At 40.4% G+C, this 288358-nt stretch overlaps 1 protein-coding gene across 2 annotated transcripts; it reads right to left on the reverse strand.

Annotated features, from left to right (window-relative positions):
• Nucleotides 1–16243: 16243 nt before the first annotated feature.
• PPP3CA (protein phosphatase 3 catalytic subunit alpha) lies at nucleotides 16244–219102 on the reverse strand. 2 transcript variants are annotated; one of them, XM_050895410.1, is made up of 15 exons: nucleotides 218911–219102; nucleotides 131679–131879; nucleotides 74117–74241; nucleotides 64547–64658; nucleotides 63149–63294; nucleotides 60841–60980; nucleotides 50360–50437; nucleotides 48405–48499; nucleotides 38494–38619; nucleotides 35750–35824; nucleotides 30772–30798; nucleotides 26755–26839; nucleotides 22567–22664; nucleotides 19813–19842; nucleotides 16244–16593 (listed from the first exon to the last, which is right to left on the reverse strand). In XM_050895410.1, exons 1-15 carry the CDS (start codon nucleotides 218966–218968, stop codon nucleotides 16400–16402), a joined length of 1590 nt encoding a protein of 529 aa, XP_050751367.1. In that variant the 5' UTR covers nucleotides 218969–219102; the 3' UTR covers nucleotides 16244–16399. The 2 variants fall into 2 exon arrangements, with proteins under 2 accessions (XP_050751367.1, XP_050751366.1); XM_050895409.1 differs by lacking the exons at nucleotides 19813–19842; nucleotides 30772–30798 and having other exon boundaries at nucleotides 218911–219100.
• Between the last annotated feature and the right edge of the window lie 69256 nt (nucleotides 219103–288358).

Here is a 288358-nt window from a genome sequence, read left to right on the forward strand (position 1 = left end):
TTATCCTACTCTGATTTGACTGGTAATAAATTAAATTAATTTTTTTTCCCCCGAGTTGAGTCTGTTTTGCCCATGATGGTAATAGCCAAGTGATCTCCCTGTCCTTATCTCAACCCACGAGCCTTTCATTGTATTTTCTCTCCCCTGTCCAGTTTAGGAGGGGAGTGATAGAGCGGCTTTGGTGGGCACCTGGCATCCAGCCAGGGTCAGCCCACCACAAGCACGTTAAGGATGCATGTCTTCTCTGCCTCCAGGCATCCTTTCCTAATTCGTCCCCCAAGAGGCTGCCCTGCCGCTGCAGGGTTTGCCAGGCTGCCTGCCTCTCCCCGAAGAGCCATGCCGCAAAGCTTTGCTTTCATTTGAAACCATCTCCTGCCCTTCAGGCTGTCAAAAAACCAAACCAACCAAAAACCCCGCCAACCCCCCCACCCCCAACTTGAAACAAAGCGAAAAAACCCACCCCAGGAGGAGAGAACCTGCCGGCAGCTGGCCACCGCACAACTGCTTTGAAGCATGCCAGGGCGATGGGCTCAAGGAGATGACGCAGAGAGCTGAGCCAGCCAAATTAGCAAGCCAGAGCATTGAGCAGGGGAAACACCCATGGCTCCGTTTTGTGTATAGTTTGCATGATTTTTCGTTGGGCTGAGGCAGCCTGCTGAGGGACCTTCAGCCAGAAAGAAAAGTGAATAAAAACAGTCACGGGCGACTTGCCGCAGGGAGCCTAAACTGACTGAAATGGTGGCTCGGATGAGGCCAGAAAGCTTTATTAATTAATTGACTGGCAGCAGGAACCATGCAGGCAGCACCAGGCCCTGCCTACATCCACTGCCGGCTCCCTCCTGCCGGCCCCACCGGCCGTGCACGGGGAGGAGGGAAAAGGAGTGTCCCGGCCATGCACGTCTGCCACTGCTTCCGCACTCCTCGCGCTCCCATTAACAAGGCCTGCGTCCCCCGCCCAGAGACAACCCAGGTGCCTTTGTATTTGTTTTGAAAGAAGGATACGACTGTACAGTCCGTCAGCATGTGAACGCAAAGAGAGCCTGGAAGTTTAAAAATGAGCTTTTAAGAAACGGTCGTCATAAAAGCAAACATCTCTGCTGGTGCACGCACCGCACACTGCACCATGCTTCCCTGGGCATTGCGGCAGCAGCTGCCTGTCCTGCCCTGCAGCCAGTGCCAGCCCCAAAAACCTCCTTTTGCTCCCATGGGGCTGGGGCAGACGCGCCACCTTGGCGATGCAGACGTCCCCCCAAAAGCGCAGCAGCGAGACCCCCGACACCAGCAGATTTTGGCTCGTCTCAGCGGTGCGAATGGCAGAGAGCAAGCACCGCCACCAGCCAAACTCTGAGCCAGCCAGGCTTCGACAAATCGCTACCAATAACTTGCAGTCTCCCTGGAAACACACTGGTGGGTTTTGCAAAGAGTGGGACCCAGATTTACGGTGATGACGGGACTTTTCATTTATTTATTTATTTTTCTTCACCTCCCTCCCCAGTTCTGTATCCAAACAGCCCTGGATTGTAATTAGCAGCGTGCTGCTTTCCCACCACTTACAAAAGCACAGAGAAAACCAGAACACGGTGGGCAGGGAAACACAAGCGGGATTAAATACCAACATAAATCATTCTGAGGGTGTAGGACCGGGAACAATTTTATTTTTCACATTTCACTCAGCATTTAAAAAGCACAACCACCTCCGAGCTCCAAAAGACACCTCCTCGCCTCCATTGTGAAATGGAAACCAGGGTGATGTGTGGTTCCCATTTTCCAGCCTCCCTCCCACCAAATTCCTCTCTGCCCCCTTGGATGCCACCAGCTACAGCTCAGCCCCGCCCCACGTGCCTCACATGCCCAACGCTTGGCCGTGCGCCTCGGATCGACCTGGAGACCAGACCCAGTGCAGAAGCTGGTGGTCCTGCACAGGGGCACCTGCCAGGGGAGGATGTCCCCGGTGGCCTTATACCATCTGAAATACTCCTGTTGCTGGCCTCTATATATACACGTGGTTTTTCATCTGCAAAATTGGTGTGCCTGGCCCCCCCTTTCCTCTCCCTGCTTTTCCAGTGAGCAGCTGCCCGTTGCAGGGCTGCCCCACAGTCTTCCTTCTTCCCTCTCTGCCTTCGCTTCTAGGTTTGTTATGTATTAGCTGCAATGGCTTCTAGAAGTTTTGCAGCATCATATTTCTCACGCCTTGCCCTTTTTTTCTCCCCATGCCTCATACCTCAAATATGAGCTATTTGCCCTTTTTCAGGAAATCTGATATTAGGAAGGTTTCAGCTGCTCCAAGAGGCCGGGAAGCTCTGGGAAGCAGGTCGAGCAGGAGCTGTGACCTCTGCTATATTCCCTTCTCCTCCTCCTCCTCCTGCTGCGAGGCCGAGGGGGACCCTCACCTCGTACCCTCTCCCTCTGCGCTCCAGCTCTGTCTCATCCCACGTGCATCTCCCACAGCTTGCAGAGACGTGTGTGTGGCTCCCACTGAGCTGCCTCGCCAGCTTCAAAAGCTGAGGGGAGCTTTTTGTCAGTGGGGGCCAGATCCCGATATCCTGCCCCACGCTGCGGGGAGCCTCGTGCTGAAATCAGTTGGCAGGGGGAGCCCAGAAGCTGCCCGCACTGAGGAGAGGGGTCTCACCACCCAGTCCAGAATAACATTTTTCTATCTTTATGATTTACAGCATTAGGAACGAAAGGTGCCTGTTATTTTCCTAATTCTCATTGAAACCAAAGGCTCTTTGGGAGTGCTGGAGCAGACCAACAGAGCAGAGCAGGTGCGTGGTCCTCACATGGCTCTCCCCGGCATGGCATGGCCGGGACCAGAGCCGGGAAAGCCCAGGCTGCTGCAGGGAGCCAGGGGCACTGCGCCCTCATGTCCTACTGCTCCAACACCCGCCAGCTCAGCATGGAGGCTGTGCAGATGGGCAGGCGGTGCAGGAAAGCTCTCACCTCCTGCGAGCAAACACCGCCCCCGTGCTCGGGAGGGATGAGCATCATGAGGACTGTGGGGTGGCCAGTGTGTGAACATTGCGTCTCTCCTCAGTGGGACACTACCTCACACAGACTGATGGACACATGCATGGCAAGTGCTGCAGCTTCATACGCATTGCTGCATTTCACGCCGCAGCTCTCGCCAAAAGTGCAGGCAAAGGTCTGGCAAACACAGGTTTCCTTACCCTGTAATACTCCCATGCCTGACTCTTATTAGATTCGTACACTAAACCCTGGAGGGTGTCTGGGGCTGTTGCATGTAATGACAAGACTGATAATTGTATCAGGTGTAATCTCGCCTTACCTTCGTTCAGCCCTGCACAGATAAGCATTGGAACAGCTACGTTGCTTTAAGCGAGAAGAAACCCAGCTGAGTCAGGTAGCGAAGAGCTGCAAATCCCTCCCTGCACTTGTAAGATAAATACAGTCCAGCCTCTTATCAGCTGCAGCGCCGGGTCCCAGAGCCAGCCTGCACGTCCTGGGGAGCACCTGGGGCGCTGCAGAAGATAAAAATCAGCAACCTGTAATTAACACTGCCACCAGTTCAGGGGGTTCACCCACCAGTGCAAACACTTTCCCTTCTGATGAGCCCCAACAGCAGGTCTCTAGTGTCAGCAGGGACCCTGTGCGCACCTCAGCGCTTAACGCCCATGCGATTTTGGGCATCACAGGCCATATTTAGAAAGCCCCGCTGTCACCATGGCAACAGGTTTTGCTTACACGTAGCGATGCACAGGCGCGTGTGCTCCAAACCTGCGCATGGAGGAAGGCAACGACACCACGAGCTCCTCGCCGGGGGGCTGCGTCACTGCTCGCCACGCAGCAGGGTTAAGGGCTGTGAGCGTAAATAGTTCGGCCTTTCCGAATATTTTTGCTGGACGTTCAAATGAATCACCTGGCATGGAAATGGAGGAGGAGAAAGGAGTTCCCATTCTCTCTTTCTTCCCAGGAGGTGCAATTCAGTTCAGGGAAGGTGTCTGTAGAGGCCCGCTTGAAGGATGTGCCTTGCAAGCCTCTGTCGTTTTGAGCTGCACGCTGTGAAACTGCAGCTTTCCAGGAGGGAAAGGGGAGAGGGCTGCAGGAGGCGGCAGGCAGCCGTGCAGCCACAAACCACCCTGCACATTGCTAGGGATGGCGGCAGCTTTCGAAGAGGACGAGGTCCTCACCGATGGCCTGGGAGGCTGGGGCACCAGCAGGAGACTTCGAATGGGGTGGAAAAGAGCAGGGCTGAATTTAAAGCATGACTTATATCACTTAAATAAATTATTCCCTACGTCGTCCATCGCTCCTGACTGCCGCTGCCATGCTGCGTAACATGAAATAGTTTTACAGGATGGAAAGAGGTCACATGTATTTCATGCTGGGGTTTTTCCCCTTGTTTTCTTTGCATTGAGGAGGACTCGCGTTCTGCCAGGGAGCCCGCAGGAAAGGAGGGAAGGCAGGAGAGCTCCCTGGGGAAGCGGTGAGGTGTGCTGCTGGCTCTAGGAAAGGGCCATGTCCGACAGCAACACACAGCTTCCCACTAAGCTTTTCATCTGTAATTTTGAAGCCATCGCATCCCACGGTCCCTGGCAGCCATTACAGGTGTATCTGCTGTGATCCACTGACAGAGCAGCAGCCTGCCTATAACTGGGCAAGCCCACCCCACAACAGCCGTTCCAAAGGGTTTAGTACTCGAGCCAATTACAAAACCCCAAGGTTTTATTCTAACAATATACAAATGCTCACACGAGCATAACTTAATTTAATTTTCAGTGCTCAGCAGAATATGTTTTTCATTGCATCTCAGCTGTGGCACAGAGATAAGTGATGTGTTTAGTCTTTTGACAATTTTGCTAAAGCTTCGTTCCCAGCTGAACTCTTTCAAATGATCCATATTTCAGGGATTTTTATCCTTAATTAATCTTGATGATAATAAGAAAAAAAATAAAATGGCGTTTTGGAAAAAATGTATTTTCTGCTATTAAAAGCATACTTTCTCCCATTCCTCTCTCCTTTCCCTCCACTCCCCCAGCCTTGGCCTTTCACTGCCCTTGCAAACAGGCAATACCCGAGACCTCTCCAGTACATGTGATACCGCAGGAGACTGGAAATATTTCTGAGCCAGGAAACAATGACAGTTATTCCATTAGATACAAAGGTTTTCCTCCACAAGCTTCACTAAAAAAGCATTACACAGTTAATAATATTACCTAAAACTCCCTACCAGCTCTAAATGGCCCAGATATCCTTCTGTCCTGCTGCTCCAGGCTGTATCGCTCTCTTCTCCTAAGAATGCTTTGGCAAAGCGTGCTGAACTGCGTAGAATATTTTCACCATAATAAACATGCTCTCGTCATCCTGATGTAAATCCCGGCGACTGACCGGGCAGCCCTGCCAGGCTCCTGCAGGTCCGGGTTTTCTGCAAATACATGCAGCGTGCTCCGAGCAGGCGAGCCCCCGGCCCGGCTGCTGGCTTTGGCTCCTCCGTGGCACATCCCCACCTATACAGGGTCATCTCTAGCCTATTGCTTCAGCTGAAGGAAGTGGGGTATGGACAGGCAAGGCTGCCAGGCCCGGAACAGCAAGAAAAATAACAAAAATGTTACCCAGACACACGCTTTTCAGCTCAAAAGTGCTGTTTGCTGGGCTGTGCTCTGGTTCCTGAGAAATTTTGGCTTAGTGAGCTGCCCCCACAGACCCAGTGCCACGGGGTTTGCACCCACCGGTGCCAGCAGTGGGGACAGGCTGTGGGTGCTGTCGGTGCTGGTGCTTGCGTACCCAGGCTGAGAGGTTTTTGCTGCTGGTTTTAAGCCATTGCTGGGTCCCCTCTGTGCTTCAGCTTTCCCAGAGAGGGGATAGAAAGTCCCTCTGTCTTTCCAGGAAAGGGCAGTGAAGAAACCCAGAGGAAGGGCCGGATTAGACATGTGGACACAGAGAAGGGGGGAAAAAGGCAGACATGGCAGTGTCCCACTTTGGTATCTTGTCTCTTGATGCCCGTGGTGTAAAAAGGCAGGTCCAATCTAAAATGCTGAAAAAAGATCATATTCTCTCCCCAAAACACCCATGTTAGTTAACATCTCTCTCTCTCTCTCTCTCTCTCTCCCCCCCCCCCCCTTGCAGGCAGAGCCTGTGCTGACGCTACATTCACACTGCAGATGAAGCCATGAGGAGCTGGGAGTAATTTCGACACACCAGATAAAATGGTTAAGTTGGGTTAACTGTGTTTAAAAACAACAATAAAAGCACAACCCATAGGAAGAGGAAAAAGATAAAGTATTTCCATAGATAGTTTTACCTAAATCTTCATACTCTAGGACTGGCACAGGAGCAAAGATGCCAAAGACCAGCCCAGCAAGAAATCCCAGGCGGTGCAGAGTAATCATGCGCTCTGTAACTACTGCATGGATATCATTATCTTAATGGCTATCTATATCTTAATAGTCCGAATAATTTACTGTAGATCTTATAGCACATATTTTCACTCATTATAGAAGACCGCCACAGAGGTACTCATTTGCAAGGATGAACCCCCTTGAGTTTCGGACAAGCCATGTGATGGCTTAGATGGTTTAACAGAAAACATATCATTTAGGAGCCACGAGCCCAGCCACTGCGGGAACCATGGCCGGGAAGCTGGGTGAATCAGGACTGTGGTCACAGACATCATTCCCCCCTTTCCCCTTGGAGAAGCTGAAGACATGCGTCCCCAGGGAGCCCGAGCTGGGCACGCCTGCTTTTACACCCCTCAGGGAGGGCTGTGCAGCTCTTGCCCAGTGTTTGTGGCAGGGAGTTTTGCAGGCTCGTGCCCCAGTCCTTCCCAGGCACGGGAAAAAAGCCTCATCCATGGCACAAAAAGCCTGCTCTGTGGGCACAGCTGGGGCATTTTCCTCCAGCTTTAGGGGAGAAAGGGAGTGTTTAGGACTCAGGGTGGGCAGCCCTGCCAGCATCGCTTCAGACCCTGCCCTCAGGTCCCTGCCCCAGTCCCTCCTTGCCCATCTCCTCTAACTCTCGGCCCCCACAGAAGTCATTTGCTCTGACTCAGGGGCTGGACGGCATCTCCTTGCGCGGGCTATGACAGCTCAGCGCTGCTTCCCGGGCAGCTGAGCCCTCCCCAGGGCAGCAGCAGGGCTTTCTGGGGACAGGAATCCCTGCACCCTCCCCAAAGCCTGCGTGAGTCATCGAGCTGTTAGAGACAGGAGGTTATTTCTGGATTTAACTTTCTGGACTGAGGGAAACACTGCCGTGTCAGCACCCAGCTGTGCTTTTAAGAGGTGCGTTGTTTGGCAAGTCTTGCAAATCCATTTTCATACGAAAGCACATGCATGAATAGCTCCTTATAAGAAAAAGCTGCAGAGGTGAAAGGGCCAAGAGAAACTCTTTGCTGGGAGATAGCGAAGGCAAAACTGACCATTATTTTTTTCTCCACTGTAACTAAAATAGCCACACAGAGGCTGAAAAGACCAGGAGAAGCCCCCCTTCTCCCTCCATTCAGAGCTGATCCCTCTGCTCCACCAGCTCCTCAGGAAGGATCAGTGCTGTCACTTATTGATGCTAACTTACTTCTGGGGCAATATCAGCGCTTCTCACTAAGTATGTAAAAGCTATTGTTACCAATGTTATTTCCTTATCTCCTAAAAGAAAAAAAAAGAAGTTGTCTTATTCTCCTGCCAAGTCACCCTCTCCCCACAAATATCAGTGTTTTCCTAACACCACCTGTTCCCAAGGAACACTCCTAACTCTGTTAATAGGAACAAAAAGCTCAAGCCTGTGACCTGCTGGTGATGCTCCTGCACTCAGGGCCGGTCTCCGTGGAATTCATCAAGTTTTATTCTGGTTTTTGTGAGCAGTAGCTGCCTGGACACACGGGCATCTAGGTCCAGGCGCGGTGGAGGCAATGGCAGCAGCATGGGGCACTGAGGCGAGGACACCCCTGAGGTCACACAGAGGTGTGATCCTGGTGCAGCCAGGCTGCAGTGGGGACTCTGCTGGTCCATGCCTTCCCCACGCACAGAGGTGGGTGCTGCAAGCCAGGGCTGGCAGCGGCATTTGCCTGCCCGGCAGGCAGGCAGCTGGCAGCACCCTGGAGGATCTGGGAAAAGAAACCAGTGGCAAAATGGTGGCTGTGATAAAGCAAAAGAATGAGGGAGAGAGAAGGAAAAGGGACAAGAGGGGAAGAAAGCGGAGAGGAAAGGAACAGGAAGAGAAATGTGTGGAAGGGAGCTCCCTCCAGCAGCGATTCCCCCTAGTAATCCCGATCCCCTCCAGGAATCCTAGTCTCGCACTGAAAGGTGCACTGAGGGTGCACAGAGCGACGGATGCAAAAGGGAAGGGGGAACAACTTCCGATGCCACAAGCATTTCTTGCTTAGCTAAATTTCTATCTGCTGCCTCTGAGGAACCTTTTCACCACCCAGAACTCCCTCTTCCAACACCGACAGTTATGATCTTCCCTTCAGCTGGCTCCTTTCCACCTTAACTTTCATGTACAGATTCCTGACATCTGTAATTTATTTCTATTTGCCACACAGCACTGTAGCAAACAGCCCTCTCACACACATTTTGGTCAGTGGTTCCTTCAAGATTTACTTTAAATCTTTGCATATGATTATGCTCAGACCAACGGCCCTGCGGTTGCTCCTTATTTATACATACTTCTGTACCTACATATTCTCCAAGTATATTTTCAAAATATACCACCCATTCAGAGAGCTGTTAAAGAGCATTGCTATTTGACGAGTAAGCAAATGTGGTATTTTCTGTTGCGACTGTAGGAAAGAAACGATTGCATTTTTCTGGAATAAGTGCATTAAACTCTGAATTTGCTTCTGTCTCGATTCCTGTAGTTCTCGTTTCCATATCCTAAATCTCATTCTTGGCTTTCCTTCCACAGTCCTTTAGCCAATACATCTACTTTAAATCTCTCCCTTATCCTCATTGTATCATTTCCCACTTATTTATACCTTGCTCTTCCTATTCAAGTGTCTGGAAAAGTTTTCTGCTGCTTTTCAACCATGATCAGCAAAGACAACTTAGCTGGACTCGTGCTGATTTTCACTGTATTCCTAGACCTTACTGGCCATCCCCAACTTACTTGGCTGATGGGTCATTTTTTCATTCCATGTTAGCTTTTTATTTTTCTCTGTTTGAGGTGTCCATTACCTGGTTAGTTTGCAAGCCCTGCCTTACAAATTTAGTTGAGATTTAAGGTCCTCATAATTCCTGCCCTTTTATCCTCTAGAGAGCCCAGGCTTTGGCTAGTCATCCCAGCTGACTTCATGGCAACTCCCTTGTATCAGGTCCAAACCCCTTAGTTACAGGCACCCTTGCATTTAAGCTGAACTGATTCAACTCTTCAGCATGCAATACAGCGTGCAATACTGCAATCTGTACTTCTTCCTCTGCCACGGCTGTGAGCCTCAGCCCGCTCCTTATCACGGGTCTGCCCTCCAAAACTTTATTTCCCATGCCATTCCCTACTCCCCTTTTATGCATAACTGCCTTCAGGTCACAGCCTGAACTCTACCATCATCTTTAAGTGCACATCTATCCTAAGGTGAATTTTATCAGCCTAAATAGTTTCTGTCATTGCCTACCCAAAGCCAAGGTACACCGTACAGCTTCCGTATCTCGTCGTCTCAGTCTTGCAGTGTAAGTGCTCAGGTCTCCTCCAGCACTGCCACCACTGCTTCTTCTCCTATGTACCTTGAGAAAGGAGTGAAATAAATACCCCAAGCTCTCCTGGCAGCCCCACTCCTCATTCCTTTCCTTCCTCTGGCACCCTGGTCCATGGCTGCAGGGCTTCTTCAGTCTTTTGCCTAAACATCAGCTCTGCAGCCTTGTTTAAGCTCGGCCGCAGTGTCAGCCTCATTATTCCCTTCAGAGTGCACTTTCTTCTCATTTTAGAAAAATGCAGTCCAAGTGCAAAGCTTATTAAACATGTACTGAAACCAATAAACCACCAACTGACAGACAAACAAATTACCTTCTCCTCAGGCAACCTCCTCAGAAGGTTACTTCTCCCTCCCCAGGGAGGCACAAGATCTCTCATTTGTGTGATGTCCTGATAACACATGCAGATCTGCACTACAATAATGACTGTATACAAATCACATGCTTCAGGGCTTCAGCCACTTGCCTGCTGAATCCAGGAAGGGACTACTTCCCTCAGTACAAGATTGGCCAGATTTCTTTGATGACTTCTTCACCTTCCTCTGAAGCACCAAGGATCAGCAGTAGGTGGGACACAGTACAGGACAGACAGTGAAGAGGGTCCTCCCTCTTGCAATTGATACCTACCTGGATAATTTGCTGATCAAATTTATTACCAAAATTTGGCAATAAATATTACTCCAGTCTTCCACTCTCCTCAGAGTGGTAAGGCATTCACTTTCTCTCACCTTCTTGGATCTGTATCTCAGTACATCTCAGCTCTACGACTGCAACGTACCTCTGCTGCTTCTGTTTTCTGAGGTATGGCTCCCATCTCTTCAACTTACAAGGCCAGAAATGTCTTCACTTGTCTTAAATTATTGGCATCAATACACGTTGTAGAAATTTAATGGCATATACAGGAAACCAGGGCAGATAATTTCACTTCCCCCCCGCCTCTACTCAGCAGTGGTAAGACACACCTGGAGTACTGTGTCCAGGTCTGGGCTCCCCAGCACAAGACAAGACATGGACTTACTGGAGTGAGTTCAGCAAAGGACCATGAAGGTGATTGAGGGACTGGAACATCTGACCTATGAGGAGAGATGGAGAGAGCTGACTGCTCAGCGTGGAGAAAGGTGTATAAATACTTGATAAGGGGAGTAAAAAAGATGAAGCCAAGCTCTTCTCAGTGAGGCCCAGCAACAGGACAAGAGGCAGTGGGCGCAAACTGAAATACGGGAAATTTTTAAATGTTAGAAAAATCTTTTTTACTGTAAGAGCTGTTAAGCATTGGCACAGGTTGCTCAGAGAGCTTGTGGAGTCTCCATCCTTGCAGACACTCAAAACTTGACTGGATATGGCCCCGAGCAACCTGCTCCAGCTGATCCTGCATGAGCAGTTGGCTTGGAGGAGCCAATCTCAGCGGTGCCTCCCAGCCTCAGTGAGTGTTGATTCTGTAACCTAACAGGCTCCTCTGGCCTAAACCACTGTGAAATTAGTCCAAGTCACAGTATTCAACTGCTCATTTAAAGCAAAAGAGATTATTTAATACCCAGATGTCGAGAGAAATGGGCTTGCTCGACCGCACCACGGTTGTCTACATCAACTGCCTCGGGGATGTAATAGGTAAAGTATGAAACAACCACCTCGTGCTTGAGTCTTGTTGCTGTAAGAATCGCCTAACTGGGCACCCCGACCCAAACCTCCAGCAAATGACTCCGCAAGACTCGGCCCAAAAGGGAGAGGAGGCCTTGGTGAACCCCAGAGCAACCAGTGATGGCCACTCGTGGACTCCACAAAGGAGCAGATGCAGTCATGTCTGCCACCATGCCTGCAGACTTCCCACTGGTGGCAAAATCAGTCCTTTAGTACATTCTTTGCCAAGTTACTTTACCTAAAACAAGCTTTTGACAGGGATGACAGAGCCAAGGCAACCCTTCCCTTTGCAATTGTGTGCCGCGGCAGAATACTGCCCAGAGCACACAGCTATCTGTCAGCTTGATGATACATTGTGTTGCATGTAAAACAAACTGCCCTCAAGTAATTTAAAAAATAATAATTAAAAAAACCCCAAAGCCTCATAAAACATACATTTTATAATGCTTACCAGGCTTGATACCACAAAGTCAGCTCAGCAAGACAAAAAAAAAAAAAAAACAAACAAAAAAAACTAAAAAAAAATCCCCTACCTCTAGCTCCATCAACTCATCCTTTTTGTGACCCCATGGAGGTGGCTGCAAGTCCTCTGGTTTTTCACAAACATATGAACATATACATATGAACACATGTGAACTTGGATATATTTTTTCCTAAATCATTGAAGAACCAGAAAGTTCATCCTTTTGCATGCCAAAAATGGCCATTTTTAGCAGAATCAAACATCCTCCCAAAAGCAACTAAGAAAGCGATCTGCAAACTATTTTCCAAATGGTTGCTTTGGTGCTTGTCGTTTTTTAACATTTGAAATAGCTGATTCTCGCATCCCTCTCTTTGTGAAAGAAGTGGGAAGATTCACGGATCTGACTAATCTGAGCAACAGTACCTTGAAAAAAGAAGGGAAACTGATTTCTAAGAACTAAAATTGTGAATTCAGCTTGAATCTAGAAAGTGTCCCTAAATTTTCATTTTTTAACATTCTGAACTCCACTGGTTCACTAAAAACCAAAGCTAAAGTGAGACAGGACAGAGATGAGGTCTGTGTTAACAAGCAGCATCTTTCGGTGCCTGTTTTTAGCCCTGCTTTCTGACTTCAGTTTTGCTGGCCAGGTTCTCAGGAGAAAGCCAAATTATATCCAAACTCCTCTAGAGGCTCCAGACAATCCTCCTCTGGCAATAAAAAAGGGTGTCAAGGTGTGCTGGTTTTGGCTGGGATAGAGTTTCTTCATAGTAGCTGGTATGGGGCTATGGTTTGGATTTGTGCTGAAAGCAGTGCTGATAACACAGGGATGTTTTCGTTACTGCTGAGCAGTGCTTACACAGAGGCAAGGCCTTCCCTGCTCCTCACACCACCCCACCAGCGAGTAGGCTGGGGGTGCACAACAAGTTGGGAGGGGACAGCTGACCCCAACTGACCAAAGGGATATTCCATACCATATGACATCATGCTCAGCATATAAAGCTGCGGAAAGAAGGAGGAAAACCCATGAGTTTTCTCACTTTTACCCTTCTAATTCTCTCCCCATCCCAGCAGGGGGAGAGTGAATGAGCGGCTGTGTGGTGCTTAGTTGCTGGCTGGGGTTAAACCACGACACCAGGAAAATGCTGAAAGAATTTATATCTGTGCCTGACAGTTGGCAATTCTGGCACAAGCTTAAGCAGGGTTAAGCCTACTGCAATTTTGGGGGAAACCCTGGACAAAATTTGAATGTTGCCTTCTTCAGAAAATGTATGCTAAGAGCTAATACACTTCATGTTTAATAGCTGTTGAAAAGGAAAATTATGATAGTGCAGAAAATATAATACATGTATCCAATATACTATCTCACACAGTGGGAATGAAGTGGTTAAATAAATACAGTAAATCCTGATGTAGGCACCAATGATATTTTTGGCATTAAAGTAGCATATTTGGTAAGAAGGAAGAAACCGGTACTGGGAGAGATACTCCAGCGCATGGCACGTCACTGAGTGAGGCCACGAAATCCAAAACTCAGCCTTCAGTGGCACCAGGGTTTTTCTTCAAATTCACCTATAGCTCCTTCTGCAGCAGGAGAAAGGAAGGACAGCTGGAAGAGATGGGATGCCCTGGAAAGAGATACCCTTTGGAAAATTTTTTTTGTCCTTTGAGGTACATTTGAGTATAGCCTAGACTATCCCTCAGAGCCAGTCCAGAACCTGCCCCATGGTAGGACGGTGGGGCTCGCTCCAGAAAAGAGCCAGGCCATCTTAGCAGTGTCCCGTGTGTCCAGGTATTTTGCATGCTCAGGACATTTTTCTTTCTTTTAAGATATAAAAAGTTCAAAAATCTCCTTACTGACCAGACAGACTTTGTACATTTCCTAATGCATTACTCAGGCTGGACTACCTCGCTTACCCATAAGCTCTTTGGCAATTACAGCAGGCATTTGCAAAGCCACCACTGATTTGTAGCACGGATCTTTTGGGTTAAGTCTACCAATTGAGAGGTCTATGCCATACTGTCACTGCTGAGAGGAAAAACCCCTTTCTTGATGTTAAATTGGTTTGGGCAACTGCCAGGGCCCAACTTAAATGAAACCAGACAGCACAAGTTGCGCTGCCCAACAGTATTGCTCTATGTTGCACCAAGTGCCTGCTGAGCGCTAGCTCAGATGTCTCTACAGAAAAAAATTACCTGAGGTAACCTACAGTTGTTCAGCTAGCACGTACGCAGGACTGAACTGGTAAGTAAAGCGGTCACTCAAACTTTCGCCATTACTTTTTGCAGAGACCATGCTCATTAACCAGATGAACAGCTTCACTGATCAGATGAATAGTTAGACTCTGCGTGTCTCTCCCCTGTGCTGTATTTCTATACAATCTGAAATAAAAATTTCAATCTAAAATTAACCCAGCTTCCTAGTCCTGTATATTATGAATTCTCTTTATTTTTGCCACCTGTCATATTTTGCCAAAATTAACAAGAACTGAAGTGGGAAAAACACATAAGAAAGCAGGCACTGAGCCAACATTTAACAATGTTACCTGAAAGGAGGACTAAAGCAATACCCACAACATTGCACAATTTGGCATCGTCCATCAGTTCTTCGCAGGATGACAGGCTGTGGAAGGATGCTGAGCACAGTTAGGGAGAAAATGAGAACAAAGAGCTTTGACAGTTCACCTCTGACTAAAAGAGAGAGCATTTGAAATCTGAAATTGTTGAATTTTTTTGTTTTTCCTTAAAGAAACATTGTAAATGATACTAATTGACCTTTTTCAAACACTCCAGATGAGGCGGGAAAAGCACACAGAGGGCACAGGTTTTCTTCTGCACTCTTCTTGTGGGATACATCCTACTCATTCTAGTGAAAACCCAGCTTTCTAACCAGAACTTGGGGGAAGACTGCAGATGTTCAGTAGCCTGAAACAGTTGGGTAATAAATGAATTTTTCTTCTTAGTAAAGAACTGACCTTGAATCGTGAAACGAGTCATTCTTCTCTTACACCGATGGTCTTCTCCTGTCCAAAGCAAAAGAGAGCAACAAGTGCACATGCACGTGTGCCTGCGTGCGCTTCTGTGACTGAGCCAGCAAGAAAGGGAAGAGTGCTTAAGTTCATGCACATTTTTATTGAGTAGTAATATAAAATGCTTCTTTCATTGTTACAAGTGCATGCTTTGATTGCCAACATTTCGAAGTCAAATTACAAAGGCAAGGCTGTAGGCTGTAGTGAATTACTTGGGCACTTATACAATTGTTAAAAAATATCAATGGACTGTTTTGTTTTGTTTCTTTTTCAGAATGAACCAGTTGAAACCCGTAACTGATATACAAAGGGAAAAAAGTGAAAAAATTACACATTTTGTGGCACATGACAGAACAGAACAAAATGCCTAAACCATTATGACATTAACAGTTATCATGCATTTAGAATTTCACATGTAACTACAAACTTATTTAAATTTCACAAGGTTTGCTAAACATGCTACCCATCTATATGTGCACTGACAAGCTTATGTTAAAAACTTTAAGAATACTCTCCCCTTAGATTTTTCAAAGCTTTTTTTTTTGATTACAAAATTTCAAAGGCATTAAGCATTTTTTTTTTTTAGAGAATATAAAGTACGCCAGTATACATACATTTCCAGTATAAGTCAGACCACTAAGCGCATTACAGTCCCATACAGGCCTATACAGCCATTTTTTTCTTAAAAAACATGCATAGGCAGATTTTTACAGAATATAGATGCTTTTCACTGCACTTAATATGGTGTCTTGTTCACTATACTTAAAAATGCACCACTCATAAATATTTAAATTCAGCAAGCCACAACCAAGACTTGATTTACCAAAAAAACCCAGAAAACCCCCCAAACCAAACCCCCCTAAATATAAACAGCAAAAAAAGATAAATGTTATCATTATTCCAGTTTTTTTTAAACAAAGAAAAGGATAATTGCTGCCAAATTAGTAAGATAAGTGTTATATTTAAAGAAGGGCATTGAAGCACACTAAAGAAACCTGAGGTAAGCATAATCTGTACAAAATTAAACCCTCTCTCTCTCTCTCTCTCTCTCACTCTTTCTTTTTTTTTTTTTTGGCATTTTAAACAAATTTCCAACATTCTTTTTTTTTTTCTTTTTTCTCTATATTTTTAAAGACTGCCTAATTTATTTCATCGCCATTGTCTGACAAGAGTAGCAAAACATTATCAATAAATAGTCCTTATTTAGTTTGTACATTTTGTTAAAAATGTTTTGATGTTGTCCATGTTTAGTGCTGCAACTGTAAACGTACAATAGTTAGTAAGAAATTAAACAAAGTTTTCATGTCCAGTAACATAATAAAAGGCCTTTCAGTAACATATCTAGACATTCCCAATGCAGTAGGAAAACATGTTCATTCCCCTAACTTTGCAATATATACCAGCATGAGCTTTCATTTTTCTACAAGCATTTTAAAGGCATATCCAAAGGAGGTGTCTCTCCCCCACCCCCCCTCCCACCAAATTAAAGTTGACGATCTCTTCGTAGATGATTTTTGTAAACTGAATCCAACATCTGGCCCCCAGAGCAAGTAAGCTATCACCAGAGGCAAGAACATCCCACTGCTGATGTGCAGCAACCCCATCGCGCCCTGCAGCTCAACCCCCCTCCCAGACAGTGGTCACTGAATATTGCTGCTATTACTGCCGTTGCTGTCCGTGCCATTAGTCTCTGTGGAGATTGCCTTGTTGATGGAGTTAAGGTTGGCATCGGATGGCACGTCTCTGCGTGGAGGCATTCGCTCATTAATTCGATCTAAGCCTTTGGCCTCTTCGAAGCTAGTGATCTTATGCTGGGGTGAAAATCCTTTGATAGCTAAATAAAGGATTATTAAAAAGTAAAATTAGCAAGGTAAAACTCTTGGCAGCTTTTCCCCCAACTTATCAATGAGTGCGAAAGTCCTTCTTTGCGAAGGCGGCAATGAGAAGATCTGACAAGACGACTGACTCCTTACCGTACTCAGAAAGAGCTGGGGGTTAACCACCACCATCTCTTGCAACACAACTGGTTTTTTCAACAAGATCAACTTCCGATATTTTGTTGTCCACTGGGGTTCAGCTTAAAATGCTGAGAAGCTGACATGAAACTACAGTTTGCAATTAGGAATCATGCTTAGGGCACAGCCGTGAGCTGGTGAGTTAGCATTTGTCGTCATCACTTACAGCCTTAAAGACATTGTGCCTCGCTGTAACATCCTTAATCAGGCAAAACTCCCATTTGACTTTCAAAGACCCGGGGGAAAAGCACTGGCCAGTTACAGATGGCGATGACATGGTGAGGCCAGTTTGCGGGATATACATTAAAGCTATGGGAGATCTGGGGCGACCCTGCAACGGGTTGCCTCATGTTCTCAACACAGGCGAGCTGCTTGTTGATTGCTTGGGGAAGTTACCCTCCCCGACACGTCCCTGGACTTGTAGAAAGCAGCTTGAGTCAAACAGCGGTAACACTGTGCAACATGGACCAGGGATATCGTCATTTTGGCACATTTGTACAATTTAACTTCGGAAACGCGCTGACAAAGGACCAAAGTTCCAACTGAACCTGAGGACTTTTGATCTGCCCTTCAGCAGCGACATTGATGAGGCCACACCAACCTCAGAAGGCAGCCACAGGCTGGGGAATGTATTTGTAGAGTGTGATTTTCATTTTATTTCATTTTTTTCTCTCTTTAATTGAAGAGTTGAAGATCTTTAGATTCAAAGCAAAAGAGAAAAAAGCACTGTAGGCAAACAGCAGGTCACAGCTCCGTAGATAATTTGTCATAGCCTTCTGTGTGTTTTTCTCTTATCTGCACCAAATCAATGCACTGCACTTCCAGAACTGGCACTTTTTCTATGCCTCTATCTTAACATGCCATAGAGCAGAAATGGTGTGTTAGTACCAGGAAACTGCAAACTCCCTGGGGAGAAAATGGTAGGGGAGTTTCAAAGATCAAATTCAATATTCCTTCCCTCCCTTTATCTTCTCTTTACCCTGAAGTACTCCTGCTCTCCTTCCAATATGCAGTCCTGATTCTGGACAAGCTGTTAACTTCTGTTAAAAAAAAAAGTGAACAAACCCAAAACCCCAGAACATCCCTGGTACCAATCTACCACTCCTTGCATTTTGGGGGAGCAAGAAAAGCGTTTTCATGCTGATATTTTTGCCAACCATTCCTGTGAAAATGGATAGATCCTGTTTGCCTCAGGATTTAGTTCCTTAGCCAGTTTCACAAACGTTATATTGGAACTTTGTGAAGTGCATGGGTTTCAACATGTATTATACTTCAACTCAGAAAAGCAACATAATGGTGATTAGTCAAGTGAGCAGGGATGGAGCAGTGAAAACAGAACAGGCCCTACAATGAGTTTTTTCAAGGTTTTTTTTTTTACTTTATCTTCTACCACAAAAATGAAGATGTCTAACAAGCACCCAGGCCAATCCCTTAAAGCAATAGTTTAATGGATGGCCGTGTTGAAGCTGAAACACTTGCTGTGTCCTGGAGCTGGCCAGCAGCACAGCCCGGTCGGTGTTATCGGGCCCTGAATCAAACTGCAGACGGACAGTTGGTAAAGGGTGAAACATTTTCTCCATCATTAGCTTCGTCTACATAGACTAGTTGTTATGACTATGGTTACAGTGTCTAACTAGCAAGGATGGCAAATCAAGAGTTAACTTGAAGGGTGCATATTGCTTGAATGGGGGCACGTTCAGTCAATTGTATTTCAAGCAGACACGTTATCGTCTGTAATACTGAGGAAGGTGCTCTGCTGTAGTTGCTGGTCAGACAACGAGTATTAGCAGTTTACATTGAGAATATACTAAAACACAACACATAGTCACAGAAAATCACAGAAAACAGCCAAACTGTCAACGAGAATGCACACTGCAGATTAGAGATTGCCGATAGGAATAGATAATTCCAACATAAATAGCAGCTTACTCACTGCTATTTAGAAAGCAGTTGTATTTTCTCTTACTTGTTTGTTCTGTAATTTTATTCACTGCTTTACAAAAATAAAAAACAAATTCAACTGGCCAAAAGGGCACATCTTACCAATGGACAGCGATCATCAGATTTTTTTTTTTAATTAACTAAAAAAAAAATACCCACAGAAAATTTGAGGGGCAAGAACAAAATACAACTGAAGAATTTTGTTTTAAAGGGGAATTCTGAAAATTCTTCTCCCAAAACTTTATAATGCTGAATGAGTATTGCGCATCTACATTGCAATACGTGATTGCTTAGGTTTTAACCATAGCATTAAAAATTGCTTAAGGGTTAAATTAGAGGTCTGTCAATAAAGCACCATAATTTTCAATACTAAACATTCAGAAATCTTCTGAGGCAGCCAGTCACTTTATATTTGTAGCTAAAATGGTGCTGGTGTTAATGGTTGCTCTAATGTAAATATCCAGTGTGTAAACTGCCACTACCAGAGGAAGCAGACATCTTGCAGACAAATGTCTCATGTTGTTTTACTTGTAAAGAGAAACAGAAACATGCTGAACTGTAACAAAAGACCAATAAAAATTTTTTACTAGTGATCTAAAAGAAAGGAAACAAACTGAAGCAAAAAAGAAAACGGGGAAAAAAAAAAACCAACAAAAAGAGAGAATATTTATAAAAAGTTGTGTGTTTTCCTCCACCAGAGATTGCTGAGGATGGTTTGAGGTGGAGACAAGACCCAGCCTCCAGCGCACAGCTTTTGAGCTATGTGTCACAGAGCATTTACGAGCTGCTGCCGAGTTGTGTCCTGTGAAAGCCAAGTCCCCTGATCTCCTCCTGTGGCATTACTCAGTGCTTAGTTCAACATACAGCAATTCCACCGTGATTGTAACTTTCAGAAAAAAGAAAAACCCCACAACAGCAGCAACGGAAAAAAAAGCAAAAAACATTTTCCCCTTTAAAGCAATTACATTTTGGTTAATACCGAGCCACAATTGTTAGCCCAACACCCACACAATCTGTACAAGCTACAGCAAAATGAATACACCCAGCAGAGCCCTTATCTGTTGTGGCACCAACAGAAAGGGGACTGGCCAATTTACCTTCATCAGCCTCAATAGCCTCAACAGTAGCTGAAGAGAAGAAAGGGGTAGCAAAACGAATGAGAAAAATGAGCAGAGGATTTTAACTCTAAGAACAAGTCAGTGAATAGCAAAGGAGCTACAACACTAATGTTACTGTAAGTGCTGGATTTTGGCAAAACAGACACACAGAGAAATGCTTACACAAAAACAATAATTTGCAGATTGAATTAAGCTATAGTTTGTTTTGAAGCAGAAGTTTCACAAACTAAAAGTTTTTAAAGACACATTTGAGTAGTTTTCTTTTGACTCAAAAGAACTACAAAATGAAAATGTTTTCCATATTGCACATCTGACCTGAAAAGGTCATTGTATAATTCTCCCAGCTTTGAAGAAGAGCGGTTTGATTTGCCTTGTCAAAAGAGAACGAAAAATGGCATAAAGCCATCACACAAAATTCGTACCACTTACGATGTCAGCTTGAAAAGTATTAGCTGCCAGTACAAGGCAAAAAAGCCACATATACAACTTCTCAGAAATATTTTTTTTCTCTCTCCTGACTAAAAGAAACCTCCCCACAGCAAGGGACAGAGTTTGCTCAGACAACTTTGCCTTTGCTTGCAATCTTGCCCAGTCTGCTCCATCTGTAAGCACCCTTTTTGTCAACCCTGTCTCTGAAAACAGCATTCTTCCAGTATTTTATTTAAATCAATGGACATAGATACAGGACTGACAGCTGTTGGACCTCCAAAATTGCAAAGTCTGGTCAGAGAGAGAAAAGTTTGTAATCAGGAGGTTGCTGCAGTGTTATGAATACCATGTTACCACTGTTTTGAAACCATTCATTGTTCTTAAAGACATAATTGCATTTGAATTTACCCACCAGCTTTGGCATGAATTTGTTTCTACAGTCAGAGATTTAGAAGCTGATGCAAATCAGCAAATGCAATCCAATATAGCAATGGTACAGCTCAAATATTTAAAAAGAAATTTTGATTTTCAAGAACTTCTCTGGTTTAGAGAATAGCTCAAGAAGCCAAGTTTTTAGGAATTCCTCTCTTCTTTTTTGTCTTATTTTCCCCTACGTAAAAGCTTTTTTCGTCCTCCCTAAAACCCAAACAATTTTTTATTGTAGTTAGGATGTTAAATATGGATTGAGATCAATACTAAAATATGTATACTATTATCTTGCTGCATGGGGAAATGAGAGGAGCTAACCCGCATGCACCAAGGTAAGCCTATGCCTCTCAAGCTACAGAGCAAGAGAGATGGCAAAAATCAAGGAATGAAACCAATGCAAACTTAAAAGAAAAGGAAACACGATAACTAGGATGAGAAATTAAAATGAATAACCAGATCCAAACCAGCACTGACACATTAGAAAAAAATGATGACTAAAATGTATACTTCCACAACAGAACGTACTACTCATATTTTCTGTTAATACATATGGTAATATGAATGTGTGCTTAACAGAAACTATGTAAACTTCAGATTATTTGGTGAATGGGGTACTACATGTTAACTAATGCAGAAGCTTGTGTATAGTAATGTTTTACTAAGCCAGAATACTGCAGTATGAGGAGATTTTCCTTTTAGCCATTGTAACAAGAACTTTAGACAATTTTCTCAAATTAATTTCAATTCCTAATATTTTGCCAGGGCAACAATAGCAGTTTCCTTGGACCAAATTTTCTGACAAGCAACTGTATGGAGAAAAGCCTAGGTAAAGACCACAACCCCATTAAGAAAGGCATCCTGTGGAATCATATTGCAGCATTTTCAAAGCAGAACGTTACTATGCCTGTAACACACAAGTCATCAAAAAGAAAAAAGGGAAGGAAAAAAAAGGGGAAAAGAAGGTTTACCACCGTATACCTGAATCTTCTAGGTAAAAGAGACAGTAAAGGGAAAAATACAGAGAAAGAATGCTCCAGGAAGGAAACAGGAAAACAAGAGGCTGAGACTGTGTTAAGGTTATAAAACATTTCTATTTCTTACATCTACTGCCAACAGAACCTCAATAAGCGAGAGACATTCTTGTGTGCCTGCAATATACTCTACAGCAATACACACAGAAAAAAAGGAGAGCTTACAGTAGTAAATTAAATACTTTGCAGCTCCTTATTCCAAAAGGAATATTTCATCAAAGGCAGCCCTACTATAGACTTATAGAATTCCTGTAACAAGAAGCACTTGGTATAAAACTGAACTGACAGTCTGTATTGTGTTTGTGTACTAGGCAAATGTGGTGTTTGTAAGAGCCTCCCTTCACTTGCGCTTAAATCAGAGTGAAATTGTTCTCATGCTGTCACCTAGAATTGCTAGGAGAGAAAATCTCATTCTAGAGCTATTTTCCATTGGTGATTCTCTATGAGGAAGAACAAATCAGATAAAATAAGAGTTTAAGTGTCATTATCTAAGCTGAACCTTCAGTACTCTGTGTATCAAAGGCTGCTCTTAAAAAAAACCCCAAAAGATGCTGTAAACTGTGGAAAGAGTGCACTTCACATGCAATGCTGATCTACCATTCTGAACAGTTGATTTTCAGGGACTTTTTCCCCCCCTCTTTTTTTGAAAATCAGTGGTACGTAAGAAGTCTTGAGAAGTGGCCTTACATGAACTGCTCACAAATGCTCCAGTACAACAAACCGCCTGTTTTATTCTGTCCTTTATTTTTTTCTGAGAAGACTGCGGTTACTTTTCTTGGGTTCTGCAGTTGAAAACCAACTGGTTTTTTTACATATAATGACACACAGAGGCAAACATGCTTACCGCTTTGCAGTGTTTGTTTTCCTCCAGAGAGCACACCACTGGGCAGCATTCCTGTTGGAGTCAAACCTTTCAGCGTCAGCACACTTTCACTCTCTTCTCTGCAGAAGGAAAAAAAACCCAAAAGTAAATAATTGCCTTTTTTTTTTTTTAAACATGGACAACATTTTAGACACCTTAAGCTACACCTGCCCCGCAATGATTTGGTTATCTCCAATCTCCTTACCAGGACAGACTGAATCCGGTGATAACACCAGCACCAGCGCAGTTCCCCTCACTGCTATGTAAGTGGTTCACCTTCGCACCACACCATACACAGACTCCCACTATAGTTAACACTATAACTCGCATCTATGAAACAACGTTATGACATAGGTTTGAATATATATACATAAAACCACAAACTTGATAGGAGGAGGACCAACGGAGCAGTTATTGCCAACAATACATTTAAGTGTCTTACACAGTGTGGTCCAAAATCAACTTAAATTGTTGTTTTGCCTTTGTCTACACTAGCAGTCAGGTGCATTATTTATTAATGATCATCAGCTGCTTAAAAAAAGCAGCTAAAAGCTCATTAAAATTAATAAGAACTTCCACCCTTACTAGCACTGTTCTTAATAGTTTTGTACGCTAAAAATGATACTGGATTCAAGAAAAATGTTTTAGGAAACCTAAATATGTTTTGCTGGTCTTCAAATATGTATAGTTTTTAATATATGGCAAGAGGAATACAACAGCTCTATCCAGACAAGCCGTTAAATACAGCTTTCTACGAGCACTGTAATGCTGTCTGTGATGACATACTTTCTCAGCAGCAAAATTGACCCCAATTCTTTAAGAGAAACCTATTTTGAAGTGCTTTACTTTGAAATATATAATGAAATTAAGCTGGAGGAAGCAAACACAAAGACAGAATTTAGTTCCACATTCACTTGAGGATAATGTGGTTTTGTCTATCAAAACTGTCTCTCAGCAATTCTCCTACTTACCATTTTCTTTAGACCTACGTGCCCTGAATTACTCACGTATTTCAAACAACTCTTGTTTATGTACTACATATACTCTTCAAGTTCTATTTATAGTTTGAAAATGATTCTCCTTGTACATACTTTTCTTTGCGTAATAGTCAAAATCAAATTGTGACCATTTTCCTTGCAAGTTTCCTAAGCAATTAGAACTAATGCAGCAGCCAAATATTTCCAGAATTAACACAGTATTTTCATCATCAAGAGTTACACACCAAAGTTTTTGCTTTCTGTTGATTATTTGCCTCTGCAAGCAAATGCATAATCTGCATTTTCAATTCAGTCCATTTCATCTCTTTTTTTTAAATTAAACCGCAATGGCACTTTTAGCTTCACCTTCATAGGATAAGTTTATTCACTGTATTTTTATTATCTTTAAACTGCATGTCCCCAAGAGACCTCTGTATCACAAATTTTGAGATTTTTTAGCCTTCAGTGTTCTTTATTTTCTATTTGATGTCCTTTAATTCAGTTTTAAAAAAAGGAAAATAAACTGATTAAATATTTTATTTACCTCCCTCCTGTCTAAATATATCCAAAGAAAAGTCAGACTTGAGAAACAAAGTCACAGAGAGGCAATGACAGGGAATCATGAGGTCTTCCACTGAGCTTAAGTCAATCTTTCTATGATGGCCGTTCTCGGCAAAGCTCATTTATAACTTTTGAAACTCAATACAACACTATTTTGATATCTAATTTTGAGACTAAAGCGGCTGAATTGATCTCAGTTTTACATTCAGGTTACATCCTCGAGGAAGGTGGCCACTCCGGCTCAGAGAAGCTCAGAGAAGAGACGTTCGACTGAGTCCTTTGAAGGTGGTCACATCAGGTGCTGCTTGTTCGGAAACGCTTTTCAAGAATTATTGAAATAAATTTCATAAACCAGCAATGATTCAAACAGGAACTTCAAAGGTTTCTGAAACAGGCTGGTTTAGATGACAGTGTCACCGCAGTCTTTGCAGGGCTATACAGAGTTATCAGACACTTGTCTGTTAAATGTGGATTGTGCTGGCAAGACAGAAAAAATAACCCAGGCTATTCTATAGGAACAGTATTTGCAAGATTAACCTCATGTAATCTTTGCTGTCTAGAAGCCTGGCACCTAGCTGAGGAGAACCAACCTTTCCCAGCAAAACAGAAGAGGAGGTACTCCCATGGGGGCAATGGTGGCTGGGATGAAACGTCACTCAACCCCCTGGAAGATGGGTCAGCAAAACTGCCCATTGGAGGTACCTGTTTATTTGCTGACTACGCCTCTGACCACGGTAAGGATGCGCTGTATTTGCTGGTTAAAGCTAAGGGAGAACAAATATACTCTTCATCTTCAGTCCTTCCTGCAAAGTTTCAAGGTCCATCAGTAACCAAGAACTGTAAAAGGTTCAGCAGCTTCAGTGAGTGAACCATCGGCTTCTCCTCTACCAGATACAGTCCATTCTGGTCTTCTGGAGATGTTGGGATGCATGTGGTAGAGGTAAAAAATTGTCTCATGAACAACTCTGAGATGAATTTGACCGCTTTTCAGGGAAAAATCAAGACTGATTTCCATCAGTGCCTTAAAATGTTGATTTTCGTGAAATAATTTAAGAGGGCTCAAAGTTTCAAACGGTGCTAAAACCCTAAGCTATGAGGCTTATGCATATCACTTTAGACAGGGCACATGCAAGAATTATCCTGTATGCTTCTTCCATCCCTGAAACCACTGAAAAGCTTCTGCCCCATAGTTCCCTTTGAAAAAGTCTTTGACATGCAGGTGATGTCAATCACCTGCAAGTTATCAAAACCCAAATATATCAGCTGAGCATACAATTTCAGGCCCTTCTGCATATTAAAGTCTATGTTTCTGTTGAATTAATCCTATATTTCAAAAGGTGCTCCACAACAAAATACAGCGGATCCAGAAGCTGCAGTTCAAGGTTATGGGAGAAAGCCAGATTTCCCAAACTTTGTTTGCTCAACTGTCATCAGAGAAAAATAATCGTGCTGTTTTATGAAGGTGGTGGCAATGTCAGCTCCAGGCTCTCTGCCAGACTTGGTACAGAGGAGCAGGTGGAAGCATTTGATTGCTCCCCCGTCTTGTTTAGGGAGAAGGCATGATGCCAACTTTTCTTTTTTTTTATGGGTACCACTTTGAAGTAGCTTGTGCATCACTAGTAATTCACATATAACACTTTGGGAACCCCAGGTACAAAGTCCTCCATCTTAGTATGCTATTTAAAGCTAAGCTGCTGCAATCTGCAACGCGCGGGCGAACTGCTGTGTCCATGCGAAGCCCCACTGACAACCTGCCCACTGCTTGCAGGCTGCAGAAGAGTCTCAAATCAAGCAAGGTTGAGAGTTTCATCTGAAATTAAGAGTGTATTCTTCAAGTAACTATTTTTACTTCCTTTTTTATATCAATCATACCAATACATTTTTAAAAAATCCCTTGATTTTGCACTAACCATAATAGCCATAAACTGACTACAGCAGAGCAACATACAATTTCCTGAGAAAAAAAAAAAAATCACTCTGCTGAAAGGGAGAACTGTATTTTCTATATTTAGACTTCAGCACAGCACAGTACAGCATGTTTTCTCTTCTGCTTAGAGACATTAAATGGAGAGTTCTAAACATTGAGTAGCAATTAGTTACTCATGTTCATGTGTTTGGGGGAGTGCAGCCCAAGGTAATGAGTCTGCACAATGATTTCCTGGATTTTTAGTTAAATGACCCTAATGCTTTCACCTTTAATCATCTTTACTCATGGCTGTAGCAACAACTGTGGGGGACAAAGTGGGACAGTTGGCTTCCTTTTTAATGAGACATGATGTGGAACATACCCTTTCTCCACATTTAACTCTTGCCTCACAGTGGCTAAGAGTTAATTAGTACACCTCATGAGCAAAAGTCTTTAAAAAAAGGGTAATTGCAATTTTCTTTGCTGATGTCTTTTGTTTGTCTGTTTTACGTTCAGCAAAAGCCCTGAGGAAGAAGATTATTCAGAGCCATAATAAATAGCAGTATTGTATAAATACAACAATCCTTAAAAGGTTGCAGTAAACCTCAGTTGAGTGGTATACTAAAATATCAAATTTGCTGTTTGATTAACAGTGGAGTGCTCTAAGTAATCATTCAAAGATGTCCTTTAACATTAAAAAAAATCTGAAACAGCACAAAACCTTACCTTAACACTGAGAAAACTCTAGCCATTTTTCCTATTGCTCTTATCTTGTTCCTTATAACCTCCTTTCGAGCAGCAGCTGTTGCTCCTATGGAAAACACATTAAAAACAATTATAGGGATTTGTAAACAGTACATCACTATTCTGAACTCTAAACACAAGAAACATCACATTAATGCAACGGTTTGCTGAACTAAGCCACATTTGTAGTCAAAACTGAAAATACTTTTTTTTGTTATTTACAGCCCAAGACTGATCGCTTTTGAACAATCTAGTTATTAGTACCTTTAGAGATGTGATCCTTTTCCTGCTAAACATTAAAGTTGCATGTTTTTTCATCAATGTAAGCTAGCGTTCCATTTCAAAAACATTTTCAGAGACCATACACTTTTGAAAAGAAGTTTCTTAGAAAATAGTCAAAATGCCAAAAAGGTATTCAACATGAACAGTGCCTAAACCATAAAAAAAAGTTAAAAGAAAAGTTAAACAACAATGGAGTCAAAATCTATTTCATAATCTTATCATTTTAAGTGAAAAACAATCATGTTTCACTTAATTTTCTAAAAAAGGGATTGGGTTAAGCCTAAGGCCAAGAGGGTACACTTAGGGTTTTCCCATGCCTAGTTAAAAAGTATTTAAATGGTTATAAAACTTAAAGGCAGAGTCCTGAAAACCAGCACGAAATGGTAGGGATTGTGTTGGCTGGCAGCGGTTAAGAGAGTTCCATAGAGCAACTTCCTTCTCATCACTGCTATGGGCTGCTCAAAATTACAATTACTCTGAAATTTGTGAACTCACACAATAATCTGCCTTAAAAAAAACGTATGCTGGAACAGAGACTACAGTTCAGCTAAGTTTGCATGTGTACTTGTTACTTGGATATCATAAAAACCTAGAATATTATCTGTGCATCCAAGAGAGAACAATCTGAATGGGAAAAGCAAAAAGTACTAAGTTATCAGAACAAGGAATTTCTTTTAATAAGGACCCTCCACATGCCCGAGAAAATGTCATGTTATACTAAGTAAACCAGTTTCATTTAATTATCACTGTCATAACCACATACATCATGAAGATTTCTCCCAAAGGTTTCTGAATGACAGGTAACCTTGGCTCGTATGGATGCTGCCTGACAACTCCTGCCTCGGAGGTTCAAGAGTGCAACCTGAAAACCACTACATATCACGATAATGCTTCCTTCTTCGCTGCTCCAGAATTCAAGGACAAAAATGAAAATTTCTGTTTTCAATTCCTAGCAAATTGAGCCATTTTATAAAGTGGAGTCCATCATGGAAGCTAAAATAGCAGAAAGGGCCAAAAATGAGGGAGGCGGTTATGGCAGCAGAGGGGACAGCCCCAGGGAGCCAAGGCAGCGGCAGAGACAGCCGCCTGCGGGCGCCAGGCAGGGGAGCAAGGCGCTGCCGAACGTGGGTGATGGATGCAAGAGGTGAAAAGCTGTAGAAGACACAGCCATGGGGCCCTCTCGTGCAGACCTTCCTTTGCTGTATTATGAGTGCAAAGCGACTTCAGCCGAAAGGGCTCATAACGAAACGCAGGCTCCGCTGAACTCAACGGCCAAAGTCCCATCTGCTTCACCAGCGCCAGCGTTTCACATGCTGCTCCTCCTCTTCACGGTCGCAGCCGCTCTGGGCAGCGCTGGAGAGGTCCAACGCTGCCACACAGGAGATTTGCTGGGTGGCTTCTGGGAGGTGACTGTGCAATAATTCTCACAGTTCCAGTTTTCTCCATGCATCTCTGCTGATGGCAGCCCTGTGGCTCTTCTATCAGGCACTGTCACCTTTTCTACTGCAGATTTCTCAATTACAATTAAACTCATAACAGTTTGAGACTACCGCTGGAAGCGCAAGCGTTGTTTCGTGATATTTACTAGATGACTAGGTGGCCTGGCTGATACCCTGGCATTTTAGAAGAGGTGAAGAGGAGGTACATTTTTTTTTCTGTGCTTGAATTTCAAAACAAATAGCCATCCTTTGCAAAAATTTCAAAATTGAAAATAAACTCAACTCACAAATCCTAGAGCTGTTCAAAAGAAAGCTAAGTAAGCGTAGGAACAAATATCACAGATAAAGACATAAAACCTCAGGATGAATCTCACTGCAACTTTTAACACTGTGGTCAAGATCAAGTTTAACTCTAAACAGTGCAAGGGGTGAGTTTGATAACGTGGGAGCTCAATAGCCATGCACAGGGAATCCTGCAGAGCTGCTTGTGGGGTCGTGTGTCCCTGACCAGCCTGTGTACAAACAGGTCCACATGAGCCACCTCGTATGTGCCCACAGCTATCACAATCTGCATGCTCAACTGTTGATAACTGTATGCTTACATACTGGGATATGTTCGTACATCTGCTGAGGAGCGTAAACTAGATGTCTTACAATCATGCATGCTACTTTTGCATGCATCCATCTTTTGGGGCAGCTATTAAACGCATTATTTCCAGGCATTTCTAACTGTCCTCCTAGACTGTCTTGAAATTATGAGCCTGTATCTTAAAGTTCAAACTGAAAGAAACTATGCTGAGAATGATGGCTTTCAAATCTCCCACATATAAAGATAAAAATGAAAAGATATTAAAAATATAAAGATAAAAATATAAAGATATAAAGTCTTAGGCATAAATGTCTAATTCTAGACAATAAAGAGTGGGAGAAACAGCTGTAATTCAGCTGTAACTGAATTAATATATTTGTAACAGCTTAATGAAAAATTTAAATTAAACAGCAATGAGTCAGCTGGGTTCTTCAGGACATAGAGGGGGTACATTCCTGCCTCAGTTACTATGATCTCCCTGAATTGTACTCTCAAGATACACAAGACATGGTTTTCATCCTTTTTTACCCTGAAAGCACTTAAACACAATTTGTCTTTTTTTTTTTTCGCCCCCCAAGTGTCACTATCCCTACTTGTTTATTACAAACCCACAGTGTTCTAGTTGATCTTGTAAGTATATTCGACCTTTTTCAGTCACTGTTGAACCTCCAGAAGAGTTGAGAACTGAAAGCTGGAAATATAATTTATGACCGAAGTTAAATACAATGCCCTACACTTACATATAAAATAAGAATGGAAAAAAAAGACTTAGTTATAAAACACAACAGGCTCAAAGGGAGTATTTTGTTTCTCATCAATACACATAAAAGGTTACTAAAAAATACACTTAAAAGATTTCCTAATTTGTAACAGATCTGTGAAAATAACTTAAAATATTTTGTTTACTAAAATATTAGTAATTATTTTATTTATCCTATTTTTTTAAAAACATTATTTGCTAAACAATGCACCTGATATTCACAATGTTTTATTGCCCTGTTAGTTTTGACTGAATACTACTAGCCTGATATAGTATTTGGATTCCCTAACTATTTATACATAAATCTTAAACTCACATTTCAAGTGTGAATACTCCAGTTTATTATTCTGAAATTCACTATTACTGCAAATCCTTCTGAATTACTTCAGCTACACTTAAGCATACACTTCTGTGGAAGTAAATGGGTCACAACCTGAGAACTGGCTATGGGTAAAAGGGTAATTTTAGCCTTTGCAAACAACACCCGATATCCTCTTCAGTTTTTACTTTTCTTTCAATATCTAAACAAACCCTATTTGCATGAAGGAACTTAAAAAAAAATCATCCAAGTTTAAAATTGGAGTGGAAAAATTATTTCAGAGGTAGAATAAAAGCTTTGAATCTTACTTCAGTAATTTAACAAGTTCTATTGGATTTTGGATTTGTAGCATCCAAACACAGATCTTGCAAGCTGGACGTGTAGAACTTATATGAAATGTAATTTAGGCCTTCAGATTAAAAAGCAGAACAATGAAAAAAAGAATATAAACTCTGAAAATATTCTGAGATGTAGGATTGAACAGATAGAAAACAATACTGAGTAAAAAAGCCAAACCCAAATCTCTCACTGGTATCCTAATATATTATATATTATCTAATTAAGCACTAGGAAAATTAATGAAACTTAAGCCTTCCAACTTATTGAATACCTTTCTTCTGTGCATAAATGGGATCTTCTTATGAATTCCAAAGGGGGGAAAGAAAAAGATCAGTGATGTTTGTAGAGTAAAAATAAAAAATAATACAGAACATTTGACAACATCAATGGAAACGCAATGTTTAAGTAAAGTCTGAAAAACAGAAAAGAAACAAATTAGGCAGGGAACATCCAAAAGGAAAGAAACAGATTGAGAATGATGGGGGGAAAAAGAAAAAAACCTTTTCAGCTTAAAGCCTTGTTAGTAGGTTTTGCAGGAAACCAACATGCAGGCAGAAGATGAGCAGCGAAGCTTAGCCTCGGTGTTACCACCCCTTGAACACATACTTTCTCCTACATTATTGCAGCTGCTTCGATAAGGCTTAATAACTTCTCAAAAACAGCCCCCCCAGTTTATATGGAGTGTGCCTGCCTGATGACACCTCTTATCTTAGAGGAATCAAACCAATTCTTCCGGTTTATTTATGTCTGATATCTGAAAGAATAGCTTACTCTCATAGACATGTCTGCTGCTTCTACCAAAATCTGCGCTATCTACCGCACACATGCATTTGTTCAAATGGTCCAGCAGGTTACAGTTATCAAATCCAAACACCACCATGGTACAAGGTATTGCATTTTAAAATAAACTATTTTTGAGAGCAAGACAAGTGCAGCACTCAGTACCCAGGCACAACTGCACCATGACACGTGTTTTGGGGGCACTGATTATCTAGTGCACACTGCTAGCTTGGTCCAGAGGCAGAGCACACCAATGTGCCATACTATGGCTCACATGAAAAATGCTTTGGGCATGGAAACAATCATACCTGGCCAAATAAATGAATGAATAAATAAATAAAAAGATCACATTAAAATGCCCCTCTGCCACCAACTCACAGAGACTAGGTATACATTGCAGCCTAACCTTGCTGATTTAGAGGAAGAGCAAACATAAACCAGTGGGAAAAACCCTCCATTCCTCTCCTAGTTAAAAATTAACTCATTGAAAAGCTAAGACTCCCTCATCTGCCCAGGCAGTACCATGAACACCCTTACCAAGGCATTGGTAAGTAACTGAGATCTCATGACAAGGCCTTTGCTTTTGCCCAATCAGTCTCTGTGTTAGCTGGTGCAGAGCTTGCCCCAGGTGCAGTTTGTTGCACTGAAGCCTGTGGCAAATTTCGTATGCCACTGTTCACAGCAGAACCAGGTTTTGATCGGCAGGAGATGTTTGACTTGGTAATTCTCTTTAGGCTCAGACTACAGCACTGTACTGGGGAAGCTGTATTCCAACTGAGGAATAAATGCTGCAGCTAGCACTGTGATAGCGGCTTTTCCATGAGAAGGCTGTGAGGTACAACGTTGAAGGCAATAAAAAAATTAATGCAGGTAATTTAGGAGTGTCTCTATGCCAAATCACGATAGCGATGCATACAAAGCAAGCAGTGCATTTGTGTCAATTGTCTGTTACATTATTGCACCCTTTTAATTAGCAGCTTAGTTTTTTCAGTCAAATGCATGAGGCCAGAACTGTTGCTAATTAAAATAAAACAGGACTCTCACTATATGCTGGCTGGGTGGAATTATTTGCAGCTCCTACTGCTAAGCGATACGTTTGATGCACAAACCATACAGCACATGAGCTAACGTTCACCCAATACATTTTTTGCTGGATCAGATTATATTGCAACCACCATAGCAAACAGGAAAGAGAGAAAGTACATCAAGAGGAAACTATCAGAGATGAGAAAACTTGACCTATCATATCCTCTCATTTTTAAAGCAAGTGAAACCAAAAGGCCAATACAGGCCAGCAAGGACATATGGGATAAAGGGCACTACGATTGCTATTTAGGCTTTCTCCCACTAAGCATACATAGAAACTGCCTACAACAAATTGATCAGATCCCCATGACGTGTTTCTTTAGGCAAAAAAAAAAAGGGGGGGGGGGGGAGGGAAAAAAAAGGGAATACATGCTGTTGAGCATCCTGCTCATGGCTAGATGCAACATGCATGACTCGGAACCAAAAATAATAATAATAATAATAATAAGGCTCACAAGAACACCATGCAGTGAGGTCAGGCAATACTGATGGGGCTTTGTTTTGAAGGGGGAAGTGAGAAGGGAAGACAGAGGGCAAGAAAGTGTAAGAGAAGATAACAAATGAATGAAATGAATGATCAGTGCAAACCATAGTGGTGGATCATTCTCATTACATGTGGGAACCCAGGTCAGGGCATGTTCAAACTGCAAGGAGAGAAAGGAAATCAGCAGCGAGCCCTGAAAACTACTGATGATATAAAAATAGCAATTATTTTAAAGAATCATTCCATCAAACAAAATGCATCTGTTGTTGCAGATATCAGGCAATTCCTTCTATGGGAAATACTGCTAAAGAAAAATGTCAGTGGGCGAATAGGACTGTACTGCTGCAGTCCTCCAAGGAAGCTGGACAGAAATTATCGAAGAAGGATAGTGGAAATGGTGAACCACTACAAGACTATACAGCCCTTACAGAAACAGTTTTAAGCTGATAATCATTCTAGTTTGTTTCATTAATAACACAAATGAAATACATCTTGTGTTTTCTCCCCCAAAAGGCAAGGCTCTAAGGAAAAAAAAAAAAAGAAAAGAGAGGGAACTCAACTATCTCTGCGAGAAAGAGGATTTTCCTTTGTTGTACAGATAATAAATCAGAACCCACCAGGAAATCATTAAAGATATCAGCCTCTATTTAAATTTAAATCAACCCTCAAATTTACTTTTATGCCTGAATCCTTCAGTCTCTTCCATGTGTACGAGCCCACTGCTTCCAGTGGGCTGGAGGTACAAGCGTGCACCCACAGCAAGCTGCAGCACCAGCACCACAGATCCCATTTTACAGCTCTAAGGGGATTATCCGGGAAAGCAGATGTGAACATATGCCAGCTCTGGTTTTAGCTACACATGCTAAAGAAGGTGACATTTCTAATATCTTCCTTAACATAATGTTTTACACAGAGAAATCATTCATACATTAAAAACTGAAAGCAGATTTAGACAACAGTATTAGCATTACAGTACCAGGAACGGTTTAATTATTCCTCATTTGGAAACTTTAATGCTGTTAGATATCATTATGCAGTACACACACATGCAAGCTCAGAGGATTTCAGCCTGTCTCCCTGCTTAGACCCCTGCAATGCTGCAAACTCCACGTCTGGAGGAGTGCTGTGATAAAACTCCTGGGGAGATGGGGGGGTTCACCCTCCTCCCAGAAAAACCGCAGTAGATGCAGAGACCTCCTGCAGCCGGAGAGGGCTGCTGTCCCCAGAGACCCTTAACGCCTCGTCATTTCTGACTCTGCTTTTGAAAACGTGCTCCTGAACTGTAACTTAGGCATGGGAATGCTGACACACTAAAATTTTTAGGAAAGGACTTACAGGCATTGGCCTATCTATGCTCAATGGAAGTTTATAGTACAACTTTAAAAGAAAGTACTAGGCCAAAGCTGAATTAATTTAAAAATCCTTCCCATAAAGCCTTTGCTTTGGCATTCCATTCAGTGGGATTTCAGCCTGTGCTTAAGTGCTTTCTTGAGCCAAGGATTTTAAGCACATGGTTTTGTTGCTACTGCATTTAATTTGACACAGTTTTTACTCATTGTATGCCTCTGTACTGTTTCACACACTGCTTTAATTACACAGTAGCTACTTATTTAAATTTCATGAGAAAAAAATTGGGCATAATATTCAAACAGGTGTTTTCTTCTCTCCACTGATTACTGGTTTCAATAAATTCAGTCTTTGTCCCAAGTCCTGCAAGATAATTGTTCACGTGCACACTCTGTGGCGGATGCAGAACAGGGAATTCCATCTGGCTTTTCAGAGTAAAATCAAAGCACTATCATCCATAGCCTTCTTCTCCAGCACAAAGGAAACATTTGTCAAAACCTGTGATCTAGCTTCCTCTTCCAAAGATTAAAAATAAAGACCTTGAGAGAGAAGTTTAATTATTAATTACAACTTCATTAAATATTTGTCTTACTTGAAAGTTCTTCCTTCTCCCGGTTCATTCATTCTACCTACAAACATCTTGAGAATATTTGGTACTGTTAGATTTTTCCAGGCCCTTTTTAAATTTTTTAATATTTCTGTTATTTTCCTAGATGATTTTTTTTTTTTTAAACACTGAAAGCATTCATAGTAAGAATGTTAGGGATGCATGGGATTTTTTTCAGTTTTGCTCAATTGAGAAGGGACATTCTGGAGAGCTGCAATTTACTCTTGCACAGCCTAACAGAAAATAATGTCTAATAAAATGAATTGACTTCTAAGAATCCCCAAATTGCAAGATATAAAGTATTATTTACAGTCAAACCAACAGGTACAAGGCAACTTATCATCATATAAACTCCAACCCAAATGACAACTGAAGTAACCATTCCACTCTTCTTAGCAGAAATGTCAGGTCAGAACATTCTCTATCTGTGCTTGCACATTTATTTTTATTGATTCTACTGCTTTTTAAAGCCTTTTAGATACACAAGTGCATTAAAAGAGGCGACTAATGAAATATTTCAAGTACAAGTCTTCCAAAGTTGTGGTACCGATGTTCTGGAAGGAGCTCTGCAGGAAGCTTATTTCATTGTAGGAAGATCATTTCACTGATGTAATTAAACTTTCTATGGGAATCCCTGGGATCTTATGCATGAAATCAACATCTGACCCCTTCATGACAACACAACCCAGATTTCACGGAAGGAAACACTTTTTTTTTTTTTTTTAACCAAAAGAGTGAGACCAAGGAAAGGGTTAGAACAGAGCAGAAGATCCATTAATTCTTTCCAAAGCATGCAGTAAGCAAATCCGCTGGAGTCTAGCACAACAGTTGCTTTCAGCGGCACAGAACTTAAATGGGACTCAGAAAATTATCCAAGGGTTAGTAAATAAGCTTTTAAAGTAGTTTCAAGGCAAACAATCTCAACCAAGGGCAGGAGGCTCTTACCATCAAACCCATCTTCCTCTGTCCCCAATTCATCATCTGAGCAGATGTTCAGCACGTTTACCAGCATCTCTGTCACTAAAATGGAAAACAAATGCAAAATGTTGATACTAAGCTTCCCTAGTCTGTCAGAGAGCAAACCCTAGCTGTAGTAGTGTTAATGAAAATTCAGTACAGAAACAGCACCCACTTTTTAAACAACAAGACCTTGTTTTATGCATGTAGTAATATAAGCTTGAAGTGTCTTGTGTAGTTAATAAAAAGTACAGGTTTCCATCAAAATTGTTCCAAAGATAACGAACACCACAACAAATAGACCTTAAAAAAAAATAATGTGTCTACAATCTCTCTTTTTGCAATTGTCCATGAACTTAGTAACTTTTGTTTTCTCCCCCCAATACATTTTTGCCTTTCATTCAACTTGGACAACAGAACTGACCACTCTCCTCTTGCTGCTACATTGCAGTAGGATTTGATTTCCCTGCTCAGCAAATGGAATGACATTCCAATTGAAAAAGTTACAGCAAGAGGAATCACAGAATATTTATTTATTCAGGTTTTGGACACTGTACTTTCAGTTCAACAAAACATTAACCCTTGTAAGATGCCCACAAAGGGGCAGTGTCCCTTGAAATCCAGGACAAAAATACTAGATGATCATTGTAAGTCCCTTCCAGCTGGACTATTCTATATTAAATAAGAAACCAGTAATGATAATATCATTATTGGTGAATTCAGAATATATTCAGCTTGCTTACTTTGCAACTTGGGTATGGAAGGGTCAGCCTCAGGCTACCCCTAACCTGGTCCCAGCTCTTTCTGGAAAGGCAACAGTGAGACACTAACCAGAGAGCACACAGAGTAAGAACAGCCAAAAAAAACCCCAGCAAAAATCACAACCAAGGAAACGTAATTTAGAGATCAAAAAAGCCAAAGTTACGAGGTAAAATGTGAAATCATTAGCAGATTGAGAAAATCTCCACTACATCTACATGTAGTAAGCATCATTAAAAGGGTTACCAGGCATGTCTAGTCCTGCACTAGCTACACAGGTTGAAACTTTAAATTTTTTAATCAAGTGGTTATTAAAATCCTCTTCTGTGACAACTATGACGGCTTGGAACATTAGAAGGGTGGGACAAAGCTATATTTTTCCTACATTAGTGAAGGATTTAATATTTTCCTTTGACAGGATTAGTGGAAAGACTTTCCACATTAACAATGACCAGTGAAACTAACAGCTTCCTACCTTGGTTGGCCTTTGAGGGAAAAAATCTATAAAAAAAGGAAAAAAATAAAAAGCTGTGTAGAACATCAACTCTTACATCCATGAGTTTTGTTTTGCAGAGGAAGGGAAAACACTGATTTCACTTCTTGGGGCTCTAAAATTTCCAAGCAATTGGTAAGAGTGACCACTGGTAAGACATGAAAGAGGAAAAAAAAGCCAAGAAAAAAGAAGGAGCGTCCACGGTCTCAGAACCTCAACAAATCTGACTGTGCATCCCGCAGTCCCACCTGAAGAGGTCACCAATGGGAAGCCTCTGAAAAGATGATGTTACAGAACATCTTACAGGACTGCAACATGTATGGAGAACAGGCTCATCCTAAAAACGGCCTGGCTGAGTTTACAGCCAAAGAAAATGAAAGCATTTTATCTGCTTCACAAGAGCCTGCAACACGCGTCAGTGTGGATTATGTAATGTCTCCATTAGTGGAAACAGATGTCTATTCATTGTTAATCCCTATTTCATAGTCTATCTGCTTTGTTCACAGAGACCTCAGGCATCTCACCAGCGGCTTTCCTTGTACAAAAGAGTAGCTGAAAACAAAGCTGGTCATGACTGCAGGTAAGAGCCACAGCTGGCTGTATTTCCAGTTGCCTATTAAGAGAGAACTGTTATTCCAAGCAGCTTTTAAGAGTTTATTATAGTTTTCTAGCAGCAATTGCTGTTGCAGCAATATACTATAATGGATGGATCAAAGCAAGCTTCATCTCAGGCCCCGAATAAAATGACTTGGGGTTTAAGCAGTTTGCATTATGTATTCATTTAATATGTTAGACCAAAGTGTTCTCATGCCTTTTGTGTGCTTGCCATTCATAGCATGAAGTTGTCTTCAGGCAACATCAAGAGCATCATGTTTCAATAAAGCATCATTTATGTTCTTTAGAGTCTTCTCGCCAGCGATGAGGCACTGTACGCCCTGGGCAGAGAAGGGGCTGAGGAGCAGGTTTTCCTTCTTCCTGCCATCTCTCTGCTCTCTCCAGGAACAGTTAACCAGACTGGGTCTTAGCCTCACCAGCTCTGTGTTCGCTGGTGAAAAAGCAACCCATCATCATCTTATCAGAAAGGTCAGCTGGGTAAGGATGTAACCATGATGTAGTGAAGTCTGTTGTGATGTCCCTTGAGCAGTAAGCAATGTGCAAGGGAATGCCCAAGAGCTTATAAAGGAACAACCAATAAGAATTTTCTTCAGTGAACGCACCGCTGGCCTGCAATGCCATAAAATCTATTTCTACAGCAGAAACATAATGGCATCATAGCCTGGAAAGAGTGGAAATTATAAAAACACAAGAGAAGTGTGATTAACCATTGGTAATTGCTTGCCCCTCTGAGACCTGTTTCTTCAAATTTGTCCTTGAAAGCAAGTCATCTGTCTTCAAATTATTCTTGCCATTTCAAATAAACGAGACCACAGTGACTAAGAAACCGTTTTTCAGTTTCTACGAACAGAGCCAATTTACATACCTTTCTCACCCACAAATGGCAAGGACCAGGTAAACACATCCATGAAGTTTGGAAGCCAGTACGGATGAGGGGAGCAGTTGAACTGTCTGATATTCATAACGTTGTTCTCGTATTTCAATACTGCAGCTAGAAGGGAGAAAAGAAAGAAACAAAAGAGATGTCAGCCACACGCGTGTGACTGGCTACCAGACCAGTAACGCTCACAGCGTGCACAGCCTGCAGAGCTGCTCACCAGCTTTCAACCACTTGACCCAGCGGCAGCACTTTACTGCTAGTTATAATAGGATACAGTCTCAAAGAAGTTGCAAGCCATTTCCAGTCTGAAAGTGGTGTCGTCAGATTTCCCTGGCACTAAGATGGGTTGGTAAGTGAATTAATGACTCTGAGTAGTCATGAACGTAGGCTCTGGGATCTGCCACCAGCAGGCAATGAGGCAGAGTATCCACAACCACCCATTTCACACAGTTATCTGAGCTCCTCACAACCATACTTTGGGATAACAGAGAAAAGCGTTTATCACTCAGAGTTCAAATGCTGCTCTTCCAATGAAGATTTTCAACGTATTTCATTCATAGTATTGTACAACAGATGATACTTTCTTCTCACATCATTCAAACTCTAGGCACAAGAGACTGTGCTTCCCTATGGTATGAATGAATACTAACACAATTTGCCTTGCACCACTTAAAATTGTATCATTCTTGTCAAGACATACATACACAAAGACTACATTTGCTAATGGGCAGAAATATAGATATTTATGCCATAGCCACTTTTTAAAGCACTACACCAAGTTCAGTATTAACTTGTGTTAATGGACTTCAGGGTCATATCTGAAACAGGATCTGATTAACCTTAACCTGTTTTTGCAATATTAATAGAACAAAGTAAATCAAAGTATTACAAAGCATAACAGTAAGAAAAAACTATTTATTTTTAGAAGAGACCATAGCTGTACCCAGTCCCAGCGCAGTCAAAAGTCAGTTGAAAGAGGGAAAGGCTGAATGTGGCTTGGGTATAACTGAGGGGGCAGAGAGCGCAGGTGGGAGAGAAAGGGACAATATCAGTTTGTTTAGGGAGGAGCAAAGAAATCATGTTGAAAATGCGGCAGATTAAATAAAATGAACTCTACAATAAGCCTAGATAACTGCCCTTATCAAAACTCATTTTCCAAAGCATGAAGTTTGCCCAACACTATGCTAACACTATGATGCAGACCAAATCTAGACTTTCATGCACTTTTAAAATTTTTTTATAGCAATAAGTGGTTATTAGGTTGCTGTAGATTACTCAAACCTCAGGCCATTCATTGAGACCGCTTGGAAGAACACAGAATGGGGGTGGGTTCAGCAGCTGTTTGTATCACAGGTCTATTCGTTGGCTTTAAAAGAATGTATTGAGAGAGCGCTTTCAATAACATGGTCTTTCAATAAAAATCATCCCGTGCTGGATTTCTATTGTTCACTTTACGGGCCAACTGCCTCAGCTTGGGAAACAGTAAAACTAAATCTCATCCCTTCCTTCTCCTTTTTTTCTTTTTTTTTTTTTCTTTTCTGTCTTCTTGCAAAGACACATGTAATGTGAAAACTTAATAATGCAGTTACTCAACCTGGTAACAGTATCTCTAACCTAATTAGGGTATATTTTAATTTACAGAATCTGTTTCCTGAAATTCAGTAATTTCTAAATTGCACAGGCACAGAATACATGTGCTTTTGGATGTGAACAGAGCCATTTATGAAATAGAAGAGCAAGTATTTCTTTGCTCGTGGAGAAAAAGGTAATTTTGAGATGACCACCTAAAACCAAGGGGACTCATAACTATCCTGAACACAAAGACATAGAAGTTTTTAAACAATACAGTTACAGGAGACTGCAGGTAGGATCTTTAATCAACATGGGACCAAAACAGTCAACACAAGCTGAAGCTTCCATCTGCTATAAAAGGTGCTGGCACTTTACATTTTTGTCACCAGAAAAATAAGGGTGGGGTTTCACTTTTTAAGACAGCTCAGTGAACTTTACATGAAGTTTGTTGGTCATCTCACTACTAGCATTTACATATAGCTCCGAACACAATCACCGCTCAGATGCTTACTCTCATGTAGACAGCGCTGACTTCACTATGTCCTGCTGGTCCTCACCTGATCTTGTAGCAGTTCTAGCTCTGTAGCAGTAGATGAGCTGTCATCAAATACTTTTTACGCTAGAGACAATATACTGCACATACTGGAAGGCATGTATGTAACTTTACATAAATCATCTTCAATTTGCCTTTTTAAGCTAGGAATTAAGCCATCCTGATGAGATCTAGTAACCTGTGACCTTCAGAATGGTCCTCCTCAGCTTTAGTCAAAGAAAAATGAATCAAGGAAGCAACACACACGATAATGCCTTCATAAATGATGAAACAGCATGAATCAAAAGTATGTCAGAAATATACCACACCAAAGACACTTAGAGAAGGAGGTATATCACACTTTGTTTTCCCCTTTTCTCCAGCCTTCCCACCCGTGGCTCCCCAGGGAGAAACATAGTTCCAGGGGCTGGTTATCACTTAACAGCCAGCAATGATGTTGCATGACTGCAATATGGCACAGGACTGTAGGAAATGCAGTGTGTCGCAACGTTGGCTGAAGGGAGTGAACAATTTCTTCTGATTATTCATCTCCTTCCATTGACTAAAGTGTGTACCAATCAGACAAGAAACTTTTTTTGATGCACTAGACTGTTGCTTCCCACAAAAATTTAATAGGTTGCTAAATGTTTTCCATTTTGTGGCCGATGACAGAGTCCAGAGTGACCTGGGAGTTTCTGAAGCCTACTCACTGATAGACACAGAAAACAGCTCACTAACGTTTATGCAAACTTTTGCCAGGCAGACACCCTCCATTTAAATAAACCACATTTGACTCTTGCCCATCCTAGTCTGACAGTTAGCAGCCATTCTGCTGCGCAGTAAAATAAAAATGGCTTAATACTGCTATTAGCAAAAATGAGAAAACTAGTGTCAATACTCTTAATATTTCCATCACTTTTTGGCTGAAATTACATATGGCAAATAGAAATTCATTCTCTTTCTATTACAGTGACACAATTGCATAATAGAAATAAATAGTTTGTGGCTTTATAGCAAAAATGAGTCAAAACCACACAAAAAGGACCACTTAATGGTTGTGAAGATTCATTTAGAAGGACTAAAACTTCAATTAATCATCTTAGTGAGCTGAGGTAGTTCCCCTTCCCACTATTTCTTCAATTTATCCATTAAGTCTATTTCTAAATTCTGTGAAAGTTGAATAAATCATTTTTACAAGGAACTTTTAAAACTGGCCTCTAAAAAAGCCTGAACCATAAGCAGATCAGTTGGAAAACAGCAAATTAAATATAAATAGCTTTAGTTGTTTTTTTTTTTTAAAGGATGATAATTTATTTTGAGATTACTGTAAAAAAAAAAAAACCCTTCACACCACCTTATTAATTTATATACCTGAATGTCTTACAAAAGCAAGTTCCAATAACAGTATTTTAAAAACTATTCTCCTCTGTAAATAACCTGTACAGCTCCCCAACAAATGACTTCAAAAGCCACTTGAAGAAAAATAACACTGCACAGTAGACCAGGGTAATAACTGAGACAGAAGTCTTCTAAAATAACCCTACTCTTAAAAGAATAAAATAAAGTAGGGTAGTTACCAGTATCACAAATACTTTTCTGAATTTTTAATTTAAAATCTTTCATTTACAAGCACAATGTACACAGAATATTTTTGTTAGTTAACTAACGAAGATGACATTTAACATTAAACAAACTGGCTCTTGTTATGATTGTGCAGTTCTGACTACTGCTTAGTAGTCAGAAGAAGAAAACTTCACCTGAATCAAGTAGAAAATGCTTCTCACATAACAGCAGGAGTTTCCCTGAGCTCTTCTGGCCCCTTGCTTTCTTTCAGTCATAGCTCTTTTTTTCCTCTCTGTTGGCTCAGAAAAGGTTGGGGGGTTTCACCTCTGCTTCATTTCTTAGTCCACATTAACCTGATGCCTAAGTAGCTATAGGAGACCCCAGCTGCCCTGAAAGAGCAGGAATCTTTTGAAGGTTATATGACTACAGGCCACACAGTCGCTGTGGAGGAGACAGAAGAAAGTGGGATGAGTTCCTTTGGTTATGAAACCCGTAAGTGAGGAAAACCTGACTCTCTCCAACATTTGCTTATTATTCCAGGCTGCAACCTCTATACTTTTCTTTCCAAACATATGCTCAGACAGATGCTAGCAGACCAAGCCACCAGCCACAGTTTATCGTGTATAATCACCAACCAGAGCAAGAATCTTATTTTATTATTCTTAACAGTCACACACATTTTAACCTAATTTTGGTACTCGCTGTTGTAAATGAGTTTTAGAAGCTAATGTTTTGTAAAGTGAAGATTTGCAGATATCCCAAATGACATTATACTTTCCAATGCTAGTAAACTGAGATATCGGATGCTGAAATCACATCAGAGTGAAATGAAACACTAACGCAGCAGGCAAAGGGCATTTGTACTGTTTAGCTTTAAGCATTTAACATAGGTACCTAAGGCTGGAAATATGGGTGGTGAAAAATGTGCAGGTAAGAAACCTCTTCCTTCAGCTAGAAATGGAGACAGCTCTTCTAACCTTCTCAGGGTCAAATATAAGCACCTAGTGCCATCTGAGATACCCCCCTGGGGTATCTCCTTTGGTTAAAGATAAGCCCAGATCGCCCGTCTCCTGTGTCATACCTGTCAGATCAGAGTGGATGTCTAAGACGCCTCTGGCATCTCAAATGGTGCTTTAAAAGCCTATATGTTGGGAGGTGGATTAAGGCCTTAAGCAATGTGAACAACATTAAACTGCATGACTGATAGTTCAGAATTACCCAAAGACATTACATATCCTGCTTCAAGATCTGCTGAATCATTTTTCAGTATAAATTAATTGATACCATTTCCATCAGAGGAAAAAAATAATGAGCATGGTAGAAATACTAGCCCAGAATGAACTACATGTTTTTAGATAAACAACCTCAAAATAATTTTAGCACAGAAGCTAACTAATTTTCTTGTAATTTTTTTCAGAAAACCCATCCTGTATTTAGAAAATAAATGCAGTGAAAGGTGTCTCAAATTTTTCATACCTAAGAAAGAATTTCAATTTCTGACTTAATGCCAAATCAACTTCAGCATTAACTGCGCAACTGGGAACAGTGCCTTCTCCTCCAGCAGAGTTGCTAAGTAACCACAGTGTTTTCTGCCCAAGACAGGTCAGGGAAAAGGGTTAGTAAAATGCTTAAGGAGTTCAAACAGTATCAAAGGAAAAAATGATTTACTATACAAGGTAATGATGTAAATAATCCAGTACAGAAGTGGGGCTAATTGCAGTTGGGAAAACCTTCCCTTACAGAATTCTGAAGATTTTTATTTTACATGTGCAATTGCGTCTTCCAAAGAAACAGCGCAATAGCATTCAAGATTTTATCAACAGACTGCAAAAATCACTTCTGGCAAACTTCTCTGCGTCGACAATGAGATGGCCTAGATATCCTGACAGCTCCTCTTTAAAAGCTTTTGTTTCCATGACAAGGCCTCATCACAACAGCAGAGATAAAGCATTAAAGAAAACTGATAGGGCAAACAGAAGGTTACGCTGCTTTTCTTTCTCCCAAAGTGCTATTATTTCTCAAAGATCATCCTTGTCTTCCAGGTATATTACTCTGCCTTTTTCCAATATGAAAATAATTTTCCTGTTAGATCCATTCGGATCAGGTACATTTCTTAACCTGTATCTATGGTATGCCACATGCTGATACTTTATACACGCTTCATTGATATACTATTTATCTGATACGTTAACAAGCATACCGATGTACAGCTGGTTTTGATTTTTCTAGTATCCCAAACTCCCCTGCATACTTTCTTTGTTTCTTTCCTTCATGATCTGTTTTTCCTTTCAGCAACACCACGTGTACGTTGCAGCATGTTGGAAGAGACATCATGTTATTTTTTTCAATAGCTTCAGATTCTCTGGTGGTTATCTCACCACTACAAAACCTAATCTTTTAAAAGTGTTCAAAAGATAATAGTCTGTCTTTAGACAGCTAGTTAAAATTGTTCACTCAGCCAAAAAGCATGCACTTACTGAAGTGACAGCCAGACACTAAAATATGATTTACAAATAAATTGCCTGCTTCTGTAGAACTTCTGTAAAGTCTTTCACTTGATTTTTTTGTTGTTGTTGGGGCACGAACAGCGTTACAGCAAGTCCTAATTAAGGCACTAAGAAATATTAAATGCGGGAATGAAAGTTTAGACACGGTACAAGGCCAGCAGATCATACAATGCAGTAATTTTTGGCACCCTCTTATTCTGTTGCTATAGAGAATTTCTCCTGGTGATGGGCACCCTTGAATCCAGGGGTAAACCTGTACTTACACAACTTTCTCAGAGTTTCTTGATCAGTACAGCCTTCCTCCGAGGCCCTGAAGTCACAGGTAACTATCACAATCCAATTAACATTTATCTTCTTGTATGAGGAGTTTTGATCCTCTCCAGAAGGAGTAGTCTTAGAAAATCATCAATGCACTGGCATTTCTTGTAACAAGTTTTAATAACAATCTTAGTATCTTTTTTTTTATGCCTCTTAATAATATAAATGAGAGCAGAAATGTTTGAGAAAGCTATGAAGACACTGAACAGAAGCTCAGAAGTTGCCAAAAAACATATGTATAAATTCCTCCCCTTTGCCAATGCTCTCCATTATAATGACTATGGAAGGCATTAATAACAAGAATGAAGAAGGATAGTCTTGAAAAGAGAAGGCACACTAGGCTCCCCATATCTCAGCAGTTTCTGAGTCTCTGAATCACCCCCTGAAAGCGTGTATCTCTGTCTCCATTAACTACACAGGGAACCCCTGACAGGAGCCTCCTAATTGAAAAACCTAACTTTGGCACCCGAAGTTGTGCATGTGTGTGGGCTGGGGTTGCGACAGGACCAGCAGCCACATGACGGATGAATTACACACGCAGCCTTCATGAGGCAATGGCCAGTAACCAAAAGGATACAGAAAACTCCCTTCGGTGCCAGAATCCAGCAGAGCAAAGCCAAAAGAGGTTCGCATGGTGGGTCTGTACTGTGAGACAGCCCGTGCAGAGGGTCCACAGCAGCATTATTAACAGCAGATATGCTGAACATGGTCTTGTTTGGGTAGCTTATCTTCATCTGCTCCTGCCAAACCTGCTTTTGCTCTGGGAATGTTGCCTCCCTACTGCTCTTTGAGGACTCATCTGATCCCCGTGGCTGCTCTCCAGCGGGGACTGAATAAGCCCTTGGATAAAGCTGGCAACCAAGCCCACTCCTTCTGCAGTGCTTTGAAGAAGTACAAGAAAGCATATCTGCTTTAATGGGTATGAGAACTATCAACCTGGGGTAGAAAATGAGCATTCCTAGCCCCTCGCAGCTTTTTAAAAAAATGTATTTATTTTAACACTGCATTTAAAAATGACCCATTCATATCAGTGGGAGATGGAGCCTCTCAGGGATTTATTTAGGGTGACTTTATTAGCTAAGTGACAACCAGAAGCATACTAAGAATGCATACTAGAAAGGAAGGCACTTACTAGTAGGAGAGTAACTCCTTTTCCAAGGACTGACAGTAACCAAACCCCAAATGATCTGTAAAAATCAATCAGGTTCTGCACCAGTGCACGATGAGTCTGCTAGAGCAACTGTCCTGTAACACCTCTGCATGGAAAAGCCTTCCTTCGCCTCCTGAAAGCAGTCAGTCAGAAGCTCTGTGTTCTTAGTTAATTCATCTGCTGCAAATCAAGGAAGCCAACAAGTAGCCATGTTTTGGACTGATTGAGGATGATGGTGTTTTTCTTTCTTGAAGAGGGAAGCAAGCACCCAAACGCTATCCAGATGAAGATGCATGAGCAATGCAGCATGAAAAACTATGCATGATGTACCTTAAATGCCAAGAGCCAGCGCAATCAGTCACATGAAATAATGCGTCAAAACTTCTAATGAGAGAAAAGGAGGCAGTTAAACCCAACAGAAATTCATTACAAACCTGCTAAAGGTCAGCCTCTAAATTTATAACAAGTCATACATTAAAGAGTGGCACACCGCTGCCGATCTCGCACCACTGCTGATTTGCCTGAGCTCACTCAGAGCAGATGTTGCCAGCAACACACCCAAACTTCAGCTGTGACCGCAGATAACCAGTGCCTCTCAGCAGCTGGCCTACAGCCTTTCACCAGAAAAGGCTTTCCACCAGTTTTAAGACCTGCCTGCCACAGTGGAGCATCCTGGAACAAGGGAAATGACCCTCTCTTCCGAAACACAGATAACAGAGAGGCACTTCTCTTCACCACCCAAACTCTGTGGTTTCAAATTCAAGATTTTTAATATTATAAATCATTGTTTTACATTTAACATTTGCCTTCATGACAAAAATCTCACATTGTTCACCCATTGCCTTCATGTGCACACAACGGCCTACACGCATTAAGAAACAAAAGGTGAACACTTTCTGTCACCTTATTTGTACAGACCCGTCATCGGTCTACGTTTTACCCAAAGCAGCCAACCCAGAGATTAAATACACTTTTCCACCAACAGCAACGATGCTGCCAAGAAAATTAACACATTCCTTGTTTCATCCTGTGCTTTTTGGGTTGCTAGTGGAGTCCCTATATTATTACTTCTACAAAAGTAGCTACTGACAGCTCTGCTTGCATGTTTTTTGCAGAATGCTTTTATTAGTTTTTTCCACAAGTTAACACACTTATGGAGAACACCGAAGTGTACAAACCCCATTATCTAACAGTGAAGTGTTTCCTTCCCTTGCATACAGTTCATGGAATAACAGCTTTTAGATTATAAGTTTTATAATATAAAATGATGCCTGAAGAGCTTTCTTTTGCAAGTTTAAAAAAAAATTTTAAAATTGCTTACTTCCTTTGCAGGTAAGCATCCAGATTAAAGATGTCTCTTCTCAAGAAAGATTGATCTTTTTGCAATGGAACTACTTTCAAGAATATCATTGAGAAAAAAATTATTTTGTTTTGCTCACAGAGAAACACAAATAAATTTAGCTTTACTGGGAATAGGAGAAAGTAAACATTACTGCTCATTTCAAGATATAGGAGGACAGGTTTATTAGAATGTTTTATTTTCAGAAACATGATTTTTTTTTTTCCAGATCCTTAGAGGAGATTTCAGGGAATGCAATAAACTAATAAACTCAGAGAAGCTGCAAACACTTGTATTCAGTAGAGTCTTTATAGAGTGACCAGTGACTGCTTAATTGTGCAGTAACCTTTTTTTTTTTTGGCTAATGATATTTCATTTCCTACCTAATAGTTTACAAGTGATTAAAAAAACAAAACATAAAGGAACTCAGACAGTATCTATCTCATGCTTTATCCACTGATGATCTGTCAAAGTTTGTTAGCTGGCTAGAGGGTTTGCATATACAAACTCCATTAATTTTATTGGAAAGGAGCAAAGGTACAAATAATTAATTATAAGGGACACTGGGCTCTGAACAGCTCACACACAGCATTTCTTAATATACTTCTCTTAGTTAATAGAGCTGTTTTCAGTTTTGCTTCCTGTGTAACATTTACATAACTTGCACTCAAAATACAGAAATATCCTAAGGCATATCAGAATCTACAGTTATGTTCAGAAGCATACATCTGCCTGTAATAAATTTAATTAGATTTGTATTACGTACTAAATGGAATGGATATGAACTAATAAATAGAGGAAGAAAATGGGCATGAACTGATAAATAGAGGAAGGAGTGAAAAAGAAAACCAATGTAATATATTTGAGTGAAGAGAAGTACAGTCTACTGTATACTAACAGGAATTAAATTCTTACCTTTGTTATTGTATACATCTAGATAGTTTGGTGCTGAAAAAATTGTGATTAGTGAAGGGAAGCCTGTTGTTTGGCTTTTCCTGTACATACGGTACCTAAAAGGAAAGAAAAGATACTAATTATTGCCCAGTGTTGTATGTATATTTGTCACTGACCAAATATAGTGCAAAAAACCCTGGTACCTTACTGCATTGGCTGTTAACAAATGCCAAGACAGAAAAACATGCATACGTGCTTTTTAAAGCCATGGAAGAAAGTATTTCCTGCAGGCTTATTCATTATATCCATTTGGGATGGCCAAGGATCCACACCATGCTTGAAAGCTGTGCCTCCGTCTGAAATTTAGTGAGCCAGAGGTGGTTTTTGTTACGAATTCGCTCCGTGCCCATCCCTGGAGCCAGGTGGCCTCTATGCGCGTGCACCCCAGGACGTTCCCAGACTTTCCCTCCGTGGGACTGCAGGTGAAGGCAAGCACCAGCACGTGCCTTGGAGATGCACGGTACTGCCTTCAGAAGAGAAGTGCACGTCCTCCATGACTCTCCAGCTGCCTGCCCTCTCTGGGCATGCAAGTGATGGCCAGGCCAGGGGAGATGGAAAGTATGAGAAGGGGAGGGGAAACAGGAGGTCCAATATTTTCAGTGCTGTGTCTAATCTCACACAGTCTATTAGCCAGTGGATTAATGCTTGCATGTTTTCATTACCTAGCCTTGCTGCCTTATGAAAAATAAAAGGCTTATTGGACCAACATATAATCAATCATGCATTAAACCTGCAAGTAATTGGAAGCAAACCAACCAAACAGTACTTTTGTCTTACTAAGACACAAGTAACACCAAATACTGTTCTTCAGTCTTCAGCTACAAGAAACTGAAGAATTTGGCAAACATCCACAATAGTTGCACTGAAACCATTGTATAGTTTCAATGCAATCCCTTCTACAAAGTTTTATTTTTCACCCTTTATTGGAAAGCAATACAATAAAAATGAAATTTCATTACCCTTGGGTATTTCATGCCAGTTATTTTTGGCACAGTAATAGCTTGCTTTTAATTGCATTGACGTTTTTAAGTATGTGTTAATTCAAACATTCAGAATAGTTTTTTTATATGCATAGTGAATATCAACCTCATTCCTACAATCTTGCTACTTTATTTGTTATTACTATTCAGGTTGGGTAAAGTTTCTACCTCCAAATAAACACATTAATAATTTATGCAAGATATGCAAAATTATTTATTCATATACCAATCCTTCATTAAAATCTCACAAGTATGGTACATTTCAATTAATAGATAATTTTTTATAATTTTTTTAAAGCAGCATAAAAAATTCTGTCTTTACACTAGCAACAGTTTCATGAGGGAACCATCAACACCACCCAGTGCTTGATCTGGATTGTTTTTGCACAGTGTCTTAATAAACTCCTTAAATTCATTAATGATACTCCTGCCTAAAATAATTTTTGGCTACTGAGTTCCACACGTTTATTTTCTTGATAAAGCATAAAACCAGTAGGTCCAGAATTTTCAGGTAGGTGTGAAAGAGATGAGAGTTCTGGCCTTTGTAAGCCAAATCACTTCCCAGGTGTTGTGGCAATCAGTGTGTCAGAAGTCTCAGGCACATTTGCAAAACTTCTTTTTCTGAGCTGAATTTGTTTTCCTTCCCAAGTCTGGCATCCAAATAACTTTTGGCCATTTTATGCCACTTAAAATCACTAAAGCAAACTAAGTGGGATATATGAGGATTCATTAAGTCCTGTAACTCAGTAATAATCATGTAAAAGATGTTCTAATGCCAGTGTATGTTTTTATAGCATTAATAAAAAGTGAGAGCTGTTGCAACTTAATTTTAAGTTTTCCAGTTCATTCTCACTCAGTTGTTCTTTCTTTCCTTGTTCTGTTTGACAACGGTAAGCCATTATTCATTATTAGTATCCCCTCTCCACACGTACTTACCCAGCATCCTGGGCTTCATGAGCTCGGAGTATAGATAACAAGTTATTGTGCTGTAGGAATTCACATACAGCAGGGTAACTGTTGGAAGAAAATAATAGCACCTGTTATAGCATTATCAGAAGCACCACATTTAGCTCTAGCTTTCAAAAAATGTTTCATCCAACATGCATCATTCATGAAATCAGCCCCTGCTCTGCAGGCAGATTTCAGTAGAGACAACACTAGCAGCAGCACCTTTTTTAATCCCACCCCATAACTGCGTGGAGAGGAACGCTGGAAAGTTGCAATTCATTACATAACAACAATCACCCTATTGCTTGTCAGAAAGAAATTTCTCTTATTATACTTTAAGATTCAATGTACTCTGAAAAAGAAAAATGTGATACAATGGTTGCTTGCAACAGAAAACCTCCTCGCCCACTAACTACGGTATGCACAGGCTGCTTACGGACACCAGATAATAAGGTGGTGTGTGGAAAGAGAGGGAGAAAGACAGAAAGAAGAAAGGCAAATCAATCTCTAAACTGGAGATGTTTGATCTTCTGAACTTTATCTCCTTGATAAACAAGAATTCTCTTTCCCCTTGGTAACTTAAAATGTAAATTCTGTGACTTCTGAAACCCCAAATATGTGCCCATTGAATACATCTTTCCAAGACATGTTCTACTGTATGAGCAAAACCAAAATCATTAGGTGAAAATGGTGATAGAGGAATCTCTATCATATTTTTCACTGCACATGGACAGTGTTGCTTTCAAGGAGAATGGAAGAGCCCTTTCTTACAACCTCAGTACCGTGAAAACCATTCTTGCTGTTCAAGACACTGAACACATACGGAAGTCACATACAAGAAAAACAAAACATATCATAACCTGAACGCAGTTTTGACAGCAGAAGTGTGAAATATTAAGTTTTCAGAGAAAAGCTATTTAAAATTATACCTAAATAAATGTTACAGAACTTAAAATGACTCCATTTTGTTGCTTTTGAAAATAAGTTTTGGTTTTTTTCTGTAATGGCTGTTTTCTTCTTGCTTTTAAACCACTGATGACTCTCCACGCCTGTACTGAAGGATAACAAGCACGATGGCCATCTATCACTTCAAGACAGGAAGCAAAACCTCTCTTCTCCTGTCGTTAGTAATTTAATGCAGAACCCAAGAAAGCCAAAGCTTTCTGGCTTCCCCTGTCCAAAGCCAACCGTAGCAAGAGCAAAACAGAACAAAGAACATGCATGGAAGGGGGTAAAGGAGAAGTGGCACTGGAATAAAAAAAGACTTCACAGATTTGGCAAAACCTTACCAGGCCCCTTAAAAACATCTAAGCGGTGGGAAAGAGTTTATATTCAGATGACATCTAGAGCTCTTCCCTCTTCTCCCTCTTCGGGCCAGTCCTATACAATTTGTTTTGCTTAATCCAGATTTATTTCTCACCCTTGAAACCAAGCAATCGTTCAGCTGACTGCTTTATATTTCATGACCTCTCAGCAGGGTGGGAAGCGGGCACCCCTGTGAGGTAGCAGGTGGCCTCATCCACACCCCTGCAGCATGGTGACCCTATGTCTGAAAGGCACTTATGAATTTAACGTTGCTCACTGGCAAGGATGCAGCATGGTATTGGCTCCGTTCTCACTAGCAGCTTAAAGGAGTTGCATTTAAAACATTAAACCTGGGGACAAACCAAGTTACCACCTCCTGTCACTACCTGAATTTACTTCCAGTAGCGGAGGTTGCCTGCACATCAGCAGCAAGACAAGCTGGCCAGGCACAGGAGTTTGAGCTGTTACTCTCCTGTGTCCCTGTCTGACTGGAGCCTGACCAGCTCCAAGCGCTCTAGTTCCAAAGGCAACGTGGTGGAGAAGCAGGCTGGTACAGGTGGGGAGTTGGACTGCCTTCTGAGTGCATCCTGCCCCAGAGCAATGTCTGACCTGAGACCAGGACCAGGACCTAGATTCTTCCTGGATTTGAGGCCCAGGATGTGACATATAGATGTTATAATTCCCTCTTCTTACTGCTGGGCAATTTGGAGAGCAACAAACAAAACTGTTACTCAAAAAAAATCAAAACTGGTGGCAAAAGGTGTAAACCTCACATAGCAGCTCTGAAATGTCACCTGATGGCTGGAGAAAAAGTAAAATAGACCCTGCATTAACATCCGTTCATCATGTTTATTTTCCACTATTGATTCAACTCTCCTATAGTTCAAATAATAGAACAGCTGGAAAGGTTTAAAGAAGGAAATACAAGGTGTTGGGGAAGCCACTAAGGCATCTCCATGATCACTTCTGTTCTGGTTCTGCAGCACAATGGGCTCGCAGTGTACCTGTAACACAAACTTGCAGAGTCTCTGAATCTCTCTCCTGGTTTCAGCTGGGATAGAGTTAATTTTCTTCTTAGTAGCTGGTACAGTGCTGGGTTTTGGATTTAGTGTGAGAATAATGTTGATAACACACTGATGTTTCAGTTGTTGCTAAGTAGCACTTATCCTAAGTTAAGGATTTTCCAGTTTCCCGTGCTTTGCCAGCAAGCAGGTGTGCAAGAAGCTGGGAGGGAGCATAGCCAGGACAGCTGATCCCAACTAACCAAAGGGATATTCCATACCATGGAACGTCATGCCCAGTATATAAACTGGTTGGAGTTGGCCAGGAGGGGCGGATTGCTGCTTGGGCATCGGTCAGCGGTGGTGAGCAATTGCATTGTGCATCACTTGTCTTTTTCTTGGGTTTTATTTCTCTCTTTTTTTTTGTTATATTCCTTTTCATTACAACTATTTTTTTTAATTATTATTGTTAGTATTATATTTTATTTTACTTTAGTTATTAAACTGCTCTTATCTCAACCCACGAGTTTTACTTTTTTTTTCTTGATCCTCTTCCCCATCCCACTGAGAGCAGTGAGGGGTGAGTGGCTGCGTGGTGCTTAGTTGCTGGCTGGGGTTAAACCATGAAAATCTCCAAGTGTAACTCACATACAGGTATTACGTTACAGGACTGTATGTATTATCAGAGACCATGGCAAGAGCAGACTGTTTTGCAGTACCTTAGGGGCAAGATGCAGTCATACATTAACACTGTTATGCAAAATACTTAAGTAAAAGCTGTTGCTAAACATACTGAGCAAGTTAAAAAAAAAAAATCTCAACTAAACATTATACAAAAGACCTGCTGTTCCCGCCATGATTTCATGGACCACCTCCAGAGCCCACTTGCAATCACTTAACAGCCCCATCAGTTTCTAACTTCATGCATGAAAGAGATGAAAATTCATGAAAGAAAATAATACAAAATCTAATGCATCATCTTCCTTCAGTTTATCCAAGAGAAATGCTACTGCTTGCCTCCAAGCTTCCTGGATATTTTGAAGCTGAAATGTCATTTGCAGCTAGAGGCTACAAACCCAGTAGAATGGTATATTGCTGTTTTTGGACTTGACCCATCTAGCATATAATCTCAGTCACAGGTTGGGTATTTGGAATTGTCTAAAAAGATTGCCATTATAAAATAATTTCAATTCCCAAATTACGGGGGGTATCATTTTGGCAACTGCAGTGATCTCAAATGCTGACAGGCTGCCATTCAAACCACTGGCAAATGAGAACTAATTTGCATACATTTCTTTTCATAATTAATTGTGACTAAATGTAGACTTATGGTACATTTTGTTTAGAAATTTTTACATTAACTTCTGAAAACTGGGGTCTATAATGAAAAATCTGATAGACAGTTGATTATGTTCATTATCAGTGCAGCTGCTCAAAATGTCTAGCCTGTTACTTTTTTTTTTTCCCATAGTATTCTTTTCATCCTGTGTTAAGTACTGCTTTTAAAGAAGCTATAATGAAGTGGTAAAAAATGCTCCTAAATAGACAAGATAGGTTCTTCTTTCCATTTCAAAGTACAAAAGGTTTTTCTTTTATTCCTTAATTATCTTATTCTTCATAAATGCGTGGAAAATAGACTTCTACTAGCAGAATTTGGCTGATTCTACAGGGCCCACGCCTAGAAAGGCAGAGATGCCACATAGTGCTCCATGCAAATACACACAAAAAAATAAAAATCTGGCTGCCATCTTTTCTTCTAAGTGAATAGCATGGTATCTGTTATGAGCAAACACTCATATTACCCAGACCACTACAACCCATGAGCAGTCTATCTGGATATTTTATTTTGAAAAAGGCAAAGCAACTCTCAGGCATTTTTCTTCAGCTACTTGTTGAAGTGGGGGCTGGGGAGAAGCAAAGTTTTCACCATATGCAGCTATTACATATGCTATACCAATTGTGACAATAAATACAGGGCTTTAATTTACAGCACTTTCTTAACATCGGTTTGCTCCTGCCCAAATGCAGTTTCATATTAAACAACAGTCCTCAACACAAAAATACATGCCCTCCAGGTAAACAGCAGGAAGTCCTGCAACATGCCAGTGAAACAGAGATTATGGCAAAAGTTATCAGAAACAAGCTGTTACAGAAAAGATTTCTGCTTGGAAATTTTTTTCCTAATCTTTGTAATGAAAATTGTCTTGTAATCAAATTCCCTACAAGTTTTTCTGATTGCTACCCTTCCAGAAACACTCTCCTCCTTGCCCTGCTTTGCAGAGCCCAGACTGTAATTCAGATGAGCCAGAAATAAAGCAGTTGGCCAAGAGGGAAAACAAACAAACAGAAACCCCCCACGCAACAGGCTTTTCCAGAATGACCCAGCCTTCTGCCTGCACTTCATGTGTCATGCTGAATCACGGAAGAGCTGTGACTCACGGAGAAAACAAAATACCCCACCACTAAGCTAGAGAGATGTTATTCTCTATGGAGTATGTGACTGTTACATTCCCTACTTTGGCATCCTTTTTTCATTAAAATGTCTCATGCATAGTTTACTAGTTCTGAGGTCTCTTTTGCATGATCACTGATTACTTCTATGCAGTTTTGGAAGAGAAGCAGTACTTTGCTAACATGAACCAAAATGGCAGATGTTTTCAAATTGCTCTTCCACCAATAACTGGAAAAACTGGATGGATTTAATCTCTTTTTTTTCATATCCTTCATCATACCATTAAAGCAGAGGCGTAAACATTTCTTTAAAAAAAGGGCGTTCAAATTTAGCCCAGCAGCTTCTCTAAGATTACATGCACATATAAAAACAGGTTTTCAGCAAAGCCCACTGGCCTCACACATCAGTCTCCAAAGGCAAATGTGTTTGCTGCTCTACTGTCCTAGGCAGCTCCCAGCACATCTCTTCCCACCTGCTTTTTCTTGCCCTTAGCTGTGCTGTCTGCAGAGCTGCACTGAGAAGTGGAGCAGGGAACTGCATGGGATTAGAACAAATAAACACATATCTTTTTGCAGAGTCATTCTTTTAAAATTGGATGTGTTCCCAGGTCTGATGGAGCACACGAGCAATTCTACCAATACAGCTGGGCAGATAATGCGAGGGCAGCAAAAAGCTTCTGGCCTGGGAGAAGGAAGAGTGGAAAAGTGGGCAAAAGAATCTGTTTAAAATGCTGCTACTAAAAAAAAAACCCCAAACCGACAAAACCCCACATTCATACAACTGTGCCTCACACCCTGAGGTGAAACACATTACAGTCTTCAAAAGCTTTTAGCAGACATTTCTCTAGTCCTTGCATACTCACAAACTTAACATGCATGTAAATTAAACCACTGAAATGATGTGCTGGCAGGGCCAAAATTATTATTCTGCCCCAGAGCATCTGTAAGGCCAAACCATTTCACTGCTGTCCAAGGCTGGCAAATGAAGTTCTCAGAGGAGTCTGCAATGCTAGTCACTCTTGCCACTGCTAACCGTTTCTGCCTTTGTTTTTTTGTTGCTTTTGAAAAATCTAACAATGTAGTCAACAGCCAAACAGCTTTATAAAGCTCAACATTCCTTAAGAACTGATATTAAACTCACTAAGAAAACCCAAGAGGCTGGAGCACCATGCCTGCAGGAAACTTCTGAGTATCTGCTCTACTTCTGAGGCCATCCATTGACTTTGGCCAGGCTCACATCACTCTCATGCTCATGTTAACAGTCAGTAATTAACCAAGTCTTATACACATAAATGATCCCAGAAAGTGAGTGCTAAGCTTGCACATGTGCTTGCCCCTGATAGGAAGCCCTTGATATACTTTACATATGATAAGACACTGCTAATTAACTCAGTGGTGCAAGCAAACTCCCGACGTTCTTTACCAGAGCTTTGACACAAAGGAAATGAAACAAGCTGGGCGTGAATCCAATTGCAACTTTTCATGGTTAGGACCATGCATGCTTATAGTAACTTTGTCCAAATGCAATGAAAGAACATTTTAATTCTTCATCCATCCAGTAAATCTTATGGGAATGATGACATTCCCCATCCTAGTGTGGCTTAGAAAGGAGAGAATTTTCCCCATGCCTCAACAATTGCCCAAACCCATTTAGTGGCTGTCTCTCTATATGTTAATATTATTTTCAGAGAAAAAAAAAGTCCAGCTGACTTCTTCAAGCTTTCTGATCACTGAAAGAAGCCATTCCCAAGATGATAAGTAGCAGTATATCTTGCCAAGTCAGATACGTTTCTTATAGAAATGCCTGAGAGTTACTGTACCAGTAGTCCATGAAGTAAGTGCAATGGGTCATTGGCAAGGTCAGTACAACCAGCTAAGTGCAAATAAATGTTCACTAAATAAATTCAAGGCAAAGCTAGATGATCTGATAAACAAAGAGGAAAACCTCTTTATCAGCTGGATCAGGTGAAAAATCGGGGGGTGGGGGCGGGGAAGGGGGGAATATCACTCAGGGACAAATTAATTCCCTCTTGTTCATAACATTCCCTGAATATGACATTATTTTGGGTAAGGATGAAAGAAAGGCTTCACTTAGTTAAGTGAATAATTAAAAAACAATTTACACAACTAGCACTCCATTAATTATTTCTACTTTTTCATGAAATTGCAAACATGACCATGACTGCGAAGGACATAGAACCTTAAATTTCAGAAAGGGGAAATGAAATCTTATCACAATTGCTCTTTGTTCACTTTAAGATACAGAGAACTTTAATAAATTTCCAAGAATTACTTAAATTTCACAGTTACTTTTCACTGTGGCATTGTGCTATTGCTATTTCCAAGGATCTATAAATTTTGACAATCCATACTGCGAAATGTTGCTGGATGCAAAAGGGGTGCATTAAGTGTTGACTCTTAGCACCCTTGAAAATTAAGCTGACTATTCTTTACGTCTCTAAATGACAGTTTAGGCCTGTGGTTTCAAGATCTGACATTTTACTGTGCTAGCCATAACAGTTTCAAGAACTCTTACACAAAAGGAAGTTTCTTGAAGAAAAACTTGATCTGTTTGAAATTCAATAGGCTGTACGTGAGCAATCACCTAAGAAATGCAGTGAGAAGCTTGTCAGACTACTGTAAGCTACAGTCTTTATACTTTCTCGTGTATTTACCTCATACAAATGGCTCAACATTTCACAAATGAGTTTTGGCTGAATGGAGAAGATTTCGTGTACTACTGAGCTGGAAAGTCCTGTTAACATGTTGCATGTACAGTTAGAAAGCCACATTACTGTCATTTTCCTCATAGCATTTTGTTATATATTTTTGTAATACATATATTATATATAATATATATATATTTGTCCTATATATATATAGGAAATAACTTTAAATCAGAGAAAAGTCACTTGAAACTTGCCATTACAATGAACATGTCTGATAAAATGAAAGTTATTTATTACAGTTATTTTCTGCAATTGATTAAGAGATCTTAAACATCTAGAAATCATTTCCCTTGCTCACGTATGCGCCTGAAATCTTCCTGACCGTCCTTTAAAATGCCCACTGCTTTTAACTTTCCTTTCTGAAAATGACTGAAGAAACTAAGAAGTTTTATTCACTAAAGAATAAACAAAGTCCATCCTATCAACAGACATTCTTGAAGGAGGATTACATAATTCAGTCCTTCCTTTACAAGCTGAGCTGGCTGTTCAGGGAAATTCACTCCTTTTCTCAGGAAGTAACTAGAAAAGGCAAGCAAAATCAGACTTTGCACACCGATGGATACTTTTTTTTTTTGCCAGGGATTATCATTAGGTAAGCAATTAGTGACCTTCCAGAGCAACTAGGCACTTCTTTTAAGACTAATACTTGCCTTTATGTAATCTCAGATAACGTGACTCCAAGCTAGTCGTTTGCTCGTGTCATTAAGCAGTTACATGTCCCTCACACATGACCTGATAATTAGGAAATTAGGACAAATTTCCTCTTTTCCTGAAATATGCACTTTTCTGAATATGAGTCAGGACACAGACTAGATCTGATACATTTTCAGGAGGAAACTGATATATATTTTAGGGACATTTTCTGGTAATTGTAAGAAACAGAGCTCTGGAAAAAAAAAACCTAAAATCGAAAAGTTGTTAGTTGTTCCAGTATATAATAAGCCCTGTATCTAAGCACAAGGCATGTTTGCAAGGCTTTTCACTTTTGTAAGAGGGGTTCACGACGGGAAACAGCTATTACTCACTGTTTGCGGTGCCTGGGAGTCCCAGGCACGCTCCAGAGCTTGCTGCTGCTGAGAGGAAGAGGAATGATTTTAGCCCTCAGAGTCATAAGCCCATTTCTGCATGGATCAATTGTTTGCAACAGTTTGACACCTTCTTTCATAATGAGACCAAACACATTTATCAAGCACCTTCCAAACGTTATCGATCCGAAGGCGGCAGTATGACTTGCCCACAAAAGGTGCGTGCCAGCAGCCCAGGCTGCAGTGCAAACCGCTTTGTTCTCAGCCCATCCCCACGCTGCAGCAATTACGGCTCAAAGAAAGGACTAGGAAAACTAATTTCTAAAAGTCAAGCCATCTGTTACCTTCCTGCTAACGTTACCAACAAGGAGGTTGATTCTAGCAGCTCTGTCTCCTGGTTACTGGTGGAAGCCATTGATTTACTTTTGACACGTTACTAAAGAGCTATGGGTCAGCTACGTTCAAGGTGAGATTTTCTAAGATAACTAAAAGAGCTGGATTCCTCACTTCTGCTGAGCTTGTTGGGAAAACTTAGACTTGCGTGTCGCTAGCACGGGCTGAAGCAGAACTGCTCCCTCAAAAGGTTCAACAACCTCTTAACATTTCAATAGCATCTTCACAGTTCTCCTGAACAAAAATTAAGTTTTCAATTAAGATTTCACTGGATACATTGTTCATTTTGCCATTTAACCTCCTCTCCTGCCAGTTTTGTTACTCTGGTGTCCTTGGAAGTTGTTCTTAACTACTGTAATAAAAACAAAATCAAAACCAAACAAACAAAAAGCGAAAACCCCTCAGAATCCCCACACTGTCAGAGGAGGGTACAATGTAATCACCACTGCTGTTCATGAGGTAACACAGGCCTGTCCTATGATGAAGGGAGAATGGAAGTAGTGCTTGAGAGGTTCTTCATCACCAGCTCAAGCACACCTAACAGGGTGTCTTCTGCCTGGTGTCCACAGGACTTGGTCTACAAACCAAGCTGCCTACCACTGGAAACGGAGAAAGGCAGCAGTCAGAACCCAGGCAGAACTGGGAAAATGGAACCGTTCATTGCTTGCTTTGGTCTCCCTGTGCATTGCCAAAGAGGGGACAGTGGGACATCCCCCAGCACCCAAGGAAATCCACTCCTTTAATGTAAAGGACAGAGAATGTTCTGGCTCTTTACACAGACCCACAAAACCCCCCATGCTTAAAGGACAATTAACACTAAGCAGAAAAGAAACAGAGAAGAAAGTTTCCTTTAAATAGTCACAAACTAACCCACAGATTTGCTTTAGATGTCCTTCTATCCCCATCACTATTACCTTTTTCAGGACTATTCTCACAGTTACATTTTACTAACAAACATCAATAGAAAGAAATCATTTCAAAGATGAACTGATGTCTTTGCATTTAAGTCCACACATTTCTGCAAGAATGTTACAGGCACTTGTCTGCATTTCAGCTCTTAGCAAGTCCCATTCAACCAATGCCGTTCAAATCCTCAATTTTTGGGAAGAACTACTCCCAAACATAAACAAAAGTTTGATAAAACTGAGAGAAAAAAAAAGTACCTGTGTGTGGGGAAATCACAATTTTTACTTACCCTGAAGAGCAACAGATAGTCAGTTTTCCAATGCTGGCATCTTTCATTCAAAATTAAGTGCTAATTTTCAAACCAGAAATGTAGGTACCTACCCCTTTTTAGAAGTGACACATTCATTCCCTAACTTACAAGAACAGAAATAAGCAAAATACACAGGCTTTGGTGAATAAAATTAAGTCATTTTAGGGTTTCCCAGTTGTGGGTGAAAGCAAGATACAAATAAACCAAACATGAATTTATGTGAAAACAAGGCAAGCCTGCAGACAAAAAGGCCCAATTATCTAAGTAGCGCCACGAACTTCAAGCAAACATTTATACTGCAAAACCAGAAGTTCACGTACAGAAACCCATCCAAAGTAGTAATACTCACCTGTAGAAGTACGAGCACCCCCTGACTGTGTTGTGAGTAAAGTGTTCCTGAGTCTTCTCGTTTCCAAAGTCCTCCAACGGGTCTGACCACAGGATGTCACACATAGGTCCATATGCAGGTGGTTCCTTGAATCGATCTAACTAAGAAAAATAGGAGACAAAGAAATACTAACTTCTTTCAACTATGTATCACAGAAACGCTGAAGCAAAGTTACTATTTTTCATTCCATGGGTTGGCAAACAAAGACCCAAAGCAACCTATTTTTCAGCTTTGGGTTGCTGTCAGCTTTAAAGCAATGGATTTTGAATGACAGTAAAACACCCCTTGCTAACACTGACAAAGAGGAGAAGGAACAGACATAACCGAAAATTAAGAGATACAATGGATTCCCATTCTCTGTGAATTTGTGTGCAATTTTTTTTCCTTTTTCTACTGTTTTTTTGCAAGCATTTCAGTGGACAAGAGAGAAGACGGTATTTTTGTATTTCAGGATTTTTCAAACATCATGGCACTCGATTTATGTGAGTGAGGCACCTCAAGAAAAAAATACAAGTTATTTCAAAGCAAGTTCCCATTTTGATTTAAATCTAAGCAGCTAAAAATTCCTCTTTCTGCCTGACTATTCGTATTAAAAATTCAAATTATATAGAATCATACTGCAAATAAGACAAAGTATAGCAAAATAGGGAAATATTAAAAATCAGTATTCCTCTGCAAGAACTCTTTAATATAACAACACCCCTTGTTAAGATGGGTGTATGAATCAGGCTTGCAGTCCAAAACATTCTCTACTCTGACCAGAAAGATCAAGTAATGATTTAGTAGCATACCTAACATACCTTTTTTATCCCCCCCCCAAAAAAATTTCAAGGAGAAAGAATTGGTTTTATATGTTTTCAACACTCAGTTAAAAAGTTTTAATAAGAGACCTCTACAATTTTACCTTTGCATCCTCATCATGAAATATTGATAGCATACCTACACTTCTAACTTATTTTGGCCCTCTACCAATTAATGCTTTTGTAAGTGTAATTCATTTAAATTAAATAACAATTCATAAATATGCAAAAACAATTCCTGCTGATTGCTAAAGATGAATAAAGCTGCTGGGGGGGGTGGGGAAGTGAAGATGTTAATGCACTAATCTAGAATCTGAGAGCTAAACAGCTTTACTCTGCCATTACATTGTTGCAAAGCCAGCTAATTTTTAGGCAGAGAATATTTTTGCTTAATGAGATAGCGAACCTTTACCTCTGAAACAAAACTTTTAATTCAGTAATTTTTAAAAGTGCAGTTAATATCTTAATCTAATTGTTTTTAAACCAAAACATGTAATTACTGGCTTAAGCAGGTTTTTTTTACACCATATTAAGTTCTTAGTAGGCTACAAATTAACCTCAGAATAGAATTTATCTTTTAGTAACTTTAAAGCTCAGAAGTATATATCCATGTTTGCAAGTCTCAAACTGCAAGCAAGAAATAAGAAAATCTTTTCTGCTGGAAACACTAAGAATGAATGGCTTAAATACCTCCTTTTAGAAATATCAACTGAGATCTCTTTTACAAAACACCTGAAAAAAATTAATCCTTAATAACATGCAACAACACCGGATTACATGAAGAAACTGTTTGACATTGTTCTCTGAACTTTCATGAGATTTACAAGAAACTTCTCAGAATACAAGAGTTCCACACAAGCGTCAACTTACTAAGCCTTGCTTAGACAATTTGCTACGCACTCAAGTGCAGTACTATTAAAAACGTGGCAGGACCTATTGAGAATGCAGCTCTTGACTCTTCTTAAAATAATAGTGTTGTTTTGACTATATTCATTGCAAACATACCGTACTTTTTTATTATATATTTTAAGTATTCTGAGGTTTTTCTAGAGCTATTTTTATCTCTTCTCCAAGAAAGCGCAGAATGCCGAACAAGGTGCAAGGAATCATCAGATGGTGTGCTTACATTGTGCTAGTAGATAATACTTGAAAGAAATTAATGCTGTGTATTCATTCGCTCCTAAATACTTATATACCTAACACATTTATTTTTTTTAGAACACAAACACGATAAATCCTTTGTTTTACTGGATGCTAGTGATTTCCTCACCTCAATAAAACACAACTAATTGCAGCAATTCCTTTTATGTTCTATTTAAAAAGACCTTTAAAAGGTGATAATGTCAACATGAATGTCAAAATGACATACAAGCATCTTACACAAATGAACAACAGTGAGAAAGCATTCAAGTTTTAGTTGCTGGCGATTAACTGTTCACTTATTAGGCCTGAGCACTATTCAGACTTACTTTTCTGATGTCATCTAAGGTGTTGATCTCTGGAGACAAGCCACCATGAACACACAGGAATTGTTGGTTCATCAGAGCAGCCAAGGGAAGGCAGTCAAAGGCATCCATGCAGGCATCATATACACGTTCTGAATATTTGATTTTACCTTTTAAAGATTAAGACGGTATCAGAAAGTGCCATCAATATTTAAGAGGAAAAAAGAAATTAGGATGCTGCTTAATATCTCAATCTTGCTCTTATTGTTATTCACTGCTGGAAAAATTCTTCAGATTCTGAGGTGAAACTAATAAAAGTTCTGCCAATTTTATTACATTTTTCTAAAAAACTGTAAATAAACAATTTAATACACCATTATAGTCTGCCATAAAATCTATACAGCAAGCCTTAAAGAGTCTGATGAATGGTTATCATCTATTACATTATCACTCAATATACTCTCTATGAAGTAGTCAGAACTTTAGCCCAGTCCCTTATAATTAATTATCTACAGAAATGCCATTATGAAATGAACGAGGTGGTACAATGAAGCTCAAATGTTAATTTACCAATATGCATATTAAACTCAGTAAACCATGAAGCCTTTGAGCCAATTAACATTTCCTTTATCCCCGATGCTAAAAAGGGAACCCAGACTTATGGCAATAGCTCCAGCTTACAGTGTCACAGAAAAAAAAAGCTTCATTGTGCAGGTGAAGGTCTACATCTAATGAGCTTTTATGTGTCACTGTATCCTTTCTTGCAACACAGAAAGGAATTCCTATAAAAAGAGCGTACCAAAAAGTTTAAGCCTACTTACAGGGTAAATGTGAAAATGCCATATTTAAAGGGAAAAAAAACCCCAAACATAAAAATTCCTTGCATTTTCCTCCTGCTGCAGATAAGACCTGCTGAGATGCCACCTCCTCCACTAGCGATCAGGGATCTGTCGCAGAGGTGCCAGAGCTGGCGTGCTGGCAGGTTTTGACTGCCAGGCTGCTGCGTGGGGCAGCAGAGGCAGCCGCTGCAAAAAGCAGCAGCAGCACAGGTTTACCGGGAGCATCCAGGCCCAGATGGCCGCGCAGTAGCCCCGGGCTGCTTCCCAGGCCAGGTTGGCAAGCTGAAGTGTCTCGATACCTGCAGCACCAAGTGACGACACCCCTGGGTTTGTACGGGTGGTCGGTCACTACCTGCTGCGCGGAGTCTAACCCCTTCCTTTCTCCACTGCTGAGACGCCCTTGCCAGCCCCTGCAGGACGACTGCCCTCTCAGGGAACAGTGATTGCAATTTAAAATTAATGATAGTTAACATGAAAAGTACATTTAAAATTACTGATGGTAAACCAGTATCAAATACTGATAAAATAACAAATCAAGTTGTTGAAAAGAAAGTTAAGAGGAGAATGGTTAAGGTAGACTTACATTCTTGCTTAAACGTGAAATACTCTGTTAAATGTCTACATTCATGATTCCCACGAAGTAAAAACAGTGTTTTGGGGTAAAGGATTTTCAAGGCCCACAAGTACAGCACACACTGTGAATCAGAAACAAGAAAGAAAAATATAATTCATAATTAATGATGTAATTCAACCACTTATGTTCCCCTCCACCAAAAAAAGTAGCAGAAGAAAAAGTATTCTGTGTGAAACATTTATTTTCAACGGATTAACTTTACTTTTCATATATTACATGCAAACATTTCTCTGCACTTCAACCTGGACCGGCTGAAACTAGTATCAGTATATTCTGATAAAGTTTTACACTTTTGCTAAGTGGTATCTCCCTGTTCAGCCGTGCATTGCCTTCAGTGGCCTCAGCTATCAAGATGTAATTGCCATGCATCTCTAAAATGAAATGCGCACTCTCCACCTGGCAGGTTAGGCAGAAGCCTGCCGCGGAAACAATTTCACCGGAAGATCCACATTTCCTGGCTTAAGGAAAAGTTGCCCTAGAACAATTTAAGCCACACTTCAGGAAATACCTCAGCTTCCAGTATTACACAGTTTCTACCTGAACGCTTGTTCATTTTTTCATTTAACATTGTTCTGTACAAACAACTGAGAAAAAAAAATCCACAAAGCTCTTGCATTAAATGAAGTTACTACAAAGCTTCTATAAAGCCTTTTATCTTTCCAGAAGATTTCTATTTGAGATGACATTTCTTCTAGACATGTTTTTAAAGATAAAAAAAGACGACTTGGGGAGGCTAATCTCTGCTCAGACCTCTCGAAACCATCCGATTAAAATAGTTGTTTTGAAAACAAAACTGACACAGCAATGATGCCAAAGCATTACGAGACTCTTGACAAATGAGTAGACTTGGAAACTTCATGGAAGATTTATCCTTTGTGCAGGATGATCTTGCTCAGGTACCTGGCTGACAAACTCACAGCTCCGAGGAAGGTGATGGAAATAAGACCCATTCATCCCATAAGATGAGCCCACCATCTGCAAGAATGCTGTACAGACCACAATAACCTCTCAGAAAACATGAGCTAGAAAACTATCTGACCAATTTCTCCTCCAACCCTTCCTTTCTTAAATATCCATGAACTGCAGAACTGTTGCATGAGAAACAAAAGGTGTCAAAAAACCCCCACTTTCATTTACAACTACCTCCTAACACTCCCCTTTGTTCTGTTGACAAAAATTATGTACTTTATTTACCTTAATAATCAATAGATTGGAAATTCAGAATATACTCCTAACCACGGTTTCTGCTTAGAGCAAAATCAGCATTTTTGTCAATGTAATGTCTCTAAATTTGTACAGTATGAATTCCCTTCTACAATTCAGAATGTCTTGATAAACAGAATAATTACGTTAATCATGTCTCAAGATTTTGATTTCTGCTCCCTCATTTGCTATACAGTCCTCATCTTAAAAAAAAAAAGGAAAAAGGAAGCAACATTTTTATGTTTGTGCTAAACCTCACACACTATTCATAGATAATTACACAGCAGCAGGGATTTTATACTACTGCTCTTTGTCTTGAATTTATTACATGTAAACATCTGGATGCTCTGCCTGCACTCCGTAATTTCTGTTCTTCTACTCATAGGGTCTAGAGCCAGGTAGAAAGAGCAGAAAGTACAGGCAGCATCCTCCAGGACTTGCAAAATTAATTCTCCCCCTTGGAAACACATGGAAGGCCTCCCAGCTCACACCACCTCTTCCACCTCCCAGGCGCTATTGCCACTGCAGGAAGCGAGAAGAGACGTCAGAACGCCAGGTAAATCACACTGACGTAATCCAGCGTGAAATTATGGTGTTAGGTCACAGGAATTATCTGCTGTAACCCAAAACAACCATAAAGGGTGTGCCCGGGGAAAGCCTGTTGGAGTTTGCACAGAGAGAGGAAACTTGGGTTTGAGGATTTCACTTCAATGGGGAAGGAAGCCTGCACTTCTCCACATCACCAGCGCAATTCTCCGTCTCTTTGATGATGACTTCTTCATTCCTCCAAGAATTCCCAGAACCTTCCACTTCTTTGAACTTACTGGCTAATGCAAAAATTTGATGTAAATGTTGTGAGGCAAGAAGTTTAAAGTGACACCTCCATCCATGCAAAAAAAGTTCCAGCTTTTAAAATTGTATCTAAGTTACCTTAGAGCTTCTAATCCTGCCAAAGCACCTTATAATTTAGAAAAGCACAATGATTAGTGCTTAGATGAAGTGCTCTATTAAAAAAAAAAAAAAAAAAGAAAAAAGAAAAAAAGAGGAGTGGTTTACATTTCCCTTATAACTAAGTTTTTCATTTTCATAAAGCCTTGGCAAGATTGAAATGAGCATGAGGTACTTAAAATATCACCCAGATTTGGGAAGCAGGGAAAATAAGGAAAGCTGGAAGTTTTATCTTTTTGGCATTTGGTACTTGCTTACGGGCAGATCTCTTTATATTTGCTTATCACAGATTTATTTTTTATTTTTTCTATGCTTCCTTTGAAGCACTCATGAGAACCAGACTGAGAAGATAACAGAGAATCAATGCAGTCCAGAAAGTTCTGTGTTTCCCTGCCACTAATCAAGTACTGTAAGCCCACCATTCACATTTTCTATTGTTTTCAGTGGTACCATATGGAAGGCTTATTTTGTTTAGATAACTCCTTTAATTTTCTCCCTTTTCTGTTCAGTAGTCCAGTGATGTAATATCGTAATAGTAAACAAGAACTAATTAGCAATGGTTTTTTTTCCCATGCAAACTAAACAGCAAATATGAAGGTGAAAATTTTTCATGGCTTTTCAACTTACAGTCATTTACATACAAAAAACCTGTTCAAACAACATATCATGAGCAAACATTCTGTTTTTATTTTTTTCTAACTCTGCTTAGAAAATTGCTTAGAATTGCATATCGTAATTCTTACTGAAGTCAAAAGATTTATGATAATTTGCCCTTGTTGAAAATCTGAGCTTCCAATCTTCAATTGTTTGGTAATACTGCTTCCCAATAGCAAAATTTTAAAGTCTCTTTTTTTTTCCTCCAACTTTTTCCATCAAGAATATAGCACACATCAGCTCTGCTGTAACTCTATGTAAAATGTACAGCAGTGACCTTGCGACCTGGACATCTCCAAGGTATTTTTGGCCTGTCTCATTTCATACTATCAAAAAAAAAAGTTACATCTCTTAAATGCCAGCCCTCAAACTGCACCCCTGCTTACTTGCTTAGTGTCTTTCAGCTGTTGAAATAGCAGATATGTTACATTTATAACAAAGAAATACTCTGCCCACCTCCCAGCTCCTATAGTCAAGCTGTTTTCCTGCTGAGGCTCTGGCAGCCTCAGCATCAGGAAAGAAAAGGTCTGTGCAATTAAGTGCTGTGTAAGCCAAAGGCACATATTTTCAAAACGGACTTGGGATTTAACTCCACTGTTGCATGCTGAATTAGAGCCTTTGCACCATTTGACGTCTCAGCACCTCCTGAAAAGGAAAACCAAAAGCCCCAGACCTCTTGCACGCATCTCAAGTTATGTGCTCAAAACAAGGAACCTTGAAAAATCGTTACCGGTTGCCACTAGATTGCAACCACAGCAACACCTGTAACACAGCACACTCACTTCTGGGTGCTCTTGCACTGATCATGCTGGGAAGAAAGAGATGCAGCTCACTGTTAGCTGTGTGGCTTTGTACGGGTAACAAAAGATTAACTCTCCCTCCAAATGACTGGTGGCATTGGGCACTCCCCCAGCAGATGAAATTAAGTGTGAATAAACGCAAGGTAATTCATACTCGAAAGGAGAATTTGAGCCACGCGTTGCTAAGGTCTCTACTGATGTTCTGTGAACCGCGGGACAGTATATTGGCTTAGCTCCTTCACCCTGTAACTAACACACATCTCACCTAAATATAACAATTGCATTACTTTAACTGCATTGAAATAATTATATCATCACAGTACCTAGTACAGGTACAGCTTTCTAAAATGGAATAACTATCCCAATGGAAACCATGTACCTTTTTACACACATAACTGCATTCACACTACTGGTATGACTATTTATTAGGGCTTTATTTCAGAGACAAATAAAGATACATTGCATCTGTAACCAAAATACTCACAAGAGATGCAAGTTATTGCCATTTCTGAACTACCACTCCTTGAGCACAGGGAAAGAAAACTCTGAACACTACTGAAAATAAAGAAAAAATTGTATTGTCTTCACTACAACCAGGATTTCATTCTTTTTTTCCCAACTTTCAGGGCATAAAAGATGATCTTTTCTCTTAAGGCTCTGCTGCAGAACAGGGACAACAAGGTAGTGCTACTTGCATCAACCAGATCTTCAGCGACAACTTACAGTCTTTGCCACAACTTTTTTGCCAACGTGCTTTTATTTTACCTGTTCTTTGTGTTTCTAAAACCAGTGCTCATGTACATACAGGTTGCATATTTAAAAATTAAAAAGGCTACTGCTGTGGAAATAGACTTCTTGTGGAGTAACAGTGAATCTGTTCCTCATGGTCAGGGTCTCAGCTGTTTCTAAAATGTTGTTCAAGAATCTCATTCTGATCATTCAACTTCTGTTTGTTTGTTTTTTTTTTTTTTTTTTAAATCTGTTGAATATTCTCAAGCTGCTTTGGGATCTTGTTTTGACACCTGCATGGTACTTTAGCACCTCTAGACTTCAATTATTGCAAGACTCTCTTCTAGCTAGTCTCCCAGATGATTTTATGAAAAGTGAGCACCTGCAAAACGTTGTTACTTGCCTTACACTCCTTTCTAGTGTTTAGACCACATTACTCCCATTTCAGCCTTTGGAAGGCCCTCAAAATGTCCAAAAATGAAGGACCTCTTTTTCAACCAAAAAGTGACTAGAAAATTATTTTTCTTAAATGTTCCTCTAATTCTTATAGCTAGTACTTTCTAAACAGGTATCCAAGTGCTGGCTCCTAGCTCTCCTCGTTCAACCTTGTTTCTTGGCCCCAGCTGTTTTCTGTGGAGATGGGTCCCACAGAGAGATGGAAGCATCACGGGGGAAATGGTGCGAGACCCCTCCAGGGCACCGTCCCATGTCCTCTCCCTGCAGCCAAAAGGGGTTCTTGCCATGTTGGGGACTCGCTGTGGGAAGAGCTGGCACAGGACCAGGCAGGCCGCGAGGACGACCCTGACACAAACAGATGTTCCAGTCTGGGAATCTAATATATACAAAAATAATACGAATTTGCTGAATTACTGAATATTCACAGCTCTTGAGGAGCACTGCCCAGCAAAAATGAGATCTTACAAGATGCAAATTCTTGCTACAGAGAAACATATTTGCTACTGTTAACACAGAAGAAAAAGGCAAAGAAATTTAGGATAATTAAGGTATTAGGATTTTCTTTGCTCTGAGAGAAGAGAAAAAAACAATTGACTTCACTGGTAAACTATTCCTGACCAGCCAAAACTATTTTAAATCAGGCTGTTTATTGGGAAACATTAACACACCAGAGCAATGGCGGAAACTGAAAGGTGTTTATTCTTCCTATAAAGTCCTAGAAAATGCATGGAGACTTGAGAGATTACAAACACATGGCTTCACCAGCATTCACTTCACCCACACTTTACTAACACAAATTTATTTATATGTAATTCTTTTCTTGGGAGAGACCAGTTAATAATTTCAAACAGTTCACTGAGCTCAGAAGCATCTCAAGCACCAGATGCTTTTTTAATTGATGCAAGGTCCGATGGTCAAATTCCAGACTCACTCCAAACACCTCACTTTGTTCTTGCTAGAAATACCACAAAAACAGTTTCTCCTTCTGGAATTTTGGTCTTTGCATTTGGGAAATGAAGATGTACGAATGTTTTGAACCTTAAAACACAACTCTGATTTTGTTCATTTTGAACGTTGGTTTAATTCTCCATATCTTAACTATCTGCTCTGTCAGAAATGATCAGTATGTACCTTATGATATTCAATTGACATTTAAGCCTGTATGTTTTTATGTGGGATTGAGCAGGAAAATAATCCCAACAGTTCATTTACATAATATTGTTAATGCATTATAGTCGGTATTTACTCTGATTGTAATTTTTCCAAGACTATGATGAAAAGCAGTCTATATGTATACTCCCCCTTACACCACATGGCATTTATGTCTGCCTTTCAAAAGACAGTTTTCAGACTGAGATTAGTCATTCTTCCTTACAGCCTATTCCTGCAGAACCACTTATGCTCTAACTATTCTTTGGATTTAAAAATAGCCCTCTGTTTTGATCATTTGGGTTTCTTTTCTCCATGACCATAAAACTTGTTTGAAAGCGAGAACTGAGTGGTTTCTACTCCGGAGTCAAACCCCTGGAACGGTGCACAAGCATAACAGGGAAATGTTATCAGTTATGGACCTGAGGAAACAAGTGCGCCGTATCAGATCTTGCAACTTGCAGAAATTTGTTATTCTGAGTGAAGAAATGCTCAGGGTCTGCCAAAAGATCAAATGGAAAAGAGAGTGCAACTACGGGATAAAGATTTAGTCTGTGCCGAGAAACCTCGTCTCATCCTATCTACAATTTTGACATTTTTTGTTTTACCTGCTGTAATTCCTTTATTAGTCTCTCATCCTGTGACACCTTGCTTAGAATTAATTTTAAAGACACAAAACACTCCCCCCCCCCACCCCCACCCCCCCCTTCAAACAGTGGAGCTAACTCTGGTAAAAACGAAGCATACACGTGAAGGATTGAGCCCCTAGATCAAAAGCTCCGTGGGGCAAGGACTGTCATTTCTGCTGAGTGCTTTATACAAATACTTTTCTCTTTTTCCCTCTGTGTTATCAAATGCCTTCCACCTACCTTATGCAATTTCTTCCTCTGTTCTTAATGATAATAGCTTACATTATATAGTACCTTTCATCCAGAAGAATCCCAAATGCTTTGCAGCCCACAGACAAGGATTATCTCGCCCACTACCAGAACTCAGCTAGGTCTAGGCTCAATGGTGTCACTTTTACGCTAGATATCACACAGCAATTGAAGGGATTTTTTTTAAAGCTTATATTACTCATGATTAGTACCTTGGACCAGCTACTTAATTCTTTTGGAAAGACCCCAGAACTGCAACAGTCTCGTGTCTACATAGCAGAAAGGAGAGCCAACAGATCGATGGAATAAAGATCACGGTGTGATTGACGTGGTAGAAATATGCACTGAGATCAGGCTAGGACTGTTTACCACCACGACCTCTCCAGCACAAAGTACCGGCAAGAGCTGGTGCCTGCTAGACGTGCTCAGGGCCCCTTCTGCACCAAAAGCATCCCACCCCAACACGCCAAGTTGCATTCTTCACCATTTTCCTTTCCTTGTCACTACTTATTGTGCTGAGTTCATGCATGAATGCATAGCTCTACATCCAAATACACTTATGAAACAGAAATCTGCCTTTCCTTTCAAAGGCATTCTTTAATCTAGGTGACAGGTGGGGAGGATCAGTTATGTGACCAAAAAAGTAGTAATTTGAGAACCTTACATACAAAAAGGAATAATATAAGCAACAGCTCAGATATTTCCTTGGCCCTGGCAGAAGCCAGTACTGCTTCCAGTGAAAAAGTAGTGTTCCAGAATGGAAAAACTAAATTCAGACTATAATTTGCTAAATATGTATGTGCAGGTTGCTAAATGAGTAATTTTAAGGGGCTTATTCCCCACCCATAAGCTATTTTGCTTTGTCTTATATGGCTTGCTATTGTCTTTAATCAGTAATAGCCCTGGTGTAGATTTTGGCAAACTGTCAGACAAGCACTTGAAAGCTGAAGCAAATCCACTTGTTCTATTTCTTATATTAGAAACACATATAGAAACAAAGATGAAACTCTCCTCTTCCAGATATAACTTGGCTCGGTCAAAGTCAACAGGAGATACGAACTAGGTTATCACAACTGAAAAACGGTAGTTCAAGACTTTGCTGCACAACAGCTTAAGCCTGTGAAGCCACCCCCTCCACACCCCGCCCCCCAACCTTCCCCAAGCGATCCAGCATGGTAATCCACACAGCGATGATTTAGCTCACAGCTCACTGTGGATCAGAGAAGGGAGGAAGCAGGCACTCGTGGCTCAAAAAAATCATGATCAAAGTGCTGACCAGTATGAGACTAAATCTTAACTATATTGATTTTTGGCAGGTGGGCGAAAGAACCTTGCAATTCTTAAGTTTTTAGAGCATTTGCACTTGGAACAGCATATTTCTATTTGTAAAATGTGCCGCCTCCCAAAGATTCTGTTAACATTTTAAATTAAGTTTTAAAGTGAACTAATAAAGCAAAAGTAGTTTTACAGAATTTTATTTTAAAGAAAGTTCTCTTGATACTATAAATATAAAACCGGCAAGATGATCCATTTTACAAACACATTATAAATAACTCAGCTGTTTGGGATTATATATTTTTATATCAATATGGCAACAGTGTACTAAGATATGGTATGTAGAATGAAACAGCAGTATACATGTTCTCGCATGCTGCCATCTTATCTAGTCACAGACACAGAGCCATGTATCATAGGACCTATATTGCTTCTAACAGATAATGGGTATTCTCCCTTGACTCAGAGGGGGTTAAAACCTGAATGTTTCAGAGAAAGGAGTGAAGCTGTAGCTCAAAAGCTGCTGCAAGGGTTTCTGACTGACTGTTCAGTGACTAGATCAACTATGACCTGGATGAACAAATCCAGATTAGGTTTTATTTGATAATTGTGCACCTCATCTGTCAGTTTGCATAACCAAGCAGCAACACAGAACAGAAGAAAAAATCCAGTTTGTTTTATGAGCACTGGAAAAAAGGATTTGTGTTTGGTATTTAACTCATTTCTAGTCAAAGGTAGGCAGGTTGGACAGGACACTGTTTCCCTTGCAAGCCAGCTTAAGATGCTGTCATTTGACCTCCACATTCTATAACCTGATACCGGAGTCTGCACCAGGTCTCAGCACCTTCAACAGAGCACATGTGCACCACTTCTCTGTGGATTCAAGTGCTGCATCAAAAGCCAGAGATCACACACTCCTGCATGCCATATCTAAACAGAACTCATTCTCTCCAGCACAGCATGTTATCTGCTGGCTTTTTGTCCCATTTACCCCCTACCTAGTCCTTCCATTTTCATAAAACTTCACATCCAGGAGACTCAGATCAAACAAACCTAAAAGTCAAACTAAACTATGAGTTGTTTATCTAGTTTTTCTGTTATGTCTCTTTTGTGATAGCTCATGTCTTTTCATCCTATTTAGCTCGCGAAAGCTGCGGAGCAGTCTGCCTTCTGTGCTGTATTTGGATGGCCACTAGTTAGCACCAAGGTCTGTTCTCCATCAGCCTTCCAGCACAGATATAGTGGGATTTGGCTGGATACCAAGCAACCTTTATGAAAACACCAACAGTGACATTAACATGGACTCCTGCTCACAAGTGGTATCTGAGAAGAGCTTCAGTATTCCTGAACTGGTTAAATTACAATGCTAAATATACACAATAGGGTGCAAGCAGTTTCACAGCCAAAAACAGAAATAAGAAACTTACTTCAATGCTGAAGTACCCTCTGTCCACGTAGTCCCCCAGGAAGAGATACCGCGTGTTCGCAGGAGAACCTCCCACTTCAAACAGTTTCATCAAGTCAAAGAACTGACCATGGATGTCTCCACAAACTAGAAGAGAAAAAGAGCAATATTCAGATACACCATGCAAAGATCACCTTAGGCACGTGCATTCTGAAGTCAGTGTCTTATAAGAAATGTGTTATGACAATTTTGTGCATCATCCTCTAGTTAAACAACCAGCGAGAGCTGGCAGCTGCTCAGCAGAAGCTGTTTTTCTATGATGTGCATCCACATATGTGCATGCAAAAAGCTACCAACCAATTAAAGGAGAGCCATCAGGCCAATTTGACCTATAATTATTTTCATAGGTATCTGTCCATTCCTCCTGCTGGCCAGCAGAGCACACAATACTGGCAATAGTAGTAAGACAAACCAAAGCTGTCCTGAAAAAGAGAACATGTTCAAACAAGGTTATTCTTTCTTTTGACATCACTCCTCTATTTCTCCTAGTCTTAAACCCAGACGAACACCAACAGGCTTTCCGTAAAATGCAAAGCATGCCTGTCCTGTGTATGTCACTGGTTAAACTGACAAATTTCTGAGTTCTGGTTTCTGTATAGAAAAATGGCTTGCTTGCTTGCTTTCCCAAAGCATGTCTTACACGAGAGGACACTGATTTTTCATGCTTTAACCTCTACCACTTTATTTAACCTCGTATAATTATGATTTGTTTCACTTCATTGCAATGAAGTCAATCTAACAAGCAGCTTCTCTAGAAAGAGCAGCTCCCCATAAACATGACAGACAGAGCACAAGTGATGTGCAGCCAGGGCTAAGCAGGGATGCCTTTTTTGTGCCTTAGAGTTAAGAGATTGGCTCAGCTATCTTGTGAAATCGCAAACTCCATGGTGGGTGATTTTAAGCATCTGCAGGAAGGCAGGCAATGCTTTTGGAGGCCCCCATGGAAGCTTAACTAACAGTACTGTGCCAAAACCTGCTTCCTTTTGCCTTGCTTTGTTTCCTCTACCTAAGGGAGGGGGAGAACCCCCAGTTTAGGGCCAAGCCCAGACCTGTTCTGGCAACCATCCTTAACAAAGAAAATGTTAACAGCCTTGACTGTTACTGAGGTCAGTTTAGACTGGTTCTCCCTTCAATGACTCAAAAAAAATCTGATTTGCAAACTGGAAGGGTGACTATGAAGAAACTGAATAAACCAAGGGTCCAAGATAGACCTTATCTTTCAACAGCAGCACAGCTTCTTATTTACTGCTAACATTAAATTCAGAAGACTTCAGATGCTCTCTCTGATGTACTGGTTCAAGCTTTTGTATTCAAGCAGTGCTCTCATTTGAGCTTTTATCCAGAAGTTGACACAGAAGTCTTGTTCTATCACAGATAAACAAACCTCACATTTATCGCATGCCATGGAGAAGCTGAAGTCACGTCTCCACATAGATACAAAACCACTATATAGAACAGCTGTAACACCAAATCCAACAAACTCGCAGTGCAGTGTTCATACATTATTGTCTTTCATCTCCGTTCAGTGTCACATTATATTTTTTACTTGCATCACTTTTCTCTGAATGTATACACTAGCAGTAGGATCAATATAATATTGTCATTCCATCCAAAAACTAAAAACAAAAAACAAAAAAAATCCCCACCCAAACCAAAACCAACCAAACAACCCCTCCTCAGGTACAGAAAAAAAACACTGATGTCCCAGTCACTCCTTTCATGAATATGTATATGAAATTGGTGACACAATTCATGAGTGCTGGCTAGCTGAGCATTCTTCTGTGATAGTAACAGGGTATTTTCCCCACAAAATAGCATGTAGTACTCCTATCACCACTGTGTTACATTGTATAATCTCTTTTTCCTAGTCGATTCCCCCTCCAAGAGTTTTAGATGACAACCTTCATGTTGAAAGCCATCAACAGTTATAATTTCTATCTAAGAATAGTATCTACCATTAATTATGTAAAATAAATACTATTTAAATCCTCAAGTAGTATTACACCACCCCTCTTTCTCTTAAAAAAAAAAAAAAAGTACCCCAAAGGAAATTTTTTGATAGCATTTTTATTTGAACACGTTAATCTACCAAACCAATATACACTGCTTGACTGCACTCCTCTGCATGGACACTGTGGGAAGATTAAGAACACGTGTCGCATATTGATGGCCAAGCAATCTGCTCTCCTAACTTCCAGCAGAAAAGCTTTTAGTTATATAACTGTACAGCTCTACCAATTATCGCCCACCCCCATTTGCTCCAACTGCAAAATCCTGAAGCTGAACAAGACTGAAAGATTTTTAAATGGATTTAACTTTTGCTCTTTCACTAAAGCACAAAGAAAGAAGTTTTTTGCCCCCCCCCCCCTTTTTTTTTTTTTTTTGTTATGTGGATGTGTGTGAACAGGTAAATACATTGAGGCCATTACAGAGAAACCAAGGTTAGAGAGCTTTCTCCCAGTAGCTGTATGCTCACGAATTTGTCACAAGCCAGAAAAGCAGAGCGCAAAACAGTGAAGAGGACAGAAATAAGAAGTGCAGAGCCCTGCAATCCCACGACTTGCAAAATTCTGAACTGGACTTGAGTATCAATACTCGATGGATATTCCAGGCACTCTGCACACAGCAGCCTACTCTTTTTATACTTGACAACAGATGCAGAAACATAGCCGGGGGGTGTGTGGAAAAGATGGAAAGCTAAAAAGCCCTCAGACCCTCCTTGCCAAGCAATTAAAGTGGTTCCAAAAGAGAAGCTTAAAATCAGCAGGTAAAAGCAGTGGGAGGAAGAGAAGACACTCAAAATTAAGAGTTAACATTGAGATTTAATTTATTATGGTCAGATCCCAGAATTCCTACTGAAAGACCACAATGTTACATACAGTTAATCCAACCAGTATTTTGCCTGGAATAGCATGGAATAGCTTAAGGATCTTATACTTTCCAGGTTTGTGTGTACAGACCCCAAACGTCCTTACAACGTAAAGCCTGTGTACTCACATTCTGATGGATGGCCTTATTTACAAATAAATTAAAGGGAAATTTTGTGTGTATACAGTACTATACTCCATTTGTAGTTTGAAAGCAACTGCTTCTAAAGCTATAGTTCTGCCACCTTTCTTTTCCAACTCTTAAAATCTCAAAACTGGAAGATTTCCCAGGCAGCCAGATCAATGCTTTATCTTTCATTATGTGGGGGCAGAAGAGATCCAGCATTATATTTCCATTCATAAAGGCAGAAACATCCATCAGCCGATAACTCTGCCATACCCTTCACGTCTTGTCTTGCAGCTTCCCATCACTAACAAAGAGCCTTGCAGCACTGTCCCACCAAGAGCCCACAGGAGAGGTTCCACGTCCACTCCATGCTGCCTCTACAAAGCTCTTTTTTAAGTTCACTACCTTTCCCCTTCATGTTTGTCCTGGTTTCGGCTGAGACAGAGTTAACTCTCTTTTTAGTAGCTGGTACAGTGCTGGGTTTTCGATTTAGTGTGAGAATGATGTTGATAACACACTGATGTTTTAGTTGTTGCTAAGTAGCACTTATCTTAAGCCAAGGACTTTTCAGTCTCCCGTGCTCTGCCAGCAAGCAGGTGTGCAAGAAGCTGGGAGGGAGCATAGCCGGGGCAGCTGACCTGAACTAGCCAAAGGGCTATTCCATACCATGGAACGTCATGCCCAGTATATAAACAGGGGGGAGTTGGCTGGGAGGCGCGGATCGCGGCTCGGGAACTAACTGGGCATTGGTCAGCGGGTGGTGAGCAATTGCATTGTGCATCACTGGTTTTTTTCCTCCCCCCCCCCCTTTTTTTTTGTTATATTCCTTTTCATTACTATTATTATTATATTTCATTATTACTATTGTTAGTATTATATTTTACTTTAGTTATTAAACTGTTCTTATCTCTACCCACGAGTTTTACTTTTTTTCCTTTCCTTTCCTCCTCCTCACCCCACTGGGAGGGGGATGGGGAAACGGCTGTGTGGTGCTGAGTTGCTGACTGGGATTAAACCACGACAATGTTACAGAAAAAAATTTTGAAAGCACACTCATTATTGTATATTCATGTTTACCCTTATACAAGCATTACCATTGGATCTGTTGTTCCTTTTAATTTTGCCAAAAATGTCCTTTTTTATACTTGTGCAGGCCCTCTTTTGGTACTGGAGCACTTGCTATCAAACAACGCATTCAATGAGATATGAACATTTTTCCATCAAATAACAACAAAATAAAACCCAGCACAGTGAAGCAGGAAATTCAATTCTTAATGAAGATATCCAGGATCAATGTACTTACGGATTTAAAGTATGAACACAGGGAACATAAAACACAGTTTGTATGTGTGTGGGATTAACATTAAAAGCAGCTGTGTTTGTACAAAACAAATTTGTGAAAAGGAGAAATACTGGGTGGTATGTCTTCTATTAGAAATTCACATATTTTACTGTATCACTGGTTTCCCAAAAGTGCCATCAAGTCATGGCCTTTTTACACTCATCAATTTATGATAACTAAATAACCTGACAGCATTTTTTTTTTTCCCCTAAGAAGACTGCTTAATTTATCCAGTGCTTTTCAACTTTCTTTATATCCTTAAATTGCCAGCTGGGCAACAACAAAACAGTGTTTCCACTGACTTACCATTTCCAGGGATCAGTTCAGGCACCAAACTTGTTGCCCATGAATTTGTCTATCTGAGCCTGTCAATAGTGTCTACCTACCTAACCTCTCAGGGCAGCAAGCTCCAGAACTGCACAACATGCTATGTAAAGAAATTTTTTAAGCTGTTTTAAACCGATCTCCTACTGAATTCATTGGTGCAGTCAGAAGGCTTAAGAAACACTGGTTGTTTGTGGACTCCTTAGAAATTTATCTCTGTTGAGCAAGTTTTCAGGGAAGACATGGGCCCCTCCAAAAGATTCAGGTTCACAGGACTGCCCATGCAGTTACTGAGAAATCATGTTTTTGAGCAGCTTTTCCTACTTGTTAGGATGGGTACTTTGATCCACTACACCATCTTACACTATAGCACTAGAACTTTCCCAATGTAACTGTCTATAAAATACCATTTTATTATAAAAATAGAAATTGGACATGGGGAAGAGAAGGGAGAAATTTTTTTCATTGGTTTGTTTTTAGAAATTGTCATCCAGCACAAATTAAATTATGTTTCTGATGGCTTCACTGTGAGGATCTCCCGCTGATTTATGTCAAAGGAACAAGCAATATTGAAACAGGAACCATTAAGTTCAAGTTGTACTAGCAGTGAAGGAAACCCAAAGCTTAGCAGTGGTATTGACAGCTTATTTATAGAAGACAAAGCAGTAGAGCAGTGATTTAGATTGCAATGATTATTGGCACAAATAAAAAGTCTGAAAATGCTCTTCAGATACCTTCTTTCAGATAACTAAATGCTCTTCACTACATACAAACCCAGTCCAGAGATTATTCTGTGTGGTTTCCCACTCCAGATGGGTATTAAGAACAAAATTTATATTCATAGTACATTAAACGCTGTCAATTAAAAAATTTTCTATCTGCAACAGTTTGGATATGCTGCACTTATTTTCTCATTTATCATGTATATACTTAATTGGTGTAACATTATAGTCTGATAGTAAAATACCATTAATGTTTCAAGTGAATTTACATTCCATGTATCACAAGATTATATTCCCATCTTCAAATGTCATCAGGGATTAGGAGCAGATATGCAACACTCCATCATCAGCTTCAGAAGCAACATCTGCAAACTCATACATGTATGACAATTAACAATAACGAAGCAAAGACACCTTTTAAAGAAGTAACTAACACTGTCTAGGGAATATTATCCATCACTTGACAACTTGTTCTTTGCATTCACTGAGCCAGGGATGTCTTTGCACTGAGCTCCAAGAGATTGTGCTTCAGCAAAGCAGCATGCAATACTGCAAAATCTAAGGGAGAAAAACACTCTATTAAGTTACACTGCATAATGCAGACTGCAAATTGCAAAGGGGTTTGCTTTGTACAGTGCTTAGGAAGTGTTTAGCTGCTTACCATTCCGCTAGTTAGCACATGCTTCCAAGAGCTTACCGTTTTGCAAGGACACCCGGTACTTACAAAGCTTACTGACAAAGGGATGAGCACACCGTGTAAACCTGCACGTGTCTGAGCTGACTCATGGATGCTCATTTGTCCAGGTCTACAGGACAAGATGGTAAAGAGGCTGCATACCCCAATGAGAAGTATGTCCCAACCATTTCTCCAGGGAAGTAGTTTGGAGCAATAAAGTTACCAAAGGCTGAATGAAGAAGCCAAGTGAGGAAGGAGTACTTACAAGCAACAGTGGACACACAAAGGTAAAGCAAAAACAACTAGACGAACTTCTGTAGATGAGGAGTCAAAGACCGGGCTTCCTTAGCCAACTGATAAATATGAGGGAAAACACCTGCAAGAGCTATATGCATGAAATTCTCAAGTGCTTCAAGAAAAACTACTGCATTGCTCCTGAAGGGCTCAACTATTAACCAGAAGGCTCTCGTTTTCCCCAAGATTTAAGAACAAAGTCACACATAACTCACATGTCTTTGATTACACAATCTTTGAGCTTGAATGAGCTTTGTTTCCAAGTGTACGTGTTTCTGACGAACATTATATATTGCCATAGCAGTATGAAATGTTTGAAATGCCACAGTTTTGTTCCATGCATTTTTTCTTTCTTTTTTTTTTTTTTTTTTTAATCGGTAAAGATTGAGCAATTTTACTCCTTACTTTTTGGAGAACAAGGAGGAAGGAGAAGTACAAAATAAAAGAAGAAACTCCCGAAGTTTCTATTTGTAGCTGCTCACTAAAGCACTACTCAAGACACAAACTCAGCAGTTAAGTTACCTACATTGTTTAATAGTCATGCAGTTCTGTTTCTGTTTATAAGTGAGATGTTTAAAGAACTTGCAGACTGCATTGCTTACTCAAATGGAAGTCAGAATCATTTAGACAGCTCACTAGGTAACTTATCATCCTAAGAAAACATCTACCAGACTCAACATAATGGGCTTTCATATGAATGTTTGTTATACTAAGTGTATTGAACAACATAGCTCTGTATTTCCAAAAGAAGCATGATCTCATTCATATTCATATCTGGTTACCTAACATGATTATAATAGGCTTTCCTCTATCTTTTCCCTTCAATCGCTGCATGCAAATTGATGAGTTTATACTACCAGAGTGAATTGGCATTAACAACAAACTGCAATTATGTATTTTCATAAAGAGGCCTGCTTCACCAAAGATAAAGCCAGAAATCATTGGCCATACAGGTATAGCAAAGGAAACTGCAAATAGGCCATCAACGCCACATTTGGCAATGTTGTTTGGTTGCCGACTTTCCTTCTTTGTACTGAGGAAAAAAAAAAAAAAGCAGCATCTTGGGAAAAGCTGTTTTCTGTGCAACACACGAGGACACTATACTGCGTTCTGCTCTGCCAACACTTGAAACGCTAGTGTCTGTAAAGATCAACCCACACTCATTCCTTGTAACAGGAGTTAGTTTTCTCCCACCATCCCCTGAAGGTTAGAACAAATTAATGACGCTTGATTTGAAGAGGTAGAGTGAAAAAGAGTGGGGAATGGAAAACATCACCTCAGAAAAGACCTTCAGGACAAGTCTTTAATATTCTCTGGGGAAGGAGGAAGCAAAAAAACCCTAAACCATGTGGCAGCAAGCCCTTCAAGATGTTAAGGCTACAAAAATATCTTCAGCACAAAGTTTTTAAAAATAGCTCCACAAAATTTCTTTTCGTATCACAAAATTATTTGCAGTGTCTCAAAACAAAATAAAAACCATGTACATAAGCCTGGCCAGCAGAGGAGCACCTTCATATATATATATGAGATATCAGAAGCAACAGAGTCTCAGGAAACAGCCTCTACCAAGTACTGTAAAACCTACACTGGCAGAGAAAAATTCCTTCCCTCCACGCTCCTTCCCTAGCCGAATTTTTCAGGAGAGTAAGTGGGTATTCACAGCAGTGAGGTACCAAATGAAAACTTTCAATTCCAGGTCAAAGCAACACAGCAGAGTTGTAGTAGAAAGGGGATGGTGATCTAGTGAATATTTTACAGAACTTTTCCAAGATCAACAGGGAAAGGTGCTCTCATCACATATACCAGAAGATGCTGATTCAGGTCATGGGGAGAGAAACAAAACAAGATGGGAGTAAAACAGCATTCACTCCCATACACATCAAAGAAACAACCAGCTCTTCCCCTGCCACCCTCCAAGGTCAGCACTGCCCCTGAGCATCCTCCGTAGCAAATGGAAAAGCAAACGCACCATCATTATCTCCTGTTAATGCACCCTCAGTATCAGGGAGCAATGCTTATTCCACAAATAACCCCATCAGAAGGATTACTTGTGAGGAAAGTGCTTTGTTGGTGTATGGGTCAGGATTTCCAGCTCATATCCTTAGATCAAGGTTATTTATAGCAATAGGGAAATTCTCTTATCCTCAGTTTTACAGATGTAAAAAACAAAGGCCTGGGGAAGTTTAATAATTCATAAGGTCATGAGCTCGGTCAGTGGGAGGGCAGGGATAACCAGAGAGGGAACAATACATCTTCATATTGCTCCATCCAATTCAACACACCAGGAGAGCCCTTTCAATGAGGAAGGAAGGTACTGCACAAGAAGCAGGCACAGCCTGGCTTTACACATGATGTTCCAAATGAAATTTAGGGAAGGTGAAACAAGGTAAAATGGGAAAAGAGCTTTTGAAGAGGAGAAGCTCAAATACGCTAGGCTCCATAGAAAAAAGAAGTGTAAAATTCAATGCTGTGTTTTATTCTGGGAATAGCTTTTATTTGCATAGATTGGACCGTAATATTGTTCATCTATAACATACAGGTTTGTTATTAGAATTACTCAGTGTCACATCTTTCTCACTAATCTGCTTGAAAAGACCTCCATTGTTTTTTTGCTATACAATATTTTTCCAGAGTCAGCAATTTGCCATTAGAAGTACTTTGTAGCTGGTCCTTCACAATTTAATGCAATAATTTTTTTTGTTGATGATTTAATTCAACTCTTAGGATCAAGTTTCTTTACAGTTCTCTCAGCAGCGCAAATCCCAACCCCAGTAAAGTTAAAACAAAGGCACTGGTATTACATGGATATAGCGATAGTTATATAAAGCCCAAAGAAGCCCTCGGTATTTACAAGGGCTTGATGGATAGTATCCTTGTTTGCACTTCTTACTGTAGAATTTTAGAGCAGTATTACCCTAGCAGATCGCAATCCAATTACCTTCCAAGCACCCAACAACTTACAAGATTTTACGGGTAGCAGCATTAGCATGTCAAGCTTCAGTATATGAATGCCTAGCATCTAAAAACCTAACCACAAAAACCAGACGTTCATGTTAGCTTGTAATATATATTTTCCATTTTCACCTGAGGATAACGTTTGCTGTCACAGTTTCCTCATTCTGTGCCATCACAGACCTGCTTTATGCTCCATCCCACCTCCACTCAGTGTTTTATTAAGAATCAGAAGCATTACTCTATGACAAAAAGCATCCTTCTTCCTTCAGCACAATTTGTCTTATCAGTGGAAAACAAACATTTGCTCGACACAAACAAATGCATTTGTTCATTACCTTTGGATCTATAGCACTCTGCCTGTATTTCCCAGAAACAGATGTTAAGGGAAAATAAAAATACTATTTCTCAAATTCCTGGGCTCTTAATAAGCAACCGGCAGTATTGACATGGATACTTGCATGCACCCTGAGTGGAAGGAGCCAGCACAATTAGCTTCAAAGAAATTCTGTAAAGTTCAGCATTTGGGCTTAATGGTCTATATTCAGAGCTGTGAGCAAAAAGAACCACAGTGAAGACCTACTGAGCTTTAACCTCAGCTTTTGCACTCATGTCTTTAATGGGCTTGAGCTATTATTTTAATCTAATCTTTCTGTACTACAGGTGTTCAGATGCTAGTATATGGGTATAGGGTTAACGAAAGCAAATAACATGCAAGTTTCCCAATTCTAGCTCAAGCTACTTAAGATGACTTTTTAAAATTACAGAATCTAAATTCCATAACCAAATTCTTACACAAATCTAATTCTCGTTGAAAAATGATTAACCTTTGAGGAAAGTGCTTTTAAGAGAAAGCTCTCCATAGTAATTTATGTCCTGGTAAAAGCTCACATGACAATTAGTTAGGGGAGCCAGTGCAAGGAGGAGTTGACCACATTAACTTCCTCTTGCTGAAAACATATACCTAAACACGATCTTGAGTAGGTGGTTAAATTCAAATGCTGACCCTAAATCAACATGAATCATAGAATGGTTTGGGTTGGAAGGGACCTTAAAGATCATCTAGTTCCAGAAAAAACCTGCTGTCACTTAATGACAATTATGAAAATCAACACAAAGAAGTCACATTGATGAACAGAATAGCCTTAATTATGTTTCGTTGTATAACCTTGCTATTAGGCATATAAGGAGTGCATGCAATTTAGACAGGGCTCTGGGTAGCATTAGGGGTGGCACCCAGGCAGATTTGGGCTAGCTCCTGCACCATGCTCCTCAGGCAAACTAACCAGTCTCTCCCACTATATTAAGAATTGTTTTCCCAATGGCTGGCTGAGGAGGGAAAAACGCCAAAAACAAAGTCAGAGGAGGGGAGGGACAGGGAAGAAATATTCTTTTGGCAGACAGCCAACAACCACATCACATGCAGCAAGTTGTTCCTGGAGGTAACGGGGTACTGCTGTTCAGAAACAGAGGTAAGAAGAAAAGGTCACCATCAAAAAATAGCTTGCGAAGAGAATATCAGGTGAAAAAAATGGAAAAAAATCTATTATACTGAATTGGCATTTATGGCACTCTTCTGGTCTGTAGTCTGTCAGTAATCTCAAATATGACATCCTTTCAGGTTTCTAATATAGAGTTATCAGATACATTTTTAATAATTACAGACCAAACATTCCAAGGGGAGGTAAATAAATGTTTAATATCTTACCAATCAGCCAAACAGGATTTCATTGGCATTTGATTAGGTTAAATTTGATATGTGAATTACGTGTATGTGAATTCAGTATCTCTGTCCAAGGATCTCCACCACCTTACTTTTTGCACTTGCAAGATAAAAGCCTCCACTGCTTGAATCAGCCTCAGTCGAACAGATCATACAAATGCAAATCATGCAATCAGAATATACACAGCCTGAAAAGACCCCCAGCTACTGTTCCAGATGAGAAAAATAATCTCACAGATTTGGGATTTTAATAAAAAGTTATATGTACAGATATCAAATAAACTCCTGAGTCAGCTTTTTATATTGCAAGGACAAGATTTTCAGGAAGTTCAGCGGATCTAGCTACAGAGTTCATTAATTCTGATGGGAGCTATGTGATTACTTCTTCCACAGCACTTCCCAGATTATCTGGTTTCAAAGAATATGGAACACCATAATCCTGGACATATACATAATCTAAATATGAAACAGTGTTTATGTGAGCTTATGAAATTTTGTTTTAAAATATAACATACATCCATTTAAAATGCAGCATGTATAATAAAGGAAGTATCTGAAAATACAATGCATTTCCTCTTAAAGCAACAACATTAATAAGGATGTGCTTTTAACAGAAAATACAAGAGGTGAGACCAGCAACTGATTCCCTCAAACACCAGATTTTTTCTGAGAGCAATACCAACCCTAAACATAAAAGGAGCAAATCCCATCAGCAGGACGTAACGGTGCCACACACCAGAAGAAACAATTACCATCCTTTAATGCAAAACCATGCAAAGTTTCTGACAAAAAACTTACATAAAATCCCTCAAACATAGTTTTTTCCAAAATACAATACTGCAGCTGTTGGTGTGCATTACTGATTGCAGAGTAGCTATACCTGTATGACTGTACCAAAAGACTGCCGTACCAGTACGAAATAAAGCTTTCTATCTGACATGACTTTAAAGATAAGTGTCTGGTTTTGCACGCTACTGCTCTGCTGACTGCTGCAATACTCAAACCAGAATGTGTTTGGGCCAACTTACTGCCATACAATGTCCATTTTCTTCCTGCTTACTTAGTCCTTGACTTCAAGGATCGGAAGATACCCAGCTTCACTGGGTAACTACTGGCACTGACTTCAATCAGTTGCTTAGGCCAAATTTGGTTCTGCTCCACTCAGTTAACACAACCTTGTCTTCTGTTGTTACAGACCTTCTGTTACAGGGATTTCCAAACTGCTATGAAGTAGATAAACAAGTTACTTCCTAAATTTGCATTTTGTGAAGTCATACTGACCAAGAAACAGCTATTTGATAAGTAAATCGGTATTTCATCTGGGTTGCAAGTAAAGTTTCTTGGCTATTCTCAAAAGACTGGGAAATACCTCTTGAACTCTCTTTCTCTAGATTTACCTGTCTGTATTAATGCCATAGCTCATACTCTTCTCTTAGCATTGGGACAGTATAAACAGTCTAAACTTCAAGTCCTCCTAGTTCAGGGAGAAAGTCCAATCTCTTACACCTGTTAGTTTTAATAATGAGGTGACAGAAAAATAAAAAAATATGACAGACTAGAAAAAAAAAACTTCTTTCTTTTTTTCTGAATAACAGAAGTCACTTCTGAAAGAATGTCCCTTGTGCTTGCTCTTCTTGGGAGGTCGGTGTGTGAACTACTACTAGATACAACCAAACTACTACTAGATACAAGCATAATACTCCAGCTCCGTAAGACATTATGCATTTAAGGAGCAGAGTACTGCTAAATGACCATTACTTCCAGCGCAAAAAGGCAAATCTGTATTTTGGCAGGAGATGCTTATTGTTCAGAACCTTATTGGGGCTAATATCAGCTGCAGTTCCACAACACACTGGGATAACCAGAGCTGTGATCATTATTTTAGACCACAATGCACATACTCCTTTGAATATTATATGTAACACTATCCTGTCAGAGCATACAGCAAAATAACGCTTTAACAGGCACTAAAAGACGACCATTTCCCTCTTTCTATTCCATGCAAGTTGGGTACTGGTGATATTTTTTTAACACAACACTATGTTCATGCAGCAACTGAAGAAGTTAAGCCCTTCTTTTAGAAGGGCTTTCCTCTTTAACTCTCTTGCTCTGCAGAATGACTCATTTTTCAGAAAGAACATTGTCTACTTTTGGCTAAGATCAAATACATTATCAGTTTAATTCATTCCAGAAAATGTTCTTTCCAACTACAACTACTACAATACTAACCCGAAATCCAGCCATAGTTTACTTTACTTTTGTCCTGCACCAAAAAAAAAAAAATCCTTTCCATGATATTAAAACAATTGCATTTATTTTTCTCATCTCTCCATTTCTTTAGCATGCACTTCCTGCAGCTTTGAATTCAGCTCACAGCTGTAGAAAACAAGGACCATGAAAATGTTTATGCTGAAAAACTATTTGGCAAAAGGCAACACTTGGAAATGCTCACAGCTATAGAGTATTTCTTTTACTTGAAACTCTCTATCTAGAGTGTTATTAAGCTGTGGGGTGTTTGTGACTCCTCATTAACATCAAATTTCAGAGAGAAATACCACTTTCTACCAGCTCTTACAGGCTGTGAGGTTCCATCCCATGCGGGCTGGTGACAAGCTGACCTCCACAGCACATGCTTCTGCTCAACGAAGCTGTGCAATCTCTGGTAAAAGTCAAGCAAAAACCCAAGGAAGTGCTCAAAACCACAGGCCCTTATCAAGGCAACTACAGGAGTCACTCTGACTGTAATCCTTCACTAGAACAATGCAATCATCGACTGAAACAGTGAATCATCATGGGAAGCTGAACACTCATTAAAACAAACCAAAAACTACTGCTAAAAAAAACCCCCAAAACCAAATGCCAAATGAAAAGAGTCAACTTTCTCACACATTCAGGGAAAATGCACTAAACCCAGCATTTTTACAAATTTTCTTACAATAAAATCGATGTCATTGGTAAGGAAAACAGCCAACACACAAGACTCCATTGTCTTTTTTGAGCAACTATGTTTTTGTCTGCATCTACCTTGGGTTTATTAGCCTTTATGGGTCTATTGATACTTCCAGATGCTTAAATCGTACATTTTTGCTAACAAAAAAAAAGTATTAAGAGAAGCTTTCAAGAGAGTCAAAATTGGTAGTTATCGTCTGAGAGAGCTGACACTACCACCATTCACATGGTGTCAGCCAGAAAGTTTGGACCCCAGCACCTGGCAAGAAATCATAACTCCAACCTGAGTTCAATAGACCTTCACTACAAAAAGTGGGTCCACTCAGCTTTCCTTTATTTACTATTGCATTTATTCCTTTATTAATGTCTAATTCCCTTTATTTTCTATAATGTGTAGGTAGCTTAACTAACTGGCTCCTTTACAGGAGAAGAATAGCTGACCTGCTGTCTTCTACACTGAAGACACATTTTCATGACGGAATTTATATTATTTCTTTTATGCATATTTCTGGCTATTCTATTCCTTGCTTGCTTGCAAGCAAGAGGTCTTATTCCCAAGAACACGCTGCCTTGGTTTTATGAAAAAATCTTTTGCCCTCATTATAGATTCCTTTATGTAGCACAGACTTCTGCTGCTGCTTCTCCCTTGTATTGGCTAGTACAAGTGATCGGTCAAATTTGGCTCTCAGCAGTCCAGCAATTCAAGGAAAACAGTTCTCTCATGGATTTGTTACTGTCAAGTGAAAAATGTGTGCTAAGAAAAAAATGCACTATTTGCACTTCAGTGACTTTTCAGGCTGCTTGCTACTCCCTCTGGATTGCAATAGCACAGTTATTTGAAGTGATTGCAAGGCAGAAACCTTTCAGGCACATAAAAATAATAAAATTCTTATGTATTCATATGTTTGTTAAAGCTTGCCTGTGCTTAACTGAAACTGTAGAAATTGCTTGGCAGTCTCTTTTTTAGCCTCCTGTATATGGCCAAGTAATAAAAAAATACCTCTTAGATCATAAATCTGTATTTATTACACCCAAAAGTTTTCATGTACTCTAAAAGTTTTATAACCTATATTTTCATTGAAAATTGTATATGATTTTCTTGTGTGTGTATATATATTTGAAATTGAAATATTTATGTCACTGAACTTCATAGAGAAAATTCATTAAAGACCTTCAACTGACACGGTCTATCTACTGTAAATAGCCTGCTAGAAAGCTGAAAAACATGTGACCAAAAGAAAAAAAAAGCCAAATCAACAAAAGCTTCTTATAAAAAAGGAGGATACATCATCATGACTAAAAATATGAGTCAGTGCAGATAGGATCTTATCTTCAGAAAACATACAAGTAAGGTAATCAGGTTTCAGAAGATCATCACCCACAAAAGAAAATGATTGTTGGTCTGTCTTTTTGGTGTCCAAGAGAAGCAGGGATATCTATGCATCACAGGAAGTAGAGCTGATGAATCTGCTATGAAAAAACGCAAGTCGCAACGAATGGGCCTTCAACCCATTTTTCTCCTTTTTGATGCAGTCTCAGACAACACACAATTCTAGAATACAATCCAAAAAATATTAATTCTCTTAACGCAAAAGAATGCATGTAGAGCTAGGAAATATTTGAGTTTTTCCACCAAAGAAAGTAAAAAGCTATTTAACAAAAAGCCAGTTAGGTATGAAAATACTGATATAGAGGGTAAGTATACATTCTCTGGAATAGCATCTTATCGAGACTACAAAAGACGAAATTAATCTCTACAACTGTTGCTAAGAAGAACAGACAGTGTCACCTTTCATAAATGTTAGTACTTTGTTTAAGAATTATTAAAGTCTAAAAGACTATTTTAAGAACTAAATACATGAAAAAAGTCTTCTTGGTTCATTTCAAACACCTGTTCAGTTCTAATAAAAGTCTTATTTAAAAGACTCACTGAAAGTGGACCACATAAAAAAGATCTAAAACACTGGAGCTGTTCTGAGAATTTCTCTTAGAGGACCGAGGATTAGAAACTTGCCATGGACAACATTACTGTAATCTATTCCATCAAGGACTGACAAACCAAGTACGCAGCTTCAGGGGATCCCAGGATCTGGGCAGGGTCTAGAAGATCCTCCTCCAATGTAGGGAGCGTCTGAGCTGTCCCTCCCAAGCTGAGCAAGGAGCAGCTTCCAGTCCTGAGCTTCAGCAGGGAAGGACTCAGGACTTTCTTTGAGCCCCTCTCGTTGATCCACCCTTACAAATAAACAGCAGCAATAAGGCAATCGAACGAACAAAGCCACAATAGACTTCTGCAGTCTAGCAAGGCTTCTGCACCAGGCACACGTCTTGCAAAAGTCAAGAGAGCAGTTTTCACTTTTTTCCCTGTAAAAATTGTTACAATAAAGTTCTACCACAGGTATGCATATCTCTGCTAAAACCAAACTGTTTAAATTGTACATTCTTAGTGAGCCATCAGTAGCATGGGTAAGCGATAAGGATCAGGTGTGATTTGCATTGGATCAACGATTCTTAATATTCACTGTACTCCTTGTCTCCAGATTGTTCCTTGGCTGGCTTGGTGTATATAACTGAATACAAACAGCTATCTTATATAAAACTATCTCAACTAAAGAACATAATTTTTGCCATTCAAAGAAATTGGTGGGCAGTTTATACCCAAGAAACTTATTAGCATTCAGCAGTCCCTTCACAATAAAATCTTTATCCACTTACAAACTGACTCACATAGATCTCACTTACAGACTATTGTCTCTCTTCAGAAAAAACACCTCCAGAAATATTTGCAAAAGAGAAAAAAATACCCAAAGAAACACTTACTGCTTGTTTTCTGGGTGGGTTTGGTACTCAAAGTTAGTAAATATGATTATCTCACTTGCCTTTCTTTCATTATGGTGTCCTTTCAGGCACAGAAGATGATGTGAAACGTCAAGAGAGTCTCACACCCCTGAAGAGGCAGTACAAGATATAGTCATTAAGAACTGGACTAACAGTCTTCTTTCTGTAGATCATTCACATTAATGATTTGTGGGACTATTTCATACCTGACTAGCCAAAATACTTTTTCAGATTGAGGTTCTGTCTCTATCAGAGGTTTTTATTTGCCACCTACAAGAACAGTATTTCTGGGAAGTTCCTTTTTAAGTAAAAGGGTAAAGAACCATCATTTAAGATAACTTTTTAGTGGACTGCAGGACTGCTGTGCCTCTCAAGGCAGCCGTTGTACATGGATGCTCTAATGATCTAGGCTCATTAACTAGAAAGACATAAATCATTATTACAGCAGGAAACAGACTGCAACATTTAAAACTCAATTAGTGACAATGCAAGCAAGTGGTAGGCTGCAAAATTTGGCTTTTCTGTTGAATCAAAAATTTAGTAGAAGAATCAGCACCAGCCTTTTTTGCTACTTTAGTTTGCTGGGAAATCAGGAAATATTTCTCTGTTGTAAATTGCAACAGTAAAAGAGTTTATTGGGTAACTTAAAAGGCCATTTCTATTCCCTGTAGCCTCACTTTAGTTTTCCATCATTCTTATGTAGAGTATTCTAATATTCATTATTGGCTGATGCAGTTTTCGAGTTGCTAACCAGCATGAAGTCATTTTGTTATCATTTGTAAAAAACAGAAAGCTATTTCATACAAGAGTGCATCTTGGTTTTTAAAATGCATTTTAAGTCAGTAAACCTCTAGAAACCGAAAATTCACATTTTGGAATTGCTGAAGGATACATTCCTCAAACCAGAGAAATGGTGTAAGTGGTGGGAGAAGAGAGGGAAGTGCAAGGTGCAAGAGGAGCACCTTATGAGCTGGAGGAGGTCCCTTTACCTGTCCCCCAAAGTTCTGTCACAAACAGAGCGATCATTCTGCACACAGAATGGTAATTTTCTGCATTCAGGAGAAAAAAAAAAAAAAAAAGACTATATTTTTCTTCCAAGGCCATGTGTATCCTGAGCGAAATACATATAAAATAACGCAAGCAAAAAGGTTTCCTTCTGCTACTTAGGTAATCATTACAGGAGGAAAAGGGCTGCCTAAATACAAATGAAGGGAAAATATATGGATTTTATCACACAGTTTAGTTGTCTGTTGTTGACCTGACTGTTCAGGAATGGAGACAGTGAGGGGTTCAGTGTGGCAGATGCAGACTTTGTGAGAAATTACAGAAAGAGCAACACTAAGGAAAAAATTATGATCATGTAAAAGTATTGATACACTTCTGAAATAAAGTACAGGCCCACTGTTAAAATTGCTCTACATACGTGCTTTACAACTGTCTTAATTCCTACTTTTATTTTGCTCTTTCCCTTGCGCTTCGTTTCACCCTATTTTTCAATACATCAGGACAAAGATGGCAGAGCTATGGCAGGAAGGAAGGAAGGGAGCACGGCTTTCAAGGCCCTTGCTTGTCCTGAAACTTGGACTGCATCAAAACCTGGGACATCCAGAATAAATTCTCAGTCTCAAGGCAGGAACAGGCCCATCCTTAAGTGACAGGTCAAGAATAAATGAAGTACAGATGTGAAAAAAATTAATTCCTGAAGAGAATTCTGAGACAACAGCCGTCATCTAATAATCCACTACTGTACTTTATTTTTTAAATGATGTAAGCCAGAAAAAATCTGCCATTCTGAAAGGAATGAATAAACAAAGCCAGTGTATATTCAAAGTTAGAATCGAGTTTCACGCTTAGTTCAATGCATTTTTTACAGAAAATACATCCTCTGTAATCATCAGCGTAATGCTACCCATAAGCATGGAGTCATATACAGATTTTGCATCCTAGATAAAAAAAAAATTCCCTCATCGCTTTCTTCATATTATTAGAGAGAAGTTTATTTCAACAGAAAACAAAACAAAAGAGAAGCATGTCATTGTTGCCATTGAAAACCATCAGGAAAACAACATGGAAAATAGCAGCTTCACAACACAAAAAAACCGCATATGAGGCTGCAAAACATCATTAAAGTTTAATCATCTCTCCAAGCCTTTAAACTCTGCTGGGGTCCTCCAATTTTCATACTTTACCTATCAAGAAGAGCTGCATCAGCCTGGACTCGATTTGGTATGAATCAGGCATCCTGTGTAAAAGTCAGCATGAAGGCCTCATCATCATGAAGGCCTCATCCCCACTTTCACTGGGCTTACACTGCAGCCTGCTTCTGCAAAGTTAGCATCACAGGTGACACATTAACGATGGCACTGCACCAACTGGTGTGGAGCCAGGTCATCCTGCCTTGTGCTGCTGGGCTGAGCAAGGACCAGAACAGACAGCCAGTAGGTTCAGGTACTGCTGAAGAACAGCTGATGGCTTACAGTAGGTGGTATTCCTTCCCAGGAACTATCTGCATCTCCTTTATTTTTTGTTTAAAAAAAATAAAAATACTTCTTTAGAAAGATTTTGTGCCATTAGTTTCTCAATGCATAGTACTCAACACAGAACAGCTGTCAAATGTTAGGTGGATGTCCTACAATAAAGTAAGGCAATAACTGCTGGCAGCACTTCAAATTCATTTTTAAGGACTGTAAAGGACAGTGTCAATAGAGTGCAGGGGTAGGCACCATGCTATGCTGAGTAGCCACAGTTACATTAGTCACTAAATTAAGCAGTTTTACAGCGTACAATACAATACGCTCAACCCTCACCTCAAACTCATGCCAGTTCTTTCTCTCCTTCTCAATTCGGCTTTATTTGATTTTTTTTCCATTCAAACCTAATTCTGTTTCTCTGCACCTTCAAGGGAAACAGTTCCTGCTGTATTAGGTACAGAGAGTGTGTGCCTGATGTTAATACTACAGGCATGGGAACACATCTGATAGCCAGACACGTTATTTGAAAAGGATTTATAGCATTCCCAGTTGAAAAGAAACAACGTAAACCAGAAATCACAAAATCTAAACAAAACATGTTTTCAAGCTGCCTGGGCATGAACAAGAATTAAGGAACACATCCAGAGTACAACCTATTTTTACAACTAATTTTCAACAAGTGCCATTAGATCTTTATCCTTCACCTCACCTGTTCATCTCAAGGGTTTACTTTTGGCAGGGTGACAGCAAAAGAGAACAAAATGAAGAGAAAAGAATCCACCAAAACCAAGCCTATAGTCACTTAAGTCAACTTTTGTTTAGAAAGCAGAAGTCCACAGCTCAAAATAAAATCTACTGCATAGCATAATAAACTAACTTTAGAACAGCAATATTATTTTACGTGGAATAGTAACATTACACTGGGGATGACTAAAACTCTCAGAAGGACCCGAGACGTTTTAAGAAACAACATCTATAGATTTGAAATAAAGGAAATGAAAGACCCATAAGGTAAGACTTTATTTTCATGAAGCAAAACCTTAACATCATCATCAGCATAATCCACATGGGATTAAGTATGTGGATTAAGTACTAACCGAGATGAGCTGTTACAGATCAAAGACAGACCAGGAGACTGTACAACTAAATGGAGAGTTCATAGGAAGTAACCTCCTCCTCCTCAAATCTCCTTTGTCTGGCCATTGTGTCTCAGATGCTCTAGTCCATGGATGGACATCCAAGCCATATTAGAGATTAACAGCAGTTGACCTGCAGGAATAGGGAAGCTCCCTGAAAAGCAAGGTAAATTAGCCCACGTGAAACTCCAGGCTCTGCAATCAAACTAATGCAGGTGTTCATGCTAATCTGTTTAGCAAATGACTTCTGATTTCTCTACAGCAGATCACTGCAACTGCGGGTAGGAAGAACAAGGTTTCCAGGTGCGAGCTTTCACTCAGCAGGTGAGGAGGGCCATGCTGAGGAAGGCATCTAGCTGGAGTGTTTGGTGAGGGGGGATGTTTTGGTTTCATTCCTACCCATACTTTGGCTTTTAAAGAACAAACACAAGTTTAAGCACATTGTCCGGAGCAGACTGCCAGCAAACTGACAAGCACCAAACAAACATAAGCGATGCCTGGAGAAGAATCATCCCCCCGATCTCATGAAATACTACCCCAGTAACACCAGCTTTATGGAAATCTGGACAGTGTTACTGAATGGTATGTTGCCCTTTGCAGCTCACGTTGCTCTCGCACAAAAATCTCTTATCACACATTCTGTAAGATGGAGAAGGATCCCATTAGCATCTCTATTAAAAGGGTTTTGAAACCAAATCCTGGAGTTAACAAGCATGAAACATCAACCACAAAACACATCTAAAAAGCTTTTGGTTTCCCAGGAGGGTTTTGGCTTTTTTTTTCCTTGCTATTTTCCTTAACAGTCAATGAAATAATAACAACAAATGGTTCTGATAATTAAATGCCTCCACATGTTTCTGGAGGCGTTCATTTCTTTGCACTTACATACAAGTAAAATAACTGTATGGTATGCTGCAGCAGAGTTTATTCTTCAAGAGTATTCCTTATGTACTTCCTCAGGAAAGAAAACTTTCAGACAGAGTCTAGAAATATGCAATGACTTTGGAAATCTTATAAAACTAATGAAAATGCTTCAGAAATCAGTGTCCATCTTCTTACTATTCTTAATTAAAAGTAACTACTGTTAATTAAAAGTAAGCAATCTTATAATGGAATTTGTCCTCTATTTTCCATCTTACTGAACTCACTTACCAAATTAGCTACCGGAAGTGTAATTTACTCTGTACATACTACTTCATGAATTGCAGAAAGCTGACTACCTTTCCAGCTATAACTCTGCATCTTTCTGGTTCATGACAGACACGTGGTGCTAAAATAAAAATAAAAAACCCACAGCACACTTTTGCAGAAACGAATCTATATCTCCTCCAAATCATCTCCCTGCAATTCAGTCCTCCAACATGTAATAGCAAGGTTTATATCCTCAGCGGGATGTTATGTTAAAAGCACTGCATTTCCCATATGGGAAGAGTACGTGTAAGAACAAGTGCACTAGCAGATCCAAACCATGCAACTATTGGTTTGAATAAGGTACCAAAGTGTTAAAAGATCTTAATGGGCAAAAGCAAAAATCATTTCACATGGATGTTGAATGATCCACAGGAAAGACATCATTTTTTCTTTTTTTTTTTTAAATCCCAAATTGATAGCATCCTCTTCTGGCACAAGTTGTTGTTATTAGTCACAGAAGCTTTTATTTATTTACTTATTTACTCAAGTTTCTCCGGCCAAGAAATCACAGGCATGTAACCTCACCGGCAGGGAGAACAGATGGACATTCCCAACAGAGCCTCCTGTCCCCAAAGCCTGGCCTCCTCTTCCCAGCATACTTGATATTCTCAAGTGATGGGACAGAGGTTTGGCTGCCAGCACTACTACCCATGTGCTCAATTTGCAGAGTGCCCACTCCAGTTATCTGGCCCACTCAGCCATGTCACAGGTGCCAAATATGGGGTGACTTACAATGTTCAGGCTGCTCTCCTTTTCTGCTGACAATGCACTACTATTCCTTCACTGGATATGTATTGCCAAAAGATACAAGAGTAAATAAAAATAATGCAATTGACCTTGTCTTTTAATATTAGCTTTTCCCCTTCCATTTGAAGTGAAAGTATAGAACTTCATGAATTTTTTTTTTACCTCACTAAAATAAAAAAATCTATGCTTGTCTACATGAACCCAAACAACAGTACTAAATTGTAGGCACGGTAAAAGAGTTAAAAGAACACTTTAAGGCTGCATAGTCAAGTATTCAGTACCAGAATTCAGCCTTCTTTCCATATGTGTTATCATTATCTTCAATTAGAGACCACAGTATCACCTCCTTTCTCCCCAGGAATCTTGCCACATGCAGTGCAAAGGATGGACTGTAGAGATTTTCAAAGAGCAATGTTCTGGTTTTCTCCTGCTTCAACATATGGCTCCATGCTGAAGCCTTGCACGCTTTCTCTCTCACACCAGGATTCAAACACAGAGCTGCTTACTTTCCCCGGGGGTTCTTCCAAGGCATGCAGCACCAGGCACAGGGGGGCTTCAAGTGGGACATCATAACAATCTTTTCACAGGAGCTGGATTCCTCTTAAATACCTATCAACTGTGCATATCAATTTGAGATACACAAGGCTAACACAAACTCTCAAGGAAAAAAAAAAAAACAACCAAACAACAAAACATTCAGCATGTGATGAATTCAAGCACAGTCCCCAGCAACTTCATGTGCCGAACTACATAATCAGCAATTCAGCAAAATCATAACCCAGAGTTTCAACTCAGGAGCTCATATAATGAGACAAACCTAATGAAGAGCCAGCTGTAAAATGTCTGGGTTGCACTGACAAGCAGCCTATGCTGCTGCCTCTGCCGGGGGAGAAGCCTGGATAGGCAGCAAGATTTCAGGAACAGCAGAGGAACTATAAATCCACACGTAGTTTGTGTGCTTGTGTCCTTTTTCGGGGCTATCTGACTTTAAATTGCAGTTCTTACAATTACAAGCTCAGGCACAGATGTGTACCTTGTCTACGCTGTAATTTTAACAGCATTAGTGGGGGCTCCCTAGTTCGTACTACACAAGTGAAACTGGAATGAGATAAAACGAAGCCTAAAGATGAACCTATGGCTAAAGTTATCCCAGATGCCATAAGTTAATGTCCCTGTCACTTCTACCAATGCTGTACTGCAGAGATTAAGAGTAGCGAGAGATGTCTGGTCTGATCTTTACAGCCTCCACACTGCAAAATCTGACAAAATTCCTTTTGGACTTCTGCCATAATACCTCCAATGGCTTAAACTACAATGTACAATACAATAAAATTTCAAACCTCTAAGTATGCCAGCAGTTTTGAAAAGGTAATACTATTTAATGAAATAGATAGCTCTTTGACTCTTCTGTTTTTCTTCTTAATTCTGCTCCGCGTCCAGTGAACCCCTGTAAATCAGGCAGAAGCACCAACTCCCACCAGCACCTACAACTGGAAGTGTTTACAAGAACGGACTTGTGCTTCTAAATTTTCAAGATACTGAAGCAAATTTTCTTTGCTTTCAAGATTTGTTGTCTTTCTTCAATAGGTCCTTTCCTTACCCTAAAGTTATTTTAGAGCTACTTTAAAGATGGGCTTTTGAATTCATTTTTCATAATCTGCATACACTTCCATTTTTATACTGCAATATGGAATCTTAAAAGAAACCACCAAGTGGAATTCTGGCTCATGCGTTAATAAAAAACCATGTGGCTACTTCTGCCCCAAGATTGCTTTCTGAAGCCCTCAGAAGAAAAAACCTAAAGACTTTCCAGTGACACCATACTATGGGAAGAATTCATTCGTGCACTGAGAAGAGTTCCGTCGATGATCTATGCTTCTCGTCAGAATTCAGATGCTTTTTCCTACAGCAGCACCAGTTCAAGCCACAAGCACATATACAGATTAAATATTTTAAAATACCCCCCACCTTTAATCAGTCAAGACATCATGTTAAACACACACATAAACACTCAATTATGATTTTTAGAAGCACTGCAATATAGGATTGAAGGGGATCAAAGCTCACAGTCCTCACATCCTGATAATTCTGCTTACGAATCCTTAAAAAAACCACCACCAACAAAAAAACCAGTTCAATTTTAAGCAAATTCATTCTTTGTCCTTACTAATTCTAGTGGAATCCTTCCAGAACATTTTTGCTCTGAAGATGAGGAACTTCTTCTAACTCCCAGCTGACTTGTCTTTATTAATAGGTGACCATCCATTCTTGTACCAACGCTGACTTTTAAAGAAAATAGGTCATCTTCCCTCCAGCTTTTTCCCTGAAAACTTTGTGTTTTCAGTCTGCCCCATACCACCACTTCTGCACCCTTCATCCTTGGAGCATTTTCTCTATACCTGCTTCTGTTTAATTTCATCTTGAATACAAACAATCAGAAATACATGCGTTATTCCAGACAGTTTCACCAGGGCTTTGAACCACACACCGATTAAAATCAGCTCAACACTTCTCTGTGTTTATTAGAAATGAGTTTTCAAACAGGATGGAATTTGTCTTTTTCACACTTACAGCCATTCTGCAATTAACTATCAAAGCCAGGACTTTCTCCTCCACAGACAAGCTAATGAGCAACCTGCTCACAACAGAAACTCTTGGCTTCACTTTCACCTCATTTCTACTACTGCGACCTTTAATACATTCCAGTTCTTACCTCATTTCCAGTCTTTCTCTATTTGACAGTGCCTCCCATGGAGTGTCCTCAGCAAAATTTATTAGCACATGCCCACTCTCTTATACCAAGATAATTAATCGAAATATTATATACAATTTGTCTCCTGATCAACCTCCAAGCCTTCTGGAAAGAGGCACGTCCTTCAGCAATGCTCAGGCCACCTCATCTTAGCATTACAGGGTTGACAGAGTTTTGGTGAGAATTGCAAGCCTGGTGACCTCAGTGATAACCAGATTACCTAGATGCCCAGCCTACACCCAAGCTCTCATGCAACCAGTCAGCCCTAGAACAAACCGACTGCAATATTACAAAGAGAATATCTTTATCCTAAGTTATGGTATCCTGTGATATTCTCCTGGAATTAATTGTTATCCACAGTGTTAAGTTCCAGCTTGGAAGGATGTGACCTAGCAGCCTTTTCTATTGCTGGTACCCTTCCTCAGAGTTATCTCCCATCTCCGACATCTGCACACGCAGACTGGCAGCTGCACTTGCATCTGGAGAGAATGGAGAGGACAACTTTGCAAAATGTAATCTATCAGCCACTATGCCTGCTCACTTTTCTTGCCTGGCTCCCCTCTTCTTTCTGATCAACCTCCTTGCATCTCCCCCGCTACATGTTGAAAGGGCAATGATTTCATACTTAGCAAGAATGCTGTAGCCAGCTTTGTAATGGACCAACCTGATGGCCAAGGTCCTACTTATACACCTTTCCTCCCTAACTCTGCAATCTGTGACCAACATTGCCCTCAGCATCCTGTCCTTGGTTGAGATGCCAACTGTATCCAAATGACGAAAGAAAAATCAGATCGCGCAAATGTGTTCACTGAAAGCAGACAATACAATCAAGTAGTCAGTGCAAAATTGCTGGGTTATCCTCCCCTCAATACATGCCTTAACAAGGACTTATCATCAGGATAAAGCCTGTAAAAGGTAGCATTGCATCAATTCTGAAACTCTAGGTAAGAAACCTGTAATTCACACATCTATTTACAAGCCACAAAGGTGGTTAACCTCCAGTACCTAATGTCACCATGAAAAAATACCTATGCACAGCAAGCTTTAATCATACTGTAGGGAACAGAAGATGGAATTGCAGATGCATAAATTGCTTTTACAGGGCATTATGAGACAGGTTTGCCTTCTCTCTGGTTCCTTTTAGGTACCAAGGAGCTCTCAGTCACACGACACAACACAATACAGCTGACTGTGCCCATGGCTAAGTGGCCTGGCATATCTTGGCTTCGTTGAGCTTTCTTCCATACATGCTGTTTGGTCCCACAGGTCAGGACTGCGGGAGTCAATATCGCACTGCCTGCAGAACTGCCAATATGTTTACTAGTCAAACGTCATGCCTTAAGTTACAGCCTTAGATCCACAAATGTGAACAGTACCAGAAAGAACAACTACACATCATGACACAAATTAAAACCACAAATAAACAATTTCTAAAATGATAGAGGATTCAATCACTCTCACAGAGGCTGTCATAAGCCAGCAATGTGCTCTTGCTGCAACAACAGCTAATGGTTCCCTAGTCAAGGGAGGTGATCCTTACCCTTCAGGTGGTTAGCACACACCTGGAGTGCTGTGTCCAGTTCTGGGCTCCCCAGTACAACATAGACATGGACATACTGGAGACAGTCCAACAAAGGGCCACAAATGTCATTAAGGGGCCAAGCATTTCTCATATGAGGAAAGGCTGAGGGAGCTGGGACTCTTCAGCCTGGAGAAGAGAAGGCTCTTTTCAGTGGTGCCCAGTGACAGGACAAAAGGCAATGGACACAAACTGAGACACAGGATGTTCCCTCTGAACATCAGAGAACATATTTTCCCTGCGAGGGTGACCGAGCACTGGCACAGGTTGCCCAGGGAGGTTGTGGAGTCTTCAACCTTGGAGATATTCAAAAGCTGTCTGGACATGGTCCTGGGCAACTGGCTCTAGGTGGACCTGCTTGAGCAGGGGGGTTGGACCAGATAACCTTCAGAGATCCCTTCCAACCTCAGCTGTTCTGTGATAACATGTCCTTGGTGAGTGTCATTTAAGAGAAAGCATTTTTCACAGGATGCTCTAAACATCTCAGAAATCCCTAAAATTCTGCCTCTCAAGCCCTTAGAAAAGCTCTCCTCCTATTTGCTCTAGAAACATCGTACAGCTGTAAAATCTCAGGTGCATGACAACTGGCAGTCACAAGCCTTCTAATTACTGACCATCAGTTCCCTTTGTCTCTGAAAACAGCATGCTACTGTCATCACAGCTTTGGCTCAATAAAAAGCTTTGCTAGCTATGATACTACAGACTAAGTACTATACATTCAAGAAAAAAGAAAAATAAAAACCAAAGCAAGCCTCAGGAAAACTTTAGCAGCATGTATTAATGCTGGTGAACCACAGCAGCTACACTGAAGCACAATAAAGAAGTTCCTCTTTTTTTTTTTTATATGCCTGCCATGAGTTATACGTATACATGCTCCCAGAAAATACTAACAGCTTTCTTTACCTCAGTTTTACTGATAGAAACCACATGCAAAATCATTGATTGTACCTTGAAGACTGGCAAGGTCTCAAAGGTGCGCTGACAGCACCCTCTTAACAGTAGGGCAAAGCTCCTACGCAGACTCAATATGCCTGTATCCAGTTGGTTGCTAATGGTTCATCAGCTAATGGTTCATTAGGATGGCCAAAGTTCAGCTGGCAAAAGTCCAGATGGACAGCAAAAGCCACATACTTCTTCCAAACACCCTGCAAGGTGGTCTCCTGTTGGCATGCTGCTGCAACCTCTCAGGGCAGGCTCTTTTAATATCTGCAGAGAAAAGTCCCTGGTCGTCCCAAATGTTTGCTCCAGATCATCCCAAGTTTGACGCATACTCTGATCCTGCCAATCAGCACTTATCACAGGGGAGAGGCTTTACCCAGGACGATGACTACAACTCTCAAAAACTGGTTGTCCCTTTTAACCCTATTTTCTTTTCGGTGCAACTTCAGATAAGAGGCATTGCTGCAGACATTACTGCCAAAGCTGCAGGTCAAGTTCCCTAGCGGCACATCAGCTGTCTGGCATGACACGGCCACCGCACAGAAACAGGGCAAACATCTGCACAACAGCCAAGTACTGCCCACGATTAGCCTGGCAAGGGAGAGTACTGTTTGCCAGCAACAATCCGTTACCTATTTGACAAAAGCACCAGCTACACAACGTGAGTCAGACACCTCCATAGGCGATTCGAGAGAGGAATTATGGGTTGGTTTGTTTTTCTTGACATCGACACCCAGGCAAGGAATTGCAGAGACTGTCTCTTCACCTCCACTCTGCAGCGAGAGCCACCCCACAGCGCAGACGATCTCTCAGCAGCAGTAAGCAGCATGGGCCATCCACCCACACCGCCGAGCTCATGCCTTAAAAGAAGTTTTACCCTGCCAGAAACAAGCTCGCACTGACATACAGAACTTACAAGAGGCACCTGCTCCATACCATTTAGTACAAAGACATTGCAATACTCTTGTCAAAAAAATCAAACACTTTCCGTAGCTAACACCATGCTATTTTAAACCCCATTGTTTGGTTGGACGTGCTGGGGAATGTGCAATTAGGCATACTGGCCCTTTGCCACAGGTAAAGTCGTGGACAAGGGATTCTTCTGCTGGCATTTCAGTTACTGTTTTCAGTAAATATCATGCCTGTCTCAAAAAACCCTCACCTATAGCTGTACCAGGTAAAGGGGCATCCTGGCCTAGCGACAAGCTACTGATATTCTGGGGCATCCCTGCAATCTCAACTAGACGTCTAGGATCTAAATCATACTCCGCAAAGCATGTGTTAGCAATGGGCAATCAACGATTTGTATGCTCCTTGGATAGTTTTCCAAGAACAGCGTGTTTTATTGTTTCAGTTTCAAAAGACTAGTCATAAATATTTGGTGTACGTATCCTAATGCAATATAACAGCGTGCACTAGCAATTAGGATGAGAGAACGATGTAAACCAGTACTCTAAGAAGAGCAAGCCTATTTTTCCATCACATTCAGAAATCCCTCAAGTCAATTTTAAATACATGCATTTTGCTGAGAGAGATCATTGTTCGGTTCCCCACTCCTCCCTTTAAAAAAAAAAAAAAATTATAAGAACACTCTTAGTTTATATTGAGAATCCCATTTTAGATAATGAAAACCTGAATTTAAAAAAACCCACATCCTTATCCCTTTTTCTTCATATATACTTAATTTTATATTACATTACATTTTATATAGAAATAAAACTAAACTGGCTTTATTCTTTTGTTTCTCTCAGCCTAGTTTGCAGATGCAAGTAAAAATCACCATCTTCAGTAATGGCCTCTTTAAAAAAAAAAAGTTTGAAGATGCACACTAAAACTGGGAGGCTCAGTTATCCACTGTCAGTCATTCCAGTAGCTTCCTACTACAGTATGTGTCTGGGGATAAAGAGCTGGAACTAATTTCTCCTTTAATTCCATTTTTAAGATTTCTATAATCTCCATATATAGTTCTTTGACCTGGGCTCCCTTCACATTTTTCTTCCTTCACTTCCTCAGCTGTACCAGCCTACCTTGCAAAAGTTGCCTCACATATAATTAGAACCAAAATGGTCATAAGGTCCATACTATCATCTTCACATCGTCTTCATAATACTACCCATATTGCACCTCTAGATCTAAAATGTGATTGAGACAGTGGAAACATTTGTAAATCAAAAAAGTTGCAAAAATCATGGCAAAGGTGCTTAAAAAAGATTTTAAAGAAAATATGAAATTAAATTGTCACATATATGCTAGATCTCTGTCTTTTCACTGGCTCCATACTACTGTATGTTTATCCTTCTCTTTCATGTAATGATCTAAAAGCAGAGTTTCCTCTTCTGTGACACGGTCAGCACCACACATTACTACAGTCTTGCAGCCGAACCTGAAAAAAATTGCTTAACTATTACCGCTCTAGACATGTATTTAGCATGATACAAACCCAATACCTCCAGCTGAACCGAACAGCCCCTCACTGTTCTGTCTGAACAAGCATCAACATGCCAACTCAGGTACAGATTTGGCTGACACACAAGGGCCACTGTTTCAGGGAGACAGGGTCAAGGGTCTTCCTGAGACTGGAGTCTTAAGTGACACATGGACTTTATTTTGTTATATAAGTGCAACATCACCAACAACTGTTATTTAACGCAAATGAAAGACACAGAAAACATGAAGGCTTGAACCCCCTTTTCTAGTCCTTCGTGACTTTCAAAGCACAATTTCTGTTGCTTCTCAAGAAATGTTGACAAACCGTGTATCAGGTACATGTGCTACCTCTTTCCGTCTTCCATTCTCCTCCTCTCTTCCTCTTTTTATGCTCTGAGAAAAGATGTCAAGTCATATGAAATGACAAACACTCTTACTCTCCTTTGGAACGAGCAAAGCCAGACCATACAACACTACTTCCCCGATGCCCACACAATCATAAGTTCAAAGCAAAGGCCAAAGTCACTTTAAAAACATATTCAAGAGCAAGAGCAACACAAAGTAAAAAAGAAGACTTTATAATCCTTTCTTTAGAAGGATTAAACATTGGATTAAAAAATGGGTATCTTCACTCTGGGCTGGTAATGAAAACTGCAATATATAAACAGTGTCATTTCCTTTTATCCAATGCACCTGCACCAAAATTTGACGGGTAATGTAGTACAAAAAGAATTTTGCCCCAAATGCTGTTTAGCTCAAATTCTTACGTTGATTACTTAGCATCAGTTATTACACATAAGCAAAAAAAACAACAACAAAAACCTACAACAACAGAGGGGACAGGAACTAGTGGGACAGACTGATTTGTGAAGCAGAATGTCTTTTATAGATGACTGGAAAGAGCTTGGCATAATGGTACTGCAATCTGATTAGCATGGCTCACTACTTTTATTAAATAATAATTTACAATAATGAACCCTCAGATGATCAAGATTAAAATAATTCAATATTACAGTAAATTCAGGTGGTACTAAATACATGTCCAAATTTGATTCTTAGAAGAGATTCTAGCATATGTTAACTCATCATCAGGACTCTCCTTCTCCAAATTAACTACTCTATGTCAGCTGTGTGTATACATCACATGAAGGACACTAACCCCCATCGCTTCATCTCCATTTCTGCTATCTCGCTGACACAGTGACACATCCAAACACCTAGCAACAACCTTCCTCTGCAGTGGATATACAGACAAAATGAAGCCCACTCATCAGCCCAAGCCCTCCTCTCCTTCACACACAGCCAGAGAGGCCGGGCAACATGGAGCCCCACTCCAGCGCAGTGAAAGGTTTTTTCAAAAGGAGAAACCGGTCGTCTCAGTGCATGCACAAAAAGCCCCCAAGGAAGAGGCTTGTGTTTCGGCATCGCATTTAGCCCCACAACCACCTGCCTTTTGCCAGAGTCATCTACAGTCAGATAAACAGGACACCATCAGCAAAGCTTTGACGAGAGTCCCATGTAACACTGACGGATAGCAGAGGGCCCCAAGTTCAACCGTGGAAGAAAATATATTGGTATCTGCTCTCTCTCGGATGTTTCAGCATATGAGCAAGGGAAAAGTCTTATTCTAAACAAGACAATAGAAACTTGGATTTCTTTTTGACAGTCTCACACATACATGAGCAAAAGGAAGCATAAAAGCAAAATACGAAAAAACGCCCCAAGTAGAAGGCAACACGTGCTTATAAATTAATTATATTCTTTCAACCATCGGCTGCTTGAAAAGGACAAGTGCATAGATCAAAGCACTCTGTTACACACCAGAATTTTTGTTGCTGCAAACAGAATTAATTCAAAAGGAAAACCACCTTACTCATCTTAAATTTTAGGATGGAACAACAGCCATTAATCATGTGAAGAACTGATGTAATGCACCCCTTCAAGAATACTCTCCAGCCAGGGATGCTGCAAGACACATTCCTTCTCGCTTGCATTCCTAGTTGAGTTTCCATCTGCTGCCAGACTTTCATCAAACCTAGCTACTTGCTACAGAGATATTGAATTAACACTTGCCTGCCTTTGTAGCCTATTGTCTGAGATGCAAACCCATCCCTCCTCTCAGACAGGACATCGTAAGCCTCCCAAGGGTAAGCAAGATGCAGATGTGCTGAAGGAGATGAAAGAAGCAGCTCATGCAAGCAAGCCCAAATTTCTTACGTAGAGGCCTTTCAAGCTGTGCTTGCATGTCTGCTATGGAGACAGGAAATTTCCTTGAAGGCCAAAGATGCTTCCACGTTGAGAAGGGAAACACCACCATTTTGATACAAGGTACAGTTACATTATCTGCAGGAAATTCTGCAGTTTAAAGAGCACAACAGAAAGGAGAGGAAAGAAATCCCTCAAATAAATGAATGTGTGACTGCAAACTCCCCTTCAGAGAAGGGGAGAAAGCAGAGAACGTGAGGTTTACAGGTCTTGCTGTAAGGCCAGGAACAGAAGTATTTCTTCTACATCTATTTGCATGCCAGTGCTCAGCAAACCATGTATTTATGGGTTTATCACAGGAAAGGGGCCATGGCTTTTAAAAGCGGTCATCTTTCCTCACTGTACTGTTTAGCAACTCAATAGCTAAAAGCAGGGAATTAACCTCAAGCACAATTACGTATTTAAAATCCATTCTCGCCTGCTGTTATTCAAGTATTTCTTTGTGTTCCCCAAGAAATAATCCAGTAAATTATGTTCTGCCCTGCTTTGACCCGTGACTATTTTTCATCTGTGAATTTCGGGTTGTTCCTGTTCTGCTTTTAAGGCAAGCTCAGGCAGCAGATTGTCCTGCATGGTCTGGCACCATTAGATCGCACTCCACAATTCTGCATTTCACTCTCCTGGAGAGAACCATCTGCTCTACAGGTTTTAGATGCTGACCACCTGGGTGGAAGCAACTTCATTAAAAATTTAAAAAAAAACCAAAAAAACCCCCCAAAAACCAAAAAGGTACTTTTGTACACTACTTCCACTTACTTAGGAGGTACATGTATAACAAAAATATTCTCTGTGTTTTTAAAAACACATTACTTATACACTTTCTAGTTACTACAGTATCTAGTAATCAAGGAGTTCTTGGTTTTATTATGTTGTTTCTATTTAGTGTATTTTTCCGCAGTTCCTTAAACTTCTGCAGAAATTTGATGGATCCTTTCACATCAGCACTACTGACTTCTCGTTGGAGCAGATACCTAGAAAATATATTCTAAGGCTCTAAATTCATTTAAAATTCATAAGAAATAGTCAATAGTGAAGTTTGAACAGGTAAACAGAATAGTTATAGCAAAGAGGAGGAATTAAAAAGGGAACTAACATTTTATTTTCAGTTAAAAAACATAAACAGCATATAAAAATTATGCTCTGAGCTGGGAAGTGCCTCATTAATCCAGTCAGCATGTATGAGTGGGGAGCTTTTCAAAACCTTTTAACATCTGCCTGATTCTGTCCCTTGGAAATCCTTTTCCATTTCAGTAGGATGAAGCAAAGACCTAGGCAGAGTACTTTGTAAAAGCCTTTGGCTACAGACAGCCCACTACATACATCATTATACACAAATCCTTGGGGAGGGGGGAAGGAGGGGGGGGAAAAAAGGGTACAAGGACATTAACTCAGTCTTCAGATCCTACTATTTGCTTGGGTGTTGTTTCCTGGGAGTTCATAATCCATTCCAATTTACCTTTTTAACCCCTGAAATCTTGTGTTTTCTGGAATGCTACCATTATTACTTGTATCGCTTGTTTGACGCTGTGCTCCTCTGAATAGGAAATAAACAAACTACCTGTTTCATCCGTGTCCTGTTACTGTTACACCTTTACAGAGTACTCCATGTGAGCCAGCTACTGCCAAAACCTGACAAACATCAAATTAATATATCTTTCCAAAGAATAAAGCATCAAACCTCCGCATGCTCCAAGAGAATACAAAAGGCCATACCACACAATTTTCAAGGTTTTTTAAAATATGGGTATTTTTAAGTCTTCAGCACAAAGATTAGAGCTACGTATCTAGCCACTCTATAGAGCAAACATGTCCTGCTGTTCCCAGAAGTGTGTGTTTCTTTCAAATCCATTTCCATCGCAGCATCTGAACCAGGTCATTCTTTAGCTCTTCCTCATCTCTGCTGGTAAGAAACACCAGCCCAAATGAACAGAACTAATAAAATATACATAGAGAGAGAGAGATGCATATGTACTATAACAAACAATCAAAAATAGTGGTTAAATACCACTGAGGGTTCATCTGTTCTGAAGTGACTATACCAAACATTGTAAAATCGCATTTGCAATCTCTGACTGTGCTTGACCCCAATGTTAAGGAAGGGTAACAGCAACACGCCAAAGAACAATACCACTAGGCATGTTTAGGCTAAAGAATAAACACATTGATCTGTGTTCTTCCCAGGTCAACTGCACAAATAAAATGATGTCTTGCTCTTTAGAAGTAGCTTTCCTTAGAGAACTTCCAATTAGTTTATTAACCAATAAATTAAGTTTCCCAGCAATTACTACGTACCCACCCTTTTGCCCTTCCCCAGAAACTGTTGTGTGAAGATGCAGTGTCACTGGCACAATCACAACAGTGATCAGCCATCGTACACCCTACAACCTCTGGAGCTCACGGCTTAATCCAGCTACCACAGGCTTAACTCAGCGTAGCAGAAATAACTGTTTTCTTCTCCTTCTGAAGACAATCCAGTGACAAAAATACCATTACAAGCAAGATGTTCAGTACTACAGAACTACAGCCACCCCGAATTGTGTTAGGGCCCAATACAAATGGTCACTTCCATAGTCATTATTGTTGCAAAGCAAAAAAAAAAAGTGGTTGCTTATGAGCTGCTTAGGCTAAGAACAGCAAACAGCTGCCAAGAGCAATTGATCTGCCCAAGCAGTATATAATGAGCTAACAAATAAAATAGGGAATGGAAAAGGCACATTAAATTCCAGAAAAAGTTGCTACTAATGTAGGAACCAAAACAGTGTTAACGCCTAGTTCTCTGTGATATTTATTGCTACATACTGTAGCTACCTCATGGAATAAAAGATTAACCAGAACTCAGTATAACTTTCTCTGACTTCTAGAAAAGCAGGAAAGGTGTACAGTACCTTGGGACAATAAGTAACCTGAAGAATACCTACTTCAACCTTATTTGCACGTATGCTATTAAAAAATTAGGAGACACCTAAAAGGTGCTTGCTGGACAAAATATTTGGAACACAATGTTAATAAGCAAATAAAAGCATAGCTGAAAGCTCTGCAAACATGAGCAGTGACATGGAGGAGACAAGATTTGTGCTCCACTCTGTCAGAGTGCACACGGGTACAGAGCGCTTAAGCTGTATCTGAGACCAGAGCCCACTATACTAAAAATCCCTTCAGCAAACACTCTGCCTAGTTATGAAATATTAAATACAGCGAGAATCATCACTGAGGATTAACAGCAGTCATCTGTTAAGCAGAGGGCCAAGCTTTTTGTTTCCTTTGAGGATCAGAGCAAACGGCACTCACTGCCATTCTTATTTCAAAAGCCATCCTCAGTAGAAGTTGATTCTTCCTAAGTTGGGAGCAGAGAACATACGTGCCCAATTCCAGAGCAAAAGAAGGTCTTTTAATATCCAATTCCAGAGGAAAAAAGGCAATTTAATATCCCTTTAAATGAGATATTATACTAGGTACTTCAGTAGTGTCACATCCATTACTGCAGTCTACCCTGGATGTAGCGTCTAAAATCACTACATAGCAGTATTCCAGCACTCGCTGCAGTATTCCTACTAGTGTTACCAAATGCAGACAAACTGTATTTCATACTATTGGATATGAGAAGCAAAAAAAGACCTAAAAGCTTCAAGTCCAACCAGGGGCTAATGTAGTTTATCTGTTTAAATTCCAAAGCTGCACAACTCATAAGAAAAGTCTGAGATGAGAACTTGTAATAAATTTAAGCTCCTTTGTGAACAGAAGTATTTTTAATGAACTTTTTTTAAAAAAAAAAAAGAACAAACACCACAATCACCCCCAACTCAGACACATCTAAAGCAGACCCCATTTTCCTTGAGGGAAGAGACAGACATTCTTCCTTACATTAAGATTTTGCCGTTTTTTGTTGGTTTGTTTTTTTTTTTAAAGCAATGCTGCATCTTTCTCCAGAATTTATTAAAATCTTTTAACAAACACCCTTGAGATTAACTAATGCATCTTCACATTTCCTCACACCCCAGAAGTTAATTTAAACGGCTTGTTTTCAAACTGAAACTTTGTGTTTCCTTCACACAAATGGATATTCAACAGGTGCTAAGGCAACTCTGTGAGATTCACTGTAAATGAGCCTATTGACGTGATCTGGATTAAAGACAGAACTAAAATAGGTCGTCTTCTTTCTTTTTAAAATGCAAATCCTTTCAACTCTGTTTATGATGGGCCTTTGCAAAAAATTAAAAAAAAAAATAGAATTTGTATTGCTGCAGATATAACTAGCTGCCTTGCAAAAGAAGGGACAAGCCATAAGTGGTGGCAGGAACTTTTCTCCAGCAGTCGAAGGGGTGTCATATGCCTTGAAGCTTCACAAGGTGCCTGCCTACATCCAGAGAAAGGGCATCTCAGCCATCTGGCCTCCATCCTGCCTCCAAGACATTCCCCAGACTTCAAAGGGAAACTAAAGGGTAAATCTGACTTTCCAGGGCTGGGCAGGGCTACTGTCTTGCTCCTCACTTTAGACTTTGAGCTTACTCAAAAGTCCTAACCTACTTTCATCAAGTAGGTGAAAGTTCTCACCCTTCTGCACGGGGACCTTGATGCTTTAAATCTCACATATGAACCACGACAGCCGATAAAGAACTGGCACACTGGTGTCAAAAATCTGCAGCTTGGTTTCAACAATCTAAAAAATTTCAAAGTTCTGCATTATCCATATATCAGCCCTTCGACACCGCATTTAAAGGACAGCCAAGATAAAGCAAAAACTTGCACTGATTCCACGTGTTTCTGAGGAAAGGAAGTGACCAAGAGAGGAAGGGAGCTCCAGATAGAGCAAAGAGAAACAATGGGAAGAGCCAAGGACAGATGTGTTGAGAAAGCAGTGAGAGGAGCAAACAGAAGGTCATGGACAGCTTTGAAAGCCGATGTGGGAGAGGGATGCAGAGGAAGATGACTGGACAAGAACTTGCACAGGGCTTTTGACAAGGCAAAGGTGCTGCTGTGCTTTCAATATGAGACAGCACAAAACAAATTGCTCCAAAAACATATTGCATGATGCTTTAAGAAACAGAAATTTCTGAGTGATTTAGATTTTCTTGTTTGAGAGTGACTGTTTTCTAATCTAAGAAGAGAACATCTGAGAGAATGTGGTAAGTTTTCCCCAGAACGAGAAGTTTGACTTCCCTCTCCCCACCATACTTTCAGCAAGAGGTTCTAGTGAAACAAAACAGGATTTAAAAAAAAAAATTAAGCGGACTTAAGTAGTTCTGAGCCCCAGTATTCAAGCAGTCTTCACCCAAACATGAAACAGAAACAGATGTAATGTTGGGTGCCTGTCCCAGGAAGGCTGGGAACACCACATCAACCACTTAAGATTCTGCAAAAGGAAAATATAGAGGGAGGAGGAGACAACATCAAAAAATCACCACTTCAGGTCTCCACAGCCTAGACGAGCAATACAGCTAAAAGCTTCCCACCAGAACTAAATACAAAGTTACATACATATTGGCATTCCTTATACGAGGTTAGCTGGCTTCTTTAAGGATGGCGTAAAGAGGATACAACCAAGAGCAAACAGAAGATCGTTTATCACTAGAGACAAAAAATCTTTATAAACAGACTTTATGACTGAAAAGGAGAAAAAGTAGCAAATGGATGCTAAGGCATCAGAAATTACTTTTTAACTGATATTCCTTGGAGTACAACAAAATGAAACTTGCAAGGACAGAATTCAAAACCCTGGGAAGACCGCAGCAAAACAGAGTACGGGCATCCCTCATCAAGAGATACATCTAGTATCTAATCAGCTAGTATTTAGTATGCAAGTAACAAACACAATTGCAAACCAAGCCATAATTTTGAGCACTGCCACAAGCAATGTTGCTACTTTTGAAGAAGAATGTTAGCTTATTTACTGTAAACACCTCAACTTTAAAATCTGTGTCAAATGTATACGCTGTCTGATGCTTCACCAGGATAGAGTGCAATATGTGTGCACATATACACACAAGTACATGAAACCAAACTCAAAATAAGTGTAAGCTTTGTATCTTGTGTGTTCATATACACATACTGATTTCAGATTTTCTTTAAGCATAGAAGTGAACAGTTGACCTCCCTTACGCTGGTTCCACAGAAAATTATTTCAATGAAAAAAAATACAACCTTTTCATCTTTTGAGCAAATTTCACAAGTATAATTTAGGCATATTCACCAGATAGAAATCATAGCAAAGAAGCGTCATGCTGTACTGAATTTCTTGATGACAAAAGCATCACAGCACATTTGACACAGGATGACTCAAATATTGAGTCTAGGATTATTCTGCAATACTCAGAAAAACATCAGCAGATTTTCCATATAGTAGCAATGTAAGGACTATAGCAAATTACTTTTCAAGAAAGGTTGCATTTTTCCTATAATTTAAATATCATACCATAAAAAAACGAAAAAAGCATTACATGCTTTGCGTATGCATACTAAACATGCCCAGATTATGCATTTGACTTGACTTTACCAGGTACTGGTATTTATTCTTTCCTGAGCATTCAGGAAAATACTTTATTTCAAAGAAATGACAAGAGTACCTTCAGCTTCCCTAGTAAGCAAATGTAATTTCAGCCTAAGAGTTCACGGCAGTCTCAGCTAATCATGCTCCTGGTCATTGCAGTCCCCCTTGCTCCCTTGCTCCGGCTCCTGGTCTCAGACATCCTCGAGCAAAATGAACTGCTTCAGCATACTAAACCAGCAAAAAGCCAAGCACAATATTTACTTAGGTAATTTTTGCCAGGTTAGATTTCAGTGGGCTTAGCATGCTGGAACAGCTGAACACGGGTCCAGGGGAGCTCCCGACCCCAGGGGGACAGGACAGCCAGTGGGCAGGTCAGGCTGCTGCCACAGAACAGCCCCCAGCCAGCCAAGCTGACCACAAACGCCGCTCGAGAGGTCAACAGCCACACTGGAGGACAGGGTCACTTACACTGGCTCAGCATTTCAGGAGGTGAAAGGAAAATGGAGGACCTAGATGCCCAGCTCTGAGGAAACATCTTCTGCAAGCCTTGTTTCGCTCTCTTCAACTGACAGTACATATAATGGTATTATTATAATAATTCAGTGATTGCATCAGGCCAAAAAGGATATTTGTAGTTATGTGGCTGGCAAACTAACAGCAGTGACAGTACAAGAACATGCTCTAAATTCCTTACGTAATGAGCCAAATTTACTATTACAGCCAATTTTACAAAACTGTCTCAGCATTTTAACTTTAAACCCAAAAAAGCAACAGCACATATTAAAAAAAAAAATATATATATGAAAAGCAATCTCTTCCTATATCTCAAAAAAGGAAGCAATTAAGACTTGTACTTTTTCCAGTATCATCAAGGACACTAGAAAATTGCAGAGAAAATAAGAAGATTGCCAGGAATTACACTATTTTTGTAGATGAAAGGATGGGGAAGAAGTAGGAGGAGAATGAGCTGTCTTCCATATTGTGTAGTTAATTTTCCAATTGAATTGTCATCGCAATGCTTTTACTTCAAAGTTTACCACACAATTGCAGAGACATGCACCGCTATCAGATCTTCCAAATGCAGCTCAGATTTTCAGTCCAGAACTACATTATCATCTTTATACTAAACTTCACAAAATAAGCCATTCTGAAAACTCACAGAAAGGTGAGGTTGCTCCAAACCCCAATGTAACAAGCATGGATCGATCAGTTAGTTTCTCCAACTCTCTGCTTTTTCTATCCAAAAATTGGGTTACATTAAAATTTCTTGCTTTTCTGTATCTTAAATCAAGATACTTAGTTGTCCTGGTTTCGGCTAGGACAGAGTTAATTTTCTTCCTAGTAGCTGGTATAGTGCTGTGTTTCGGATTTAGTAGGAAAATAATGTTGATAACACACTCTGATGTTTTTATTTGTTGCTAAGTAGTGTTTATACTAAGTCAAGGATTTTTCAGCTTCTCATGGCCAGCCAGCAAGAAGGCTGGAGGGGCACAAGAAGCTGGGGGGGGACACAGCCAGGACAGCTGACCCAAACTGGCCAAAGGGATATTCCATACCATATGACATCATGCCCAGCATATAAACTGGGGGAGTTGGCTGGGAGGGGTGGATCGCGGCTCAGGAACTAACTGGGCATTGGTTGGTGAGTGGTGAGCAATTGCATTGTGCATCACTTGCTTTGCATAGTCTAATTCTTTTAGCATTACTATTGTCATATTATTATTATTATTATTTTTCCTTCCTTTCTGTCCTATTAAACTGTCTTTATATCTCAACCCACAAGGTGGGGTTTTTTTTTCCGATTCTCTCCCCCATCTCACTGGGGGGGAGGGGGGGAGTGAGCGAGCAGCTGCATGGTGCTTAGTTGCTGGCTGGGGTTAAACCATGACATTAGTATATCAGCCATAACCTTTGAAATATTGTACCTGTCAGGCTGCAGATCATATGTGATTTTTTGGAGGATGGAGTTCTCTCTCCTACAAGAAGTATCAAACACTACTGAACTTGGACTCAAAGATGCATTGCACAAATGGCTTCAAAAGCGTATTTATGCAATGGAGAAGAAAGCAAGGAGGGATAACCATGAAAGACCATCAGGCATTGTCACTGCCAAAAGCCTCCTCCACTAGACACACTCACACAGCTTCACTGCACCTGCAGAATAAGAAACTACTGAAAAATATACAACTGTGAGATATTTTAAAAATATACCTGCTCCCTTCTGTTTGATCCAAGAATCTTCCCCAGACCACATCCCCCTCACAGTTTGATTGGCATGTTGAAGTAATGTACATAGCAGGTACCATGGAGACCCAGATTAAGGAGTCACTGAAATGAAGACTTTCCACACATGGAAAGCAGTGATACTAATATACTAATTGTATGTTTCTTCACAACTATGTCTAAACTGTCTTAAACAGCCACAATACTTAAGGAAAGGACAGGAGACAGCATTTTTTCCTGCAATGTAGCATAAGTTCTTCTGCATGATTAAGCTAAAGGGACAACCATCATTTGTCATAATGTCTATCAAAAGATTTAAAAGTCATTGGAAGTGTATGATGATAACAGAGAATTAGGAATTTATCATCTCTCAAATAATCTGTCTCGCACCACCTTACCCATCATTTTATCCTCAAGAAGAGAATAAAAGGCTCTTATCCTGGACAACATTTATTAAGTAGATGCTGGTTTCCCCTACACAGTTTATTAATTAAGAATGCAAATATAATCTTAGTTTTAAATTTCGTCATAGCCTAAAAGACTAGGCCTTTCCTTTTTCATGTAATTTTCACTATGTGGTTTTTCTTCTCATTTCTTACTGATACTTTCAAAACCAAACAAGTGTTTCATTTGTGACATGAAACACATTGTGTTCAGCAAAAATAGTAATAAAAAAAAAATCTTATCCTTCCACCTAACTGCATCATAATGAAGGGTTTTTTTCTCTTCTATTCGTTTTACAAGTCCTATTGCCACAGCAGTGCAGGAAAGGATGCATTCTTGGAACATCTGATGGATCAAAATAAGTAGGTGTTGGGCAGAAAGTGTCATATATTACTGCTTCCTTAGGTAGTCTCAGAAGATAAAGGGTTTTTTTTAAAAATATATAAAAACATAAAACTTGACTCTTTAGTCAAACTGTCAAAGTACATCATATAGTTTAGCTAAAGAAATCTCTAGTACCCAAAATCTTGTGAGGAGGCTTCCCTCCCCATTGCTCAACCTCTAGTAGAAATTTCTCATTGGAGCGTAACTGAGCACTTCAAAGAATCAACTTTTGAATTCCTATTGGTTAGGATTTCTAAATTATTCTCCTGCACTTTCTCCTTTCTAATATTTACCTTTACACCAGGCTTTCTGTGTCTGTTTCTAAATGACATAGATATCACGTGAGTAATCTCTTCTGGTTGAAAATGCAATTTATTTTAATTGGAACTGAAAACTTGTTTGAGGGGTGGCAGGAGGAAACTGTTCCTATTTCCTGCTATAGTTCTCTCAGCAACTAATTACACCCATAAAGAGAAACAATGGGGAGGCTGTGTGTTACTCAGTTTAATGTGGTTAATTACATGATTCCCTGTATGCATGCAAATATACCAGAGCCTCACAACTGATGCAGCACCCACACAGCACATTTATCAGCTGTAACAATTGTGCATTGAGATCACATACAGTATACTCTCTAGCTATAAATACTTATTTACTGGAAAAGGTTTCTAGTTCACAAGAAAGAAAAAAAAAAAAAAAACGGAAAATGCAGCAGAACAGGCACTGAATCAAAAAATTCTAACCATTAGCATCTGTATTTGCCACAAAATTCTTGTCAGTATGAATTAATTTCTTGCAACTAGAAACATAGCCTTCTTACTGAAATATGTTTCCCCATGCCTTCCCTGTAGATAGATACTTTGAGAAGGACCTTTTTTATACCCCAAAATACTAACAGGAGTTGAACCAAACACTTCACTTCCAAAAGTCTGAAGAGATTTGGGCCACCTCAGAGTGGAATAAAGGTACCAGTCAGATTTCTTGCAAGTCAGATTCTGTGCCCAGGTACTCCTGAGGACACAAAAATCATATTTTAAATATTATCTATCACTGAGGCCAAGGTTTCAGTTGGGACAATGACACTCCAGGTGGTTGGATCCTCTTCATTATTACTCTTTCTTCAAAGTCTTGCATAAGCAATACTCTGTGAGTGCAAAGGCAGACACAGAGGGTACGTGGTCAAGGAGTGTACAGATGAGACAGCTGCAGGCACTCAAAACAGCCTCTGAACGCCATGCTCTCCTCCATACACTTCAGTAAGCTTAATGGGGAATAATCATCAGTCAGGCACTGCAGAGTAATAGCTCTTAATGATAGCTTAAATGTCAACACTGCCTGTCCCAGGAAGCACATGTGAAAGGACTTGGTCTTGAGAAAAGACAGACAACTCAGTGCTCAGAGAACAACTCTTCCAAGGTCAGATTTTTCAAGAATAAAGTCACCAAGGAAAAAGACCAAAAAAAAAAAAAAAAAAAAAAAAAAAAAAAAGGAAAAGGAACTGCATATGGTCGTCCTTCGATGAAGAGTCAAAGAAATGTTTCAGAGGCTTAGCATGAAACAGTCTAAGCTCAGGTGAGTCACTAGGATTCTTGGAGCAAAACAGACAATGTGGATAATTGATAAAATAGGGGCAGACATTAAGAGGGATAGCATCGATGCTTGAAGAATATGATGGCTTTTGTGAGGACTCCTCACCTCCCTCCCTCACTACACAGTTGGAACAGTAGGAGGTCTGTTCAGAAACACAATGTTAAGAGGGAAGGAGTAATGTGTGCAAGTTGGAAGGAAAAAGACAGATTAAGACGATGGATTAGTTGAGAAAAGAAGCGGCAGAATTTAGCCCTGATCTATCTTTGAAGCTGGCTGTGCTTTGAACAAGGGGCAAGACCATGTGACTTCCAGAGGTACCAGCCAACCTAAATCATTCTGTGCTTTTAAGAAAAGGGCTTAATGTAGGAAGAACTTAACAAAAATAACATTATCTTCATTACTGAATGAAACTCTATGCTGAAAAAAAAGCTTTAGTTTGGAGAATAAGTCACCGATGCCTAGGGAAAGCGTGTGATGAAATAAGAGCAAAAGAACCTGCATAAGAGAAGATAGATGGCTTTTGGCAGACTAATGCTTTGCTTTTGTTTAAACTAGCTAAAGTGAGTAATTTAGCTTCAGTAGCACAGTGAATAACTGCTATTGCTACAAAGTTTTAACCTTTACCCATTCAATTAACGTTAGACCTTAAAAGCTCTTCTCAAAGAAAAAAGCTTTACATAAAAACTAGGAAAGACTATATTCATATTCCTGATATTCTTACAGATTAAAAAAAAAATACAGCCCTTGAGGTTTTAGAACACACACAGAACAAGGTTTGATCAACTACTGTAAAAACTCAGAATTTTTCCTTGTGCAATTGAAACACATTTCCTTCTGACATAAAAATCTGCACCAAGCAAAGGTGGCAGACCTTCATCATTTCATTGCCACCTCAATCCAACACAAATCTAGTTTATTTTTCACTGCCTCTCCAAGTAAGATAACCTGAAATTTTTCCCAAATGCTTATTTAGAAAAAGAAAATCAGACTTCAAAATAAAAGTCTGACTTGCATTAATTGCTTATGCTTATCTTCTCTCCCACACTTGTGGTAGTCTTCCAGCCTGTACCTATAGCAACAACTGGAGACCTTTGTGTTCTGGCCTTACCATAACGGTTATTCTTTCTCTCTTGCACATTAAAGAATATATGGCCCTGATGGCAGGTACATCAGGAAGCAGCCAGACATACAAAACACATACCACCAGACGGCATCTTCAACCAGTTACATTTTAAACAGCTGATGCCTTCAGAAGGAGATCATTCATTTGATACAGTCTTCATATTCTGAAGCCTCAAGCCTCTATACTACAAAAAGCAGAAGCACTTTTGAACACCTAGATTGGTGCCAGTGATCTGAAAGTCATTTTGCGTTGCTAAAATCATCAGTTTACTGAGGATACATTTGTTCCCTCAACAAGGATTCAGGGAGCCATAGAAGTATTCTGCACCATGCTTGGTGTCATCTCCCCACACATCTCCTTAATGCTTCTTCTCTAATTTCACAATAAAATCTAGATGCGATGCCATTGGATTTCCACAGAGGGACTACTGATTTGCACAGGATTAATTACATTTGATGCTGGCCCTCTATATTAAGAGGTAGTTTTGGCCATAAATAACCTCTATGTGTGTTTGGAAAATTTTTCCACTACAATGAGCAAGTCTATTTCCAGTAGCAGATACCTTAATAAAAACAAAAAAACCCCAACCAAACCAAAAACCCCAAACCGCAAGTAATTCTAAGAGAATCAGTAGACTACAAACCTATTTTTAATCTGCTGCAATCAATCATTAAAACAACAAGTATAGCATACAAACCACCCTCAAATCCTTAATAATGATTGCTTTATTGTACTTAGCAACCTAGTCTCACTTCAACACTGGCTTACCATTCTAATCTCATTTCAAGTAAAATTTTGGTGAAATGGCTATCACCTGCCATAGTCTCTAATAATCAACTGCAGTTTAGAGACACATATTTTCATATTTGTTTAGAATCTAAAGATTATTTTCTCCTCAAAGGAGTTTTACCCTTTCAACTGGAGTTTTTGAGATTGTTTGGGGAAAAAATATAACCTAGTTTTAAGTATGTAGGCTGATCTCACAAACAGCTCTTAGGTCTACTTCTCTTTACTTTTAATTGTGTATCTGCACTGAGGCTAGCTTTTTCCCCTCTTAAAGCCTGATAAGAGCCAAAGGAAATGAAGTGGAACAAAGAAGCAACATTAGCTTTCATAATTTCTTGCTCTAGACAACTCTGACTATTGCCTGCAACAGAAAGCAAGCCAAGCAGAAAGAAAATGGAAGTGTACTTGCACTGCCACTTCGTCAAAGGCCAAAGTCACAGGATTGATTTCTATGGCCACCAGCAATGCCCCCAACCCATGTTCCCACCCTGCAGCTGTCGGGCTGTATGTACAGAGGGCACCGAACACAGAAGAGAAGATGCATGAAAGATGAGCTGAAATGTGTTGTGGGTTGTTTTCTTTGTTTGTTTAAGGTTATAGATTAAAAATGATACTTTAAAGTGTTCTTTATTAATACAGGTTATTAAAAAATAAATCTGAGACAGTTCACTCAATTTTATCTCGATTATTCAAAAAAAAAAAATTTTTCGTCTGGCTGGATAAACTCCTGCAGTGAACTCTCACAAGCAGTTCATTTTGATTTCTGAATTCAACCTATTTTGATTGAAGCAATACTTTTGTGGTATTTTCCACTTGAAAGACAGAATTTCTTGCAGAGGTAGATTTGGAGCAAGAAGGGGGAGTAAGAGTGACCGTCAAATATTCAATATGGCGACTTTCAGAAGTAACATCTGAAGGCAATGATGCTGATATACCTAATGAGCCAGAAGGATTCTCTGCAGCACCTTCCCTTGTGCTGAGCACCAAAAGGCTGGTTTTGATTCTTAGCCTCAGGCTTTTAAATTGGAGCTTAATCCATTGCCATTGTGTCCTTGGGTTGCATGCTTTAAAGATGATGACACAGCAGGATCCAAAAAACCTCACAAAAAGGAACAACACTGACTTAAACCAAGTAATCCACAAGGTTCAACACAACTGCTGAGCTCAAGGGATTATTTACGCAATAAAGAAAGGGAATGACAAAACGGCATAGGACTTAGTTCCTCTTGAAAATTTAATTCTTGCTGAATCTTCGTCAGAGGATAAGGAGCAAGATCCTCCTCACTTATCAAGAACATTTTCTCAGGAAGTAATTAGCATCTGGAGTGGTATCAATACATGGATTTCAACTAGATTTAGATGCCCAAACCTAAGAGAAGAGAGAAGCAGAAGCCAACACAGTCATTCTGGAGACAGTACCAAGGAACAATCTGAAACTCACGACTTAATGATTTGATGCCCTAAAAAAGGCACATAATGACCCCTGGGTCAGAAGAAAATGTTACAGCTTGACTACCAGTACAAATCATGTACACTATTGCCACAATTCCCTGTGACACTTCCCAAGATTTTCCGAAATCAACTGCAGATTGAAAACATGCTCCTGTTCAGCACAATTAATCTTCACAATTGGTGCATTTATTTAGAGAGCATGGATTTTATAGAGTTTAAAGACAATCTAAAAATACGAGATTTTTTAAAAACTAGTTAAAATGTTTTGAACTATAGCAGGTTTTTTTCATTTAAAAAGGCAATATCTTCACAGAAGATATTATATACACTTGGAAATTATTCTATAAATGTTTTATATAGATAAACTGCAGAAAACCAAATAGAGAAAGTATCTGTCTCAGCTCCAGTAGTATTTTTTAGAATAATTAAAATGTTAATGAAAAAGCATCTAAAGGCAGGAAGAAATATAAGAACCATCCATGCCAGAATAACATCCTTCTATAAGCATCATTTCCAACTTCTGTGCTGTCTGAGTTATGCTCTTCCTAAGTGATGACAAGTAATATTTATAATATCTCTTAAGAACGAACCTGCTAGTTATCTCCTTTGTACTTGCCAGTGCTTCACAGTCAGGTTTTGTTGAAAGGTTAGACACACAAACGTAAAGCACAGAAGAAGGCAAGAGATGGCTGGTGTTAGCTCCAAAAGCACAACTGGACTCTAAACAACAGGGACACACATCTGTACAGTGATTCCCAAATCAGATGAATGCAGTGGTACCTCCAAGTGGCAATGATCAGCTGACACAAAACGCTGTTTGTCTCTGTCTTGCTATTAGTCCGCCCCCTCGCACTCCTCCAGTTCCTTTTCTTCTCTCCCATAGCTGTTCCCAGCTTGATTTCTACACTACAGCTGCTCTACAGCTGTTGCAGGTAGGGTGTGATTAGGACAGAATCAATCCCCCTTCCAGCCTCATGCACATATAAATCATGATCCTTTATTATTTCACTCACACACATAAAGCGGGGAATGCTGGTTCGTGCGTGACTGGTAGATTTTTGTTTTGTTGGGGGGGGGAAGGCAAACATATGCTGGAATTTCCCTCTGCCCCCTTCTAGGTCTCACTCATTTCAGTAGCTCCTCCATCCAAAACGGGGGAGGAAGGAACGTGGGTGGCTGCAATTTCAGCAGTGATCTCACTGCATTCCCACACCCCTTGCGAATACAAACTACGACCTAAGATTGAGTTAAATTAACCTGAGGCCAGAATCAAAAGGAGGAATAACTAGGCAAAGCTAAGAGAACATGAAAGGCAAGAACAAAGGATCTCTTTCTTTCTGATGAGGATTACACAGTGCAAACCTCATGGTTATTTTCAAACAAGAATCCAAGTGTCAAAGACCCAGAACTACCCAGTTCTAACTCAAGTTGTGCCACTGACTACATAATTGCAAAGCAAATAAAAAACCTGATTTACAAGTTTCAGAAAAATCTTTGAGAAGCTACAATAAACACCACTGCTATGATGTATTACGTCTTCTTGGAACAGCCCTAGAAGAAATGCTAACATGCTATACTGTGCTGTCAGTATTTACATGATGAAGCAGCACCCACACGCTAAATAAAAGATGGTAAGAACAGAGTCCTAAAGACTTAGGTATTTGCAAGCAGTTGTTTTTGTATTTTTGCTGGTGGTTATTTTTTAATCAATGCAATTTCTGTGCTGACTTGAAGCCCAATGCATATTTGATCCTCCATTTCACAGCATCAAATTAAACTCCATATCTGAAGGGCATCTCAGATTCCACGATTTCACTTTGGCTTATTTGACTATGATTTTTGCATCAAAGCAAGTTAACTATAGATGGATTATTTATAAGAACAAGCGAGGTAGTTGTAAAGAATACGGACTGTAGTATCCACTGTCTTGGCAATAATGATAAATTTAAGCAGCTGCTACTAGAAAACATCAGCTCTGCCAAAATGTCAGATGCTAATGTCTGAAGTAGCTCAATTAAGCTACAAGACGCAATCACTTTGTTCTACCAGGGGTGCAGGCAGGCATATTTCAGTCGATATCTGGAACCGACAGAAGCACTTACGGAAGGAACAGATCAAAAAAAATTTGAATACATACAGCCTTACATCTTCACCTTCTTTCGGAAGTCCTAGTTTTTAAGCCACAAGTGATCTGATGTATTATGAGTTCTCCATAAAGCATGCAAAATAGCTGCAGTAGTGTCAGTTTTAATCAGCAATCCAATTAAAGGATCCAATCAAGTTCACTTTAGCTGTTCAGCAGGATGTTTATATCATAAATTATTTTTAACAGGAGTTTAATGTGCAGGTTCTCTGTATTTTAATAACATATTCAACGGTGATATGTAAAGGGAAATAATTGTTGCAACAGCAAACTGCGCTCATGCATACATTGAGAAAAGAATATATATAACACATTTTAAAAAATGATGGCAAGTATTTCTTCATAAAGTCTAGTTCACTTAAGTCAGAGAACACATCTGCCTTATACAGGCATGTAAAAAGAATTGGACTATCATTTGTTTCCAAGAAGGATGCAAGAGTAGATGATTCTGTTGATACTTTCCCTTTCCTCCTCTTCCACAGTTTCAACATGTTCTGTTGAAATGTCATATTATTTATGCAAATCAGATCATGAATTGATATTAAGAAAGAAACAAGTCAAAGTTTATTTCAAACTAACATTTACCTCACTGAAGCTAAAGTTAATTTTCCTATGACGAAGGAGAATTAAGTGCAGGTAATTCATTCTGCGAGTGAGAATAATTTGCTGAAATGTGTCTGGTTCTCAGGTGTTACTGGTCCACACAGGGAATGTACACCAGTATAATGCAGAAACTCAAACTGATGTAGTTATACCAGGAACATTTGGGACTCTCATGCATTCTTAGGCTAGAATGAACAAAATACCAGCATGTTTTCAGAATGACTAGCTATACAGTTAAAGCAGCTAAAGAAGTTACCCACAGCTGAAAGATACCACTACTTGGCTGAGATACAAAAAAAGTGTCATACTGTAACCAGCACCCTGTTCGGAGGGCAGACCCCATCACTTACCCTTAGTATCACAAACAATATTAGAGATGCTTTTTAAAGATAACTTTAATGAATGCATTATGGCAAAGAAGGGAAAAGAATAATTCTTCTGTTTAACACTTACCCTCGGAAGCTGCAGGCATCTAGACTTCAAACCAGCATTAAAGCTTTTAGACTTGGGAGTCTGAAAACACCAGCCACTCAGGATGAAGTTTTACAATTTGATCATGTAAATGCTTTTTTCACAACACGTAAGTAAATATTTTAGTTATAACAGTGTCCTGAAAATTCAATAGTTTCCTCAACAGTAATCATAGTACATCAGGTTTAGAGTATAAATTAAATTACTTAAGTGTGAAATAGAGAAGTTTTAACTAAAATTGGTTTTACTGAAACGTTAATTTCAGACAAACTTTGATGTTGTGCTAATACGGATAGATCTTATAGTACTTGTAGGCCCCTAATAAGCAATCTTGTTTATTTTCCATGTTGGAATTCTATCTTAAACTGCTTCAAAGGCAAAAAGCAGAAAGAACTGTTTTAGTTTGACTCTACAATTGCATCAGATTGTTTATGTGTGCGCTACAGTTCAATGCAATTTTAAACATTATTGCCTTTTTACTATAATGCGGGCATAAATACTTTTATTAGCTTGCCTTAGCATTGATCACTTTAGCTGGAAATTCTTGATGTTTACAAAGTTTTAACTTGCACAGCACTAGCAACCTACTAGTATTATTTTATGCTACCAAATGAGAGAAATTGGGCAAAGGAAAAATGTATGTGGAACGTGAGGAAACATTCAGGCCCAGGAGACCCTACCATCCCATGCAATAATGTACCCAGCAAATATCTGGAAGCCTCAAAGATCATAAAGGCATATGCTGGCAGGAAAGGGCTCTCCCTCTATAGTTTTTACAGACATATAACGCACCAAAGGTTTCTGAAGGTCACCAGAGTTGCCACAGTTGTTCCCACACAGGCTATCCCTAGATGCCTATAACTTCTCCCCTCCCATCAATTTAGAGTTCAAATTGCAAAAAACTCTCAGCATGCTCACTACAATACAAACATTACAAGCAATTCAAGTATTTAAGTTATATTTTCGGCTGCGACATTCAACCAAGCCAATAGAATTTTTTACCCAAAGACACTACAATGAAACTGCAAGTGGGTGTATTCCCCCTTAGCATGCACAAGGTTAGTACTTATATACCTATTGGAAATACATACGCACCCTACCTTACATTATGCGATGCAAAGGGAATAGCAAGGAAGGCTCTGCAAGCAACAGTGGTTTCCTTGCATCTACCACATCCGTAAACATGGGAGCTGCAAAAAACAGGACTAATAGAGGAAAACAATATGGCCAAGGAAAAGACCTGCAGGGACTGAAACACTTTCTACAGTGCAACAATAAGCTTTTATTCTGTCTTCATCTGGTACTCTCCTATCTTCACATACCAAGCTGCATGCACCTGGCATTTCAGAAAGCTTTGAACACAGGATAGCACAGAGTCAGGGCTTTCTCAATGAAACATGTAAAGGTTTAGAACAAGAGTATATGCTTGTTTTACCTATTTTCCATTTTTTCTAAATGAGGGACTGACAGATGCTGCCCCCTGTGCCTGCACATGGCCGGGCTATTGTCACCAGTCAAATAAACTGTTGTCACTGCCACTGCTGGTGGTGGCACCCACACAAACAGAATTGAGAACATCTGTACACAAGCAGCTGCCTCGGTAACTTTCATATGTTACATATAAGTACCATATGCAAAAAAGCACAGGTTTATAAAGATGCATATGACTTAGGTTTTTGTGTTCTTAGCTTACTAGAGGAAACTCTTGTTAATAACGATGGGCAGAGACTAACCAAAAGGAGTGCACACTGAGTACACAAAAGGAGAGATGTCAAATGTTACAAGAAGAAACAGAGCACATGTTAATTACTTTTAAAATAGATATCAACAGGGAAAAAAGACTTACCTTAAAAACACAAACACACAACTCTTACAAGCTTATTCACTTGTGCAGTCATATGTGCAAGAGATATCATGCTATTTTCACTCAGTATCTGTAAATCTAACAATATCCTCAAGAAAAATAATCGAAAAGATACAAGCAAAGACACACAATGATAGATATTAGACTAACATACCACTTCAGAGTTCTAGGTCTACCTTGTAGTTAAGTATGTCACTTAAGGAGGTATAAATTGAAATCACAGAAAAGTTATCTAGCACAACCTGCTCTGCTCAAAACAGGGCCAACTTCAAAATTAGATCTAGCTTCAAAGCTGGAATTGGCTGTCATCAGCTACTTAGCTGTTGAAATAAAATTCTGCAATATGACCTTTGGGTTCTTGTATTTTAATCCCAGCCCCTTCAGATTAATAACGCTATTTAACCTCTTGTAGCTGGTAATTTTTGCAGATGTTGGAAAACAACAATTTATCATGTTCCAAAAGTGCAGATTTAGTTGCTTTGAAAAGGACCAGTGAACTGAGGCCCATTAATGTCAACAAATCATACACCTAGTAATGAAAGTGAACACCACAAATGTTGGCAGAAAAAGAACTTCACATTTAGGATGCGACAGAATTAAGGTTTCAAGTACAACCTCTCTTGCACATGCATTATGCTACAAATTCCTTAATTATATAGTCACTTTCTGCTCTTTTCCATGCAGTGGTCAGAATGAACCATACTCATGCAGTGAGCAAATTTCAAGTTGTGTTCTCTTCACTTGTGTGAAATGTGCTTTAGTTACAAAACTTCTACAAACCTTACTCTGAAGACAGCATGATCAGCTTGCTCACGTACTTTCAACACCACTCAGTATAGCAGTATCTCATCACTTCAAAAGATATGTGTGAATTAATGTCTTCAAAACGCAGGTGAGCTAAAGGGTCCATTTTATAGACTGGGAGCCAAGCAAGGCAACATTGCCATCAAAGGCTTTACCTAAATTTGTTTTTCTGACATAACACATTCAAAAACCCAAAGAATTTATCATTTTATAGATAATTCTACAATACACATAGGTATACATGTATACTCACACACAGAGAAAGTTACCTATGCACTGAAGTCAAAGGGACACATGCTTGGCATGCAGTTAAGAGTGCTAAGAGTGATCTACTGCTTAAGAACAGCAGATTTTAGATCTGGAAGTGAGGGCCCATAAAAACAAGCAGGTAATTAGTCAGTCATCATGCAAAGGGTAGTGTACATCACTTGCCCAGAATCGCTCTATATAGTAGTGGATCTATATAATAGCGCCACATAAAGCTACCCAGGCAATTCGAAATCTGGCATTCCCAACTGTTCTTTGGAGTGTGACTTCAGTAAATATTGCCATCAGGGAGGTTCAGAGATATACTTCCTTAGCCTTCTAGAAAAAAAACAATTAAAAATGAGCCAATTTCTCCATCTGTCATGAACATAAAATAGGACTGGAAATTCTAAGGCTACCATAGAGACATCTTTCCTCTGAACACTGAACAGCTGTAGTCTAGTGGTAGATCAACCTCATTAAACCCACAAGCTTAAGACAAAGACCACATGCCTCCAAGAGAAGAGTGTATAGATTAAGAAGTCGGGAACAATCCATCTGTGGAAGGTGGCTCCCTGTCCCCTTGCCGTCTGCCCATTCCCTGGTGGGTGAAGGCTGGCATGGACATTCTCCATGGTGCTGGAGGCAACTGGAAAGCATCCTGGTAGCCCAGGGTGCCTGGCTTGCTTCTTCCCCACACTGGAAACCCAGATGATCCCACAACTGTTGTGCCAGCCCCTCACTGCTGCCAGTCATATGACAGGTCTGTACTGGTAACTGCTTCTACCACAGCTGTCACTCTGCAGCCAGGCCCACTCCAGCATGCGCCCCTTCACCTCCCAGACCCGATGCCTTGCCCAGCTAGTCTCAATACCCTGCCAACCTCTTGCTCATCTTCCTACTTCGCCTGCCCAGCCATCCTCTGTCAACCTCTGACTCAGCCTCTTGGCCACTTCCTTCTCTCCCAAGCTTTTCACCTCTATCACATATTCTTGTCTTCAAGTCAAATGGCCAGTCTCAACCACCTCCTTGTCATCTGTTGAGTGGCTCAATACCACTTTTCCTCCCTACTTTTAGCCTTCCCCTCAATACACGCACTTTTTTTGACCCAATTCTCTCCATCCTTCCCAACTCACATTCACAAGTCAAGACAAAGTTGCCTCAACACTTCCCAGATGCAAGAGTCCCGACAGCTGAGGACTTGGGAGTCTCTTCTTAGTTCAGGCTCTGTTCAGATTCATACCCAGCGAATAGCAGCCTTGTGTAACAACTGCAGGAATAGTTCACCTTGGTTGTAAGCCAGAACTGTAGCAAACTATGCATGCATGTACAAACGATGAGAATTTGAGCTAAGGTCGCAAATGAATTCATCAGCAATACTTCAAAAGGCTTATAACCTTGCTAAATTTGAAAACAAAATGTATTAACTCAAAATGACAATCACATTGGTGCTTACAGCTAACCACACACACAGACTAAGTTTTATACATAAATGCAAAATAATGGATTGTGCGTTCTACATTAAGGGTCTTTGCATGCCTCCCCCCATTATACAAATCCTCTTCTCCCTCAAATCCAGGTCTTCCATGTACCCACTTTATTTCACATGACTTTGCTTATAAACAGAAATCTGATATTTTCTCTGATGACAATTATCTCACCCCTTAAAAGAAACAAAAGAGAAATTTCAAACTGAGGAATGGCTGCACAAGGCTTTAAGGAAAATCTTTTCATGTTCTTCAACATTTATCAAGCATATCACTGTACTAATCCACAGTGCTCTTACTTCAACAGTTATGCTCTCCTCTCTCTCTCCTTTCTGATGATCACTGTCTCATTAACCAGCTACAGGGATATGTTTCTAAAAGGTGAATGCATCCACAAAGGATCCCATATTAATGATTTATGACTGTCACTCTTCAACAAGACTGCTTGCCATGTGTCATGGTTTAACCCCAGTCAGCAACTAAGCACCACGCAGCCGCTTCCCCCTCCCCCTCCCAGTGGGGTGAGGAGGAGGAAAGCAAAGGAAAAAAAGTAAAATATAATACTAACAATAGTAATAATGAAATATAATAATAATAGTAATAATAGTAATGAAAAGGAATATAACAAAAAAAGGAAGGGGGGGGGAGGAAAAAACCCCAGTGATGCACAATGCAATTGCTCACCACCTGCTGACCGATGCCCAGTTAGTTCCCGAGCAGCGATCCGCGCCTCCTGGCCAACTCTCCCCTGTTTATATACTGGGCATGACATTCCATGGTATGGAATACCCCTTTGGCTAGTTCAGGTCAGCTGCCCCGGCTATGCTCCCTCCCAGCTTCTTGCACACCTGCTTGCTGGCAGAGCATGGGAAACTGAAAAGTCCTTGGCTTAGGATAAGCGCTACTTAGCAACAACTAAAACATCAGCGTGTTATCAACATCATTCTCACACTAAGTCCAAAACACAGCACCGTACCAGCTACTAAGAAGAGAGTTAACTCTGTCCCAGCCAAAACCAGGATACCATGTCTAAAATCTAAAATTTATTTTCTTCTCCACTCTATCAGAGGTTTTGTTTGTTGTTCCATATGTTTGAAAAAAGGTTTCCTCTACTCCATAGTTATTTCTTGATTGCCTGTATACCTTGCACTTCCACCACATCATCGGTCAATTGATATTCTCTTTATCGAGTCACCTGCTGTCATACTACTCATACAAAGAAAATTGTCAGGCCCACAACAACACGCCTCACAAGCTTTCCCAACTTCCCTCACAATTTATTTTTTTCCTTCTTTTGATGATCACTTTCATAACTGCAGCTTTCATGTTTGTTCATACAGAACATTAGCACTTCTCAGCTAACCCGCTAACAAGCATTAGGAGCCCAGCTTTCCTACACTAGCTTAAAAGAGAGTAGCTACCAGCCACCCTGAAGAATGCTGCACTATCACAATCACTGCGTGAGAATAATTTCAAAAGCAGGAACAAAGCAAGATGTAGGCTCAACTGAAAAAAGAATCAAAGACTTAAATTATACCAGTGTTATACAATGCGGTAACCTTCAGGAGATTAATCTCCAAAATATAATTCAGAACAATTCCGATACCTTCAAAAGCATTTAAGAAATAATTTTTTAAAGAGAAAAATTAAGAAGAGAGAGAAAACATTAAACACAGACTTATGGAAATCAGTCGGGACACAACACACCAGACCCATCCTCCTACAGTCTACATCTCTAAATGGATTAAAAAAAAAAAAAATCATACTCAAAAAAAAGAGAAAATCCACAGAAAGGCAGAATTTCTGCATGTCTGCCACTCAGTTATGGACAATGGTATTGCACCTCTACGACTTCTTCCATTTATCCTGAAGTGCCAAAGGAAATGTCTGTAGAACTTTATTCTCAGTCTACTCGGGGGATCCTTTTATTCGTCCTATTTCCTTTATTCATCCATGAACTGCAACATGATTGACATCTTTTCCATCAGAATTGTATGGCAGCATGACAAGCTAATTATTACATAAAAGATGATACACATTACCTCTCCAGGTCAAGCTACAATCCCCTACTTGGATGTCATTTTTAAAATTACAAGCTTTAATAACTGGTGCATCATTCTAGTCCAGACACTATGCTCTTCAGTTTCAGAGGTTTCCTGAAAATAAAGGTTTTGCTAGTTCTGTGTAGTTTTTGGTGAATGCTACTGGTACTGATAATAAAGACTGGTAACCCTTCTTCTGCAGCAGATGAACCTATATCTTTTACTTTTGTCAGTGCCCTCCAGAAACAAAAGTGACAAAAGAACCTGCCTTCTTAAACCAAGTTTTATAGTTTGGTGTCATAGTTTAAGTGGCTAACTTTCTATGCCACAGATTGATTTCTTGCCAAAAATGCATTCATATCCGATAACGACAACAAAACAGGGGAGGAGGCACATTAGAGCAAGCAAATGCATTCATACATTCAGAATGCAGTCGGAGGCAGGAGACAATTAGAGAAGGAAATTCAAAGTATAAGGCATTTCCTGAGGATTAATGAGTGGGTGGCAGTGTTTGATGGTCAAGGGCAGGATGGGTTCTGCAATCAGCACAATTCATTAATCCCCCAGGCAACACAAACTGGGATTCTGCTAATTTTTTTTTTCCTTTTTTCTGCACTCGTTATTTTCCTTAGCATTTAATTAAAATTTCCATTTACTGTGACACCACTGTTCCTTCAGAGCCCAATGCTGTCTGTATGTCTGAACAGTGCTACTATGGTAAATGACATCTATAAAATTATGAAATTAATACCTGGTGCAAAAGGCCAGGTAACTTATCAAGTTTAAGAAAGTTCTTCTAATCTTCTCCTAAAGACTAAAAATGTTCTCTACCTTAGAAACAGAAAGGGCTCAGCAGATATGATCCTTTCCTCTAATTTACAAGCTGCTTGATGGCCTCCATTATCCTAGTGGTAGCAGACACAGAGAGAATCAAGTATTGGAGAGAACAAATGATTTTTAAGCTGCATTTCAGCTCCTTAGGAAGCTGCATACACTAATGCATTACTTAACATGTCCCAAACCAGCAACCATCCCTCCATCGTCATAACTCCATACTAACCTGTGACTGGTGCATCTATGTCCAGCAAATTTTTTTCCTGGCGGAGAATTGAAGCTCCCTCTGTTATTATTCTCAAAGCAACGCTCTCTTCCAGTCTCCCTTCTTTCATAAGGTGTGCCTTTAAGATATCCACACGAGGTTTTCCATCATTATCAAACACTTCCTTAGCTGTGAGCCGGTGACTTGGAGGAAATGGGACAGCTGAGTGGAAAAAACCAAAAATAGCTGGTCACTTCTTACAGCAAAGCCTCTATTACTGATAAAGACACATTTCAAAAGACACCTCTGCTGTGAAACAGTGTTAACGTGAATTTTCTACTACCTCTCATAATTCGTGGTTCAAATTGTACATAGATTATCAAAGATACCATTAAAGCACATGTATTCTGCAGGCTATGTTATTCGCGCATGCAAGAACAACTAATTCATGCTTATAAAAAAATTGAGAGGAAGATTTAGGCTATATTTACAGGTAGATACATTCAAACAAACCCCCAAAAAGGCTTGGGAATATCAGGGAAAGGAGGGAATGGAGCTTAAACTGCTCTAGTAGCACTAGAGAACATTGATATAATGCTCCCTTCCATTAAAAGCATAAAATGCACAAACAAGTGCAATATTTAATTTCCGTGCGTGGACATGCATAGATATACTCCAATTAAAATGCTAAAATCCAAGACAGGCCTCTCTCTAACAACTTAGGGTAGGGGGATGGAAGATGTCTTCCCTGTATAAGTAATAGTTAGCTACGCAAGATACATTTAAAGCCCATCAAAATGCGCCTGAGTGCCAAACAGACCGCTCCAGCAAAGGCAGGGCAGAGGATGTATCAGACCGAAGTTGGAAATAAATGAATAAATAGGCGGGTTGCCATAGCAACATGGCAGTGACTACCGAGCTGCGTACTGCCGTCACGTAAGGTCTGAGGCGTACAGCAAACTTCAGATGCTCCTGCTGCCGCTCTCCTGGAGCCAGCTGGAGCGAGAAAGCTTGGAGGTGATTGCTGTCAGCTGCCAGGACAAGGCTGGAGCATTATCCCAGCTTAACCCCCTTTCCCTCGCAGTTCAATTGGAGTGGCATTAGGCACCGCCTGCCTCACCAGCCACAGGGTAATTATACTGATCCCTGCCACAGCTGCAGGAGGGTCAGGTTATTCGGGAGCTGCGAGCAGGGAGAGGAGGTGGCTGCAGGGCTGGTCTCAGCTGGCCGCATCTGCAATGCAACCCCGTCCCTGCCAAAAGGCCCTGCCTCCTGCCGAGTGTCTCACTGGCAGCTCTGCCACGCCATGAGACACGAAACCCTAACGCAGCGGATCAATATATCTATTAGCTTCAATTTTCTTCTCATTTCACCATCAGTGTACTTCAGAAACAGCCCACAAATCACACACATCATTTAAAGCCTAAGCCAAGAACTCTTGACTTACACTACCAGTAGTAACAGAGCAGATAATAAACAATTTCACTTTGTGCAGTTATTTTCCACGGATATTTTAAACACAAACATCTTCAGAAAATGCTTTTTTTTTTTTTTGGCTCATTTTTTCTTCCTTTTTGCTGCCCAAGTTCCAGCAGTCTATTCACTGAAATAGTCTGGAGGGGACTAATGAACCTGGGTCTTCGCAATACACTGAAGCCCGACTGCTCTCAGACTTAAATGTGGGACAAAAGGGGGAGAAGGTAAAAGTTTATGATGTGTCAGATCCCTGACACCACCGGGATTCTCCTGAAGCAACGACACATACAACCAATGACACATACAACCAACAATGAAGTCAAAATACAGCCTTCAGCTCTGGAAAGCCCTGACACAGATTCGTGACGATCTTCTCACCCAATCAACAAGAACTCCTAGACTGCTTTAAATTAGTTTATGTTTGAATGGTACTTCTATGATAACAGGTAGGCTGTTAAAGACCAAAACCTCACCCCGCTTTTCACAGCTACTGCAGTTAAGCCTATCCCATGACACTCACAAAAAGGAGGTTATATGCTTTGTCAATCTTTCACATATATCTGCAGCAGACCCTCAAAAGCAAGACAGCTATATCATAGAATCATAGACTGGTTTGGGTTGGAAGGGACCTTAAAGATGATCTAGGTCCAACCCCCCTGCCATGGGCAGGGACACCTTCCACTAGACCTCAAAGGCTCAAAACCCCATCCAACCTGGCCTGCAACACTTCCAGGGATGGGGCATCCACAACCTCTCTGCGCAACCTGTTCCAGTGCCTCACCACCCTCACAGTGAAGAACAACTTCCTGACATCTAATCTAAATCTGCCCTCTTGCAGTTTAAAGCCATTACCCCTTGGCCTATCACTGCATGCCCTTGTAAAAAGTTCCTCTCCAGCTTTCTTGTAGGCGCCCTTTGGGTACTGAAGGCTGCTAGATGGTCTCCCCGGAGCCTTCTCTTCTCCAGGCTGAACAACCCCAACTCTCTCAGCCTGTCTTCATGGGAGAGGTGCTCCAGCCCTCTGATCATCTTCGTGGCCCTCCTCTGGACTCGATCCAACAGGTCCATGTCCTTCTTATGTTGGGGGCCCCAAGAGCTGAACGCAGTACTCCAGGTGGGGTCTCACGAAAGGCGAGTAGAGGGGGAGAATCACCTCCCTCGACCTGCTGGCCACGCTTCTTTTGATGCAGCCCAGGATATGGTTGGCCTTCTGGGCTGCAAATGCACACTGCCGGGTCATGTTGAGCTTCCTGTCAACCAACACCCCCAAGTCCTCCTCCTCAGGGCTGCTCTCAATCCATTCTCTGCCCAGCCTGTATTTGTGATTGGGATTGCCCCGACCCATGTGCAGGACCTTGCACTTGGCCTTGTTGGACTTCACAAGGTTCGCACGGGCTCACCTCTCAAGCCTGTCAAGGTCCCTCTGGATAGCACCCCTTCCCTCCAGTGTGTTGACCACACCACACAGCTTGGTGTCGTTGGCAAACTTGCTGAATCCCACTGTCCATGTCACCGACAAAGATGTTAAACAGTGCCGGTCCCAATACTGACCCCTGAGGAACGCCACTCGTCACTGGTCTCCACTTGGACATCGAGCCGTTGACCACAACTCTTTGAGTGCAACCATCCAGCCAATTCCTTATCCACCGAGTGGTCCATCTGTCAAATCCATGTCTCTCCAATTTAGAGACAAGGATGTCGGTGCGGACAGTGTCAAATGCTTTGCACAAGTCCAGGTAGATGACGTCCGTTGCTCTTCCCTTATCCACCAACGCTGTAACCCCGTCGTAGAAGGCCACCAAATTTGTCAGGCATGATTTGCCCTTAGTGAAGCCATGTTGGCTGTCACCAATCACCTCCTCATTTTCCATGTGCCTCAGCAGAGTTTCCAGGACGATCTGCTCCATGATCTTGCCAGGCACAGAGGGGAGACTGACTGGCCTGTAGTTCCCCGGGTCTTCCTTTTTTCCCCTTGTTAAAAATGGGGGTTATGTTTCCCCTTTTCCAGTCAGTGGGAACCTCCCCAGACTGCCACGACTTCTCAGATATGAAGGAGAGTGGCTTAGCCACTTCATCCGCCAGCTCCCTCAGGACCCCCGGATGCATCTCATCAGGTCTCATGGACTTGTGCACCTTCAGGTTCCTTAGATGGTCTCGAACGTGATCTTCTCCTACAGTGGGCGGTTCTTCATTCTACCAGTCCCTGCCTTTGCCTTCTGTGACTTGGGTGGTGCGGCTGGAGCACTTGCCAGTGAAGACTGAGGCAAAAAAGTTGTTGAGTACCTCAGCCTTCTCCATATCCCAGGTAACCAGGTCTCCCGTTTCCTTCTGGAGAGGGCCCACATTTTCCCTAGTCTTCCTTTTATCACCAAGGTACCTATAGAGGCTTTTCTTGTAGTCCTTGACATCCCTGGTCAGATGTAATTCTACCAGGGCTTCAGCTTTCCTAACCCGATCCCTGGCTACTCGGACAATTTCTCTGTATTCCTCCCAGGCTACCTGTCCTTGCTTCCACCCTCTGTAGGATTCCTTTTTGTGTTTGGGTTTGTCCAGGAGCTCCTTGTTCATCCATGCAGGCCTCCTGGTGTTTTTGCCTGACTTCCTCTTTGTTGGGATGCATTGCTCCTGAGCTTGGAGGAGGTGATCCTTGAATATTAACCAGCTTTCTTGGGCCCCTCTTCCCTCCAGGGCTTTACTCCATGGTACTCTACCAAGCAGATCCTTGAAGAGGCCAAAGTCTGCTCTCCTGAAGGCCAGGGTAGCGAGCTTGCTGTGCACCCTCCTCGCTGCCCTAAGGATCTTGAGCTCCACCATTTCATGGTCACTGCAGCCAAGGCTGCCCTTGAGCTTCACATTCCCCACCAGCCCTTCCTTGTTGGTGAGAAGAAGGTCCAGCATAGCACCTCTCCTTGTTGGCTCCTCTGTCACTTGGAGAAGGCAGTTATCATCAACACATTCCAGGAACCTCCTGGATTGCTTATGCCCCGCTGTGTTGTCCCTCCAACAGATATCGGGGTGATTGAAGTCCCCCATGAGGACCAGGGCTTGTGAATGTGAGGTTGCTCCTATCTGTCTATAGAAGGCCTCATCTGCTCGGTCTTCCTGGTCAGGTGGCCTGTAGCAGACCCCCACTATAATGTCACCTGTCCCTGCCCTCCCTTTCATCCTGACCCATAAGCTCTCAGTCGGCTCCTCATCCATCCCCAGGTGGATACATGAGCTATAAAAAATTCATTATGCAACACAGAAAAAGAATACTCATTACAAGAAAAAGGAAAGTGAGTGAGAACTCAGCAGTTCTCCAAGCCTCCATCCTCCTTCTGCAAAAAACCAAAAACAACAACCGAGAAGGCTAGCTAGTCCTAATGATGCTGCATTTCCTGCGTGGAGAAGGGAGGAGAGGGAAAAGTTGTTACTTATCTCCAATCAGTTTGGCTGAAAGAAGCACATACCATTAGCTTGCATTGCTTTGCAAGACAACTGCCTCTGTTCTTCCCCAAAGGTATCACGGTGTAAACACCTATGCAGCATACTACTACTTTGAGGTAACTACCATATATGCATGTATGCTGAAAGGAGATTTTTTACATTTGTAAAGATAGACCAAAACAGACAAGCAATCAAGCAAACAAAAGCTATGAAATGTTACCTACTGATTAAGAGAAAAAAAATGGCATACACTGCAGCACTGTAAGAGCTCTGCAGGCAGATTTCTAACAAACATGTACCAGTGGCTAATTAAAGAAAAAAGATACTGTTCCAATAGCAGATGATTAATGATTAATTAGCAAAAACATGAGCAACTGAATAGACCACAAATTGCATCTTCCATTATGAGAATATTAATTTTGTATGTACACATACAGAGAGCTTCCACAGAAGAACAACGTAAGAAATGGTCATGTTCATATGGAAGTCAATTAAACATTGTTCTTTACTGATATCACCCACAAGTGCCTGGATCAACCAAAATCCTTTGATAAATATAACAAACATTTAATTTCCATTGCTTTATATATAGTAACGTTACCATCTGAATACACAGATATCCATCAGCTTCTCCATACCTGCTTTCTTTTTCTGCTTTTTTTAAACCTATGCTATTAGCGCTGGCAACAGATAACTCTTTCTCTCCCAGTGGTTTTGCCTTTATCAGAAATAAAACCAAGAGTCTCATCAGACAGCAACTGTGCACACAGCACGCACAACGGGGAAGAGCATGGAGCTGGGAGGGGAGCCCACCTGGGACAGGCAGGAGGAGGAAGGAGTGGAGGGCTGAACTGCCAGCACCGAGCTCCTCACCACAGCACAGGCTCAGGGGACGTTTTTGTAAAAAGAGGTGGGAATCTGTATTAAGCAAAGGCCATAAAAAAGGGAGAGGCAACAAAATTGCGTGTACATGCCACAAGTATTTTTAGGAAGTTTAGTGACAAATCCCACTACAAGACCAGCACACAAGAAAGTCATGCATGCTTATCCCTACTCTGTAAAACTTAAAACCTGGACTGGTCTCCACCTCCATTTACATTTATTTCTTTGTATTGGCATTAAAAAAACAAACCAACCAATTATTCACCATGTGAAATACTACCCTGGTGGTTTGATAATAAAACATGGACCACAACAAAAAGCAAAGAAACAAAGTTTTTAATCCTTTACCTCAGCCTGTCAGTAGCATCCTCCTGAGATCTGAAAACACAAGAAAATACTCTTTAACCACTTACTGTTTTTTTTTTTCTTGTGCTTTCAGGTCTCTTGAGCATGTTCCAGCAAATGGAGAAAAAGATCAACCTGCTATTTTACTGTTCTTGCAGGCTCCTGCAATACCCATCTTACCATTAACACAGCCACTGCAAAGGTCAGACACATCGTTACTGTTTCTCTCAAATATTAAGCAGCCTCTCTAGAATAAATAAATAAACCATAAAGAGCTGTGCTTAATTAGAGTGGACCATGTGTGCACACATAAATAAAATACAAGCATGCGGCAAAGCAAGCATTATTTTGTTTATATATTATTCATTTTAAAATGAAGCTGTACACTAAATTAATATTGTCAGAGGAGGCTGCCCATAAGAAAACCTATCTTTCATCAATATTCAAGTTCCTTACAAATTACTTCCCTCTGCAATGCTTGTCCTGTAATTTCATATAACTTACGCTGTATGTCTGTATGTAACTGTTTATAGGACACCATACTTTTAGGAAAAATAAATGCTTTCCTCTTCATTTGTAGGGAAAACGCACCAATAACTATCATCATCTCAATAACCCAATGAATTGCATTTGTCTGATGGCACTTTGCAATTCTGCATTTTGAGAAACATTTGCACTAGAGCAGTGGCTAGAGCACAAGTTATTAAACAGGTTGACACTTACTCTACATGTGCAAAAAAAAGTCAGGTCACTCTGCAGCTTTATTTTTTTTACACCTACTTAGTCATAACCTTCAGACTTGGTATACATAAAATTTTCCCGTCATCTCAGAAACTCCAACAAAACTGTATTTTTGAAAGCCAGGAACATTTTTAATAGCTAACACTTTTTGCAGGCTGACTTTGAAAATCTACCCCCATTTTACAACGTGGTTCAACACATGGCATATTCTTGGGCATTCCTGCTGAACAATAACAACATCTGTACTAGAGTATTTACTACGTAATCAGAGTTCTGCATTTCTGTACCACGCCGTGTTTGGCCAAAGCTACGGTCCAGTATATAAAGAAGTAGCCAAAGATGAACTTTTTGATCTAATGGCAATAGTTCAACACCACATAATTCTGAGCATGTTCCTGTACAGTTGCCTACAAATTTCTGGCTTACAGGGTTACTATGAACCAAAAGGGAAGGAACGATGAATTTTTTTTTTTTTTTCCCAAAAACACTACTTACTTCAGGTGACAGACAGGAACAAGAGGATGAGTCACTGCTATGCACAGCTGCTAAGGGGAACAGAGCGAAACCTCCCAGGCAGCACAGGGCTCACCAAAGTGGCAGGAAAGGGAAAGGGCGCTGCCAAAAATGCTCAGCCACGCAGGATATCGAGTTCTCATGTGACCAACATCCCCCTCCGCAGATTTCCTCAGGTGGCACATGGACGATGCTTTCATCTACGTGCACAAGTTATCTGACGACAGATTCACCATTCAAACACATTGGATCACTGGGTCTTTTTTTAACCTACACAATTTTTTCTTAGCAGGTATTTTTTAGGAGTACCATACAGAAGGGTGAGTTATTTAGAAGACAAAATTTCTTTTCAATATAAAAATTTGTACTACAGCATTCATAACGTGCAAGTTCTTATTAGTTTTTTGTCCACTTGAATTTTAGACAGGAAAATATATCTCTACCTGGTTAAAAAAAAAATCCAACTATTTATATGATAGCATAAGACTCAAACCTAAATTTTCTCAGTGGAACTAAAAGTGGAACTCATGTTCTGACGTTTTCTAACAAATACTATCAGGTTTCATTTTACATTAGCTACTGTCATTAGAGTAGGCACACGTGATGTAAAGCCTGCCTGGAAGCTACTCCTGACTCTGAAACATCACTGGAATTAGCAACCCCTTTCTAAAAGATCATGCTTTCACCTGCCATTTTAAGAAGTGATGTATTTGAGGACTGTTTTTTACTAAGTCTGCTCACTGGATGGTGAAAGTGTCGGAAATTAAAATCTGGAAAATAAATCTACAATATAAAATAATAAGAACCTATGAGGATTCCTACAGAAATTTAGCATTAATTTTTCCCCATGGCCAAGAAGTTCTTGTAGTGTAATCAGAAGTGCTCACAGCTGTATTTGTTTAAAGACATAATTAAATCAATGTCACTCAAGAACAAGGTATGTTGCTTCACAGAAAGCCGAGGGTTCCACTGGCAAGCTAGTCAATACTGCGTAAAGAAACAGTCCATCAAAAAGAAGGTGCTGTTGCATGAAGTCACCTTAGAGTAACAGCACCTGTAAATGAAACTGGGAACAGACAAGAGGGTCTTTCCTCAAAGTCGACATATACCAAATTTAGAGAAAAAATAGGAGTTCCTTTGACAGATATCTCAGCTGGCAGCATGGAAAACAGGTCATCTGAGAAGAGGCAGTAACACCTGTGACCCAGAAATAACCATTATCAATAGACTTGGCAGTCCATTGTGGTAAAAATGGTCAGTATTTACACAAGATCACTGACTCCTCTTCATGTAACATGGCGGGGGGGAACATCCTTCTCAAAGAACAGTTGGGGGCAATAAAACCCACCACAACAGAGCTGCTTAATTGCTGTTGAAGCAGTTAACCAATTCTAGTCCTTGGTGTCATCACCAGAAGGTACTACAGGTTGGCAAGGAAACTGCTTCACAGAAGACTGAGATGAGTCTTGCTTGCACAATTTCTTGATGTATGAAGGCTCGAAATAAAAAAAGAAAATAACAAAAGACACTTCATCAAATATCCCAGCTCTGATGACTATTTTTAATATCTTCTGACATTTCAATCACAACTGGAGAACACAACAGCAAAGACAGAATTGCCTCGGAGAAGCTCACCTAACTCTGGACAGAATGTACGCTAGGAAGGTGTTTGTAAAAGGAAGGGCTATGTCAACTGTGTAGTGTCCCCAACATATTCCCAAGTTTTTTCCAGATGTTAAGGCACCTGATGTGGCCTTCTAAGCAGTACGCTTCACCCCTTCGCTCCTCATGTGAAATGCCCCACCTTAAGCCAACCCATTTGAGCACATTGCAAGCAGTCCTCATGTAGCATAACTCTGTGATACCTAAGGGAAGAAAATTCTTTACACAAAACACTTTTGCAGGATTTGAGCCTCAAACTTGCAGAGGAAAATTAAGTCTCACCCCCTGTAGCACCTTGTCGCTTCACAGGAGAAGGCTGCATCCAACCGACTGCAAAGCCGGGACTGCACATCGTGCCAGGAGCTATCTCGTTACCTCTCAATGATGCGGATACATTTTTGACAGGATGATCTTGTCTCAACTACCTCTGCCATTTCAATGAGCATACAGGAATCATCTTGCAAACAGATGAGTGGCACAGCAGACAGGAAGGGCACTGAAAATCACCATTAACTTGGAACCACAGAACGGGGCTGAAATCCTGCCATTTCTGTCAAATTACCCAGCTGAGGTGTGGTGGGTTGACCCTGGCTGGATGCCAGTGCCCACCAAAGCTGCTCTATCACTGCCCCTCCTAAGCTGGACAGGGGAGAGAAAATACAATGAAAGGCTTGTGGGTCGAGATAAGGACAGGGAGATCACTCACCAATTACCGTCACAGGCAAAACAGACTCGACTTGGGGAAATTAGTTTAATTTATTACCAATCAAAATCGGATTAGGATAACGAGAAAATAAAACCAAATCTTAAAACACCTTCTCCCTACCCCTCCCTTCTTCCCGCGCTTAACTTTACTCCCAAATTCTCTACCTCTACACCTCCAGCAGTGCAGGGGGATGGGGAATGGGGGTTGTGGTCACTTCATCACACGTTGGCTCTGCTGCTCCTTCCTCCTCAGGGGGAGGACTCCTCACACTCTTCCCCTGCTCCAGTGTGGGGTCCCTCCCACGGGAGACAGTCCTTCACAAACTTCTCCAATGTGAGTCCTTCCCACAGGCTGCAGTTCTTCAAACTGCTCCAGCATGGGTCCCATCCACAGGGTGCAGTCCTTCAGGAACAGACTGCTCCAGCGTGGGTCCCCCGCGGGGTCACAAGTCCTGCCAGCAAACCTGCTCCAGCGTGGGCTCCTCTCTCCACGGGTCCACAGGTCCTGCCAGGAGTCTGCTCCAGCAGGGCACCCACGGGGACACAGCCTCCTTCGGGCATCCACCTGCTCCGGTGTGGGGTTCCTCCATGGGCTGCAGGTGGATATCTGCTCCACCATTCACCTCCATGGGCTGCAGGGGGACAGCCTGCCTCACCATGGTCTTCACCACGGGCTGCAGGGGAATCTCTGCTCTGGTGCCTGGAGCACCTCCTCCCCCTCCTTCTTCACTGACCTTGGTGTCTGCAGAGTTGTTTCTCTCACATATTCTCACTCCTCTCTCCAGCTGCAGTGACACAGGTTTTTTTCCCCCTTCCTAAATATGCTATCCCAGAGGCGCTACCACCGTTGCCGACTGGCTCGGCCTTGGCCAGTAGCGGGTCTGCCTTAGAGCCGGCTGGCATTGGCTCTGTCGGACATGGGGGAAGCTTCTAGCAGCTTCTCACAGAAGCCACCCCAGTAGCCCCGCCACTACCACAACCTTGCCATGCAAATCCAATACATGAGGCAAGAGAGTATTTCAGTGTCCTAAAATCTGAACTCCTAATGGTGTCTTTCCAACAAAGTTACCTGTTCTCAGAGGATTGAAGGTCACAGTATTACCCCTTCCCACCACTTCAGGAATTGCTATGGTCTTTTCATGACATTACTAGCCTTCTCCAGAATATACAGCACCTAACAATAAGAAAAGTATATAGCAACACTTTTCTTCGACTCTTTAAAAGAACATAACCAATCTCCTCATAAACTCAGGTCAAATTATACTTGAAAAGAACAACCATAAGTAGCTATGCCACCTTAAGTCACCACACATACCAAAAAATCCATTTAAAAAACCAAAACAACACCCACCAATATAGGATTTGATATTCTTTATATTCACCACAGGAAACCTTAAAAACCCTAAAGAAGAATTTACATAAAGGAGTTCTTCAAAAGGGTTAGAGCAGTGACACATTATTCTTACTCTGGGATCAAATGAAGAGTAATTAATAAAACACACAAAGGCCTGGATAAACACACAAGATTCCCTTGCTGGTTTGATTTTCATCTGGTGAACTGATTGACATGTACCCATTCCAACTGCTCTGAACGCTTTTATAATAAATTAAAGCATTGATATCAGTAACACACATAAATTTGGGTTACTGTAACCAGCCAAATCTAACTCTAATCTTCAATCATTACCAAATAATCAGCAATAAAAATGTTTCTCAGTTTCTCAAAAAAATCTGAAAAATAATGACATCAAAACTTTTACAGAAGAACATTTACAGGCAACAGACATCAGTGAGCACACCCTGAGAACCTAGGAACAGGTACAGGTTGGAAAGGGGAAGGGAAGGAGGTACACTTTAAAAGAGCTACATGAAAGAAAAGCCTCATAATTTAAAGAAACGGGTCTGTTTGAAATATCAAATTGTAGGGTATGTGGTTATTTACTAACAGCATTCCCAGAGTATCTTTTGGCCAACTACTGGAATAAGCAAACAAATCCTACCAGTCTTATAGAGCACAAAGCAACGTGTGTCCCTATAAAATATTACAAAAATATATCCTGTCCCTGTGTTCAAGATCATACGCAAATATCTGACATTTATTATCCCCTTCTGTCCACAGTTTATGGATAAAAAACCAACTACAAAATAAAAGAGAGAGGAAAAATTCAGTTTAACAGGAAACATTCCTAGTTAGGACCAACACATACAGTTAAAACTGGAAAATGTGATTGTAGCTTCCTGGCCTCATCAACAAAGTTTGTTTTTCTACTTTGTGTGTTACACCCACGTTTTTCCATAGGCCTCCAACTGCATACTGTTGAGCTTTGTTTTTATTAGCTTTTGGAATAGAGAACAATAATTATACAGAGTTTAAATTCCTTTATAGGAACAATTCGTTTGGAGAAAACAAAGTGAGGGGAAAAAAACCCTGTAACAATGGAAAATACCAAAGGTTTTCCAAGACTTAGATAAGGAATCAGGCACACTCCTCCATCCCCCAAAATACTTGAGTGATGGATAATTTCTTTTCTACAGTAAGACTTCACTATTGTTCCTAATTGGAAGCAATTAGGAAGTGATCACATGTGAAATTATTTCAATCTATTGGGAAAAAAAAAATTGATTCTAGGACCTGAATAACCTTCAGGTGTCAATCCAGATTTATGGCACCATTTTCTTCTGACTTTCTAGTTCAACCTACTTCAGTCAGTTGACACTACCAAATTTCAGTCTCTTGTCTGGCAACGTAACTAAAATAGACACTGCAGACAATTCCTCACCTAGAAACTGAAGTCTTAGTTAAGACCCTCTCACACCTTTTGAGCATAAAGGCATACTGTTACCAAGTTTGGTCAGAAATCAGCTTAGCTTTGAGGTCTACCTCAAAGTCTCCAGTGACATGCAAAAGGGCAGAAAAGCAAACATCCTTTCCTTTCCAAAGCTGCCCCATCAGGACAAGATTTAAATAACACAAAGACTTAGCTTCCAAAAATTGAGCACTGTGCACAGCCTGCATTAGTCACACAAATTTGTTAAAACCAGTCCTAGACGGAGAGATGAGGAAGTGCAGGTAAAGCAACCTTTATTTGCAGATATTCTATTTTCTAACACTGCTTAAATGTTACATTACAGAGGTTGCTCTGCTTAAATGTCAGCCTGCAGAAGTTGCTTCCTGGAACAAGAAACACCAGCTCACCTCTTGCTGCTACAAGAAAGTCAAGAAGCTATTCACCTGGCAGAGGAAATGGAAATTCCTGCTAGTGTTACAAAATAATCCTTTAAAAAAAAAAAATCTTACATTTCAAATTTAGGACGTTTTGGCATCTAGCAATCAATACCTTGCCCAAAGAGCCTGAAGCCTACAGGGCAAAGACAAGGGGATAGAGACGCTAACAGAGCTCAGTACTTTACTGCCTGTATCTTCCAGGCTCTAAGCTGCTAATGCTGACCAAAGGACTTGCAAATAGCATCTTTGAATTGTGTAAGTTTTAGTTTATTTAAATTTTTTTTAAAAAGTAAATCTTGGGGGAAACAAACAAACAAAAAACCCCAAACACCTTACCTCAGCCAATAAACATCAGGATGTGAAGAACGTTTAAAACATTAATGTCTGAACTATTCCATGTGAACTAAATCAAAAAATCATGTTGATCTGTAAATGTTAACCTGGTTTATTATTTTCCTGGTCATGAGACATGCAGTAAGTAGTAGATCTACGCCAGCACTTCATAAATCAGTCAGACAAGGCCAAAGCTGTATAAATTAAAGAGTAAAGCCTTACAAATATATATATGTGTATGGACTAAGTGCAGCAGGAGTCAAATTAACCTAAAAAAGTAGTTGGAAACAGCAGTTGATGGGTTTTTGGGGGGGGTTGGGTTTGGTTTGGGCTTTTTTTTTTTTTTTCTCCTGAACGGCTTTGCTTGTTTTAGTAGCATTTTTGCCTTTGACAGAAGTTTTAAATCAGCATACTTCTGCACAAGTGAATCTATACTGACTCATACTGGTTTATGCTGTATGAGGAACTGGCCAAGCTCTACACATACTAGTGTGAAAAACATTTCAGAATCACACTAAAACTGAGTTCTGCTTGTTCAGGCATAATCAATAGACAGGAAACATAGGATAGGCATAAAAAAATGCACCTGATCATGTAAGAAAACTAATTTGTGCCAGGTTACACCTATTACTGATCCAATAACAACCCTTTCTTGTGCAGGGGTCAGGTCATATACCTGGAAAAACAGCAACATAAGAAGGTACTAGTCATTTTTTATATTTTTTTTCCCTCTGCAGTTTAACTGCTAGATACCAACAGTCTTCACAGCATGGTTTGGCTTTTTCTAGATTAGGATTTAGGGATATACACATCATGTTACGCAGAATCATATTAAGAAAACCCAAAACCACCACAGTCTTTACTAAATACCCAACGACAGTTTAAATGATTGGCTTCTCCTGGAACCGAACTTTAATCAACTCCGCATATGCTCAGCACAATTTGTTTCGTCTTGCCTGACAGAGATACTGCTTGCCAGTTCAAACTAATACCCCAGTTCAAACTAGGACATTTAATAGGGAAATTCAGCCCTTCATTTTCAGAAAGGCTGTGAGCAGAAGGCAAAGGGTACGTAAGCCCTCCATGGGCCCAGTAAGCGACAGTGCCTTTCGCTCCCGATGAAAATAATTGAAACTCTTCCAGTACGTTGTATGAACCGATTCCCACCAATGACTTGTTCTTCTTCCAACACACTCAAAGAACTAATTTTCTTGTGATATTATTACAGTTCACATAGATCAATACTAAAGATTATGGACCACATTCACCACCGCGCTATGCTGCTGTAATGCTATTAAACAAATGTTCTTTCTAATCCAGCATTAATGGATCACACTGTGAGCTTTGAAATGGGGTTCAGCCTGCTCTCAATGTCTAAATAAAACTTACCAAACCAAACCCAGTGACACTGGCATTAATCTGAAGTAGCGTGGCTATGAATCAGCCCTGGTATGTTTGTTCGGTTTTCATGGCTTGCCTCTACCAGCACTTACACCACAGAGCGTTCGCATGGAAATTCTGCCTTGGACTCATTTCCAAAGCATATTTATTTCCATCAACTAACTTGGACTGCTGTAGAAAGTTGTTTTTATTTTAAAAATAACACATGCAGGATTGTAAAAAAAAAAATAATAAAAAATATAAAAGGCAGATTTTTGTTGATTGGACCATTATGTGCTTTAATAGGCTTTTTTTTTTTTTAAGTGTTGTTCTGGGTTTTATCTGGGTATACGTGGCAGCAATAGAGTTTCAAAGCCCTCAGTATAAGCTTCTAGTCCTGTATTTAAAAGGATATTTAATCCAAATCCTTCTTTTATTTATTAAAGATGCTTTTATATTTTTTGTAAGCCGTATCTTCCCTCAAATCTCAATTGCTGCGTAATAAACATGTTGGATAAAAATAAATCTGTCTAAATTTACCATTTTGCTGATACTCTCTGAAACATCCTGTTCTTAAGCAGAACATTGGAGTTTAAAAAAGCAGCTTTATGAGGCTATGAGAGAATCAGAGACCTGTGCTTTATTCCCAGGTCTGTTGTGTGCAAGCAATTTAATCTTCACTTGCCGATGACTACACCCACAGAGACCTCAGCACTGCGGCGCTCAGTTCTGTCATCCACCAGCGTGTGTTGGGCATGGCGACTCTGTGAAGGATGCCTGCGTGGAGACCAGCACGGCACAACAGGGCTTCCAGCACCCTTTCCAAAAAAAGCCAGCGAACAAGCACAGTTACCAGGAGAGAAACCAAGAAGAGAGGACACTCATCTGCTAACGGCGAGGTGGAGGGAGGCCCTTTTGGTCACACCTCAGGTCTCAAATCCCTTAGTGCAGAACAGGTCACTATTATTTCAAACCAAGATTGAAAGAGATTTCAATCAGCCAGAGCTCACCTCACTCAGTGAAGTGCTGTGTCTGAGACCTTAGCTCAATACCATCTCCTCTTCTCTTGGTACAGACCTGTACAAGCTGAGGTTTGGAGGTCCTCTCCCCCACCCTGACCAAGCCCAAAATACTTTTCCAAAGATGGCTCAAAAGCCCTGCAGGAAATGTGATGCTGCAGCCTAGGCAGATGCAGGCACCAGGGAGTGGGGAAACTAAACTCATGTCTTCTGCTCCAGAAGCCACTTCCACATTTGACATTCGGTGGTCACTGGGCATAAAAATGGCCTCATCTCTCCTAGGGTCAGGAATTTTGATAGCAGCATTCCTCTCCTGCACGAGCAACTTTTCTCTGGTCCTAAGTAGTCTGAAAAGTTTTTTATGCTAAGCCGTTAAGTTTTCAAAGAGAAGCTGAGAAAATTGTCTTTTCCTCCAGGAAGAAGTAACAGAGTGCTGGTGCACCTTCCTAGAGGGTGAGAAATTTTACTCTTCCTTGAACTGAAAAGTTTTAGTTAGTCTGGGATGCAGGTATGGCTACAAGATTAAGGGGGGAGACGAATGGAGGGACAACTGTGTAAGTTGTTCCTGCAGCATGGCAGGATTGCAGTGTGCATACATTTATAGAAGTTATTATTAATAATGAAAGTTAGGACAAATAAAATTAAGATGTTTTCCACATAAGGAACAGTAAAAACCAAAAGTGGCAAACAGGACTCAAGTGGTCTAGCAAAGATCTCAAGTCAGGTTTTCTGTAAGATTTCTGCTTATACATGAAAGTAAGCACCATTAGCCAGAAGAGAAGCCACAGATGCTATTTCTCATGGAAATATAAAAACAGATCCATTCACCAACGGATTGCAAATGATAAAACTAGCCTACACATTTTCACTGATTCTTAATCTCTCAAGACCATTTGCTCACTGTATTACCAAGAGATGAGCTTATCTGTAAGGTCCATCAGAATTTTTTGATTAAATGACCTTAGCAAGAAACAGGAATTTATCTATCCGAAATATCATTATACTGACATTACTGATCTAACTAATACAGCTGGCCTACTACATTATTACCATAGTGAAGCAAAGCAGCATAAGGCAAAGCAGGACCTAGAGAAGCAAGCCATAATCACAGCCTAGCACCAAGAAGCCATCCAGCATATACAACCCATGAATGTGCCGCTTGGTTTTTCTCTCAGAGAGAGTGCTGCGCTATTCTGTTTTGTTAGATGCATTACTTCATTTCTGTGTATCATCTTGACGCAAGGAAAACCACTCTGACTTAAGTGGAACATGGGGTTGTTAGTGCTTTTATTCAAATATCAAGGGGTTAGTTCCTGCTACTTGTAAATGAAAGAAGCATCTTTCCAAGACTGCAGTTACTTCTCACACTGAACAATGCGTTTGCATTAAGCATATAATAAAGACCTGCAGATAAAAGGCATACTTCACAACTCAAACGAGGGGGCACAAGGTGGCACGAGGCCAGAGAATTCAGTGGTTCTTGCTTCACGCAGCTCTCCCCACCAGTGCATGAGAGGCAGCAGGAAGGTCAGAGAAGCTCAGGGGGCAAAAACTTCACAGCCTGAACAAGCAGTGAGAAAACAAGCAGGGGGGGGGAAAAAAGTAGGGAAAAGAGTTTGGGAGCTCAACACCTCCTGAAACAGATCTGTAACCACACACAGAAGACTTTCTCCTGTTTGATTCAACTCTTTCATTTGAATGTACTCATGCAGTTTTAATAAAGCTTTAGGAAACAATAATCAACAAAATTACCCCTCACACACTTTTTATTTCTCCTACACAAAACAATCTCCAAGACCTCTGGTGTACAGCTGGCCTCTAAAATCAAATGCAGTAAAAACACCAACATAAAACCTGGTATTCCCAAGGCATCCAAAACTTAGAAATATTTAGGTTTTGGAATTGTCCCTTCTTTCACTCTGTTTTAAAGGCAAAATTCTGATGTACCACATATTCAAAACCCCTGTCACGACCTCACTGTGTAAGCTCGACCCGTGATTTGACAATACACATGCAGCAAAATCTCTGAGGCGATGCTGCGTGCTGACTAACGCCCTGATGCAACGCCGACTAGGCTGGGTGAAAACATCACAGAGGGAGCAAAATATTTGCTACATCTCTCAGCTGAGCCTCCAGCGGGGATCCTGCAGATGCCTGCTATTTACTCGCAAGATGAGCACTTCAAACCATCTCTGTCAAGGCTTGCTATGGCTCTCTCCTTGGTAAGAGGATGTATGTCTTTGCAAAGTGGTTTGCTGCTCAGGGAAAGGGCAAAGCTCGCCTAGTTTTGACCATATGCGAGAATCACATTAAAAAAGGGTCCATAATATCATTAACTGGAAGATGGAGTCGAAATATATGCCTTCACGTACCTTTTCAGGTCAGTAAGATTTGCATAGATAGTACCTCATCACTACTTCTCTGGATATGCTGTGACCAAGGCAACAGTTACTCTGGGGAACAGTGTAACAAAAGGAAGCACCTTTAAAATGTACAGAGGTATCCCAAACCGAGCAATTTGCCCTACACATTTTCAAAAACAAGAGGTTTTGTGGTTTGGGTTTTTTTTAAATACCTTCAGCTTTGCATAATTAAAAATAATCACAAAAATTACAATGATTATGCTTCTTGAAGTGATTTTTAACTTCTGTTACCCTGCACCATCTGCAGCAAATGCAGAAGTACCTGTAAGGTGGACAGAGATTGCACATGGAAATGAACTATTTATAATACCTATCTGTGCACAATTATTCTAAACAAAACACTCTGATATGTTTTGTATTTAATAGACAATCTAGTAAGGAAATAATACACAACATAGTGGTATCAAGGCATACTGCTGACGCCCTTGTTACACATGCTTACATGTTTAATAATAAAGGAGTGAAATACGATTACAGAAATTGTAATGAACTTATATACCCGCATGCCTGTGTTTGCATGCATGTTCATGCACACAAGTAAAACCTATACAGATTATGGATTTTATCTATTAAAGCTATACAGAACTAGAAAGAAGTACCAAAGGCTGTACTGACTTCTATTTCCTTTTAACACAAAAAAAATCCACATCACGGACAGCTGAGAAATTAAAAATACTTCTCTAGGTTTGCTGACAGGTAACATTACACTGTGCAGATGTGAACAATCGGTCACTTCTGAGAGCGCCACCCTAAGAAATTAAACCAATTTTGTAAAAGTTTGGGGGAAGTATACGTCCTAAAGTCTCACTACCTCAAATGAGAGATTCCAGCTGAATTCCCAGGGTAATGGATACTAATCCACATGCTCCCAAAAGCCTCCAGGATCGTGTCTAGCAAACACACCGAATAGCTGCAAGGCTTCTAAACTATACTAACTCTAGATCAATACAAATTCAAGCACAAACCCCCAAAAGGACATTACCACCAGAAATATCTATTCCATTTGAACAAGTTTTTGAGGGAATGGGTAACAAGAAATGCATCTTGGGGCTATGAGTACCCCAGGCAATTTGGATCCTTCAGATCCTTCTAAAATAATGTGTATTATACCCGAAGTGCATACCGAAAGAAACTCCTCAGTACAGGCTACCTTCATTTTGACCCAAATCACTACAGTAACCTTGTCTCTGTTCAAAGAGTATCTTCAGCAAAGCCATTATCTCCAGAAGCAATATTGCTCTGAGAGGAGAACACAAAAGAGTCTCTCAAGTTCTATGGGCAGCCAGTGGGTAGCTCCAGGTTTGAAGTATTGAAGTACTCTCTTTTATCACCTGAAAACTTGAGGGAGAAGGTGAGCCTTTCAAAAGCCCTCCCCGTTTCACAAAAAGTGCCTGTACAAACAAATTAAACCCAGACAGACATTGCAGATAAGTGCTCAACTGAGGGACAGATGCTTGTCTCCTCCTTACCCTAAGGAGTAGTTTTTGATCAGGTATAAAATGCTTGCCCTATTATGAAGGTCTCCAAAACACAATCAAAAAGGTATAGAATACCTTTGTTTCCAATTTAATAATCTATTTTTTTAAATAAGCTTTCCAGCACAGAACATATTAGAAAGATGATAGCAGTTCCCAGCCCTCCCATTCTGCTAACTGTTCCTCTGGAATACCACTGGAGACCTGAAACAATATTTAAACTTGCTTCCACACTTTTTTATAGTCTTTTCATATTTGTAACGCAACAGACACTAAGCAGAGTGGAACGGCTGCTTTTCCTGACTTAACTACAGCTTTCCAGAATGGCCTACAGTATTTCCTTGTAAATGCAGCAGAGAGTTGCATTATTAATACATTGTATGCACATCACCAAAAAGATAAAACATTCCAGTATAAAAAGAAGATAGCTTAAAGAGAAATAAATTTATACATAGAGTCAATATAGATCAATAACCACCTTTGCATTAGGAATAACTTTGTTTTTTCCCCCAGAGCATGTTATGACTGGATACACAAAAGCATTTTTCTACACTCGTTAAAACCAGCTCCTTATAGACTATGTTGTAGATGTCAGAACAAAAAAAAAAAAAAAAAAAAAAAAAAAAGCTCTATTTCAGACCAGAATGCTCCCAGTCCACTAATGTGGTTCCAGTTCTGACATGGAGGAAAGCCTATCTTTTACCATTCACTTCACACTTTTCCAGTAGCATGTGTCTAAAAAGACTGCAGAATCTGCCTCTCTTACTCTGCTTTTCCATCCTCTCTCTCAATACACTAAAACATACTAAAAATATGATTAACCATCTCAATTGTACTTTACCATAAAAGAAAGCTGTATTTTTCACCATGCTTATACTGTATTGCATAAGACTTAGTTAACAGAACTAATTCCTGTCATCCAACATGTGCAAAATCTCAATGGGAGTTGCAAAGGCCTAAGTGATTTACATCTAATTTGGTTTTGAAAACATGTCACTGTGTATCTTCTGATCACTGAAGTCTAATTTACGTCTTTTTATTACAATGCAATAAACTAATGTGGCTGGGGCGGGGGGGAGGGGAGTTGTTACTCTCCAAATTCCAGCTAGCACTCCAAGTATAACTAGTTCTGTGCATTCTGCCTACCACCCATTGGTGGCCACCTAATCTGTTGGAGTCTATGAAAAAAAGTTGGTGGTGGGGTTTTGGTTGGTTTTTTTCCTATTTGGAGAAGTATATCCAAGAATTAATCCATCTTTGAATACATAAGTATTGCAATTCAGTTCAATGTATATTCAAGCCCCAGAGAGTTTGGGTATTTGCTCTTCATTTCAGCACAGCTGATTTCCTTCTATCACAGCCTGCAGAACCAGTAAGGAGGTTTCCGTCAAAGCAAACAAGGCACAGCACAGTGTACTTCAGCTCAAAGTAGTTCATTTAACCATGCATGCCTCACATCACATGCACAGAGTCTTTGTTTGTATTACCTCCCTGCTAGGAAAGGTTACTACGCTAAAAAGAAGATATTTTGGTACTACAAATTGTGGCAAAAGCTTGTCCAACAGTCTTCCTCCAACATAACTACGCATGTTCATTTTCCAACGTGCTTGCCCTGCCACTCTCATGAAATACACTGATTATGCCAAGTCATTTCCTGACTTGGTACATCAGGTGAAGAGAAGCTACCGTTGGAATAATTTGAGCCCTACCTGAGCCACACAATCGTTACTTGGCTCGCTTTGCCACAGACCTGCCAAGAGCTGTGGAAACTCCTTGGCACAGAAGCTCATCGGTGTACTCCATCTCAAGTTCCTGACCAGAACTGGTAGGCTTCAGCTTCTTGAACCATTTTCCAAATAATTTTATTGAATGCTTGAATTAACAAGGGTTTATGCTGTGCAGCCACAGACTTCCCTCTGTCTCTTTTTAAGGTATGAAGTGAAACCCCACGATTATCTACTATATTACTTCTTCGTTAATGCCCCCAGAAGTAATGCACAGCAGCAGCAATATCACACAGATTGTGGAAAGAATATCTTTCACCTCACAACTGGCAAGTTATTTTAGATTTCTTTTAAACTACAAAATAGTAGATTTAATTACAGTCATTATTTGCTTAAAAGTTTTTTCCTTCCCCTATCTATCTCCTTCAAACTTTGTTAATCTCTGACTGCTCTGCTCATAAACCATATCTGATCTTTCTGTTTTAAGAGACATTTTGCTTTCCTGAATAGCTTTAAAGAACAGTCTTTAACAAAATCATCACCATTTTGTTAGACAAGAAGGAGACAACTTTATTTTCTAACAAAAACGATGGTGAAAGACAGGAAGGAAATTTGCTCTGTTGAAGATAGGGTAGTATTTCTAGCGTTGTCTTCTGAGGAAAAATGCAGAACACCCTACACTGAATTAGACAGTCAGTAAAAAAGCACTAACAACAACAACAACAGAAGAGGAGACCATTTTTCCCTTTATTTAAAAAGAAAAATTGGGGACATGCAAGTGAGACAGAAAGAGTTGCCTTCTTTACTCTTTTCACTATCAAGGTTATTGTAATGACTGGGATGACAACTGGTAAGGAACTCACCCTACAGAACCAGCACCCTGATCAGCCTTCCAGCAAACTACTGTCTGTGAAATAAGCAGCAAAAACAATTCCAGTGTGTTCCCCTCACCCTTTCCGAGTTACTTTCACAAATGAACAAAAAAAAAGACTTGTTAGAAAAATTGAGAACTCATTGGATATTGAATCAATTATTTGCCACCTTGTGGCCAGCAATAACTTGCTTGGATTACCAATTCAGCATTCCCACTGTAGGACAGAGAATAATGCAACAACTACGTTTTAGATGCACATTTAATTGGCTGCTCCATCAGTTCTGGACTGAGTCCATAAATGGCTTACTTTCCAGCATAATTCACATTACAAATAAGATCCATTGACCTTTAAGAGGGAGCATAAAAAAAAAAAAAAAAAAAAAAAAAGAGAGCAAACCAAAGTCTGGTTTAACTACAACTTTCTGAAGCACAAGTTGAGGCACTTTCAATTATCTTTTATCAAATACTCAGTGAAACAGAGGAGATTAAATTAAGTGCACTTCAACTGAATCATTTTCTGCAGAATCAAGCAGTCTCAAATTGCTCGGCAACTTGATAAAGAGTAGAAAATCCTGCCCTTCTGTCATGCAAGTGAAAGGCAAGTAAAATGTATTATATATTACATTCGTATGATACAAAGGCTTTTCTAAGATTAATGTTATCTTAGCATTAAGAACATAAAGATACTAATGTTTACTAAGTAGGATTTAGCACACAAGAAACAAAATCCTTTGTGCTTAATTTCTTGAACTTGTATTAACAAAGTCCAAGACCGCCTCTGGGAATTTCCCAAAGCAGCAAAGAATCCATCCCTTATCCAGATGCTGGCAAGTCAGCAAGCTCAAACTCCATTTCTCATTGTCAATCATGTTGTTGTCACAGAATAACTTTCACATTTTTCTTTGTTTAATGATTAGACTAACAAGAATCTCAAAGATTGCTGGACTAATTGCACCGTCATCCAAAAAGCAGTAACGTGGGTCTAAAAGATTTGTCCCAAACTATCCCCTACTCCCCTAGATGGCAAATAATGTTATAGTTTCCACCATTCCTCATGCCAGTTCAGTACAGCATGTTGGAATTAAACCTTATAAGCTACATAATCATATTAATTTTTAGTAATATTTATTTTTGACTCTTGCATTGCTGCCATTTTCTACCTGAGGCACCATCACACAACATGCTTTGGCAAAACCTGCGTCATCATCAGGCTCTTTCAGACCCCTGCTTTGATGTTACCTTTTATAGACTTAACCTTATAGAAAGCCTGTCAACCTGAAAACCAAGAGATTCAGCTGCATAAGGGCAGTTACCACACTTTTAAGGCCTTTGAGTTCAAACTCAAACCTGTTTTATGGTTGTGCCCTGTGGGATGCATTAAAGAATCACAGTACATGGATATCCAGTCTTTTTTCATTATCTGAAGATCTTAAAACCCGTGTCACTGCCATCATTTAAAGATATTTAAATATTAAAATGAATACTTAATGGCAAATTCGAAAGGATAAATTCTACATTTAAAGCTTTACGGTCAAACTTAATAGCTTCTCATTTAACTCCTTGGGGAAAAAAAAGCCTACTTACTAAATTCTCAGTCTTACAAAAATGCTATTTCTAAATTACTCAAGTCCTACATTTACACTTCATATGTTGGTAGTATCACTGTCAGAATCTACCCCGCCTATAGTCAGGGGCAGATACACAGGGAAATCTGTTAAATCGAATCATAAACTCTTAACCAGTAATCATCACTTGAATCTGCAACCGCGGCTGACAGGACAAACAAAACAGTACTGAATTTATGGTTTTAGTATTTCCCTCTTCTGCAGGCAGCCAAAATGATCTGACACATTTACGCACGTCAACTTTAGCAGCAGATGTCAAGCAAGTTAAGTTGTTTGTCTATTTTTCCCCCCCTCATGCTTAAAACCTTCCAAATGGAATCCCAGAACGTTTCCTGGCTAGAAGCTATGTATGAAGCTATGTTTTCAAGGGGAAAAAAAATAAAAAATTGTTTGGGCTAATCCAGCAGACAAGAAGAAAATGTTGATCCTCACAGCAAATGCAAGGCAGAGGATGACGAATGGGTTTTCTGAGGTTCACAGAGTCCCAGAGAATGGAAAGAAAACACCGCATATCCATCTTTTCCATACGAGGGACTGCGCTTTATTTTATAATGCCACAACATAGATAAAACATATTACGCCTTCCTGTACAAATGAAGGGCCTTGGCAGAGATCCTGCAAAATAGAACTGATCTAGTTTCTACAGCAGTCCCTCTTTCCTCAAGCTTCATCCTGAAATTTTGGGATGTACAATGGACTGTGTCCAAATTCACTCTTCTCTGTGGGATTCCCCAGTAACAAGATGAACATACTGAAATCACAACTCCAGCAATGCTCACATAAAGCAACTTCAAAATAAGTTAGATTTAATTGATTTGTGTTACAGATAGACATTTCAGCACAAGAGCAAAAGGCCTGCTTCCCAGTGCACCAGGTCTATAAACTAGTAATAACGCAATACTTCTCATAGCATGCAGAAGAGCTAGATTGTGTAAAACACCAACAGTTCACTCAGATGAACTAACTTCATACATTTTCCAGCAAAACACAATACAGAAGCATGCTGAAGATGTATTTACTGCAAAAATCTTGCTACAGGGAAAAAAACAACTATCAAAAAGCAAAATATATACTTATATATACATATGTTAACGGAGAGAGCTTAAAATCCTCTCCGCTGGAATTCAAAATGAACCAGGACATGCAATCACACTGCATTTTGTTTTCTTTTTCCAGCACTCAGAAATGAAGTCTGCCATCCACACCATTCAACTCTACCTGGCTACTTGAGAAATGACATTTCAAACACAATACTTGAAACACATTCTCTCCCTCATCTTCCAGTGTTCAGAAGCACATATTGGAAAAACCCTAATGGCAAACCACAAGCATAGAATAAACGCATGTATGACGCAAAGACAGAACAGGGGCACGCATGTTTCTCTGAATAATAGGCTGGTATAGTTAATTCAAAATACAAAAAGACAAAATAAAACCACATCCAGAAACAACAAATAACCTCTCCTGCAGCAGTAACAGGCAACACGCTATTTCCAAACAGTTATTTTGGTGTAAATACTGAGCAGCTCTTTCAAGATAAGTTTATACATAATGCATAGACAAGCCCTTCTTTCAAACAAGAGGCTGTATTGCCTGCCTTTGCCTCCATACTACTGATGTTTTTTCCTTCCCTTACTTCCTTTTCGTGAAGCCTTAGGCCCAAGGAAACGCTTACTCTGTTCCAGAATTGAAAATAACCCCTGAACATCTGGTAGCTTGCATCAGCTCACCTCTCCAAGGTTTGCCACAGAAGACAGGCAACATTCACCCTCAGAAACTCCGCCAAGAAAATTCCTAACAATTTTTTTCCCCTAATATAAGGATTTCCAATTAGAATACTTCTCTTCCTCTTAGGAACAAGTATTTGTAACATTGCATGTCAGTCTGCAGGGCTTTACAGCTGTCATGGTATGGGGATACTTGGGGTTTGGGTTTTGGGGGTTTTTTTGTTTGGGTTTTTTTTTGTTTGTTTGGGGTTTGGGGGTTTTTTTGTGCTAACATGTCAAAACAGATATCTAACATCTCACTATGTTTATATAAACAAGCATCATCATCATCATAATACAACCAAGCTATTTGTTAGATTAGGATTAACTCCTACTTTTTAAAAATAGAGGAATGGAAACACCTGGAGTTGAGGAACTTTGAGCCAGCTACGTTTTTTGTACTTGCTCTCAATGGATTTCTTCCTCTCTAATTTTTAATTCATTTTTGGAATTCTTGCATACTTTCATCAGAGCTTACCACAGCATTCAGAACAGCTTGTGGTAGACAGGCCTATAGCTTAACTATGCTGCATGGTAGTTCAGAACTGCTCTGAACATTTAAGATGTAGGCACACCACTCTACAACGATGTCTTATGACTTGTTCTTTGTCTTTCCCCTAGTGATACCTGCCATTCAATTTGCTATGCACTACTTAGCCCTACTGAGCATCAAGCTCCTGCCTTCCCAGAGTTACCCATGGGAAGATGATCCTGGAGCAACAACTACATGACAAGAGCCAGGTCAGAGCCTTGCATGGTAGAACTGTAATTTTCTCATGTTTGCCATTCCCATGTGCGCACTAACATTTCTCTACATCGAACTTCATTTACAATTTTGTGCTTAGTTAGGCAGGATTGTAAGGTAGTTGCACAATTCTTTAGAGCTGGCCCTTAACTACTCTGAATAAATTAGTACTTCATTACCTCACTGTTCACCTGCTCTTCCAGATCATTTATACAGCCAACACAACAGGGAGCAGAAATCTCATCTTATTTTTCCAGTATGTATTACAAGGTTTCCAGCTTTCCACAGTTGATACTGCCTATTCCAAAATGTATTTATACTTGGAAGTTACGGTTTAATTTGACATTTAGGGCTACAGAACACAGTGCTTTTCTGCAGGGGAAAAAAAGCCCACTGTCTTACTCATATTCTTCATTTTTGGCAGTCTCTCTCAGAAACACTTTGTCTCATCACAGAGATCATTATCCTGAGATGATGCAGCCTGCGTGCAGGAATAAGCTATGTGCCATTATGTCTCTCACGGTAACAGACCTGATTCCAGTTTCACACTGTTACATCACACTTCGTCCTTATTTTATTGCTTTTGACTCCATTAAGAATGAAAGTATGATCAGGGATTTGGCTCAAAGGGAATGCAAAATAAGGAACTCCAACTTCAGGATAAGTACTGAGCCATCCTACTTAGAAAACGAGAGTAAGATTGTTTCAATGTCATGTCAGCACAAGAAAAAGCTTTTTCCACGCTTACAATACACATTTTGGTTTTTGCCAACGGATCTTCCATCCCATTTCATGAAATTTCAAGTCTATTAGCTACTGCAGTCTCACTGCAAGATAAACTAATAATCCAGTGGGCCTCCTGCCCCGAAGACCTCTAAAGCACGGGGATTTATTTTGAAAAGAGTTAATCATACACAGATTGGCAGACCTGGTGAGCCTTCACACATTTGAGCAAGGTAGTAGGCAAGAGGAGAGAGAAAAAGCAGTGAAACAGTTGAGCGCTTACACTTGAAAAGAAATCTAACTTAGCAGCTTATGCCTAACAAGGAGATGGTGCAGGGCTTGCAATTAAGTTACTGACAATTAATAAAGGAGGAATTTATCACAAACTTGAAGTACATGGCTGAAGCTTAGATTAATATCTAAGACCTAACAGATGGAAGATGAAATCAACAGCCACAGAAGTCAGCATATCTTGGTTTCATGCAACACACAGTTACAGTAAAAGATAATACTGGATTTATCTCTGTGCCCGTCAGTTTCAGCAGCTGATACTTTTTTAACATAGTAAAGAACAGGTACAAACAAAAATCTGCGTCTAATTATCAAAATATTATGTGAAATGAAAATCTGCATAGCAGTAAGAGGTCTTCCTGAAGCACAAAAGCAAAAGGTGCGTATTACATGCTGTAGCAACTAAGCCAGAAGAAAAGGAGGTCTCAGATCAACTGAGAAAAGGCAAGTTTTGGTCACATAAGTAAATACCTCGCTAAGTGTCTGCATAAGTCTGGATGCTAGGATTATAAACTTATGGGGGGTGGGAAATCAAGGGAGCGATTATTCCCCTATACAGTGAAGTATCCTAACTGTTCCTGCTGTTACACATGTCTCTTCACACTACACATTATCAAACATTTCAGAAGAAAATATGAGAGGCCAACATTGGAGGGCTGGGATCCACCTCACCACTGCTTATCACGTCTAGTCGCTAAAAACTCGCTTAAACACAGAAACACGAATTTCTGTTCATAATACCATCTCTGTATTGTAGCAATGTAGCATCATTCATTAGCATAGGTTTCCTGAAATACTTAAGCAGGAAGATAATGGTAATGCAGGAATAGAAGGTAGAGGCAACCAAATACGAGCAACCAGTGTGGGTTACAAGTTAATTTTATTTTTTTTTATATATATATATTTCCTGAAAAATCTTTTCCTTCTGTGATTTTCTTAGTGGTTTTTCAGTTTTGACTGTCTTTTCTGATTTTAACAGAAATTACTGCTTGTAGCAGAATGCACGAGACACAGTGAAAGACCTCGATTAGAAATTCAAAGACTGGATTTGAAGAAGACTTCTTTTTTCTCTTCTAACTCTGAACTGTAGATTGGTTTTGGTCTGGCTTCCTCACATAGGTAACCTTTTTTTTCCTTTTGTCCCCTCCCTAATTACAGACAGAAAGGAGTGTACTTCTGTGTGCCCTTTTTCATTTGCCTAATTGCTCTTTCTGTTCAGACTCCTACTCATGACCATTTCAGAGGCCTGCATAAAACATTTGGCTGCCAAAATGTTTATTTTAATGATTTTTCAACCCATTAAAATATGTTCATCATGGTGTCATTAATAATCTCTTCACATATCACACTTTTACAGTCTTTCACTGGTAGCACATCCTCCTAGGTAGTGTATTTTCAGCACTTCGGTATTGGGAGGAGGGGAGAAGAAATTATCTGAGAACTGCAAGCACATGGCACAAAGCACAAAAGCAGCACTGGGTATCCAGACCTTGGCTTGTTGGAGATGCAGTGCCTGCGCGGTTCTCTCACTGTTTGCTCTGAAAGTACACAGCTTCTGACAGTCGCCCAGCGATGCCAGTTCGCTTGCACGGGGACTGTGACAGCCCTAACAACACGAATCTGTCACTTCAGTCCAGCAGCGAGGGGAAGATCGGCTAAGGGAGACTGCAATGGAGGATGCAAGGAGGTCAAACAGGAGGAAAGACAAAACCAGAAGAGGCGGCAGCCTGTGCTCCAGAGTCTCCTGTCACTCCAAATAAAGTGGTTGCAGAAAAGCAAGTGCAACAACACGATCTGATAAATGTGACCAAACAACTTCATCTAAAGCAAAAACCTGTACTATAGTCATTTTTAATCTTAGTCTCTTTACCATTTTCATTAATCCTGCATTATCTTTAGATTCTCACAGAAGGGAAAAGTGCTGAAGCTGAGGAGTGTGTCCAGTTGGATTTTGAGCATCTCCAAGGATGGAGACTCTACAACCTCCCTGGGCAACCTATGCCAGTGTTTGACAACACTCACAGTAAAATAATTTCTTCTTATGTTTAAACAAAGTCCTCTGTATTTCAGTTTGTGCCCACTACCTCTTGTCCTGTCAGTGGGCACCACTGAGAAGAGCCTGGCTCTGTTGTCTTTATTCCCCGCCATGAGATATTTATACACACTGGCAAGGTCCCACCCTGAGCCTTCTCTTCTACAGGCTGAACAGCCCCAGCTCTCTCAGCCTTTTCTCATGTGAGAGATGCTCCAGTCCCTTAGTCACCTTCATGGTCCTTTGCTGGGTTCACTCCAGTATGTCCATGTCTCTCTCGTACTGGGGAGCCCAGAACTGGACACAGTACTTCAGATGTGGCCTCACCAGTGCTGTGTAGCATTGATCCCATAACTGGGTACTTCCTGTTTGTGCCAAGATATCCCAAAACACGCTGAGATGCTGGTGGAGAACCATCAGTGTCTCATACCATGTACAAAGACATCAACTGATATTTAATAATGAACACAGTTCTGGATTGTCCTACAGCACAGAGTGATCTGATGCGCTACTAACTTGTAGACATTTAATATCACTCTAATAGAATAATGTCATCACAAACTAAGATGATGAACTAAGCTTTCAACTTCAAAGTTAGTAGAATTGGTCAAAAAGTGACAAAACCCATGAAAAAACTGATTTACAAACATGGATTTAAGTTTGAGTTAGCTATACTCTGGCCAACCAGAGCATCTGTTTGCACTCTGATTCAATTGACTATCTCAACTCTTATTCTGACACATAGAAATACTGGTATTCTGACATTGAGAACTGCTCACCAAAGGAAATCAGGCAATGAGGAACATTTATATTTTCTTAATAAAAAGAAGAGTAGCCACACGAAGAAAGTCAACTCTGCAAGACAGTTCCTTCTTACTCAATGCATGGAACTCAACGGCACAGAAACAGGAGCTAAAATTCAGAGGCAAAGGGAAAGCGTATCACAAAGGACATGAGAAACTGGGAGGCCAGGGCAGATTAAAAAGAAGCTCTTGGGGAAGACTTCAGTTGTGATCACACAACTGACAGTGGTACCATGATGTGTATGTAAACAGCAGATGAACAGGTATTCACACTTTAGGAATGCTTGGTCTGTAAGCCCTAGTGTTTTGTACTGACTTTACATCATCTGCTTTGTGACAAGCCTGTGTCCCACTATCCTTACTAACAATGCAGAACCAGCAGCTGAAACCTACAGGAGTAGGTGCTGGATTCCCTTCTGACTCATGCACCATTAAAAGAGCTCTTTAAATTTAATTGTAGAACCTCTACATAGCAGGAATAATGTATGTACTAAAAATACATGTTATATGTATTTTCATTTTCATGCTCTAGGCTATGACCGAAAAGCTGGCAATTACAAGCTGGGGAAAAAAAAGAAAAGGAAAAAAAAAAAACAACACCAAAATCTTATTTTTACCTGCATACTGAGCAAGTTTGTTCTGGAAAGTCTCTTAAAAGAAAGCATAACTCATTCATGATCAATCATGCTTTAAAAAGCATCTGTTGACGTACTTTTGCAAATAAAGTTCTCGGATGTTAGGAAAAAAAAAACCTCACCTCTAAGCACCAAAAATTCTCTTTTGTCACAAAAAACATTACTTAAAATCACTAAGGGCTAAACAAAGATACGGAATCAGTCTCCCAGTTGTCATTTTCACTCAGTACGTAGTTAAAACATTAAATAACACACACAGACTAACTTAACAATAAACCTAGAACTGCTTAGTCTTCACTATATATTAGACTACAGGAAACAATCTTAGAAGAAGCAGGAAAAGCAATACCAACACCCAAAAGAAAAAGTACTAATCTGTTAGTAACTGGAACAAAATGTATTGAAAGAGATTATCTACCCCATCACAAAAGCTGCAGCATAGGCTTGATCCTATCAGAAGCTAACCAGGCAATTCTTTTATGGTACATTTTATTGGGATTTAACCAACACAGGGCTACCTACCACCTAAATAAACCTTACCAAGAAGGGGCACTTGGTTTGTGTGACTCTCAGTTGTGACTGTGCCATTATTCTTCCAATAACTCTCAACAAAAGGAAACATCAGCAAATTTTGATTAAACCTTACCATGCTCTCATTCCAAGGGGACCAAAAACCCTAGATTAGTATCAACAGCCAAAGTAGATAAGGCACACTCAGCACGTTGATCAGTTGGTTATCAATACTTACAATATCTTTTTATGTCTAGCATATGATGGAGAGGGAGAAATCAGTTTGTAGTTTCCCTAGAAACATGATAAACTGCCTTCACTCTGGTAAAAAGAAACAGGTTTTGATTTAAATATACCTACTGAAGAATGCAGTGAGGGGAGTATTATTCTTAAAATGTCTGTATTTCTAAAATAAGAAACCCATAAGCATGTTCTTGGAAATTAAAATTAGGTAATGACAGGTGTGATACTGCTACCTCCAGAATAAGAAGGCCAGTCAGCATTTCTCATTCTCTGTTTTAACATATCTTTGCAATCAGTTACAGCAAGAACAAAAAGATGTATTCCCTACTGCCCTAATTTCCTAACATTTTTATTTCAGGGACTTATCAAGAGAATAAGACGTGGTCTTCCAAAACCTCTCTCTTCAACACTGTATTCACAAAATTGGAAGACACAAATGCACACACACATGACGGAAGAGCTTTACCACTTGAATACTTAGCATTTACATACTTGGTCCCTCTGATATCCTTGTTCTTCAATGGCTACCATCACTGGCCTTCCTATTCATATTTAATATTGCTATCCATATGCCGTGACCATCTCTTTAAATGGAATAGACAGCTGCAAGAAGCCATGAGAAACTCCATTCCTTTGAGCATTCACATTACTGTCACTGGGAAAAGAAGCAAAAACAAATTCCAAGTACATTGCTCGTTCACAATCAATAAAATGAATCCCTGCACGTGCCCTTCATTTGGTCACGATTAGAAATCAGTGCAAGACTGAGGAATGACGTGCCCACCTCCCCCTTTGAATGCAGCAGCCAGGGAAGGGGAGAACGCGCTGTCTGGGGGACTGCCATGCGATGGCAGCGCTCACTCGGGCAGCAACTTCACATCGACGTCAAAAATCTCCTGCAAGTGCCAGCCACGAGGATTATACAGCTTTTTATCTGCTTTACAGCAAACAAAGCAGTTGCCAAGATAAAGCCATTGTGCGCAACCCAGTGGGGTTACAAATGCACAATGGCAAACTTAAAAGGTAACAGGAATAGCAATAAACTACTACCCACCTCTCTCCTGCCACTGTAAGACTATACTGGAGTCAGAGACACTCATGCGGGTTTGAAGGTGAGGGATAAGGAGAAAAAGGAAGTGGATAATCTCCGGTTCTTTACATGATTCTGCTATGCAGACAGACCTGTCTGCTACCTCCTGCACGCTGACATCAGGGCTTGACTTTGCCAGGGCCTCTCTTCCCCTCCTATGTCCTCCTGTAATGCTCCCACATACAAGGGACTATGACAACCCACTTCTATCAGAAACTCTTGCCAAACATTATCATTCAAAATTAGCTTTAGATCATGGTAACAAATCACAAAAGCACAAACATATTTCATCTACATAGTGTTAATTCCAGCCATATTTTTTGTCATTTTTCTTTTTCCTTGTCAGATTTTTTGGGACTGGGATGAAAGGCAGGCTAAGAGAAAATGAGGTTTTAGCACAAACTCCAACTACGCCTGAATCTGCAACCAAGAAGTCTTCCTATCTCTTAAATCTCTTTTTATCCCCCATTAAGGACAGGGATTTACAAAGCAGAAATTAAATGTCAGGTTTTAGAAGTTACAGTTGTACATTGGTTTCAACATGCTTTCGTCACTGTAAATCCGTTTAACTTGTTGCTGTCCCCATGATTTTCTTGCAAAAGCAGGTTTCCAGTTTTGGTTTATGTCTAACAGTTGCAAGAGTTGTCTGTTTTCTCTGTTGGAAGACAAAATATAGGACATTATGCAGCTAATCTGTAGATTAGCATAAGAAGCATAACCGTCTTTTCACAGCACTCAGGAGAAAGCAGCTGAAATCCAGATGAATGTATCGGATATGTTCATTTCCAAGTAAAATACAAAATGGAGGAAGTCATGTTTTGGTCTGAGTTCTTTTACTTAGAAAAGAGGACTAGGGGGATGCAGTCAGGGTTTATTCTCAAAATGATGGGCCTCCCTTATTTTACTGGAGACCTCTTTACATTCAGTATACTAAAACCAGGATGAAAAAAGAACTCCTCTAGCTCTGCCTGACCCAGTTATAAAAATCAGTCAGGTCATACTTAGACTTCCAGAGATGACCTAATATACTGAACATCAAAGCTAGACCAACCTATTTATGCTTTGTTAGATGAACCTAAAAGTTAGTTCAGTCCAGAGGACTGGCTCTCATATGCTCTAAACGTTTCTGGCTTTGCCATGAACCTGCTCCATGACTGCAAGCAAATTTCACCACTTTCCCATGCTCTTTGCTTGCCTACTCTGCATTTTGTCTGAGAACCCAGGCAAACCAGAACCCAGATCACAAAACCACCTCGGTGACCATCCCAGACGGAACTACATTAAACACCTTTTCAAGTCCCCTTGAATTTTCCATGAACGTAACAAACGCTGAGACACTGTCCTAAAGTGGAACATGCTCTCGGAGCAAAGACTCCAACTGCAAGACCACCCAGGGAAAGCTCATCCCTAACATATTATTACCTGCAGATGTGCATGACTAACCTGGTATCTTTAGACTCCCTTTACCCTTACCTTTACCTAGCATTTTGACAGCATGATTGAGCTCATTCTAGAGTATGAATCTTAAATAGGTTGGATTTGTGCCCCACATGCATGTTGCTCTCCACTGCCGAGAAAAGGAGATGAAGGCAATTAGCTGAGGTGGAGACACAGGGCAAGATGAATCCAGCCCCAAGTCTCTATACGTTCCTCATAAAATGGCCTCTCCTTTTCAGCTAAGGCCTCTAGCTGCTACCATCACACAGTTTCAGCAATATAGTCAGTTAAAAGATTTGAGTCAGCAGAGCAAATCAAAACAAAACAAAAACCCCACCGGTCACAGTCCATCCTCTGGTTATATACAACGTGATAGGAGTACATGTAAACCTCTAAATATAAAAGCAGGGCTGTCCACCTATTTAGTTTGAATGCTTACATGACAGTAATCAGAAACGAGAAGCTGCTTCTCCAGTCTACGGCTCTTTCTGTGAATTTCTTTTGAAGAAGATGGCAACCACACTACCCACATGCATAATGCCTACAGCAGGAGAAACTGTCAACTTCTACCAGCCTCCCACCAACACAACTGACACCATCTGAGCTCTGAGGTTTAATCTGATTCAAGTCAGCCAATGTCCTGAACCACGCTCAGCAAAACATATTTTACTTTTTCCCTTTCAGGAATCCCTTCTTCCCCACCACTACAAGCACGTTAGAACATTGCTCAGAGTGACTAGCTCTTTTGGAAACAGATTTTGTTTAAGTGACATGACAGACTGATCTGTGAAGAAGGCAAAATTAATGCCTTCATTTTTCAACCTGTATACTCAAGATGTAGCTTTCCACAAGTCTATTACTAGACAGCAAAAATAAGTATAAAACCCTGACAGTATGACAAATATCAGTTAGAGGTAATGGGTACGCTCTAAATGCAAACTTAATTAGAATGGAATTGAAAAGTTAAGAAGCCATAAGAACCCATTAATAAAATATTGCCAAAGAGTACAGATAACAGATAAAAAACCCTACTCGTTTTCTCCCACCCCTCCTTCCCTCAAGTCTTTCCCTGAAGTCGGTTGTGTCTATGGACATATTTTGCTCAGTTGTGCATTTGTTAAACTGTTTGAGTGCTGTAAGGCTCTGCTCCTGGGATAAAAAACTGAGCTAATTTCTTCTTCTGGTATAAAAAGCTTCTACACCCAAATAAATTCTTAAAGGACAGAAGCAATTTTCTGCCCCACCTTGCAGGTTTTCACATATGCATCTCCCAGTTGCAGGACTTTAAATGACCCATAAGTAAAAGGACAGTGAGGCCATCTTTAGAAGCAATACAGTCAAGCCCACACCGTTAAGCTTCAAATCACTGCCTTAAAAAGACCTGCTGATGTAACCCCACATTGGAATTCCAGCAAGTGTAATATTAAAGTTGAGGATTGTACCATCTACAGACTAATGCCTTGAAAACACAAAGCAAAACCAGCCTTGCATATGAAATACCTTTAAATCAGGAGATGAGTGACTGGCCAAGCAGCAAGTTTTCTCAATATTTTAATTTTACTTTTAAATTTATGCTTATATTTTTTTCTTTTGAAGGTAATAACATATATTCAGTAACCAAGGAGAGCTTTTATAGATGCTATCAAGACAACAGTCTACAATTCCAGCCTTCCTCAGAACTGACAGGAGAAATTCTGTGTATTTCTACCAGGTAAAATTAGAGTCACCATGCTCCCCCCAGCTCCCAAAAGGGACTCTTGCATTTAACGAGCCCTTCTTCCCCTTTTTGTGTTCAACTACTACAACCCAGTCAGAGTTCAGAAGCACCACTGCAAGTAATAAAAAGCATCATTTATTAGCATCTGAAATAAGCAAAATACTTCATCTGTAGATCACTATCCATTCCATTTGAACATCACACAGTTAAAGATCAATTATTTATTTGGTTTAGTACAATGCAAAGTTTTGGAGTAGCTGCACATTTGCTTGGTCTCAAAAAATCGATCGTGAAAGTGTTCTTTTGTGTGAATGCTTTATTTAATCTTTTGCTCACTGTTAAACTTAATTGCCAAAAGAAAAACGAACACAACTCCCTGCTATCAGGGAATACTGTACTAAGGACTTTTGATATATTTTCTTTATGCTTCTATTCTTACAAATTATGTATGTGAGAAGCAGATGATGAGCGGCAATTTGGCAACACTTCACCATCTGCTATTTGCAGATCTAGTCAAATTCAGAGAGCTAAAGACAGAGACTGATACTGTTGAAGCAAAGAGCCATGTTCTTTCCTGTTGTGACCGTAAATAACTAACTTTGGTAGCTTGTTCCCACTCACTCCAATACAATCATAAATCTGCAACATCATAAGGGTAACACAACTTGCATTCGTAATATACCTGTATGTCTTCTATTTTAATTGACAAAAAGATACTAAAATCACATCAGCTTTATTAGAATGCCACAATCACAACAGGCTACTCAAAGCCCTATTCAGGAAAAAAGTATAACGTATCTACCACTGTAAGAAACAGAAATTATAACTGAAAGCCTCTTTTAGAAGGGGTTATAGAAAATCCTAGCTAGAGAAAAAATTTTTAGTCAGCTTGCAACGACTTTCACCTTCTATGACATACATATTCAAGCAAGCAATATTTAACTAAGGGTGAATGAAGAATGAGATGATCCTGAGAGTTCCCTTTCCTTACTACCTTGATCGCAGGCTACCTCCTTGTCGTCCAGTCTGCATCTCCTACGTCGCTTCTGCAAGAACCAGCCCATGTTAGAATACCACCCTCCCTCCCCTGGGCTCCCAGACCCTCTCCTCTGCAGCCTTACTTCAAGTTGCCTCCCCCATTTACTGCACCTCTTCCATCAAGGCTGGGAAGGAGCAACAAAAAGATGCAAAACTGGACTAGGTGCAATGAGTCCTCCCAAGATGCTGATTCAGGAGTATGAAGCAAAGGTTTCTGCTCAACTCTGAAGAGCAGTAACGTGAGTTTGCTCTTTCACAACGGGTTGGAAAGCACCGCTCTGCTTCCTCTGCTACCTGAGACGGCAGCTGTGCCACGCCAAGTCCAAAAGCTGCACCAGGCTGCTGCACAGCAGCTCACTGCGGCTGGCTGCCAATTAGGGCAACACTGGTGGAGCTGAGCTCCCTGAGATGCTGGTTGCCAGCTGCCCCTGCCTGCTGCTCAGGGCTCCTTGACCAGCCAGAGAGCGATCAATAAACACATCATGACCACAAGGCTGTGGGACACACAGGTACAGAAGCTATTCGAGGATGGGGAGCCAGCTTGGAGGATGTTGTGGGAGAGAGCAGGAGAGGGCTATGAGCTGAAAAATGGCAAACTCCGTCATCCCCCCATCAAACAGAAGCTGGTCATGGGTTGAGAGATAATTACTGAAGAGTAATTATATTAGAAAAACATTACTTCTGTAGATTGCCAACAATTTTTTTTTTTTTTTAAATTAAATGCTATTAAACATCAGTCGTCTTGCTTTTTCCTGCTCATTTTCCCAGCAGTAAAGATTTTCAAAACTGGCTGTGAGAGCATCATAGCAGCAAACAAGCTCTGGTTCACCAACACTTCATTGAAGCTTGCCTCCTATGAGAGTGATACATAGGAAACAGGGCAAATAGGAATTTATGGAGCCTGATTTCGGTTAAATGATATTTTGTTTAGACTAAGAAAACTTGAACCAATGGAAATTTTATGTCAAAATATTTATTTTCTTTCTAAATGCCAACATTAAGTTCTCCTCAACTTTTGAAATATCATCTCTCCATAAGAGATAAACCACTGCATAAAATCAAAATGAATCCAGAAATACTTCAGTGTTTCTAAAATTGCACTTTTTGCCACAAGCACCAACTGAAAATTCTGCCCAGTTCGTATTAGGTGTTGAGCTTAGAGTTTCCGGGGCAAAGAGGAAAAGGAAGGAAGCTGTTTTGACACATCTCATTGCAGGTTTAGACCAAAACCAAGATTTTCACTGGTCCCGTGGTGGGGAGGAACCAGACCACCAGAATGACTCACTCATGACATAAACCTGCAAGAAGCTGCAAGAATCTCTCAGATTTCTTTAAAAATGATTCCCTAGATGAAGGGTATTACCTGTTGAAAGTAGACAAGCACATGAGCAAATTGTGGACTTACAGTTCCTAACTGCAAAACTGAACTGAATTTACGCATGCAATACAATCTTTGGTCCTGTAGATTACATTTGGCTGCTACACCAGAGAAGTTTGAGTGAAGTATTTGGTGTGGGCACAATATTCTGCAAAGAACAGAACTGTCAAACAAACTTTCTACTAGACTGACTAGAAATGACTTATTAACCCTCAGAGAAAAGTATCTAGATTAATTAAAAGGAGATTCGTCACCATATATGAAGTAGAATTCCTGCCACTGTAAATTCTGTGTTGAATTCACAAGGTCAGTGTGTGATAACTTAGATGAACAAAAAACATTAGGTCATTTTCTAGTTCGTATACCTAAAGTGTTTCTTCAGAAATGGAGTAGGAGGATACTACTGCATTTTACCTTTTCACCGCAGAGAATTACTCACCTCTCCGAGCTGCATGCCACAGCTCCCAACACACACAGTCCAGCATGAGAGTCTTACGAGGTTTGAGATTGCCATTTCAAATCAAGTAGTTTGAAGTAGGTTTTTATGGTCCCATCCCTACGCAGGCATCTACGACAATCCATGAGCAATCCAGTGCCTTCATCCTAAGTTTCAGGATCAGGGGTTCAGCATATTCCCATGCTAGGAATCCCTATCTAATTCCTACCTGTATAACTTCAGGTGTTAATTTTGCAAACATTTGCCTTGCTGTTAAATTTCACTCCCTCACCTCTAAGAGTTCATGCCATGTTCAAAAGATTTTTGTAAACAATGCTTATCGCTACCATTACTGCAGAGATCGCATGGAGTTTTTGAGACAAATGGGGTGCGAAAAAAAAAATATCTTGATGTAAAAGTAAATGCATCACATCCACAGTGACAGCAATTACAGAGTCTAGAGGTAACATTTCTGTAGTCTTTGCTAGGCTAAGCACTCAGCAGGTAAGAATTACTTTGAATTTCATGATTTTTTGTTCTCTCATGACAACAGCAAGTATTAGAAATAGAAAGTTTTGCTTGCTTTCCAAATATGCCCCCCTGTCTCCAAGAAAGGAGGGGGAAACAAAAGCTTGACAAAAAAAAAAAAAATTGAGGTGTGTATTCCCACAGTACCAAAGGCAAGTACTCAAGGTCTCCAGTACTACATTCTGAACACCAAAATTGCAACACAGCAGTTTTTGATGTGCAAAGAACCAGCTCATGATTCCCCTCAAGCTGCTTACTGCACTTAGAAATTTGGTGTATCACATCCAAGACCATTTTTAGGCTGTATTTCCACTGCAGTCTATTTATTTCAGGCTGTCTCTGTACATGATTTCCTGAAGTGAATATCAATGGTATATTACAGAAATGCTGAGGTTAAAAAAGGAAATGCTGATTGCATCACCCAGAGCATTCTCCTGACAGGGCAGGATTTTGTTCCTATTAGTAAATTTAGGATGTTTTGCACAGTCCAACTTGAAAAATATCAAGCAATAATATTTTAAACTATTCTTGTCACTGATATCTATTTACCAGCAGAGGTTTGAGGGTCTTCTGCTTTCTTCCTGAAAGATTCCACTAAAGTTTCTCATTTCATTAGTCCAAGTTTTATATTTCTATTTCTCAAACTTTGTAATTTCAGAACGTGCCCTGGTTCCAGACCCTCACCATCAGGTTACTCCTTGCTTAAATTAGCTACATACATTCAGTCTTTCTGTTTCTAAATACATTTAAGAGAGAGGAAAGAAAGGCAGTAAACAGCACAAATTATTTAATATGTACAACCCTGGAACATATGAGGCAAGTTTGAGATGCAGTAATTGGGAAGGCTGTGGTGAGCGGTCACTGGGAACACCATATACAGCTCTAGCCACCTGCAATTAAGAAATAAATTCATACCTTAACAGGTGCAGAGCAGGGCTGTGAAGATGATCACAGCAACCCTGGGTCTGTTTTATGAGAAGCTAAAAGAGTTTGCCGCCTCCTGCTAGGTAAAATGAAAGCGCGGGGAAGGGAGGGAGATCATTACCTGCTGTAGAGACATCAGAGCAGTAAAGGGGAAAGATGTGCTGGAGAGAAACTGGTGGACACTGCTGACCAGAGAACAAGTGGGTATAATTTGGGTCACAAATAAGAAGCTTGCCAGACATGATCGCTGAAAAGGTCTCAAACACTCTTTGAATCTAAGTAGAGAGAGAAACAATCTCAACAGTGTTAAAGTAGAGTTTGAACCATTTCTGGTGAGTGCTGCAAGAGCACTGGAGGTGACAGATGAGTGGATTCAGTGCTCCAGGAGAGGTCCTTCCCAGTCCTCTAATTCGTCCTTTTTCAATTTTAAAATAATCCCTCCAGATTCCCAATCAGTTGCCATTACTGCTTTGCTAATTTTGTCAGTGGTGCCATGCATATGGTGCTCTGCTTTTGCAAACAAGCCATAGAGTTCACATAAGCAGCTCCTCAGAGGACTAGCAACTGCTAGATCATTATCAACCAAGTATTTACATATGCAGAAACACAGGGAAGAGCCCTAACAGTGATAAGGCAGCACTACTATGGCAGGGAGAGGACATCAGCTCCTGACTTGGAGGTAGGAATTTGCAGTTATGGTTTGGGTTTTGGCAATAGTGCCCAGCACAGGCAACTCTTATGCAGCAGTCACTATCAGCATTACTCAGTGGCCACCATATAAAAGGTATCTTTATATTTTATATAATTTTATTTTATATGTATTTCATATTGTATTGGGTTTGCATGGCAAGGTTTTGGTAGCAGGTGGGCTACAGGGGTGGCTTCTGTGAGAAGCTGCTAGAAGCTTCCCCCATGTCCAACAGAGCCAATGCCAGCCGGCTCCAAGATGGACCCGGTGCTGGCCAAGGCCGAGCCCATCAGCGACAGTGGTAGCGCCTCTGGGATAGCATATTTAAGAAGGGGAAAAACTGCTGAAATACCTGCAGCGGAGAGAGGAGTGCGATGTGAGAGAAACAACTCTGCAGACACCAAGGTCAGTGAAGAAGGAGGGGGAGGAGGTGCTCCAGGCACCAGAGCAGAGATTCCCCTGCAGCCCATGGTGAAGACCATGGTGAGGCAGGCTGTCCCCCTGCAGCCCATGGAGGTGAATGGTGGAGCAGATATCCACCTGCAGCCTGTGGAAGACCCCATGCCGGAGCAGGTGGATGCCCGAAGGAGGCTGTGACCCCGTAGGAAGCCCGTGATGGAGCAGACTCCTGGCAGGACCTGTGGACCCGTGGAGAGAGGAGCCCATGCTGGAGCAGGTTTGCTGGCAGGACTTGTGACCCCGCAGGGGACCCATGCTGGAGCAGTTCGTGAAGAACTGTAGCCCATGGGAAGGGCTCACTTTGGAGAAGTTTGTGAAGGACTGTCTCCCGTGGGAGGGACCCCACGCTGGAGCACGGGAAGAGTGTGAGGAGTCCTCCCCCTGAGGAGGAAGGAGCAGCAGAGCCAACGTGCGATGAACTGACCACAACCCCCATTCCCCATCCCCCTGCACCGCTGGAGGGGAGGAGGTAGAGGAAATCGGGAGTAAAGTTAAGCCCGGGAAGAAGGGAGGGGTGTGGGGAAGGTGTTTTTAAGATCTGGGTTTTATTTCTCATTATCCTACTCTGATTTGACTGGTAATAAATTATTTTTTTTTTCCCCCCAAGTCAAGTCTGTTTTGCCCATGACAGTAATTGGTGAGTGATCTCCCTGTCCTTACCTCGAGCCACGAGCCTTTCATTATATTTTCTCTCCCCTGTCCAGTTGAGGAGGGGGAGCGACAGAGCAGCTTTGGTGGGCACCTGGCATCCAGTCAAGGTCAACCCACCACACACATATATGATTTTAATAATTTTAGAGTGTACATCCACACACAATAGACTTTATGTATTTTTATATATATAGCATTCCTATCCAAAAGTTACTTCAGATAAATATTAGGAATATATTATTGCACAGTAACCTCTCTACTAAATGTAAGGCTGAAGACTGTTCACATACAGTTTCACTGAAAAAATATAGAGATTTTCTAATATTAGGCATAAAAGTATGAATAAAAGTATGGATAATTTTACAATGTGGTTTAGATAGCATTATGCCCTGTGTACCTTTCCACATCACTTACCTTACAGTGCTTCCTGTAAAGGAATCCATTTTGTTGAGCGAGGCTCTTGCTTTTTGAGCCAGCAGGTCTCTTCTGGCTCAAAAAGCCAGAATAATTTTCCTAATCATTGTCATTTTTTTTTCTATTGATAATATATTATCCTCAGAGATACTCTTGCAACTGTTTCCATTATGAAACCCTGCTATGTAGTAGGCACTTTCACTTCACAAAACTCATTTGGCTTAAGAGGAGGACAATTATTACTACTTTTATTTTATCACGCAGGTTATTTCTGAGATTTAATATTCAGATGCAGGGAGGGTTTATCACCTTAAGACCAGCATTTTTGTACAGATATTTATCTATAAAACTAGACTGCTTCCAACTTGTATTTAAGTCTACATTTTGAAACTTCTCTCTCCTTCTACCGATGCACATTTTTGTCACATTTACACATCACCTTGGTTGATCCCCATATGTGGGATATTCTTCAGGCCTATATGAAACATAATGCATATAGACATGTCTCAAATGTCATTAAGACATCAAATACTTGATGCAGAAGACTTTCTGAATTATTATTATTTAGTTAACTTCTTCAATTAATTTGCCCAACAATTCAATTAACTAATACATAGGTCAACACATTTCTGAAAAGCAGTTCAGCAAGAAAAGTTACCATACCATTTTACTCAACCTAATTTCTCCAAAATAAACTAATGGTAAAGGAACTAAGTACTAGTCAGAGGCTTACACATTTGCTTAGAAATGCACGATTAACTGTCAGTCTTGCTAATTCCCAGCTCAATTACTGAAAGAAATGTGATAATTTGAAACATATTGGAAAAAAAAAAAAACCTAGCTATGAAAACAAAGAACATTTTAACAGATGTAAAGCTTAAAAATCTTAATAAATGAAAAACAAATCCAATGTTCTACTATTTGACTGGAAAGGATAAAAAGCTTTGAATTGGACAGAAAAACATACAGCCATGTTTCTGAGAGAGTGGTTGGTTTAGGGTTGGGGGGATTGTTGGTTTTGTGCTTTGTTTTGTTGCAATCTTCCTTTTTTATCACTAAGTATACTTCGAAGCACGCTGAACACCTTTGGTTTAGGAAACAGCAGTATTAGGTATTTAAAGACTATGAATGCCAATGGTTTTGTCCCATGTATAAGCATTCTAAGTTCCCAAACACATCCTATTTGAAAATGCAGGCATCTTAAGACTAATTTCTTTTGCTGGACTTCTCTAATGTTTTTTTTCTTAGCTATTGTAGTATCATCATCATAAATATCAGAATTAATTCTAAGTGTAACTAAGTTTTAAATGGTGGCATATATTTGAATCTCCATCACAGACTTCTGATTTGAGAGCTCACTTTCTGAACTGAAATTTTGATGGACCTTTCAATAAGACTAAGATCAGTCCCTTAATAAGACGGCAATACAGAAAACAGAAATTGCTCAAAACTGAGAGTTTTTGTGTTTACAATTCACATATTCCTTTAGTGCCTTTTTTTTCCTTCGCTTTGCAGTAGGAAGACTGCACACAGACTTTTAATAAAAGATTTTCCATGTTTCAGGTTGAGGGTTAAAAGGTTAGTGGTTTACCAATTTAAGAAAGGGAAACAAACCATACTTCTGCAGAACAAACTGAACAAGTTTCCTATACATTCTCATATTTTGAACAGTCCTGTGAACTAAAAGAAATGACAGACCAAAATGACGGCCTGCATGCAGCAGCAAACAGTACGCAGATGTAGTTTTGGAGCCTATACACTGATCAAGTCTCTTCTGTGGGAAAAGCCTTTGCAAAACATACAATAATAATTAAACCCCACAAAATGCTGAAATCATCCAGGTTTGTTTTTAAATGGGTAGGGAGAAGAAGCCTCCCTTGTGAAATACTTTGCAAAGGCAGCACTGTGCTGCATCTGACAAGGATTACAAAGGTCAAGCTATACAGCAGTCTGAAACTAACAGATGGCACCAGACTACTTTTTTCAAACCCAACAGGAACAAGCAAATCTAAGCTAAGAAAGCAAATACTTAAATAGTGCTAACAATTATCTGAGTAAAGAACTAACACAGACCAAAACACCTACACACACTCATGTCCTGGTACATGCACAGCATGTTACTGCAAATCTGACATTAAGAAACCAAGGGGGAAAAAAATTTGGTTAACTTTAGTTATGGAACATATTAGAACAAATGCCAAAAGAAAGCTAAGCACCAGAATTCAGACAGTGAGACCAAGTAAAGTCTAAATATTTGATCCTGTAAAAGACTATTCTGAAAAAATACATTATCAAGAGATCACTTGTATCTTTTTCCTTCCAGCAGAAAGAGCTATCCTTTGTGTGAGCTGGGGAATTTTTAAATTTTAATATACCATCATGCACATTTCATAAAAAAGAAACAGAAGAACCGCCTTTACTGCAGAAAAGCACTCGTTTTGTTTGCACATGTACAGACATTAATACTGGACTCCAGAAAGCACAGAAAGTAACAGCCCTGTTACGGAGAAACCAGTACTAGATCTTGACTGTCACACAGGAACAGTAGTTTTAATGCAGCCCTGAATGCAGATGGCTCAGCATATCTTCCTTTGCAAGCAACAGGTCCAAGTATTTTGGCATGAAAGAGGGGGCTGCCAATTTGTTCTATATGGCACGTTTTTCAGACTTTACTAATGCAAAGTGCCACAGAACATCCATACACCAAAGATTCAACATTGACTATCATTAGAAACAAATGTTTACATCAGGAGGAACCAGTGATAGTATAGAGGAGATCCCATCATCCCCAAAAGGCTCGGCAGTGGGTTTTTTGGGAGTTACCCATTTGGATTTCTAAGTAGTACAGAGCTTTAATGTTCTTCCTTCTCTTCCACCCTAACATAACTGCAGGCAAGAGAAGAGCACTAAATGAAAATTGTCAAACTCTGCTTATTGGAGTACATGAAGGTTCATAGCAGCTCTCCGCAAGTCAAACAGTGCCAGTCTCCTTGCACACTTCCAGTAGATCAGGCAGCCTCGCATTCAGGCAGCGCTTTGAACCCGTTTGACTGGAGAATTCTCTCTCTGGTACCTCTCCTCCCTATGAACACAAGAAGAGTTCATGGACATGCATGCCCCAACCCCCTTAGTCCCAAGGTAGGACAATAAAATTGTAGAGCGACACTCCACTTATCAATGGACTCAGCTAATTCCGAGTAGACAGCACAAAAGCCAAACTCAGCTTATATCTGCAGATTTTCAAAGACAAGAGTAGGAAAGACATTCCTTTAGGTCTTCATCACCATCCAGAAATTCAAAAGGTGAGAGAGTTTAAAAAGGCCTACAAGGAATTTTTACCTTCACTCTGCATAGCTTACAAAACAAAATTGAGGATTTTTATAAAGAAGCAGTTTTTGCAGACCAGGTGCCAGTGCCAACTTTTTTATTGGATGCAGAAAAGCCTGATCTACATTGAAGGCAGGTGCCTTCAGACTCCAGTTTCCGAAGTTTTTAAAGAACTTAAATATATCAAGCCAAAAAAAAAAAAAAAAAGAAAAAAATCACTCCCTTTTTCGACAGTATTTGTTTTATCTGTTTTAATATTATCAACCCCCCCCCCCCCCCCCCCAAAAAAAAAATCAAACACATTCTGAAACAGCACCACTAGTTTACATTCTTATTGGCAACTTTACCACTGGCCTCTGGAGAAAGGCAAGTATCTACTTTATCCCTCCTTTCCTCAAAGTATTTCTAGGAAGCACAATGCATGAACTTTCAACTCCTACTTGTGATGTTAAAATGCATTTTAATCTTTTACAGTTTGAAGCAATAACACATTAATTTCATATTTTAAAGTATGCAAAATAAGAGAAGTTAGCCAATGATATCATCAGTACTCAGAATGCTTTCTTCCATGCTTTCCAAAATGTTTTGGAGCCAGATACTATTAAAAAGTGTAAACCATAAAAGGCGGAGGCTCAACATCTGTAGCCTTGTAGTGACTTTTATTTACTATATCTGGCTTGAAATTAAAGAAGTGCTGAACAATAATAAAACCCATTCTTTTTAGTTTCAGACCACAACCATGCTGTTAAGTGTCTTTTTCTTTTAAACACACATTAATCTTTTATTTCATGTAATCTCCAATTACAGTTTTGAATACAAAAGGTTTGTTTGTAAAAACGGTCTGATTGTCTGTATTACCTTCCTAAAAAATGCGATAGCTGCTGTTACAGTCTTAAAATGCTAAGCCTGCCTGTGCAGAGCCCAGTCACTTTTCCACCTCTCCAGGTGGCTTTCAGAGGTTAAAAATTACAATTCTGCCTAATTCCAACCCTGGACTCAGCACTTGCAAGTTGAACTCCAACTTTCTAGATTTTGCTGTTCTCCAACATCGTATCTGGGAAGACACAGCAGAAGACAGCGAAGGACAGATGGAGTTAAAGATGAAATTATACAGTCTCATAACACTTTCACATTTAAAAAAAAGAGGTGATTTTTGAAGATAAGTGTGCTTGCAAAGGACTGATTTATAGTTTAGATCAGTAAGAAATACTCAGCAGTGATTTGATTCAACAGCCCAGTTATGCTCAATTACTGCCATACTTGGCCACTGAACCAAGTCTCAAAATTATCGTGTTCTTAGTACATCTGGACTAGAAACGGGTCAGAGAGCTAGACTGAGCTCTTACCACACTTACAGCAACAGGACTGCACTGTCAGTTTAATACTACCGTGTACAAATGACGCATACTAAACTAAATGCATTTTGTACACTCCAAAAATCATCTCTCCTGAGACCTAGCTACAAAGCTTAATCTCATATGTGTGTATTTAAATAAGATACCCCCCTCAAGCTGGAAGTAGATGTATCTTGTCAACAGATACTGCGTGTAGCTTAGTGCTTCGCGGCCACGGGGCTTGGACCCCCCAGCCCGTCCTCCTTCCCACACACACAGAGCGCCTTGCTCTCCCGTGCTGTTATGGCAGACATCACTGGGTGGCACTGTTAGACAATGTTCGTGTCCTTGTCAAGGTAAGCAATATCCCCTCTCTCCCCCCCCCCCCCCCCCCCCCCGCCTCTGCCAATTTTTAACTGCCGATAGTTCAGCTGTGCAGAGTTTTCAAGGATGCCGCTGCAAGCAGTGTTGCTCTCCGACATCCCCTTTCCCACTACAACGCACTCTGAAACAGCGCTCGCTCCTCGGGGAAGTGGAACCTGGTGTTTTGCAAAAATTCCAGAAAGTAGGGGTTTTTTTCCTTGAATACCGTAGGTGTACAGTGTTATATTTACAAATCCTCAAACACAAAATAGTTGCACTAAAATTCCAACATCATTCCCTATAGCTGTTTTTACTGTCAATGAAGTCACTGTCCTAACGATCCCAAAATCGGATCTCAGAAGGGCTACATGCGCTAGTACTGTTACAGAGGTGCTCCCAACCTTGCCCTGTCTGCACTCAAAAGTCCGATTTTGCCCAACTAGAGAGAAAATGCTTAACATGTATTGCTCTGCTCTTTAAGACACTGTCAACTGCTAGTTACTGAATTTGACAAGATACTAAAACCAAAACAAAATTCATTATAGAATAATAAACTTCTTAAACAGAGGTAGCTTAGTTGCAATTAGAATATGATTCTTTATTCTTTCTTTTAATTCTTCATTAGAATAATATTCTTTACAGATTAGTATATGCTCAGCAACATGCTCAAAACTGCAGTAAGATACTTACTGAAAGGTGTGAAGGCTACTCCTGATGGCCCAAAATGTGTGGGCGAATAATCACCAGAAATTTCATGTAGGTTCTTCATCTTCCAGCACAAATTGCAAGGTTGATGTAATATTACAGGATGCAATATTACAGGATGTGGACAATTAGAAGTCAGTGCCTTGACAATGACTACAGGACTTCAAATATAGCTATCATTTGACTAAAAGCAGGCTTGACTCAGACACCAAAAAAAAATTCCAACTCTACAAATATTTCTGAGGGTCAGAAGTTAGCTACTGTATTTCAATATCGCAGATGGTACAGTGACACTTAGGAATAATATTTAAAAGCTTACTTAGTACTATTAACTATTTGCATCCACATTATACAATTTTGTAATCATAATCAACAGCTCTGCAGAAAAAATATCCCCTTTCAAAGAAACAGGATGGGAAGAAGGAGGTTGAAAAATGATGCTAAGATATAATAATCTTACAACTTATGACTTTTCAATGCTGTGCTGTGCACAAGGAATTTGGAGTAGTCAAATACTGAATTCAGAGCCACACAGACCTCATGACACAATGCCACTGTGAAGAGGGATATTAGAGATGCAAATGATGGGGGTGCAACAGCCTGGGTCACCCAAAGATTCCCCCACACCTCCCACAAATATACATATATTAGATATTACACATGGAATTCAGCTTCCATGGAAGAAAATGGCAGCTTCTGGGTGACTGAATGAGACAGGACTGGTTAGGACTTCATTCTTCGCCTCTTAAACCTCACAGGCTCAATTACTTTCTATTCCTGCATTTTGCTCTTGGGGTTGAGACAAGTCAGAGCCGCTGGGAAGAAAAACCTAGATGGAACCACTGACTCACCATCTTTAACTGATCTTGAACCAGGAGTATATGGCCTGTCACACCTACTACAATGCCACTGGCTCCCGGCACCAGGAGGACTCGAGGCCATGGGGTGCGAACCCACTGGGAACCCACTGCAAACAAATTCATCCTCAAGAATTATTCTGTAGCTGGCGACCTTCTGATGCCTAAAAGCAAATTCTACTGCAGCTTTGTCTACACTGTGTTGGATATTCGAGCATCTCGGCATTCAGGAGACCAAATGCACTTACCGGAGTCATGGCAACCCAGGGTACCAGAGGACTGCCAGCATTAAGTTAACCCATGGCGTGAACATTTCTCAGTTCGTTCCCATGTTGTCAGGGCCTGGCAGCTAAACAGGAAAGTCAACCAAAATAAAGGAAGCACTACTACCAAACAAGCATCACATCTGAGCTGCTGCCTGTGATGTACTTCTCATCTACAAAATACGATCCTGAAGTCTTGATACAACATGCAGATGCTTGTTTTAAAATAAAAGAAAAATATGAACTTTCACACCAAAACCGATACGGCAATGAAAAAGCAACCTCAATTCTCAGGTAAGCTGACCATTACTATCTGTTTTATTGTTTTTCCCATCATCATTCAATCCCCAACATCATGGTAAAAAAAAGCGAACAAAACCCCACACACACCATTACTTTAATAACTGGGAAATTTAAATCCTCCTATGTACTATCTCCAAACTTGGGATCTACCCTTTGAACAGTCAGAAATCAATATGCCATATCAGGACTGAATTCAGAGGAGTCCAGACCAGCAGCTTGCACCTGGACACCAACATGAGCTGCTTTACATGACACAATACCTTCATTAACTCAAGCAACTACAGTGAAGAGCTGCCTTTAATGGGTGTTGAAAATATCTAGCTCTTTTCCTTTTCTAATTGACAAATGCGTCTCTTTTACCTTATGTTAATATTGTTTTCAAGTTGGTCAAACCCACAAAATTTTGACTCCACGAAATTGCCATCAAGGACAAAAGGACCCCTAGCAGAATTTTTTAACAAAGCAAAGATTTCAGATCTATTAGCATATACACATTGGGGTCTATTTTAAAAATAAATAGAGAGATGCACAGGGAGAGATCTTAGTTTTAGCAGAAAGCAATATTACCTGGTTCCCACACATTCACAAGCCCCAGTTAGGGAATGCTGGCCTTCGCACCGGTAAAAGCTGTGCTTTGGGCATTTGCATTTGTCTCTTCTGTCTTTGCTTCTTTACCTCTTCTCGCAGAAATAGGATAAAAGCCTAAGCAAAAAAATTCTAAGAAGCTGCACTGTACGTGGCCATTACTCTCTTTATTTTAAGGTTCATAAAAACATCAGTTATTCACAGAGAAAATGACTGGGCTGCACGGTATGACTAATGGCCCCAGCTGAAGAAAGGACTCCAACGTGCACTCAGCCCCAAGCACACACTCAGAGCCCAGTGATATGAAGAGGAACTAATTGTTTTCCTTCCTCAGGATGGCTGCCAGAGAGAGTGCAAGGCATGCAATACACTTCCAATTTCACTTGACTTAAACGACCGGCATACAAGTAGCAATAACGAAACTCCTACTGATGTGCTTACTTGGTCCTTCTCTGTCCCTCCCACTGCAATTCTGAAAACAAGTAAATTAGGATCCCAGAGTGATAGGTCTCTGCTAACATTTGATGAGAATTAATACGTTCTTTGAAGCAATTAGCAAGGTAAGAGAGGAGAGTTAATCATGACTGGTAGTACAAGAGTCTGAACACACACTTCACCTTAAGCAACTAAATCTTATTTTGAAGAGTTTAAAAAGCATTGAAGCAAAGTGAGTTTTTTACTCTGACATTTTAAAAAAATACATATTTTAAAGGATATGCAAGTCACTGTGTTAAGTGGTATAATCTAGAAAGTAAGCTTTCCTTCCTTCTACAACCTCTCAGCCACCAGACACCTTCCTTTCACACAGGCATTTTGCAAACCGTGCCCCTTTTATCTCTCCTCCCTTGGGCATGGGCTTTTATTAAAAGCACGAAACTGTTGCCAGTGTGCTGGTTTAAATACTGCCACTAATTACATGGAGGAGACAGAAGATTTCTCGTAGGGCAGACGGCGGGGCAGGGTCCCCGCAGGGCGGCCGCACGTCCCCGTCCCTCGCGGGCACCAGGGCCGGCCACTGCTCTTCAACCAGGCTTGAGTAAGTACGTCAGCTGTCACCTGCGACAGGGTTCAAGCTTCTCACAGAAGAGCACATTATCAGCGGTATCTCAGGATCAGTTTTCGACAGCTGAGGCTGAAATCTTTTTGCCTTTAGAAAGCCCCAGTATATTTTTCAGCCAAGAAATCGGCTTTCTTCCCCCCTCGGTTTTGTAAGGGAAAGACAGGAGCAAGAGGAGCCCTCCAGCTGCTGCGTTGACCACCTCTTCCCCTAACACACCTTTAGCTGTCTACTTTGGAGACTTGCACAAGAACAAAGATGCAAGAATCTGTCATTTTAAAGTAAACAAAAACTAACATACCCGGTATTTTCAATTTTGCAAACACATCCTGAATACAAACCTTTTTTTTTTTTTCCCCCTAGCTAAGCATACCAATTCATGCCTCAAAATGGAACCAAACTGGGGAGGGAAGCAGGGAGTCATACTTGCCATTTTAAGTAACTTCCTAAATACCTCCATTTGATATGTATCTGTACTCTTCTGGTCCTCCCAGCAACAATAAATATCATAACATCAATCATATCAATGAACAGTTTGTTTTTAAAAAGCACCTCTCCCCAACTACTTTCTTCTCACACAAACATTTCTGAAATGCACAGGTCACTGTAGGTATATTATTTTAAAAAGGACTTGTTTCCTCTGCATTTTAGCTACAGCTTTATCCCTAACCTGATTCACCAGGACTAAAATCTCTAGAGCAAGCACTACCTTAAACTTGAGCTTGCTGGACCACTGGGGGACAATTAAGGGGATGGTGGGTTGGAGTTCAAATGTCCTGGCACTCAGGCAAGTGAAGTGGGGATACAGTTGCTCAAGTTTCAACGGCTCATCAGCTGCTGCTCCAGCCCTGCCGCAAATCAAAAATCGTTCTGGGGAGCTTGAGTGCTGTTTTTGCTATGTGGTCACTGTCTCTCTGCTTAGCTCTGTCACCTGGGCTCAGGGCTGCAGCAAAGGCAAACCTCAAATGCAGAAAGCTGGATCCCATGCCATCTGGGGTTTTAGAATTATTCTTTAAAAAAAAAAAAAAAAAAAAACAACCACACAGAAAAAAACCCACCAAAAAAAAAAGTCCATGTCCACTCCACATCCTTATCTGCAAGATGGGACAAGAAGGTTTATCCTCCCTCCTCAGATACTTGGACTTTCCCAGATGATGAGGTCCATACGTACCTCTTGTCAAAAAATATTTTATTGCATACCATGAATAGGAGAAAATGTTGATTTCCCTTTTTCCCCACAGAAAGCCTTTTTCTTCCTCATATAAAAAATATAGGTGGCAAATAAGCTACGTATGTGCCTCATGTACATTCACGTCTCCTGATGATACTATCTCGTCATTGGATATGTAAAAGGAGGGATGCCAAGTATCCAAGAGGACAGAGAGACAATAAAACATGTATCCCCCTTAGCCCTACCTGCCACTGAAGGCACATTCATTGTCAGAACGAAGCTTCTCAAGTTCCATCCAATTCGTGTTCCACCACTTGGGAGACAAGGAAATTAAAATCTCTTCTCTCTCCCCTGTTGGCTTCAAAAAGCTTTTAAGTTCCACTTGAAAAAAAATACAAAGGAGTCTTCAGGACAGCAAAGAGTGGGTGGACAGTTTAAAAATTCAAGACCAAGCCTGCAACAAGAGTTTGGAGACACTATTTCTTCAGGCAGTAAGAAGCAGGTAAGATACTACATCTTTGCACGTATTCTCTATAAAAGGCATTTTGCAAGCTTTCTTATCCCATCTGTAGTAAAGAGTTTTTCCTTCCTTGCCATGCCAGCAGGAGACTGCTGTGCAGACGAGATGATGTCACCTCCAGGAATCCCCCCCAAGCCCTGCCAGCTGAGTCCTCCCAGTAACAGAGATCCTGGCTATAAATAGTTATCTGGGGAAAACAAGGATAGTTAAGGAATTCTGAGGAAAACAAGAAACGAGGAAGACTTTAAAAAATATTTTAAAAGATACTGTTTCTTCATCTTTGGACACCAACAGTTAAGATTCTTATGAAAAGGAGCGAACCACTGGGAGAACACCTTTGCCAGGCAGTAACTCCACAAAGCCCATTACCCAAATTTGCCGCTGTTCCTAAAATTATCCAAGAAGTGGAAAAGAACATGAACATATACAAGGTTATATTAATATAAATGTGCTTCTGTCATACGAATCTGCTGTTCAGAACAATCTCTGGCAAATACAGATATTGCATGCTGAGTAACATCACTCCATGCTTCGCAACCTTGCAACACAAAGCTGTAGACTGCGAAAACCTCGTTTTGGGGAGCGCTGTACTGTTTTCCCAGCATTGCATATATTTCAAACGCTAGCTCTGTGTGCCATAAAGAGTATTTTGAAAGTTCTATAGAATTGTAAACATGGGGAAATTTCTCTCAAAATATGAAAAGTTTTAGTAATTCAGAAAGCCTAGAATACATGCTGCAGAGACTTATTTAGCCTACAAAGAACTACAGGTTTAAAAGCCCTCCTATGCAACTGCTTTGGTGACTACAAAATGCCATTAAGTACGTGATGTTTAAAGCGGGACTGACAGTAAACGCCACTCGCAAAAGGAGCTCAGCGAACCTCTACCAGGAGGTGCCTCAGATTTGTCTGACTCTAGGATGCGCCAAGATGCGCCAGCTGAAAACACAAAGCACCTCTCAAGTAAGTATTAAGTTTAAATCAGTATATTAAAGCGTGTGGCATATTTAAGCAGTATATTTACATCCTGCAAAAGTAGCAGGTACTGCTAGTACATAAAATCCTATTAGATGATAAACAACAAATGCCTTTCAACTAACATGGAAAGCGTTCAGAGTGTTTGGGGGGGTGGGGGATTTTCAGAAGTGCTGGTGTGCAGAAACCGATGCCGAGCTCTGCCTAGGCTGGTAAGAGAACACTAGTTTCATTTTAGTGCAACAAGCCTATGTCAGATACGTATAAAATATTTACGAAGCCTGAATTTACAACACTGAAAATTATTACTTCAGGTTTTCAGAGAAGTCGAGTCCTGTCTCCAACACCATTTGATATTACACATGCTGAATTCCTTGATGAAATACCTGCTGCGCCTTGCACAGTGAGAGCAGAAAGTGCCGCAGAGAAATAAGAGAACAGACTATCATAAACCAATTGTCTTAGCACAGAGAAGGCAAAACAACAAGCCAAATTAATTAATGAGTTTAAGAGCACAGTGTCAGGGTAGTAAAAGTATCCTCTTTAGTGCTGTACTGAATAAAGGAAACAGCTGTCTAAATATTTGAGTTTTTCTGAAAAAAACATTACTATACTATGGCAAACAGCAAAGCTAATACTTTCACACACTGAAGAAAAAAGAACTGACCAGAAGCCAAGGGAACCCTAACAGTGATGTTAGCCAGTTAACAAAGCTATTTTCACTTGAGAAAAACTGCATGAGAAACTTCTGTAGGTATTCTGTGAAGGAAGGAAATGAAATTAAAACAGACTAGGCTAATGCAAGCTGCTAAATGAAGGAGTCAGTTCAAGTGAAACCAGCCTCGCTGAGGCTGCTGACAAAGTGCACTGAAAGAGCTCATTAGAAGACGACTGTCACTTTATCATTTAATCTGCATCTCAATGACTGCCACAAAACAGATCTAGGGACTACCTGGGAAAATCTTTACACTATTAATTTTACTCTGAGCAATAAGATGGACTTCCAACATAATCCTTGAATCAGCTGAAAAGGCAACTGCATCAAGTGTTGTATCAGATCTGCAGCCAAGATACAGAGACTCCAATAAAGAGAAAACGTAGGGATTAAGACTAGTCTTCATCTCATGCCAGAAGTCACAAAGTCTGAATACCACCAGGTGCAGTCGCCCAAAGAACAAGGTTTTCCAAATGAAATGCTCCCTTCTCCTCAAGAAGCACCTCAGTGAGGAATTAACAGCAGCAGCCTGGAAATTACACTGTGCTAAATTATAATAGTCATCTCCTGTAAATCATCTGGAACATGTGTCCCTTCTGTACGTGACATTTTAACTTGACTTCCCTGAGACTGATATAAGTGGTCAATGGCCTCAACATTGAAAGCCAATGTTTTGGTTTTGTACACTTTCACTTGACCAAAATAAAACATAGCAAGGCACGAATTTCATGTCTGTAGCACTTTGAAAATAAGGCCCTTATAGAGTGACAAACTTAGATGAATACTGGAGTTTCAAATTTTAGCCTCTGCAAATTACACAGTTAAAAAGCCAATTTGTGGTCTGAATGAGTATAAATATCATCGTTTCACTTATGCACTTTCCTCCACCCTCAAGAATAAAATCATTTCACAGAAGGCTCAGATTTATCTTCTCCCCTTAACTTACCAAAAGAAGCATTCTTCTCATTTGCAATAGCACCTAAGTTAAAAGTGACTTCACTGAGCTCAAAAGGCAATCTCCAGTAAAACCCCGAACTAGAGCTCCACAGCTTCTATAAAAACTGTTAATTTCCTTTTCCCTGAAATTGTTTCATCCCCCCTTTTGTGTGCAAGTGTTAAGACGTTAATTTCAAAAATAGCAAGCATATTTAAGAAGCAAAAAAGTCATTAGGATCTGTAATCAGGATTTTTTTTTTCCACATGATGTTCAAGCATAACTAATTCTTTAATCTATCGCTCTGTTGTTTAAGGCCAGTGGGGGGTGGGAAAAAAAGAAAGAAAGAAAGAAAAAAAAACCCCACCTCTTATTCATCAGTGCAAGCAGCTCCTACTACAAGTCACAGCAAAAAGCAAGTAAACAATTTATCCGAGTCCAGTGCTCTGTGCAGCTGGATAGATCCAGACAGGAAAAGAAAAACGTTTTGACTCCAGCTACCACCTAATAATTCTCCAAACACAGTAGTTAACATAGTCAGGCTGGCTCAAAATCAGTAGTCCTGCCAAATACAGAGCAGAGGAAAGACTGCTTCTCCCTGTACCACAGCTACAGGGCTGGGGAACATGCCTGAGACTCAGGTAGGTCAGTGCTGCAGAGACTCCCAAGCCACTTCTCAACACGTTAGCTCAGGTACAAGAACCAATTTAGCCCTTGTAGCACAGAGTCTCTTGTAGGCAAATTTACCCGGCTGAGAAGCTAACCCTGCGTTGACTCAGATGTGTACACTACAGCCCGCTGTTATTTTACCTGCTTCTGAGCCTGCTAAACTAAAGGCTTCTTATGAATCCAAGACATGTTTTAGAGTCACAAGCTAATCCTCATACATTCATTTTCCTAACTTTGAAATGCACCTTTAGACAAAACTGAAAAACATCCAAGAAATAACCACTTGGTACTATTCAGAGAACATGAAAGCTATCCAATTAAAGTATTCACACACACACATACAGAGGGAATCCAGAAGTACATGCTGTACTTTTCAGAAATAAAAAGGGAAGCAATAAAACTACCACTCGCTACAGAACGTCAATTCATTGCATAGTTGCATGCAGCTTTATCAAAGCTAAAAAGATGACACAAATCCCAACAACCTGAAATCTCAAGACTAAACAATCTGGATACTGAAGAATCTGGATAATTAAAAAGAAATAAAGAAGCATATTTTTCCCTGGGTAACTTCAACACAAGACTGACCTCAGTGAGTATAGAGCTAAGTATGCATCACATTAGCTTATCAAGCACAGTTCAGAGGATACTGGAGAGAAAAGTGAACATAAACTCTGTATACAAGAGTATAAGTAAATGTTAACAACATCTTAAAAGCAATATTACTAGTGTTAATACTAGGTAGATGAAAGATGCTGTCCTGAAAGAAGCTAGTGTACAGAGAAAAGAAACTGAATGAGGCAGATGTAAGGTTTCAGGCTCAATCAATTGCAAACAGTCTTGAATTACACAAAGAGGTGATCATTTTAACAGTGAATGACAGAAAACCAGAACTCAAAAAATAGCCCCTGGCAATCATCTAAGCCTGTTCTTCAACTTGCGAGGTGTAACTCACTGTTGAAACACTGCAGAAAAAAAGCGAGGCATGAAGACCCTTCCCCACTCCAAGAACCGCATACTATAATGCGACAAGAATTTTTAATAGGAAAAATTGGATATGGACTAGAAAAGCTGAGAAGCCCTGACTAATACCAGTCCCTGCCTCCAGGACAGACTCTGGCATCTTTAGGCCATCTCTACCACACGGAGCATAATTTCTCTGCAGAAGCATCCCAGGCAGCTACATGAACAGAACCAGATATCCCTGGCTACGTCAGCGCAGCTCTAAGGCTGAGCTGACAGGCTCTCAACGGGGTTAACTTGCTACTCTGTTGCCTTCAGAGTTCAGCTACTATCTCCTTTCCTATGCTGCACACCATGGCTAGGGGACTGAGGGGGTTACCTTCTTAGGCCTGCTTTTATTTGTGCATCTTTGCAATGGTGTCAATGTTTCATCTATCTCTTGTAAGTCTCTGGAGAATTTCTTTCTGCCCTTAAAACATGTTCAGTACTGGAAGATTTCCATCCTGCGTAATCTAAAGCTCTACCACTGCAAATTAAAATAATTTATTTTAGCCTCAGTAGAAATAAAGAATAGTTGATCTCTATCTTCCTTACACCATCTTTTCACGTCATTGAAGATCTAGGCATTCCCCAATCTTTGTTTTCTAGGCTAAAGAAACTCAAAGCCTTCAGATCTTCCCCAAAGGCTGAGTTTTTCAAACCTTGTGTCCTAGCCTTGTTGGTGCCATTGAGACCCTGCCCCCTTTATCTACCACATCCTTCTTTAATAAGAAGTCTAAAACAGAGGCTAAAAGCACAGTGCTAAGCACAGAAGAATAATTACCTCCTCTGCTATTTATCTGACATGTTTCATCACCTATACAGCCTTAATGAAATCTCAGTGTTATGCATACCACCTGTGACAAATTCAGTTTGCGATCCACTGCGATTCCTGGGTCCTTCCTGACCAGCATGCTGCCTAGCCCATTTATATTTGTGCATTTGATTTCTCCTAACTGTAACACTTTACGGTTGTCTTTATTAAATTTCACCTCATCGATTTCAGACCATTTTTCCAATTCATCATCTGAAATTCTAAATCTGTCCTCCTAACTGTTTATAATCCCTTCCCGCTTTGTCTTCCAAAAATGCTCAAATTATCCTCTTCGACAGTAACAAATGGATGATGAATACTGAGAATATTGACTAGTAAACAATTTAAGCCAGCCTCCTCCAGGAATAAACTTAATAGTCTGACAGCAAACAACCAAGCCTAGCTCAACATTTCAGCCTAATTTCTCAGTGGACTGCAGCATTGCCTGTCATCATCCAGGCAATGGAAAGAAATCATTTCTTCAGCATCTGCTTTAACCAAGCTAATCTCATCTCGTCACTGTGAACACTTCTTTCCTCACAGAGTTTGTTGATAGACTTTTAAATGCTAACATTTAGTTTGATGGTCAGAGTTTGAACAGGGCCTATTTTTATATGCATATACCTATTTACTGTCCTAAACAACATTCTCGTTGCCAAAAGTATGTAATTAAGCAGGAACCAAAAAGATATCTGGAAAAGAAGTTACTATCTAGGAATGGAACTAACTATATGAGCTGCAGACTCCTTGCCAAGTTTTCAGGTGTAAGGCAACTCTTCCGAAACCATGTGCTCCCCTAAATAGGAAAAAAAAAAAAACCCAAACCAAACAAAAACACACTCACCCTTCCCAAACACATAAGAGACACAGGTAATAAAACTATACTAAATGATCTATGTACTTCAAATAAAGCAGGAACACATCTATGTAGATTAGAAGACTATTCACTTCACTGTGGAGCTATGTTTGCAAAGTTATTAAAAAAAAAACCCAAACAAAACCTTACTGTTTAAGTCCCAAAATAGCAACTACTCTTCAGCCTGAACACCAAGCAAGCTTTGTGAACAGAAATTAAAATAATTTTAATTAAAGACCTACATCTTCAATTGAGATTACTGAACCTTAGAGAAAAATCTATATAAACAAACTGCAGTTTAACCTATCAAAATTCTGTAGCATCAGCAGTCTACTGTAACATTATACAGATCTCTTCAGTAGGACAAGTGCCAGCCTTTTCAGGAGCTACGCATATCTTCCTGTTGCTCTGTTCTGCACACGAATGCTCATCTCCTCTTTCCAATGTCCATTATTGGTAACATTTCTTAACTCTACAATCCCCTAGATTTGCTTCTGGGTTTAAAACAAGAAGATGATGAATAATATCCCTTTCCTTAGCTCAACACCTTACCTGGAAACCTCCTCACACCCTTCATTTCCTGCATGGGACACACTTGAGCACCTATTCTTCAATGAGGAGAGCTCACAAGGAAGCCCAGCTGCAGGTGCCTTCTGCAGCCCACCCGCAGTCCAGCACCCCCAGCCAGGGCAAGACTGCACGGCACCCAGACACCCTGCCAAACACCACTCACAAGCTTCCTCATGTTGGAAAATACAACAGAAGAGAGCCCGGGAAAAGGAAAAAGATGCTAGACATCATCTCTCATCCTGAGATGTAGTCACGGTGTAACTGGGACATGCATGTGGGCCCAGGAAGCTGCCTTGATCCCACCGCTTTGGAGGAGTCCCAGCACAATTCATCTCCTCCTCCTACCTCACCACTAGACCTTCTCTGTAGTTTTGGAGACTGCTCAACGAAAATGTTCTCAACAGAAAACGTCAACTTACAAGTCACATCGGTGCTTTCGACAGCTCTTACACAGTGTAGCTATTCTGTAGTTTAAAGGAAAGCTTTGCATCTTTTTTCCTGTTTCATGCAAGAGTGACCAAGGGAGAACAGTAATACATCTTTTACATTCTAAAAGGAGGGACACGTTTATAAACTAAATCCTACTCCTTAGGGTAGCAATTAAAACCTTGTTGTTTATTCATACAAAGAGAGAAATGTACATTTCCCACACTCAGTTCATACATGTTTTTTCTATAAATTAAATATCAAAAAGTACAAGGACCACCTACTACTTATTTAATAACTAAGGTCATCCGTACTTCATTTCCTGTAATTGAAGTAAAATAAAGCAATATTTGGTAATTCACAATATATTGTATCATAATGAAAGTAAGCTTCTTCATGAACGCACTCAGGATTTCTTCAAAATGCAGAACTAATAAGCACAGTCATACAAGTTGGCAAATTTGCTTCAAAAGGATGTTTTAGGTCATGTGAATCTTGCCACTGACAAATTAAGTTAAACACAAAATAATGATAAAACAGGAAACACATGAATACAGTCTTCCTTTTCAATGGTTTCTATTTCTTATCACTATGCTTCTGTTTAAGAAGGTTTGCAAGTCCACTTGCAAAAAAGAAAAATATCTAACAATAGCATACTTCCAGTTGAAATAATTTTTCTACTCTCAGTTTTTAAGAACTTCATTTTAATTCTTAAGAAGTAGCCATCTCAGCAATCACAAAAATTGCAAGAGCACTGCTTCTTCTTCTTGTCAATCACTAGTCAGAGTTGCATGAATTATTCAGGTTTTACTACGCATAGTAAAGGTGAGATCTGATATTTATGCAGACTGAACAACAAAAGAGCCATCCCAAAAGAAATGCAAACCCCACCTTTTGGATCAAGCCAAGTTTTTCATTCATTACATGTTTCGTGCCAAGGTTCCCTCAGGCTCTCACTATTGGAGCCTGGTCTTTACACCCCAGTTGTGAAATGCACATAGTAAAAATTTATCAGGCAGAAGGGTTTCACAAATCTGAAACGAATAATAGCCAAAACTGCTCTGAGAGCAGGTTAGCATCTGCATTAATCTGAGAGGCCGAAAGACAAAACTTTCAGCAGTTCAAGCAACTGGAAATAGCCTCAAGAGCAGTAAGAGCCTTCTGCTGTGCTGCCAACAGAGCCATACACCACTGTCACCATCCTGCTCCCTCCCCTGGGGGGTACAGCCTTCAGCTTGACGCCTCCTGGCATAAATACTGAAGGCAAAACGCACCTACCTTACTGGCACCGCTGATGACCAGTACGCTACGTTACACTGCATGTGAGCACCAACTCTCCCTCCCTTACTTTTGCTTCCATACCATAATTAAAGCCGCATAGCCGCAGCTCGAGAAGACATAGGGCCGCGTACCAAGCGACACGGTCTAGTTTCAACTCTGTGACCTGGGCAAATATCTCCACATTTAAAAGAAAAATGAGCGAGGAAATCTACTGAGGCACCATCCACATCCAGGTGTGGGAAAAGCCTCTGCTTTCTGACTTCAAGAGAGCGAAATGAGTATCTGGCCAGGCACAAGAGCACACCCCGGCCTCCAGGGAAGGGTGGGAGATGCCTGGGAGCAGTTCGGCAGTGCTCGACAGCTGATGCGCCATCCCTGGAGGAGCTTCCCACCCCACTGCGGGATTGGCAGGGATCACCAGGATGCAGAGGAAGGTGGCCGCCATCGCGCGCCTGCCATGCATCCTCCGGCCTTTCAGGAGTTTTGCACTTTTCATGCTAGTCTGGAAGATTCCAATATATCGTATACTTACCTGATGCTACATTAGCCTGGGATAAACATATTTGTTTCTGTGTTGCTGTTAGCACACCCCAATGGATCTTTAAACCATTAGATACAGAAATAAGTAAAGGAGTAAGGCATTTTATCCATCAGATTCACATCTTCTAAGCTTTAGTGATCAACTCTCTAATATACAGTGTTAAAAAAACCCCACCTAACACGTTACCACAGGAAACCTAGCAGATTTTAAAATATTATACGAAATATATTCATACTGCACCTGTAGACATACAAGTACTATAGTTATTTTTTTCTGGACTTCAAAGGAAAGACAGTCAGTGACTAAAAATGGAGACTATGAGAAGTTTTCCCAGCATTGTAATTCCAGTAGAAAACAAGTGTTGGTCAGCTGTTTTGTGAATAGCTAAATATTTCATTTTTGGTTGTTCGACTTATGAGTTCTATAGTTTTCCTTGCTATATTTCCAACATATGAATTACATATAGACTCTATATTAAAAAAATGACAATTCTAATGAGGCACATATCATTAGGCCTAATGTAATTTTTGTTCAGCCTGCATTATTTGGGTCCCAAAGAAGAGAGGTGGATGCAAAAAAGCTCAATCTGGAAGCCCGGGTCTATATTCTTCCACTCCTTAACCTCTAAGTCAGGATGTTCAGCATAACAGAAGATTCCTGTGAACAATGGGACCAAATCCTTCACCCCTCAATGAGCAGGAAAGCCTTCCCCAGGGAAGGTGGAGTGGCTCAGCTTTCTCCGCTACAGAGAACAGCACTGGAATTTCCAACTGGGTGAAATTCAGCTGACCATGGACAGTGGCAGGGTTGCCATTGGTTTCTAAATATCAGTAAAAGAAGCATGTCTGGTTAATTCAGTTTTGCAGCTCTTTGAGCGATGCTAGAGGCACTGCAGCTGCTTGTCTCAAGACATAAGATTAAAAAAAACACCATAAAACCTCACATGCTCCCACCCACAAATATGGATTTGGATCTATTTCCAGAGGCCTCGTTCTCACTGCTGCATTCTTAAACAGTAAGGATTATTTTTAAAAGTCACAAGAGCCTATGCTCTGCACACAGCTAGAGAAAAGTTCTGCTAGAACAACACTGGTAAGATTTGCAAGGGAACTTCCCTACCCAGGGACAAATGTTCCTGTGCAAGTGCAGCTGTGCATCACCTCAGGACTTTCCAGCATAGGGGAGAGATTTCTGTACGAACACAAAAAAATACAGGATATTGGATTTGAAAGGCAAATTTAGATTATAGCAACTCTACTTACTCCTTTACTAATTTTAGAAAATGCTTATGACTTCTTTCTTACACTTCATCTTTGGAGAATATCATAGTTCATATACTGTGTCTGGTCATTTTAAAAGCTGAAATGTTCAACCCAAAGAAACGTTTTAAAGAAGTTACTGCAGTTTTTCAAATACACAAAAGCCACTAAAAAGGGACAAGCACATCCATACTATACTTTATGACCTCCAGATGTGATCTCAGATGTTCTACAAACGGTCTTATGATTCTTCATTTTAGAATAGATACTTAACAGTGACTTCAGTTAGTTATTTAGTTATTGTGACTTTTGCCTTGCATCACAGATAAAACTGCTGTAAGTTTTAGCAATCAGCTAGTGAGCTTTTTCATGTTGGAAAGGCAAAAGGAGGATCAGAAGACTCTCAGCTTCCCTTTTCTTTCCTCCTTCTACAGAAGGAAAAACATTTTACACTGGCACAGAGGCTCTGAAGAATCCTACACCATACAGAGGATCACAGGTCACAGGCCCTTCCCACCCTTAGGTGAGAAGTCCCCTGACCCGCATTATGTTACAGGGATCATGGCAACAGCACCCGAAATGCTGAAGCTGCTCTGTCTGGATGGTGGGTGACTACAGAAGAAAGCAGGCCACCAGTAGCATCTCCTCCTCTCACATGGAGGGCAACAGCAACCAAGACATCCTTGGCAAGCAGAGGTGACTGGTATTGAGTAATTCAGAAACCCTGGGCAGTCACCTTCCATCCCCTCCAGAAGGATAGGTGGCAGCAGAATTTGTTTAAAATACACTTTTTACAAATTATAAAATCAAAAGGATTTCACAGGTCAAGCAAAGCAAGAGAAAACAGCTTTCAGACATGTTCCTAGTGTTTTATACCACAAAGGTAAAGCAAGAGGATGATAAAGTTTAGAAAGAACTGTAACTTTTATATTAATCAACAAGACATCATGAGCTGAACAAGACCTGGCAACACTATCAAAAATACATCATTAAGTTACTGAACAAGCGCTCCATACTTGGCTTTAGGCAAGACCCTGAGAAAACAGGTCATCTTCTACCCTTTGCAAGAAAATGTCAAGGGTTGCGTCTCCCTCACAGCCAAGACACCATGCCTCTTCGTTATCCTTTCAGCTGACCATGGAGCAGCAAATGAGATGTCAGCAGGAAAAAGCCTTTTGATCCATCCCCGCTTCTACAAAACGACAAAGTAACAAACTCCAGCCTCTTGCAGATGTTTGCAAAAGCACTACACTTAAATTGTTCTTCTAATCATTCTGAGGGGATGCTGAAACTTTTACAATTTCTGGTAACAACTTCCATAAGACACCGGATTATACAATTCTGGAAAAAAAAAAACCCTAACCTTTTAAGAACAAAAAACTAAGGAAGAGAAATCTTGGTATTTCAGTTTGAGTTTAAGACTAAATATATTTAATTAGCTTGTCTCAAGACCACCTATACATGATTTTGTGATTTATTTGAGAACTTACCATCACAGACAAGTAAACTCTGGCTGGCCTCTAGAACTAATTTAAATACTTTATTTTCATAGAACTTAGTCACGATCATTTACCACCAGCCATTTAGAGAAACTGTTTAGGTTAATAGAGATAAGGCAAACAGTATTTACCAGTCCTTAAGTGAATTTCCTCAGCCCTCTATAAACTGTTATGCTTATCTGATACATTAAGACAGGACTGACTGCCGATACAGGGAGCAGCACAGCCGACTCGCGTGCTATGCATTATAAGGAACTGGCTCTTAAGCCATACTGCAAACCAGCGTTAGCGAACAACAACAACAACAAAAAAGGCTGCATTTGCCACTTTAATAAGCTGGCTCAATTACAAGCCTGTGAACTGAGAAGACTCAATTGTAAGCTTGTCACCCTTACCTGAAGTGGCTTTCTCACAAGAAGCATGGGTGAGCTGCTGGGGCTATGCTAAGCCATCCTACCTAGCAACTGCTCTGCATGCTCAGCAGCCAGACCACTGCTTCTTGCACAGATATCCATCCACCTGAGAGCCTTCATTGGCTATTACATTAATTGAATTAAAGGCAAAACAGTCTCCATACAGCTAAAGCAAATGCTTTAACTTTATTAGACAAGACTGAAGAGAGTGGTCCATTTCCACTCATGGCCAGTCCATGGTTTAGGAATACAGCTCCGGTATGAAATACTGAAAAACTTCTATATGACTAGGAGTGATTTAGACAAATAGCCCTTTCAGCTTAGTTTCAGCTAATTGTGAGTTTAGATGGAAAGTCAGTTTATGTAGAAAAATAACTGTAATATAAAAGCGATGTATATATAGGGAATTCCATCCTAGAACTTCACAACTCGCCTTTTTTACTTTTGTATACAAATGTCCCCAGAAGGGTGATAGCCCCGACAGCCCACCTGAGCTAGAACACTGTTATAAGAACATAATTTGTTCCTCTTTTGTAGTGACCAAAACGAAAGCAGTCTCCCATATAATATTTGATCTGACTTTCTGTACATGCTAGGTATTTTTCCAAAAGCCTTCTGGCACCAAATCTCAAAGAATGCCAACCTGTCAACACACTTTGTTTTCATTGTCTTTCGGATCATGTCACAAATCAACACAGTTCCGTTAAAAAGAAAAAAGGGGGGGGGTGGCGGGGGGGGTTGGGGGGGGGGAAGAGGCAAGGGACAAAAGTGGAAGGAAAGATAAAATGGGACAGGGTTTCTTCCTTGGACAACACCACCCTCCTGCAAGCCAGCATCTCTAACCCACAGAATGAGCGGTTCCGCCAACAGACAGGACGAATCTTCATGGACCTTCTTTTCATTAAATGCACAAGTCACAAGCCATTATGAATAGCAATGTCAATTTTTGCTTGAATTGCAAAACCGCTTTTTTAATTGTTGCTACCTGCTCAAGGTAAAAACATCAGAAATTTTTTCTTAGTTGCCCTCCCTAATGCTGTATATTTATTATGCTTTCAGTTTGTAACAACACTTTCTCCCTCTGAGAACCTGAGAGCAATATAATCTCTATACACAGCTCTTCTATGAATTTCACATAGATTTTCTTGGAGGAGAAAAAATCACCACAGGAGATTCAGATGTTATAGAATAATCACTTTGCCTTAGGAAAGTATGTATTAGAGAAAATAAGACCTTTTCTTTCTAAAACTTTAAGATGCTTTTCAGAGGGTATTTGTCTTAGTCACTGCTATATAAAAATAAATTACTGCAAACCATACTGGGACCCAAACAGTTTTCAAGGGGTTGTGATAATCTGTATTTGGCTGAGTGCCCAAGAACATCCTCAAGGTCTGAGGATATACCAGAGCAATGCACACACTGTTTTAAGATACAACAAAGCCTTTGGAAAATTAAGTGACTGCACTCCTGAGTCGTTGTCCGAATGAGACATGTTGGCCTTTCATATTTACTTCCCAGTGCCAGAGAGACTCTGGATTTTGATGAAGTTAGATCAGAGAGAGGAATCAAAAACAAAAGGTGCTGTGAAAGCAACGGACTCTTAATATACACTGTAAACCTTTAAATACTGTGCTGCGAGCAGCTCGACTACTTCCATCCATAACAATTCAAGTAAAGTTATTAAAAGGTAGCAAATATTCCAGTTAAAAAAATGAGACGGAAAGGAGAAGCTGTGACCGCTCTGGAGAAGATAGAGAAGAGATTTGCTACTGAAAACACAAGGACAACTGACTGTATTTAAAGTCCAGGCTTCACAGTAACGATTCATATTCTCATTTAAAGATTAATCCTTGCTTTTGTTCTGGAATCCCAGCTGTGGAGAGAAGGACCATGTACTTGCGGGGGGGGGGGGGGGGGGGGGGGGGGGGGGGGGGGGGGGGGGGGGGGGGGGGGGGCGGGCGTGGGGCGGGGAATATACATGCTCTAACTTAAGCAAAGCAGTACAAGGAGAACACAGCTGTGTATGCCAGACAAAACACTTTCATCACACAGGTAGCACCAGGTGGCACTATTTTGAGAGCAATATTGATATAACAGATTGGGGCACTGGATTCCAAATCAGGAGACTAAAATGCCATTCCTGACTCTGCTGCTGGCTTCCTGCAAGATCATGGGAAAGTCACTGAGCAGCTGTGGACTCAGAGAGGCAAGTTAAGTTCTCCTCTGTCTCTCAAAGAATGGAAAACAACACAACTTGCATGTTAAAAAGATTACCAGCACAGCAAAATACCATTTTTATTGTCATTTACTTTGGTGCGCAATGTCATGCAACAAACTCCAGTAACTCACAGTGCATTTTCAGAGAGAAAATTTGCTGTGGATCTCAGCACATGTGTTAACTCCCATCAGGGCCACCTGATCCATTTCTCCTTTCAGTAACTCACATTGAGAACAGGAGGAGGATGCCAACACACAACAGTAACCAGGAAAAAAAAAAAAAAAAAAAAACCCAACCAAACACATAACATTCCCCCTTCTTGGCCTGGATTCAAGTGAAAACCATCAGGAAAGAAAATAAGTTGATAGAGAAGAAAATATTGCTGCAGATTATCCCTCCCTGCAGCGCTTTTGCTAATGTCATGATGTTGCCCCCCAATAAAACCCTCCAACACCTGAGAACCTGAATAATAATCCACAGACAGATGTGAAGATGTTCATAACAGTAATTTAAATTTAAAATACAGTTTTTTTAAACACAAGTCAAAATAACCAAAGGCTATGCAGGCAAGGTGAACCTTAGGTATGCATCCCATGAGTCAATAACCATTAACTACATGGGGATCAAACAAATGAGACACCAATAATGAAACAGTCTGAATAAAGTTATGCCCAAGATATGTTTGTAACACCCAGGTGGGTTTTTGGGGTCTTTTTTTGGTTTTGTATTTTGTTTTACGGTTTTAAAAAAACTCTAACAATTTCTGGTAGACTTACTGTAAGAAAAATAAAAGTCCATATTGGATTATATTCTGCACAAGAGGAAATTAAAAGCAATTCATGACAAATCTTCCTGGCTGTTTTACAAGGCATAGGAGTGAACAAAACCGAAAGGGAAGCAAAAGGAATACCACTGACCTCACTGCACTTTCCTCCTGGGAGGACTAGTGGGCTTGCTTCCACTATTCTTTAAGAAAACCTTGAGGTAGTTCATGTACATCAACATACAAGAGACGACCTTTGGGGGAGGGGACTGGACTCCTAAAAAAAAAAAAAAAGCCTGCAAAATGGAAAATTCTCAGACAGAGATGAAAAAAAAGTGTTAAAACCTGTTAGGGAAGACAGACTGCACAGCCTGGCAGTGCAGGCCAGGTGAGTCAGCGAGGCACGAACAGAGGAGCCCTCAGCTCTGAAGGAAGACAAAAGCTACCTGGCCACATATGCGGGCACGATTCGTTTCTATCAATATTTGTTTTCTCTTCACTTGTTCTTATATTGTCCTGCTTGCCAGAGAATCTGAACAGAATTAAACAACAACAATCAGCATCTGCAACGTGAGGTCTGAACTCTTCGCCTTTCCACAGAGAGAGGGGCAAGCAAAGAAAGCTTCACTTTGGCAGGAGTTACATCAAACCACCCAGATTTTAAACAGACAATAGATTGCATTAGAAAAGGAAAGGTCAAAGATAAACACGTCTTACACAGGTACACAGAGCATAAGATCTAGAACCATCCTTCATTCCAGTGGAAAAAGAGGGACTTTATTCCACAATTTCAGCCTAGCACTAAAGCAAAATCCATATCCCCTTGCTGTGGGAATTGCCCTTGTGCCAGAGGAGCAAAACCACTTACAAAAGCCTCATTTTGGAGCTCTAGGCTCCAGCATAAAAGATTCTACGAGATCCCCAGCACGGAGCAATCCAAGGGGGAAGTTTCTTTGCCTATCGCTGGGTGGCCACGTTCTTTCACGCTGCCTCCTCCTGGGCAGGCAACAGATGCCTGGCAATCCAGTTATAGGAGAACATCGTCTATTAGTGCCACCAAATCCTCTCTGGTTTCATGCCCTGGACTCAATCCAAGATACGCCCAGTTTAAAATATGAGATTCAATTAAATGAGTCTGTAGTCAGGGTTTAGAAGGTTTTCTGTGAACTTTGCCCTTCAGACAGGAAATATTACAGCTGTAATAGTTTTGGGCTACCTTATTATTTCCCATTGGATTGACTATCAGGGTTTGAAACAAGAAGTAGAAGTTGCTTCTACAAAGCACTGGCTTTTTGCACCAAGGGTGGCACCAACTGTTCACAGCTCTTGCATACAATAGAAAAGAAACGTATTGGACTGCCAAGTCTTGCCCTGAAACTCCTCTGCATCCCATACCTACTGAAAGTAATACGGGTGGGCGGTTATTCGTAGGTTGGTCCCAGCCATTTGAGGTGGCCTTCCAAACACAGAGGCCTTTCCAGCAAATCTTTTCCAGGATGTATCCCCTTGCTGCTCAATTCCATTCGCTGGATCCATGAAAAGGTTTGAGTCTTTTGACAGACAACCCCCTGATACAGAATTTGGCAGCTTCAGTAGATGCTTGAAAGTTTGGTTTTGGCCTGTGAAAAGCTTCAAACTTTACGCGATTGCTCCTTCCTCCTGCTTACTTCACTAGGATATTTTATAAGTGTCTACATGGCAAACCTCAGACAGGAGATAAAGAAGTTTGTATTTTAGTCACTTTTGCCAAACACCTTAGGTTAAAAAACAAAAAACAAGAATAGGAGACAAACCAGGACATAAACTTGAAAGGCAAAAACATATAAGGCAGCTGCAGAGTGTGTGTATATATAAGAAGTTTCACAGTAATCACAGTATTGTAAATATTTCAAGTACCCTGATTACAGAAGTTGAGGACATGCATTCCAGTCATCACAATTTTCTTGCTATAGAAGGGTATGACATTAGACAGGCCATATTAACACAGGTTTTATAGTAGCTAGATCACCAAAGCAAGAAAACATCCTCTTTTTCATGAAGAGTCCAAATTTGCATATAAAGAAGAAAAAAAGTCATGTACAGATGCATACATTTTTCTAAGGTGCTTGTTGATTTTTTTTTTTTTAAAGACTTGAAAGGCATTCATATGGGTTAACTGAGGAACAAATTCATTCAGGCATTCATATGGCTTAACTGAGGAACAAATTCATTCATTTTCAGTAAGATTTAGCAACCTGGGACCTAAGACTTTTCTGAGGTGAAAAAAGGCAAAAAGTTTTCTAAAGCATCAAAGTCTAGCCAGTACATAGCACAAAATACTAACCCTACTGCCTCTGCAAAACCTACCTGGCCACACAACTACCCACAGTTATTTCCCCATCTAAATGGGAAGTTAAAGGCTGAAAAGGTGTCGTGGTTTAACCCCAGCCAGCAAAGCCACTTCCCCCTCCCCCCTCCCAGTGGGATGGGGAGGAGGGGGGGAAAAAAAAAAAAAGGAGAAAAGAAAAGGTAAAACTCGTGGGTTGAGATAAGAGCAGTTTAATAACTAAAGTAAAATAAAATATAATACTAACTAATAACAATAATAATAGTAGTAATGAAAAGGAATATAACAAAAAAAAGAAATAAAACCCAAGAAAAGACAAGTGATGCACAATGCAATTGCTCACCACCCACTGACAGATGCCCCAGCAGCAATCCGCCCCTCCTGGCCAACTCCTCCCTGGTTATATACTGAGCATGACATTCTATGGTATGGAATATCCCTTTGGCTAGATCGGGTCAGCTGCCCTGGCCATGCTCCCTCCCAGCTTCTTGCACACCTGCTTGCTGGCAGAGCATGGGAAACTGAACAATCCTTGGCTTAAGATAAGCGCTACTTAGCAACAACTAAAACATCAGCGTGTTATCAACATCATTCTCACACTAAATCCAAAACACAGCACTGTACCAGCTACTAAGAAGAAAATTAACTCTATCCCAGCCAAAACCAGGACAAAAGGGAATTGATGGGGTTTCAAGTAGAAAGCTTTTAATACTTACCTTTCCCTTATACACTGGTTCTGGTTTGAATACCACCTCTTCTGCTGCAACGCCAGTGAACCAGAAACAGGTACACATACACGGACTGGGGATGCTGTTCTATCAGAAACAAACTAGTAGCATGCCCAGTATTTACTATTCAATAGCAAACATCCAAACTTTTTCTATTTCCCGTTCTGAAGTAAAGGTTGGAAGCATCTGTTGACCTCAGTAAGAGGTTTGTAGGATATTACAGACCTGCCATGTACACATACATCACCTATATGGACCTGTTTTCTTCTGGTGGTTTCTTTCAAGAGAAACTAGCCCCTTGACAGAGACTTCTACAGTGCAGCAGATACACAAACATGAATAAATAAATAACTCTCCTCTTTGATCCATTTATTATACTCAGCACTCTTTGCTAGTAAAGGTTAGCACCAAATGAGAAGATTTCTCCTTTGAATTACTTAAATGTAAAAGTTTACACTAAATATACAATTCCCAAGTAAAGTGTTCCAGGGCGAGCTAGTACAAAAGTCACTTTCTTCTTTAACCCAAAAATGCAAAAGCAGGGCTTCCTAGGTTTGTAGAAAATATTTACATTGTTAGTAGTATGGCAGCAAAGCAGACAGAAGGCATAAGGATAAGCTTCACACAGATGCTGACGCAGAAAAGGAAAGGCAATTCAAACTCCACTTGTGTTTTTCCCTAGCTCTGAGCAGCATCGTTTCTGACTGCTGTTGTATACTGCACCAGTAATAAATTCAGCCTCCTACAGCATGGAAAGTTTCAGAGCTAACCCAGCCTGCTCCTCCCTAGGTTCCTAATACCCTGAAACTTTCAGAAGACTCGCCTTACTTAAAATAAATCTGACAAAGCTTGGCAGATACTCATCAAGAAATATAATTTTGCATGTCCAGAAGGGGGGGGGGGGGGGGGGGGGGGCTGAGGGAAGCATTGCTTTCAACAAGGACTCCAGCAATGAAATGGTTGCCATGTATTATTCCCATGTTTATAGACTACTGTTTATAAATGCTCTGTTACGCTTTTTAAAAAAGGTAGCTTTTCTAAAAGACTGATGCTTGGGAGGGAGGACTAACACTTTGAAAGGAATGATTTTCACCAAAATAATCCATGGTACAGGATTAACAAACTCAGGCAAAGGTAATTCACCCTGTAGCTAAAATACAGTTGTGAAAGGATTTTGTAGCATTCTCTAAGCTAGACAGGCCATCTGATCTCACCAACTCTTCAAGTTCACTCAGCTGCTCTGCACATTAGAAGAAGTATTATTACTGCCACCAGTTATCTTTGAATAAAGATAAAACCTGCATTTTTGAAGCCAAAAATGTTTCTGCTAAACCTTCAGAGAGGCAGTTAAAATTCTGGCCCTGCATCAAGGTACGGGAAGAATCCACTGTCCTCACACAGCCCTTTATTTTCTGGGAATCATGATATAACCAGGGTTTAGTTTTGCCAGTTTTGTTATATTAAGACTTCAGGCAAAAATTTTAGAAGCCTTACAAAAGCATGGTAATTTTTAAATATTTGCTGATAAAATTACTTATTAGAACCAGCTTGCATCATTGGTTCAGATAAAACATGGCACAAACTGAAGTCACCTTTTCATCTTGCTCAATATATCACAGCATCAGGATACAGTAGATTCTCAACAACAAATACCAGCATCATATATCTTCCCTCATAAATAAAGACATATTTTAATAGCTATACAATAACTTTTCCTCCATGGTCAGTCTCAAGAAGTTTTTCATTAATATAATCCATAGAAACAGTTTCCTCTGGTGACTTATTTGTGACTATGACAGGTGCCCACTGTGCTAAAAAGCCTTCTCTTTGCATGGTCTGTACCTGAGCAGGAGATGATGGCGTAACCATCAGAGCCGCTTAGGAAGAAATGCCCTGCAGCACAGCTAGAAGAGATATTCCTGGAATAGCCATTCATGCTTCAGGTAGGTGAACATATGCTATTAACAGCACCTGCAGGTTGTTGGGCTTTCTCATTTGTTCTTCATTTCCATCTATTCAAAGCACCTCTTCAGCTCCTTTGGTGTGTTTTGTTGCCAGGAACATCCTTCCAGGTCACGATATCTATGTTCAACCTGTCTTTTTCTCTCCTTTTTTTAAGTATCTTTAAGGCAACTCTTCAACACTACTTGCCTTTTTGCAGCCAGAAGTTCTCCAGAACAAGGGCTTTTGATATACACTTTTCTAATTACAAATAATTAGGCTAAAGATTTATTAGCTGCACTAGCAAGTCCTCTTCCCAGTTGTTCAGTATGTTGCAAAGACAGTAAATGCATTTAAACTTCTTTCATACGGATGTATGTTGCCCCAGGTTTTTATTATACAGTATGATCTATATGAGCACTGAGGCAACACACACTTTAAATTACAGTATCTGTCTATCATTTTCCTTAAACGTATCTAGTCAACTGAGCAACCCTGGAAGCTGCATTTTCACTACAAAAAAATTATCTCCATTATCCAGATTAATTATCCATGAAGGTGATCCCATCTAGAGAACTTGCTCCAAACTTCTAGTGTGGTAGCTCTACTAAAACTTTTCTGAAGCAGTCAGCATACTTTTGTCACACTCAAACTCTTCCAAATGCTTATTTTCATTCCCTGTCACCCACATCAAGAGATTCCCTTATCACAGGTTTGATTTTACTTTTACACGTGCAATATTCAGCTATTTCCTAGTCAGCTTTACAGGGCAATGTGCATCTTCAGAGGGAAATAAAAAAGCATGAGAAAGCAGCAAAGAAAAAAATATGCCAGAGAATATTAGAGCTGAAAGACAATTGCCATCACCCTCAGTTTTAATTATCATCCCACTATGGAAAAATCAGATGAACCAAGGACTAGTAAAAGATAACCACTTCTTTCCATTAATTAGAAAATGGACCTTTCTGATGGTCATGTCAGAAGCATTGGTAATAACTATGAAAGTTTTATATAAAAGCTTTTTTCTGTTTTTCTTACAGTTGCCCAAAGCAAAGTACAGTGGGCATACTATGTGTCCCTGCTTTCAAGGTACACCGAACTACAGAGCTATACCCGCTCAGGAGATTCTGAAACTTGTCAAGAGTGATCTGTGCAAATGTTTTGCCAGCAACACTACCAGCTACATATGGATGTGTCAATTAAAAAAAAAATATATAATTTCCCAATGCAACATATCTTGCTGCTATTCCAAAATAACTATTTGTATGGTGGATCCTCATAATCACACAAAGCATTCTTCCTGTAGAATACCTCATTAGCAGACATAACCTATCATTTTTAAAGGGAAATTTCTGTATTTCATGTTTGGTCAAAAGGTCTGTGAATTGATAAACAGTGTTTTAATTACCCATTTAAAAGAGTTCGGTAAAAGATGATCACAGAATGGTTGAGATTGGAAGGGGGCCTCTGGAGGTCATCTGGTCCAACACTCCTGCTCCAGCAGGACCACCTAGAGCCAGCTGCCCAGGGCCACATCCAGACAGCTTTTGAATGTCTCCAGGAATGGAGACTCCACAACCTCCCTGAGCAACCTGTGCCAGTGTTTGAAAACCACAAAATTCACTGACTGTGAGAGCTGTCAATTTGTGCCCATTACTTCTTGCCCTGTCACTGGGCACCACTGAGAAGAGGCTGGCTCCCCCTTCTTCATTTCCTCCCACCAGGTATTTATACACATGGATAAGATTCCCCTAAGCCTTGCCTTCTCCCAGCTGAACAGCACCAGCTCTCAGCCTCTCCTCATATGAAAGATGCTCCAGTCCATAGTCATCTTTGTGGCCCTGCACCAGACTCACTCCAGTATGTCCATGTCTTTCTCATACTGGGGAGCCCAGAACTGGACCCAGCACTCCAGGTATGGCCTCACCACTGCTGAGTAGAGGGGAAGGATCACCTCCCTCGACCTGCTGGCAACACTGCTCCTAATGCAGCCCAGGAGGCTGTTGGAAAATTCTCTAAGATGACCTATAAAAACCTCTGTCTCCTTCAACTCCCATAAATCCAGGGGGGGGGCGGGAAGAGTCTAACGCACATTCAGAAGCTATAGCAACTGGATTATAACAAAAAGATATCTGCAGAGTAACTTTCTAACTGGCAGTACTTCTAAGATTAGCCTAGGTTATACAAACAATATCCTACAGCGAAGTATTGTCTGTGACAATAGGATACAAGATGTGAGGTTAATACTGTACAAAAAATTCACACGCATTTAAGACTTTCATTAATGATAGTGATATCCCTCATCTTCTATGTGGTAAACAGACAGTATTTACGTGTGAGGTAGGTGTCACCTGAGATTCAGAGCTCCAGGGAAGCAGCAGTACCTTGTTAAAAAGGATAAAAGTGTGCTACTCCCTAATGTGCAAGTTCTTTACATGTATAAATTAACTTTTATTTCCATTTAGATTTCACACAGAAACTGTGATATATGGAGCAACTGCAGAGAGTCCAGCAAAGGGCCACTAAGATGATTTAAGGGACTGAGGCATCTCTCCTATGATGAAAGGCTAGGGCTGGAACAGATAACCTCCAGAGGTCCCTTCCAGCCTCAACTGTTCCATGCTTCTGTGAAGTTGCCAGAGCTCATACTTTTTAGTTGTGAGTGACTGAGAAAGGTATGTTGACACATCCTTCATAAAAATTAAGGATACACTATTTCTCCAGTGGGGTGGTGAGCAGAAGGTTAAAAGAAAAAACCCCATACCTGCTAAGGCAGTCAGCAGCCCAGAAGCTAAAACTAATCTCTCAGCTGAAATGAATGTGGGTTCTTCCCCTTTTGTAGTACAAACATTTTTTTTTGAGTTCACTCCTCCTTTCCTACCTCTACCAAAAGTAACCTCATCTCAGTATGCTCAAAAGACAGCATCTTAAAGTCATTTTCCCCTCCTTATTACTGATAAGGTAAGGACAAACAGCTTAAAGTTTCTGTTAACTGTAACAACTTTTATCTCAGGAAACTTTTCTTAAAAAAGATGCAGAAGGATCATTCACTGATAATCTAAACCAAACTTAGGGTTATACACACAGAATATACGAGTAACTAAAAATTTCAGCAACTGCCTTTGCCAGTTCTCTGCTTGCTGATAGAGTCAAGCTCCCTAGTAGCTACTGCATAGCTTCCCACCCTGCTGCACAGACACCTCTAAGATATTCGCCTGAGCCAATATAACTCATTAGGCAAAGCACTCCTAAAACAGCTCTCTGCTTTTGATTTCTAAACTAGATAGGATTCCCTAAGTAACACTTTACTGCACTGAAAACACATACCCTTTTGCCCACTGTGGTCTTCATTTCTTCTTCCCGAACTCCCTAGCTGTACACCCAATATACCTCGTTATGCCATTAGGCCCCCCTCTAGTAATCACAGACACCACCACTTGTGTGACACAGAACAGCAGGTCTCTCAGGGAAGAAAATAATGCTCCTACGCAGATCTGGTATGTACATCTTTAGTACTACCAGTGTGATTTTAATACTAAGACTTACTCTATTACACCAGAAAAATAAGTTAAACAGATTTTATTTAAGGCAACCCAGATACGCTTATTACTGAAGAAAACTCATTTGCAAGGGGAGACAGAAAAAAATTTACACAAGAGAAAGGCTCCTACTTGTTTTTCCAATGATAAAAAACAACCATACATACATACACAGAAAACATTTTAGACTACACTTCTGAAGACACAGCAACAGAACAGCAAACTATTTCTTGGGAAACCAGCCACCTACAAACAGACAAGTCCCTTTTCACTTGCTAAATGAGAGATTGCAAAGTAGAAGCGCACTTTGCTCAGTGTTAAAATAAGAGCTAATGCTGTCCTAAGCTGCCTAAGATCAGATATAACAAAGCAGTTTAAACTAAAGAGAAATCATGCACTGAAAAGGAAAGCCAAAATTGTAAGTCCTAGGATGACGATTTGATTCACAGTTTACTCAAGACTCCAACTCCCGCAGATTTCAGCGGGTTATGAAACAGGTCTTGCAGAGGGAAATGTTCCAAGTCACAAACAGCAATGCCGTATTTTGATACCTAATTGCCACCGCTGCCTATAAAGAAATCCCTGGTGTAAAATAGAGAACAAATACAATAATCTCGCTTTCTCATTTTAAAAATGGCATGAAAGGAACAATAAAAGAAAGTTACTGAAGAGAACTAGATTGTTCCCAGCTGTTACCATAAAATACTACAGCTGTTCGTGTCATTGCAGCTAATGACCAGTTGCACTTTTTCAAAGATTGTAACACAGTATGACCATTGTAATCTACATCAAACCGAAACTTGGCAAGCATCATGGAAAAAAGACTAAAAAATTATTTAAATTCTGTTTGATTTTTTTTTTTTATTTCTGTTCATGGGTTGTTTTTTGTGTTTGGGGGGATAGGAAAGGATTTTGTATGAATGGTTCTGCATTCAAATTGTCAATTATGTTAAACTGCTTAAAAAATGATGGTAAATAAAAGGTATTAAATTACTAAAACTGTCTTTTCTGGTAAAAAAAGCAGAATTCAGCCAAGAAATCCCAAATTTGTTGTTGAAAAGAGGTGTGCTGAGTAAAACTATCTCAAGTCCTGGAGCCGACAACAGGGTGGGCTTCCCCATCTAGCAGCTTTTAATTGTTTTGTTAACTATACTATATGTGAAACGAATCAGATTTTTCATAAGGATTCAAATACACAAATTCAAAGAAAAGTTAAAATAGAAAAAACCCCACATATATAGATGCAGAAAGAATTTTCAGATACAACTCTCTCTACTGGAGCATTACTCCTTGACAGATGGAGAAAAACCTAGGGGAAAGCATGTATTCCCACATGAAATCTCCACAAAACCTGGAACATAGTATTTCAAGTAATTTCATGTCATCTCTAGAGAAAAATACATGAGTACATGTTCCTCTCTAGCCACACGCCTTACGCTCCAAAATCACCCATATAGAACTATAGACCAGAAAGAAGTCACAAGCTCCTGCACTGGTTTGGTTTTTTTTTTTCCCTAGTTACCAAGTAAATCACTAATTTATTAGGAAAACTAGCATTCGTCTTACCAGTTTCTCTACTTCAGGACAAACACTTCCAGAGGAATTCCGAACACTTCAGAAAGACTACCATCATACACAGCATACACCCATTTTCACAGGAACCAATCCGGGACTCAATAACAAGTAACAAGTACAGCCACACCAAAAGAACGACAAAAATGAAGCATCCCTATCCAAAGAAAGAGAGAAATAATTGTTAAACATGTACTTATAACCAAACACAGCAATGGAAAACATGTTAGAAGCTAAGCCTCTTTTTCTCACTTTGGGCCATCTATCTAGACTGCAAAAGATTTCTTTCCAAATGATGGTTACTTCAAAACACGAACAACTCAGGAACTTTGCTTTATGTGGCCACACAATTACTGAGCTGTCACTATCAGCAAGTAAAAAAAAAAAAAAAAAAAATTAAAAGAAGTTGTACAACCTACCTTCAAAGACACTCACAAAAGCTTAAATTAAAAATTAAAATCTAATCACACACTAAATTAGGCCAGAAACCTGTAGTTTGGATTCTATTAATTAAGCCTATTGAACAATGCCCAGAGTGAGTGTTAAAGACTGTCTGCAGCATCACATCTGTGTAACCCATTATTAACACATGTTATTTTCACCATTCCAATCAGAAGTTCAAAGTGCACTTCCTTTCTTGTGGCAACACTGTGCAGGCTTGATATTTTTGTATAATTAGCAAGTATCAGAGCCAACATTATAGCAGAATTTGCTCCATAGCAGGTTAGTTATACTTTTTTGCTCCACTCCATCAGTTCTACACTGTGTAACAGTCAGGACAACTCAAAGTATTTTGGCCAACACAAACCTGATGCAATAAAATGCCTAAGCTGCATGCCTCTAAAAGATGGGATGGAGAAAAAGAATATGGTGTAGAATACTGGCATTGTTATACCAATACCTGTCTCCATCAATACATGTTTAATATCATTACAGCCCTGTAATGCAGGGCTTTCAAAATTGAGACTTCAATTACTTTATTAAGCCATATATGCCTACCTGAAAGATGGAAAAATAGCCATTACTATTGGAAGATTTAATGCAACCATATTTTAGCATAGGTTTTCCCTTCTTTACCACAAAGATTTTGTACAATCTCTACGCAGACTAGGTTCTACACCTTTCATGCTTAAGGTGAGGGTTTTAAAGTTCCCTCATCTGTGGTGAACATCAGGATTTTTTTCAAGTATTACCAACTTCACCAGATCTCACCTTCTGTTGCTAACTAACTTCTGTGCCTGGTTGCAAAGACACCAAAGCATGAGTGCTTATATCGCCTCTCTTCTCAAGTTAACCAAAAACCACCACTGCCTATGCTAGCCCTCAGACCTTTTTGCAAACTACATGAGTTAAAACTAACAGTCACGCTGTGAGTCTTCAACATTACTGCTAAGCAACCTGCAAGCAGCAGCTGAACTGCAAAATAGAGACATCCATCTGTGACAAGTTGGGTAGAGCTTGAGCAGCACACATAGTGGAGATATTCACTGAAAAGAAAGCTACAGAGTCAGCAGCTGGCTGCAGAATTACAACAGAAGTCTGAGGAAGAGGCAGAATATACTTCCCCTATTCTCACATGCTTCCCCAGGCACCTACAGATGCCTATAGACGCACCAAAGGAAAGACACCGTGTTCAGTGAACTTCTTGCGTTAGGTACACACACCCAAATCATAACTACCAGGCAGCAGTCAGGCTGCTCGACATACTTAGCAATAAGTATGAGCGCGATAAGGAGAGAAAAGTCTGCAGAAATGTAGGAAAAGAATAGACAGAAAAAGAAAGGGCACATTGAAACTCAAGAGGGAGAAAGTATTAAAAAACCAACTTGTCGAAAACAAAAGGAAGCTGCAACAGAAGTTCAGCACAGCACTGCTTTATTTCCAAGTAGAAAGAAGTTTGAGTGGTAGAAAATCCTCAAACTAAACGTTTTCAAAAACTCCATGAAGTACACCCTAAAAGAAAAGAATGCCATCTACACCTTAAGCACATGCAACTCCCAGACACCCAGGAATTAACTTCTAACTAAAACCACCATTTTTGACCTCTAGTGCCTTTCCACTCTACTCCTTCCCCTCTCCAGCTCCAAACTTAAATGGTATTGGCTGGAAATTAGTTGGAGATTGCGTTGGCATCATAATTCAATCTTAAATAAGACAGTCGTGTTCTCCTCATACAGCACTGTTGCCATATCAACGTTAACATGCCTAACCTTGCTTATAAATATAGATATCATAGTCAGTTTAAAACGCACATAAATGACTGTCAAGGAGGTACTACTCTGGAGGTGTTATTTCAACAGTAGCAGCTTTCTGGTGGAGGATTAAGTAGGGTAGGAATAAGTAGTTCAGATTTTTATCTTTAAAAGAAAAATTTACCATCATAGCACTTACTGTCTCCCTGTTTCTCCACTTATGATCTTCTATCTCTTCCTTCATTTGATAATTAAAGGAAAACACCAAGAACATACCTGGAGTACAACCTCCAGCAATAATACGTCTGAATCTACAACCTGAGTGGCAGATCACTCAATGAGCTGCGCACTTACGTAAACTAGGCTGCACACACACTATAATATTTTTCAGAACTGGGATGATACTTTCCACCATTATTGATTGAGCAGCCATAAAATGCTCTTTTATGGGGGAAAGTCAAGGTAAATGACTGATTATCAGAATAGGAAATGATTTAAGTGTTCAGCTGAAGAACCATTATGCCATTGTAACTTGCATTTGACTCGTGAAACCACATACAAAAGAATACAAGGCAGCACCTTTTCATGAAGGTGATTTGAAGTGGCTTTTACTTCAGAAACTTGTGGCTTCTTTTATGGCATGCTTGAGAAAAGTGTTAAGCAGTATCTTTGTATCTTAAAATACTCATAAGGAAGTACTTTTCTCCACATTCTTTAAAGCTATAAAGAGGGAACTATCCCCCACTACATGCTGCTTCAACGTTACTGGGAAGCCTTGGACAAATCAATATTCATATTTAAAGGGAGTACCAAATTTAAATTATAGTGCTGCTTTTGTACTTTAAGTATGAGCCACTCAGCAAAATAGAAGAAACAAACAAGCAAATAAAAAAAAAAGATGAGTTTGGAGTATCCAAGCTACAGGTACTTATTTATTGGCATTACCCAAAATCACTTTTGACAGAAAATCCCTTTAGAAATACCAGACAGGAAGGAATGTGATGAGTTCTGGAAGTCATGGAACTACAAAAAAATAATTTAAAATATCAAGTTATGTAATCAAAGGTAAATATATTCTGCATTTGCTCTTCCTGCCACAACCTGCACAGAAAAGCAAGCATAACCATGCAACATCTATCATCTCTAAGTGGGATGCATGCGATGGAAGTAGATACCATTCAGTTTGGGAATGGATAGCAGAGAGGAAACAACTGTTCTCTACAACATCCCCCTATGGAAAATGACCTCAACTGGCTCATATTTTCCAATTAAGTTAAACACTGATAACATCCAGCATGAACTCTTCTTTCAAGTTTCTCACCACCACCAGTGGTATCAAAAGCACCAGCTCTCTTGCTAGGCTCAGCCAAAAAGAGCAGGTAACAGAAGACAGCTTTACCCAATGTGGAATTCACAAGTATACAAAAGGTTTTTAACAAACAAACAAGGCAATTTTGTCCCTCACCTTATATCAGTCCTGAGACTCAGTACACTCAGCAAGCCACTCTCATAATACAGAGCACGAGAAAAGCCTCCCACCCATGCAGTGCAGCAATAACTACATAAGAAAGGTGCCCTTCAGCATGAGCACGATTTTTCCCCTATGCCTATACAGCAAAAGACTTGTTTCGCTAAAGGGCTTATTTACAAAATGATCTTAATGACTAAGAGGCTCAGTGAGTTCACAAATCAGAATAAATCACCAGCTTTATTACACAAGCATAACTGTCAAGCACTGTACTTTGGTTTTGTTCCAGTTTCTCATTACTACATTCACAATCCTTTACAAGTGTTACACACCCGCCACATATGTACAGGTTTACACAGTGTAAAACACACAAAGACTGCAATACCCAAGCAGCATCCAGCTGACAGAATCCACTGGTCTTACAAGCATTAACTTAGTTTTGACCACAAGATAAGAACAAAGCGGTTACATGTAAGAAAATAACAAGCCAACCTCATTTTCTTTCCTAAGTAACCATAAAGCCTATGCAAGCATATTCAGTTGTTTTCTGCTCTCAGCTGCATCTCATATGGCTTGCTTCATGAAGGTACCAGGGGATCTGCAATTACAGAGTTACCAAAGCTGAGGTGGAAGAACACCCATCCCTTCAAATGAAGGTAAAAGTGGATGGAGGAGAGCAGATAATTCCCAGCTGTACCAGTGCCACCTTTCTGACATAGCTGAAGGTGGATTCTCTAGTTAATAACACTCCTTAAACGCAGATGCAGGCTTCCTTAGAGCAAGGGAGTACATTCCTAAGTACTACAAGGATAAATTAATTAAAAGAAAAATAGAGTCAGCTTTCCTATGCCAATAGGAACAGCTACGAAGCAACTCCTTCCTTTCCCTCTTGAGGATCAGGCAGATGATACTGAATCTTCAGCACCCTCAGAAGAGGGGCACATAACCATTTACTCTACTGTCATTAGACAGCTATAACTATCCAAGTAACACTGGTCTTTGTCATACATTTCCTAACACTCAAATTTACACCAAAATATATACCAAATTCACCAATGCTACTGACATTCAGGTCATCACACAATTACTCAAAAACCACTGAAGGGCAGCCCAGCACTTGCAGGATACATCTATGCTGGAAAAATTGCACTTGATTCACAGAGAGACAGAGGCAGGCTTCTGCAATACACCGATGCTGGATTCCAGCCTGCAGCACAAGCCTTTGGCGAGTACACACAAGTCTCCCTGGACTAATGGAAACTCTAAACTTCATTGCTAATTCCCACTATTAACAGCAATTTTACCTTTCACAAATCTGAAACTAACACTGATGGCTAACATATTGATCATGAGCTGGAATTCATATTATACTACAAATAACTGACAGCCTGAACTTTAGAAGACCATTAACAATGACACAGTTCGAAATTCAGAGACAGCAGAGACCGGTGTCTAGGTTTTTTGGGTGTTGTCAATTGTTGATATAACTCTGTACACCTCTGCACACAACGCACAAGAGGAAAGGAGATTGCCAACACCAAGGTTCACAAGCCATGCCAGCAGCCCATCTAAACAGCTGAGATGGAAGGATTTCATTAAAACTCCACTTTCCTTCAAAGCAGGGGCGGGGGGGGGGAAGAACCCAAAACCAAACTACTCAAAAGCACATAGCCATCTGACCTGTCCAGAAGAATCAAAACAATCATTGTAGCTAGCTAACAGCAAGATTTCCGAGAAATACTGACTTTACTTCTTTGTATGGCTACTCCAGTTCACTTTTGAAGTTTTTATTTAGGATTACTCTGCTTTAGAGCAGTATTTCTAGAAGGCAGTAATGCAACACTGAATATTTTGAGGAGGTCAAGTAACACGATACACAGCTTTTCCCTCCAGGTCAGTGCGGTTCAAATCTTGCTAATGTCAGTAGTGACCAAAAGCTGTTGACATCAGACAGCTGTTGTGTGACCCATGAGGAATGAGCTAGTATCCCCAGTCCAACTTTTCCTGGACAGGTATTCCTACCTTCACAAGAACAACCAAGCCCACGCTTTGGCTGGCAAGTCTCAGGAGTTAAAAGCAGAGTGGATAAGGAGTAGCCTCCTCAGTCCTGAAGGAGAACAAGAACTTAAAATACAGCTCTGTCCAGGTGAAGGCTGCATCATACCGCTAACAAAAAAGCAAGGAATGTCAATTTGTAAGTACATCAAGTCAGCATTTGCTGCAACAGTATGTTGTCCTAAGCCTTGATCCTGCAAACTTCTGAATGTTCCTGAATGTACAGGTTATTGTATTTGCAGTCAACGGACCAAAGTGTTGCTCCTCTACAGGATCACAAAATCCAGAGAGTAAAGGTGAATTGTCTAATTGGCATCATAACATATGTAGCATCTTAAGCAGAGCACAAAAGTAAATCAAAAAAGGACTTCTCAAACTGTAACCGCATCCTCTGGATTCACATACTTTTCCTTTAGCTCAACAGAACACAGTTCTGTCAACATTAACAAGAGTTAATTTGCTTCTGAAAACTTAACATTACACATAGACTTGAATTTCTTCTTTACACTGCTCATTGCATGACAGTGTCAGATCTAAAAATTTCACTCCAACCGTCAAATGTAATTGTGCACAAGCTGCAGAACAGAGGTGGGAGAAGACCAGGATCTTATAAGCATTAGGGGCTCCTGAGCCTTTTTCCCCTTCTCCCAAAAGCATGTTTTATTTTTCATTCAAATCAGTCTAAGCACAGTTCAGACAATTCAATAAGCAAAGCGAAATGAGTGTGAGATGAAGTCCTCACCTATGGAAATACCCCACTTGTCAGTATATTTGAGGTTTTTAAGCATGAGAAGACAAAAAAAAAGAAGCCCACAGCAACCCCCCAAAGAGGCAGCTCTCCGCCACAAGCAATCTGCATGAAGCTGCTGGAAGCGTAACCCCCCCAAACCCACCCTGCCGTTACGTAACGGTGCCGAGCCAGGATTTTCACCAGCCAGCCCAGAACTGTTGTTAGAAGGAGACATCTCCTGTCATGCACCAGCAAATTGAAAGGGTTTTCAAAAAAAAAAAAAAAAAGCTAACCAAACACAATAAAAACAAGCATGCAAACACCACACATGCAAACAGAGGACAGAGTTTAATCCAGAGCCTACATCCATATGCTAAAAACATTTCCCTTCCAAGTAAGATTTTATATGATATTCTAACTTAAAAAAATAAAAAGTTGTTTTCACAGGCTATATGTCACCAACATCAGAATACCTGTTTTTCCCTCTAAAATACCAAGGCTCTCCAACTACTTGCATAGGTGCTTACAAGGTGCCTTTTTATTTTTTTTAATTATTCCTTATTCATTTAACATTGCAAGCCTATTTCATTTGTTCATCTCAAGAAGGTACAAATCATGTCCTATAGGAAAGAAACAACAAAGTAATCTTTTCCTATCTCTGTTATTACCACCAATTGTTTTCTTACTCTATTTCCTTACAGTCTATACAAAGGCAGTGTGAAGTGCCTATGATACAGCAAAGAATAATCCTATTAAGAATCAGTTTACTGTGTACTACTCTCTTCAGATGCTATTTTAAGACCTTAAAAGGATTTCAATATTTAATAAAGGACTGAACCAGTTAAACAAATCTTCATGTCTCCAGTGAAACACTGATATTATGAGACAACAGTTACCAGGTGAGATGGACACCTAAGCAGCATGTATGTTCTGTTCTTTTTGTTCAATACTTTATCTCAGTTTAACAACGTTGATTTCTGGTTTAGTTGCATTATAAAAATACCTAACTATACATTCTGCTAAGTTTTCTTAGAAATGGTGCTTTCAGATGTTTGAGACGTTACATGTGTGAAAAATGCAAAGAGCAACTACTGACAAAACACACTAAGACGCGCTGAAACCATTGAGGGTTTTGTAAATATAGAGATAATTCCTATTCATGATGAACATTGACTTAAGCCAAAGGAAGTTCTGCGACAGCAAAGATCAGGACATTTGGTCATGTGTTAGGACCAAGGCAGATTAAAAAAAAAAAAAAAGTTAGGCATCCCATAATCATGAAGTCTTCCCAATAGGATGGTCATTTGTTGTTTCTACAGAAGATAAGCATCAGCTAAGCATAGCTGTTTCAGGCTTCTAAAGCCTACTCTTAGTGTGATATAACAGACTGACTACTTAAAGCAAGCAGTAAATATTCCAGATATCAGAAGGTAAAGGTGAATTCCCATTTTTTAAAAATTCTTATCGTGCTTGTAATTACATTTCTTACAACATCTGAAGATCTACAATTTCATTTGGAGGGGAAAAAAAATTAAGAGGGGAAAACGCGTAAGAAGGTAAGTGTAAATATAAATACAAAAATATAAATAATATGCCTTTCCAAATAATATTTACATTGAGTGTTTAGTTTTGGTGTACACTCATGTAAATACAAAAGTGTGTGTATTCCAAGGCCATTTTAATTTCCAGCCTCCTGGGTTCTGGAAGGATGCATACTGCATCTAGGATTTGTGCTTTCCACCATAACACTCTGTATTGGTATTCGAGTTATAACCTAACCGGATGAAATACACTGTATCCAAGTGTATCCAGCTAGGCGGCCAGGGTAGAAGGGGGGGAAAAAAGGGGGGGGGAGGGGAACCAAACCACTAAATACACACGCACTTCGTACGTACCGAGAAATGCACATGTGCAATTTAAATCAGGCACTACCCCAGTAAATAAGACCTTGGTCTGTACTGCAGGGCACAATGTGTTGTTCATCCAAACTCTAATTTGTTTATAGGGCCGAGGCTCGCAGCACACGCATACCTTCAAAACCAAGCAAAAATCATGGAGCCGATACGTGTTTGTGCTGAGCACCCCCACGCACATCTGCACGCACACGCGGGTGCACGGCCACGGTACGCCTGCTGGATAACTTCACATCCACGCAGGCTGGGCCGTCAGTAAGAAGCGGCGATAGAGGAGGAGGAGGAGGAGGAGGAGGAAGCAGCCTTCGCCGCCTCCCACAGCGCCCACGGCCCGCGCCCCGCCGCCCCCCTGCGCCCACGGCCACGGCCCCCCGCCCGGCATCCCCGCCGCGGGGGCGGCCCGGCAGGGAGCGGGGGGGCGGTGGGGGGGGAGCCGGGCAGCGCAGCCGGTCCCCCCGCAGGGGGTTTGGTTTGGGGGGGGGGGGGGGGGGGGGAGCGGAGCCCCGGCTGTCGGCGCGGGGAGGTTTCCAGGCATCCTTGCTGCATGCGGGGAGCCGAACGGCAGTGACAAGCGGCGGCGCAGCCTACGGGGGGGGCTCCGAGGAGCGCAGTCCGGAGAAGGAGGAGGAGGAAGGGGGGATGCCCGGAGGAGCAGGCGGGCTGGGGGAGGGGGCCGAGCCCTGCCCCCCTCTCCCCCAGGCACTGGGGCGGGTGAGGAAGCTGGGGCTCCCCCTCTCTCTCACGCCAGCCCTGTGCAGCGCCTTCAAGGCGGAGAGGGGGAGGCGGCGGGGGGGAGGAAGGGGGGGAAATGCTGCAATGTAGCGCCGGGCGGGCAGGCGAGGGAAGCCGCAAACCCTCCACCGGGGCCCGGCGCAAGCTTCCAGGGCCGAGCCCACCGCTTCCAGCGGCCGCGCCGCCGGCAGCCCCGCGGTACCTGCCCGGGGCGGGGAAGGGGGGGACGGACGCGACCCCAGCCGGGGGCACGGCGGGATGACCCGGCCGAAAGGGCGGCGGGGGCGCAGCACCCACCTTTCACCACCCTGTCCGTCGTCGATAACTTGGGATCAACGGCCTTATGCTCCGACATGTCCGGCGGCCGGGGAGGCGGCGGGGCTCTCCCTCCTCGGGCAGGGCAGGCGCGGGCTGAGGCGGCGGCCGCCGCTGCGGTCAGGGCTCCGGCTCCTCCGCTGCAGCCGAAGTTGCCGCGTCCCGCCGCCGCTCGCTGGCTCGGCTGGGCTCTGCCGCGCAGTGCCTTCCTCCTTCGTCTTCCTCCACCCCCGTCCTCCTCCTCCTCCTCTTCCTCCTCCAGTTAATTATTGCTCGCTTTCAATCACGCCTCCGGGTTGCTTAGGACGGCTCGCTCTTCCCCCCCCCGCCAAAGACCCCGCCGACAACACCCGCGGCGGGCGGCTGTCAGGCAGCGCCGGCAGGAAAAGCCGCGAGTGGACGCGGGCAGCAGGAACCGCCAGGTTGCACACGCAGCGGCCAGCCCTGCGCTTCCTTCCTCCGCGGCGCGCCGCCGGCTGCTCCGGCTCCTCCCGCCGCCGCCGGCCGCCACTGGCCGCGCCGCCGCCGCACTGGACCGGGATCCGGATCCGGATCCGTCTCTTCCCCCCGCCCCCCACAGGGTCTCTCCCCTCACTCGCACCGACACCGGCCGCGGCCCCACGGCGCTGCACACGCTCCGCAGCGCAGCCCCGCCGCGCCGCCCGGCCCCGCCCTCGCGGCTCCCGCTGCCCCGCGCCGCCATTGGCTGCCGCCGAGCCGCCAATCACTGTCAGGTAGCCCCGCCCCGCCCGCTCCGCGCCACCGCACCGCCCAGGTGCACCGCCTGCGCCCACCCGCGCCGTGGGGACCGGCGGGGCCACGCCGCGCAGCGCTCCGCTGCGGTTCCCCGCGGGGCCGCGGCTCGGCAGGCGCGGAGGTACCGTGGGGCCGCAGGCGGGGCGGGGGAGCCCGCGTGTGGCCGCGGGGGCGGCCGCCACTTGTCACTCACGGTGGCTGCGGCGGCCGCACGCCGGAGAACCGCGCCCGGTGGCCGCGCCTGCGTGCCGGGCCGCCCCGCGCTGGTGCGGGGGGCGCGGGCAGCCGCCGAGCCCCGGCGGCTCCCGCGGCCTGCCCCGAGGGGGGGCCTGCCCCGAGGAGGGGCGTCCCCGGCGCGGTCACACGCAGGCACAGGCACAGGCATGTTCACAGCCGGGGCTGGCCTGCACGAAAGGGAAACTGCTTAAGTAACATCCTTCATCGGGGGGTTTGCTAATATATCCCCCGGGTAAGAGACTCTCCATTACGGATAAAAGAAAAAATACATCCATCGCCCCTAACTGTGTATGTTGCCCAGCGCACGTGGCGCCGGTCAACTTGCCGAAAGGGCTGGCGCGGGTTGCAGCGCTCGGCCTTGCTGCTGGGGCCCGTCCAGCCCCACCGTCTCCTCGAACTGTCCAGCAAGGACAAACGCAATGGTCAAATGTGGGGTGTGAAGCGTTCGTTGTCCCCAGTTGGAATATGACAACTCTTATTTCATGTTTCTTTGGGGGCTGGAAAGTAATTTACATCTGTGACAGTGTCCCCCATCGTTCCAGACAACATAAATATTGTTTAGGGCTTGTTTATACATGTAGTTGTTCAGGAGGAGCTATTCCTGACTAATTTCATGACTAATTTCCAGAATAAGGCTGAGCTGTTCCGGTTTAGTTTAACACTGTGAGTTTTAATTAAAGAGGAAAATAGGGCACACCTATTGTGGAAGAGGGATGTTTACAGAGTTGTTGTTGAATAACTTCTGTGTAGATGAGCCAAAAATCAACAGACACCTAACCTGGCTTCCCATTTCCCTCCAGGGTGATGTACAAGTTGCTTGCTTAGCAGATATTATTGCTTTAGAAAGCCACAAAGAAAATAAGATGGCAGCTATGACACATATTCTCTGCTTTGATTTGCCTGACATTTTTAGGGGACATTTTGTTGGCTGTCCTTGTGGTATTTTCACTGAACATGGGAAGACATTGTATGCGACTGACATTCAGTACAACAGCATGAGTTCTCAGCGTGTTCCGACAACCGTGGTGAGCTCCATGTGGTGTGACCATCCTTTTGTCCCATGAGCACAAACTAGCTGGGTAACAAAGTTCCCATCTGAGATTCCTATCGCGATGGTAACACGAGAATAAGAAACAGAGCTAGTGCTCAAGCACGGGTATTTTATATATGCCCAAACAAATCCTGAAGTCCATGACAAGTATGCAGAAGGCACCCCATATATTAGGCATACTTCATGAAGCACCAAGTGCACAGAAGAATCTGGACAGAAAAAACCCTACATCTTCATCCCCACTGCCAGGAAGCGCTGCTTAGCGGCACTCAGTGCTTGGACGCAGAAGGAGAAGCAGCATGTTAGGAATGCAGTATGGCCAGTAAATTCAGGTATTGCCTACAGCTTGTGGGCCACAACTTCATGAGACGCGGAGGACCAGTTTGGATCCGTTCTTCTGTGACTGCAGGCTGTTTGCATGAGTCATCTGGATTCTTCTTGATAGGCTGCAATAACAGAGACTCTGGGTCTCTCCAGCTTACGCTTGCTCCCCCATTAGTCACAGGACAAGACTTCAGCTCTGATTTTTTAACAAGAAAGTATGATTATTGTTGCTGCTATAGAAGGACCTTCAGTGTCACAACTCCAGCATGTTTATATTAATTCTGAAAGCTATCTAGGACTTTTTTAAACAGTTTTCCTTTGCTTCTAAGTTTTCAATTATAATATGCCATCCAGGCTAGGTAAAGTTCTTTCATTTTATCTTGTGGAGGGTATTGATTATGCATCTGTTGAATGCATTTAGTCTGCCTTTCCAAGGTAGAGTCCCCATTTCAGGTAATTTCTTTAGGAGTTTTCAGATAAGCTTTCATAAGACAAAGGTGAGTACCACTGCCAAGTACTACGTATCATGCCACTTCTGCAAGGTATGATACAGCCAAGATTCAGATCACAGATATAAGACCTCATGACTACTCTGTCATGGTGTGGTGCAATCTTAACCCCATGACTTGTTTCAGGAGCATTTGCAAAATCCTTATCCTTGCTGTGAGGGAAGGAAAGGAAGAGAGAGAGAAATCACCGAACACCATTTTTGTTCTCTCATAATGGTAACAGACTAGAAAAATTCTGTATTTCAGATCTATGTTAGTAGTAAAGGTTGTATAACTATTCCTTATTACTTAAATCTGTCCTTTTCTCCCATCTACAGAGGTGGTCCTTCAGCTTTTTCTCACAAAGACCTCCTTTACCATAGAGGGATTTCTTTTTCATGGGATCTGAGTCCTATTAGATTCCTTTTTCTCATTTAACAGTAGGAGGAGAACATGAAGATCACATCTTTGAATGGAAAGAACACAGTCTGTGGATTCTGGGAAAATTCTAACACACTTGACCTCTTGCATCACCAGTCCCTAGTAGCATCATTAGTCATTTCATCCCCTAGTAGGACAGAAGCCCAGCATGATACATTGGAAGCTCTGATCTTCTGAAAAGCAGTCACTTCTGATCACAGATTTTGGAGACAAGGTCTGTGAGAGCTGGGGGGGAGAGAATTTTTTCAAGTCCCAAATAAGTCTGTCCCCACCTCTTTGCCTCAGATGAGCGATTCTTTTCCATTTTAGCTGAGAGATGACAACACTTTTAAGCACACAGCAGCTCCAGAAAGCAGCAGCATCCAGCTGAAGTTGAAGGAGGACTAAATGCCCATACAATGAGAAGGCAGTAATTTTAAGCCAGAGTTTCATAAAGACATACAGACTAAGGGACTCCAAACTCTGCCGTAGGTCCCATGAAAAATTACCAATCGAGTTGCCTGGACTTTATTTCAGCAGCAAGATGAAGATTATCTTCTAGAAATGTAACCATATGTTTGCACACTGACTCAACCAATTAAGATACTGTTTTAAAGTATTGATTGTAAGAGATAGCATTTAAAATTTTAATCATTATTATGAGAGAAAAACTGTTCTAGCTACAGGGAGTCTGTCCTTCACGCATTAGCTTTTAGCCCCTGGAAGTTCTGGGTTTACATGTAATAAATGTAAGTTTGACAGTATCTTGGAAGTAAAGGGGAGTTAGAGTGTGCTCTTGAGTATTATGATGGCTGCATGGAAAATATGTGCAACAAGGTTAGTCTGGATATTGGTGCTCCCTTAACTGATTATTTTCCTGATTTTTCTTTTAAGAGAGATTTGTAATTGTTTCAGTTTACTTCCCTTCAGTATAAAAATTAATGGGAATTCTTAACATCTGTGTATCTAGGTTTATTGCCTAGGCCATAATCTCTATAACATAGTTGTCTACAAGATTAAAACCACTACATACTGGTCTGTGTTGGCAGTACATCTTCAGGAGCTGTTCCATAGTGGAATCAATGTTCTGTTACAGCCCAAGCTCACAGTGCCAACTACAAGCACCTAAAACTTCCAAAAGAACTACATTCGCCTACATTTGACCAAAATAAATTTGATAGCAAGTGCTGTATACTAGCCTTGGAAAGCCAATATAATTTATCAGTACTCCACATGCCATTTGGTTCCATCATATCCAAGAGAGGAAATTCACCCCAGTGTAGAAAGCCTATACAAAGGACCATACACCAATTTAGATCACCATCAAGGAGCACCATCTGAGCATTTTCTTGACAGTTTCCCACTCCTATTCGACCTCAGTACACAAGAGGGAGCTAGATAAAGGGCCTGTAGCAGGTAACAATTCTTTGTGTCATCCAAATGCTTTCCGGCTGTGTTTGCAAAGGGATGGAAAGTTCAGATGGCAATACATAGCCACATAATCCATCACCAAATGTATCCTCTCCTTTCCCCACCTGTGGTCTTCATGCACCCACTGCGGGCACTTAACCTGTTGCATTGTCAGCCTCTCTGGAGCTTTGCATGTTTTCCCCTTGCATACATCTGTTAGGCTTTGGCTCAGCTATTTATACAGGTTCTGGATTTGGTCCTGAAGCTTTTAGCAGAATTTATACACACTGTTAATGACACTGTGCCTGGTTTAGAAAGCAAAGCAAAATAGATAATTCTACAGAGAGTCATGGAACGGATGATACCAAAATGAACTGTGTTGGAATAAAATGCAAGCAATGGCATCTGGAATACTGGAGAGGGAAAGCAGGTTAGCTTCAAATTCCAAGATGCTGAATCAACATGGAAAACTAACAAATGGTGCCATGAGCAATTACACAGAGCTTGACTGACATTTGAAAAGTCAACAGATAGTAGAAGAAAAGAACACAAGTGAAAGAAAATAGCCTTGAACCCTGGAAATAGTTATACCCCCTGCCAAAACTGGCCTGCTTATAACAGGTTTCAATATAAAAGAAGCATAACTGTGGTCATCTAAGGCTGCAAATGAATACTTGCATTCAGATTAAGCCTCTGGTGCAAAACTGATCCACAAGTCATGCCTGTAATCCCTAGCAGCATGCAGACTCAAGAGAAATCATGCAAGGGACTTCCACATCTGTCCCCGTTCCAATACTGCCAAGAAGCGAGGTAATGGAAGTTTCCTCCACTGCAGTTTCAGATTTCTTAAGAGGCACGTGCTTTCATCAGCCTACTCTAGTAAGCCCAAAGGTGAAGACCAGGTTAGAATTAAGTTTGGAGACAAGTACTGAAGCCAGCGTAAGAGTAAATGAAGACACCAGAGACGCAAAGAGTCATACCAAACTGAAGAGCATAGTCAGAAAGTCATAGAGCCAGAAGTTTGAAAACCAAAGAGTCCCTATTATAAGATAATTCACGTCTGGAACAAGGTGAGGTATAGGCACATAACACAAAGGAGACAGGAACCAGGGATCAAGACTAAGCAAACAAGAATGAAAAGCAAGAGAGTCAGAAGCAAAACCACAGCCAAATGGCACTGCAGACTGCCAAGAGCAACCAGTGGAGTTGCCTGACACATCTGCTATTAGAGGAGATTAGCCAAGCCTTAGCTCCTGCACAGCTGGGCCACAGTCCCAGTTGCCCTATTGCATCCAGCTGCAGGGCCAGTAGCCGAGGCAGAGCCCAACAGTGTGGCTAAATATGCATTCGTTTAAAACTCGACCTGCAGGAGTAGCTTGTCCGTATAAATTTACTGGTGCAAGGAGGAGATTTAACTCAACGTATGTGTCCAGTAGAGCACTGCACTGATTTGCCTAAGTGTGTTTAAAATTATAGCTTTAATTAAGCACTGCAAGTTTGTGCAGTGGAAATGCCTTAGTGTAGAAGAAATAGATGTATCTGAAGGCAGGCAACAGTGCCAAGGTTTCCAGAAGTGGAAGGACATCTCCTCATCTCCCCCTGCTGGTGTGCACATCCCCAAGCCTCTCTGCAGGGTGACGAGGAGCATCTCCCTCGTCTGCTTCGCCTGTGCCAGTACTTTGTGAAACTGAAAGAAAGGACCCTTGGGAGCAGCTTCCAGCATCGAACTGTTCTCAAGATGCTGGCAACAGCTTAAAACCACAGTCCTGCTATCAAGAATTAGTCATTTGCTCCCAGAGAGTTCATCCTGCAGGCTTTGGTTCTTAATTAGACATTGCTTTTAATAGGAGACTACAGAATACAGATTTCGCAATGGGCCTGAAGATGTTGTCCCAGTGAATATTAAAATCTTCCAGAAAATATAAATTAAGAATGGAATGGAAGGAAAGCTCACTGCTTTTTTAAGATGTTCTTGCAGTAGCAAACGTCATGACAGACCGACGCCTGTCTAGAGAGAAAGGAACGCTATTTGAAGGAAATAGGAACAGCAAAATAACAAGATACATGTTCATTTTGTATTATAAGTATCTAATATATAGCTAATTTAACTCTGGTGTGGTATTAAAAACTACTAGTGGCAGGGGCAGCTGACGAGATCCTGAAGTAAGACGTGATACTCAGTATGTTTAATACCCAGGGTGCTTTTCTGCCTCCTTTTTCAGGAGCAATGCCATTGTCAGAGACACAAGAACAAAGAGGAATGTGTGTAATTGTTTTTGCAAGAGTAGAGCCTTATTTGTTTTCATAAAGATGCCACGATTTATTATTTATTTTTGCTGCCTTTCTGGCCAGAAAACAATATAGATTAAACCCCTGCTACTTTAAAGGTAACATGCATGGAACACATCCTGGAGTAAAAGATTTATTCAAGTGTCATCAGTGCCAACTGAGGGCTCAGTGGTAACAAACAGACCATGACTGGTGTTAGGGGTGAGATAATTATTCACAATAAGTTAACACCCAAGGAACAAACACTGAAGACTTTAATTTAATTGCCAAAAACTCTCAGAATATAAAGTGTCTTGTGATGTATTATTTAAAGAAGCATAGTGAATATAAAAAGGAACAATGGACTAGAATGTGTTTTCCATAGTGACCTCCTGTGCTATGTCTTTTCCTAGGAACTTTGGAATGGAAAAAAAGGACAGAACAACCTGATCTCTGAATGTGTGTCTGTAAAATTCCCAAATATTTACAAAGCTAAACACTGAAACCTGGAGATTACCATACAGTTTCAGGAGCTCTAATGAATACAATTGCTATATTGAATTAAATGTAACTAACTTATTCAAGTTGGCTTAGTGGTAGCATTACAAAATATAAAAATCTTCAATTAATTTTCAGTCAGACTGGCCATAATTTATACATTGGGAATCCAGATTCTCACTTACCCCAAGGCTTTAAACTCCTGTAAGATGCAAAGCTGCTTTATAATGGTTATAAGTTACACTTACACTCACTTAAAATCCATTTTATATTCCCAAGGTGATGAAGAGCAGCCCTAATGTAAGGCAGAACCAGGTTTCTAATTGACTACGAACATTCTCAACCAAGGATGCAAATTCAGAGCTGCCGTCTTAACCAGCTGCTGCAAAGGGACTCCTTCACTGTAGCAGTGCCCTACTAGTCCCACAAGGCCTTCCTGCCAGGCAGCTTGCAAGATTTGGTGTTAATATCCTTAAAAAACCAACAGAAATATCAACAACCAAACTCCCCCTTTCTCCCCCATGCACCTATGTCATTTAAAAACATCAGCCTCAGGCATGCCACAGAACATCCTTTCAATCATAGTTTAATCAAATTGCTTTTCAGCTTCTCAAGTTTTATGTAAGAAGCACATGAGCTGCTTTAATCTTTCCTCCTCCTCCCTCACTCCTCAAAAGAAAGTTTCAGTGCTCTGTGCTTACTCAAAGAATGGCATTCAGCACAGCAACAGACACATAAATCTTCTGAATTGCTAAAAAAGTGCTACCCAGAGGCTGGTATGGCTCTAGATGATGACAATCAAGTGCACAGGACTGGAGAACGCAGTTGAAAAGCACTCAGATAATATATTTTCCTTTTAAAAGATCCTTATTGGTACAGGGCACATCCATTCTATAAATAGATGTGCTCTACAGGATGGGACAATTTCATGATCTTGACTTTAATGGTTTGTGAAAATAATTTAAACCATAAGCAAGGAACAGACATTAACATTATTCAAAACTATGAAGATGTTGCTTATTGAGTGTAAGTAAATATTTTTCAGTTACTCCTGCTATCTTAGCATTGCCAATAAGCCCAGCACTTGTGTTAGTTGCTTTATATGACACTGCTTTCTGCCTAAGAAGGAAATATTTCTCTAACTCTCCTGGAGTTCACAGCTATCCCAAGAGTAATGACTTCTTGCTGGTTGTCTTCCAAAGGATGTTGTCAGCCCCTCAGTAGTTCATTTCGGGTGAAAATAACCCTTGTGCCGAGGCCAGGCCAAGATCATATACCAAATAAGTCCCATTAAAATCTTCAGATAAGGCTTAAGTGATATTTAAGTACTACAGTACTGGCCTTCTGCTCAGTAGTGAATTCATCTAATATCTGCAAAAATGGGTTTGCTCTGAGTTTAACAAGGGCTTATCCTGATCTCAGAGGGGGATTGGTGAAACTTCCAAAATTGAGTAGCCCAGGACACACATGCTCTGCCAGATTCTCAGGAGTTTTCCACTTAAATACATCAGCTGGCAGAGGGCTGATCACAACTATACCAGTGCAGGATCTGGATGCCATTGCAATACATCAGTCCCTAGAGACTTGAAGGCCAGGAGGAGCCCTGACACTGTGACTGGTGCCAAACACGAGAGTCCCAGAGAGTGCTAGCATCATGCGCTTGCGTCAGGGTGGGAAACAGGGTGCTAAAGGATGTAGTAATGTCATCTCATCTGTGTATCCACCTATTTTAGTAATGAAGCTTACATCAAAGAGAAAGGGGCAGGAGATAAGATAGAAGAAAGTGATTGCTGCTATGCAGATATACAATTAAACGTGGTTACCAATACACCGAGATCCTACCAGATGGCAGATGACCTGACCTCCGTCACTTCACTAAAATGCTTTCCTTTTGCCTCTGTCTTGTCCAGACTTAGCTTGAGCTGACAGCTTTTATTCTTGCTCCAATTTCTTTTAGGCGCTGGGTCAGCTGGAAAAAAGGTCTTGTTCATACTGGAAAGAAAAAAGACAAATGGATGTTTCCAGCACCATATAATTAGAGTGCAAAGCATGGCCACAGATAAAATATAGATGCATGTAAAATATGGGAACCAGACCTTCTGCCTTACTAATGCAATTATTCATACGCATGGCAACACAAATATGCTGTGAAAGGGAATCTGTGTCAGTGATAATGTTTGCTCAGATATTCACTTGCATATTCATGGGCTCAGATGGAGAATATGCAGTGGGGAATGATTGGTTCACCTCCTTCCATTTCTGTGTCCTCAAAATTTTCCTCCTTTGTTTTCCTTTCTTCTTTTCTCTCGTTTTATTCCGGATTTTTTATTCCCCCTCCCCCCTCATTTCAGAAGTACCTGGAACAATATTTCAGAAAAGTTTTAGAACAGCATGTTTCCTCTTAATGATGCAGATTGCACCTTGCAATACCATCCACATTCCCTTTCTCCTAGAAGAACCTTTGTAATACCCAAGTAGAGCTACTGGCCTCTCCACCCCCCCACCCCCACCCCTTCCTCTTTCCCTTCATCTTCTTTGCTCTGTTGTAGCCCATGGTGGGCAGTGATAGGGAGGGATGGATAAGTCCCTGCTGTGACATTTTCCAGTGATTCTTTCCCAGGAAGGAGCCATTTCACAGCATTCCCAGAATATACTCCCATAGTGTCCAGAAACACTTTCCAAAGTATTCTGGAGATTCTTAATCTTAAACTCCATTATTGCTAAGTGGTCTCCAATTCTCCCCATCAGAGCGTGTACTTTGAATGACTTCAGGCTTTCTCTGGCCACTGTCTTTGAAGTATCTACCTAAATACATGAGGGTAAAATCTGACTATGTCACTCACAAACAGAGGTGAGCTTAGTAAATCTATTGTTTTCCCATTTAAAAAAAAATGAAATTACTAATACTGCTCTAAATATATAGTCATTGCCAACAGTAACACACATAGCAGCCAGCTTCCATCTGCATTGAGATTTTCCAGACAAGCTGTACAATATCACTCCAGAAACTGCTCAGCCTTGGCAATAATCAAAAGATTGGTGGGGAGACACTGCAGAGACGTTGGATAAAGTTAATCGGGCAGGCCAATGAAATAAATATTAGCACAAAACTGAGGAAGAAGAAGCATCTGACCCACTAGGGACAGACACCAGCCTTTTACTCTGAAGTTCTGCATATTTTGCATATAATTCATATATGATGTTCACATTATATGAAGATCATATAGGAAAACTCGTATGAATTAATGCTAAAAAAATTACATTGACTTTCTCCTAAGAGTATGCTGAATTCCCAAATGAGGGAGGAAGAAGAGAGAAGGTTTATAATTTCTTGGTATTTAGCAGTAAACAGATGCTTTCTAGCCTTTCACTTCCTTTATGTTAGACTAAAAGTATGTATCTATTTTAATTCAAGGCCTCTCTCATTGCTCCTGCCACTTCCTGCTAGGGCTTATCCTTTTAGGGCTTGTCACCGCTTGGCATCTTTCATAATTGCTTGTGCAGAAGGGCAGGAATACTAACACCCTTCTGTCCACCCTACCCACCAACCACAGAGAATTGTTTCCTTTCCTGTGTGGATAAGCGATGTAAGTAACCAACAAGAGAGTTTCACATTTCACATTCAAAGATGCAGAGCCTGGAAGCTGAACTCAGCAAAATTCAAACTGGAGACAAGACACACATTTTTAACAGTGCAGGTAATTAACCATTGGAATTGCTTGCCCTGGAATATGCTGTGACACTTGGAGCTTTTAAATCAAGTCTGGATATCTATAAAAAGATGCTGTCTGCTTCAGTTGCAAGATACTGAACTCGGTGTAGAAACCATTGGCCTTGTTATGCAGAAAGTTAGACTAGACGGTCCTAAGGGCTTTAGTGGCTAGGAAATAGAAACACAGTCAAGTGTAAAACACAATTTGCACAAATACTGGTAATGCACACTACTTATGAATTCACTTTTTCTGAGAATATCAAGCACTTGAACTTAAAATTAGCTTTCTGTTCATGCACTAGTCATACTGGAATATACAACGCATACAACAGCATGTGTACAAGTGGAAGAGAGCGTGGCTTCAAGTGCAACCAAACCAAAATTCCCATAAAATGTGAACCCTGTGTTTGCACATTTTTGTTCATGTATTTATTTTTTTTTTAATCAGTTCTTTTTAATAGCCTGAAAATGAAGAACTGCATTCCGGTAAAAATAACATAGTGAGCGGCTACAGCTAGAGAACAAAAGGGTAGCAGCTCGCCAAAGTCACACCGCTTAACCCTGCATTGACCAAGACCGAGCTGCTGAGACTCCCAAGGCACTGCAGTCTGGATTTCTTCTGATACACCTATATGTTTTCATCATTTAATTTGCATAAGCCACAGTAAACCTGAGCATAATTACAGTTCTGTCAGACAGTCTTAGCCCCCTGCAAAGCAAAATCGTCATCAGAGAGAGTAAAGAGAAAAACGCTACTCTGCTCTCACCGGCCATTGCCAGGAAGAAACTTCAGGCCCCACTGGTGGAGCTTTCCCTTTGAGCACTGGTCACCCAGACCAGGCAGCAAGAAAGCAGTGAAGCAGTTTCCACAGCTCATGCCTTGTTGGTTTGCATAAAAATCTGGCTTCTATCCAAAGAGCTAGAACCCATGGCAGCTTCTCATTCCTAGGAATCACATATTGAATGCTGGATGCCCTGTGTCATCCTGCCGCCTCCAATTAATTCAGAAAGTTCTTTATGGCATTTTATGCCAGCAAATTTATCAATCCAGCCTGCTGAATATGCGAGTCTTTTTCCTAAATACTCCACAGTGAGTACCTGTAGGCAAGTAAAATATGCCATACATGAAAACACAGAACTGTTTTTCTTAGAAGCTCAGTGACAAAGTCTCTTACCTGACTGCTTCATGGCACTGACACAATGGGACATCTTTCTAGTGATACTAGTACAAGTTATTGCTCATTGTCCATCATTACTTTGCTGAACTTTATCCAGTGATGCATTTGATTGCCAGATGAATGTCATCAATCGGAGTAGCTAGATGGAACATTTTAGCCAGAACTGTGCTCTAAAATGCACCTTGTTTATGAATTTATTAAAAAAAAAAAAGCCAACACTCATTCCATTCAGCCTGTGCATGAAAACCACTCAAGCCAGTGGTTTTACCTTACTCCTCAATTAGTCCATTTATTTCAGTGAAGCTCCACAAGCTTCCACAAGAGCTAAATATGTCTCCTAGGATATTTTTACTGCCCAGAATAGTCCTTGTGCAATTCAGAGTCCCCTGAGCCAGTACCGAAGCAAGGTGACATGGTGGTCTCAGAGAAACCAGGCCTCTTAGGTGAGATGTCAAACTGAGGTCCCTGGGACTGCATTTCCAGACAGTAAGACTAAACTGAACCAGCTGGGGACATCACAGTCCTGCCTGCACAGACCTCCTGTAGCCACAAATGAGCTAGTTGTTCGGCATTTTGCAACACAAACTCTCCTCCAGTGTTTCTGCATTTTTGATTTTGAGAATTGAGAAGGAAAGCCTGGAGCTTAGTGCTTTTTCAAAATGTAATACATGCCAGACGCGTATTTGCCCACCACACAGTTATGTAAGAGTGGATCAACAAGTCTCTCTGCTTCTCCTTTCCCATGACACAGCAGACGTGATTTAAATCCCAGTCTGCAATGTTTGCTGTGTACTGATGGCTTTTCACGTGAAAGGTTTGAGATGTCCTAGGCCACAGGACCACAGGTAGGCAGCTAGCTATCAGTGCTGCAAGTTTTTCCTAGTCTACGGCTAGATATGAAATAGCTATAACAAACAAGAGACCCCAAATAGTCTTTCCTTAAAGCTGAACTTCTCAAGCCTGAAAATTGCATAGTAGGATTCTGTCAGAATTGATCCCCCCCCCAAATTCAACAGAATTTTAGGAAATTTTGACCTATGAATAAACAAAAGTTACAGAAGAAGAAGAGACATACATGCTTTGATTTTACTGATTTCTTCTCTTTTTTCTCTTTTCTCCCTCTTCCCCCTATTTACATGAGTTTTTAAATCTAGATGATCAAAGCAGTACCTATTGTAGCAGTACAAGAAAAAGAAAGCCCTTTACTCTAGGTGGTTCAGGCCCACACACTAATGCTGAGGTACCATTTTGATGTCCTGTTCTGGCAACTGTGTAGTTATATCTCAAGTAGCACAATTAGATTCACTGTGCACACTCACTGAGAGGGAGATGAACAACTGCAATGGCTTTCAAGATAAGATTTTTATGCTGATGCTCTTTCTGCCGCTGTACCGAAATTCTTGTGGTGAAGTCAGTGAATCACAGTAATATGTAAGTGTTGACAGCTATTTATGTTAGGTCCTTTTGAATTTGTAAACAGAATATGACAGAACTAAAGCAAACGCCAAGAGGTTATTTTACACTCTGCTGAACTACATGAAGTGATATAAAGACATTTCAGAAAAGTTTTACAGAGCTGGGGAAAAACGCTGCACTGTAGGACAAAAATTCAGACTGTGTTGGAGAAAAACCCCTAACATGGTTCCCACAGTGAAAGTTCATCCTTGTAACATCGCACTAGTTCACATTAATTTCCTATCTGTATAAAGCAGATAATTAACAAACCAAGCGTGCACAGTATGTGCGTACCGACAGTAAGGATGTGGTGCCAAGGCACGGTCTCTCTTTTTATATTAGATACATACGCCATTGTGGCAAGCGTTGTCTAAGGACCTAGCACACACACAAAAAAACCAAACAAAAAGGGTGTGCAAGTTCTGGCCTAGCCACAGGCAGGATGTAGCCCACAGAGCATTTCAGCAGCCAGCCACATCCTCCTCCAGTGTTTCTTTTTTAGGTTTTATGGGAGTCCCCAGGATCCACATGCGAGTAACACTCATTCATTCTTCATTCTGCTCTTTCCCTCAACCTCCCACTCTCAACCCACTAGAAATCACCTAAGAGAGAAAAATAAATGAGGACCTGCGTATAAGAATGTGAAGAGCTTGTTTGGTGAAGCTATAGACAAAATAGATTTGGAGCTAAAATTCACAAGAAATCTCTGCTCTGTGTCCCAGTTCTAGTTTTCACACAGCTGACTGAGGTATTCAAGCTTTTGGGGTCTTTTTTTTTTTCCTGCCTTACCACATTTCTGTTTCTGAACACGTTTCAAGGCAAAGGAAGAGAGTACTTTCATGCAATCAAGCCCAATTCCCATTTGACAATGCAATGACTTCTAGTGAGGCTCAGGCTGACCCAAGGTGTGCTCAGACTGATCTTGTGATATCATAGAGCAGTAGAGGTGATAGGCGTAAACAGATTAACATGAGAACTAACCAATCTGGCAGCGTGGAGGTGTTCACTGCTTCAGTTCTGTATTTAATTGCACAGCATGCCCTTCCATCTCCAAGAGGTTTTGTTTACTTGATTCTTAAAGAGAAATAATATGGAACCAGTAGGGAGGGGCAGTGATAAGTTCTAACAGGTGAAAAAATACATTATTTTTGTTGCACGCAGTCATTTTATGTTATTTATGCAGCATTCTCATTTACTTATGCTAGTATAAATCAAGAGTAACTCAGCCACTCAGCCAGCATGAAGGAGTTCTCAAAAGTGAGATATCTGATATTTTCTCAGCTCAGAGGGGATCACAATATTTTGTGTGAATATCTGCTGTCACTTCTGCCCTCCCCGCAAGAAAGCACATTTCCTGCTAGCTACAGGAAAACGCTTGAAAGTGCAAGCACTCTGGGTTAAGAACTTCTAAATGCATTGTTGCTTAAAGCGTTATCACTTTCAAGCCAATTTCATGCTTTTGAACACTTGGGGTTGGCAACAGCAAGCAAGTTGGAACAAATGAGGTGTAAATGCTAAGTAAGGCCAACAAAATATACACTACACGAAGAGCATCATATATGAATCTGTTGTCCACAGTTCTGTTGGCTGACCTCTAGATAGTATCTGGAATGCTACTTAGTGAACGTTGCTTCAGTAACCTCTGTCTGACTGCCAAAATCAATACTCCTGTTTGTGGTAACATGGCCTGTTACGATACATGTTATTTAGAGATGAACTGATCATAAAGAATCTGATGAAAACTGGAAAGACTGAGGGAATAGATAATGTTTTCAGGAAAAAAATTATAAGACATGGAAAATTTTACTTATTTGGGCAGCTGAGCACAGCAGATGGCAAGATCTTCAGGGAAATAAACACAAAGTTTGGGAAAGCAAGAGTGTGTTCTAGCAGTTGCCAGTGATCTCATGCAGCAGGAAAATCAGTCAAAAATTAAATAGACACTCAGTAGCACCAGTGTTTTGTCAACATTTTGTAGAGAACAGGGACTTGGCAGCCAGAAAGGATAGGACAGAGGAGGCTGCCTGGCTTCGAGGGCCAGTGTTTGCAAAAATAATTGTCAGGATCAGATGGTATTATAACTTTAGCAATCGGGAGTTTTTAGTGGAGATTCACCAATTGTATACCAAAGAGTGTGAAGCTATAAAACTAAACTAAATGTGCATCTGCTACTGTCCACTCACAGGTTAGTGACTGTCAACTGATCAAACAAACCATGAGCAAGAGCCGAACATATTACATGATGGAGCAAATAATATTGTCCCAAGGAAATATTTTTTATCAATTAATATTGTTCATAAATATGCTCATTGATTAATATGGTTTATAAATATATGAATAAGTTTATAAATCCCAGTACAGAGTGTTCATAAATCCGTGTTATTTCATAGAAGGCCCGTAAACATCTCTTTCAGGTAAAGATGGACTGAAACACTGTGCAATATCTCTCTTAGAACTTATCTTTTCTCCATTCATTGCTACTCAGATTTCACATTTCACATCTATGGGATTGTCCTGGTTTCAGCTGGGACAGTGCTTAGTTGCTGACTGGGGTTAAACCACGACAGGGATAAATAAGGAAGGTAAGATTGGGCCTATTATGTCAAACTGAATTAGCAAGTGATTTCATTTTAAAATAAGAAATTATAGATGGCCAGAATTATCCATCGTTCTGCTTATATTTCAGATTTAAATCTCTACTCAAGGTCTCTTTGTACATGGGATTCCTTCTTAGTCCTCATTTTAAATTACTACCAGCTACCCAGCTGCCAAAACTTGAAAGAAGGACAGCTATGGATGCAAGGAAAAGTGATTATGGAGAGAAATTATACATGCTTTCTGTACATAGACCCTAGAAGTGTAATCATTGTGGAAATGAGATGAGTTGATCATTATTTACAACCATACAACTTTTGTAATATCTGCCTCACGATCAAGTATCAATTAAAAGAGAAAAGGCTGGGTATACAAACAAATTAGACAAAACCTTTCACATGTATCTACCTACGTGTGATACTTATATCTGCATGTATATGTCTAAGACTGGAAGGGAGCAGGGGCTCACTCTCGCAGTAGCACTGGAGAAGACCACAGCATCAGTACAGTTCCTTAACCCCAGAATTTTATCTGGGTACCAATTTCTTCCTTCTGCGCTCAGGAAACTCAGCTTTCTGCCCATGAAGTTGAGCTGATAGTCCCTGGTTTAAGTTTGCGGGTGAGATGAATGAAGTGCTCTCCATGGTAAAGTTAACCAATTAACTTAGTCTATTTTTTTTTTAATAGAACTCACACATTCAGTAGTAATCCTGCACTGAGGAACTGAGTAAATTCTTTGTCTACTGGTGTCAGAGGTTTTCCGTGGGCTTCAGAAAGCAGAAAGGATTTCATGCAGCATTTGAAACGGGCTGAATCAAGTAAAATGATGCATGATATTTGTATGGATGTGGATACCTTAGGCTTAAATCTAGATACAATAGGACCATGACCAAACAATAGCAATTTATAAGCTCTAGCAGGAATCGTGGCCAATTTATAGTATTTTGGTAATTTACATCAGCTTTTAATCTGGTTTTAGTTATTCCCAGAGGTGTAACATTAGGACCTGCAGAAAACAACCTCTTTTATTTTTCTTGATTTTGGTATTAACTGGATGCTCCAGCAGTTTAGAAAATCTCACTAGAGTCTTAGACTCCCAAGTACTTAAAAACATTAAGGCACACATCTACTTCAAAACATTGGGCCAGGAGAAATCAAGACATACTCTTGTCCATCTAGTCTAGTATTTTGCTATTAGTACAGACAAAAAAATACACAGTGGACAATTTCTGAGACATGTCTCCAGAAAAAATTTCCTCCCAAAATTTAATTATTTGAAATTCATTGGTTCTCTGAAACTTGAGAGTTGATTATGTACTTTCTGGGCATTTAATATTATAACTCTGGATATATTTGTTTTCTAGGTATTTTTAAATATTCTCTTCTGTACCCAGATAAAGAGGCTGACCCCAAATGTAGCTTCCACTACTGAATCCAATAGTCTAAATATTTACATGGAACAACAGTCTTTCCATCAGTTCTGCATTTACAATTGTTCAGTTACAATGAATCCTGCTCACCTCTTGGCCAGGCGAATTGAAGTTTTTTTATCTGCCTTCTGTAGACCTTTTTTTTTTAATTATACATCCAGGCACTTGTTTTCTCTCTAGTATACGTGTTTCAGGTCTAAACATTCTGTCTCTCCACTGGTTCTAGCAATGACAAGGCAAAGGCAGTACAAATGTCTTATCCAAATGCAATCAACATTTTCTTTGTTGCTTTTTATTTTTTCAATAAAAGAGCATTTCTGACCCTCCCCTAAATTTATGTATAGTATGCAGAATGTTCTTCCAAAAAATTTCTGTAGCCAGTTCTCACTCAGCAAACTCAAATCTCCTTCAGAAATTATTTGCAATAATCCAGTCAACCACCTACCTTGTCTCACTAATGTCTGTCACCAGACAAATAAAAAACAACCTGTGCAAAGGTTTATTCCTCAGCCAATGTGTCTACAGACTTAATACACCTGTGGAATTGAATGGATCTTAATGTCTTTCCTATTAGGATTTGCAACATCCTGAGCAAATTCCAAGACAGGAAAAAAAATCCCCTCCCACTGATTCAATGGGAGGGACTTTGAGACACTCCTCATCTTTTCTGTGCATTCAAAACCTTGCAGGATAAAACCTATGAGTCACTGAGCAGGGATCTCGTCTTTATTTAGGTACATCTTAGTGGCAATAAATAACTTTCATTTTTCATAAACAGATAAGTACATACCTATAAACATATGCACATGCACAATTCTGGCATATAAAATAGGAGATAAATAAATAACTTCTGCTGTCAAATGTATGGAGAGTAAGTCTGAAGTGTTTCAGGCTATGGTATTTCTATCTTAGCTTGGTGGCAATTTTCTTTGCATTTAGCAATGATTTTATAGTCTTTAATCATGTCACAATTGTCTTTAAGATACACACCTTATTTACATGCTGAAGGAAATCACTTTTACAGCTGGATGTGTTCCTGATCAAGTATCATGGTTCAGTCAGGACAGACAGAGTACATGCAGTGTGGAGAGGCTACCTCATTGTAATGTTTAAATTCTGCATTATTTGACATTTGAACTCCCAGGAACACAGATCTGTTCTTCTCTGGTTTGCAATCCAATGACATTCAAAACAAGCACATGCATGAGTAAGTTTATAGCCTTCCCCTCCTCCCACCTTTAAACTTTTGATTAAATGTCCATGTAATGTTTTTGATGAAACACCCATCAAAATATAATATTTTAACAAAGAAGTTCTATGTCATTTCCTGTCCCAAATCCACACACAGGCCCAAATTCATGGGTCTAATGAGAGGGAGGTTTGAAGCAGAAAGTCTGCACTGTACCTTGCCTCCTGAGGGAAAATGCAGTACACGTTGATGGCAGTGTAAGCCAACCATGGCAGGAAGTGAATGTAGCTTTCCAATGTGAAATGTCAAAATGACTTTTCATTGTCAGCCCAGAATGTCAAACCTAAGTTCTGAAAATAAATCCATTTACAATTCGGGTAGTTGTGCTTTCATATTCTCTATCACAAAAAGTACTGCATTTGTTTGCACTTAGATTTCATCTCAAGTTTATTTGTGGGTGTGTCAAAAAGGTGGTTTTTTCACATCTGCAACCCATTTGAACTTGTAATAAAGACAGCTCAAACTTTTCAAATGGATCCAGGAGTTTTGTGTGACTAAAGATGGTTGAAATCAAAACTGCTGGCAGATGATACTCCTGGCAACCATGACAGCATGGTTATGAAAGATTCAACTTTTTATTTGTAAACCCGTCTTACAAGTTACTTATTTTTCTCTGGATCATATTTGAAACACAAATTCATAGCTATGTTTCCCAATTCAAAGCTAGTGTAGAAAAAAACAAAAGTAGATTCTGAGAAATCATCATTATTACTAAAAAAATCAAAGAATTTGCTAACTATTTCAGTGGATATGTTAACCTGCCTTTAACTGTAAAACACTTTGTAACCTGGCAGGCTGTTTCCCAAAGTAGGGAAGCAAACACCACGACTGTGTCCTTTAAAGGTCCTTGCTTCACAGAACAATTTATCATTTGAATACAAAGACATAATACAAAACTAAAACTACTCAACTGATAAGTATTGCCTTTAAGTGGTTTCCTCTCTTGCCTTCATGTAGAAAACAGATAAACCCTGGCTTGCTTTGCTTCATGGGTTAGCTCAGACAGATAGCCACAAACCTCTCTGGACTGTTCCTTCACTCTTTCATATGCCTGGGTTCAGCTACTTGCTTCAGGCAGAAACTGGATCAAATCCAAATACCATACGTGCAAACATGTCATGGACAACCGGTTTTATCTTTTGGCCAGTAAAGAACAATTTTTAGTGGCAAGACTAAAGCTAAACTGTTAGATCAATATAATAGGTATTCTTTTGCAGTATCTATTTATAAATACATCTGTATCATAGCAAAGCAGTTATGCAGTTTCTATTTCTCTAATATATTTTCACATGCTGGTGATTATTTAATGAAAGTAGAATGATAAGAAGAATTATCGCCCACTGATTGCTTCTAGTTTAAGTTTGGGGAGGAGGGTGTATAAGCCTTCACTTTCACATTCTGTTCCTTCACTTAAACATACAGGACTTGGTCTGTAGATCTCTATCATGTTAAATATATATATAGCTTGTGAGGTGGCCATAGTGCTGGGATGAGCAAATCCAACTTTGAAGTCTACACCTCTTCCTGTTTATAAATAGAGTCCTGAATGTTAAACATTACATTGAAGCAGATGGTACCTTCCAAAGGAAGCCATTAAATAGCTTTAATTTTACTGTATCCATTATTGTACACGCAAGCAGAAAATGCATGCACATTTATGTGGATGAACACGCAAATTTGGTCTCGTCCTCACAATTCTGACAAGTCCCTAATGTTGCAAAACCTGTGTTTTTCATAGCATAAAAGGGCCCCTCACCCTATTAGGAACAGCACAATCCCTTTAAGCCTTACACAGAGTTACCCAGGTGCACACATGCACTTGTTACTGTGGCTGGGGACAGATCCAGGCAAAAGCTGTGCTCCCTGGCCACAAAGGCCACAGCAGCCCAGCTGGGCACAGGCTCTGCAGCCTGCTGTCCTGACGCAGCCCTGAGCTGCCCTGCACCATCGGCATGGCCCAACATTAGGACTTTACAATTCAGACTTCAACAAACCAGCAAAAGCTACTGGGACATAATCAGCAAGTATCTGAAGAGATCCTTCTGCATCAGCTGCAAACAGAGTCAGTAAAAACATTACAAGACTGACAAAATAACTGCGTTTAATGGGGCATGGCAAAGTTAATTCTGAAGTCCAGAGGCTCCTTAGTGGCTGGAGACTGGAAAGGCAAAGGGGCAGAGAGGTGGAGAGGCTCCTGGAGCCACAGCCCAACAAAACTGCAAAAGTGACAGCAAAGTCTATATAACGAAACTGACAGACACAAGCTCCAGGAGTCAAACCATGGAGGGATGTTAATGGTGCTTGATCTCCAGTGAGCTATTGTAAACGAAGATGACTACTGCCAAGCGTGTTGTGTAATTAAAAAAGACAGAGCGTGAGAGACGGGTATTTCTAGATCAGTCAGACTGGATCCTAAGAAGCTAGAGAGTTGCTTCACTTGTGAAGAGAGCTGGGTAAAACAATGAACTGTAATAAAAGTTTAACACCATATACTGGAACCATCTTGGGAAGCTAAATTCCCTTTCTTTTCCTGGGAGATTCCACAGTATGATTGTTTCTTTCTCACTTTAAGTCTGTTTGATGTATTCCACTTTCTCTCTTAGGAAATAACATTTTATTTATGCTGCTCATTTCCCATATATTCAAGAATTTCAGGGTTTATGCACTCAGTTACGCTGAGAGTGGTTTCTGGCACCTTCTGTGCTGCAGGTACAATTTGTTCAGTACTCTCTGTGTTGTCCTCAGACATCACTGGGCAACACAGTAATGTTGTGATACCAGTGTCTGTCACAGGTCTGACTGACAACCCTAACCTCCCCCTAAAAGCACAAATCTAATCCTCAATTTGCTAATGCATTTTTAACAAAAGAATGTATTTTGTTTGGAGTAAGCCATGCAATAATTACTTATTTTGAAGCATTCAGGCTACTTCTGGATGCTAATTAAATGCTTGTGACTATTAGCCTCCCCATAGTTACAGTAGCGTAATTATATCCCCATCTTTTGCAGCAGAGCTCATTTGTGAAACACTTGTGTAAAAAGTGTCAACAACCTAATCAGAAAATAAAAATAATCCCATGAGATTTAGGTGACTAGCTATGATAAATAAAAAGGTACAGCGAAGGTGAGTGATTCCCAAACAAACCATAGTTTTTTAGTGGGACTACCTGGGTAAGCATTACAGATAGTGAAAAAAATCAGAGGAAACTGAGAGTAGGTCATGAATAATCGCTTAACCAAAACAGAGCTAATTAATTATTTTAAAAGACCTGTTTGACCTGAAAAACACTGTACAAAGAGTAATCGTTACAGAAGCTCTGTAAATTGGGAGATATTTTGGAGCTACAGTAGGTGTGGGATGTGTAAAGATAGAAGTGCTTCTACTTTATATGGAGGATGAGCAATGCACTAAAGTTGCACAGGGATGTGCTGATAAAGTTCTTCAAATCAGAGATCTTGGTTCCACGATTACAGAAAACCTTCAGCAGAGAACACAGTTCTGGAAAGCTGCATTTCAAGCATGCTTTGAGATGCATCATTTTCAGTCAGACATTGAATACGTTACATATACAGAGCACCAAAGAGGAGTTACTCCTAATTGTGTTGGGATTATGACAATAGATGACTTTATGCACTTCATTTGCCATAACAATCATTAACTAGATTTGTAGCAGTTGGTGTTTTCCATGAAGTGAAGATGATTGGGTCAGTAATGAAGGGTTTGCCATGTGTTTGCAGCTGGCATTTTACTTGCTTTATCAGAATTTTCATGTTCTCACCATATGTGTTTTTCCTTACTCTACTGACTCTGGAAACTAGAGTCACTCTTAAAAACTATTTTTTGTTTTTAATTAAAAAAAAAAGCTTCTAACCTCAAAAGTTTGCTATGTTAACTAAAATATTACTTGGGCTACATTGCTGCAAGTAGTTTTGCCACATCTGAGCAACAAGATGAGAGTAGAACATTCCATGTAGGGTGCAGAAGGAGAGATTATGTTGATTACAGTCCAAGGCAGAACCAAATCAATACCTCTGTCACTTTTGGTACTACTTAATTAGCACTGTTCTTCTAATTATCATAGGAAGTCATACAGACAAGTAATAACGTAGAACTTACTCCAGCAGGCAAAGGTTCCCTCATAAGGAATCTGTGCATTGATAACAATGATTTATCATGATATAAATCTGGGGGGAAAAAAATCTAAAATGTAATTGCCAATCTTGAGAAAATGACCAAACAAATGACATGCCATTCCACATCACAGCAGCACAGGGAACAATGAAGGTTTCATTCACATGGCCACAGTGTCACCAGTACCTTGTTACATACAGAGACTGAGAGAAATCTGAGTCCTCTCTGAAATTCTAGGGGAAAAAAGCCTTGCCAATGCCATACAACATGACCTTCAACTTCGAACACTCTTAGAGAAGTTTGCTTACAACTGTGCTTGCAATCAGACTGCATAAAGGATTGTGCTGGGCTTAATCCCTTGCCTCTGGCCGTAATTAATCTATAGTGTATAGTTACCAATCACAGCATTGATTTTCTTCCATGGCTTTCTAATATAATGTGTCTTCAGACTCTCAGGCACAATATCAAATAGAATTCCACTCTGCTCTGTTCTATTGGCATGTTGTTGAAATTGGTGAAATATAAGCATAAGCTTGGAGAAATACAGCGGTGACAGAAATGCAGTAAAAGACTTTGTATACAGGGTGTGTAAATTGGGCAGCAAATGAGTTATAGTCACTTGTATCCATTTAATGCTTAATGGCCATGCAAAATTGATGTAACTACATAGATTTATCATTTGCTGGGTTCACGTTAAACCTTGAAGCTGAGGGAACGTGTACCTAATAAAGCTACCCAGAGCTGCTTTTGGAGCTGTGAGGAAGGTCAGCCACGCATTAAAGTGTATGATGCTGAGGAATTAACTTTCATATTTAAGCATGCATACTTACTAAAAATCGACCTTCCAGGAAGTAAGTACTTAACATATCTTCTGTCCAGTCTGCACCCGATATTTAGCTTGTACCATACATTTTCATGGTCAGTCAACATTTAATTTTCTGTACCTAAATTAAGGAGCAGGGAGTAGAAGCGCTATAGGTGAAAACAAGTTTCCCTTCAGTTTTTCTGCCATTGCGCATTCTAAAAACTACTACCTACTACTACCTACTGCCAAGCTATTATTAACTATCAAGTGATTCAGTTCATTTTGAAAGAGTTCTTTAAGCTGCAAATGGAGCTGTCCTTAGAAGTGGGGAAAAATATTCCATCCACTCTAGCAACATAGTTATAGCACTAGAAAATGTATCCATTACTAGCGGTTCACCACCACAGAAAGGAATCCTGAAGTCCTTCCTAGATTAGAAGTGATGATAAAATGACTCCAGTTTATAGCATAAATTTAAAAATCATGGTGTCTGCAGAAAGTTTGGGATTTAAGCCCACTTCAGGTGGGCTTTTTTAATCTGAGTCAGTGTTTCCTGCCCCCAACACAGCTCATACGCTATGAGAAGACTTACTCTAGAACTGCAAGCATCCAACAGTTGCTCAAGGTAAGAGTGACTTTGACAGGACAGTCCCTCTACCTCATCACAAATGCCAGTGCATAGGCAAAATGAGAACCTATGTGCTAGTCTAAATGAGAATCCCATCAGATGGTAAAAGCCAAGAAAATGCCATGAAAATTAATAGTTTTTCAGTGTTATGAACAGCTTATGTTATGGAAAACCACAAAGTTCAGGAAAAAGGGACATAAAGGCAGCTACATTTGACTGCAAATCCCTCCAGCGCCACTATCCGCTCTTTGCCAGTGGCCATTAGCACTTATCATCTAGGGCAGAAATGCAAGAAGAACAGTTACAAAATGATCCATTCTTTTAAATACTCAACCACCTTCCTAACCAGTCATTTAAGAACTTCCCAAGCTGAAAACTGCACCTGAAAAAACTTTTAATAGCCACTGACTGACCTGTCTCCCACAGGAATGTCTAGTCCTTTCTTTGGCACTCTTAGTTCTTTGTCTTGACAATGTCAGGAATTAATAAGCTGCACCAATTCACTCTGCATTGCCTGCACAACTACCTCCTTTTGTTTGTTTTGAAGTCACTTGATAGTGTGAGTGTAGAAGAAGCCTTGTACTGTAAGAAATAGTGAGTAATCACTGCCTACCTGCTTTCTCTGAACCATCTATCGTTTTAGAGACCTGTGTCATATCTCCCTTAGTCACCTCCTTTTCATAATGAAGGCAACCACGCCACAACTGTTAATGAGGTCAGAGTTTTCCCTTTTTTTCCTTATCACATCAATATATTTCCAACCAAAGAAAATTTCTAACAGAATAAAGATAATATTTGTAAATGCAAGCCAGGCTCCTGCCCTATACTGTTCCTTGCAAAATAAGGTGATACTTCTATGCTATTTTTCCAGATTAATCATAACTTGTGTAACACTTACTAAATAACCTCATTAATCCTTTAGATATGGGAACTGTAGCAGTATGTGTCTCTCTTTTCATCAGGGCCTAGAAAAGTCAAAGAAGATTGTGTGTGGTTCACGTGTCAGACAGGTGTGCACAATCTCATTTTACAGCAGGGCAGTAATTATAGAAGTATCTGTGGCCAAGGAATTCTTCACACAAAGCATCTGAGTGCATTGGTCTGTCTGATGATCTGTAGGCATCAAAGAGCAGTCAGTCACATCGCATTTGGGAGAAGGGTGACTGCTAAATTTTAACACTAAAATTATATAACAAGAGCAAGATTTCTGTAGTATATGTTTCTATACATATTTCAAGAGAGACTGTAAAATACTGCTTCAAAGAGCTCCACACCCCAGAGCTGCCTAACTCCTACTAGAGTCAGTAAGATCTATGCAGCAAAAATCACCATCACACCAAGGAAAGATGTCTGAACATTTTTTTTAAATCTTTGTCTTTAGGCCATTATAATCTCTCAGTAATAGGAGATAATAATTGTCATTGTTTCTTAATTGCTTTTTGGTAATTCATTTAGTCCTTGAATCTTAGTATCTCTGCATCCCTCTCCTTCCTAATTTGATGCTACTTTGTCCTAAAAATGTCAGCCTTTGTATAAATGGACTAAAATCTCCCTCTCTCCTATTGGAACCAGGGTATTCTCCAGCCACCAGGTCTGCAAGGGCAAACAGTGCACCGACTCAATATGATGTTCAGACTCACACCCTCTTCCCGCCCTTTCGCACCCTGACTACCTGCAGAGGAAACCCAGGTGCAAGCGGGAGGCAGTAACCAAAAGGAGCTTGGTGACAGAGGCAGGACTGCAGGGTATGTCATGGAGCTAGCTTGCTCCAACACAGCCAAAGACAGGTAACACTAGAAGAAGTGAAAGTATGTGGTCGAATCTTAAGAGATACTGAGGGTGGATTTTGCCATCACCCCTTCCAAATTGTGAATAATTATTTTCCTTGTTTTTTGGAAGATGCACAAGTATTAAAAACAAGCACAGAATAACGGTGTCATATCAAATATCTTGTTTTTTTTCTTTTCCCTTGTCTTATAAACAGTGTTAAACGCTTTGGGACAATTTTGTGTGCCACTTCAAACTCAAAGGATGTGAATTCCATGATCAGCTCAGGAAAAAAATAGGTAAAAAATAACATGATTCTATGCTTTGTCAACAAGTAATTTCATAATAAACAAACTTATGATTTATTTGTATATTCTTTTGAGTTTAAGTTTAATACATTCCATAAGTGTAAGAGCATTACTAATGGCATTTACATGCCTCACCAGTATTCCAGAGTACACTGGAATTCCTGTTCTACTGCCTAAAACCATTCTAAGAACTTGATGTGAACATTTTGTTGAAAAAATAATTAGTAAACCAAATGTTGACCTGACAAGAGCTGAACCTTGGTTCTGCAGATCAAACTTACAGCGGTACATTTTCAGTCGGGCATAATCAAAATATGACTACTGGAAGTGTTTTATTTGGGTTTCTAATATTTTATATGTAGATGCTTGGTTATGGATACGAAGAGCTCAGGAAAGAGCTCCAGGGACCAGAGCCCCACTGTATTTTTTCATGATGACTTTAGCACCTAAACACTTCGGTGAATCTGAGTCTATTCCACAGAAAAGACACACAAGTGAGTTTGAGAGTGATGAGAGGAAAGACACTGGAAATTTTATTTCAAGATTTAAACTAATGAATTGCTTTATTTTGTCAATGTTTTCTGCTCAATCAATACATTATGTCATCAGGCTGGCATCAGAATGGACTTGAGTATAGTATTGATCCATATTCTGCTGGTGTTTTACACTGTTGTAATCCAGATGGGTAAATAAGTGAGTAATTGTTCAGTCAAATCTGTGTTGAATCTGGTTCTATGCCAGAGTAAATCAAGCTAAACTTTTAAATAGCCAGTGGAGTTAATTATGAGGAAAAATAATTGTGCCAGGGAAATCAAAATGAAAGTCTTTTCACGTTGTGCACAACATTGTAAGCATTGGAATAAGAAGTGTTGTGCCTGTGCTGCATGGCCACTCACTGCCTTCTGTTTTGCCAGGGGCAAGTATATTTCATTAGGTTTTTGAATCTTAGTAGCCTGTGAAGTACCTCTGGGATGCGTGACACTGTACTGAAGTACTGGCAGCTTAATCAGCTACCATGTTACAGGCCTCTGCTAACTATACCATGAAGATGTTGTGCCCATGTAAAAATTGGATCATCCTACCTAAGATTTCTTATATACCTTTAATTTGCATTTATACCTAATTTACAATTACATCCCCATATATTTGAATTTAAATTAAAATATTTCACTGTATTTCATATGATAGACCTGAAGTCTGTAACTAGATTTTTCTTCCATGCATGGAAGAGGTACATTAGGCCCATTTTATACTGAAAATGTGTGTTTCCTGTGAATGTTACTGAAAGATGAAATCATGCATGGTTTGGACAGCGAAGCAGAAAAACTGTGTGGCTATTCTAGGGAGATTTCAACATAAACAGGCAATATACAACAGCAGTGTAAGTGAGGTTATTTATAGATGTGTATTATGCCATGCAGATAGGCTGTGATGAGACAGTAATAAAACAATTTCTCAGTTCTACATATTTGATAAAGTTGTTCATACTTTCTATTTTCAGAGGAAAACTTTCCATTCCCTTTTTGTAGCATATATTTACTGGTTTTTCTTTTGTACTAGTATGTACTGATCCACATCTTTGGTAGCTTTTAAATTCACCAAAGATAAATAATTGTATTAGATTAGAAAGCAATTTTTTCTGTGTAGAGTGCCTTCTGCTTCTACACCTGTTTTTTTCTGGAGGATAGACATTCCCAAACAGAAATCTGTGAGGGGAAAAAAATCCCTTTCCAGGTCCCAGGGTTGAAATAACCCTCGCTATATGTTTCTGCATTCCATTTTTTTAACATTTACTCATAGAGCTGCTCCTCTGATAACCTTTAATTTTTCTGAGTGCAGTACCACTAAATATGAACATTCAAAACATGAGTAAAAGGTGCCTAACATACAAAGGTTGGCTTAAAAACATGAGCATTCTTGAACTTTTGAATTTTTTTTTATAATCTTTTTGGACCCAAAGCCTTTGGGTTTTATATTTTTAAGATGTCTTTGACAACCATAATGAGCAGAAACATTATTTTGTTTTCGTACATGAAAAATGAGACTTCCAGCTAATTATACGGATGCATGGATCCAGGAGACTTGTAGTAGAAATGCAAGTTTTGGGAAAAGAAAAAAGAAAAGGTGCATGTTATGATGACTGGATCATTTCTGAGAGCTCTGAAGCAGGGGAGAAAAGAACAAAAAAGAAAGGAAAAATACATAATAGGGCATAGAAGACTGATGATCAGAAATGTATAAAATGTATCTTTTAATATTCTGAATTGTTGATTTGTGTCAGTGATGACAGAGTTATTGATGGCATCTCCAGATTTGTGGCATTACAGGCAATGAGAGTGTTTTCATAAATTTTTATCCTATTTTGCTAGATATTCTTCTTGTTATTCAAGGGAGCAAGTCCAGCCTTTTTAAAATGTAAGCTGGATAAGGGATCCACTTGGGGTTTTTTGTGAATCTCTGTGAGAAGCAGCTGTACTTAGCTACTCAGTGATATTTTAATATCATACAGGCAAGATGGCACATTAGTTCTAGTAGTGTTAGATGATCCTCGCTAAGAAAAGTTCCATATGAGAAATAAAAAAGAAAGCATGAACTTTTTTTAACAATATGACACATTTTTTCAAGTTGTAGAAATAGTTCTGTTCTGTGGTTTAGGTTTTTTTTTTTTTCCCCTTACTGTTTGTTTAGTCTTAGATTATTTTTATGCTAAGAAACCACAGAAGGCTACGTAGAATCTGTTGCATTCGTGGTGTCTGGTCTAAAAGCATTTCTCTAAAAATATCAGAGGATTATGGGTTACAGTAGGCAAGTTTCAGAGCTGCTTAAAGTTAAATAAACATTTTGCATTTGTTTTCTAAAATAACATAACAAACCAAACCATATCAACTTTCTTGAAGTTATAGCCAATTAAAATCAAACTTTATATACATCTGGAACGGTTTGGGTTATAACTGTGAGAGCCTCTATTTTGTACAGTGCTGGAATTTGGTTGTATTTAATTCCATGTAATTTTTAGACCTAAATATAGTGCTTTTCGCAGAGGTTGGTTTGAAAGTATTGGAGAATGCCGTTCATCAGGTGGGTACAACACAAGCCGCACAGACAACATCTGCAGAAGAACCATGGTCAGACTGAGACTGCAGCTTTGCCGTTAGACCCTCTCAGTGAGGCTGCCAATAAGGCACCTACATTAGCAGTGCTAATGGGTTTTATGCGTGCAGGTAGTTTTCTGCAGAAGTTCACTCATTTTTCAAAAGCCAAAAAACAATTCTAAAAAAAAATGACAATAGCTTCTCTGCGATTTGAACTGGAACAAATACAAAATTAACATGTTGAAGGTATTTCAGGACTTTTGTTCCCAGTCTCCTCATCCTTACTCCCACTGTCTGCATTTTTGTTTAAGAGGGACTTTTTTAAAAAAGTTGAGTGCAGAGTCCTCAATGGTAAGCCCAGCAAGATTTCCACATGGCAAGAGAGTCAAAGGAGCCCTCCTTCACAGACAGGGAACGGGGTGAACCTGGGTCCCTTCCACAATGGACTGGCCCAATGCACACAGATCACCTCAAGATTTCTGCAGCGGCAGCAGTAGCTGCTTTGGCTTTTCCCCATGCTGACCTTTGCAAAGCCTGCTTCTGCTCTGTGCAGGCAGAACTCACCTCACGAAACTCCTCCTAAACTCACACTCAGGCTGTCTTTACAACGTAAAAGTTAAAGGCCTGTCTTTCTTTACAGCAAGAGCTCCCAAAGTTATGCACTAATTTAGCAATGCTCATTCAGGCACATTCAGCACACATATGCAAGCAAAAGAATGTAAACACATTGTTTTTGCTGTGGATGTGGAAAGGGAGAATGAGATTTATTCTTAATGAACATCTTTCTTAAAAGACATCTAGCATCAGAATGACAAATTGGACGTACAGAGGGAGAGTGGTTGCTCCGCGTGCTTCCTCTGTATGCATGTGCCTCTCTCATACCACAGTTTCTTTCATTTACTGCAGTCAGACACCTACACTGACATTTTTAAAAATATTTCTTCAAAGACCATCTTTGCAAAATTCAAGAGAAAACTCATTATTAAAATCTCCTTCTCGGACGTGGTAAGAATGTCATCATAGGAAAATGAGAAACCAAAATGCTTATGGGATGACCAAGAACTGACAGGATGAAAGGAAATTCTAAAATCCATAAGTCCATGAGAAAAACAATCATCTACTCTGGAGCCTTCAGGTTATTTACAATGACGCTTGCCCAGACTTTTTGCCAATTTCAGTGATAAAGGCTGAAGAATGATTTTTTTATCTCTCTCCCTTTCCAAATGGCCTCATCCTAGCAATTCTCTTGCCAGTTTCACCCATTGCCTCCCTATTAGAAAGAGAAATAGAAACTTCTAAATTGCTTATACAGCCATAACCCTTCGTAAGTATGATCTATATCTCTTTCTCTTTTTAATTCATTCCCACCTGATCAGTTTATTTGAATTAATTTCAACTCCCAAGTACTATTCTCTTAGGAGACTGAACCTATACTCTTGATTTTCATTTCAGCCTCATTCCCCAAACTTAGTGTTAGTCACTTTTACTGCAGGGATTAAATGTCCTATTATATCTCCATAGGGGTTTTAAACTCTTTTTCTTAGACCATCACCTCAGCCCAGTTTAACTGCAGAGGAGTACTGGACTTCCTATTTGTGCTCTAGATGCATCAGATTATTTTCGTGGCTTCTTCCCAAATAACACAAGTTAACATTTCCCAAGTATTGCTAAAACAATCATGCTTCTACAGAAAACAATAGAAGGAAAGTTAAAAGTAAGATTCTGGAACTTGTTTAAAACCACACACAGACACACATTAACTTATATCCCTTGTTGACATATGTGTATATGTGCTACAAAATGAGTAATTTCAGTGGTTTTAATTTCTATGCCTTGTCTGATGTCTAAACTGCCACATAATTTTGCTGTGTTATCCTTAACAATTTCTTTTATGTTTGTGAAGATGCCACATTGTAGGAGGTATAAAAAAGTAAGTAAGGCAAAAGGGCTCCCAAAAAAAGGGTGAATCAACCAACAAACAAAAATAAACCAGCCAACTGAACCAAAAATCTACTTTATTCCATCTTTTTTTTAGTTTCCCACTGCCTCCTTTCAAACCACAGGCTCTGCTCCAGCTTCGAGAATGTTTCTAAAAGCTCTGAATTCGCAAAGCATCAGCGCAATTTGAAACGGACCTGTATATAGGCTGCTCCAGGATAATAGTATAGCCCATCTCCAAGGCTAATTACCAGAACATAGTGGTGCATAGTATGGGTTTGTTATCCTTGCTTCTAAATGTGTGAGGTTTATCTGTTAACAGCTGTCAACTTTTTGTTAGCATTACTGGCCTGCAAGCTTGTGCATATGAGATGCATGTTTAGGAATCCATGTTCGACTTATTTAATAACTTTGAGAGACATACACCCAGTTGGGGCTGAAAGGCAACCCCAGCCAACCCCACAATGTATCTAGCGGCAAGATCTCTACACGGCAGGCACTCTGGATCTTCGTGTCTGGCATGCCTGGCCAGCTGCCCCTCTGCACGGTGAGGTGAAATGAGGCCAGCTCCAGCGTTTGTTCTTCACTGTCTGCTTTCAAGCTCGACCTTTCACATTATTGCAATTCATTGTTTGGTGTGAGACTGTATCAAAGCTCCATCAGATCCTTGGGTGCCTAATACGTATTTGTCGTCAGGCTTTTTAATGGGAAAAGAAAAAGATGAATCGCCAGTCCCTAAAACAACTGTTTCTTTAAAACATGCCAGAACTGTGTCTTTCTGCGTTGGTGGCTTCCATTTGCAAAAGCCTGTGACTCCCTGCCTCATTTTACGAGCAAAGCATGCAGCACTAAGTAGCATTGGTTCAGGCACATTGAGAGCTTTCAGTATATGTGGAAGAGGGACATCTTCCAGACAGAAACACAAAGCTCCATATTTCTAACTTCCCTTTGTCAAAAAGCATCACCAGGTGCAAAATAATGGATACATGACAAGGAGAACCTAGTAGGAGCAGAAAGCTTGCATAACCCCTTCATTTGGCATTCCTGCTGCAGTTACGGGTTGATTATCTCCAATTCTGGTATTGACAATTCAAGGAGGATAATGAAAATGATGCAAAAAATGCACAGAAGAGCCATGAGAATGCTTAAAGGATTACAAAATGTCCTGCATCAGTGAAAACTAAAAGCTTAGTCTATTTAGCTTACAATGGAAAAGGTTAAGAAGCAATTTAACCCCTCTCTGTGAGTAATAACATGAGGAGTAAAAGGCCATTTGGATTAGCAGACATGAGTGCAACTGGCTAAAAGGTGCAGATGGACTGGTCTAGATGGGGAATAAAGTGCTTTTTCTGTAAGGCATGATAGTTAAGCACTGGAACAGCTTTTCAAGGGCTACGTTGAATTCTCCATGGCTGGTAGTTTTTGAAAAAGGAGCTGAGGTTTTCATAAAAATTATGCTTTGGTTCTAATAGCAATGATTTTGGGGAAATTCTAAGATCAGTGTTATGCAGGGAAGACAAGCTGGAGTCTCTGAGACCGCTTCTGATGTTGTAATCTACAGATCGTTGTATTTACTTTAAAGAATCAACTAGATCTTTGTACGACTCTTCGTTTAGATGCCTTCTGTGGGTCAGGTCCTGATTACTCATAGGTTTCCTGTCTTTAGATGGTACTGCAACATTCAAAAAGGGGAGCATTGCTGTAGACTTGTCTGGAGATTTTTCATGGTAGCTGTTTAGGTCAATAAAGAGAACATACCTGGGGTACTGATAATAGGTCCCATTTTTATTGAAGCGTTTCACAATGGCTATATGTATACACACAGCATTAGCATGTGTAAGTCTAGCTTATTAATTAAATAAAATGTCGTATTTTAAGAAGTGCTTCTGCAAGCATCTGTATTTCAGTATATACTTTACAGATAAGACAAGATAATTGACAGTATATTGTCTGAACAAAGGCCAAAAAAGTAATGCAGAAGGATAGCAGACCCCCAAAGTAAAAGAGCACCTCTGTTTTTGGCCTTAAGTTTGTACTTTTCATAAGGAAGAATTTAATAATTTCCGCACTGTTATGTAGGATGGCTATCCTAGCATTGCTAAGGTTTTTTATTATGTGATCACTTCCTAGAAGTGCTTAATGACTGATAAAATTACTTTTTGTAGCTTTTAGGTCCATGATTTCTACATCAACCCATTTGCTGATAGAAGGCTCTCAAACTGAGTCTTAGAGTCCAATTTAGCAATGCTATATCTGAATATATATTTGAATCAAAGTGTACTGGCAGCATTTTAGTTAGTGCTATTAACCCATTTTCTAAGAACATTGGACATCTGAAGATTCAAGAAGAGTTTCTTGTGGTCAGAAATGTCTACAAGAGAAAGGTTGTTCAGAGATATCTCAGCATAAAAAGTGTAACTGAGGAGGAGGAGGGCCTCTTTCACCCAACCCCTTCTTTCTCCAAAAGTGTACGTGAGGATACAGCAGAGGGAATGCAGTCCCCTGCAAATGATTTAATGGGCCCACAAGTAGAACAGCAAAAGCATTACCTCAGAGTAGCCCCTGAATGCACTGGCCATTGTTGTCCTCATTATGACATTGAGACACCAAATATTTGAAGTTTCTTCCTTACTTAATGCTTTCTGAATGTTTTATGTGCACTGCCATAGCACTCTTTTTAATAAAAAGAAAACTCTCGATAAAAGGCATTAAAGCCCCAAAGAAACCAGCAGCAGCAAGCACTGGCTTCATTCAGTCACAGGAAACAGCTGGTAGCTAGCTTTTACTGAGAGCTGCCAAGAAAAGGTTGATTGCCATATCTGGCAGTGAGGATCTCGTGCCTGACCTTGCCAGGCAGAGAGCAATGATGGGGCATGGGGATTTCCAAGAGGATGGGGCTGAAACTCAGCTGTAAAGCAATGATCCAAACGCACAAAGCGGCTCTGATTTGAGTGTTTCAGTTTAAGTTCAAAGGCAGATTAGAGCCCTGCTGGAGCCCAGTTTGAACTTCCAAAAAGTTGAAACGCGTTTCAGTGTGGTGTTCGTTTTCTTTTCAATAAAGATCTAGCTATTAATCTTCTCTATTACCTTACAAACTGTGTCTACTTCCACTCAAAAGGAAATGGTGGAGGATCATGTTACCCCTTATGGCTAGCTGATACAAAAGAATCTACTGGACACCTGCAGGTATTAAAAAGGTCTTACTTACTGGAAAGCAAGCTATAATTAACTCTTTTATGCTAGTCAGCAACTATTTAGTTTGCAGAGGGGTTATTTAAACACTTTAAACCTTTTCTTCTCTGTACACATTAAAATTTTCATGCTATTTTCAACTAGTATCTGTTTTTCTGTATTCAGCGTTCCCTCATATTTCACAAAACAAGAAGTTTGACACACTTGGCTGTGCTGAATTAAGAATATTCTGAAAATCCACTCAAGCTTCCTCTGGAGTTCAAGACTGATTATATTTTAGCTTGGCAAGTCAGATCCAACTCTTTCTGTGGCCAGCCAGAAATCATTCCCAAAGAACAAAAGTGAGTGAAACACGGTTGTTCTGGTCCAGCTGCCACAATACCTGGTAGAGCAGGATCTTGCCAACGAATCAGGTAGCAGAGTTGTTGCAAAAGAATCTTTTCGGAGGCCACATAAGGTAATTTTACACTACCCCAACCTTGTGTTGGGGACACAGAACATAACAGAATCCTAGAGGCACAGAACAAGTCACATTCCTTAAAAAGGGCAAATAACTCAGTACCAAATTATCCCTTGGTCTTTACTTGCTCTCTTGTTGACCAAATTTTCCACAGATGCTTCTGTCCATCTGTATATATATCTCAGTATAAATGACCTTTGCAACAGGCTCAGCTCATGTACATGTGTATATGAATCATCTCAGAGACACGTCAGCCCCTACCACTAGGGCCATGTCAGGAAGCATTGTACACTTACACTGCTTGTATTGAATATCAAGCTTAATGGAATTTTGTCCAAGGTTCAGACACGTGTGGTGGGTTGACCCTGGCTGGATGCCAGGTGCCCACCAAAGCCACTCTATCACTCCCCCTCCTCAACTGGACAGGGGAAAGAAAATAAAATGAAAGGCTCGTGGGTCGAGATAAGGACAGGGAGATCACTTGGCTATTACCATCGTGGGCAAAACAGACTCGACTTGGGGAAAAATTAGTTTAATTTATTACTAGTCAAATCAGAGCAGGATAATGAGAAATAAAACCAAATCTTAAAAACACCTTCCCCCCATCCCTCCCTTCTTCCCAGGCTTAACTTTACTCCTGATTTGCTCTACCTCCTCCCCCCCGAGCGGCACAGGGGGATAGGGAATGGGGGTTTGGGTCAGTTCGTCACACATTGTTTCTGCCGCTCCTTCCTCCTCAGGGGGAGGACTCCTCACACTCTTCCCCTGCTCCAGCATGGGGTCCCTCCCACGGGAGACAGTCCTGCATGAACTTCTCCAACATGAGTCCTTCCCACGGGCTGCAGTTCTTCACGAACTGCTCCAGCATGGGTCCCATCCACAGGGTGCAGTCCTTCAGGAACAGACTGCTCCAGCATGGGTCCCCCACGGGGTCACAAGTCCTGCCAGCAAACCTGCTTCAGTGTGGGCTTCTCTCTCCATGGGGCCACGGGCCACGGGTCCACAGGTCCTGCCAGAAGCCTGCTGCAGCACAGGCTTCCCATGGGGTCACAGCGTCCTTCAGGCATCCACCTGCTCCACCGTGGACCTCCATGGGCTGCAGGGGGACAGCCTGCCTCACCATGGTCTTCACCACGGGCTGCAGGGGAATCTCCGCTCCGGCACCTGGAGCACCTCCTCCCCCTCCTTCTTCACTGGCCTTGGCGTCTGCAGGAGTTGTTTCTCTCACATCTTCTCACTCCTCTCTCTCGCTGCAACTGCTACTCCCCTGTAACTTCTTTTCCCTTTCTTAAATATGTTATCCCAGAGGCGCTACCACTGTCACTGATGGGCTCGGCCTTGGCCAGCGGCGGGTCCGTCTTGGAACCCACTGGCATTAACTTTATTGGACATAGGGGAAGCTTCTAGCAGCTTCTCACAGAAGCCACCCATGTAGCCCCCCCTGCTACCAAAACCTTGCCACGCAAACCCAATACAACATGTAAGAAAACATGCATTTGTGTCACCATGTGAGTCCACACAAGCTCTTCTTTTTAGGCAGCACTAATCCCACATAATATATATTCATACTAAATTGCACATATCCCAACAACTATGCAGAATAAGTTGTATATACAGTCATGGGCAGGTATTTCATAAAATTGCAGCATGTACTGCCATCTGTTAAGATTTACCCATGGTTTCTACTGGCAGTCAACCTTTATTTTCAGAAATATAACTTTCTAGGCAGAAATTGCAGTTTCTAAGTTCAGGACTGAGTAAATTTGAACTCACTGAACCTAAAATTCCTTTGCTAAAGAAAAAAACTACCTCAATCAGATGCTGAAAAAAATGAAAAAAGGCTTTAAAAGTAACAAAAGTAGGTTACTTTGATTTAAAGAATAAATCATTCTGTTTATATGAGGAGATGAATGTCAAATTTTCATTTCTCTAGTAATCTTGTCTCTGCATGCAAATCAGTAGCAACTGAAATTACTAAAACCTTCACATCCAAAATTCAACACTCTTCTCATCTCTAAACAGGACTTCTCAGCGCTGATCCAATTCTGAACCAGACGATGCAAAAAACAACAAGACGCTTGCTTAACATCACGGGAAGTTTTAATTCTTGAAAAAAACACAAACCAACAGGTATGTTATCATATGTTAAGAGGAATATATACATAAAGAATTAAATGAGGAAGATCATTCCCCTTCAGTTAAAAAATGAGGTATAAATACATTATATATAACATACACGTATCGTCCAGAGTCTTTGAATCAAGATATCGTAAACAACCAAAAAAATCCCAAGCCAAGCCTATTCAACAGAACATATTATAAAAAACTTTGGCTTCTGAACGAGGACCTTTTTTGTTTATTTCAATAATTAGCTTTCTTCTGGTATTCAATTTCATGTCCCCTCTTTGAAGCTATCTTCTTTTTCCTACTGAAATGAAAGCATTATTTACTTTAGCAAAGGATTTGTGATAAGAGGTAGGTGAAATACGTGTTTCCCCAAAAGAGGAAAAATAAATACTTTAGCATTTTCTTCATCCAGAACCCATAGGTTTATTTTAGGAGAGCCACTTCTGACTCATTAGAAGCCAAAACTAGAATAGGATGAAGAGAAATACTGATTTAGCTGTTATAGGTTAATTTCAAATGATACCAACAAACTTTTCAAAGGAAGGTTAATTGAATCATAGCTTATGTTCCTCAGAGTGGTCATATCTGGAACAACTGATTTGGCTACACAGATGGATCTAACAAGAAAGACATATTCCTCTAATCTAGTTACTGCGGGGTAAAACAGAAGAAAACACACACAAATGTTTCGATGATGTCTCTACTGTAGTCATGTTTTGTCAAGGACCAAAGGGCATCATCGTTGCTTCCTGTTAAAATTTTGTGCAGGACTCAGTGACTATGAGAATTTTTAGAAGAATCAAACCTAAGAATCCTGAATTCATTTCAGAGAAAGCGGGATGCTTTCTGTTTACCACAGTACACTGAGAGTGTCTGGGACTTCATGGACTGCTTATGAAAGGTGGTGCTTAAACTCCACTCCAAAAAGAAGGAAAGGTTGGAAGGACAGCAGAAGGAATCTGCAAAAAATTGTCGCAATAGTATGATCCACAGAGTTGTGTCTGATGGAACGGAGACAGTATTTGGTGCAAAGAATCTTTAATGAATATCTCTCCTAGAACTGTTCTTTGACCAGAAGGAAACACAAATCAAATTAGGGTAGGCTTCTGACACTGAGTTGGAAAATATGTTTGCAAGCTGAATTGACTAAAGAAGGTTCTGCATGGGAAATCCCAGGTGAGGAAAGCAGTGGATTTCTATACAGATGTTCTCATATAAACATCATGATGAAAACATTAGCACAGACTCTAATGTGGAGGGAAAGTGAATTATTCAGGGTTTGGATCCTTCTGTAGAGGCCAGGCTGAGATGGATGATTATTCCGAAAGTAATATGGTAGGGCTCCCAGGATGAGTACGTATACTGAGATGCTAGTTGAACATTATTAAAAATTTCAAGTATATTTTCAAAAGTTGGCTGCCTCTCCTTTGTTGTTGAACTTTCTTAGTACTTTTCTGCTATTTGGTGACTGTTAAAAGATTTTCCCACAAAGAAGAAAGGGAGCATGAACATTCAGCCCACACTCTGCATCATCTGTCCCTGTTGTATCTGTGCTATTAAGTTTTATTATATTTGTCTACCTACTCCTACGAAGTTCTACTCAGGTTTCTTAGATAAAATAGAATGGGAAAAGAGCTCCAAAGGGGATGACCCAGAGCTGTTTTCCTGGTTTTCTTTCTAGTGGCCAGTAAACCACAGTAAGAATTGGGCATACTGAAGAGTTGTCCCAATTGTTTTATTGATGGGAATATTGCTTGTCTCTGAAAGAATTTGCTCTTTCATCGCAGAAGACATGGGGCAAAGTAAGAAAGGATGGGAGCCATTAAGCTGAATACTAGTTCTAGACAACAGTAGCTTGATACAGAGTGTCTAAAAAGAAAGCATTATATATGTGTATATATACACATGTATACAGCAATGTTCTTTCATTTTATGACTGCTATGTTTGCCTTAGCTCTACCTGAAATAACATATGAAAAATACAAGTCACAAAGACCTTCTTCCATGGAATATACAGGCAGAAGTATGCAAAAGGAAGCAGCAGCTGGGGTAAAAGAGGAGAAGGCAGCGGCACTGCAATTATTGCATAAGAGGCCAGGGAGTCATTGACTTAGGAAATGACTGTACCATCAAACTTAGTGTGATGGCTTAAAGGCCTTTTTCATGGGAAGCTCTACCAAATCTGCACTCACAAGAAGCTTTCCAACTTTGAAGTACTTGCTAATGCTAAGAGGATGTCACTGCTCTGCTCATGTGTGATTTGGGGTGGATATGAGCTTGTTTGTCCTATGGCCTTCTTTTACTGAGAGTCGCTTCTTCACACAGAATAGCTGCTAATATAATCCTTGATGGCTATTAGAATAATATAACTAGGCTTCAGAAATTTGAAAGCTCTTCATTAATGCTTCTGTCTAGCCGTGGAAATACACTCTTTAAAGCAGGGTTGGGAAATACTTTCCTTAATGGAAACCAAACAGGAATTTCAAGTACCTTTCTGCAGACCAACCATAAGGCTGCATCTTGGTCTTACTTCCCCATTCCCTGCAGCTCTCCATGTTACACTGTGATCTTGCATGGCCCACAGCCCTGCTGTGCCCTGGCCTTCCAGCCTCCTGTCTCCAGAATCCAGCTAGCGCACAGCACTAGCTCGGAGTGCCAGCACACTGCCTGGGGTTTTGCCACTGCACCAGGATCCTTCCACATCCCACAACAAGCAGCCCCATACCACCACCACCGAACCCACCAACACTGTTGCACTCCCCCCAGTACTCAGGCTTCCCTAAGGGCTGCCCACAGCATCTCTCAAACATTGCTCAAGTCCTGCACAGGACACACAGGACTGGTCTGGAAGGTCATCTTCACAAATAAAATGGAAAAAAAAATATTAGAGACTCATGAGCAGTGTGGCTGTATGGCATGCTAGCAATAAAAGCTCTGCCTGACTCACAAACCAATTTCATCAGTAAATATCTGCTGGGATTTGTTTCCCCAGATAAGTACTGCTATCTTTTTCATGCACATACACAGTGCAGTATTCCAGCCCATTATTTCTTATTTAACTCATTTACCTTTTCCCAGCACATTGTACAGTTTTTTGCCATTTTCTATCTGTGAATTTCACAGCAGAATGGAGAATCAGGCCAGACATATCCGATGCATGAAACTTGTATGTCTTCCAAAATGGCTGATCAAACTTAATCCATAACAATTCCAAACAGCAGAAGGTATCATTAAACTATATATTAGTTGTTTATAGTATGTACAGGTGTTAACAACACCTGGAATTATGTACTCTGAATTGTGAGATAATTTCTGATGAACAAACATTGAATACAATTGTGATATATTGTCCCTCTAAGCCTACTTATAAGAAAAGTATGGACATCTGTTTGAATAAATCTCACTTTCCTCCTGACCTTTTTTCTACTGCTAGAGAAGTTAAGCTTGTTGGTTTTTAATTTCTCTCTCAAACATGAACTCAGTTTATTAGAGACAGAAGTAGATTTGGTGTTACAGAGATTATATTTAGCTTTGCAATTCTGGTATTAATTCATTCTTACAACTAATCACAGGGCGACATAGTTTTATTTTCTGAAGAAGCTTGACTTCTTATTAGCATATACAGTTACTTTATGAGTTGTTGCCTGAAGCTAAACTGTTGCTTTCGTAGCAAAAAATGAAGTACAGATGCCCTCTAGGCCAGAAGAACTAAAACTCTTAATAGTGCTGCATCCTGTACACTTAAGTTTTGCTGTTAAATGTTAACACATACAGTCCAAAGCAGAGAATAACAAATGCTTACCTCCACACTCAGGCATTTGATTGTAATATCTACACCTCAAGAAGATTCAAACTGCTAGCAGAAACCTTAACATGAAAAACAGAATATATGAAATAGACATGAAAGATGAGATCAAATGCAAACATGAAATAAAAGTGCAACATATATCCTGGTGCAATTTCTGATTATTTATAGTTCAAAGGAGACTAAAACACACAGCTTCTGTACCTGTGGCAAAGAATGATTTCTGTTAGTGACCTCTGCTGTGCACACTAATTTGTGCTGTGCCATATGCCTGTATAGTGATGTACAGCCCTACCCTTCATTGTCTTGATTAATGCACAGTATTCAAAGACAGTATTTACTGTTATGTTAAATAGCATGTCTCATGCATCTATCTTGACTCTGATCCTAGATGCAGAAGTCTTTTCAAAGTTTTCCTCTGTGGCCTAATGAGGTCACTCTCTGGCTTGAGAGGTTAGGGTGTCTCTGGGATGTTGTCACTTTCCACATTACCAACATATAATGTATCATATACACTGGCCCTTGGCATCAGTGTGAAATTCAAATCAGTACATGGCACAGGACATAACCTTTTTGTATTTTTGGGCGCTAGCCCTGGATATTTCACTGTGCCGTGTCACCAAAGAGCCAAACTCTGTGCAGTAGCGACAGGATTTCCTAGTGTGTACCCTGTATATATGGCATTGAAGGTGTTACTGAACTGCAAAGAATAAAAGCATATACACATAGACTATCATAGCCATCCTGTTTATACCAGTTGTGCTTCAGCAATTTTGTTCCTATTTTTTTTATTTCAGTGAATTAAATAGTTGTTTTTATGTGTGTTTAGAGAAGTGTATCCATTTATGCTCAGCTCATCTTTGCATTTTAGACCAAATACACAGTGACCCAAATGTACAAATTTACACAAGATTTTATAGAGATCACAGTATGATACACAATCCTGAAAGCATTCATTCAACACATAAGAAAGGTTTTCATTTAATCTACTTTGGGGCGGGGGGGAGAGACACAATGTGCCTCCTCCATAAACTAAATTAAATTGCTTTTCATTGACTGAGGTTACCCTGGGCACTGCTCATTCTAAAGCAGCCTTATTAAATTCAGGGAAGGTTGCTACAGTGAAGTCTGGGGTAAACTAAAACAGTGTTCAGATGCTACACTTCAGATACGTATTTCAGATGCTGTCTTTGAAGAATGACATGTAACAGAAATAGTGCTTAACTTGCTCCAGGAACGCATCTTTAAATGTCTTCTGCTGTCTAATTACAGGAACTCAAAGACATTTAAGCTAGAAAGGTCATTAACATTTTAAGCATACACTACGCCACAACTACTGCATATTTCCTGACATTCTTATAAAAACTAGTGCTCTTGGGAAACTGATGGCTCATGGGGTTGTGAATGAGTGAGAGATCCTTCGCCTTTTGATCACTGGTCTGAATTCCGTTTAATCTGGAAGCAACAAAGAACTGTCAGTGGCTAGTGGTGTTTATGAATTAATTTGATAACTATTCTTGGTTTAGACTGTAGCAGGAAAATGTCCCAATTATTTGAAAAACTTTCCTTACCTTCCTTGCCCCCTTATTCATGAAATCATCTCTGATGCATCTGGATCAGCATGGCACAGAAAACTACAGACTCCTACAAGAGACTGGACAGACAAAATGTCAGTGGTCATACAGCTTCATCACGGCTTGCCAAGCTGACCGTATAGCTCATTGGGTACACAAAAGGTGCAGTATAGAACTACTGACTCCAGGTCAGATTACAAACTCTTCTTTCTTCCCAAGGATACTACTGTGTGCTGGGAAGGAAAATTCTCCTTTATGAATGAGCAAGATCAAGTTATGGGATTTGCTTTAAGGACTGTGCTGGGTGCTTCCAAGAAAACATGAGGGCATTTCCCCCTCATTACCTCATTTGCTTGTAATGAAGGTTTCCTCTAAAACATGTTTTTGGTAGAGCTGGTTATGAAGCCCCTTTTCTTACAACTTGACAGATACACAACCCAGATATGGCCCCACAGTGGTCTGTTCCCCTGGCATATGGGACTTTTAAATGCATTAGGGAAGAAACATCCTGGAGGGGTAAGTAACAGAGGTGGGACTCCTCTTACCTGGCAGACAGAGGCAAAGACTCTCCTCCCTTCCTGCTTCCCCTTCTCTTTCCCCTCTTTCCTTTTTGTGCTGGACCTGTGTTAATTTAATGAAAAAAATAGTATGAATTACAAAGGAAGAATGGTCTGGTATCACCAGATTGTTCCCACTATCTTTCTACTGCACGTCATTCTACTATTCGCTCTTCAGCCTGGTTAAAGCACTTTCCTAATATGTTGAATGAATACCTTCCTGCGATATCTAAGACAATGATCATTATTAGACCATTTATGAAACAGCAGTATCTCCAGGTAAAATGACTGAATTGTTACTGGAAGTACATGGGCTTCTCCACATATTGGTATCTACCTCTTTCATTCTGAAGACAGAGATTTTCTTAGGCTGCATCTAAAGTGATGTGTGGATATGTGCCATGATGTTCTCAGGTGTCCCGTGAATATCCAGAGTAGGGGCAAGCTCAGAGCAGACCAGGATTTCTATCCATTCCATATGCCAAGATTCCCACTTGGTAGAAATGAAGGCACCAATGAGTGAAGAAACTAATGAATGCTTGAGTCTTACCCAATATGCAGCTGGGATGTGGCTAAGTGGGATACACCAACCATATATATCTGGTCTCCAAAAATGTACAGCAAGTGATTTTTTGAGTCTTTTTCTGTTAACCTGGTAGAGTTTTAAGTACTGAGAAGGAAATTCTGACTCCACTGGAGATTATGATGAACCTCCCATTGACTTAAGCAAGGATAGCATATTAATTTGGTAACAGCATAGTTTAGCTTCTCACTCTGCTAAAAGTTCTTCCTGGTTCATCTCTGATCTACAAGGAGGCCACAGTTTACACCACCCACAGCTCTGCAGTCCCCAGATCAAAATATTTTGCTTCTGTTTTCTGACATTATCTTACTGTAGTTAAGTCTAGCAGCTGCCTGCTCAGAGAGACAGAATGGGAATAAGTGTGATGATAGAATGTAAAACATTGCTAAGTCTATATGACAACTTTGGTGATATTTACTGCTTCTCACCTTTTCTTAATTACAGGATCAGTAGAGAGAATCATTCCTCACCTAATTTTCCTGCCCCTTCATTTGCTGTATGCAACTGGTTACAAAAATCGGCTCACTAAGTAACTATCTGTGGCCCAGCATGAAGACTGCTTCCACAGGGATCTGAGATTAATATTCATGACTATTTTTAATTAATTTGATATAGGATGGAGATGGTTGAGAACAAAATCAAGATGCTATAAGCTGGGAAGGGATGACAAATTATTTAAGGATAAGATTAAAGTGCATCACAGTGAATGAATGAGAGAACCAGACACAATCAGTGGGGCAAAATATGGGTAGTAGCTGACATCCCAATAGGAGATGGAGTATTCCAGCCTGCTCAGTGGCTCCTGTTCCTCAGGTACAGTTTGTGAGAAACCAGAGAAAGTCAGGTGTGTTAGGGAGACTTCCTGGTCATTATCTGCTGTCTAAAAATGGTTCTGAATTAGATAGATGCTGTTGTTATGTCTGTACAAGTGCACCGTGTGTCTAAACAGGGCATGAATTTCAGCACTAGATCATGACCATTTATATTGTTTAATTGTTAGCATGCTGCCTGGCATGAATTTGGTCCACACCAATTAGTGCTCCCTCAGACAATGCCACAGCATGGCTCAGCAGCAGGACAAGGTCCATTTTCTGTAAGTAGCAAGGACAGATTATACCAGGAGAAGACCTTAGTCATATAGTTATAAGCTCTGACATGCCTCTGACAGAGAACAGGCCATGGCATTATAATATTTATTAGCATAAAGAGGTGCAGCCCATATGTTTGCATTGTGGCATGCCTTTGGACGAAAACTGCATACGCATCAAACTTATCCATTTCCCCTCTTTTTAAAATAAAGTTGTTGTTGTGTCTTGGAAGAAGGCCCAGATATTGTACAGAAATACTGATAAACGAGATGGCTTTTGTTACTTCAGACTACACAGACAATAGCCTCACTATATGTGTTATAAAAGCTGTAGAAACTAGCTCTGCAGAAACTAACTAGTGCATGAAGCAGTATGGATGTTCCCCCAGCCAGGAGACATTATCCCAAACATAGATGTCTTTTCATATTTAATGATTCCTTATGAACACATATTTGCCGCTTCAACAATAATGATAGAGCTGTCTCTGCTGGATCTTGAAACAATAGATTTCTAAAGTCTCAACCAAAAAGACCATATCACTAAGGTGTGTCATTCCCAGTCATCACTGGGCATACGTGAAGCACCACAGTGAAAAATGTGGGCAATCCCTGGTTTAACTATAAGAAGGCCAGAGTCTGGCACCCATTGTGTTATCCCCAGCTGAGGAACAAGCCTACTGCCTTCCTGCCTCATGTCCACAAAGCCAGACTGTTGACCTTCCTGTCCAAGTTGCTGACCTTCAGGTGTTTCTTCAGGCTGGGTTGTTTTGCCTGGTCTCTGAAGGAGGAGAGATGCAGTTTATGATGAGTGTATGAGTTTTCGGAGAGATTCTGGTTGTAAGATGTGCATTATTTTGGTGACAGAGTTACTTTTGTAATGCACAGTATGTCTAGAACATGCAATGGGCAGGGTTTTTACATTTCTTTTTACGCTAGTATGTTTAAAAGGTTTACTTTTCCTGTCAAATTTAGCTATGCTTTCAAAAGCGCAAACACTTCTTGATAGGACAGCAGACATACTTGTAAGAAACTCCAAATTGTTTCCTTCGCCCACTCCCCATTTTAGATCATCTTTCACATGGGAACAGCTTCCCTCCTCCTCAATCACCTCCTCCTCCAAAAGATTTCTGACATCTGTTCCTTTACCTCTCTAGCAGCCACTCTCCCCTCATCATTTGCCTTTTATTTTATGGTACCCACTTGTGCACTTCAACTCTATGCTCTTTGGGGTAAGAGCTGTTATGTGTGTTGCACTTCTAACCCTTTGTAAAGCATCTTAAATGTTATAGACATTTACAGCACAATATAAATGATAATGTAGTTAGACTGGAAAGGCAATTCCCTAGTTAACACCTCCCACATGTGGTGATTAAGTACTAGGCTCAAAAGCATGCAGCAAACCCAGTGCAGATACATTTCTAGAAAGAGACTGCAAATTCCTAACTCCAGATGGTCTGCAGTTGGTGAATAATTACATGGATTGTTTGGTGCTTCACTAATCAATCATGACAGCAACAAGAAGAAAAAGCATGTCTGGGTAAAGGAAAATGTCCTTTGGATAAACCCCAAGTTATCATTCTGTGCATTTGATTTGCTCATCAAACATCATCTTTTTTTCCCTTTTCTGGTCTTATGCTGTTCTTAACTGTTTAAGAATAAATCCAGAAAAAGCAGTTAGGTTTTTTTCCTATAAAATACACAAGAGGGGAGGCTGAACAGCATCAGGGTGACTGCAAAGCTGCATTGTATTTCACAGACTGCAAAAATTATAAATGGGAGAGGAAGGGGCAGAGAATTAATCTCCTGCATTAGGTTCTGGAGACCATGAAGCCTTCTCCAACTATTTCTGTAATATCAGCACAAAACCTGCAATTCAGGATGTAGAAAACAAGGACTGGAAGGGAGAATTCCCATCTCCAAATTTCTTCCTTGCAGTATGAAAACAGTTTGATTTAAAAAAAAAAAAAGTAATTTTCTAAATCAGACCATAAGCAATGAATATGGGGTCAGCTTTAACTGAAATATATAGAACAAAGTCCAACATTATCTTGATTACATACTGACCAGTTTAATTTGATCGCTCTCTGCATCAAAAGGAGGGAAACAGTACAATTAAATACATAAAAGATAGAAAGGGTGGATGGAGATATTGCAGGAGTCAGAAGTAGAATAGGTGGTTTGGGGGTTTTATTTGGGGGCGGGGGGAGAGAAAAATGTACTAAAAAGTCCAGTTATCCTATTGAATCTGTTGTTCTGAGTGAAACCTAGTATTTGCAAACAGTCCAGGAAACCGTTAGATAACCTACATTTTCTTCTAAAGTAATAAGTCTTGAAGAAATGAACTACATGGCAGTAGACACAATAAAATGTAATGAGCATGATAAACTGTGTGGCTGTTGTTCAAAGTCTGGACATAAGAGCAGCAGAGAGCTGTCTTTCAATCTGTCTGGATTTTCCATCAAATAAGCAAAACTAGTTTTCAATTACTGTAGGCATGACTCAGAAAAATACAAGTGGACAATATAGAAAGGCTGTGAAAGCAGTGAGGTAAAAAGTACAGAATAACTGGATTTCAGAGTTCTAAAATTACAGAAGATTTATCCATATTAAGGCTAACTACCGTTTGTCTTTCAGTACTATTTCCTCAGAGTCATGTAGCATATAACTAACCTGATCTTCTTAGGGAGGACAGTTGCCAAAAGGTGGATGCTGCACACTGATGACATTAATACTTCCTTCTAGTACCAGCCTAAGTAATTGGAATGAGATCTACATAAATTATGTGCAGATACTGCTGGTGGCTGATATTTAAGAAGATATGCCTGGAACACAGGCTAAGCTAACAAAGTATTGATCCATGTACAATGGGAAAAAAATTCGGTGAAGAATAAGCTTTTATCTGCTTTTGTTTTCTTCATTACCTTGGACTTAAAATGTGTTGAAAAAAGTCTTAAGTAGAACAGTCACTAATCTTTTATTGTTCCAAATGACCAAAGTTGCAGTAAGTTGTTTTTCTTACATTCATTTGCTTACAGACCACTATATGGTCTATTTCACTATGTGTCTTGCTTAAAGAAGATTCATCTGTAAACAGCAGTTTTCAAGGTGGCATTTAAAGTAAGCCACTAAGGGGCTCACAAGAAATGCAAGAGAATTCAGGACTGGTCAACTCTGATTGAACAGTAAAAGAAAAAGCAATGGATTTGGCTGGGAACAATTCTGACAGAATTTTTAGAAGCCTTTTTGAGAGAATACATTGTTGAAATGCAGAGTACAGTACAGTACACCCCACCTTTCCCTATCATTCTAGTTTTTCCCATCTGGTACAAAGCACAGTCATTCCCTCCTTTGTAAATCTCTCCTTCTCCTCTATGTCTCAATCACCAAGATACCGAAGTTGCTCCTGCTGATTTCTTACAGGAGATCACTTCTGTCTTTCAATATTTCTAACAAGCATTTTTATTCTTTCCTATCTACAATATGCATAAAGCCTACACATCTCAGCTCTCTTTCTGTGATCAGGCTTAGTTTCCTACAATTTGCTTCTCCAAGCCAGTATTGAAAAAAATTAAGCTTTTCACCTGTTGAACCTTTGTACTGTTCTAAATGTTTCTAGGGTTTCTCATGCTTTTCTCTGTGAGAAGATACAGCTGAATTGGAATTGTGCCTCCACTTCCCTTTGAATATCTTTGTGGTTGGATATAAAAGTTTCCAGATAACTGAACTTATCTATTGCTTCTGCAGTTGATCACTAGGTAATGTTTGCTTGCATCCTATCTGTGGTAACTGAGTCAGTATACAGGCATTTAATTCCCTCCCACATTAAGGTCCTTAATGTGGTTTTCACTCGTGGTTTTCACTAACTCCAGCATTTGCTGCCTATTACTAGGACTGCAGCTTGCCTTGTTATCCCATTGGCACATCTGACTTGTTCCCTGGGGCAAGGGGGGTGGGACATGCCATTCCTTTTTAGTTTGCAAATCCTTTCAGAGCTTCTCTCAAAGTAAATTCTCTATACGCGTTGAAAAATTCTGGGCAGCATATGTTACTGTTTCACATGCTGTCTAATGAAATGGCTGCTTGCTGCGGTTCACAGATGTTCAGAGCCCAGTACTGACTTATCAGGATGTGTTTATTGGTAGCTTGCACTTGGCAGTTTTATTCCATAGCCCATTTGGGTTAACTGACTACTCCTCCATGCCAATACCACCAACCTCTTCTGGATAGACATCACATAGATTTTTCTGCCTCTGGACAAGAAGCAATGGGCTGCTGAATATCTATCTTTTGACATTCTAAAAGCTAACAATTGATCTTCCGACTCAGGGTGTTCTTTGTTTGCTACATGCTCATCCTTCAGCATCACTTGGCTCTTAGTCATGATGCCATATCCATCTGTACAAATATTTTGGACATTCAATTTAGGTGTTAAATGAAGAATGAATGAACATGAAAGCAACAAAGTTCAACCAGATGCCTCTTTCATTCAGTAAACCAAGACAAGTAGTTATTTCCCATTGCTTCTTTTGGAAAGCTTGTACATCCAACAGCCAAACTTTCACAGTTAGGTCCCCAGTTGTAAGGGTGATAGTTTTGTTTCATTTGTAATGAATGTCTCTTCAAGCTGTTGATAGAACTTATCAACTGCATCTCTGTCATCTGCTGTCGTAGGAGTGTTAATCTGTATGATCGACATATTGACTGGATTTGCTAGAAAAAGAACTGTAATGATTTTATTGCTGATGATTGGATTACATCCAAGCATATACTTTGATATCTTCTTGGATATGACAAACACAGTGCAAGTTTCTTCTAATTTTTCTGAGCTTAAGCAGCACCCCGAGTAGCTGTTCATCATCCTAGAATGACACCTATTATTCCACTGCAGCACTGATTCTATATTTATCTACTTCAGATTTTTTCCATTTCTTTTGTCACAATAATGGGCTTTTTTTCCCCATGCATTTCATGTTCTTACATTAACACTTGATCTGCAGAAGATTGGTGGTATAACCATCAGGAATTATCTTCCTAGAGGCTTGGCAGAGCCACAAATACTCTATATGACCAATGACTCTACGTGACCAAATACTCTATATGAACCTTTTCTGAGCTGTAGTGTCTTGCATTCCATCATGGGAGAAAGGTAAGAGGATGGATCCGCTGGCCATTGCTCTGCTCTTTTCCTAACCCAGCACCCTCTCCAATTGTCATCTACCCAGTCATGCACATGTCCTGAAGTTTTTGAATTTACCTGTACCACGGTCAGCATTTGGAGTTTGCATACTCTACTGATCTACTACTACAAGTAATGAACTCCTCATCTGACAAAAGTCAGGTGACTTGCTGAATATTTGATCCACAAAAAAGAGTGATGAGAGTGGAAGTACAAAAGGGATGAAAACATGGGTTTGGTAACTGATGGAGTGGGTCACAGAAGTTGGAGGAAGTACAGAGCATTTGAAAACCAAAGGGAGAGTTTGAATATTGAACACGTTACTTTAAGGAATGCATGTATTAAGTGTTGCTTAGCTTGAATATTGAACACGTTACTTTAAGGAATGCATGTATTAAGTGTTGCTTAGCTGTAAGCGGGAGTTGGCTGAGCACTGTGAAACCTCCAAAATGTAGCAGATCTGGTTGACACACGTATGGTCGATTTTCTTTTGCATCCCATAATATTTTATACTTATATTTGTTCTGGAAGCACAGCAAATGTTAAATTACTTTAAATCAGGACCCTATTAAAACTGAGGCTATGACTCAAGTTCATTTTCAAACTGATTCCATGCTTGTTAGAGCATGTTTCTCTTTTGAAAGTACTCCTTTGGTACAGAGCACAAAATGGCAGCTTAAGGAAGAATGAAAAAAACCAGAACAACTTCCTATTCTTTCTTGAACGCTTACATAAGATTTTAAATGTGTTTTTCTGAGCTGAAATAAATTTTACTTCTAGGGAGAAACCTGCCACTCACGTTCCACTAAATCATTTTGCTTTTCTGGGGTGTAAGTCAAAGCAGAATTTGGGATATTTCTGTGTTCTCTTTGTAATTTCGCATTGTATTCCTCAGTGGCTTTCCTAGCTTCATCTTCAGGACTTCTCTCATATTAATTTTTTTAATTAACTTTTTTCTTCCTTCAGATACCTGTGGATATGACCTTGCAGAAAAAACATAGTGGTGTCAATACTTTCAGTCTGGTCTGTAATTTCTTCCATCAATCCCCTTCATGAGAAAAAGAGACAAATGAATGGCAGGGTCGAAGGCGGAGTTTTATTGATCATTATGAGATGTCATTAGGACGGATTGTCTGCTTTTTTTTCTGTTTACCTGAACACATTAGAATTTCTCTCTTAAGCATTTGTTGACTCTAAGCTGTGACACAGATATTTTAGGAAACTATATATATCACCAGAAAAAGATTCTTCTGACAGAGTCCACCCACTGGTCTAACTCTCTGTCACACATCTCAGGTTCAGCAGCTGCCTAGAGGTTCTCCATATGATCATAGAAAACTTTAGACGATGACAAAACCATTGCAATGTGAATTTGGACATGGTGCTGGCAATCAAAATAGTATTTGTTTAGTCTGTTCTCCTCAGGTTCTTCATGTACTTTTCTCCAGAGCAATCCTGTAAGGTAAGAAGTCCCATTGATTTAAATAGACTCTTTTGCTTGGAAAGGCTGCACACGAGATTTGAAAAGTAAGAAATTGTTACATCTAATCTTCTCTCAGAAGAACTTCATAGATTTATGTAGCCACATGTTTAAACTGCTTAGAATTATATCCTGGTACTCTGGAAAAATGTTTTCAATATGTACAACATAAATCCATAACCTTTACCTCAGATTTATGAAATGTAGAAAAGAAGAACTATTTTTTTCCTTCTAATTTTTGCATTATAGTCAGTAATTATGATCTTTTATAGACAGATACTCACCCACAGTTACAACAAATCATTATAATTTTTATTACCAGCAATTAAAATACAACAGCAGTGTGTTTCACTTCAGATGCACTTCATTCTTCTCAGGGTCTACATGCTTGTAGTTGCAGTATCATAAAAATCAGTATGAAGTAAGCAGAAATGCAAAAATATGAATGAGGATCAGTGAAGAACTTGGAGAAACCCCTTGGCTGGATCCTATCTCAGGGAAGTGTGACTGTAGCTGCAGCGCTGTCAAATTTTATAGAACTCATTCTGTATAGCCATGTTATTATGCGGTTTATTATTTTTGTTAAATTGTGGATTTGGGGTTTTTTAATTACTCATGAGAATACGGAGAAGAGTCAGCTAGCAAAAGGAAGTCAGGATAACCATTTTATTTAGAATCTAAAGATTATTTAAGTTGGCCTGAAGACAACTCATGTGTCCACATTGTTTGGGAAGCCTGTATAAGAGATACAGTGACCAAATCCATACTGCCAGCATGAAGTATGGTGCTGACCTACATAGCCCCTTGGCCGTTATTTCATTTCTGGTGTGGACAACTGATTACAATCCATGCTTGTATGAAATATTAGGGCTGCTGTATCTGCAGAAGCAGAGATGACAACTTTCTCTTTGCCTATTGCTGTTGCAGCTCATAACTGGTATATTCTGGTGCACCAGTAAGGAAAGATCTTTGTTTACCTTTACCCATGCAGATGTACTATTCCTGACTCTGGCTGCACAGACCCTATGCAGGATATGTGACACATTATGCTGGCCTTTTGACTAAAAGCCACTTTCTGCCCAAGGGAAATGCAAGCACTAGGAAAGTAAGGAATAACACAGTATCTTGATCAAAGTAAATAAGCACATTCGGGCTTTTCAAGCCGTTCCTAAGAAAGCAAGGATGATTTAGCTGTAATGGCAGCAGGAGTTGGTGCAGAAGGTGTGGTTCCCTGTTTTGCCACACAGTTCTGGTGTGACTGAGCAGTGATGGAATTACAGAGCTTAGGCTACGGAAGAGCTCATGAGGTTATTAAGTCCACCTATCTGCCCTGAGGCAGGATCAGCTGCGTCTCTGCCAAGGTTTGTCTAACTGCTCTTAAAAAACACTCAGTGACTGGGACTCTAAAACCTCTAGGCAGTCTATTTCTGTGATCAATTCATCCTTATCTTTAGGAAGATTTTTTTTTCTCCTGATGAATACCTTAAACTTCCTTTACTACAATTTAAGCCTGTTACTTTTGTCTTATCCACCATGGACTCAGAAATATTTTCTTTCTTTTGCAGCAAGTTATTAAGCATTTGAAGAACATCAGTGACTCTTCACTCTTCTCACCTCAAGACTAAGCAGTATATAAACAGCTTAGGTGTGTAAACCCATGCTTCAGAAATTACTTAGCTGGATGGTATACCGCACACATCGCTTTGCCAAAGGGAGTGTTCAGACCTACAAAGCCATTGTTGATATCAGGCATTGTACTTCTAGGAACAGGACTGTTGCAATTGCCAACTTCCACCAACAGTCTTTTCAGTAGTCTTTTCATTAACGGCTTCAGCTAGAACACAATGTTTTTGTATTTAAAAGTCATCCAACTCAGCTGTTTACCACTGATATGCAACAGGGACAAATGGCTAAGTGCCAAAAAGACTATTTAAATGTGAGATTATGGTTATAAGATTTACCTAAGCAACAAAGTTCCAGAAAAACATCCAGAGACTCCAAAGGACCAGTTTGTGGAAGCCCTTCAGGAAATCTGCATATTGAAGTATTTTAAGAAACATGAAGAGCTTGTGGGGGTAGCGAGATCAGAACAAAGCTTCCCTGTCTTCAAGTGGGCTGGAGAATAAGAAAACTGAAACATGCTAACTGCTTTCTAAATACTGACAAAAGAGATTTATTCTCATGGATTTTTGTAAGGGACAGGCCCGAAGTGACTATACTGTAAGCCCAGGAAACGCCCCGAGGAAAGGGTTAAGTCATGGGGAGGGGCCTAGCGTCACTTCTCTTGATTTGACTGACGGGTGTCTCAACCACTTCTAGAGCTGGAGTGAGAGAAGGCTCCAGAAGTCCAGGGACTGGGGCCAATAAATTGGGGCACGTCAGAGCCCTACATGGGGACTCTCCACATTGAACACCCCTCGTTGGCTGGTCCAACGCTGGATCGGTGATCTCTTTGTCTCTTTCTCTTTTTCTCTCTTTCCCTTCTCTCTCTCCCCCTTCTCTTGAAGTTGTTAACATGAGGCTTACCTTGATTTGGTGCAAAGTTGCATAGCTTAGGTATACGTATATTTCGTGCATGGGCCAATGCTTACAAAATACTCGTTTTATGGAAGTTTCTCAAGTTTTTCATTAAAGTTGATGTTTTTGTACAGATCTTGAGTGTTGTCTCACCTTAGTCCAAACTGAGGGGATTTGCGAATCTGAGTCACTCCCCCCTCCTCGTAGGTGGGACATGACAATTTTCCGATGAACTATCTTGAAGTTCTTACCCAGAATTTACATTTACCCAGTCTCCAAATTTCAGTGAGATCTCTACAGAAGGAATAAGAATTTTCATGTACAATTTATGCTTGCACGTTTGAAACATACCTCATGTCAGGAGGACACAAACCGTTAAGAGCAAAGTATGGTGCAATGTAAAACAGTAAATAGAGGCACTGATAACCAGAAGGCTGCCTGATAAACCAGAAGGCTGACTGATAACTCGGCGGAGTTGTGTTCCTCTGTGCTTTGTACGAGTAAGGATCCTTCCCCTCTCGACCTCCAGGGACAACTGTTCTTTCAAGAAGAGAATTCTGAATAATAAGAAATGTATTCAAGTAGAAGTGAAGGGAGGAGCGCAAGAGGGAAATGATTCATTACCATAACTGAAGTAGAAGAATAACCCATTCATACGCAAGGTCATCTGTTGTTCTGTGTCATTGTGCTAATGAATCACCGTTTGTTTATACACTGGGAGTAGTACCTTACCAGTACCAGGAGGAAACAGACTATTTGCAGCAGGGATTATGCCAGTAATTTTAGTGAAAACTTCTCATTCCAAAACACCTGGCTGAAGAAAGGGCTGTATTCATACCTAACCCTGCAGAGACTTCCCCACTTCTTTGGGCGGTGAGATTTAAACATATTTGTCTTGGTGCCAGATCTGTGGCCATCTGATCTGAAGCAAAATCTGACAGTGCAGACACTGATATATTATGAACTGCCAAAAGCACAAACTAGGGAGCACAATGTTTGTGCTGCTTCTACAGCTAGAGTGTTCATTAGTGGTTTAGAGGAGAAGAGAAACGGAAAGGCTGTGACAGGGAATAACTTTATTGGCAATATGACTAATTTATGCTTCAATTTTCCATCTAAAGGTCTTAAGAAATAAGTTACCTCAACTATGAGCCATTTATTCCAATAACTCCTAATTTGGATATTTAGGAATTTTTCAGTATGTTCAAATGTTGCCAAAGAAGCTGAACAGAGAGAATCTCTTAGCTTAAATTCCCAAGAGGTGATCTCTTGATTTGACTAGACCAGTTTGAGGGGCTGCTCTCTGAAGAGGACTGTTTTCTGAGTTGGTTTGTGGATAAGAAAACCTAAAGGTCATACGAAATCCTATGATTTGACTAAACAAGTGCTGAATTCCAGTTAAAGCCTAAGTGACAAAAGAAAAATCAATAAAGTTTAGGAATGTTTTTCTCATAAAAACTATCTTCTTCCCCAACATGGTAGATTTCTGAAATTTTTTTACAATTTTTTTTTCCTTGATTCACATGCTTTGAGAATTCCTCAGGGCCAAATTCCAAGCTCTGAATGCAGTTCTTTGAGCCGAGCACATTCTTGAGAATCACTGTGGGATCAGGACACAACCTGTCTTGGATGAGCTGGTTGCAATGTTCAATCAATCATAATCATCACAGGCCAGATTTTGTCAGCCTTCTTCAACTGAGAACTCTTGCATTAAATGCTGGACTAGGTTAGAACTACATAGGTAAAGGTGGCAGCATTTCAGCCTTTGCTTTAGGAACCCATTTTCAATCATGGTCAGTGTATTTGGGAACCCCTTGCCTAAAAAGATACAATGGCATCCTTTAGGGGCTTGACATTTCTGAGATTCTCAGATTCTTGCAGCATTTAAAGACAAAAAAAAAAAAAAATTTAAATACATTTTTTAAGGTTTGGAAGGAAAAGCCTTCTTTACTAACCTGATATATAAAGCACAAAGTAATCCCACTTCCAGACATAAACTGTAGAAAATCCAAATGTTGGAAAGATTAATAATTACACATTTACAGGAGAATTACAATCAATGGCATTGCAAAATGCCTTTTTCCCCCCACTCTGTCACAGGAGCCCACTACATGGATGCTTATCCTAACCTTATCTGAAAGACTATAAAACAGAACCGGCAAAAACAGGAGACAGGATTCGTTCAAGGATTTTCATGTACTTCTCCTTAGTTACTGTTTAAATATCATGTGATGGATGAGGAGTATGTGCAGAGTGCAGCTTGTATTTTTAACAATTGTTCTGAAACCTGCAGGGGGTCACTTACATGCTTCATGCGGCACAACCAGGGGCCTCCCACTGTATTTCGCTTCCTGATGTGCAGAAGTAATGCAAGATTCAACAATACATTCCTTCAGACCTCTACTAATTTTTAGAGAAAAAAAACCACGCAGGAAACAACTTCTGTACAGATTCTCACACCCTTGTGAAAACTGAACAACACAGGTGGTACTGCAATACTTCAACTTTCAATGCCAGATCTATGAGCAATGGGCAAATAACTACCCTAGAAGGAACAGAGTAGAGACAGGAATGAGACAGGTACTTCATTTGCTACTCTGCAGAGTCACGTACCTCTGGAAAGAGCCTGGCACTATCCATCTGTCTGTACCTGATGAATGCTCCACAGCCCTTCAGACTGCTAGTTATTACAAGGGATCAAGCTTATGTTATTGTCCATCTTTCCATGTGAGCTGTAAGCCCTAGATTTGCTTCATTACCCCCGCCTCTAAATCCCTGGGAAACGAGAAGGGAGAGAACTCCCAGGCTCCTGGTGATCAAGTCAAACATCCTGTTACAGGAAAAAGCATGGAAGATACTGTACCCAATTAAAGACACAAAAGAGCCAACCAACAACAAAAATGGCACCCAGGATTGATACCCAAGGTAAGTTTTAGATATATCAGCACATCCATAAAACTATAGTTCTTGTTATGAATTAAAAAAAGAAAGAGTATGGTTTAGGGAATGGTAGGAATAGAGATAACGAGGGAGCTAAAACAGATGAAAAACATTTTAATGTTACCTTCGGGGGAGAAACTGAACAGAATTTTGAACAGTTCCACAGTAGGCAAATGATTAAATTATTACTACTGGCCCCTTTCTCTAGTTGTAAATTCATTCAAAGAGAACAACAACATTTTCATTTTTTTTTTTCCCCTAAAATTGTAGGGGAAGTTATTTAGTATGCACTTTGCAAATAAATAGAAGTAGTTGTGCTTGTTGCTTAAGGTTTTGATGCTTAAATATATTAACTACTTCATAATTTTATAAACTTACTTACAGAGTTTCACCTAAGTTTAAACACCTGCTTTACTTTGTTATAGCTGTGGACTAATAACTTTTATAAATAGCTCAAAGAAGCTTTGTCATCCTTTCCTTTTGTTTGTTTCCCTATTAAACTGTCTGTCCTATAAGATGATTGCAAAAATCAATTGAGAATGTAAAGAAACCCACTATAATATCTTCATCTTCTGATTCATGGAAAGATGGGGAAGAAAATAGAAAAGACAGTATAACACAGATGACCTTATCTGGATAAAAACTATATATCTGAGTTGTTGATAAAGATTTGCAACATCTGGCTAAACTCTACGGATTTGGTATGTCAGCTCTGCACAATACCATTAGAAAATTTAAGAGGAAGAACAGGTTATGCTCAAACGTTAATACTTTACGGGGCAGGAGGAGTCTTCCCCTCTTTGCAGAAATTCCAAGGGACTATTCAAAACCTCAAGTATTTAGTCTTCTGCTTCTTTCTAGGATCTACTTAAACATAAATATACTAAGTTCTATCATCAGCATGGCTTGGGCTAGCCACAAAAAATAAACCCTAATTGATGTCTTGAATACTAGAAGATATCACTAACTCTTGTAACTGTAGTTGAACCTTATCTTTTCACATTAGCTAGCCACTATACTGCATATGTTACACACATTAAAGCAGTTCATTAAATAAGTCAATCAAACAAGGTAATCAAAAAAGGTAAAGAAGAATGAGAAAAATACGGGAACTGTCTTCCCCCTACTCTCTGAACCCACCCATAAGCTGGTGGAGAAGACTGGATTTCTTTTGGGGTAGAACAATTCCATAATCTTCCTGTCAGGCCAATGAGAAAGTTACAAAATTAAGTCTATACTAATAAATTAAGCAGTGCTGGAGTATGTTTTCAAGCTTGGCACTCTCTCATCTCTACAGCTGAATTACTAAAACTGTCCCTGGCACAGATTTGTCCTGTACCAACTTGTGCTCTTCTAAGCCTTTCCAGGGATGTTTAAGGTGTTAACACAGCCCCAAAGCCACTTCCAGTAGCAATTCAGACAATGCCAAATATAGATATGGCCTGTACAGGGCATACACACCAGTATGCAGCTTATGGCTCTCTTCAGACTACAGGCACAAGCAGCTAGCAAAGCATGTAGAAAGATTAGGGCATCAGCACAAATATAAAATGGCCATCCCATCATATACTGGGCCACAGACACCTAAGTATTAATTATAGACGTGTTAATTTCTCTTGGCCATTCTTGCAGAACACCATGGGCATACATAATATCCATTCCAGGCAACGGTGTTCCACCTTTCCTTGACATGTGTGATGTAAGGCAGTTACTAGGACATGTATGCAAGTTTTATAAGGGACTGTGCCAGAGTTCACTGAACAAAACTCTACCATTAAGTGTCTTAGTGTAACGCACATCTGAAAGTCACTGAACTGCAAGATAATAATGCTTAGTAGGCCAGTGAAGCATAAATACACGCATTGTTAAAATTAGTTTCTTTTAAATGGGACAAATAAATATGCATTTCTTACAAAGAACTCACCTGCTGATTTGGAGAAAAAGATCTGTTCAAATGTAACTTGATTGAAAGGGATTATCTTGAATTTCAGTGTATTACAGAGTAATTCTATTAAAGAGCTGAATTCCTCATTTTTCCCCCTACTAGGGATGTTAATCAGTTCCTTGATGTGATATTAGTTGCATTTAACCTGAAAGGAGATGGATTCAGTCATGCATACATGACTAACTCTGTTAAAACATCAACAACAGAACAGAAAATCTACCATCTACATTTTAACTGGACTACACAACTAAAAAAGGCCATGCTTTGAGATTCAGAGCTCTAAAATGTCAATAATCATGTTAAGTCTATGATGAACAAAAAACAGTAAGTGCAAAGGATGACACTCGATGTATACTTAATTGAAAAGGAAAAAAAGAATATGCACAATACCCTTTATTACAATTTAGCCTATACTGTAAAGGTTTTCAGAGACACAGCTGTCTATTCCAAGCAAATCAAGTGGCATTTAAGCAACCTGAACTTTACATAATCAGGGCCCTGAACATTCCATAAATTAACTGTTAAGGGAGAAGCCACTGCCCAAGCATTCACACACCAATCAAGGAGTCACACACACACCACCCAACACTTCAACTGCTAGGACCAGAGTCCCTTCACAGTGGGTGACTCCAGTGAGCCGACGGGCACCCCTTTCAACTCCTCACACACACACACTCACCCTTGGGCGCTTCTTCCCTCAGGCTCAACCCTAGGTTCCCCAAAGCAGAATCTCTAATCAAGGCCTTCAAAATAAAAAGTATAATTTATTCTATCATCTATGGTGCACAAACTTATACAGCTCGAGCTGGCTGCCTCCGGAGAGGGACCCCAAACACTAAAATCCCTGGGCAATTATACCCCTACAGTCTAAATGCCCACCCCGCGCTCCATAGTCTGGTCCAATGGTAATATTCGGGTCTGGGGTCGTCTTCTCTCTCATTGGGTCCTTTTTCTCAGCTCTAGGCTGGTTCTTTCTTTCCTGTGTTTTTTTAGGCTAGTTGTTACTATGTCTCCTTGTCCTCCCTTAAACTAGCTCTGGGGCTTTCTGAATCTTATTCCTCCAATCAGGGAGTAGGTCAACGTTAAACAAAAGCATTAAGCAAGCTATGAGTCCTGCTTTACCATGAACGACTACTTTTAAGCAGCTAAACAAAGTCCTTAAAGCCCTCCAAAACATATGAACAGCCTCTATAACTTACATACATTCCTGTGCTATTATAGCCTCACAATCTTATCCTATTATTGCCACATGCTGTTTATGTCTCGTTTGGGTGTGGTCCACATGCTCATGTAGCTCAGCTTTGCCACCTTCCACAACATAACAGATGTTAATTTTAGCAGGTATTTGACTTCTTGGTACAGACTTACACTTTGGAATTAGACCTCTGTCTTGACAAAGCCTTTGATTTGCTTTGACACAAGGGAGACTGAGAAGGGGTTACCTGTACGTGATACGTTAAAGATTCAGAGGACAACTCTGACTTCACTGACTGACGGAATACAGTTGATACCATTGGGGACTAGTGAACTCAATCCCACCATTTCTTTCCACCCTGCTGTCTCCTTGATTATGCAGGGCAGAAAATGTTTTTCAAAGGAAGCAGAGCAGAGTGCATTTCTCCTAGAGGTCCAGTATTTCCCACGTACTTCTGGTTTATATGCACTAGATGGAAAGAGGTTCAGAAATTATCTGCAGAGAGTGATAAACTGTCTTTGAGAAGAAAGACCTTGCGACCACTCATTCTAACAATAAGTCAAGGAGTGGAAAGGCCATTAGCACTTCCAAACAGACAGTTTTCCCTGGCAGCTCTGCAAATACAATTTGTTGCTGCTAACTCTAAAACAAACAAACAAACCACTCCAAAAAATATATTTGGGAGTGGGAGGGCACCAGAAAAAAATACTATCCAAAATCAGTAACAAACAATTCTCTGTTCATCTATTTGGTTGATTTAGTGAAGTTTCCCAATCACTAGAGTGAGGTTTGAGGATCAATATAAAGATATCTTCTGCCATGTTAGATGCTTTAGGATATCCATTCCCCCCTAGCCTCTAGCTGTCATTCCAGAAGGGTATAGAGCCCTTGTAGGGTTTGTGACATAACTGTCATCCATCCAAATGTATAAAATGGCACTAGATGCCTTGGTTCAAGTATCTGCACATGGATGAATTACCTAAACTTTGAGGTACTTGAAGTGGTTTTCTGTGGTGGCAAACTGGATTTGTTACAATTCAGATCAAATTAGGTGTACCACACAGGCACTCTTCCCTTTTTCAGTGATGAATAGGTGGCTGAACTAGAACGTTTTCCCCAAGAATTCTTCTTTTTCCTCTCTCTTCATTACAGCTCATTATTACAAGAAGGTTGTTACAGAGGCCAAACATTTGTCCTGAAGGCATTACAGAAGGCTGTCGTATCTTTTGCAGAAAACATGCTGATACACACACACCCCCACACCCCCGCCCCGCTTCACTTCATCAATGAGTTTTGTCCTTCTTCATGTCATGGCTAGAAGCAGCTTGGGACACGCTGGACACAGAGTCAGGTTTTGGTTTGATTTGGTTTGGTTTTTTTTTTTTTTAAAGATCAATAGTAAGATTTTGGATTTCATTGTCTTCAGGTACACTGGAAACCAGAACCTCAAATCAACTTGCCGGGTAATCTGCTCAGTGATAAATAATCCATCTTCTGGATGTGGCATGAGTTACTGAGGTTTCATAGTTTAATTGCTATGTTAGTATAATCATATAACTAGAAATCAATGCCCCAGCCTAGGAATTAAAAATATATTGATCGGAACTGTGTTTGAAAGAACTAGCTTAACAGATTGAAGATAGTTTTATTTGCTATTACTAATAGGTCCCTACCAACTCTGTGTATCCAAAGTCACAACCTTTGAAAACACAGCCCCTCACCTAGTCAAGCTGCTGACTAGTCAAGCAGCACAACAGACCTACAATCTGTTTGCAATAGCCTGCCCTCAGTCAATTTACGAAGTGTGTAGCTTGTTTCATTCTAGTTTAACTTTTTAATCTAGAAATATACCAAATCTTTAAAGTCAGAGAATTCTGCCTGTGTGATTAAATCAGTAGCCTAGATGAATAAAACTAAGAGTGGGTAATACATCTCTTATTTAAATAATCCCAGGTTCTCTCACTCTTTGGCTGAATAGATATTCAGTATTTCAGTGTACAATCATGTGTGCCCCAAATACTTAACTCAAAACACAAATGCTTTAGGATTCTATCTCCTAGATTGTATCACAGTGCTACTATAAGACAGTTTTCCTTAATTATAACAAATTACTAAGACTGACTTACACTGCTACGGAAACAACAATGCATCAGGGCTTGCATTTGCTTCCCTTTAAACTGACCATGGTTCTTGGTAGGCAGCACTGGGCCCTTTTGAGCACCAAGGGCTGTGTTCTCTGAGGTTTAAAGGGAATGGAAAATTGGTCCTCCTGGATCACACTCTTTGGCTCGGGCAGTCAGCTTGCACCAACCTGAGCTGAGCTGGAACCGCTGCTTCCAACAGGACTTTTGGTTTTGCCTCCTGGACTCCCACAGCTGCTAACGCCAACAGGACCCACACTGGAGATCACTAGGTTGGGTATCTGTTTCCTACCAGTAATATCATTTGGTTACAAGCTGTAAAACATGCAAGCAAGAGAACAAGCCAAAACCTTTTTCTGGAGGCATAGTTGCTGGGGAAACCATCTTCTCTCTGTATTGAGTACTTCAATAACCCTTTAGCTCCAATAAAACAAACAAACAAACTATGGTCAATTTGCCTAGGAGCATGCATAGCATTAATGCTATTTTTTTTATGTTGCACCTCCAAGGAAACTGCTTTTCCTTTACAGGTTGTACTGGTTGATATGCCTATTTCCTATCTGTCATTGCATCCCCACACTTATTTTTGAACACAGATGTAAAACAAATATATACAGTCTAATGCCATGTGTCCGCACATTCATACTAGTTTGCTTCAGAAAGGGTAAGCTGTGGAGTTTGTTTTAGCCATTACAACAGAAAAGCCTGTGTACCTGTAAGAGCTGGTGAAGTGAGTGAGGAAGTAGAAGCAGCGGAAGGAACTTGACAGATGAAAATGGAAATGGCCTCCCTAAGAAACCTCTTAGGGAGCAGCCTGATCACCCCTGTCTTAGGGGTCTACTTTTTACTGTTGGTCTCCTCGACCCTGGAGATGTTATCATTTAAGAAACACTAACCTCTCCTCTAGCTTCAGCCAGTCGCAATTGCTTTAAATTGCAGTGAACAAAATAGGTCAGGTTCAAGCCTGCAAGAAACTGTCACAGCTTTGAAAATTTTACAGAGGTCCACATGCTTATGTCTGTAAGGCTGTTTGGCCTGACTGAATCCTCTGCAAGATCATGGCGCTGCTTTGCATCTCCTTACTTCATAAACTTAATTGTATCTTCATATGAATCTGAATTTTATCTTTGTATTATAAGAGAATTGGGGTATGTATTCGAAATTATTTCTTACTCTTTAACACTGCATAAGCACTACTGTGTTTATTTACAACAGCTACTGTTTTTAGGTTCTTGAAAGCCACAGAACATAAAAAAAAATCTTCCTAATATTGCAGATTTTGAGTAACCTGTCAGCAAACATCACGACCTCAGAGTAGGATGTATTTATAAACTTATAGTAGTGAATGAAGACTTTTATAAACATGCTTAAGAATTCTTGTCTTGATTTTGCAAACTGCAATTATTGCTCAGCTTAAATGTACGTGAATTTCTCCATTATGTTTGACACCAATACTTCTTTGTAATTGTAAATAGCTGGGTTATTGTTTCATGCCCTTCCCTGAACTTATCTTTTGGAAATTATTTTGGAAAAAAAACCACAACAAAACCTCATCCCAAATACAGATATCAAGAACAAGAGGAGTGCAAGCTGAAATAATTTGATTTACAGTAATAACAGACTGGAGCTACTTGTTTTAACTACAAATCATTATACAGAACAACCATCAGTTATGCAACTTGAGATGAAGCCCATTTTTCCTGATATGTAAAATAGACATAAATGACCAAAATGTATGATGAGTTTGTTAATTAAAATGGTGGCAGAATTCCAGTAGGACTACTTTATGAAGTTTATTATAGTGCAAGTTGTTTTGAGCCTAATAATGAATGGTAAATTACCATATAATTTTACCAGTTTGCAGAAAGGATGCTTTTTAATTTTTCCCTTTTAATAACAGAACATGAAAAAGTTCTTCCTAGTTCAATTTAGTCTTACTTACTTAATTTCTTTCCTCTCTTTTTGTGAAACATTAACCAAGACATTTAAAGTTATATACAAGGAACTATTCCTTTCTGTTCCTTCCAGGATGAAATTGTGCATTGCATGCTAGTCTCTTTAACATTATGCAAGAGTTTGTATGTAGGATTACTGCAGTGCATGGAAAGAATACAGCAACAAGACCTAATGGGCTGCCTGTTACCCAGCTGTCTCTTTACATTTTGCGTGTACTGCAGTGAAGACTCAGTGCCTTCAGCCATTCAGGAACTGCCCAACTGTGCAAAAAACAAAGCACATTTAGCATGTTTGGAGCAAATTAATATTGCAAATCTCATTTTGCCAAACAGAGCAAGAAGACAAGGGAACCAAGGCCTAGCTATGCTGCAGTTTTTATTGCCTTCACAAACCTGGAATTATAACCACTAATTCTGACCAAAGACTTATCTTGAACGACTAACTGTAATGAACGTGATTATTCTGCTATAATCTGGACTCTTCATAATGTTTCTGTCTATCTCAGAGGCTGTTCTTTGTATAAGTGCTTGGGAAATGGTAGGAACACCTTCCTGCCAGCCATGAGGAGTGCGGACTCCCATTGCACGTCTCCCTGAGGCAAGGGGAGGTCCTCTCCCATACTTCATCTAGCACGAAAATGGCACGTCTCCACAATTTTCTGTACAACGCACTTTCCAGTTTGTATCATCACCTCCTTAACATAGCTTGACACAAAATTCTTTGCCAAGGCCTGGGTTACTGAAGGAAAAACCACTAAAGCCTTCCAAGAACTTGAGCTAATGAAAACATCTCATTCCTTGCTCTAAAATGTTTCCAGCATGAGCCCAAGGAGAAGATCCCGTAGTCAATTCCACCCCAGCCAAACAAGAGATAAGAAAAGGCTGCCATTGCAAAACACTTAGATAGCCAGGCCCACAAACCCTTTCCTCACATGCAGGAGGCCACAGCATTACTAGCTGGCAGTATTCCCCCTTAGCACTCCCAGTGCTATTCATGAGGCGGTTGAGCATATCCAGGAAGGCATCCTTTTTACAGAAAGGCTTCTTTTTCTTGCTAGCTCATGCTGTTGTTTCTTGTATAAGCTGTGAGCAGTCTTACAGATTTATACATCAACCTGAGGTGTTGTCAGATCTTTGGTTTTATTTCTTCATTAGAAAACTGTTTTATATCGCTTCAGAAACTCTGTTTTGTCCTTCTCATTTGTTCTCTGGAGGAAAGTATCTGCTCCCTGTGGGATTATTCTCTTTATGGAATTTATTGGGCCTGCAAGGTGATCATGCTCCACAGACTACCCCTTGCAGGCTAACACACCTTTAGTATTTTGTCTAAAAGCCACATAACACCCCCATTTTACCGTGTTTTGTTTTTCTCTCCCAATCTAAGGCTCCTCTAAGTGTTTTCTTAGTCCTTTTAAGTACTTTTGCTAAATTACTTGTGCTAATCAAGTGATCTAATTGCTGACAGAGAATGAGGTGGTCTCCAGGCTAGCTTACCAAGTGCTGATCTTGCATATATACTACAACTTCTAACTGGGAGCCAAGACGTTTGCTGACAGGTGGTAACTCCTCCAGGATCTGCTCTCCTGCGACCTGCTGAGTTGTTTTCTTGGATTATTCATTTATTTCCTAAAGAAAGAAATAGGATCCTTCATAACTTTTGCTTGTTAAGCCTGGCTCATGTGCTCTATGTGGCTTTGGCCAGGAACCATGTGATTGGAGGATTCATATGAAGTGAAAAGGTTGTGATTCTAGTAAGAAATCCACATGACCTATCAGCTGTGATTTATTGGTCCCTAGAATGACCTAAAAATATGTTGAATGGTTATATTCTTTCAGTCAGTGTTTAGCATTTGAAACAACACTTTTTCAGGTGATGCAAGAATGCCTTCACATCAGTGCAGTGGGGAAAAAGATTTTCAATAATGATTATTAATTTCTGTAAGATGTGCGCTGTAAGGCTATTATGATGAGTCCTGACAAAGTATTGTCTGTCTGATACTTCTACTCAAATTTTTAGGCTTTTATTGACATTACTGCAAGTCCATTGCTTAAAATAATACACTCCTAGGGCACATCATTCATAAAATTGAGCTGCCTACTGTGGGCATACAGCTGTCATAATCAGAGAGCTTTTATGTTACATTCCTTTACAACTACCTGGATACTTACTGTCCCTGCTGCCATGTCCATGTTTTCCAGGCAGTATGCAATGTCTCTTTCAGGATGGAAGGAGAGGGTAGACATCACACAAAGACGAAGGAGAAAAAGGGTTATATACCAAACGAAAGAAATACAGTAGTCTAATGTGCATAAGCACAATTTAGGAGGATGTGGCCAAAATCACAGTCCTGAAACCTAGCTGTTTGTCAACAAACTCCAGAGCTTTTGACATTTCAGTGCAGTCAGTGCCAAAAGCTCTCTTCTGTGAATATGCCAAAGCCCGTCATCACTGCACGGTGTATACTTCTTCAGCCTTCTCTCCCACCTTTGTCTCATTGTGTGTTGGAAATTTGGTGGTTGTCTCCTATGTTGTTGAATATGCCTGATATGCTCGTCATGTGCCTCCCTCTCCTAAAAGTGCCCTCACCACCATGCTATTGACAGCTCCTGGCACTTGTGCAGTTGACTGCTTTCTGCATAGCACCACATCTTCAAAATACAGAGAGAAAGAGAATATAGAACAAACACAATCCTGCAGCAGTTACAGGCCCAGTCCCTGCTCAAAGGACCAATTCTGCAGTTTTCTATTAAACATTCATTAAACAATACAGAATTCTGGGTAGGGGGACTAGAGCCCAGGTCTGCCTCTGCTTTCCCTATAATAAACAGTGCTCTACCTGTTAAGCGGCACCTTTTCCTTCCTGTCATACCATGTTAATTCAGGGAAGGATGAAGTCCTGGATATAGTAGAGGGCAGAGCAAACAAGCAGTAAAACACTCTGACAGCAATTATTTTTGGTAAATCATGTAAGTCTGGAGCTGCCACACAGCAGCTCAGTCCCTCCTCAGAAATGCCCTCAACCAAGCTGCTTAACCAAGCGTTCTCCTGTGCCACTCCAGAGGCTGTGCAGCAGTCAGGAGTGCTTGTCCCCATGCCAGTTACAGTGATCAACTGATGCTGTTATGTTACTGAGAAAGTACTATTGGACCACCACAGCATAGCATTTATATCCGTTTCTCATCCCTGCTCTTATATCCCCAAACAGCCCACATTCCTAACCAATCAGAATGTTAGAGTCAGGAAAATAACCTTTCACAATGCAGCATAAAACACAAAACCTAATATTCTAATAAAAATATATTAACTTCCACTTTTTTGTGCTCTTCTGTTAGTAAAGTCCACACAAAAAATGTGCTTGTATCTATTTCAGCTCCAGTACAGCTGCTAAATTCATGCAGTAATGCTGGTGCTCTGTCTTCCAGCTTTTCAGTGCATAACACGGACTTTTCAAAAGATCAAAGCAATTAAAAAAGAAATGAGTGTATGAAACTACCTTCAAAACTATCTCAGTTCTCCTGCTGTTCCTGATGTTTTTGATGTGACTTTCCCTCCTTTCTTCTTTCTACATCTCTGTTCACAGAGTGAAGAGCTATGGCCACACACAGGGTTTCCTTAAGAAAGGTTTCTACATAGTGTAGATAAGAGGAGAGTTTTCCTTCTGTATAAATTGTATACAGGTTTTTAGTCTCCACTGACAATTGCTTTCATATTAGATTATCAAAGAAGACATGCCCACTCTACCTGGACTCTGATTTGAATTTGATTTGTGTTGCAAGAGCAGTAAAGTAAGTTACTGCACCTAGCTGAGCTGGAGCTGATAGCATTCACTCTCATAAACAGTGTGCATTAGATACAACCCTTCACAGAGATCTCTCTCTTTCTGCTAGCATGCAGAAGAGACTTTAAAATTTACTGGAAATGTTCACTTTTCAATTGATTAAGATCTGTGGACCGTATTCAGATTCCTATAGTTTGGCTGTGGCAAACCAGCTCATTTTTCTGTGAGATGAGATTTTGTGGACCTAGGAGCTACAAACAGAACTACAGGTGGTCCCTAGCTGAATAGTTTTCTGGAGTTCACAGCCAGTTTCTTTCTTTGAACCTTTTGGATAGTGAAGTAAGTATATTAGGTTTTACTTTTCCCAAGAGACTTTTAAATGCCAGGAGATCTGTTATTGTGAAAATGTAAATCTCACTGAGAAAGTCAGGGATCTGTCCAGAAGCTGCTGAAATTGGTGGAAGTCACCTGAATGATTTTGACATGCAGATCAGACTTCATGTGGGTATAGGAACATGTTGATGAATGTCACAGAAGATGATCCTTTGCCACACAGAGTTGTTGCCTCCTTTGTTTTAGGGAAGGGAGGAGATCAAAAGTTTTTCCTTTATTTTTGACACAGCTGGACACACTGGAACCTTATTGGCTTCATAGAGTCATCTTTTTCAGAATAGTCAGGGAACCAACCAGAGACCTTTTAACATGCTTGGAAACAAAAATTTCTCAGCCAACATACTCTAAAATCTCTGGCAATGTTCATATCTCATCCTTGTACACCAAAGAGTTATTTCCCATGCTTAACTATGAGTCAAGAGTTTTAAAAACAGTATAGTTCTAGATCTGTTTGTTTAATTCTCTCTGCTTAATTCAAAATAGAGTTTAGGAGCTAAGCAGAATTCTCATAAACGAAACCTAGACACATTACAGAAACACTACAGCGTTCACATACTCAAAGAAAATGTCATATATACTCTGTCAGGTTTTTTTCCCCTAGGATTTCTCTTAAAGAACGTTTCATAAAACCTCAGGATTGCTCAGTGTGGTTTATGGTCAGTTCTTACCTCAATTTGATTAACCACAATCAGAATTTTGGCATCATTTCACCAATGAACTCCCTGAAGTTGTGTCAGTGTACACCAAAGCAAAATGTGCTTTCAGATCACTCATGTGATACAA

This window comes from Gymnogyps californianus, chromosome 4 (genome assembly GCF_018139145.2).
Source record: "Gymnogyps californianus isolate 813 chromosome 4, ASM1813914v2, whole genome shotgun sequence".
Lineage (NCBI taxonomy): Eukaryota > Metazoa > Chordata > Aves > Accipitriformes > Cathartidae > Gymnogyps > Gymnogyps californianus.

Coding starts and splice junctions, on each gene's coding strand:
- PPP3CA (XM_050895410.1), bottom strand. CDS start 218,968: ATGTCGGAGCATAAGGCCGTTGATCCCAAGTTATCGACGACGGACAGG. Junction 74,242..131,678: donor CATAGATGCACCAGTCACAG/GTTAGTATGGAG, acceptor TTTCTCTTCTAG/TTTGTGGAGACATCCATGGT. Junction 19,843..22,566: donor AAAACAAACACTGCAAAGCG/GTAAGCATGTTT, acceptor TCTTCTCTTCAG/CTACTGTTGAGGCTATTGAG.